We start from the raw sequence: 227,065 nt of genomic DNA, 5'->3' as shown, positions 1-227,065 counted from the left end.
AAGGCCATCGGGCACTGCTGAAGTTCGCTGATTAACTTTCATGGCTACTTCTCAGGTGAAGAGTTCCTGTGTCTCCTGGACACATACATAGATCCCTTTCGTATTCCTTCCAAATACAAAGGAGGGAAACTGAGGCAGCAGAGGCTTGTAAAACAGTGTAAATTATCAGAAAAGCAGTATATGACTGCCAGTTACCCACTTTGTAACCGAGGCCAAGTCACATGACTTCCTAGCCTCCGTTTCCCCATGGGTTAGATGGGGGAAATACATTCCTCACTCTCTTTCGAAGGAGGCTATTATCAGATAAGATAGAATGTCAATTAGAAGGCCAGGGGAACTCTGAACAGGGAGCAAAGTGATCAAAACAATAGTTTAGGAAGATTAATGGACCAGATGTGCAGAACAGATTGGAGAGTAGACAGGCTGGAAGCTATTGTTGGAATCCAGGTGTATAGTAACAAATAAATGTATTAACTAGAGAGATGACTGGGGGAATAATGGCAACAGCCCTTTACATGGAACTTTAGAGACCATTAAGCACTTTGCATCTATTACCTATCTAATCCTCACCTGCTATTATATACAGATGGGGAAACTGAGGCTCTGGGGAGATGTGCAGTTTGCCCAGGATCACATGAATCCTATGAATCACCAGAGGAAGGTCTTGATAATTCCAGATCCAGCAGGGGAGATAAGATAAGGTCAGATAAAACACTACTTTAAGATGGAGTCCCAGGATGGAGCCAACACATTTACAGAAGAGACAAGAGTCAGAAGTGAAATTTCAAGCCTAGTGATGTTTTAATAGGAACAGAGGATACAGAAATAGCATCTGGTTTTGTTTTGTTTTTTAACCTTTACCTTCTATCTTAGTATTGATACTAAGTTTTGATTCCAAGGCAAAAATGTACCAAAGGCTAGGCAAATTGGGGTTGGGTGACTTATCCAAGATCACACAGCTAGGAAATGTCTGAGGCCAGATTCAAACTCAGGAAGATGAGTCTTCCTGACTCCAAGCTTCAGCCTTTATCTGCTTTACCACCTAGCTGTCCACTTTGGATTACTTTATCTTAAGAAATAGTATTTTTCTCTGAAAAACTCAATCCCCAAATCCTTAAGAAAACTGCTTTTAAAGTGAGCACTATGAAAAGGATGCCCATTGTCACCTCTATTATTTAACATTGTACTAGAAACGCTAGCAGTAGCAATTAGAGAAGAAAAAGAAATTGAAGGTATTAGAATTGGCAATGAGTAGACCAAGCTATCACTCTTTGCGGATGATATCATGATTTACTTAAAGAACCCCAGAGAATCAACCAAAAAGCTAGTCAAAATAATCAACAACTTTAGCAGTCACAGGATACAAAATAAACCCACATAAGTCATCAGCATTTCTATATATCTCCAACCCATTTCAGCAGCAAGAATTAGAAAGAGAAATTCCATTAAAATCACCCTAGCCAATATAAAATAGTTAGGAATCTATCTGCTAAGACAAACACAGGAACTATATGAACACAACTACAAAACACTCTCCACACAACTAAAACTAGATCTAAACAATTGGAAAAACATTGATAGCTCATGGGTAGGATGAGCTAACATAATAAAAATGATAATCCTACCCAAATGAATTTACTTATTTAGTGCCATGCCCATTGAACTACCAAAAAAAACCTTTTTTACTGAATTAGAAAAAACCATAACAAAGTTCATTTGGAAGAATAAAAGATCAAGGATATCCAGGGAAATCATGAAAAAAAAATGCAAAGGAAGGAGGACTTGCCATCTCAAACTATACTACAAAGCAGTGGTTATCAAAACAATTTGGTACTGGCTAAGAGACAGAAAGGAGGATCAGTGGAATAGACTTGGGGTAAATGACTTCAGCAAGACAGTCTATGATAAGCCCAAAGATCCCAGTTTTGGAGACCAAAACCCAAATTTTGATGAAAACTGCTGGGAAAATTGGAAGACAGTGTGGGAGAGATTTGGTTTGGATCAATATCCAATCTCTCAATCACCCTACACCAAGATAAACTCAGAATGGGTGAATGACCTGAATATAAAGAAGGAAACTATAAGCAAATTAGGCGAACACAGAATAGTATACATGTCAGACCTTTGGGAAGGGAAAGACTTTAAAACCAACCAAGAGCTAGAAAAAGTCACAAAATGTAAAATAAATAATTTTGATTACATCAAATTAAAATGTTTTTGTACAAACAAAACTAATGCATCCAAAATAAGAAGGGAAGCAACAAATTGGGAAACAATCTTCATTACAAAAACCTCTGACAAAGGTCTAATTACTCAAATTTATAAGGAGCTAAACCAATTGTACAAAAAATCAAGCTATTCTCCAATTGAAAAATGGTCAAGGGACATGAATAGGCAATTTTCAGTTAAAGAAATCAAAACTATTAAAAAGCTCATGAAAAAGTGTTCTAAATCTCTTATAATCAGAGAGATGCAAATCAAAACAACTCTGAGGTATCACCTCACACCTAGCAGATTGGCTAACATGAAAGCAAAGGAAAGTAATGAATGCTAGAGGGGATGCAGCAAAGTAGGGACATTAATGCATTGCTGGTGGAGTTGTGATTGATCCAGCCATTCTGGAGGGCAATTTGGAACTATGCCCAAAAGGTGATAAAAGACTGTCTGCCCTTTGATCCAGCCCCTGCACTGCTGAGTTTGTACCCCAAAGAGATAATAAGGAAAAAGACATGTACAAAAATATTCATAGCTGTGATCTTTGTGGTGGCCAAAAAGTGGAAAATGAGGGGATGCCCTTCAAATGGGGAATGGCTGAACAAATTGTGGTATATGTTGGTGATGGAATACTACTGTGCTCAAAGGAATAATGAACTGGAGGAATTCCATGGAGACTGGAACGACCTCCAGGAAGTGATGCAGAGTGAGAGGAGCAGAACCAGGAAAACATTATACACAGAGACTGATACAATGTGGTACAACAGAAGGTAATGGACTTCTCCATTAGTGGCAATGCAGTGATCCTGAACAAGTAGGAGGAGTCTATGAGAAAAACCACATTCAGAGGAAACACTGTGAGAGTAAAAACATCGAAGGAAAACAACTGCTTGAATACATGGATCAAAGGGATATTGTTGGGGATATAGGCTAAATGAACATCCTAGTGCAAACATCAACAACATGGAAATAGGTTCTGATCAAGGACACAGGTAATACCCAATGAAATTGCTCGTGGGCTGCTGGAAGGGTGGGTGGGAGGGAGGGAAATAATGTGATTATTATAACCAAGGAATAATGTTCTAAATTGACTAAATAAACTAATTCAAATAAAAAAAAATAAAGTGAGCACTATGGGGAAAGGACCTGTTTGCACAAAAATATTTATAGCTGCACTTTTTGTGGTGGCAAAAAAATTGGAAAATGAAGATGTGTCCCTCTACTGGGGAATGGCTGAACAAAGTGTGGTATCTGATGGTGATGGAATACTATTGTGCTGTAAGGAATGATGAACTGGAGGAATTCCATGTGAACTGGAACAACTTCCAGGAATTGATGCAGAGTGAAAGGAGCAGAACCAGAAGAACATTGTACACAGTAATTGAAACATTGTGGGATGATCAAATGTAATTGATTTTACTACTAAAAACAATGTAATGATCCAGGACAATCCTGAGGAACTAATGAGAAAGAATGTTATCCACATCTAGAGAAAGAACTGTGGGAGCAGAACCGTAGAAGAAAACATATGATTTATCATTTATCATGGGTATAGGATTGGGGGTTTTGGTTTTAAATGATGACTCTATTATAATAATGAATAATAAGGAAATAGATTTTGAGTGATGATAGATGTAAAACCCAATGGAATTGCTTGTCAACTCCAGGAGCAGAGAGCGAAGAGGGAAGGGAGACAACAAGAATCATGTAACCATGGGAAAATATTTTTTAAATAAAATAAACATTGTAAAAGTGGGCAATAAATAAGGTCAAAAAGACTTTTCTTAGGAAAATGGTTAAGGGTGACACTTAACCAAAGTTAATTCTTGCCCACCTCACAAATGAAGTGAATGATTGGTTATTGATCCATCTAAGGACAGACTCTGAGAAGTGATTGGTTCTAGGACCCAACCTTCTCCAAGAAGATTAAGATACTTAGGCAAAGTAAAATCTTTTTGTTTAATTCTTGGACTAAGGAGGGGTGGAGAGAGATCCTGGAGGAATGGAATATCGACTAGATTGTTTAATTCCCAGGATGTTAATCCAGAATTGTACCATGCAGACTATGATTTTCTTTCTCAGGATTCCTACAAATACTACCTGAAAGCTCTGCCAGGCAGAGAGTGATGTGGTATGGGGAACAATACCAATTTGGACATCTCTCCAAGCTAGAAATAGATTGATGTAGATTTAATGATAAATACATAAAATTATTTTTATACCAGACCAGAGCTCAAAATGCTAGTTCAGTATTAGTGGTTTTTTTCTTCTGAAATTATAGAAGCTATTTCATGGTTATTTTTGCATTCTTTGTATAGCATAGCATCAATTAGTCAATGAGCATTTACTACAGCCAGGTACTGTATTGTTCTGGTCACCGGGAGGGCAAATACAAAGATGAAACATCAGACAAATTATTAAATGTTAGTTGAATGGAATGGATTTCCCCCCTCCATAATTCTTCTCTGCTCCAGATATGGTAAGCGCCCAAAAGGCTATTTGGATACTATCAGACTGGAGAAATCTTGATGCAGTTTTGCTTATGTGACAATTTATTTTTCATATATTTTATTACAGACATAAGTCGATTGCTTTTCGCATTTTCTTTGTGTCTGGGAATCCCAAGGAAAAGCTTCTTTTTAAATAGAATTTGGTTTGGAGGATTCTTCCTACATAATTTTGGTTCTACATTCTATCTTTGAAGGATTATGTTTTATTCTGAAGTTGTTTGACTCTTTATGGAAATGATAAATTTTAACTTGTCAAAGCTATTGTATCAATTGGATGTTTTTTAAAGGAGAAAATTGAAGAAATCTGTTTAAATCCCCTTGTTTGCTTGAGATTCATAACAGCAAGTGCGGTTCTTATCCCCTTTTCCTATAAAAACTACTCCTTGACTAGAGGGAGAGTAAGTATCAGAGGGAGAGGTAATCAAGAAGTTATGTATTTCATTGTGAAATAGGAAGTTATTTTCTTTATGTTGAGTTTTGAAATATTATCGGGTATGTTTGGTAAAGTGTTAAAAGGAAATTTAGAAATGTTTTTTCATTGAATTATTGTCTCCTGACATGGGATATTGAGTAGTGTGAAAGGGAATTTTCCCTTTCATTGTAGTTAATATTTTTCTCTTATAGTCTAATATTTTAGAGGGGCTGTTAGGAAGTTTGAAAAAGGCATTAGTAAATTCCTCTCAGCTCATTCTTTGTTAGGTCTGCTTATCGGTTCTTATCAGGCCCTTTGGAAGGGTTTTGAAACTCTATATTGAAATTCTTGATATCTATCGGAACGTCTACGTTGTAATTATTCTGTGGTATACTCTGATTGATACTGAGGGAAGCACGAAGAAAATTGCAGCAATCTACCCCTATGTTGTAAATGATGTCGATCTGGCTTTGGAGGAAAAGCTTTGGGACCTTTATTCTGCTTCTCTTCTAGGTGTTTTAGATTTAAGAGTTTGACTTTTCATCAATGCCAGCACTCGTTCCTTAAAAAGGAACATGCCAGGAGGGAGCTCCTGCAGCCTGAAGACTGTCACTGAAAAGTTGTGGAGAAAGCAATTGTTGTGATTAAAATTCCCTGGAGACTGTATGTTAATTTATAATTATTTATTAGTAGAGTTTCGAGAGAGAAAGAGAAAGTCACATTCATCGGAGTTTGTTGTGTTGTCTCCCTTCGCCAGTCAAAAATGGCCATGCTGGCAAGAGTCTCCCACCGCCCCATGTACTGCTGAATGCCCAGAGAGAGCTCACTCCCCCAGGCCCCTTTCTTATAAAGCCATTTACACCACTCCTTCCCAGTCTCTTTGGTTGGATAAATTTAACCTCAGTCCAGGTCAGACAGATCCCCTTTGGCAAGAGTGGCACCAGACTAAAGCCAGTCTCTTCTGAATGGCCAGGGAGCCACAGGGCACCCAGGCGAAGGATGGGGCTGCTACTGACCCAAGCAGGTTTTCAAAGGGAATGATGGGTACAATTTATATGAAATTCACACCCAACCTCACAAGGGTGACTTTGGAATTCCCTTGACTCAGTTTTCCCCACTGTGAACAGGGATATGGTTGTGCCACCCTACAAATGGAAGTGAGATTTTGTGCAGAACTTTGCTGTGCTCTCACTGGAAGTCAAACAGCATTCTGTGCTGGAACGTCTTGTTTTGATGCTGTGTGCTTTTTGTCCCTGCCTTTTTCTCTCATAGCAAATTCTTGTTAATCAGGGTATTTGATTAGTGAAATATATAACATTAAATTAAATCTGTATCTATTAGTTTAAAGCTGGAACAAAACATCAAAGTTATTCACTGTAGTTCTTTTTCCACTCCTGGACACAATCAGATAGATAAGTATTTGACACGATTACCTGTCATTAGTTACTTAAAATCCTTCCAATATCTCAGAAAGGTACAATTAGGCAATGTTTGGGGAATAACTACACCAGGGCATAGTTCTACCCATAAGCTTACCTGAGCAGCAGTTTTTGTGTTGAGTCAATAGACTTTGCCATCACTTACCTTAGAGAAAAGCTATTTGGGCTCTGTCTTTTGTGATTCTTAGAGGAATCTTGACTTGCTATTTGTTATAATATTACCATTCGTGAAGGGGATATCTTCTGTAAGGGGAGTAAATTACACAAGGGTTGGAGAAGGTCTAAGGGCATTGCTCTGTGTCAGTGTAAGATCTAATTCATTGGAGCATGGTTAGAAACTAGCTTTATTTGACTAGAGATAACTTGCCTGATACAATGTAAACAGAATTTGCCTAGCTTTCTCGAGATCCCTTCCCAAATCTATTGGTTTTTTTTCTTTAAAGAATGCTTTATTAAGTACATCCTAAGAATGTTCTATAAAAGGAGCAAGAACTAAATAAACTTAAAAGCTTTCCAAAATACAAAGAGTAAAGATAATAACTAAACTAATCCCACATTCAAAAATAGTCAGGCCAACCTTTACCAAATCTATTGTTATAATAATGGAAGGGTAAAAACATCTTTGGGATGAATTCATGGATGTTACCATTAGCTTAGGCATGGAAACCACATGTTGGCAAAGGGTGTTATCTAAGGCTTTTGCAGAAGAACAAGATTCTTTCCAAGAATTTGAGAATCTCCTCCTCCCGAGAGCTAGAGAGAGAATGAAATTAAAGCCAAAGAAGATTAAAGAAAACAATAACAAATCATGGAAGTGAGAGAATAATTAAAGTGAAAGTTTTTGAAGAAAGTAGAAAAGATTAGATGATTACATAGGTGTCAAATATATTTCTAATTGTTTCTGAAGTATTGAGCACATTCTAATGCCATGTAATTGGGTATAGATCAACTTCGTTCCTTTCAGTTTATTGTTGTCAGTTTTCCAAAGTAGGTGTTTGATTCAGACCAAAGTAAAAAGCCACAAAAAGTATTAGAAATGTAAATTCTTTAATGCAGAGGTTCATAATTTGATATCTTTTATATTAATACAAATAGAATCCTAAGATTTGAGTTAGCTTTCACCATCTGACCTAAATACTGGCAATGCAAAATTTTAGTAACTATGTCAAGTTGTATTAAGATCTATTTTTCAGGAAATTGTAGGGAAAGAATCTCTCAATGACCCTGCACCAGGAGAAAGCAGATCTGCTGGAGGAGCTAAGGACCAGCATCACTCCAGAAGGCTCAAGAAGACAATAGCAAAGGCAGAAGACTCAAGATATCAGATCATCTTTGAGTGCTTGGAATAACTGACTGGATGGTGGGGGTTGGCTTGCCTATTGGTTTCATGTCTCTCTCATGTGTTGTTATTTTGTTTGTTTGTAAGACACTTGGGCCAGAAGGGAAGTGCCCTTAATGGCCACCTGTCAGTGCATCTAGCAATCATTTTTGACATGTTATAAAACACCCAGGTATCAGAGTTAAGCCCTCTGGGTGCTGTATAGTCATCATATTTGAGATGCTTCATTGGGGAAACTGAAGTTCAGTTTCTCCAAGAAACAGAGGAGGGAATTGTGAGAATTTCTTTTCCATTCATTTTATTACTCCCTATATATTAGGGAGAACCACTGTGTGTAACACTTTGTCTGGGATCTGGGTCAGAGAAACCATCTAGTCTGCTGCTTTTTGTATTTTCTTTGACCTTGGGAATCCCAAGGAATACCTTCTTTTAACAGAATTTGGTTAATAAATGAAGAGGACAAGGGTTCTTCCTGTGGATGGGAGGCATGGATAAGTTGATGGACCACCTTTTAATTAGCTCTCACTGATTAAAGATATCTTGGGATGTAAAGAATGAATCCCTAAACATCTATTTCTTAAGCTGCCTGATCCAGCTCAGCTCATCCCTGGTCCCTTTGGCAGTCATGATGTTGGCTTAACCAGTCATATGCAATCAATAAACATATTCTTACCTACAAATCAGTTTCTTGAGCCAATTTTCATTGTAACCCTTGGGAGCCAAGAACTAGCTTGGGTTCCTATGTAGATTTTCTTTTTAAAACCTCTAAAGAAATGAGAAATTTAAAGAATTCCAACATGGCAAGTCTTGTATCGAGGACGTAGAGAGCAAAATCAAGAGAATTCTGACTACAACAATGAGGGATGAAGGCAACATTCAAGGTAACAACCCTAAGATCTGATGCAGTGGACAATCCTGAGCCCGGCTGGCTAAAGTAAAGGCTCAGGACCACAGAGAGCAAGAGGAGAGGTGGTGAGTGGGCCAGGCTAGTCTCTCTTTCACCCTATATTACTGAACAATTTTCAGAGGAGCGTGTATGCATATATTTGTACACCCACATGCAAACATGTACGTATTTATGTAAGGAGAAAGTGTCCTGCTGGCCCTGATGAGCTTAGGTAAGTGAAGGACAAAACAGTAGGGTCAGAAGGATTAATAGAGAGAGACAGAGAGGCAGAGAAAGAGAGAGAGAGAGAGTCAGAGAGAGAGACAGAGACAGAGACAGAGAGAGGGAGAGTCAGAGAGAGAGACAGAGACAGAGAGAGAGAGGGAGAGACAGAGAGACAGGCAGAGAGACAGAGACAGAGACAGAGAGAGAGAGAGACAGAGTGGCAGCTGCAGTTAGCTGTCAATAGCCTGCCAATAGTCAATTAGCATTTATTAAGCATCTACTATGTACCAGCTTTGGCTATGACAAAAACCATAGAGTTATTATTATCCATGGGGGTTTGTGTGCAGGGTAACTAGAGAGCCAGCCCTCCCTCCTCAGAAGATAGAGAAGTGGCCCCCTCTGACACTGTTTGGCGTCTTTGGCTTTTCTTTATATCTCTAGTGCTTAGGATGGCGTGTGGAATGCAGTAGGTGCTCTATAAATGCCCGCTCCCTTCCTCTTCCCTTTCCTTTCTGATCTGTTTTCTCTCCTTCCAATCATCCCTAAGCTGAAGGGCCCAACCAATAGATAATATTGAGGCTATGATAGAAGGTAAGAGTTCAAAAGAAAGAGAGGGATAAGAGGCAGCCTTAGCTGCTGCTGCCAGGGCTAATGAGCCTAGGGCTCTCCCATCCACAGCTCTGCTCCCAGCACCCACCAAAAGGCTGCTCATGGGGATGTTTCCATCTCTATGGGGCCATTCTTTCTTCTTGGACTTCCTTAGCAGTCCATATCCACCAGTGGGATCTCTGGAGCAAAGGCTAAGCTGTCACAATTTTTGGAAACTGATTGAATTGACGTCTCCCAATCCCCCATCTTCAGCAGCCAAAGCTTGGTCTTCCTTGTCAAACAGGGACATCAAAAGAGAAATGAATTGGCCCTAGTGTCTGCCTGCCCCTCTGGGTGTCCTGTCTCTCAGCCTACTGTCAGAGAAGGATAGAAGTGGGACCTTCACTTTATTAGAACAGTGCTGTAAGCTGGCCCAGACTTTAAGTCACAGATGAATGGCAGATCCACACCAATGGAAGGAAATGCCACACTGGGAGTTCCTCACACCAAATGCATTTACCTCCCATTTACTCTGTAGTCCCTTGACTGCTGAATCTCCCATTAAAATGGGAACCCCTTGGGGAAAGGAACTGCTTTGGTCTTTCTTTGCATCCAAAGTGCTTGTACATCCATGGAATACGGCAGGTGCTTCATTGATGCTTATTGCCTTGATATTGCAGGTGTGGACCACAGGAACCCAACTACCTTACACCCAGAGGGTACCTCGGCTGACATGATAGAGAAAGCAAATCCTCGCACCCAAGAGCTGATGTTCTGACAATAACCCACTGGTTTAATCTAGAAAAAGGAGAGTTTAAAGGGCCCAGAGTGGGAGCCTCAGACAAAGGCCATGAGATGGTTGCTTCCATCTTCTGGGAGAAGTTCTTAGCTGGATTCTAACTGAGGAGAGGGGCCATGTGCACAGCAATGATTAGCATGGCCCCTTAAAGGGCCTAATTGCAAGAGGGAGAAAAAACCAATTAGGAGAATAACAATGTGTCTCTGAGTCTGAATCATCATTCTGATGGGTGGGAAGGAGAAGCCATAACATCTCATTCTTTTGAGGAACCACAAGAGGAAGCGGTTTCACGATGCGTCCCTCTGGATTTCTCATGATGTGGAAATTCTTGTGAAAGTCTCAGCATTGGACTGTCGGGGGGAACAGAGCAGTGGCAATGAGGGTGATGCAACCAGGGCTCTGCCCTCCGTTGCCCCAATTTAGAGAAGCTGCCAGAAACTGGGATCCAGGGAGCTCAGCACCTGACCAGGAAGAAGAACTCATTAAAATAGGAAGTTATCTGGCAGGGAGCTCCTGCCCTGCCTCCTTGGATCCATTCTCAGGATCCATCAAGGGCGGCCACTTTAAGCACTTTGCCCTGGGTTTGTTTTGATGTACTTGTTGAGATATCAGGACTCCTGGCTTGGGCTGGGGCTGGGGTGGGGAACTGTACTTTTCCAAGCAAATTACAAATGGGGGTCCCAAAGAATCCAAAAGATTCTTCTTTTGCTTCGTGACCGCTCTCTGCACTCGCACCATTCTCCATAACTCCACCACTCATCAGTTGCACATTCCACATGGAATGGTCAGGCCCTGCCTTTCCAATGATTCCCCCAAAAGAATGCCCAAAGGAACTGGATGCCTTCTGCTGGCTCTTTGGCCAGCTTGGGCTACTCAATGGCTTTGCATTCTTGCTCTACTTCCAATCTACCTGTTTTCCGTCACACGTATCCTTGATGATCCTAGAGATTGGTACTGGCTCTGGGGACATGGGTTCAAATTCCACCTCTGGCACTTGTTGAGCTGAGTGATTAGGTCATACCAGGTTCTGCAATCTCACTTTTGGGGAGGATTTTTACCCTGGAAATTCCCCGTGGTATTGCAATCAGAGATTCTTTCCCTCTTCCCTCTGAAAAGGGTTAAAAATTAGTACTAGAGACCACAATTCCAAATAATTGGAAGGTCTGTGAAAGCTAAAGGCTCCCCAGATGCCTGCAGGAACCCCAAATGAAAACAGAAAATACATTTTTAAACCTTTACCTTCTGTCTTAGAATCAGGACTGTGTACTGGTTCTAAAGCAGAAGAGTGGCAAAGGCTGGCCAATGGGGGTTAAGTGACTTACTCAGGATCACACAGCTAGGAAGTGTCTGGGGCCAGATTTCAAGCCAAGACCTCCCATCTTCAGGCTTGGCTCTCCATCCAGTGAGCTACCCAGCTGCCTCTGAAAATACACGTTTCCCCAAGAGAATAGTTTTTCTCCGTTATGAGTCATATAATTGTTCTATATTAATGGAAAGTCCCCCAAAACCATTGTGACCTGGCCCGAAGGCCCATTTGTATTATGCTTTATTAGAGGCCATCTGCCTTTGCTTCATTAATGTTTTATTAAGGACCATCTGCTTGCGGATGCCATGGCATTTCTGATCTCCAAAGAGTCAGCTTTTGTTTATCAATAAAACATCGAGGTTCATCATTAGTGAGAAATAAGGCCAAACGAGCATGGAGGAGGAACAAGCATTCTCCACTTACAAAACAGGTCAGAATACCTCTCGGGTCTCTGGGGACCAGGGGGCTAATGGACAGCACGTTCTCCCTGTTGTGGGCACGGGCCCTTTCTCCTGCTTCCTTTTTGAAATTTCCATGTCCCATGATTGTACTCTGGAGGATTCCCCAGCCAATAACGGCTCTCTGCTGATGACCCTGGACACAGAAGCCAATTGGTGCAGCTGATTAGGAATTGCCGACATCCTTAAAGAAGACCCATGATCTTTGGCTGGCTGCTGCAGAGGGCACAGGACACAAGTGGCCCCACAGGAGAGATGGCTCTGCTGAGTCTTGGGGAAGTCTCTCTGCTGGTCACCAGTATTAACTTTTCTATTTCCTGCCATGAAAGTGTCCCAAGCTCAGAATGGTCCAGACTAGTTAGTGAACAAATTTCCCTTTTCATGTCACCAGGTGTCTCCTTTTGGGTCTTCCCAAGTGTTTGCTCTTGGTCGCCTTCCTACCTCTCAGACTAATCCTTTCCCATTCTCTTTACAGGGCCATCCACATCCTGCCCCCAATGCCCAGGGTCTGGACTGGACCCTCTTCTGTCTCAACCTTCTCCCTCTTGGTGATCTCATCAGCTTCCATGGATTCTATTATCATCTCTATTCCAGTCACTTCTATGGCTATCTATAGGTCTGTCTGTCTCTCTGTCTCCCTCTCTATTCTTTATTTCTCTCCTAAGCTCCAATCATTGGCTCATAGCCCTAGAGCTAGAAGAATCCTCAGAAGCCATCTGGTCTAACAATCTCATTTTACACATGAGGAAACGGTGGCATTGGGAGGTACAGTGATTTTCCCAAGATCACACCAATAGTAAGCATCAGAGGTGGGATTTGAATCCATGTTCTCTGATCCTTTCTCCTTTGTCAACATCTGAATTATCCTATTGGTGTCTTAAATTCAACATGGAAGGAATGGGGTTGGGGTGGGAAGAAGCATGGGTGCCCATCAATTGGGGAATGGCAGAACAAATTATGGTGGATGAATGTATATGCAATGCCACTGCATTGCAAAGAATGACAAAGGGGATAGTTTCAGAGAATCTTGGGAAAACTTGTATGAACCGATGCACCGTGAAGTAAGCAGAACTAGGAGAATAATTTACACAATAACAAGTGTAAAGGCAATAACCCTGAAGACTTCAGAACTCTAATCAACTCAATGAGCAGAAGTCATCCCAGAAGATGATGGTAAAACATGGAACCCACCTCCTGATGGAGAAGGGATGGACTTAGGTGCAGAATGAGGCGGGGATGTTTGGTCATGGTCAATGGAGGGATTTGATTTACTTGGCTATGGATATTCATTGTGAGGGTTTTAATTTTCTAATTTTCTTCTCAACGTGGGGGTAAGGGTGAAGGAGGTTGAGGAGACAGGAGGGAGAAAAAACAAATGCTTGTTTCTGATAAACAAATGAAAATTTAATTTTAAAAGTTATAAAAGTAGCCTCCTAAAGTACATAGAAAAAAATGAAAATTTGAAAGCTAGATAAAATGCAATTACTATTCTGCCAAGTCTGATTAGATATCAGATTGACATGCCTGCAGCCCAACTTAAACTCAGCAATAACCTAATTAATAGTTAGAACATTTTAATTGCCTTCCTATTTAAATGTTAATGTCCCCAACATGCACCTGACTTGCAATCAATCTTCATTTTTGAAAACTATGTTTTCTATAGATCATCAATTTCAGCGATGCCCTGGAGATCTGGGTTGGTACCCACATACATACCAACAGACCGAGCTAGCTAGTAGGGAGAGAGATGGCTATCTAGAAACCCTCTGTCGCCATCTTTCTTGGTCCTTCCAGTTCCTCTCTTCTCATTATTGATTCTTCGTACCCCATATTCCAGACAGTGTTGCCTCGTGGATATCCCGGTCCAAGGGCCATCTATAGGATGCCCTTCCCAACCTCTCTCAGTTTGCTCTCCCCCAAAGTACCTCATCTCTTTGACTTTGCCCTCTTCCTCACCACTATCCCATTCACGATTGTTCAGTTGCTTTCCAGTCCAACTCTTCATGACCCCATTTGGGGTTTTCTTGGCAAAGATACTGGAATGGTTGACCATTTCCTTCTCCTGCTCATTGTACACTTGAAGAAACTGAGGCCAACAGGGCAAAGTGATTTGCCCAGAGTCCTACAGTTAGTAAATGTTTAAGGCCAGATTTGAACTCATGAAGATGAATCTTCCTAACTCTAGACCTGGTTCTCTATCCACTGTGCTATCTAGGTGCCAGCTCATTTGCCTGAGGCAAACAGGGTTAAGGAGAATAATTTACACAATAACAACAGAGTAAAGGCTAGTAAGGTCACACAGCTAGTAAGTCATATCTGAGGCTAGATTTGAACCCAGGTCTTTCTGACTCCAGGTCCAGCACTGTGCGCTTTGCTTCAAGTTGCTTATTGCAAAGAAATAGATAAATTTATTTGAACTGAAGAGTTAAATGCCTGCTATCTGCTTAAAAACCCAGCTTCTCCCAGGCTATTTGAAGGAATGGAACAGCAGAATTTTTTGTCAATTGGCCAGTTGGTAGAGAATTTTGGAAATGTCTTCCCCAATCTCCTGAAATCATGCCCAATAGGCATGCTATTATTAATAGGCAGCCCTGTGCTGCCTAGTTCTAGGTCTGGGACTGATAGTGTGGGGCTTTAACTGAATTTGACAGGGGAAGATAATGTTCTCAGAGCTGGGGAAGCCTTATTTGTTGTTGTTCAATTATTCTGGATTTGTCTGACTTTTCATGACATCATTTTGGGTTTTCTTGGCAGGGATACTGGAATGGTTTGCCATTTCCTTCTCCAGCTCATTTTACAGATGAGGAAATTGAGGCAAACAAGGTGAAGTGACTAGCCCAGGATAACACAGCTAGTAAGTGGAAATAGAAAAGGGAAAACAAGACCAAATTGTTTATTTCTGAAACAATGTCCTCCACTAATGGACAGGCATCCTTTGGCTGCTCCTTTCTGCCAGGTGTCAAAAAGATGAGTTCTCATGACAGATACTGGTTGCTGCCCAGGAGACAGTCAGCACCAGGGGAGGAAAATGCATCCGTTGCCGAGATCCAGCTTTCCTTGGCTTGTCATTCCCCGGTGAGGTTTCCAGACTACATGGGACCAGTCAGTTCTCTGCCCAGCTCCACCTCACTCACCTCCACCCCCTGGCATCCTCCTCCTCTCCCCCAATACTACCTAGAACACACTGATTAGCCCCCTGTTGGTGTTGCTGTAAAGCACTAGAAATAATCTCCTGATTCTCTAAGAGATTATAGTCTAGAGGGGCAGTAACACACACACATACACACACAAATAAGTGAGACAAGTTAGAATATGGTATGGATAAAGGAGGGGTCTAGACAAAGAAATGGGAGAAGGAAAGTAGTGTGGCATAATGGGTACAGAGCCGGCCTTGAAGTTAAGAAGATCTGAGTTCAAATTCTGTCTCTACCATATACTTAGGGTATAATCCTGAACAAGTTACTCAATCTCTCAATGCCTGAGTAGCTCTCCAAAACCATAAATTGAAGATGCTTTGTTATTCCATCTTGGTAGAAGGAACTACATTGAAGAGATCTGGTCCGATTTTTAAAAAGAAAGAAAAATGGGGCACCTAGGTAGCGCAGTGGATAGAGAAATGAGACTGGAGACAGGAGGTCCTGGGTTCAAAACTGACCTCAGACACTTCCTAGCTGTGTAATCCTGGGCAAATCACTTAACCCTAATTGCTCAGCCCTCACCATTCTTTGCCTTGGAAACAATACTTTGTAGCCATTCTAAGCTGGAAGGTAGGGGATTAAAAAAAGAAAGAAAATGAGGGAAAGACCAATTTTTAGCTAGTTCAGGTAAGGGTTGGGGATGTTATGGGGAGGATCAGACAAGGTGTAATGGAAGTCCTTGATGGTACCTAAACTGGTCTTGAAGGAAGAGAATTTCAGCAGCAATAGAAAAGGAGGGAATATATTCCAGGAATGAGCAAATGCTTGGAGGCAAGAAATGGCAGGACAAGATTGGGAAACAATTCACCAGGAGTTGGATGAATACTTTATCTCCCACTTCCAAAGGCATGTCACCTTGAGCAAGTCACTTACCTCCCTTGGCCTTATTTTCCTGATCTGTATAAGGCAGCTGTAGATGACGTCTGAGGTCATCTGAATGTCTATCTAGCCCAGATATTGTGATATATCCTGCCATTTGCCCTGCTGCTGCTTTAGCATCATCTTGACGAGAAACCATCTTTGGGCGAGATAACCCATCCATTCTCGGTTAAGTTCTGGGGCTGAGCTCAAACTCATCTAACTGACTCTTTCTAGTTTTGCCAGAAAGCTCGCCATCTGCTCTGCTGCCAGGCACATGTGCCCATTTCCCCCTCTCGCTCTGGGAACAGTAATCAACCAGCACCATTGCTTTGGGAAAAGGGGTGTCAATGGAAGCCCAACGGCTCCTCTCTCCAATCCAGTGAATCCTTCCCGGCTGGCCGCCCCTTGGCTTCTCTCCCTGTTTGCCTGACGGTCCCTGCGGACAGACACATGGTAGTTCGGTAATAAATGCTTTCCCCTCCCTGCTTGGTCATTCACTCAGTGATTTATCAATTTTGATAGGAAATGACCTACATGAAGCAGGAACTGCCCTGGGAGTGGGCTCAGGGTCTTCGTTGTCAGAAGGGCTCAGGAAAAGCTACGGAACTGAAATGACTAACGACCAGCCTTGGTGTCTGGTGGAGCTCCCCACAGAGGTCCATCTCCTCCCACACCTCTGCCAAGTTCTGGGATGTTTAATGAAAACAAGCAGCCTCTGTTTAGCCAATCCTTGTCCTGCACACACACAGTCTTCATGTTGTCGCCTCCTATTAGATTGTAAGCCCCTTACAGTGACTATCTTTTCCCTATTTGTCTTTCCAGTGTTTGCCATAGTGCCTGGCACATAGTAGGTGCTTAATACATGTTTAGTGACTATTGATACCACAATCATGCCTCTAAAAAAGGAAATGATGAAGCCTTCTAGACCCACTGGGCTCCCTAGAACCAAGTTGGGTTAGCCATGAAAGACTTCTAAGGGGGTAGGCCAGTAGCTCAGTGGATTGAGAGCCAGGCCCAGAGATGGGAGGTGCTGGGTTCAAATCTTGCCTCAGACACTTCCCAGCTGTGTGACCCTGGGTAAGTCACTTGACCCCCATTGCCTAGCCCTTACCACTCATCTGCCTTGGAACCAATACATAGTATTGTTTCTAAGGTGGAAGGTAAGAGTTAAAAAAAAAAAAAGACTTCTAAGAAGAGGAAATATTGATCTCTGGAGTGTCAAGGGAGGTAGATTTGTGACTTGGAAAATAGGGAAGACTGGGGTTTATGCCAGTCAGGAAATGGGTTTCCCTTGTTGAACACAGCTTGAGTGTTGTAAGAGTTGAGGACAGGTAGGCAAGAGATGAAAGACAGATCCCTGATTAGACATGTTTACCTTCCAGTACAAAGAGTTTTACTCCAATCTGCATTAGGTGAACCCGTGTTCTTCTCTGTGCCCACCAAGCACACCTGAACAGGTCCACTTGCACACTGATGAGAGTTCTGAGCGTGTTAGTCTGAGCTGAAGGTGGCATGATCCGGATTTTTGACAAATGCAGAAGGAATGCCACAAGAATCCGACGATAAAAATGGTGCCCTCCAAAGGAGCTGGGGTTAAGGGGAATTAAACTGCTGGGAAGGAAATAAATGAACTCAGCAGTCTCAGCACTCCCCCAAACTAAATGATCATTTGATGGCTGGCATTTCAGCCATCGTCATCACTCACAGAGGCTGCTATGACACATATTTCCAACACAGAGAAATAAAACCCAGTGCTGAATAGCAGATAAATGCACCGGGGATGCAAATCAAAGCCGGGAAGAGAGACAACAGCTGGCAGGGAAAAAATAGAGCTGTGCAGATGTCAAGATCAAAATCGTAGACATTTCCAATAAGTTATGCTAATACCCAGGCACCATCCTCCCCAAGGTGATCGGAATGACTTCTATTGCTCTCGCTCCAAATGAGAAAGCACGAGGCTCTTCCCTAACAGCTGGAAGGCTCACAAGAAGCTTCAAGGGCCCAACCTACTTAAGCTGGACTCTCGATCTCCTAGTGTTGTCTCCAGTGCCCACTCACTCACTCGCTACATACCTGGACAAGGCAGAAAGACAGAGCCAGGGACTGAGTCAGGCATTTGGTAGAGGGACTGAAAGAAACCCAGAGCTCTTTAAAGGCTGGAAATGTAGATTCACAGGCAACCAAATGGGTTCATTCTACAGTGGACAGTAGCAGGCATAATGAATAATCTGGGGAACCCAGTGGGGCTGAGGATAGAAGACAGGAAGAATTCCCACAAAGCTAACTTAGATGATGTTAAGTCTTCCCTCCAGCCCCCTAGGAAGAACAGTGTTTGTTTGTTTGTTTATAAGAACAGTGTTTTGTATTTTGTCTTTTGACTGAAGAAAGACATTAGAATTGGACTTTAGCAAAGGCAGCCTGGCAGCAGAAAAGAGGGCTGAGCTGGGAGTCAGGAACTCTGAATGTGAATCCTGCCTCACACCCTTAGTAGCTGTGCAAAGAGGTGGTGCGGTACCATAGAAAAGGAACTGGATTTGGACCCAGAATTTGAATCCTTGCTCTTTTACTTTCTGCCTTACACAAGTAACTTAACCTCTTTTGGGGCCTCAGTGTCTGAATCTGTAGAATGGAAGGCTGGACACTCTAATGTCCCTTTCAGCTGTAAATTGGATCTTTTGGCTCTAGGGGGGAAATCTCAAGACCTGTCGAAAGTCTTCAGTTTCCTCATTGAAAATGGGGCTGGTGATACTTGTACCTTCTGTCTCAGCACTTCTGAAACAAGAGCTGCTAGTACAATGACAATGAGCTCCCTTCTCCCTCTCCAATACTGCTGCTTGAGGAGGGGTAAGGTTGGGCTAGGCTGTGGATTTTAAGTGGCGGTTCTACTGAGAATCATTACATATTGCTCCCTGGGAAGCTCCTTATTTTCTCTCGGTCTCATGAGGTGGGATCACAGAACTTTAGAGATGGGGGGATCTCCGAGGATCTCTTGTCCAACCAATCCCTGAAGAATCCCCATGGCAACCTGCCCTATGAGTGGTCATTTGGTCTCTAAACAAAACAGCTGTATGATCTCCAAGGCCACTCGTAGGTTTAGAACTTGATGGTTTTGTAATTTTGTGTTAAAGGGTATTTCTAGTCCTCTCACCCAATCCCATGTCTCTGATGGGCTTTCTAGAATAATCTAGGTTTAAAAGTTGCTTTGGAGACCCAGTTGGGAAAGTAGGAGCTAAAGGGGTAAATGGAGACAATGGAAAACTGATTATTTCTAGTTGGTTTTTGGTCTTTAAATTTGAAAATAGCCAGCAGGGGACACACAACCAGCTAATTGCAAAACAGGGGAGCCACTGACCGGTGTTGGTGAGGACCACTTTCCCAAGTACCATCCATCATGTCCAGATGTTCTCTCTGTAAGCCCACCCATGTGCCATCATCTCAAATAATATGGCATTTAGTCTGGTTTCCTTTGTATTTATGAAATGCAGGCTTGAAGAGGATGTGTTTCTATCTACAGAATATGAGCGCCATGCTAAGTTTTTACTTGTAAGCTTTAAAATAACCAGAGCAAACTTGTTCCAGAACTTTACTGGTAGTGTCTTCCATCCAACTTATTCTGTACTTTTTTTTGGTATGAAGATAGTTATTAGCGTGTTGTTCCCCTCCCTTCACCCCCTTTGCATGCTCCTCCAAGGTAAGGACTGTTTTTACCTTATTAGTGTATGCCTAGTGCTTAGTACATGCCCAGTATACAGAAAGCGCTTGATAAATATTTGTTGTCTTGATGTGGAAAATCAACATTTATTCATGAAGTGCCTGCAATGTGCCTGTGGATACAAGGAGAGCCCCTGCCCTTAGGGAGCTCACAATCTAATGGGGTAGGACCCAGGATCCATGAGAGACATCCAGAATGACTTCACCTTCAACGCTGAGAAAAATGGAAGCCCTGATTTGCCCCAGGCCACACGGATAATAAATGGAAGTGTGAAGGCTCGAACCCATGTCCTTTGAGGCTAGCACCAGCGTTGCACTAACATTCCACATGGGAAAACTGAACCCAGCCTGATCTCCATTGCCTGCCTCTGCCCATGGGGGTTGACACCAGACTGGAACCAAGGGATGGAGCCGCCATTTTGAGATGGAAAGCAGATTGACCTGATTGTTCCCATGCAATAGAAAGAAGGACTCGTGTATTGACCGAGGATTTTATTGTCTGAAAGTTCTGCAGACAGACATTGGCCCAGGAGAGAGCCCTGCCCATTCCATTCCAAACATTTCCCAATCCCAAAATGTCCCATGGCTGATGGCCCACGTTAGGACTTCGGCATTTTTCTCACCCTTTATCCGTGGCAAGTCAAATGCTCACCCACTTTGACGCCTGTTGATTGTTGTATTTTATTTTAATTTTTGCAAAAACCTTTCCAACAATGAGCGTCGGCCGCACTGGCCTGTGGATCAGGATAGAGAGTTGATGAATGAATGAGGCCCCCCTCCGAAGAGCATCTGGGCCGTTGCTTGGTCATGCATTTTCTTTATTGCACATAGTAGTGTACGACTGTGATTTGGAGTCACTCACCAGTTCTAAAAGGCCAACTGCCCCTTCCCTGTGGTTTGGGTCTGTGCTTTCCCTGAGGCAGCTGCCGAATTTATGAAGTCGTGACCCCGGAGGGAAGGGAGGGAAGAGAACGGGAGAGGGCGACAGACACTTAGAGAGTCACCAGAACAGAACGGAGAGCTCAAAGGAAGATTGGAGATCCCATCATTTGGGGCGTGATAAGGCAGATGGTCACCAAACACTTTGTACAAGATCGAAAAGATGGTACTTAGAAGAAAGAGGTAGAAAATACCAAAACAGTATTTAAGAAAACGCATGTTATTGAAAACAATTAGGTCAATTTGCCAAGGTTTTTTTTTTGTTTTTCCTAAAAAGTTCCCCTGTTGTGCGTGTTTCGAGTTTATAGAAACCATCAAGGTTGCGGATACAAATGGACTTTAAATTGTTAGACACTAAGACATTGGTTCATCGGTTGTGTGTGAGGGTCACGGGAGGACAGGAAAGCAGGGACTGCTTTCAGTCCTAGCCAAAGGTTCTGTTCTCCCTTAGGACCATTGGGGCCATTGATCCAAGGCTTTGGGCAAAGGGATTCCTAAAGCTTGAACAACAGGGGAAACTGTGCATGTAAGGCAACTGGACAGCCTCTTCCAGGAGGCTCTAAACCCATATTAAATAAAAATAATAGTTCTCTTCTTCTCACCAGCCCACCCTCCCACCAGAGAAAATAACAAGAAGAGATTCGTCAGACTGGCACGTGCAGGACCACCCAGTATAAGCAATTCCCCAGCAGTCTGAGGCCAAAAGATGGCTGAGCTACCAAATTAAGCTTGGGTGGCTCACCCAGGGTGGGCCCTCTTCTTGTGCCCTAACAGGTCCAGGAGATATTTTTTTCCCCTTTCGCCATCATTCAATAAGGCATCAGTTTCATCTGAATGTTTGTGAAGCCTTTGGAAAGTTAGTGTTAAAGCTTCTCCCCTTCCCCTCTCCCCAAGCCTCTAACATTCAAGATTTCATTTTATTAAATAGTTTATATATAAAAAGAAATTAAGGTGTTCTACCTTCATACAAACAATCATGGTAACAATTGGAATCGTAAAGAAATCCATTGAGGAAAATAGATACTTGGATACTTACAAGTCTAAGTTAAGCACAAATGCATCGTTCTAGATGGCGTCCTTTAAATACATGTACATATATTTATATAAAGATAAATGGGCATTGTCCCAGAAAGCGACCAGCAGAGAATGAGGCTAGAGAACTCCATCACCACAGGGTGGGGTTGTCCAGTTTGGAAAAGCCAGGGTCTCTTCGGAGGTCCAAGTAAGTACCGTTGCTCACCCACGAGTCGTCGCTGGATTTCCTGTCCAAGATGAAACATTTCCTGAATGAGTATCTGAAGGACTGTCTGGACAACCTCCTCACTAACAGTTCCCTGAGCCATGAAGAAGAAAGCAGGACACAACCTGGAAGCCCAGAAACCTGGGGGCTTTGCCTTTGTTTCTTAAATTCTCAGTGATTCTGACTTTTCAAACAGACAATGTGAACAGTTTGCTTTTTTGAGAAAACCACAAGGGCTCATCTGGTGCCATATCAATAGAATACCAAGAATTCATGCGCCTAAACCCTGTGTTAGTTCTTGGGGATAAAAATAAATCTCTGTGAAGAATATAAGAAAATATAGAAAAAATTCCATTTTACACTGGAGGAAACTGGGGCTTTTGAAGTGGAAATGACTTGCCCAAAGTCACACTTTGCTTTGAAATGGCTCCTCTGCTAGACTAGCAAAAGTAAACACATTGTGGCTATTGTTGAATGAATGACTGATTTCTCTTAAGTTTCTGACCATGTCACTCCCTTAAGTAACTCTAGGGTTGGATAATTCCCCTCTAGGATCAATAGAAACTCTTCTACTTTGCTTTTAAAGCAGCCTGGTCTCCACTGGTCTTTCCAGGCTCATTGGATATTTTTGCCCCTCAACCAGTCTCTTTACAATCCAGTGAAACTAACCTTCTCTCTGTTGGTCATCCGCGACACCCATCTTCCATTTCTATGACTTTTCACTGGCCTCCCTGGTGCCTAGAATGTACTCCCTCCCTCTTCATGGAATCCTTCTTTTCCTTTTCTTCATCCAGTGCCTGGACTTAAGAGGAACTTAACAAATACTTGTTTGATTCATTGCATCGGAAAAAGGAGTGGATTTGGAATCAGAGGTGCTGGATTTAAGTCCTCAGGTTCCTCCTTGTTATTTGTGTGACCTTAGGCAAGTCACTGTCGTGGAAGTTACTCATCTGAAAGGTTTCTGCAATTCCTTCCAAATAAAATATCAGATGTGTGCTCCTGGGGGGCATAATAGGTAAATAGAGCAATCTCTATGAGATAAGTTTGGATGAGGAAGGGCCATGAACAAAGGAGACCACTTCACCTGAGCCTTCGATCTACAGATAAGGAAACTGAGCCTCAGGAGGGTAGGACCTGCTCCACTAGTCTGAGAGAAGAACCCATGTATTTGGTGGCCCAACTGAGGGCTCTTTCTCTTGCCTCACCTGGTGCAATATGGTGGCTGATGGGGCTCTTTAAAATGCTGCTCATGGCAAGAGTTAGAAAGAGAAGCTCCATTTAAGATCACTCTAGACAAGATAAAATACCTGGGAATCTACTTGCCAAGACAAATTCAGGAATTATATGAACAAAACTACAAAATATTCTTCACACAAATGAAATGAGATCTAAACAATTAGAAAAACATCAATTGCTCCTGGGTAGGATGAGCTAATATAATAAAAATGACAATCCTAGCTAAATTAATTTACTTATTCAGTGATATACCTATCAAATTTCCAAAACACTTTTTCATAGAATTAAAAAAAATTATTACAAAGTTCATCTGGAAGAACAAAAGATCAAGAATAACAGGGAAATAATGAAAAACAAATGTGAAGGATGGTAGCCTTGCAGTCCCAGATCTCAAACTATACTATAAAGCAGTGATCATCAAAACTATATAGTACTGGCTTAGAGACAGAAGGGTGGCCCAACGGAATAGATTAGGGGTAAATGACTTCAGCAAGACAGTGTACGATAAACCCCAAGATCTCAGCTTTTGGGACAAAAACTCACTATTTGACAAAAACTGCTGGGAGAATTGGAAAACAGTATGGGAGAAATTAGGCTTAGAACAAAATTTTACACCTGATACCAACATTAACTCGAAGTGGATAAATGACTTAAATATAAAGAGGGAAATCATAAATAAATTAGGTGAACACAGGATAGTATCTGTCAGATATATAGGAAAGGAAAAATATTTAAGGCCATGCAGGAGATAGAGAACACTACAAAATATAAAATGAATAATTTTGATTATATTAATTTTAAAAGTTTCTGTACAAACAGAACCAATGCAACCAAAATCAGAAGGGAAGCAACAAATTGGGGAAAAGTTTCTATAACAAAAACCTCTGACAAAGGTCTCATTTCTCAAATGTATAAGGAGCTAAGTCAATTGTACAAAAAAATCAAGCCATTCCCCAATTGACAAGTGGTCAAGGGACATAAATAGTCAGTTTTTGGATAAGAAATCAAAACTATCAATAAGCACATGAAAAAGTGTTCTAAATCTCTCATAATTAGAGAAATGCAAATTCAAAACAAGACTGAGGTACCACCTCACACCTAGCAAATTGGCCAATATGACAGTAAAGGAAAATAATAAATGTTGGAGAGAATGTGGCAAAATTGGACACTAATGCACCACTGGTAGAGTTGTGAATTAATCCAGTCATTCTGGAAGGCAATTTGGAACTATGCTCAAAGAGCTTTAAAATAATGCCTGTCCTTTGATTCAGCCATGTGCATGCTGGGTTTGTACTCCAAAGAGATAATAAGGAAAAATAATTATACAAAAATATTTATAGCTGCACTTTGTGGTGGCAAAAAATTGGAAAATGAGGGGATGTTCTTTGATTGGGGAATGGCTGAACAAATTGTGGTATATGTTGAATACTATTGTGCTCAAAGGAATAATGAGCTGGAGGGATTCCATGTGAACTGGGACAACCTCCAGGAAGTGATGCAGAGTGAAAGGAGCAGAACCAGGAGAACATTGTACACAGAGAGTAAAACATTGTGGAACAATCCAATATGATGGACTTTGCTACTAGTAGCAATGCAACAAGCCAGGACACTCCTGAAGGACTTATGAGAAAGGATTCTATCCACATCGAGAGAAAAACTGCGGGAGTAGAAATGAAAAAGCAAAACATATGACATCACTTCTCACATGTCTATATGGGTATGTGATTTGGGGTTTAGGTTTTAAAAGATCGCTCTATAGCAAAAATGAATAATGTGGAAATAGGTATCAAGTGACAACATTTGTACAACCCGGTGGGATTGCTTGTTGGCTCTGGGAAGGGGGAGGGAAAAGGGGAGGGAAGGAAAATGAATCATGGAAACATGGAAAAATATAAAAAATTAATCAAAAATAAAGAAAATAAAATCTTGCTCATTCATGAGAACAAGACCACAGCATCATCTTTTCATGCAGTGACCCACAACTCAGGTGTAAGTTTTGTTTGATTGAAAATATTTTTCTTGTAGAGCTGAAAGAGCACAAATGGTTCACCCAAGATCTTAGGTGGGGATCTCTGTATGTGCTGTGACATTGCATTGTGGTCAATTCTGATTTACTTACTTTCGCCTCTCCTAGAACCACAGGTTATCTAACCCCTCATTTTGAAAAGGAGAGAATTGAGGCAGATGAGCAGAAAACCTTGCTTGCAGTCCATAGTTTGAAAAGGGCAGAAGAAGGTTTTGAACCTGGGTCTCCTGACTTTTTACTACATGTGTCAAAAAGGTTATATTCTCACCAGTGTGGGCACTCCCTCTACTGGTGTAGACTGAGATTTATCCCGCCTAATTCTTGTCTACGTTCTTCCATTACTCCTCCATGGAAGATTAAGCAGCTACGTAGGAGGCTCTCCTCAAAGTCTTTGAATGGAGCAGCTTGGATCATCCCCTCAACAACACACTACTCGGAAGCATCGAAGGCCTCCCCAGCACCAGATGTAGAATTCAATTCTATCATTTTAGTGGGCAAACACCATTTTCCTCCATGTGTGCAAATGAAACATTGGGCAACTTAGGAATCCCATTTGGGGGATAGAAGACGAGAGCTGAATTTCCCTCCTTATTTAGCAAATGTACACCTTGTGAAGAAGCTCGACTTTCGAGTTTCTCTCACGTGGAAGCCAAGCTGGCATCCCGGTTTGGAAGGGAACCTCTCTTTGCACGGACTGGTCCCAGCTGTTAAAGGAGGCAGACTCTTCCTCCCACATCTAGCCCTCCGCATGAACATGCAAGACACGTGAGGCAAAGCTATTTGCAAAGCAGCGCATAACCCACTTCCAATGGGCTCCAATTGCTATATTGGAAAATGGGCAATCTGGTGCGAATTCCTTTCCCTGCTGATATCAGACACAGTCTGATGATATTTATCAACTGTGTTCGATATCAGCAAATGGTGAGGATGCCGATCATTGTCCCTATCCACCAGAAACAAGGGCAACCGGAAGACCTCACTTCCCAAAAGGAACCCCCTTTTGAGGCATCTTCCATGGCCTCAACAATCACAGGGATATCGAGCAGAGTTCTCATAGTAGTTATATTTCTCAAGGAATCTTTAATGATCTCACTCTGGAAGTGGAAAGTCCTTCTCTCCTCCGAGAGAGACTTCAGGGCTTTGTTTTGCTCAGCTAAATCATGTGGATTTTTGTAGTGAAAACATAAATACGGAGCCTTTTCATGACCTCCTCAAAAAGATAGTTGCTTCAAAAGAGTCAGGCTAAACATCTACAGAGGAAAAACCAAATGGATGACAAAAGCCACTTGGGCCATGCAGTTTTACGGCCAGTCTGTACTCTAATTTGGTGCAGAAACTACAAATGGCCAATGAGTGGGGCCCAGAATTAAAGAGGAGGAACAGAGAGGGGTATATTATGTTTGGGAAACATCGTAGTGTTTTTGGCAACTATAAGCTACTCCCCTTGTGCAAAGGTGCATCTTTCCCTCCTGACAAGGCTTTAATTTCTGAAGAACTAAATGTATGGGTGACCCAAAGGACAATGTGTTCATAGTGTTCCCTCCTAGTAAAAGGAAAACTCCTCGATGACAAGGATTATTGGTTTTCATGATCCCAGTCCAATGATTTGTAGTGTCAGAGTCAGTCTTGAAACCAGGCAGACTTCAGTTCAAGTCTTACAGCTGGACAAGCCACTTGGATCTCAGAACTCTACGTAACTCAATGGCTAAGAAACTGCTGACCTGCACAGGTTATGGGAGTTCTCTATACCAGTGGCATTAGGACTCTGTCCCAGAATCCGTCCCTATTCCCAGGGCCTCCATCCACTTGGCTGTATTCTCCATGGAAGAGCTAGCCTACCAGGAGGCAACAAGCATACCTGAAAAACCGAGGTTGATGCTCCAAGTTATTCTCTTCCATGACCCGTCGTCGTTCCCTCTGCAGTTGCTCAACCCTTTGCTTCTGGGTTTCTGCTTCTTCTAAGTTCCCTTCTTCTAACAACCTGGACAGAGAGAACCATTAGCTCAGAGACATCCTTGGCCAAGACTAGCTTGTAGGTACATTCCCAGTGCGCAGGGAGGAAGGGAGGGAGGAAAGGAGGAGAGGAGCTCAAGTATTCCTATTCCCATCTCACCAACGATGAAGTGAAGGCTCCAAGGGGTGCAGAGGAGGCACAGAGAGTAAGAGGTAAATAGGAACCCAAAGCCAAGATCCTTGACTTTCCTCTTCAGGATACTTTCTGCAACCTCACACTCAATTCCTTAAATTCTTATGGTGACTTTCTATAGCATGAATGGTTTGGCAGGGCAGAGTGATGGCAACAATACTGTTTTAGGGGTACACACGGCCATAGATCTCAAGCTAGAAAAAAGATTAAAGGTAATTTTGATCTTTACCCTGTGAACTATGAAGGGCAGGTATGATCCATTTTATAGATGAAACACTGAGGCACAGAATGGCTAAGGTTCTTGCTGAGGTCATGATGCCAGGTTGGGAACTTAGAATGACTCTCCTACAATTCCTCCCATCCAGGGGGCCTGAGGTTCTTCTCTGGGTCATAGTTTTCTGTAAACTCTGTAAAATGTGGGCACTTAATCTCTCTGATTCCCTGAAGCTCTAGCCATGAATGGCTCTAAAGCACTCGGTGAAAAGCCCGCATGGTATCAAGGAAGACAACCCTGGGGTCATGTAAGGTCATTGGAGATCCAAGATCTAGTGCTGGACCAGATCGTCATTAGGACCAATACCTTCCATTGGACAGATGAAGAAACTGAGGCATCCAAAGGTCAAGAGACTCCTCCAAGGTCATCTGAGTACCTGCAGAATCTGGATTGGAAGCCAGGCCTGGGAGGTGGCATTTCATAAGAGCAGAAAGAGTTCTGACTTGGAGTTAGGGAACCTGGGCTGGACTCGGCCCCTGGAGAAGACCCTTCACTTGTTTGGCTTTGGCCTTTGTGTCAATAAAGCGAGAACTTGAACAAGATGACTCAGGTCCTATCCAACCGCTATCCATGGTCCTAGGATCTCCAAAGTTCTTTCTGCTTCAGGACACTTCTTTTCTGCTTTAGAATCAATACAGTGTCACTTCTAAGATGGGAGGGAAGGGTTTAAAAAAAGGGAAGACTATAGATCTGAAGGCAAAAGAGCAGTAAGGGCTAGGTAATTGGGGTTAAGTGGCTTACTCAGGGTTACTCAGCTAGGAAGCATCTAGAGTGGATGCTAACTGAATTGAATGAATCCATGAACAAAGACGAGATCCTTGAGCATTACGCGGGTTCTGTTTCCCACCCCGCAATGGAATGGTTTGATGGTCACCAGGACCACACTTGAGTTTCAGCCCTGATGCCATTCAAGATGACATGAGCTGAGTGCCAGAAGTGCCATCCAATCCTGCCTGAACCACTCACTGACTAGGCTCTGGGTAATTTGCTCAGGCTCTTGGGAGTCTGTTTCCTCACTGATAAAATGGGGATACTCATACCTGCACCCCCACCTTCATGGGGGTTCTGTAAGCAAACAGGGAAGCCCTCTAGAAATGGGAGGTGTTTTGTTGATGCTGAGGCTCCTAGAATCCATCAGCACCTTCATCAGAGCCAGCCATTTCCCCAGCAACAACTCCCTGAATCAGTTAGGAAGGGGACTGATGAACTGGAGAGCACCAGGAGGAGGGTGGATGGCAATGGAGAATGGCCTCCAGGCTGCAAGGAACCCGGGGACATTGGGGAACAGAAGACGAGGAGGGAGACTCTGAGCCATCTTCCAGTGCTTGAAGGTCAGTCAAATGGCACAGAATTCAATGGCTTCTGCTTGGCCCCAGAGGGCAGAACAAGGAGCAGTGGATGGAAGGCATACCCAGGAAGATTTAGGCTTGATGTGTGACCATTAGGGTGACCCCGAAGAGCAAAGGGCTGCTTTAGGGGGAGGGAACTCAGGCTCATAGACTTGGAACCAGAAGAAACCTCAGTCCAACCCCTCATTTTACACAGGAGAAAACTGAGACCCAATCAGGTTAAATGACTTGTCCAGGGTGATACAAATCCAAACCTAGGTCCTTAGATTCCCAATCCAGGGAGGGCTCTTTCTACTGGATCACCAGGAAATTCCAGGTGGCTGCATCTCAGGGATACCCTAGAGAGCAATGGGGGTTCTTCTCATCCCTGACATTCTGAGTCCTTGTTATTAGCATCTGCCTACTTGCCTCCCCTTGCACTTTGTGCAAGGTGCTTGGAGGCTATGGAGAACAGGAGAAACGTTACCTTTGGTCTGGCCGGAACCGTGTGTCCGTCGGGGGGAGGAATGGTCTGGTCAGTGAGTCCAGTTCGTTCAGCTCCAGGGCAAACTGGGTAAAGCCATAATACTGCTCGTGCCCCTTCGGCATGGGGTCTGTGAAGCCCAACCAACAATTAGTGCGTGCCTGCCTCCACTTCTCCCAGGTTTTCCTACACTCTTTCCTTTACTGCCTGCTCCTCTCTGACCTCAGTGTCATTGTGCTTTGCTTGGCTATTAAAGCGTTCAGGCAGAAGGGACCAGGAGCAGGTCACCTTCCTCCCGGCTTTCCTTCTGTCTGCCCAGGGTGGGCCCAGGTGACCGTGAAGTCTAGACACTCCCTTAAAACTCGAAATTGAGGATTCTGAGTGCAAAGACTCCAATCCAATTTCTGCAACTCCTCTGGGTCTCACTCCAAGTTATTAAGTTCTCCAGCACTGTGTTGTTTTAAGGAACTTGTTTAAAAAAAGATTCTGGGATCGCTTTCCCCCAATTTTTACTTTGCAGAGATCAGCCCAGGTTCTGCTCTGAGGGTTTGGAACCCTTCAGACCCATGCCTTGAATGAACACATGTGGCTTTGTGGGTGTGACTGGGCTGCACTTGACTACCAGTTTTGACCATAAACAAGTCATTTACCTTTCCTGGGCCTCAGTTTCTTTATCTGTAAAATGAGGTGAGTGAACTAAATTGCCTCCAAGGCCCGCTCTAGCTCTAGATCTGAATAGGCAGCAATGTGGTCCAGTGGAGAGGGTAACAGACTTAGGAAACCTCAAATACCTGCTCTTTCTGGGACTCTGAGCAAGTCACTTAACCTCCTTCTATCTCAGTTTCCTCATCTGTAAAAAGGAGTTCCCTGTAGCCCCTACCTCCCAGGGTTGTTGTGAGGAAAAAAATGAGATGACGTTTGTAAAGTGCTTTGCCAGCCATATAAGTGCTAGCTATTATTACTACTATTACTATTTATTAAGCACCTACTATGTTCCAGATCCTAACTGACCTTACCCTAAGGAGCTCAAAGTCTCCTGATGAAGCAGCCAAGAGGTTGGGCGATAAGATGGGGGGGGGGGAGGGGATTGGGCCAAGGAGCTAGAGCAAGAGCCATGGAACCGTAAGAGAACTAGAGGGAGGCCCCCAGCAAATTGGGTAGATCCTCCAAGGACTCTTTATAGCAAGAGTCAAGAACCAGAGAACAAAAAGATGAGGTTGGATTCGCTGCTCCTGGGGCTGGTGGAAAGGGTGCTTCTTCCATTGAGGAGTGAAGACTTTGGGAGCCCTGAGACACTGGGTGTCCCTTGAGCCAAGGGATTAGAGCGACTCATTCATTCATTTAGCTTCACAAGTCCCTCTGCCCAGCACCACACGACCTTGGAAGGAAGGTAAGAAGAGGCACTGGAGCCCAACGCTACTGCCACCCAAGAGGACTACCATAGAAGCTGGAAGAGAGGGGAACTGCCCTTTGGCAAGTGTCTTTGGTGAGCTCGTGAACGTTGTAGATGGCCTCAAACAAGGAAAGGGAGAAGGTGGGAGGAAAGTCTGCCATGTCAGCCCTGTGGATTGCAGTTACTGCCTAAGGCTCACAAGACTTAGATCAAACCACTATGGAACCAAGTCAAGTTCATGGCACCCAAGTCATGGGATCATAGGTCTAGAGCTAGGGATTGAAGGAATCTCTGAGACCCTCTGGCTGAATTCTTTTATTTTAAAGATGGGGAAACTGAGGCAAATAAAGATTTTTTTTGGTGACTTGCCTAAGGTTGCCCAGATAGGATGCGCTTGACCTGAGAAGTGAATCAGACCCTCTGTACACTTGATCCTTCCCTCTTCCTTCGTCAATATGCAATCACTTACTAAGTCTTGGCATCAATACCATTAAACTCTTCCATCAGTCCACTCCACTCCCACAACCACAGCCCTGGTTAGGCCCTTTTGGGCTCCTCTCAGCTGGAAAATAGCAATTATATCATAGCTGATCTCTCTGCTTCTAGTCTTTCTCCTCTCCAAACCATCCTTTGTGGGGCCAACAAATCGGTATTCCTAAAGCAGAGGTCAGACCATGTCACTCTCCTGCTCAAGAAGCCTCTATTTCTAACTACGAGCCCCAGGGAATGGGCATCCTTATACTCTATAGTTATGACCTGGCCACTGGAGGTCAGAGGATCAAGGAGCATTTGGGAGCTTGAAGGGACCACCAACATCAACCACTTATAGAGTCCTAGAGGGACAACAGCAAAAATATCATAATGGTCAACTTTGCTAGACCAGAAGTCCAAACCTCCTCATTTTACAATTGAGGAAACTGAGGCCCACAGTCAGGTGACTTGCCCAAGGTCACAGAGCTAGTAAAGGACAGGGCCAGCATTCAAATCCAGGTCCCTGTAACTCCAAGCTCTTTCCATTGTGGCATTTCTACGTAAGATCTACACTCTGAATTTAAACTCAGTGCTTCTGAATTTCTGAATTGACCACTCTACTACTCTGCTACTTTCTTCATCACAAGCCTCAAAGGAAGTTAGAGTGAGAATTATTATTCCCATTTCACAGATGAGGAACCTGAGGATCAGTGATGGGAAGGGAGCCACCCAGTTTCCCCCAGGTCGTTGGGAGTAACTATGAGTTTCCCTCAAAAGCAGGACAAACATCTTTGGTCTTTTCCTTCTTGGGTATATGTTGCGCCATGCACAGCATGTGTTCAGCATGAACTGAAAACTTCCTTCCCAGACTCTGCCCAGGGCTGGGTCTTGCCAGCCAGATGACAGCTCTGATATCTGAGGAGCTCAGGATGAGGAAAACCTACTGTACTGTCCACTGGATACAAGATCCAGATCCTAATGACTTCCTGCTCACCCCGGTCCCATCTCCCAGCCACATCCAAGCGGTGAACACCCACAATACTTACGTGCTCTCCAGATACAGGTGGATGAGGACCGGGTGCCACTATAGATGCTCTCGTGCCACTTCCCAAAGAGACGGCGCACGGCTTTTCCAGCCTTGTCAAAGACTGTACCCTCGATCTCGTGGGAGTTGGTGCTCCAATACTTGGCCTAGAACAAAGATTTGCTGGGTCATTTACCACTTCTTGGTCCCTTAGGGAGTACAAGAGGCAAAACACACAAATGCTTCTGCCCTTTGAGCCCCAGAATTTTGAGGTTTCCAGCTGTGGCTATCACTGCCATCAATGTCGCCATCGTCATCTTGGTTTTCTCCATCCGTCTTGATTTTGGACTTCAGCCAGAGGGTCCTGACACAAGTCACTCTCCTGGCCTTTTACACAATTGTTCCTTCATGTAGATGAACAAAAGCTCGCCCTTGGCAAAGTCACTGCCATCTTCCTAGAGACAACTCCAATAGCAGAGAGGAGGAGGAGGAGGATGGGCGATCTTCTGCTAGGGTCTCCTCTTTCTTTTTGAAAGCTTTTCATTCCTAAAGGTCTGGTGATCGAATATTCATTAGGATAGCATCTATTAGGAATGCACAGGGGACAGCTAGGTGACTCAGTGGATTGAGAAACAGGAGGTCCTACACTCAAATCTGGTCTCAGACACTTCCTAGCAAGTCATTTAGCCCCCATTGCCTAACCCTTACTACTTTTCTGCTTTGGAACCAATACACAGTATTGATTTTAAGATGGAATGTAAGGATCCCAAATTCTTATTATTCATTTATTTTTTTCAGTTGTATCTGGCTCTTCATGACCCCATTAGATTTTTGGGGCAGAGATACTGGAGTGGTTTGCCATTTCCATCTCTAGCTCATTTTATAAATGAGGAAACTGAGGCAAATAGGGTTAAGTAACTTATCTGAGGTCACTCAGCTTGTAAGTGTCTGAGGCTAGATTTGAACTCAGGAAGAGAAGTCTTCCTGACTTCAAGCCTAGCACTCTATGCACTGTACCACAAAGCTCTGCCCTTGCATCAATTCTATGTAGAAACAATTGTGTGAAACCATTTGATCTAGAGTAATGGTCCAATTCTAAGACAGTTAATTGGATGACTTCTCAAGTATATTTTGAGGTCTGTATCTGTAGGAGGGGGAATTTGTATTCCATCAGTCCATGAGAGATCGCCTACTTGCTCTTTGTGAGCCTATCCACCAGGGTGTATCTTGCTGGGTACTCAGGCACACCTTCTGCCATTTCCTTGCGTGATCTGCATTGATCCTGAAGCCTGGGCTCCTCCAGCATGCCCATTCTCTAATCCCTGGTGGTGATGCCCGGGTCCTGAATGGCCATCAGATCTTGAACCCCTCTTTTCCAAAACAAATCCCATGAGGCCATTTTGTTAAGTATTGTTGGCAGAAATCGTATCACCACTGCCATCTCCAATTCCGCTCTCAGATCAGAGCAATGAAACAAGTTTTGTTCAGAAGTCCTAGTTACGTTTGATGAACCCAGTTTGGTGGAGGGGTGTTGCTTATAGCCATCACTCTCATTCCATTAAATGAGACAAATCAGGGAATGAGGAGACCCGCCAGTGCTAAAAGTTTAGCTGTGGATTTTTTTTCTAAATGAATTCTAATCTATTGGAGACAAAGAATGCTGATGGTAACACAACACCATCTTTAAATAATACTTGGGAGCTTCTCTGCACTTCGAGGGCTCTTCTTATTTATTTGTTCCCCTTAAAACAAGAATAAATCACCCAGGTCTTTGTCTAGAGGAAGGCTGAGTCTCCGTACTGATTCCTCGAGTGGCCAGCTGATGTCTCAAAGCTTCAGGGGAAAGTACTGGTGTGTGATGGACACAATTCCAAAATGGCGCCAGCAGAGGGTGCTAACTCCTCAGTAGCCTATTTCCCAAATCTAGACTTACTTGGTTGTTCAATTGCCTCTGGGAAAGGGGAATAGAACCCTCCCCACACATCATCAGGATTGCCTTCAACTGAGAACAGTGGGTACTTTCGGATTACCAAGTCCTGGGTTCGGGAACATACCAACAACACAAGAGCATTTTAAGGACATTTTGAATAGGGACTTTTTCCTTTTCTTCAAGAATTTTAGAGCTAAGAGGGAGCACCAAAGCCATCTAACCCAATCTATCTGAACCAAGGTCCCTTCCACAACATACCCTACATGTGGTTACCCACCTGCCACTTGAAGACTTCCAGGAATGGGGATCTCACTACCTTAGGAGGCAGTCAGTGCCACCTGACCTAGCAGAAGCTGGATTTTACTTCTAACCTAAATCTGCCTCTTTGTGGCCTCATTCCCTATTCTTAGGGAGGGCAGATGAGCCAAGTAGGACCAATTTAACCCCTTCTTCCATGGGGTCATTTTCCTGTACAGAGGCTCAAGCAATGGGTGGTCCCTGCATTTTTGTAGGTCCTTGAGTTAATCCTCTGAAGCAGCAGGAATCAAACGTGAGCTTCTGAAGATTCGAGACTGACATCAGAACAAGTTGTCACAAGAACTAAAATCTCAGCAAGATGTAGAAGGGGGGGGGTGTCAAGACTCATCTTTGCCAGAGAGCTCTTGGAAGAGCTGATACTCATCTGATACCTTAATGCTTACAAAGCACTTTACATATGAGGATCTGCATTTGGTTCTCATATTTGCCTTATGAGGCCAGCGCTATTATTATCCCCATTTTACAGATGAGGAAACTGTGAAGCCAGATAATGAACTCAGGTCTTCCCAATTCCAAGTTTATGACAGTATCCACTACATCCCCAAATTGCTTCTGTAGATAATGGGGTAGGGAGGTCACCATCTGCCCTTGGTTATTACCTCCGGTTTGCCTCTTATGCTCTTGATTCTCTAAGTCAGTCAAAGCACTGAAGATGACTTCAGAGGTCAAATCCAGCCCCCTCATTTTACAGGAGGAACTGAGGCTCAGAAAGGGGAAGGGACTTATCCAAAGTGTCTCAAGAAGGAACTCTTCAAGGTAGAAAAAGTTATTTCTCTCTTTTCTGACTTCCTTGTTAAATGGGAGAGTGAGAACCATAACTATTCTGATTTCTAGAGCACTTTAAGCTTTATGAAACTTTCCTCACAATGACCCAGCTAGGGCAGGTGGTACAAGTATTATCCCCAATGTATAAATGGGAAAGCTGAGGCTCACAGAGTTTGAGTAATGCTAGTAAGTATTGGGGTCATGACTTCAGTCCAGGGAGGGTGTGACTTCATCTCTGACCCACTGGCAGGCAGGTTCGAATCCTGACTCTCTCCCTGGGTGACCTGGTTTCCCCTCCTTGAAATAAAGGGTTTGAACTAAATGACTTTGAAATATCCTTCCAGCCCAATATTCATGATCTTGCATTGGTTATCCTAGCAAACATCAATGGAGTTTGACTCAGTCTGAGAAGAAAGACCTCATCTCCTTCTCTTAATCCTCTCTCCCTTCTTCCCTAGGGGCTGGCTCGCCAAATTTCCCAGTTCCAGCTTCATTCCTTTAAGGTAGCTGATCTCAGCCAAATATTTTTTTTAAAAACCCTTACCTTCTGTCTTAGAATCAATACTGTATATTGGTTCCAAGTCAGAAGAGTAGTAAGAGCTAGGCAGTGGGGGTCAAGTGACTTGCCCAGGGTCACACAGCTGGGAAGTGTCTGAGGCCAGATTTGAACCTAGGACCTCCCATCTATAGGCCTGGCTCTCAATCCACTGAGCTACCCAGATGCCCCCTCAGCAAAATATGATGATAATGCAGGAAGCAGTTGCACTTTAAGCTGTTATTGATCTGGATCTCCTTGGTGTAGAGGAGTTCTTCTGAGTAAATTTGGAGAGAAAGAGGCCAAGGCAGTACCAGGTATCCTGGAGCTTGGGAAGAAGTAGAGCCCCCAGTGCTCAGGGGCAGGGGGACTAGAAGAAGGAAACCCCAGTGCATAAATTGGCCTCTGAGAGCAGTCTCCCCAGCCCATCCCCGCCTGCCCCCAACCCCCGGGTACCTTGATAAAGTTCACTTTACAGTGGCAGGAATCTTCATTTAGATTCTTAATGATGATTTCGCCATAGTGCTCGATCCATCTCTGGCCACTGAGGATGTTGTGAATGCAGGAGGTCACTTTGTTCCACTCGAAATGATCACCGAAACTACAGAGAAACAAGTGTGAGGAGGAAGGATTTCCCAAACCGAGAAGGACGAATGGAAACAATCACCAAAACAATCTTCTCGGCAAGCCTACCCACAGGCCCTGGTGGACCTTCTTCAACAAGGAAGAAACCCACAGTGCTATGGTCTAGTAAAAACAGAATGCAAAGTCCACAAGGGCAGGACCATTCATTCTGCTTTTGTCCCTGTGTTCTCAGATAATTCTAAGAAGCAGCTAGAAAAACCAATCAAATCCTGGGGATAGTATTACTATCCCTATTTTACATATGCAGAAACTGAGGCTGAGAAAGTGACTTGGCCAAGGTCATGCTGCTAGTCTGAGGTACCATCTGAACTCAGGTCTTCTTAACTCTGATCCCAGTGCTTCACCCTCTTTTTGCTGTTCAGCCATTTTCAGTCACGTATGACTCTGCAACCCCATCTGGGGTTTTCTTAGCAAAAATACTAGATTGGTTTGTCATTACCTTGTCCAGCTCATTTTGCAGCTGAAGAAACTGAGGCAAACAGGGTAAAGTGACTTGTCTAGTGTCACATAGCTAGTAAGTGTCTAACTCAAGAAGATGAGTCTTCCCGACTCCAGGTCTGGGACTCTCTTCTTTTTACCACCAAACTGCTTCATCTGTGACATGCTATCTTCTTTATGACTCCCAGCCTCAGTTTCTTCAGCTGTGAAAATGGTAGGTTGGACAAGATGAACTCTAAGATCCCTTCCAGCTCTAAAGGGTTAGGATCTGGAATGATGCTAATCCCTGGGAGACCAACATGAGCTTCTTTCAAATAAGGAATTGTGACACTGAGGTGAATTGACTCTAGGCACTTGTTCCCACGCAATGGAAATCTGGATAAATGCCTCCCTGGCCTTTGTGTGTGGAGGAGGGAAGGGCCTGGGGGGAATAAACAACATTGAGAACAGAGCTGTAGTCTCCCAGGCAAAGAAAACTGGACATGGAGAAAAGGAGCAACAATACAGCCAACTGCCTAGTGGATCAAAATAGCTATAAAATGTAATTCTATGTGCAAAGCTAAGTTGTGCATGGAAACTTCAAAGGTTTCCAAGTAATTGCTCAGTCTCAACCCAAAATTCCATCCAGTGTGGATTAGTGGAGCCATGATGCCTCCATGGAGAACTTACGCAGGAAGAGTGACATGAGTTGTGCCAACTGGAACAATTTCCATGGATTTGCCCCAGAACTTGTTTTTCCATCTGACATCTGAAACAAAACATCAAATGTCAGTTACTCTGAGGATAACCCTCAATCAATCCTTGACCATCAATCAATGACCTTATTGAGGGCCTACTGTGTGCCCAGTACCAGAGATAAAAAGCCAAGGTGAAAGACGACTTGTCAGGAATGTGGTAGAGGAATTTGTTCAGATGAATGGTTGGCTAAGTTAAATTCTGTTTAATTCAACTCAGTAAGTATTTATTGTTCAGTTGTTTTTAGTCATTTCTGCCACTTATGATCCCTTTTAAGATTTATTTGGGAAAGATGCTGGAGTGTTTTGCCATTTCCTTCTTCAGCTCATTTTACAAATGAGAAAACTGAGGCAAACTAGGTCAAGTGACTTGCCTGGGGTCACCCAGCTAGTAAGTGAGGACAGATTTGAACTCAGGAAGATCAAGTCTTCCTGGTTCTAAGGTTGGCACTCTATTCACGGTGCCATCTAGCTGCCCAAGTATTTATTAAGCCCATACTATTGGCCAGGCATTGCATTAGGGGTTGGGAAATCAATAAACACTGATGAAACACCTATTGTGTGGCAAACATTAAGTACAATGGATAGAGGAAAAGACAAGAGCAGTCCCTGACCTCAGGAAGTTCACAGTCTGATGGGAAGACAACATTCAAACAACCTGTGCATATTGGATGTACAAAGGGCAGGTAGGAGGTAAGTAAGCTCAGAGGGAAGGCACTAACCTTGAAGATTGGGAAAGAGAAAAGGGTACCAATCCCTGCCCTGAAGGAGCTGACCTTCCATTTCCTAATAGTGATTTTGAGGGGGAGGAACAATAATTGGGGGGTCTGAAGAACCGAGTATTTCCTCATCCTCCCTTGGCCAATTGCTTATGGTCACACAGGGGCTGGTGAAAGCTTAATGCCCTCTTTTTCTCGTCTGTGACCCAAAGGCCAAGATTTCATGAATGTGCCTTTCCCCATTAATTGTGGAAGGGAGGCCATTCCATTAGGAAAGTTGCCTGGTGAAACAAAAAACAGATTTTCAGAGCAAATGAAGTTTCTACAAACAAGGTCTTGGGGAACAATAGTTCAGTAATTCTTCCTGACTTCTGGATCGCTTTTTTCAATGCAAACACTCAGTCTGCAAACTCCACAGCATTGCTCTTTATCCATTAAAACAAAGGGCTGGGCTCTGGGGGCAATAAGCAGCCCAGTTCTCTGTCCTTGCTGGTACAAGATCTGTGCTGCTGTTAATGCATTCTCAGCCCCAATTTCCCACTTGAGCAGCTTCTTTCTCCATTCTTCACCAAGGGCAAGGCTTTCTCTTTTTCCACTATAAGATGGGAGTATAAGCTATGGGGAGGGGGACAGGTTCCATCTCACCTCAGACTGTGGGGCCATCCTGAGCCCGAGGCAACACTCTGGGACCAGAGCTTACAGACAGCTGATGAGCATTGAGGGGTGAGAGTTCCCTTGTTGACAAAATCAAGGTTCTTGTGGAAGGGATAGGGGAGAAGAGCCCCCAAAGAAGGGGAAAGGAGCCGCCATCTTAGGCAGGAGTTTACCAAAGGAGGGAGTTGTGTGATTTAAAAGAATCTAAGGAAGTATGGTGCAAGGGGAGTAGGCATTGGGTTTACAGTCAAGAGATATGGCCTGGGATACTGGCTCTGCCATTTTGTCTTGGTCATTCTCCATTTGGGGCCTCTTCTCACATCTGCCAAATGCTCCAAATCCACAATCCCCCTGGGACAAGATTGTCTGAGGCTCTGTCCATTGGTCCTGCTGCCAAGGAGACGATCAATGATGATACCATCCCTGAAATAAACATCAGTGAGCCCAGAACGTCCCTTTCAGCAGCCTTTGTAGGTAGACAGACCAAGCAGAAGATGAGGATGTCCACATCAAAGAACAGACAGCAGAAGGGAAATCAGCTGAAACAGGAAGAGCTGGTAGTTGCTCTCTTAAGCTTGAATTTGCACACACAATAGGGACCAAGCAGTTAACAGCATGGCTATAGTTCATGTCTCATATAGTTTGATTTTGCTGCCTAGCTAGCTGTGTGATCTAGCATTTTAAATAAATGGTGGTAAGAGACTTAGAGCAGCTAAGTGGCACAGCGGATAGAGGGCTAGCTCTTTGTAAGTCCAAATCCAGTCTCAGACACTTACTAGTTATGTGGCCCTGGGCAAGTCACTTCACTCTGCCTCAGTTTCCTCTTCTGTAAAACAAACTGGAGAAGAAAATGGCAAGCCACTCTAGTATCTTAGCTGTATGTCCCTAGGCAAGTTATTTAACCCAGTTGGCCTCAGTTTTCTCATCTGTAAAATGAGTTGGAGAAGAAAATGGTCAACCACTTTGCCAAGAAAACCCCAAAGGGAGGACAGTCGGACATGACTGAAACCACTGAAGAAAACCACAAAAGAAAGTTAAGCCAGAAATTCTTATGACATTGTGAAGACTGATTAGATGTCAAGAAAAGAGGTGATATCTCCAGAAGAGTTCTAAGAAAATTAGAGCTCTTCCTCTTTCTAAAATAAAAAGGATTTTCAGGAGTCCAAGAGTTAGCAGCAGCTCCCTCACTTGTAAAATGTCAACCATAATATCTGTGTTCCATAGTGGTTAGAGCTGGCATCAGAGTAAGACACTTCTGTGGCATTCCTGCCACAGGCAAACTGACCGTGTGACCCTGGGAAAAAGGGAAGGGAAAGAAGCATTTATATAGCACCTACTGAGTACCAGGCTAAGCATTTACAAATGTTACTTCTTTTGATCCTCAAAACAACCCTGAGAGGCAGGTCCAGTTATTGTCCCTGTTTTACAGATGGACAAATCATTTTACCTCTTCAGATCCCCAGACAACGCTGTGAGTTCCAGAAAAGGAGTGGATTTTTACTTTTTAAACCCTTACCTTCCATCTTGGAGTCAATACCATGTATTGGTTCCAATGCAGAAGAATGATAAGAGCTAGGCAATGGGGGTCAAGTGACTTGCCCAGGGTCACACAGCTGGGGAGTGTCTGAGGCCAGATTTGAACCCTGGAGTGGATTTTTATTATATTATAGCTCCTTGGGAGGGAGTTTCCTCATTAGGAGTTCTCTAAATTGATGAAATCACAGGGTTTGCCCAAGGCACTTACTTATCCCACTGTGCTATTACTATGAGGACCAGAATGGCATCCTGTGCCCGAAGCACTTTGAAAAGCTTAAAGATTCTAGAAACAGGAGGCAGCTGGGTGGTACAGGGGATAGAGAGCCAGGTCTAGAGATAAGAGATTCTAAGTTCAAATCCAGCCTTAAATACTTCCCAGCTGTGTGACCCTGGGCAAGTCACTTAACCCACACTGTCTAGCATTTACCAATACACGGTATTGAGTCTAAGATGGAAGTTAAGGGTTTCTTAAAAAAAGTATCAGCTTGAGCAGGTCCACTATTAAGTCTCAGTTTCCTCATCTGTCAAATGTGGAGGCTGGCCTAGATACTCTTTAAAAGTCCTTCCAACTCTCAATCCTCCTTGAGGGACTTGCTGAGTCACTTACCTTCTCAGGCCTCAGTCTCCCTCTCTGTAAAATGAAGACAGTTGGAATGAATGGCCTCTAGGATCCCTCCTGTGATTCCACCAAATTATAGCAGCTTCAGAAGGACTTGAGAAGGAGGAAAATCTGTTCCACCCAATGTCTGTTCTCCTTTCAAGAAGTCCAGCATCATCGAGGAAGCCAGATCTCTCCAAGCTACGCCTCTCGAATTCAAAGCCCACTTTGCGTCCACACTCTATCCCTGTCCCTGCTGCGGCCAGTGCTTTCCCTTTGAGATTAGCCTCAGTTCACCCTGTATCTACCCGGTCTGCACCTCTGGGTGTACACTGGGCACTCCCTGGGGCAGGGGCTGTTTGTAGCCTTCCTGCACCCCCTGTGCAGGCAGTGCCTGGCCTAGGCAGATGCATAACAAATGCTCCCTGACTGACTGATGGCTGACTTGCACCATTCTGCTGCTTCCCACCTAAAGACCAGGAGGAGCCCCGTCACTGCCTCGAGGGAAAGGCAGCCTTGGAGCCCTCCTGTCCCCGAGGCACGTGATCCTCCCCCTATAGATGTGCCCATTTCAGAGATCAGGAAACTGAGGCTCAGAGGCTGTCACTGCATTCCCCTGGCAGAAGCCTCCCTCTCCCAGAGCATCACTATGTAACGCTGGGGTCTGACCCCCATGGGGGAGCCGCCATCTTGCGGACTCCAAGCCCGGCCCCTCTCTAAGGGGGCTGCCTCAGTGGAGGTTTCCAGGCAAGCCTGTGACTTCATCAGAGCAGGGAGGTCTGGACGCCCCCCGCCAAGCTCATCCCTGTAGACATCTGCCCAGGGCCCCCAGGGAAGCCCCGGGGCTGCCCATGCCTGAGGCAGAGCAGCACTCGGGTATTCTGGCATCAAAGCCCCCAGGGCTCTGCCCCGCCCCGCCCCGCAGCCTCTCCCAGCTGCTCCAGAGAGGGACTGAGTGGCAGGAAGGTTCTGCTGGAGCAGCCCAGGAGGGGCCTCCGGGCACCCTTAAAGACACGCCTCCGCTTCCTCCTGGGTCCGCGCAGGCCCCAGAAGTCCGGGAGGGACAAACGACCCCTTACCTTGCCAAAACACGAAGTTGGCGGACTCTGCGTGACAGGCCGAGATGGGAGGGTGGTGGCTGACCTGGGGAGAGAAGGGGAGGAGGAGACAGTCATTGCAGCCATGGTTCCCTGCTCCCTCCCTGACCACCGGCATCTTCTTCCTTTAGAGATGCCCAAGTGGGGCGTGGACAAGCTCGGTCCAGGAGGCAGAGTTCTCCCCTGGGCTGGTGGGAAGGGGACAGGGTGGGGTGAGCAGGAGCTGCAGGATCACGGCGATGCCCTCCCCGTTTTACAGAGGAGGAAACTGAGGCTCCAGGAAGAGGGGACTTGCTCAGGGTCAAACAGGCAATCAGCATTGGGGAGGGGGGGGTTGAACCCGCCTCGTCTTTGACTCCTGAGCCAGGCTCTTCCCGCCCTCACAAGAGTGTGGCGATGAGAAGCAAAGCTTTAATTAAATGAGCACCAACTAAGAATCAATAATTAATTGGGGACTCGAATGACCGTAGCTGGCGCAGGGAGTTTCTAGGAACGCCGCGGATTCAAGAACTGTCTGCGTAAGAATTTAGAGGCGTTTCTCCTCCGTTGTGCACTATTTGTATTTGCTTTGTACCTACTAAAATGTGTGGATGTTTTGGGGTTGTTGTTTTTCCAGCTTACAAGCATTTATTTTCTTTCCCTCCCACTTCTCAGAACGAAAAAAGAAGGGGGCAGCCGGGTAGCTCAGTGGACTGTGAGCCAGGCCTGGAGCCAGGAAGTCCTGGGTTCAAATCTGGCCTCAGCCACTTCTTCGCTGGGTGACTCTGGGCAAGTCACTTCACCCCACTGCTTAGCCCTTACCGTTCTTCTGCCTTGGAACCAATACGCAGTATATATTCTGAGGCAGGAGGCGAGGGTTAAAAAAAAAGAATGAAAAAAGACAAACAAAGCCTTCTAACAAATACAGGAAAGCAGACAGCGCCACAGGCAGGCCCAATACGGGTGCTCCTTTCTCCATGCTGGGCAACTTCCGCCTCTGAGGCAGGCAGGCTCTGATTTGGGATGAGACCCTCCTGCCTTCGGGGCCCGCCTCTAGGAATGGCAGGGCTGAGACTGTAGGGAGCCAAAGCCGGCTCTATGCCACACCCCGTGAGCCCAGGGGCTACTTTGGGAGGGCTTCCAGCCGGTGCCTTCAGAGCCCACCTCAAGCATTCCCACTCCTCAGATCTGGCCCATGGAACTACCCGAGGAGCCCTGCCTGACCAGCCACACTCTCAGTTTCTATCCGGAGGGTGTCCACAAATGTCTGATCAGCAAAGCGACTAAGGAGCTCCTGGAACAGGAGGAGGAGCTCATCCCCCTTCGGGCAGAGAATCTAGATTTCGGCTTTATTTACTAATGAAAAGGCCAAAGAACAAATTGGAGCCTCATTATCTTCTCTCGGGATCTGCCTGTGGCACTGTTTGTCCGGTCGGACACTTCTGGCCAGAGTCAAAGGAGACTTTCTCAGCGGCTCTGCCGGTACCCAGCGCCCACAGGCCAGAATCGGCACCGCCCCCCTCCCCCCCCCCCCCCAGAGGCGCGGAGGAGGAAAGGGGGCTTCGACAAGGGCCCCAGCATAAGTGCGGAGCTCAGCCCACACGCAGCAGGACGTCTCCTTCTGCCAGTTGTGGGGACCTTCATTTGCCCCCTTTCCAAGCGTGCCTGTAGCGCGCTGCTCTGGGACAGACACGGCTGGGCTGGCTTCTCTTCTGTGTGAAAAAGCCTCCATATTTGACCGCTGACAGGTCTCCTGGAAGCTCTTTTGTTTCCAGACTGAACATTACCAAATCCTGCGATGAGAGAAGCAAAGACTGTGCTGGAGACCTTTGGGGCCCTGGGTCCAACTCCTTTATTTGTTTATATATTTATTATTTCATCTTTCTTAACCCCTTCCCTTTTGTCTTGGAATCAATATTGTGCCCGGAGCACACCTTGGGCGCTTAATCGATGCTTATTAAATCCCTGAATCGCTTGGAGGAACGCTCAGGCGAGGAAGGAGGGGGAAACGGCGAATCTCTAGCAATTGTTTCAGAGTTTGCCCCTTCCAGGACCACCTTCCCCCCCACGGCTAGGGAAGAGGGGAGAGCTCGGGTGTCCTTCCCTTCCTTGTCCCTGTGGACAGGGCAATGGCCACTGCTGGGCAGCAGGAGAGGGGGACAAGGGCTCCCCTGCAATGGCAGTTACTGTCCTCAGAGGAAAGTCCTTCCTGATGTCCTCTTGTCTCTGGCAAAGCCCCTTGTGGATCTGGTTATGGAAACAAGAATATCTACTACGTGCTTGAATGGAGAATGGAGGGACCAGGGTTCTAGTCCTGCCAGTAAGCAGACAGATGCCCTGGGGACAAAGGTCAGTCTGGGTTTCTGTGGCTGTGATTAGACAGGGAGCCCTGGAGGGTCTCTTTTGATATCCCTTAAGCTTAGCACAAAGTAAGTGCTTAATAAATGCTGACTGCCAGTGTGAGGCAACCTCCATGTATCCCTGGCGGGTATCCCAGGTGACTAAAGGTGCAGCAGAGGCATTAACACCAAAACCTGTGAGTCAGCTATGGGCTACACTGGAGAGAGCACTGGGTCTGGAGTCGGAAGACCCAAGTTCAAAACCTGGCTCTGTCCCATGTAATATAACATCTGTAAAGAGCCTTGCAAAGCTTACAGCATGGTTTAAACATCTAACTATTATTAATATGGCATAATTATTGTAGAGGCAGCTGGGGGTACAAACAGACCAGCAGGCAGGGGATGGAGTGCTAAGCCAAGACTTAGAAAACCCTGAGTTCAAATTCAGTCTCAGATATTACATAGCTGTGTGATCCTAGGCAAGTCATTTAACCCCTATTTGTCTCAGCTTCCTCATCTTTCAAATCTGGGCAACTTCCCAAAGCTGTTGGTTGTGAGGATTGTAAGGGGTAAGGAATCAGCAGTGAGGAGGAAGGAAGGACTCAAGCAGTTGGACAAGAGAAGCGGTTTATTTCTTCTTCACCAAGAGTACCCCCGCTAAAAATAGCCTGGTCAATAAGGAGAGCAAGCAACTGGGCAAAAAGTAGGAAAAGAAAAACACAGCAGCTTCAAAGAGAGTTTGAGAGGGTAGGTGGGGTGGGCAAAAAGCCTTGGAAGGAGAAATGTGGCTTAAAAAAATTTTATCTAGGCTATCTAAACATTTTAAAAAGTTCTTCTCCGACTAGTGGTTGCCATCAATGTAAAAGTTAAAATTAAATCTCAATAATAATATTATATTTTAAGAGATTTATTAATGATCATTAGAAATCAAGGAATAAAGAAGATACAAAATAAAGACCACGTGCCCATGGTTGGTTAGCCATTTTTTAGTCAATCCCACTCACCACTATCAATGCTGATTCTACATCAGAGAGTGGGAGCCTCCATAACCCACGCCTTTTATTCTCTGTCTATAGGAAGTACTTAATGACAGGAAGTCAGTGGGCTCTTGGGATATGTAGTTCTTTTTTTTTTTTTTAGGGTAACAGATTTTCAATCATACAGGATCAAATAAGAGATTTTTAAAGTGTTTAGCACAGGACCACCAGGTACACAATAGATGCTAAGTAAGTGTTTATTTCCTTTCCTTCCCCCTTCTGTGACCTATATTGTTGTTTAGTCATTTTTAAGGCTCTCCATGGCCCCATTCTTAGTAAAGACACAGGAGGGGTTGGCCATTTCCTTTTCCAGCTCATTTTACAGATGAGGAAACTGAGGCCAACGGGATGAGGTGATTTGCCCAGGGTTTACACAGGCAGTATCTGAGGTCAGATTTGAACTCAGGTCAAATCATTCTTCTGGGCTCTAGACCTGGCATTCTTCCCACTCTGCTACTTGGTTGCCCTATGTGCCCCAGGGCAAATTATGTAACATATCCAGGTTAGGACACAGTGGCCTCCTCACATCCCAATCAGCTCTAAATCCTTGTTTTATGATCCTTTAAATTTGGATTTGAATCCCAGCTCAGCTCTTGTTGCCTAGATGACCTCTCATAAATCCCCTGGCCACTTAAGGCCTCAGTTTACTTATCTTTAAAATAAAGGCATCTTGGGCACAGTGAGGTGGTTCAGTGGATTGAGCCAGGCCTAGAGAGAGAGGAGGTCCTGGGTTCAAATTTGGCCTCAGATACTTTCTAGCCATGTGACCCTAGGCAAGTCACTTAACTCCCATTGCCTAGACCTTACCACTCTTCTGCCTTGGAGCCAATACACAGTATTGATTCAAAAACAGAAGGTAAGGGTTTAAAAAATGAAATAATAAATAAATAAAGGAGTTGGACCCAGGGCCCCAAAGGTCTCCAGCACAGAATCTTTGCTTCTCTCATCACAGGATGTGGTAATGTTCAGTCTGGAAACAAAAAACCTTCCAGGAAAACTGTCAGTCTTCAAATATTGAAGGGTTATTCACACAGAAGAGAAGCCAGCCCAGCTGTGTCTGTCCCACGAGGATCAATGGGCATGCTTGGAAAGGGGGCAAATTAAGGTCCCAACAACTTCCTAAGAGTTTGGGGCTTCCCCGGATAGTATGTCCTGTCTCACGGCTCAGGGATTGGGGATGGTAGGCAGGGGTCTCACTGGGGAATAAAGCCTTTGGATGGCCAAACAAATCCTCGGGACAGAATGTTAGTGCCCCATGAGAAGTGATGAAAACGAAGATTCTGGAGCAACCTAGGAAGATTTAGATGAACTGATGCAATATAAAATCAGCAGAACCAGGGAAATCACCTGTGCATGATGGCCATAATGTGAATGGAAAGGACCCCATGGAGACAATGGAAATGGAAGCCTGGGCAGTGATGTGACCAACCTCAGCAGCCAGGAAGAAGAGGCAGGAGAACACAGAGGTGGAGGAGATAAAGTCAAGCTTGGCCGACAAGCTGATTAGGAAACTCCATGACCACTGTTAAAATTAGCATCGGTGCTCTTCTCCTTGAATCGCTGTAGTAGTTATAGAGGGGGAGTTGTTACAAGGAGTTGGCAGACCCAATCCCATGCTTGTCTGGTCCCTTAATTAGTTAATTAAGTCATAAACGGTTGACTGGGGGCTATCGTTACTTGGATCATAGATTTGTTTTTACTTCCTTTGAGAGGGGCATAGTTTGGTGGATGGCATCTGCTGAAGAGTTCTGATAGTCTCTTCAAACTACATGGGACAACATGTCTCGTGCCCTCTAGAACATCTCAGATGGCAGTCACCTGAGAAGGTGCTTTCCATTCTCCCTGCCAGTTTAGTGTAGGGTTGCTCTGGCAATTGGACAGATATTAGTGGGGGCTAAGTTTCATGGAGGGGGGTTGGAGAAGAGGTATGAACTGATGCCTCTCCCTAAAGAAGAGGAAAGGAAATTATCCAAGATGGTGGACGAGAACAATGACTAATTCATATGTACAATTAGTGGAAGCTTAAGGGATGTCTCCCAGATATTTCTGAAAGATCTCCAAACCCTCAGAACTGTGGGTTTTAAGAGCAGCATCAGGGGCAGCGAGGTGATACGGTGAATAGAAGTTGGGGGACCTGAGTTCAAATTTGGTCTCAGGTCTTTGTAGCTTTGTGACTCTGGGCAAGTTACTTAACCCTGTTTGTCTCACCCTTGCCCTTCTGTTTTGGAGTTGTTACTAAGACAGACAGTAAGTGTGTAAGACAAAAAACAGGAGTAGCAACAGCAGTCCTACCTGTTCTGAAAAATACTGGAAGCCCTTCTCCTCATGGATACATTCATAAGTCTCTCCAAGCACTGGATTGAAGGGTTTGCTCCCTGCTCGGAAATAGCTGGATGCATAGGCAGAAACAGCAAAAGCCGCCACGTACACCTGGGAATAGGGAGAAAGGAACACAATCAATTCACCAAGCAAGCTTAGTAACCAGCTGAGGGTCATGGAACCTGGAGACGGGAAAACCTAAGTTCAAAACCTATCCCAGATAGTTATTAGCTATGTGACCTTAGGAAAGTACCTTAACCACTCTTAGCCTCTGTTTCTTCACCTATAAAATGGGGATAATAATTCCTCATATGTCACAGGGTTGTTGTGAGGATAAAATAAGATGTCTACAAAGTGTATGGTATTATGAATATTCAAATTGAGCCCCTGCAGCAGCTAGGCACACATGGAGCCCGAGTCAGGAAAACTCATCTTCATGAGTTCAAATCCAACCTCAGTCACTTTCTAACTGTGTAACCCTGGGCAAATCACCTTGCGCTACTTGCCTCAGTTTCCTCATATGTAAAATAAGCTTGAGAAGGAAATGGTAAACCATCCCAGAATCTTTTTTCTTTTTAAAAAATGCTTATTTTCCATCTTAGAATCAATACTAAGTACTGGTTTCAAGGCACAAGAGCAGCAAGGGCTAGGCAATTGGGGTTAAGTGACTTGTCCAGCATCACAAAGCTAGGAAGTATTTGAGGCCAGATTTTAACCCAGAATCTGTTGTCTCTAGGCCTGGCTCTCTATCCACTGAGCCACCTAGAAGCCTCCCACTTCAATCTCTTTGCCAAGAAAACCCCAGATGGGGTCATGAGTGTTGGACATGACAAAAAAATGACTGAACAATATTCATTGAGCCCCTTCTAGGCTGGGGGCTGGGAATAGAATGACAATCAATAGTGGAACAGTCCTAGATGATAGATTTAGAGCTTGAATGGACCTTGGATCAAGTTTAATCCCCTAATTTTCCAGGTGGAAAAATTGAGGTAGTCGGAGATTAAGTGGCATGGCCAAGGTCACACAGCTACTAAGTGTCTGAGGCAGGCTTGAAGTTTTTTCTTCCTGAATCTAAGCAAGCAATGTGGTGTAGAGGAAAGTGCACTGAACTTTGAGACCAAGAATCTAAGTTTGGATCCTACTTCTGTAAAAAATAGACTCAAATACAGGACTACAATCCCCACAAGCCTTTGCTCCACTTCCCCAAAATGCTTTGTAATCTCACGGGAATTCTGAGGTGGGCCGAGATCGAAGAAGGATTTAAGCTGGTGACAAAGGTTTTTGGGGCTCTTTTGGACTTCCGTTTTGGGGCAGGCGCGTCTCTTGCGTGATGTGAGGTTATTTTGTCTAGACCTCTGGCCTAGGCACATGTTTCTTACTTGTATATTCTTTAATCCTTAATCCTTAATAAACCGCTAAAAAATATGATACTCCTTGCAGAGAGAAACTAATTTCTACCTGCCTCAGTCTCCCCATATTCCTAAATTTTAATCTTTACACTTCTGGTGATGAGTAGCTTTGGGACCTTCCTCTTCAATGTGAGTGGGATGGACTAGGTGGTCCCAAAAGGCCCCCTACCTTTAAGGCGATGATCCTCTGATCCCTGGCCTAAAAGGGCTTAGAGTCTATTAGAGGAAGGGGGGAGACAGACTAAACCAAGCATTAAGTTGAGGGAGAAAGAGTTAACTACTGGGGGAATAGGGAAGGCCAGGGAGAGCTGACACTCTGAGCCAAGCCTGTATGGATATAAGAAAATTAGAAGCACAAAGGAAATTTTATTTATTTCTTTTTAATCACTTTCAGTCTTAGTAACAATTCTAAGACAGAAGACCAGCAAGGGCTAGGCAATTAGGGTTTAATGACTTACCCAGGGTCACACATATATACTTAAAAACACATTACCGTGAGCTATTATATTACACAGTTTGTGTTTTAGTTCTTTTCTCCTCTTTGGCCTGGGGTCAAGGATGTGGTTAAAGGGGACATTTAATAATAATAATGCTGATATTTCTATAGTGTCCTAAGGTTTGCTACACACTTTAAAATCTCATTTAAGCTGCCCACAACCCTACAAATTATGGGTCTTTAAAACCAGAACACTGGCCTCAAAGGACCATGCTGGGAGGCTCAAATGTGACCATGTCTCTAAAGACATTTGCACACTTTCAAGAGCTAATAAAAAATAGCAATTGTTATGAGGATTAGAGTTTATGTAACTTGTCCAGGTCTTTCTGATGGCCAATCCAGTGCTCTAACTACCAAGTTAGGCTGCCTTTGGAAGAAAAGGACTAGGTTGATATAAACTGGATTAGAAACCCCCGAAAAGGGGGCAGTTAGGTGGCTCAGTAGATTGAAAAAGTCTTGATATAGGAGGTTCTGGGTTCAAAGATGATCTTAGATACTTCCTATATGACTCTGAGTAAGTTACTTAAGCTTTATTGCCTACCCTTTACTGTTCTTCTGCAGTAGAACCAATTCACAGTATGGTGGCCTCCCATCCATCATTCCCAACTGAGTTGCCCATCCTCCCTCACACACACTTGACATTCAAGTCCAATAGGTCTCTGTGCAACTTCCCTAGACACCTCATTGCATCCTGTGTAGTGTCTGTGCCCCATGTCATCACCACTCTCCTTCCCCAATTCCATCTCCAAGAATCTCTGGATCCCTTTCAGCTGCCTCCAGAGGCCTTTCTTGCTCCCCCAAATTTACTGCTCTTTTCCCTGGAGTATAGTTTGCATGTATTTATATGTGGTACACTGTCTCCCACACTGAACAGAAACTTCCCGAGGGCAGAGATTACTTTTTTGTTTGTTGTATTTGTGTCCAGGGCAAACAGCACAGAGCCTGGCAAACACTAGGTGCTTAATAAATGTTTGCTCAGTTGAATTATATTGTATATGTTAATGAAGAATTTGGATTCTTGTATTCCCTAGAATTGAAACAAAGGAGCAAAAAAGCAAGGGAAGGAAAACTGCTTTCGAAATGGCAGCTTCCAGGGAATCATTATCAGCTGGGCATTTTCAGATCCCAGAGACTCTTTCTGATAACCTGGGCCTGTAACATTCATCATCACCCACAGAACACTCCGCCCTTTGGGCCATCTGACCTTCTCAACATAGGCTGAAAAGTCTGAAACAGGCCACTGGGGGGTGCACTGTGACTTCAAAAGGTTTTACTTTTCTGGGTAAAACAGGAAAAATAAAAAGCATCTGGAGCGGAAACTGAGCAAAGTGGTTTGAGGTCACCAGATTGCCTCCTTGCTGCTCTCTAGAGGGGTGATCTCTCCCAGCATGGAATAGGCAAGATTTCCTCAAAGAAAAAGAAACATAACAAGCTTCTTGTATCTTCAATGTAGGGCTGGTAGTGAGTTTTCAAAGAAAATCCTCCACCCTCCAGATTATACATCAGCAAGAGAACATCTGAGAAGGCCCTCATCACACACAAAGGGCCTCAGCTTCTGATGGACTGTACCAGTTCTCAAGGTCACAGTTCTAGGGCTGGACGGGCCCTTTGGGGTCATCCACACCAACTGCCTCATTTTACAGATGAGGGAACAGATGTCCAGAGAGATGAGTAACATGCCCAACCAAGGGCATAGAAGGAATGAGTGGCAGAGCCTGGATTTGAACCTGGGCACTTTGAGTCCAAAGCAAACCCCTTCTACATTCAGCCATCTATTCCTCTGGGGTGAGATTGTTAAACTCATTGTTCCTTCATGCCCGGGCAATAAACAATCCCTTCCTTTGCAAGTCCATCCATAGAAGTCATCCTGTCTTTTGGGAAAAACTTGTTCAATGACTTTAAACTTTCTGGCTAGTGTTCAAAGGACTCCAGAACCTTGCCCAGGCTCCCGGAAGTTACCAAGTGCCCCGTGGGTTGGCATCCACCTTCATTCCCTTGCCAGCCTTCAGGTTGCTCTAAAAGAAAAGAGCCAGCTCATAGAAATCACCAGGTATGCTTCAGCCTTCCTTGGCTGATGGCAATATATTTGGTGATAGGTCATTAACCCTGGACCAACTAGGCTTTGGGCGATCCCCCCCCCCAAATATAGCCAGGTTAAAGAAAGGAATACATAGTTCAACCCTATTTATAAAGTATGTGTGTGATTGGGTACAGGAGACAAGAAGAGCCCCTCATGGAATGGCATCCCTGTAACAGTGAGAGAGGCACCAAAAGGGGGCCCAGAAGAGAACCTCGCTGGTCTTGATTTCCGCCCCTCTAAAATGAGGGGTTGGAGAAGGTCCCCGAGATCCTGGGATTCCTATTGTGATGTGATCCACCTAGACTGGGCTAGGGGGTCTTCCTGTTTGACTTCCTAGTGTGGCGTCCTGAAGATAGGTACCCTTCCCAACGGCCATCAGGTCCTAGGGAGGCCCCACCTTCTGGAGGAGAACATTCCCTGCATTTGCTGGGAGACTGATCCTTTCCGCTCTTCTAGACAGTCCTGGCCTCCCCAAAGTTCCTTTCTCTCTTCTCCAGGAATGTCCCTAAAGAGGTTTTCTGGGGGTGTGGGATGAGATGACTTTCTGGTAATAATCCCAGATCATACCAGCTGTGGGACTTTGAGGTTTGCAGAACACTTTCCATCCCTTCTTTTCATCTGAGCATCAGGGTCAAGCTTCAGAGGAATTACTGGAGTCAGGAAGAGCCTCATTTTACTGGGAAGGAAGTCCAGACTCAGTTCTTCCCGGGCCGAAGCCCAACACTCCATCCGTGATACCCCATAGCTTCTCAGAGAGTTTCTACCCAGAATCAGGTTTGGGGTTAGTACAGGGTGGAGGGCTGAAGTGTCCACAGCTGTAGGAGAGATGCTGAGAAGTTACCAACAGCTGTGGGCCTGCAGAGCCGGGAAGGCGCCTGGTCCAGCGGCCTTAGTGACTAAGACACCAGGAGCTCCACTAGCCTTACTGTTTGCCTGGTAGCAGTGAAGGAGAGAAAAGGCAAGTTCTGCCAGGCTGCTTGAAGGGAGAGCAGGGGACAGATGGGCTGGTGGGAGGGCCAGGGTGTGCCCAGAGGCACGAGGAAGAGTCAGATGACCTCACGCCATCCCCTCTTCCTCAGAAAGGGGGGTAGAGATGAAGGAGAGAATCTTCCTCCCTTCTGGGCCTTCTTGCTGCTGGCCTATTTTAAAGGCTTCCTATAGGTACGTGGAAAGGGGGACTACATTGAGTACAATTGCCAAAAGTAAGAAAAACGTTTTTAAGGGAAATTTGCCTTGAAAGGGGCAGAAGAAGCAGTTTCTGGAGTCAGATTCTAGATGTTTACTCAGGAGTAGAGAAATGGAGCTATGAGGAACTGTGAGAGTAGTGCAGGGTTTCCCACAAGATCTCAAAGCCCAGCAGGGCCCTGAGGCCCCCCTAGCCTAAGCCCTTAAATGAATAAAAATCCATTCTGCAATATCCTTGTCTCCATCCAGCACCTGCTGATCAACCTAAAGTGCTGGTGCACTCACGACCTCACAGAGCAGCCCATCCTACTGCTGAGCTCTGAGACTTTATAGAAAACGCCACCGATTATGGTGACGTTTACAGTAGAGAACCATTCCTCTTGGGACCCAGAGGATGCTGTCCCTGCTAAGGGGGAAAGTGAACCCAGGATTGGTTGACAGCACCTTGGGGATGGGCTTTCTCCTCTGAGATGAGCCTCGGCAAGCTGCCAACCCAATGAACAGAAGATGGTGGGACTCGTCCCTGTCCACTCAGACCAAGGATCCTTACCCTATTTTTGTGTAATGGCTGACTTTGCTGAAGGCTCTGAACCCCTTATGGTCAGGATAAAATATGTAGGATTACAAAGGAAATACTTTCTATGGAAACAGTTATTAAAGTAGCTCTTCTTTTACAGTTCACAGACCTCAGGTTAAGAAGCCCGATTGACACCCGCCTCCACCGAGCTCGCTCCCTTGCAGATGTTACCCCAGGTCTACAGTAGCCCATTCCCCCCTCACCATCCTTTCCAGTGGGTCCGGGGTCCTGGATGCCTGGTCCAACAGCTCGCTGTATTCCAGCTCCTCGCAGAGGCGCTGTAGGGCATTCAGAGGCTCATTCAGCTCCACAGGCATGGCCACCTTGGACAGATCCTTCCCAATGTTGTTTCTCAGAATATTCCAGAGGCTGATGTTGCTGGTGTTGGGGCAGGGTGCCGGCAAGGAGGTCCGGCGTTGGGTCTGGCCTCGGGTCTGGCCTCCTGGGTCACTTTCGAGAATGGGGCCTGGAAGGGAATGGACATGGACTCACTTTCGGCTCACCAATCGCCTGCTTTCATGCTTTCTTTTGTTAAAATGAACTGGAAAAAAAATGAACTTGTTGATGTTTTCATATCAGCCATATCTGAATATACTGTGGTACCCAACCGTGTGCCCAGCGAGTGTTCCCTTGTGAGAAATAAAAATGATCAAGAGAAGCATCTGCCCCAACAATGTCTGACAGCGTGTCTGACATCTTATACCATCGTCCACCACCTCTCCTGGACACACAGGGAGAGGCATTCCTAACCCTTCTCCAAGACTGGTCACTCCAACCTCCCAGTGCTGGCCTTCCCTTACAGGTCTTTGCATTATATTGATGCTATTAATAAGTAGCACGTTCTCCTATTTGCTCATCTCTGCATCAGTTCATACAAATCTTCCTGTGTTTCTCAGAATTCCTCGTATGCACTGCTTCCTTTTGTCACCTCACCCAGACCCAGGTACCATCTTGGTACAACCGTAGTTGCCTAACAATACTAAGTTCTCATTTCTAAAACATTTTATGGTTTAGAAAGAACCCCCCCCCCTTTTTTGCTGTTCCTCTCATGGGACATTCCATTTTTGGACACCACATCTCATTCCTGGCTGTCCCCCAGGCCTAGAATTTCTCCCTCCACCCCACACACCCCACCCCTGCCTTCTGGATTCCTTCAAGAATCCAATCCAATCCTCCTCTCTGCAGGAGGATTTTCGGTCCCTCCTCTCCTCCCATCTCCACAGTCATTGCCTTCCCTGGAGCTTTTGTATGTTTGGTTTTTTTTTGACATGTTGCCTCCCTCATTAGAATGTGATCTCGATGATTTTGTCTTTGTATCCCCAAGATTTAGCACAGTGACTGGCACCTAGTAATCAATTAATTAATGCTTGGTGACTGAATGAAAAGTACCCTGTAGGGTTGGGAGTGTGTAGATATTAACTCATTTTATAGAAACTGAGGTTGAGTTAAGTGCTTGCCTAGAGTCAGACAGCTTAGAAGGGTTTGACACTGGATTTGAACTCAAGGCTTTCCGACTTTAGGTCTGGTGTTCTATCCATTGCATACCTAGTTGCCCTAGGAGGTGCTCTACAAACCTTAAAATGTTAGCAAAATGCCAATTGTTATTATTCCATACTGAACAACTAGGTAATTCAGTGAATTACCAGAAAATGCTTCATTTTTCAATATTGATAATGTATAAGGACCATCGATATTCAGGTGATAGAATGTTCATAAGAATAATAACAATGGTGAGTTTCATAGCATTTGAAGATATGTTAGATACATTTTAGCCTCACAATAACTTAAGAGTTATTGAGTTATCTCATTTTACAGATGAGGAAACTGAGGCTAAGGGTAGTCAAGGGATTTTCCCCAAGTCACAGAGCTGAGATTTGGTATTTGAACCCATGTCATGTCTCCCTTAGTCCAGGTACAGCCTTCTTACCATGACACCATGAACTTTCCAGTCTCCTGGTCCAGGTCTGGTCTGTAGAGAAGACTCTAGAAGTTCAGGATCCAGAGCTTCTCTCCTCTTCCTTTGCTCATCAGTGCTTGTCCTCAGAGTCTACAGCTTGCCCATAGCATGTTGGTTTCTTTCCTAAGATGCTCTGGGTGCTAAACTCCATCTCCGCCGGCAGGTCAGTGCTTAATCCCTTTGGGATTGTCAGGCAATCACTGTCCGTGGTACCCCACCAAGATTCAGGGAAAATCCTGTTAGCAGACAGCCCACCCTGGCACCACCTCCTCACGCCCAGGCTGCCTGGCTGCTGCAGTCCAAACACAGCTGTGGGCTCAGGGTCCCAGGGCAGACCCCCTGCTTCTGGAGTTGCCAGTCTGAATGTTCTGGCTCCTTCCTTCCAGCCAAGAGGTTCTTGGCCTTTTCCATCCTGGGGCTAGAGGAAATACGTAGGTCTTCTTCCTTCCTTCTCCCAGCTTCTTCCACCTTTTCTGAATTCAGGTTTCCTGAATTTAAGGCTGGTGCTCCAAATGACCTGTTGTTTTTTCAATACTGTTTTTGATGAGGTGGTAGATTGTTTAGTATTTAACAGCATTTATTATGTGCCTACTGTATGGAGGGCTCCCAACCTAGATGCAGGGGGTGGGGGTGGGGATAGAGGCATAAGCTGTTAGCGCTGCCTTTAAGAATCTCATAAGCTAATCATGAAGACCCGGCAGAGAGAGAAAGAAGAAAGAATAGATGGCAATGTGCAAAGGGCAGAGGGTCTCATCCTGTGAGGTTCAGGGTTCAGAGAGCACTATACCACTTCATCGATGGAGACTTCCAAGTGACGCCATTCTCTTCCTGCCTGCTCCCCAAGATTATAGCCATCCACTGACTAGCACCCCCAGCCTAGGCCTGCCTGCAAGCCCCTGCGGTTGGTTCTCCCTGGCACCAGCTGGCTGGAATCCTAAACCCATGGAATGGCTTCTCTAGAGCTAAATCCTCCCTAAGTCACCAGCAATGAATTGTTTTCAATGAGTTCTGATCACTGGGAGTTCGGTTTGCTCCCCAAATCATTCAAAGCCTATTAGCCATTCCAAGAATCAAGCAATGTCACCTCAAATATTGTAAGAAAAGGATCAAACTCTTGGCATCCTTTTTAACAAGATAACTTCAATTGGTCGCTGGAGGTGTTCTCGGGACATCTCATGGGGCATAGCCTGACACTTTCTAAACTGTGATTCTCTCTCCCATCCCATCTGAGGATGATGTAGGTGCCCTTCTGACATAGCCCTGGATGCCCACCATGTTACAAGCCATACAAAGGACACTTAAATACTCTAATATTCCAACAGAGTGGGGAGGTTGCCTGGGGTGGAGGAGAGGGCATCAGAATCAGAGTCAGGGAGATCTGGGATCCAATCTCACCTTAGACATTTCTAGCTGTGTGACCCTAACCAAGTCATCTAACTTTCTTTGGGCCTCAGTTTCCTTATTTTGTAAAATGAGGGGGTTGGACTCGATGGCTATTTGGCTATCAGGTCCCTTTTAGGTTGAGCTCTTGGATCCTCTGACCTGTGATGGTCTCATGAATGGAGCTCCTCCTGCTAGGTACGCAGGCCACAACCCAGTCCTGTCTGCCCAGTCTGGGTGACTCTCATCTATGTCCTTCTATAAATTTCCCCCATGGATTCCATCCAACATGTTGGCCCATCCTCGATTTCCCTTGGTATCTAGAAGGTACCAATGGAGCCTGGAGCCTGGGGTGGACATCGGTTATTCTTGGCTCTTGCCATATGGTTGACCCTTCTTTTGGAGCAAACATCTCTTTGGAGACATCTTTCCTTGGTTTCTCCCATTTGGCAGCCAGCTCACACCCAACATCTGCCTCTCCATTGTGACTGGTCTTTGTCATCCTCATTTTCCGTCCTCAGTGACTATCTCATTCCATGGCTGTGGCCATAGAAAACCAAAAGGATGCAGAAGGCATGATATTCCATGATGCTGTATTAGCTTAGGGGCTTCAAGCCTGTGGCATTGAACATATACAACAGGGGTGTCAAACCCAAATAGAAATGGATCCCTGCAGGCCGCCTTTTGATTTAGAAAACCACAAATTAACATCGTCTATATTGCAACATATTTTTATTTATCTGGATAAACATCTCCCAATTCCACTTCAATCTGATACAGGCCACTGGGGAGTTTGCAGGTCATGAGTTTGACACCTCTGGTAAACAGTAAAGGAAGAAAGATAACCCTGAACATGAGCAGCTTAATAAGATGTTAACATATTGATTGGTGCACCCACCAGTCCACTATGCTCTAAGGCTCCCATGCCATATAAATGCTTGTCTTTGGACCATTACATCTCCATGCAGGGACTATTTCAGAACCAGGTCTTAAACTCCTCACTTGCAGTAATTCTTCTCTATGACTAATCCGGTGAGCATTTATTAAGCACCAACTATAGACAAAATCGTGGCTTAGAGGATGGGGATACAAAGACAAACAAAGAGTAGTCCTTATCCTCAAGGACTTTCCATTCCAAGGGAGGCTTCACAGATCCCTGTACACAGCCGGTGCTTAATAAATGCTGCTTCTCCATGAAGAGAAAAGCCTTCCCCTTCAGACAAGAAAAGGTGTTTTGTCCGTACCCAAAGTCTGTCTCTCACTATCCAAATCATTGCTGAGGTTATCCACAGAGGCATTATCACTTACATCGCTGACGTATGAGTCATCATCAGAGACCTGTGGGGAGAGACAAGCGGGCTTCATTAAGCTAAGAATTCTAGGACCACACGGTAATGAGCTGTGAACAAATAGCAACTCGGACCATTTCCCCAAATGGCTAACTGCTCCTGGAGTTAGGACGCATAAATATTTTTGATACATTATAATCATCCTATTTTCCTGGCCATCTCCTCCAAACTTGTGAAAAAGTCATTCCAAGTCTATTAGCCCTTTACTGGAATCAAGTAATATTCATTCTTAAGTGCTCAGGCTCATTATCAGAAAAAAACATCAAATAAACCCATGGAATCACCATTGTGATGATAAAGCCCCACTTGGGAGACGATCATAAGCCTTGATTCTTTCTGAATTAGTTAGGAGAAAACAGCCAGACAGAGTTGAAGTTTCCAGCTTTATTAGCCATGAAAATAGGATCTCGGGAAATCAATCCCTTTGGCGAGCTTGCGAGGAGAATGCTCTCACTATTTAAGAAGCCCCGTTGTAGGAGCAGCATCCCCCATTCTACAGGACCTCACGAACTAGGAGGATTCTTGCCTGCCCAATGAAGCAGGAGAGCACTTGGTGGCACAGTCAGCCATCTGCTAATGGCACTGTATTCATCTTAAGGAAACACAGGTCAAAGTCCATTGGGACAAAGGCTAGAGGACAGCCAAGTCCTTCACTGCTGTGGAATTTGACTAAGATGAATCCATTCAATAGAAATTGTGAGCGGAACAAGAGGGGCTCAAAGTCCACTTTGTCATGGCCAATCTGCCAGCGATCTCAATTTAGTAGAGCCTTGAGAGAGAGCTGGCACATTCCCCTTTGTCTTCATGCCTCTCCTGGAAAGAACTGGATTTGGGGATAGAAGGTTGGTATTTTGTTCCACTTGGGAGTCTGGGAGTTTTTAGGGCATGGGGAAGAGGACAGTCAACTTGTATGAAGTGATATGGGGCAAAGAGTTGCTTAATTGATGGTAGAATAAAAAAAGCCACACATATCTCTACTCCCATCCCACTCCAACCTGGGCACTCTGGCCACGTACTATCAGGTCTTGTCATCACAGAGAACATAGGATACAATTAATTAGCACATATGTAAAGCATTTTGTAAATTGTATAGCACTATATAAAAGCTAGCTGGTAGTAGTAGTAACAGTAGTAGTAGTAGCAGTAGAAGTAGTAGGAGTAGTAGTAGTAGTAGTAGTAGTAGTAGTAGTAGTAGTAGTAGTAGTAGTAGTAGTAGTAGTAATAGTAGTAGTAGTAGTAGCAGCAGCAGCAGCAGCAGCAATTGTGGTTATCATTCTGGCCCAATCACTAAAGCAACCTAAGGAAAAATAAAATGTAAATAAAGCTCAAACCTCATTTTCTGAGGAGCTCGGAGATAGTAAGACTTCTTGGGCGTCAAAAAACTCAGAAAGGGAGTCTGTGATGGAGAGCCGACTTTCATTGGAGAGCTGATGGACGAGGGCTCTGCCTTCTTCTCCAGAGATCTCCTATTTTAAAACAAAACAAAATAAGACACTCAGGAAAAGTATCCAGAAACTCCTAAGGTGTGAGCCAAAGTAGAGTCTTAAAAACCATGGCAGGGGCACCTGTGATCACACTGGGATTTCAAAGCAGGAGAGAGATCCAAAGACCAGGAAGACCCAACATTCATGGAACAAAATGGAAAACAAAGTTCTCTAGGATACGGCCAGGCCATTACAGAAACACATCAACGCTTACATTTTAAGTCAAGGGGATAGTCTGCCCAAGGAGCCACGTACATTTATTTTTTTCATTTGGGGGAAAAAATCACCTTTCTCTGAAATGGACTTCCCATCTTCTCTATTTCCTCCTACCTCTCCCCTCTATCCAAAGGCTTCCCGATCTTTTGTGGTCCTCATACTACTAGGTTTCAGTAAAATTTCCCGTTGTTGTTGTTCATTTGTCTAAATCATACTGACTCTTCATGACCCCATTTGGGGTTTTCTTGGCAAAGATACTAGTGGTTGGCCATTTCCTTCTCTGGTAGCCTAGGCCAAGCTGAAGTTAAGTGACTTGTCCAAGGTCACCCAATGGGACTGAATGTCCGAGGCTAGATTTTTACTCAGGTCTTCCTGACTCTTGGCCCAGCGTTCTCTCCACTGAGCCACCTAGCTGCCTACACCCCTTCCTAGACTCCTAGTTAACATTAAAGAAATACATTGAAGCAATTACCACAGCTTTGTACATTAGAAGTAAAGAGATTCATTTTAATAGGATAATAGAGATATTACCAAATATTCACCATCCTCCCTTGCCCATGTTCTCCTGCCCCTTGGGAATACAGTGCCACAGGCTGGGCCCTCCTCCTCAATCTCATCTTCCACCGTCTAAATTCTACCTGCACCAAAGACCTGAGTAGACTTGTGTGGTGGATTCATATTGATGTTCATCTCCTTCTCCTGGTGAACAGTAATACACCTCTCACTTGGGAGGACACAAGCTAACACAGGGCAGGAAGAGGAAACCCCCCACTACTACCTGGCTCCTTTCTCACCTCAAATTTCTTTTATCTGTCTCTGAAAATGCAAGAGGTCAGGGCAATAAGGCTGGAAAGCATGCCTCTTCTCGGCCCTCCAGGATGGTCTCCAAATCTCTGGCAAGGCTGCTATGCCATTCAGAGCTTATGCTCACAACAAGACCTGCACAATCCTCATTGTGTTCTCTGGAGTGACCATCGGGAAAAGCCTCAGGCCAATGTAGTTCAATTACGTAGAGGGAGATGGAGCAAATGGCCTGCCTGGGCCTCTCCAACAGCATACTTTTCCATTAAATGGCTTCACAATTCAATCACGATGGCTAAATGAGTTCCCTCCCTGGCACTCCTAGATCTAATAACACATCTGAGGCTGGCTCTTAGAAGATGTTGGCGAGCCAGGAAAAGGAAGATGGCTCCTCTTATAAAAGGGTGAGTGTTCTGGCCTCATTACACAGGCCAGGAGCACAAAACCTGTCTGAAGAAAGGGCAGGCCCATAAAACAAAGGCGCCGAGCATGAGCATTCATTTTAAAATTATGGTCAAAAACCAAAAGAATTCTCCACTGAAATCCTTGTAACTTGGGTGACTTGAGTTCTCAAAGGCTGTTCCAATAAAGCACCAACTTTGGAAGGTTCCATCAAGCTAAGAAGGTGTGGGAAATGGGTTTAGTGAATCGCTCTGAATCTCTATTCTGACAACCAGCCTATCCTTCTTCCATGGGGTAGAGAGTGGTCGTCAGAGGATGTGAGTTCAAGCCTGACCTCTGACACATACTACATGTGTGACTGTGGGTAAGTCACATAAGCTTTTTGGGCCTCTGTTTCCTTATATGTGAAGTGAAGATGGCCTCGGTGGTCCCTTACAGATCTACACCTAGAATCCAATGAGTCTAAGAATGAGTCAGCAGCAGGTTGACTAAAGGTGGGTGCATTTCTCATCAGCTCTGAACGATTTTCCTGGGGCACAGAAGGGTCACAATCTACCCTGGTGAAGGGAAGCTAGAAATGAGATCTACTCATCCAACTCAGGACACCATAATCATTTCCAAGAGGGTACCTCACAATTCTTATGCCAAAAGGGAAGAAAGAAGAAAGGATAAAGGAAGAAGGGAGAAAAAAGAAAGGAGGGGAGAAAGGACTAAAAGAGGAAGGAGGAAAAAAGAAAAAGAAAAGAGAAAAGAAGGGAAAAAGAAGAGAGAAGGAAAAGGAAGAGGAGGAGGGTAGAAGAAAGGTAAATAGAAACAAGCAAGGAAAGGAGAATGGGAAAGGTTAGAACATCAAGTGCTCTCCGGGAGGGCAAGGCTGGAGACTGGGGAGGTAAGGCATATCGAAGTGGGGCCCTGGGAGCACTGGTGATCTGGAGCATGCAAGGGTCATGCAAGGGAGCATGCTCCCAGAGTCAGGGAATGCAGAAGGCACTTCTGAAGACAAATTTCATACCAGGGCCAAATTCTACCCTCAGATTCCAGGGGGTAACTGCAGAGCTTCCTGGGGGCAAAACAATGACATTTTTCTTGCTGGAGAAGTCCACTGAAATAACAGCTAAATTAGCACCTGGGGCAAGAAACCAGGAGAAGTTTGTGCAGCGTAGCCAGGCACTAGGTGAATAAACCAAAAAACAGCACAACTGGGTTGATTCCAAAAAGACTCTGGCAGGGTAGGGCACTGGGCCAAAATGAAAAAGCTAAAAATTAACCGGGACAAATGCCAATCTTGGCCTTTGGAGGCAATGTGCTACAGTAGAAAAAATGTCGGGTTTGGTGTCAGAGTCCCGAGTTGGAATCCCAGCCGCAGAGCTGGGGGATGTTGGGCAAGGAGCCTCGGTTTCCTCATTTGTCCAGCAAGGGCATTGGACTGTGGCCTGGAAGGGCTCGTACAGTTCTTAATATTGGATCCTCTCACCTATGAACTCTTTTAGGTGGGCATTACTAGAGGGCAGATGTCATCAAAAACAGCCAGGACAGGAGCGTCTTGGGCTCCAGATTCAAATCCCCAGTGGCTACAAAGCCCAGGCAATGATAAAGCAAAAATGTCTTTGACGTTCTGGATGAATGATTAACTCCAGGGTTAGCCAGTGGAGAGTGATCATGCCCCTGGCTAGTACTCTAATAAAGTGATGAAATGGGAGGGGGCAACAGGAACTAAAATGAGCATTTGGAATTTCCAGGGAATAACTTGGGTTTCCATTTACTATGACAAGGTGCCATCTACAGAGGATTTCACCGGATCCTCAAGGCAACCTCAGGTCAGTATTATCCTACCCATTTTACAGAAGAGGAAATCAGCGCTCCTGCCTCTTCCCAGCTTGATGTCGGCTTCTCCCCTTCATAAACCCACACTGGCTCTACTCCCAACACAGCACACTGGGCACTTTGGGGCTTTTGCATACCCAGAGTTTGCTTCAGGGCTCATCTCAGGGCTCACGTCCCCCTCTGAGGCTTTCCCTGACCCTCCGTCCTCCCGCCCCAAGTTTGAAGGACTCCCTCCTGCCTCAACTGTACTACACTATATCAGCGGACGTGCGTCATATCTAAATATCTCAAGCCCTCAGCTGGGCTGCTTGAGAAATGTTTGTTGAACTGAATTGAATTAGGTGATTGTCCAAGGTCACAAGGCTGATAAATGGAGCTGAGGCTCAAACCTAGGCTTTCTGGCGCCCTCAAGTCCAGGGCTCCTTGCGCTGTTCTGGAACAGCTTTTCCCATGTACCTTCTCAGGCTATCATGATTTCTTTCACTTCCACATTCCAGCTCTATCTCTTAGGTAATATTTAACTAACAAATGGCAATCTTGACTAAGATCTCTTTAACCAGTTTCTCTGATGGTTGATAATGGCATTATTTGTCCCACATTGCTTAAGAATTCATGCTGGCCAGGGGCAGCTAGGTGGCTCAGTGGATGGAGAGCCAAGCCTAGAAACAGGAGGTCCTGAGTTCAAATCTGCCCTTAGATACTTCCTATCTGTGTGACCCTGAGCAAGTCACTTAACCCTCATTGCCTAGTGCTCACCACTCTTCAGTCTTGGCCCTTCTCCCTCTCTCTCTCCTTTAGGGAGGTCCTACCTTGTGTTTTAGAGCTGTGACCCAAACCAGAATCCAGGTCTTAAGGCATCAATGGAATCCAATGGATTCAAGTTTGAGAGCAACCAGTTTAGGAATGATTTCCTAGAAATTTAATAACATTAATGATGATGATAGCTAACATTTATATAGCACTTAACTATGTTCCAGGCACCGTGCCAAATGCTTTATAATTATTGTTGATCCTCTCAGCCACCTTAGGAGGTAGCTACTATTATTATTCCCATTTTATAGACTGAGGTGAACAGAAGTCACTTGCCTGGGTTCACACAGCTAGAAAGCAACTGAGAGGCTGGATTAGAACTCAGATCTCTCTGGCCTCAGGTCACTGTGGCACTACCTAAAACAGGCTAAGGAAATCCACCGTGGACCTTCACAAACAAACCGAAACCCTAGAGGGTTCAACTTTGGCAACGAGGGAGTTGTTGTCATGATGTGTTCCTTTGGAAATTGCCGTGCCCAGTCCCAGGGAAAGAGGAAAGGCGCCACAGGCCATTCATGTGGTCACTTGGCCTTGAAGCCTTACACAGCGACGTGTCCTAACAATCAGGGGATGAAGCTACCCTTGGAAAAGCCTGGCCCGCCTAGGAAGGTTAAATCACATGCCTCGGAGAAAGCAGGAAAGACAACAAATTCCAGAAATCATGGGGGAAACAGGGAAAGCCCAGCCCGAATCTTCTTCTGAGCCAGTAAGTGCAGCATCAGTTTCCAGAGTGGTTCTTGTGCACATGCCCAGAGAAAGAAACAAGGTGGAAACATCCTCCTGAGGCATGCAGGGTCGGCACTGCCAGCCACTTGGGAGACCAGCTCCATTCGATTGCAAACAGTGCGCTGGCTTTGATAGGCATGCTGCCATGCTGCCACTGCCACGCAGCCAATCTGCTCACATCACGGATAAACAACAAATGGCTAAAAATAAACTCCTTTGCCTTATATGCCCCCTTCCACAGCTAATTTTAGGGAAAGCGCCCATCGGGAGACTCTCCTCATTTTAGAGAAACCAGCAGAACATTTGATGAGCAGCAGTTGCGTGACAGCCGCTCTTTCTGCTGTCCCATTGACTGAGAGATTTCAGCTGTTAACATCACCAACTTCCCCTTATAGAAGATGGCAGGAACCTGTGCTCTCATTATTTACCACAACATTTCTTGAGGGAGGGAGAAGAGAATAAAGGAAGGGGAGGGGTGGTTGTAGAAGGAACAGCAAGGAACGGGAATTAGGGCTTCAAGGAGGCAATTTGAGTCTATTGATGAGAACCTCAGAAGGTTCTCTTGTCCACTTTTCCCTTCTTCACCTCTGTCTCTCTCTGTCTCTCCCTTTCTCTCTCTGTCTCTCTCTCTCTCCCTCCTTCCCTCTCCCTCTCCCTCTCCCTTTCCCTCTCTCTCTCTCTCTCTCTCTCTCTCTCTCTCTCTCTCTCTCTCTCTCTCTCTCTCTCTCTCTCTCTCTCTCTCTCTCTCTCTCTCTCTCTCTGTCTCTCTTTCTGTCTCTGTCTCTGTCTCTGTCTCTCTCTCCCCCCGTCACTCTCTCCTTTCTGTCTTTCACTCTCTCCTTCCTCTCTCTCTCTCTCTCTCTCTCTCTAAATGATACTTGGTAGAAGGTGGTGGTATTTAGGGGAAATGAAAGCAAGATAAATAAAAGAGGAAGGGCTGGCTACCTAGTACTTTTAAAACAGAGTTAGCCTGCTCTCTTAAGAAAACCTGCTCCCCCACCCCCCCATAGCCTTCAATTCTTCTTGCCATGAAGTCACAGGCACGGCACCAAGGAAGGACCAGGCTAAGTTGAGGAGCACCATTTGCAATGGGAGAAATCAGGCTGGAGATGCACAGTTGGGGAAACGGAGTCATGCAGTAAGGGGACTGCAGTCATGGAAGATCTCAGCGTACCCACCTCTGCCAGACCATCACTGGACTTGGCACCGGCAGCAGAATCGAGGAACAGTGACTCGGCATGGATTCTACGTAAGCGCTCTTTAAGGTCAGTATTTTGTGCTAGGGCCTGGAACATGTTAAAAAAGATATTGGGGCCACATTAATAGAAGATGTGTCACAAAGGGCAGGAATCGATGAGCTGGATGAGATGCGCAGGAGAGATTTGGGAGAGGGTTGGTCCATCCATTTCTACTGGATTCCACACCTTCACGTGCCAGCTGAGAAGAGCTGCTCACACGTAATGCTCTGATCCCAAGAAGAGATTGGCTCTGGGGTCCTCTCAGCAGTCTTGCCGAGTTCCACTCAAAATAACGATACTCTTTCCTTCCGCCTTCCGTCAGGTCTTAACGGGACTCTTGAACAATGAGCCACCAGATCAACGAGCCTGCTACTCATGAAGTCGACTTGATCTCACTGGCCCGTGGCAATCGTTTGCAATGAGAAGGGTTGGGCTAGATCAGGGGCTCTTAAACTACCTGGGAAGGTCATGAATGCCTTTGGTCATCTGGGGATGCCCGTAGCCCCCTTCTGGAGAGTGTGCTTTTAGATGTGTTAAATAAAATATATGGGATTGTAAAGGAAACCCATCGTATAGGAAATCAGTTACCAATAAAAATACTTTTCAACCAAGTTCAGGGGCTGCAGGTTAAGACCCTGTAGACTAGCTCATTAGATTATGAACTCCTTAAAGGCAGGGTCTATCTTTTGCCTCTATCCTCAGTGCCTGGCAATAATCAATGTTTAATGATTGACTGATGGATGATTTCTAAGATAAGATGCCGTCCAGTTCTAAATCCATGATCCTGTTATCCCCTTAGAAATGAGTCTATTCCTAGGCTGAAAGAAAAGCAATCTATCTATTTACCAGATCCACACCCAATGCCTTTCTGGTTTGGTAGAGTTTGCCTGACTTTATTTTCAACCTTGGTATAACTTGGGAAAATGTGGGGTCACCTCCACACCATTAGGAGACATCAAGGCAGGTAGGCGTTAGTGGAGAAAGTTGATCAGAAACAAAACCCAATCCCTTTTTTAAAAAGGAGAGGGGTGGGGGAGCAGCTGGGTGGCTCAGTGGATTGAGAGCCAGGTCCAGAGACAGGAGGTCCTGGGTTCTAATCTGACCATAGACACTTCCTAACTATATGACCTTGGGCAAGTCACTTATCCCCATAGCCTAGCCCTTACTGCTCTTCTGCCTTAGAATCAGTACATAGTATTGAGGGAAGGGAAGGTTTTATTTTTAAAAAAAGTAGGGTGTAGATGCTGAAAAAGTGAAAGAGACAACTCTACAAGGCCACATCTGTCCCATTCTTACCAGCTAGAAGTTTGAATTTTTGCATCACGACAAGAAGTAACGGCAGATTTTTATGATGGTGGAAAATAGGAATTAAAAATATCTCTGACTATTAAAGGCTGTGCCCAAGATGTGGCCAGACTGGCTTGAAGGCCTTCTTGTCTCTTCTCCTTTTCTTGCCTTCAATGCTATTCAAGGCTGATCCCTTTCAAACCCTCTTTCTTGTGACTGACAAAGAAAACACGCCTTCCCCACCCACTGAGCCCAGCCCTAGCTACCAGCAGTAATACCTGCCTAACCCAGTGAAAGCTAGAGTGGATGCTGGGGGTTCAATGGACAATGGGATGTTGTAGGAGGCTTAGAAAAAATTTCCTTCTCCAGATTCCCCAAGTAGCTGGGATTCATTCACTCTTTGAGCTCAATGTGTGTATACTTACCTGGCTACAAAGGATTATGTGGCTCTTCCTCTTAGAAAGGCACCAGGGGATGTTGGGATAGCTTTTCTTTGCCTTTAAGGAAGTTCTCATCCCCCCTCTCTGGTTTTCCATTCAAGGCTTCTCTCAGAGGCAAAGGGAACTGGTGTCTTCTTTGTGACATTCCTACCCATCAGAAGATCACTTATTTCCAAAAGACTGGGGTTAGGAGGGCCACAGTCAACTGTTGGTGCATACTGAATGCTTACTTTCTCTCTCTCTCTCTTGTTCAAAGGAGGCTTTTTCCCAGGGAAAGTGAAGCAGCAAGGTCAGTGAAGAAATGAATAGGGTTGGGGCTCATGGGAGGAAAGGAGTCATTGGGTCCTTTGAAAGTCAACTGCCTGGTTATTGAGCAAAGGTAAAGTTTGACTATATGTGCAGGTTACTTTAAAACATGCCTAGAAGAAAGAAAGGGAGGGAGGGAAGGAGGGAGAGAGAGGGAGAGGGAGAGAGAGGAATAGAGGCAGAGATAGACAACAAGAGACAAAGAAAGGAAGGGAGAGAGGGAGGGAGCGAGGGAGGGAGAGGGAGAGAGAGAGAGGAATAGAGGCAGAGATAGACAACAAGAGACAAAGAAAGGAAGGGAGGGAGGGAGGAAGGGAGAGACAGATAGACAGACAGACAGAGAGAGGAATAGAGGCAGAGATAGACAACAAGAAACAAAGAAAGGAAGGGAGGGAGGGAGGAAGGGGGGAGAGGGAGAGAGAGAGAGGAATAGAGGCAGAGATAGACAACAAGAAACAAAGAAAGGAAGGGAGGGAGGGAGGGAGGAAGGGGGGAGAGAGAGAGAGAGAGAGAGAGAGAGAGAGAGAGAGAGAGAGAGAGAGAGAGAGAGAGAGAGAGAGAGAGAGGAACAGAGGCAGATAGACAACAAGAAACAAAGAAAGGAAGGGAGGGAGGGAGGAAGGAGGGGGAAGAGAGAGAGAGAGAGAGAGAGAGAAAGAGGAGGGAGGGAGGAAGGAAGACCAAATTCTCTAACCATGGCTGAAATGTTCTAATGTTCTCCAGGCCATTCAGTTTTCTCTCTGCCAGCATGTGTGGCTGCCAGAATCCTGGCACTGCCTGCCAAATATCTTAGCTTTGTTGGCTCTACTCCAGCTCTTGGAAGGATGAGAAAGGGACAAAGCTCACTGAAAAAGTCTAGCTACATCCTCCTCTGACAGCGGTGAGGCTCCTATTGCCCAGCCTCCTTTTCCATTCCTCACTTCCATGCCCCCTGACAAAAACAGGAGGACGCTCCAGCCCTGCCCCCTAGTCAATTCTAAGAGCAAAACCTACAGGGGAAAGAAAGGCTCTTCTGTCCTGACTTAGTTCACCAACTCTTCATTGGGCCAGAGGGTGAATTGTGTTTCCATTTGAGTAATCGGTGGGTGATCTTCTCAGGGATAGGAATGTGAGAGACAAAGAACCATCTCCTGGTTTTCATCTGGGCATGAAGCTGGATGAAAATCGCTCTACCTCTCTCACACACAAGTAGCCATTCCACAAGGGCTGTCCAAAGACCAGTTGTTTAAATCTGTGCCTGTGCTAACCCCAGCCTGGCCTTTAAGAAGGTTCTCAGATCCCAACATTCCCTCCATCTGGCACGTAAGACGCTTAGCAATCTGGTTCCCAAGCCTTGGAGGCTTCTTTCACACGCACCCCCTTCCAGGGAACCTGGCCTGCTCAGCTGTTTCCTGAAGAGAATATTCCTTTTCCCAACTCAGCCGGGTTATTGGATCCCTATAAAATGGGGATAAGAGTATCAACTCCCTCCCAGGGCTATGGAGAGGATCGAAAGGAGTCAATATAGACAAGCGAAGTGTTTTGCAAACCTTGAAATACTAGCTACAAGGGAGGGAATGACCACTGCTTTTTGGCAGAGGGTGGGAGGGAGGGGCTGGTCTATGATTTCATTGGTATAAAGGATTCTGGACGGGGAAGTTCCCTCTGCCATTGGATATCAGATCAGCTCTTGCTCTGACATTCACAAACACTTACAGAGTTTAATGTGGGCCCAGTTTAAGACAGAGCAAGGACTCAAACCCACATGCTGAAACTTTACAGTCTTCATTTTGCCAGAGGGACCCAACAGATTAAATGCTACATATATAATAAGTATTTGATAGAACACGGTTGAGTTTGTTAGTGGAATGAGAACAATGGCCATTTGGTTGGTTTATTCAATCAGGAACTCTCTGGGAAACCCAGGATCCAGACAACAGGAGAAGACATGAGCAAGAAGGAAGGAAGGGAACAAATCATTTGGGGAGCACCTACTATGTGCTAGACACTGTGCTAAATACTTTACAAATATTATCTCTGATCCTTTCAACAACCCTGGAAAGATATTATCTGATTTTGTCTGACATTCTCTCCATTTTATAGTTGAAGAAATTGAGGCAGACAGAGGTCAAATTTGAACTCAGATCTTCCTTACCCCAGACCCAGCACTCTATTCACTATGGCACCTTTAGTGGTCAGGACAAACAAGCAGGATGTCTCTGTATCTTCCCTCTGTGACCCCCGTGTAACTTACGGATGATAAGGCATGCTTGAGACCCACAATCTGTGCAGATGGGGATGAGGAATAATCGTGGTCTGAGATCTGCCTCAGCTTCTCCCTCTCGTTTGACAGGGTATTGAAAGCCGACTTTAAGGTGAAGTAAACTGGAAGATTTAAGAGAAAGAAAGAGGCATAAACCGTGGTGAGAATGTAAGTTACAAAATAGCACAGCAGTTGATTAATAAACACTGACTAGCACCTACTAGGTGCCAGGCACTGGGCTAAGTGCTGGGGAAGCAAAAAGAAGCAAAAGACAGTCCGCACCCCCAAGGAGCTCCCAATCTAATGGGTAACAGTATCAAATGTTTACTCAGGAGTAAAGATTGAGAGAAGAAAAAAGGTTACATTTGGGCAGGAAAAAGTGTTCTGATGGTGCTGATCCCCCCCACACAGGCACGAATCCACTCTTAAAAGATGTCAAGGGTGAGCCCTGGTCATACGACAGCCATGAAAGCTTCTCTTGAACCAGGCTGTGCCGTGGACCCTGTGCCCAAACAACCCATTTGGTGCCTGTCTCAGGTGCAAAAGAAAGCCAACGTCTGGGCCTCTGAACATTTAGGTCACTGCCACAGAATCCAATTTATTTGAAAACAGACACGCAGACACAGCCCTGGGTATTTGAGGTCTCATGCTAAGTAGCGAATGTGACTAAACTCTTAAAGTTTCAATGTAAATTATTTGTCGCAAGGTTTCCCCTGCTTAGTTGGGGGGGCAGGGTAGCTCTCCCATCCAAAAAGAAGAAGAAAATGAGATCAATGAAGCATTTAAAAACAAAAGAAGGGGGCAGCTGGGTGGCTCTGTGGATTGAGAACCATACTTAGAGATAGGAGGTCCTGGGTTCAAATATGGCACTTTCCAGCTGTGTGACCTTGGGCAAGTCACTCGACCCCGATTGCCTCGCCCTTATCACTTTTCTGCCTTAGAACCAATACGCAGTATTGATTCTAAGATGGAAGGTCAGGGCTCAAAAACAAACAAATAAATAAATAAGTAAATAAAAATAAAAGCAATATGCAGGAAAACAACTGGAAATTGAGGGGATGCCATCAATTATGGAATGGGTAAACAAATGGGGGCAGATGATTGTGGTGGAACATTATTTTGCAATGGGAAATGATAAGCAAGATGGTCTCAGAAAAACCTGGGAAGATTTACAGGAACTGATACAAAGTGAAGCGAGTAAGGATCAGGAGAACATTATACACAGTAACAGCACTACTGTTCACTGATCACCTGTGAAAGACTTGGCTACTCTGTTCACTACAGTGATTCCCGACAACTCCAAAGCACTCAGGTTGAAAGATGCTATCAAACTCCAAAGAGAACTGATGAACTCTGAATGCAGATCAAATCAAACTTTTTTCACTTCCTTTTTTCTTTTTCTTGTTTTTGTTTGTTTGTTTTTCTGGGTGGCAGTTGTTCTCACCACATGGCTAATATGGAAATGTTTGCATGACTTCACATGAATTATGGGTATCATATTGCTTCCCTTCTCGGTGGATGGAAGGGCAGGGGAAGAAGAGAATTTAGAACTAGAAATCCTCAAAAAGAAATGCTAAAAGCAAATAAATAGCAATTAAAATAATTTTTAAAAGAATAAAAGCGATGAACAGAAGGAAAGATGGCTATGCAGGAACATTTGAAAGGTTACGTGTTTACTTCATTCTACACTTCTACAAGGTACTACTTACTCTCTTTACATGAGAGAATCTGTTTGCTAAAAGTGGCAAAAAGAAAACTGTGTAAGGGGGGATTTTTGGAAAGTCAGGCACAAAGAAAAGGTAGCCTCTTGCAGAAAACGTTGAGGAGAGCCGCGGACTGTACGGAGGAGCAGACAGAGCACTGCCCTTTGGGAGCCTGACACATACCAAAAGGACCTGCTTGAAGTCAGAAAAATGATGGAGGTAGCTGCAAGGAATTGTTGTCCGTTTGAAATGTAATGTTTCCTGCTGAGACTGTAAATCAAGTAACTGTTTGGAGACTGTGAGATTACTATTAATAGAAAATCGAGTTCATATCTGATAGAAACAGTCATTGATTACAAGGAAGTTGTGATTTGATCTTTAGTAGAAAAGGAAGAGAGAAAGAAGCTAGAAGAAGAGATGGAAGAAGTGGCAGGAGGGTAAGCTGAACACAGGAGTCAAGAAGCCAAGGAAGGCGGCACAAAGAAGCTCTTTCCCTCTGAGAGAGCTGATTCTTCCGCTGCTTTGATGCGAGCCTATTAGGAAGAGAGGGTTAGGGTTAGGGTTTGCTGACTGGCTGGCAGAAAGGCAGAGTTCTTCAACTACTGGGCTGCTTGGAGGACAGCTGGATTCTGCTGCTGTAATATTTATTGTTCTGTAGTGCCATCTCTATCATGAGAAAGGGAAAACGCGGGCAGTTCCTGGTTGTCTATTTACTACCTTCCATAGTTTCAGAGTGGGAGAAAGAAAGGGGGAAAGACAGGCTTGTGTTTGTTTTGCTATAAACTGGGCTTATTAGGGAAAAGACTTGTCTGGGCTTTGCTAGAAGATGACAGGAGGGAAAGTAGAATCCTGTTGAATGGAAAGCTGGCTGGGCGTGTCTGGACTGCCCAGAGTCAGTTTGAGAAGCTTTCTGGTTGAAGAGAATTACTTATCATTAAATAAATGCTTTGCGTATGTGTGTCTAGAGAAACAGAGGGATAGATGGATAAATATAGAGACACAAATCACTATATAAAATAGATATATTAATAAAAAGAGATACATCTGAATATGCACACATAGAAATATACTTACATACACATACGCACATATATATTGCTAAAAGAGAGTAACATTTTCTTAGTGCCTTATTAAGTGTGTCTGTGAACTAGAGACTGTCTCTGACCTCTTGGCTAGAAAGTAGAAGAGGACTTGCTTTACCTAGCAGACCAGTGAGGTACAAAGGGAGCATTGAGTAGAGAAGCAGCTTTGTGTAGTGCTGATTATTCTTGAAGGGCTCAAGGACATCAAGGCCTGCAATCCAAAGTTATGAGTTGCTTCTGGTGTGCAGTTTTCCCTATTCATGTGCCTCCCAGATAGGTGTTTATAAATATGTACCCTGGGGGGGGCAGCTGGATGGCTCAATGGATGGAAAGCCTGGCCTAGAGATGGGATGTCCTCAATTCAAATTTGACTTCAGACACTTCCTAGCTATGTGTCCTTAGACAAGTCACTTAACCCCCATTGCCTAGCCCTTCCTGCTCTTCTGTCTTAGAACCAAGTATTGATTCTAAGATGGAAGGTGAGGGCTTAAAAATAAAATGCATACGTGCCCTTTCTCCTCCAAGGATACTATATGTTATATGCATGGATACTGTTAGGAGAATGAAACTTGGGTCTATGGGTGGGTTATAATGTTTTTTATTATAGAAAGCTTCTGCCTTCATCTTAATAATGGTTATTCCTGACCTTGCCTTCTACTGAATAGTGATATCATTATTATTGCTTTTTCCTTATTATGTAAAAAAAAATGTTTTATGGCTAAGAGTCACTGGTGTCACTGATTTTGTATGAATGGAAAGTACACTAATGGGGGCTCAGGACCCAGTAGCAACTTCCACACTGGGCTTAGCCCTGGACCCTAAGAGAAAGGTTAAAGAGTAGCATCGTGGCCTTGGCCAGCCCCCAACTATAGGAAAAATTCTAGAACTGATGGTGTGATGTAGGTTGGGGTTCAAAAGAGAGAAAGACAAATGACATGCTGAACACCATTCTGTCAGGCTACACTGCCCAAGTGGGCAGACCACACCCACACTATTTAAAAGAGAAATCAAAGTATATGTAAGAGATTTGTGGTTTCATATCAAATCCTCTTTCTGTTCTATTTTGTCTATGGAAATGCCCATCTAAAGTTCTGAATTTTTAATAAGCCGCCTCCAAAAAGCTCCAACGTAAATGACAATAATCATACAGATGATGATGGTCTGAACCAGGGCGGTGGGGGCCAGAGTACTAATAAGACTAGTAATAATAAAGATGTTGATGATGATAACTAGGATTCAAAAAGCACTTTAAAACTGGCAAAGCTCTTTACAAACGTTATTTCATGCTGTTTTCACAATACCTCTAGGAGGTAGATGGCTACTTTTTAATCTCCATTTTATAGATTAGGCAACCAAGGCAGAGAGAGGTGGTAGGACTTCTGGGAAGCATCTGAGGTCAGATTTTTATCTTGGGTCTTCTTGATCCTGGGGCAGTAATTTAGCACCTGGAAGGTGAGAGAGGCTGTAGAGCTTCTCTTTATGTCTGTGTTTATGTCCAAAGTAATAGGAAACAGCAGCTTCCAGACTCTTCAAGAGCATCCTTTCTCTCATGGGCAGGTTCTTATGACTTATTCACAAACTGATTTCATAGCTGTTTATTTGTTCTTAGCAGGTTTTTTTCAAAAAGGAGAAGACAAAAGAAAGCTCAAAAGGTCCAAGTGACATCCTCATGTCCCTGGCAAGAGAGCTAGACTATCACCATCTCTGCCTTAGCAGCAATTATCACCCCAAAGGGGGAAAACCAAGGCTCGCTACACACGTGGCTTTGTAGAACCAGCTCCAAATGCCAGAAACAAGCCTTTTAAGTTCATCACCATCAAACTCCTTGTTTGGGGAAGATTTTAAGCTCTGTCCAATTAAGCAGATCTTTATAAAATGTCTGTAATGTACTAAATAAGAACGGTTTGGATCTTTGGTTTTGGTTGGGTTTGTTGTTATTGTTATTCAGTGTCTGACTTTGTGATTTCATTTGGGGTTTTCTTGGTGGTTTGCCATTTCCTTCTCCAGCTCATTTTAGAGATGAGGAAACTGAGGTAAATGGATGAAGTGGCTTACCCAGAGTCACAGAGCTAGCAAGGGTTGAAGGCTAGATTTGAACTCAGATCTTCCTAATTCCAGGCCAGGTGTTCTTTCCGCTATACCACCTAGTTTCCCATGCTTAGTTTTTAGCTTTCACAAAAGATCATAGATAATAAATCCTGCCAGTTCTCTATTTGTTCACATTTTAAAATCTCAATGGCTCCCAAGATGGCATGTGGCATAGTGGAGAAAGCATATAGTCAGAGGTCTTTGGTTCAGATCCCAGCTCTGCTGCCTGCATAGACCTTGGGCCAGTCCTTTCCCTTGTCTGGGCCTCATGAACTGGACTAGTTCCAATCCCAAAATATACTCTCATAGACAACCTCTTTGACCCATATATTTTTCCTCAGTAAAATGACACAGCTGGACCAGATCACTCTCAAGGCTCTGTCTTTGTACTGCCAAGTAGAGGTAAGAACCTCATTTAAAAAATCTTTTAGGAAAGAACCTCAACATTGTCCCTCACTTGGAGCTTTAACTCCAGAGAAGCCTTAGTCGTTGCTCGATTACTCTGAACCGGCTTGGATTCATGGGTAAGGAGCTTTGGGACCATTCAAGAACTAAATAAATGTAAGCTATAATATAAAATCTGTTTTTCTGAGCCCTTACCTTCTTTCTTAGAATTCATACTAAGAATCAGTTCCAAGGCAAAAGAGCGTTAAGGACTAAACAACTGGGATTAAGTGACTTGCCCAGGGTCACACAGCTAGGAAGTGTTAAACATGACCTCTTATCCACATCCTCCATAGCTATGTGTAACTTCTCCAGCACTAGCAGTCAGGGTGGAGGTGGAAGGACCTCTATCTGCCAATGGCCAATAAAGGCCTTTCATATTCTGGTATGGGTCCCCAGTAGAAAATGAGCAAACTTTTTACACCTCATACAGGAATTGCTCCCTTAACAATAGTTATAGACTTGAAAATGGACAAGCCAATTGCTTTTGTTGTTGTTTTTTAAACCCTTACCTTCTTAGAATCTTCCATCTTAGAATCAATACTGGGTACTGGTTCCAGAGCAGAAGAGCTCAGTAAGGGCTAGGCAATGGGGGTCATGACTTTCCCAGGGTCAAACATCTGGGAAGTGTCTGAGGCCAGATTTGAATCCAGGACCTCCCGTCTCTAGGCCTGACTCTCAATCCACTGAGCCACCCAGCTACCTCAACTCAAAATTTTTTAAAGTCAATGTTAAAATTGAATAAATAGGTAAAAAGACGATTTGAATTTGAATCTTGTTTTGACTACCTAATTTAGAGAAAAAAGTCAATTAGCCTCACCTTTTCCCTGGTTGCTTCCCATGCCTGGTAAGCTAAATCCCTCAACTCTATATCTTTGCTTCCCTGGCTTCCTTCATACTCAGCTCAAACTGTACTTATTGCAGGATTGCCTCAGACACTTGCTGTGTGACCATGGATAAGTCACTTAACCTCTTTTATCCTCAGTTTCCTCATCTGTGAAATGGAAATAATAAAAGCACCTACTGCCCACAGTCATTGTGTGAATCAAGTGTTAACACATAGAAAGTGCTTTGTGATTATCAAAGAATTAAATAAATGGGAGCTATAATTATATTATAGGGATTTTTCCCCCTGAATCCTCACCTTCTGCCTTAGAATTCATTCTAAGGTCATATTTGAACCCAGGACCTCCCATCTCTAGGCCTGGCTATCCATTGAATCACTTTCAAGCAAGCCCCCTACGTCAACATGTGTGTTTTGCTAAAACTGCTCCCTGGTTCTCAGGGAAAAAGTTAAGGAAACAGCTCAGAACACCCTCTCGGGCAGCAGCTCGGGCACCATCCTTTCATCTTATTTCTTTATCTACGAGCACAAGTGAGATAAGGCACAGACGCAGCCCAGAACCCCCTTTGCCGGAGCCACCCTGGAATCAGCCTGGAGGGGGAGGTGGTCAGAGCCAAGAGCAGCTCGTCCCAGGGCTGGGCGCTTGGCCTCGAGCCAGAGCCGGCGGGCACAGGAGGGAAGGAGCCCTCGCGGTCAGCCGATAGGCAGGCTGGTCCTCGACAGGGCAGAAGGGCTCTCTCTGACCCCAAAAGGCAGGCGGCTCTCGGGCTGGACCAGGAGCACGGCTTTTGCTGGTCCATAACGCTGGCCCGGGCTAATGAGCCGCGGCCTCTCCTTGGGGCCACTTGGTTTGGGGAGACCCCAGAGAAGGAATAACAAGACTGCCCTAGCCAGGCTGCGGCAGACTGCCAGAGGGCCGAGCGTGGAGCCGGGGAGGCCTCCATTCCATCTAGTCTCTACAACCATTTGTTCTATGACCCAAGGCAGGTCACTTAACTTTCTCATCTGCAACATGGGGACACCTCAAAGGATTCCTCTGAGGTTCAAGTGAGATAACGGGTTCAAGTGCCTTGAAAATGAAGGGCGGAAGGAGGACAATTCAGACTCCTGCAGGAAGTGGGTCTTAGAATCTCTCCTTCTAAGGAAAAATGTTTTTAATATGAGGTAACCCTCAGGACATGCAGCTAGGTGGCACAGTGGATAGAGGGCTGAGATTTTCTTCCTGAGTTCAAATCCAGCCCCAGACACTTAATAGCTTAATAGGGTGATTCTGAGCAGGTCACCTTAACCCTGCTTGCCTCAGTTTCCTCATCTGTAAAAGGAGCCGGAGAAGGAAATGGCAAACCACTCTAGGATCTCTACCAAGAAAACCCCAAATGGGGTCACGAAGAGTCAGACACAACTGAAATAACTGAAGGATGACATTTAGGATTCTCGTATTCTATCAAGGAATTGTGTACATTATCTTTTCTGGAACAAAGATGACAATATTTTTTGGACATTCCAACGTGAACACTGTCTAGAACATTTAGAGAAAAGAACTGGGGTTTGAATCCTTCCCCAGACCCTGCCTAGTCCTGGGATTCTACAAAAATCTCAAACTCTGAGCCTCACTTTTCCTCCTCTGTAAAATGGGAGCACTTTCTTCACAAAGGGCTCTCCTGTCTCCCCTGAGCCTTTTGCACACTGAGCATCCCCAACTCCTTCAAAGGAACCGGGTGAACCCTCACTGCCCTGTTCACCTTCCTCCCATACGTCCAACTTATCCACGTCCTGCCAAAAACGAAGCACTCAGAGCTGGCCGCAAGAGTGGAGAGGAGACACGGGGAGGGCAGAGTAAGAGCAGGACCCCCACGTCCCTATTGCCACCCTCAGACCAGGAAGTCCTAGGCTCTGAGCACAGCCCAGTAGCCTTTATTCAGAGTGGAGTCTCTATACAAGGGCTTCCTCACTGCCGAAGCTGTCATTGATCCAGACCCCACTGGGTGCTGCCTGGCTTCCTTCGGCCCCATTTTAAAGCCAAGAGTATCATCCCAAGGTTGGGAATGATGAAGAATTTCTGGGTGGCAGCGGGGCAGGTTGTTGTTGCATTAAAGCTCAGTCTTAACTCTAGGGGAAAATGAGGCAAGCAAAGCATTTCTTATGCTCTGGAAGGTGCTGAATTGATTCCAGAAGGCTGTTTTCCAAAGAGGCATAGCAGGAAGGGCGGGAAGACTAATGGTCGGCCCTCTCCTTGGCACATGTGACCAATGGGGTTTTCCTCACTGGGAATTCATGACAAATGCAACAAGACAGCTTCAGTAGGATTCAGTGGCTGCTCCTTGGGCACCCGATGGACTGTCGGACTCTGTTACAAACCTGGAGGTAGGAGACTAATGTGGGAATGTCAGCATCATAAATATGCCAGGGTGAAAGGAACCCAGGGACACAGCTGGGATAGTCAAGGCTTCAAAAGACAAGTAGCCTCAAGCTCCTAGCACTGCAGTGAGCTTAAGTGTATTCATTCATCTGTTCATTAATTCACTCATTTAACTAGCACTGATTAATCAACTACTTTGGTAGCCAGATGGCATAATGGAGAGAGCTGACCTTGGAGTCAAGAAGACCTGAGTTCAAATGCTGCCTCAAACCCTTACTAGGGAAAATCCTTAAACCTCTGGCTGCCTCAGTTTCTTCATCCTCGAAATGGAGATAATTATAATAATGCTCCCCCTCTTGGGGTCCTTGTGAGGGACAAATGAAATAACAAATAAATCATTTTGCAAAACAAAATGGATGTTGATGCAATTTCATCTCAAAGGTTGAGATTTAGGACCCAACAAATTGCCAATATCTTTTAACTCATTCTTGAGACCAAAACTCATCTTTTTTAATGTTGGTGTTCTTCCAGGATTTCCATATGGTCACAAATCAAGGAGCAGTGGGCTTCTAAAAAGCAGCCTTAGACAGTGTAAAAATGGAGATTTGAACCCTAGACTTCAATCCCCAGAAGTCCTTCGTACTTCCCAGAATTCCCTATAATCTCACCTGGGTCTCTACCTGGGGTGAGATCACAATTTAGTATTTAAAGGGCTCTCTGCCTCCCAAGAGCTTTCTCTTCCTCTACCCGGAGATGACAAGATGTAGTGAGTAGATTGTGAATGGGTTAATCAGCTTAGGCACATGGTTTTTCTATTTTGTATTTTCTTCATCCTTAATTCTAATAATCCTTAATAAACCTCATAAAATATAATACTCTTATTACAAGAGACTAAATTAACTCTTACAACAGAGAAAAGAGTTCTGAGTTTAGAGTCAGAGGGGCTGAGTTCAAATCTTGGCTCTACTTCTTAAGGATCAGTGTGACCTTGGACCAATCATTTCTCTCCTCTGGAAGTCAGTTCTCTCATCTGCAAAATGCCTGTGTTGAGGAAAATGGCCTCCAACATTCCTTCCAGGCCTAGATCTAGGATCCAACATAAATTAATATTGCCCAGAGGGTGAGAAAGAAGAGTTAATGGGCATGTGCAGGCTATCGGATATCATGAATGAGAAATTAGGAAAGAGTGGAATTAAGGGCTTTATCTAAGGAATGACTATAGCTTGCTTTCTACACCTTGGTTTGCTTCTTGCCTCCTGCATTGGTTTGTAAATTCCTTGAGGGCAGGGAAGTCTTTTACCTCTGGGTCTTCAGTAAGAGGCGCAATGCCTGGCACATAGTAGGCACTTAAATACTAATTGGTAGGACATTCAAGCAGGAATAGAATGATGGGCTGAAGGATGATCAGTGGGCAGCCCAGGTGTTGTCTGGGTATCCTTGAGAGGAAAAGAGAAATCAAGGAAGGTCCCAGGCTGTTAGTGCCTCCTTTAGGGGAACTATGGAAGATGGAGGACAAGTGTGCCATGAGGTGGGCAGGAAGGGATGGGTCCCAAGATGGGACTTTGGAAGGAGCGCCTCTCTATGAGACGTCACAGATCCACTGGGCTGCTGAGTACATGTTAAAAATGGCAGCACAGACTTGGACTTGACCTTGAGAATAGGGAAAGTTTTTTTTTTTTTAGTTTTCTTTTTTTTTTTTAAATATATTTTATTTGATCATTTCCAAGCATTATTCGTTAAAGACATAGATCATTTTCTTTTCCTCCCCCCCACCCCCCATAGCCGACGCGTAAGTCCACTGGGCATTAGATGTTTTCTTGATTTGAACCCATTGCTTTGTTGATAGTATTTGCATTAGAGTGTTCATTTAGAGTCTATCCTCTGTCATGTCCCCTCAACCTCTGTATTCAGGCAGTTGCTTTTTCTCGGTGTTTCCACTCCCATAGTTTATCCTTTGCTTATGAATGGTGTTTTTTTTTCTCCTGGATCCCTGAAAGTTGTTCAGGGACATTACACCGCCACTAATGGAGAAGTCCATTACGTTCGATTATACCACAGTGTATTAGTCTCTGTGTACAATGTTCTCCTGGTTCTGCTCCTCTCGCTCTGCATCACTTCCTGGAGGTTGTTCCAGTCTCCATGGAACTTCTCCACTTTATTATTCCTTTTAGCACAATAGTATTCCATCACCAACATATACCACACTTTGTTCAGCCATTCCCCAATTGATGGGCATCCCCTCGTTTTCCAGTTTTGGGCCACCACAAAGAGCGCAGCTATGAATATTTTTGTACAAGTCTTTGTGTCCATTATCTCTTTGGGGTACAGACCCAGCAGTGCTATGGCTGGGTCAAAGGGTAGATATTCTTTTGTCGCCCTTTGGGCATAGTTCCAAATTGCCCTCCAAAATGGTTGGATCAGTTCACAACTCCACCAGCAATGAATTAATGTGAGAATAGGGAAAGTTTTAACCACTCTGCTTTGGGGTGCTAATGTTCCCATTGAGGAAGCAGAATTTTGTTTTGGTTTTTTGTGGAGGGGAGAAGAAAAAGAAAGAAACTGGCATCATGGCTAGACAGCAAGCAATCAGGAAGCCCATGTTTCAAGTCCCACCTCCGACATATGGGTTATGTGACCCAGGACTAGTCACTTGATCTCTCATGCTCAAGACAACTCTCTGAGAATATTAGAGACTTTAATTAAACAAATAAAAGACAATGAGCAAGGATCCCCGGAGAAAGAGCACCAATTTGTAAGAGTGAAGGACGACCAGCAGTCAAGCCTTACATGTCATCATGAGAAATGCTTTTAGCAACATTCCAGCAAAAATATCCGGAAAAAAAATCCAGCAGACATACCTTTGTGAGCAATGTGACACAAGTCTTCTTGCATTTTGGAAAATTCTGAGGAGGTTTCGGAGCCATCGGAGTAATTTTTGTCCTCCCCAAAATCGAGCGTTGACAAATTCGGATTGGACGCGTGAAGCCTGACTGGGCCAGAATAAGGCTTGGGGACCTGGGGTGACACCAACAGGAGAGACTTTCTTAAGGGGAAGAATATGGTGAGCTCTCCTCGCTCCCCACAAGGAAGTGCCGGAGGTCAGATCTGAACCCAGGACTTCCCATCACCAAGTCTGGCTCTCTATCCACTGAGTCACCAGCTGATCCCAGCTAACCTCCTTATAACCCAATCCTCTACTCAGTAAAATGAGGAAGGTGGACTATGAGCTCTAAATCTGTCATTCTCTGAACCAGTGATCCCCAGCTTTAAAGGTAGCCATACACCATTCAAGCAGCCCTCACCGTGGAACCCCCAAAGCTTGTCTCTTCAGTCTGATGAAAATCCTGCTAAATATGGAAAGCTTGGCTATCCAAGTGGCTTTGGAAACCCTCACAGCAGCTTGTGAAGGGCTGGGGAGGGGGCGCTGCAAGCATGACACAGGGAACCACTGGGGAGGGAGAGGCAGGCACTTTGTGAGTAGAAGGGACACAAGAAGTTGGACAAGGCATGGCCGCTCAGCAGCTCTGGGCCTCAGATTCGGAGCTGTGGACTCAGCAGAATCTGGGCCAGTGGGCATGGACGCCATCACCACCAAAGGCCAAACCAAGCAGGGAAGGAGGGCTGAGATGAGTCAGAGAAAAGGAGAAAATGGAAAGTCCTTGGGATGCTTTGGAACTGCCAGTCGACCACCATTTTGTGATGTCAACGATCCCATCCTTGCCCCTCCCCAAGAAAGAGCCTTCTCTTGTCTCTCAATCTCTTGTAGCCTTCGTCATGTATCCAGGACCTTTTGGGAGGGAGTCAATGAGGAGGTCCTCAGAGATCCCCTCGTTTGCCCACTTGCCTAAAGGGCCTGGGGTGGTCCTAATTCCATTTCTCTGCACGTGTGATCTAGGAGTTGTTTTTTGGCAAAGAGCAGAATGGGAAGGGCAAAAGGACGAGCGTCCCAAGGGCTCGGGTTACCTGCAGCATTCCTTTGGCCTCTTTGCTAATAGCTCTTGCCCTCCACCGTCTGTGGGGTCTTTTTTCCTTTTTGGGACTTTCAAAAGCGCCACCCTTCATCACAAGAGGAAAGAAAGGAGAGAGCGTGAGGCTCCATAGGACGAGCCCAGGCGGACCACAGGGCAGCACCAAGCTCCATCCCCACCAGCCCTTTGGCCGCAGCAACAAACATCTGTTAGTCCCAGACAAGGGGGAAAGAAAGGCAGAGGAGGCTGAAGGAGGGCAAGCCTGGGAGGACCGAACTGACCTGAAGAGCATTTACCGCTGGCGCGGAGTAAGTCCTGTGAAGAACCTCCATGCTCTGGAGAAGCTGGCTCATTTCTATCAAGTAGGTATGACAGTGGGCCAGGTCTGGAGGAATATGAGCAGTGAAAAAGAGAAAAAAGCAAGAAAGTGAAGTAATATTAAAGGAAGGGAGGGTTACAGGGGGAAGGGATCATAGGCATCAACTAGTCTAAACCCTTTGTTCTACAAAAGTGGAAATCAATGCCTAGGGAAATGGAAGTGACTTGCCCAAGGCCACATAGACAGTAAAAGGCAGAGCCAGGATGTGAACCTGGTCCACTAATTATAGTATATGAATGGAATCTTAGTGTGCCAATCAGGTCACCAAAGACAACCCTAAATGGAAGCTGAACCCTGATGAGCTGGAACAACCAATCTCAGTCCCAGAAAGCAGACAATGAAATAGCTGTCTTTCCTCTGGCTAGAGAGGTGGGGAACAAGGGGGCAGAATATAGTATACACTGTCAGATGTTTCTGTGGTTAACCCTACATCATCACCTTTTCCTGTTACCAAAAAGGGTTATCTATTGGAAATAATTGTGAGGCTTAAAAAAAAAGACAAAACTTTTTCTTAAAACAGGACATGGAATTTTGTACCATATTTCTAAGTTCATGATCATAAACTGAACAATGCAAACAATAACACAACAAAATTACCACACGTGTAGTTCTCCATTAACACAGGCTGTGTGTGTGTGTGTCTGTGTGTGAGCGATGGGACTGAGGCCCTTGGTATAATTTGGTGCTGACTTTCCCACCTTCCCTTGAAGCTGGTTTGCTATTCTAGCACTAGACCTCTGATTTTAAACCCCTTGAAGGCAGGACCCTTGGTGGTCTATAAGGGATTGATAAATATTCATTTAATTAACTGGGTCCATGAAACAAGTGTGTTCCAGTTTGAGAGCTCTGGTGCTGAAATCAGAGGTCTTGAATTCCAATTCTCCACAGCCTTTGTTCTCCCTCATTCCCTTTGGGATTTGGGGGTCAGCTACTAAACCTTTTTAAGCCTTGGTTTCCTTATGGATAAAATGAGAGGATTGGACTCAGTGGCCTCCAAGATCCTTTTCCAGTTCTTTGACCCTATATCCTTTATTTATTTCCAGTTTATAAATGAATGACAATTTGACATTTGAAGAAAACAGGCTTAGGCATTATATCCTGAGAAAGGGAGTGGGCATGTCTCAGTTCCAATAGAGTTAGTTCAAACTGAGCTTGTGGCAGACTTCTGGAGGGCATCAAGCAGATTGGGTGGATCCAAGGGCGTTTCCACATCAGTTTTATATCCAGTGATGCTTCTGGGGATCTGTGATCTCATTGGGTTGATGTACTGAGGGCTCCTTATCCTGGGTATTTCTAATTTCATGTCTTCCTCTGAGGTCTATAAAATCCAATCCCCCCCCCTCCAATCCCCATGCTGAGATATCAATTTTCAGGTCAGCTACAACTCCTCAGAAATGACTGTCTCAATCTAACACCTGCTTTCAGTACCTAGCTAGGCTGCAATGTCAAAAAGAAGGCACTAACCTGGATTGTGACTGACATTAAAATAGCACACTGTGCTTCTCCTCATGGAGGGTCCAGATTTCCCCCCCAAAAGTGATCCCCACAGGTTTGCCCAAGACATTCAGCTTTGAAGTCATACCTGGCCTGGTTCCCTAAGCCCACAGCTGACTCCAATGTTTGCATTTTCTGTGAAGTCTTCCTTCCCTGGTATCAGTTCATTGCTGGCAGTTTGTGTCTTTGATGTCTCACTTTGGACTCTGGAAAAGACCTTGTGGCAAAGGCAGTTTTCCAAGGCCAAAGTTGAGGCAGCCTGGGAGGACAAAGCTCACGTGGTCAAAGACAACCTGCCAACCTTTGACCTGACACCTCTCATTAGCTAAGAATCAGGAGACGCCATCAAGTCTAACCCCTTACTTCTGAGAGAAAAACAAGGCAGGGCAAAGGGCATTGGACTGAGAGCCAGAGGACGTGAGTTAGAATGCTGGCTTGGCTAATCTGAGGCAGAGGCCCAGAGGAGAAAGTAATTTTGGTCTCTTCTCAAAACACAATCCACAAGAGATTTAGACCCCATGCTTAAGATCTGGAGCTAGATGAGAAGCCAGAAGCCATCTAGACCAATTCCCTCATTTTATAAGGGAAGAAACTGAGGCCCATAGTGATGGAATGGCTTCATTAGAAGTGGAATTTAATTGAGGCAGCTAGGTGGCTCAGTGGATTGAGAGCCAGGCCTAGACAAGGTTCAAATCTGGTCTCATGTCATGGCTGTGTAACCCTGGATAAATCACTTACCCACCGCTGCTTAGTTTGTACTGTTCTCTGTCTTGGAACCAATATGAAGTATTGATTCTAAGACTGAAGGTAAGATTTTTTTTTTTTAAAGTGAGATTCAAACTCCAGTCGTCAGACTGCAGAACCAGGGCTCTGTCCTTTATGCCATGACAATCTTCACTGCCAAAGATGAATTGCTTTGGCTGTGACAGAGATGACAGTGTGGTAAAGGCTTAGATTCAGGAGAAATCTAGGTTCAAATTCTGCCTTAGAGGTTTACTAGCTGTGTGACCACTGGAGAGTCACTTTGTTTCAATGAACCTTGGTTTCTTCATCTGCAGAGTAAGGCCTGTCAGACCCTCTTTCTAGGCCCGGTATGAGGCCTAGGTGAGCCAAGGCACATCAGAGAATGTGGCAGATTTGAAAGACAACCTGAAGGGCTGTCTCGGTACTTATTCTGATTTCATGAGGTGACCGTGGGCCAGTCACTTCCCTCCAAACCTCAGTTTTCTCATTGGAGGAAGCCATGGATGAGATGAGATGCTCCTCAAGTCCCATCCCATGTCCTTGTCTCCAATCAGGAACCAAGAGGAAGCGGAAGAGGGGAAGGGAGGTAACAGGGAGAATAAAAGCATCCCTTTGAGGGTAAGAATGATCCAAGCTCCGGTGACATTACCTTTGGAGCATTTCTCCATGTCTTCGGAAGAATGGGGCCATATGGGGACTCGGGCTTCTCCACAACTGAACGACAGACTGCTTCCCGTCTGCAGTGAACTCTGCTTTGATATACTGCTGCGCTGTTCCACAGACAACAAAGGCAATCAGAAATGAAAACACATCTGAGATGTCTGGCTGAGAAGACGCCAAGGTGGTCTGCCTCGGGATGGAGCCTGGCACGGAGACCTATGGGACCCTCTGAGGCCCAGGGAGTCTGCCCCATCACGGCCAGGGAGCCATCATCTGACCTTGAGCTACATTCCCTGGCTTCTCCTCCTACCAAATGACAACAATGTCACAGACTCAGCCAACAGTGAAAGATCATTTGGAATGTGTTTTTGCAGAGTCATGGCCACGTGAGTTTGTCCTTGATGGTCAGAGCGGAAAACTGAGGTCAAGTTAGGTGAGAGAGACAGGGAGGAGAGAGTGAAAAAAGAGAGAAAGGAGGGGCAGAAGGATGGAAGAGGGAGAAATAGAGAGCGGGGAGAGGCAGAAGAGGGGGAGAGCCAGAAAAAGGAGAAAGATAAGAGATACAGAGAGAGAAAAGAAGGGAGAGAAGGGAGAAAAAGAGAGGAAGAGAAAGAGGGAAGGAGATAAAAGGAGAGAGGGAGAGAGAGAGTTAGAGAATATTCTATTCTACTCACTCTTACCGTCCTACCTGTAGTAAATGATCTGGCTGCCCTAGTTAAATAATTAAGCATTAGAGGAAAAATAGCACCAAGGAAAGACTGTCATGAAAAGATCAAAGGACTAAGTCAAGAGACCCTATGTGTGAGTCCCAGTTCTTCCAGTTAAGCAATTTAAACAAGTTTTTTTTTAAGCTCTCTGAGCCTCAGTTTTTCTCATCTGTAAAATGGGAATAATAATATGTGTGTTCCCTGTCTCATGGAAACATTAGACAGCATTAAGTGCTTTGTAATCAAGTCCCACATATCTGTGTGGAACGTCTGCCTTCTAAATCTTGCTGTATCTGCACGTGCATTCATGCATGTGAGACAGGTTCTAGTTTATCACAAAACCTCTGTCTTGGAAGGGGCCAGAGAAGCCCCATATCCAACCTGAACAAGAAACCTCTGAACAAATTCCGTAATAAAATGTCATCTAGCCTCTGCTCGCAGACTTTGAATGCCTGGAAGCTCACTAACCCATTCAGCCTTGGGATAATCCTAACCCTAAACCATCTGTAGCCCCAACCATCCTATCTTCAGGTTCCTTCCTCATTTCCCTCAGCTCTACTCTCTAGGCCCGAGCAGAACAATTAGAATTCCTCTTCCTTGTGGCTGCCCTTCACGTTCCTGACCAGAGTTCTCCTGCCTGCTCCACTCCCCTAGCCCTGAGCCTACTCTTCTCCAAGCTAAACACCCTCAGTTTCTTCAACTGCTCTTCGTGTTTCAAGAACTCAAGGTCCCTCGCTCTCCTGGTTCCCTTCCTCTGGACACTTTGCAGCTGGTCAATACTCTTCCCAAAATGTGACCCTCGAGACCAAAGACTCCAGGTGTGCTCTGGTCAGGATGGATTATGGGAGGACAATTCCCTCCCTTGTCTTGGACACTCATCACTAGCCATTCCCTCTTCCCAAACCCTTCGCCCTTGCAGATCTAGGTGTTGGGTGGACAAAGAGTCTTTCCTTCCATCCCTGCAATGCCCAGATCCACATTGTGTATTACCTTCCTACTTGAAACAGAGTCAAATACTCCAGACGCAGAGTCTGTTACAGTGGACCCAGGGAAAAAATGGTTAACATCTCGTGGGAACATGGCGATCTCATTCTGACGATACACTCGGTGGTGCCGGAGCTTGGCTACCCACTCTTCAAAGACTTCCTCAGACTTCACCTAAAAGAGAGAGACTTGAGATCATGGAATAGGCCAAGCACAGCCCTGAAAATGGCCCTTCCCCATCAAAAGTAGACTGGCACAGCCCACCCCAGCTCCTCCTTTGGTCTCTGCTAGAAGACCCTGCTGCGTATAGGATACTCAAAAGACCTCCCAACAGCCTCCTGCCCAAATAGACAGATGAGGAGTGCTGGTTGAAGTGAGGTCCTCGGAATATCAGAAACCTACCTACCACGCTGGTGTTAATGCTGTCTGTGAAGGAACTGAGAAGTCCTAGAGGCACACGGGAGACTGTTGGCCAACTCTAAAGTGAGTCCAACTACTGCACTATTTTCAAATCACTAACACTGGCAATAAACAAGAAATGGGCTTATTACTAATGATTTTGAACTGTGGTTCAAGACGTTTCTAGGACTCTCTAAGACAAGCCAGTCTTCTCTTCACTTCAGCTCGACAGATGTGCCATTCATTCTCGATCTGAATAATTCTGTCATGTAATAGGACAGAAAGGACCAGGGGGTTCTAAACCTGCCCCTGGGGCTCAGGGCTGGGCTATGCTGTTGAATTTTCAGCTTGTCAGAAACCCCTTCCTCCAGGTAGGACAAGTAAGCAGGATTTCACCATTCCTGATTCAGAATTCAGCAAAACTTTTGCGTTTTGGTATGAATTTGCTAACTTGTCTTGAGGGTCCAATGATACATTCCTTGGGCAAAATGACAGAAATTAAAACAATATTACAATGATTCAGTTCAGTCAGACAAGCAATCAGTAAGCACCCTCTTTGTGACTGGTGGCATAAGAGATAAGAGAGCTGGGCCTAGAGTCAGGAAGACTTGTGTTCAAATTCAGCCTCATTCACTTACAAGCTATATAACCCTGGGCAAGTCACTTAATCCTGTTTGCCTCAGTTTCCTCATCTGTAAAATGAACTGGAGAAGGAAAGTGGCAAACCACTCCAGGATCTTTGCCAAGAAAACTTCAAATGGGGTCACCAGGAGTTGGACACAACTGAAAAATGAGCCCTGTGCTTTATTTGAATGTGTCAGGCACTGTGTTAAGTGCTATGGATACAAAGACAATAGACAAAGACACACTAATGTAGAACCCAGATTAAACTGTTTAATATCTCTGGGAAGGGCCAGGGGAGGGAGGGAGAGAGACAATTTGGATCATATAACTTCGGAAAACTTATGTGAAATGCGTTATTACATGCAATTGGTACAATGAGTCCTTCCAAGATAAACAACAACAAAAGATACACTAGCCAAAAAAACTCAACAATCTCAAGGAGCTTACAGTGTACTGAGATGGTATTATATATATATCTACACACACACGCATATAGATAGGTAGACAGATAGAAAGATGGATAGATAGATAGGGAGGTAGGGAGGTAGAGATAGATGGATGGATGGATAGATAGATGGATAGATGGATAGATAGATAGATAGATAGATAGATAGATAGATAGATAGAAAGATAGATGGATAGATAGATAGGGAGGTAGGGAGGTAGAGATAGATAGATGGATGGATGGATGGATGGATGGATGGATGGATAGATGGATAGATAAATAGATAGATAGATAGATAGATAGATAGATAGATAGATAGATAGATAGATAGATAGATGGATAGATAGATTATATATAAAATAGCTTTTGGGGGAGGGAGGGTTTGCAAAGGAAGCAAACTCTGAGCTAAACCTTATGTAGGAAGGAAGGAATTCTATAAGGTGGATATGAGGAAGAAAGGGAAAGGCTACTTCAGACAGAGCTCCTCTAGGCTTTAAAAGTTGGAAGCAGCTTGGTGGACATTTCCTAGCTGTGTGACCCTGGGCAAGTCACTTAACCCCCATTGCTTAGCCCTTACTGCTCTTCTGTCTTAGAACCAATATCCAGTATTGATTCTAAGACAGAAGGTGAGGGTTTAAAAAAAATTAAACACCTTTAATTAGTATGTAAACACCTGACACTTCCAGATGATGGGCAAAAATGCCTTTTAGCTGTATAACTCTGGGCAAATCACATAGCCATCAGAGCCTCAATTTCTTTATCTATAAAATGGGAATAATAATAGCACCTATCTCTCAGGGTTGTTGGGAGAAGCAAATGAAATTGCTTATGTAAAGCATTTTGGAAACCTTCAAAGTTCTACCCAGCTGAGTTCTAACAGTGGAAACCAGCCATCCTTTCAAAGGCTGCTGTGTAAGTTTTGATTCAAAGTTATCATTGTATGAAATAGGGTCACCAAATAAACAGTCCAAACTCGAATAATATAACGACTTAATTATCCACACTAATCAGAACCTAGGCCAGGAAATGCCAGCTCATGTTAGTATAATTGTTAATAATACCAGAATTCCTCCTCCTCCTCACTCCAGACTTCAGTGGCTCAGAATTCCAACTTTTCTAGAAACTCAAGTTAATAGCAAACAAATATTTTCACTGACTATTAAGCAGGTTAGTAGTTAATGTTTTCTCAGGGTCCTCAGATGGCCCTCCTCTTCCCCCTAGCATCAGATCCAGCAACTCACCTAATTACACAATAGGGAAACCTTTCACATGCCAGTTGCTTAAAGGGTGTTTTCCTTCCCAGATGGGGCTGCACCCAAGGGTTTCCAGTCTGGATAGGCTAGTACTGGGGAGTCTACCATTAGAAAGGCTTTTCTATCCCAATTGATAAATGGGCAAGGGACATGAATAGGCAGTTTTCAGATAAAGAAATCAAAATTATTAATAAGCACATGAAAAAGTGTTCTAAATCCCTCCTGATTAGAGAAATACAAATCAAAACAACTCTGAGGTATCACCTCACACCTAGAAGATTGGCTAACATGACAGCAAAGGGAAGTAATGAATGCTGGAGGGGATGTGGCAAAGTCGAACATTAATGCACTGCTGGTGGAGTTGTGAACTGATCCAACCATTCTAGAAGGCAATTTGGAACTATGCCCAAAGGGCACTAAAAGACTGTCTGTCCTTTGATCCAGCCATGGCACTGCTGGGTTTGTACCCCAAAGAGACAATAAGGAAAAAGAACTTATACAAGAATATTCTTAGCTGCGCTCTTTGTGGTGGCAAAAAATTGGAAAATGAGGGGATGCCCTTCAATTGGGGAATGGCTGAACAAATTGTGATATATGTTGGTGATGGAAAACTATTGTGCTCAAAGGAATAATGAACTGGAGAGATTCCATGCAAACTGGAACAACCTCCAGGAAGTGATGCAGAGTGAGAGGAGCAGAGCCAGGAGAACAATGTACACAGAGACTGATACAGTATGGCACAATTGAATGTAATGGACTTCTCTAGTAGTAGCAATGCAGTGATCCAGAACAATTTGGAGGGACTTATGAGAAAGAACACTATGCACATTCAGAGGAAAAACTGTGGGAGTAAAAACACAGAAGAAAAACAACTACTTGATCACATGGTTCAATGGGGATATGGTTGGGGATGTAGATTCTAAGTGATCACTCCAGTGCAAATATCAATAATATGGAAATAGGTCTGGATCAATGACACATGTAAAACTCAGTAGAATTGCTCATTGGCTATGGGAGGGGGGTAGGAGGAGGGGAGGGAAAGAACATGAATCACATAACCATGGAAAAATATTCCAAAATAATTAATTAATTAAAATTTTAAATTAAAAAAAAAAGGCTTTTCCATAATGCAAGTGGCCACCTCAAAACATACTTTGCTCCCAACTTGTTGACATTCCTGTTCCATTGGATGGGGTGGAAAGCTCAGCACCTAACAAAATGCTCGAGGCAGGGCTCTGCCTGAAGGGCTGCTCCCTCACAAGCAGTCATTTTCCAAGGTGTGTGGTTGAGGGGAAGAGAAGATCTGAAGGTCCTGAACAACTCTAGAATGCTGGGTCTGGTTGGCCAGGCCCATGGGAGGTACTTGATAAATGCTTCACTGATTGAGTAGCATAGCTGTTGAGAACTCTAATATCCAGAATTTTCTATGAACTCTCTACAATGAATGTTCATCAGAGAAAGCTGAAATTGGATTCATTATTGTTTTCGGGTCCCGTGTGATGGGGGCCAGATGGTGTAGTGGCTAGGGAGGCCAGTCTGGAAAATCCAGATTCATTTCCTCTTTCTGACACACGCTGGCTGTAGGACTCTGGGCAAGTCCCTTGTCTTCTCAATTAATCACCAAGAACTGATAGTGTGAAATGGACAATCCCAATTTCTGCCTTCAAAGAGTTTGGATGATGCTAAGATACAGTCAAATTGGGGACCAACATGGTTGAAGGGAATTCCCACAGCACAGAACTCCTGACACGGATGGGGTCACAGGTCCAGACCAATGACAGCCCAGTTTGGAAGTGGACCAGGAGGAGGGACAAAACCTGGACTTTCACCAAAGGCTCCCTCTCTGCTAAGGAAGATTCACACCTTTTCTTCCTCAGAGCATACAGAGAAGTTCATTGATTGCCAAGATATGTCAGAGGCACGACTGGAACCCAGGTTTTACTGGCCCCAAGGCCAACCCTCTATCTACTAGATCATGGTGCCTCTTCTTTGAAAATGAATCTCGTATACATGAGGGATATATGCTAAATCTCTATTAACCAGAATATTTCACTTTTTACAGAACATTCTTTCCCCTGCCAGAGCTGGTCAGCAGAAAGGCAATGTACTAACAAGGCTTCTATGAGAGTAAATGAGGAGGGACAGCTAGGGAGCCCAGGGGATAAAGAACCAAGAGTGGGGAGGAGCTGAGTTCAAATTTGACCTGAGACAAGTCTTACTCCTGTGACCTTGGACAAGTCACTTAACTCCAATTGCTTGACTCTTGCCTCTGTCTTAGAATTGATACAAAGACAGAAGATAAGGGTTGAGAGAGAGAGAGCCAATGAGGAAATTACCTAGACTCCTTCAGAGTACAGAACTCCAGGACAACAAGGGGAACTCGTTTCTTTCATATACAATTCATCTAGGAAAAATTTCAATGCCACAGTGTGCAGAAACTGAATAGTCATCTCCCCCTTTCTCAGACCAGTAAAACACACACACACACTCTCTCTCTCTCTCTCTCTCTCTCTCTCTCTCTCTCTCTCTCTCTCTCTCTCTCTCTCTCTCTCTGTCTCTATCTCTCTCTCCTTCTCTCTCTCTCTCTCTCTCTCTCTCTCTCTCTCTCTCTCTCTCTCTCTCTCTCTCTCTCCCTCTCTCTCTCTCTCTCTCTCTCTCTCTCTCTCTCCATCTCTGTCTCTGTCTGTCTCTCTCTCTCTCTGTCTCTCTCTGTCTCTCTCCATCTCTGTCTCTCTGTCTCTGTCTCTGTCTCTCTGTCTCTGTCTCTCTGTCTCTGTCTCTCTCTGTCTCTGTCTGTCTGTCTCTCTCTCTCACTCACTCTCTCTCTCTCTCTCACACACACACACACAGACAGAGACACACACTCACACTCACTCACCACCAGGATGTCAGGTTTCAGGAGGAAAGGAAGCATGATGGTTCCATCTCAGACCTGAGCAGGAATGGGTTCTACTCTTTTGGATGACCACCCACACCTAGGAACTCACTACCTCCCCAACAGCCTTGAACCCTAATAATTAACCCACTAAGTGATATCTCTTTTTGGCCCTGCAGCCTCAGCTCCGGGCTTGGCATTCGAGAGTCTGCGTGAGAAAACAACACAATCCTTGGCTGTGGCTAGAGACACGCTGGGGGAGAACGGGAAGGGAGAGGCTTCACTTTACAAATGAGAAAACCAGACGCTGAAGATGGATTGACACTTGGAGGTGGCGGTGGCCAGAGCTTCTCTCGGGACCCTGGGAGCATCTTCTGCTGTCCCCAGCTTCGGTGAGAACAGCTTCGGCTTCTCATTTGCTGGGAGGCTTGAGGACCCCCCCCCCCCCCCCATCCTGAGCCTCTGTGTCTCTCCTGCTGAGCCCAGGCTCTCTCAGGCAGCCTCCCGCTTTGAGTCACCACGTACAGCCGGGAGCAGCAGGACGTCTATGCCCCGATCCAAGGTATGATCGAAGGGGGGGACGAGAGCAGTGCTGGGAATCTCCCTGGATGTGGGAGAAAGGGGGCCTGACAGAAGGGGAATGTGGACAGGCCGGCCAATCAGCTTCATGGCCTGCCTGAGAGCTGGGGAGGGTACTGAAGGTATTAGCAGAGCTCCCTGGCTCCAGGGAAGGCAGGGAAGAATTCTGGGGAGTTTCCCAAGCGTGAGGAATCTCCCAGAGCTCTCTGTGTTAGTGTTAGGGCTGGAGGCCAGTAACTCTTGGAGAGCAGCCAGCGTACGTGGGGCTTCTCCTGCCCTGCGCTATTGGCCTCCAATCCAACCATACGTAATGAATATTTTGGCCACAGAACCTCTTGGCAGCAACTTTTGGGGCCTCTCGCTTTCTCCCCTATTAATATCAGAGCTCACGGATATCGATTCTCCTCTAAAAGGAACAGCTTCGGTGCGTCGTGTAAATTCTGCCACGTGCTGGCATTTATGACTTCTCTTTAATGCCATTGGAGGGGTCTGCAATCTGCCTCCTTGAAAGGAAGACCCACACGAAGGAGACCCCAGCTTGGCGGCATTATTGACGTGGATTTAAATGTGCAGAATAATGAGCCCCAACAATAGAGACCAACTGGAAAGTGTTTTGAGGTCCTTAAGATGGACATCATTATTTTCCATTATTTCCTTTATTAAGAATAATGACTGCAAAATCACAAATAAATTTGATAGAATTTATCTCTGTATCATTAGGTAATCTTTTGTTGCCTTGCGTGAGGTGGTACAATGCAATTTAGTAGCACTACATAACAATGGCACATAATATAAGATCGGGTCATACAAATAACAATTGACTCAGAATTAGGTAGCTGGGTGGTACAGTGGACAGAATACAAGGTTTGGAGTCAGAAAGACGTGAGTTCAAATCCAGCCTCAGACACCTGTTAGCTGTGTGGCCCTGGGCGAGGCACCTAATCACTGCCTGCCTCAGTTTCCCTGGGTATGACGATAGCGTCTACCTCTAGGATTGCTGTCAGGATCAAGTGAGATGATATTTGTACAGCCCTTACTTGGTACAGTGTTAAGTGCTTAATAAGTGTTTGTTTCCTTCCTTCCTTCTTTCCTATGATTTTACTGGCACTTCTCATGTCCCCCCCAATTCTGATGATCATCTTCTCTGAAACAGGTCTTAGGAGCTTTGTCAGATCAAGCGACTTAACCAGGGTGACATAGACAATTTGGGTCAAATGTGGGATTTGAACCTGGGTCTTTCTATTGTCAAGGCCAGCTCGATTGCCGTGCAATTACGGAGCACATTGAAGGCTACAAAGTCCTTCGTCTACATTGTTGTCTCCTTTGGGCCTCACTACAACCTTGGGAGTTAGTACCATGGTTATTAGGCTGAGCTCACACATCATGTAAGCATCAGGATGCCGGTAGCAAGTCTAAGCCAATTCTAAGCAGGGAAGCATTGGTCACAGTGGGCGCCATGATGGAACCACTTAGGGGAAGGGTTCTTACCTTCAGATGGTAGATGTGCTCCTCTGTATCAAGGTCTATGCATTTCGAAGACTTCTTGACGGACATCACAGAGAGCCCCACATCAATGGATCCATGGAGCTTCTCTCTCTCTATCTGGTCAGAATCACATCACACTGAATGAACACCATGGCCACAGGACCGAGTTCCCAATTGTTGTCCCTTTAGGTCCCATCTCAAAAAAGTAAGGCCAATCCCCACCCCATCTAGCTCTCTACTTTTCAGGGGCTGTTATCTACCAACTGGACAAGCTTTCCAACCCTGCTGAAGACAAGTTGGCCCTCTGAGGCAGTTGTGGACAAATGGTTAGAGACTTACATCAGCCAGGTTCTTGGCATACTTCAAGATCCCTTTCTCCAAGAAGAAGAATCTCTGTTGGAAGAAAAGCACATATTGCTGAGTGGCTCAAGGCAAAGTTAACTGCAGAAGAGGCTTTAAAGGAGCCTCTCCCCAAATGGAGCTTGGCAGGGCCCAAGACCCTCACTCAAAGTGACTAAGCAGGAAGTTGCAAAGACAGGTAAGGCAAGCTTCGAATTCCTACCTTGTGCCAGCCCTTGAGTGGCCACTTCCTCTTCTTCAGCAGGAAGCCCTTCTGGATTTGAGGCTCCTGGGTACAAGTCATCTCTCCTCGGAGTCCTTCCACCACTTCCCAGCTATCCTGTTCAGATGAGAGAAGCCACATACAAGGGTCACTTTTAAAAGAAATAGTCCTATTTCCTTGAGAAATCTGTAGGGATATCATGATGGCCGACCTCCTCAAACCCCAGGTAATCCTCTTCCAATCAGATTCTAGGGGAGTTTCCTGCCCCCCAAAAGGCAGATTTTTGACCCTTACTCAACAGAGACAGGTCTCTCTTGTTTGCAGCAAGACAGTGATGACTAAAGGATGCCAAGGTTTGTTGCATTTTTTTCCCCACTAGACTGTCTCACAGATTCTATTTTTTTGTGTGCCCTGACACATCTTCAGAGAACTCATGTCCCAACAGCCAGACATCAAGAGGAATTTAAGCTAAGGTCAGGTTTTCTTGCATCAGAGGAGAACGTAAAGGAGAGATAGAGAAGGAGTAGGGAGAGAAGAAGAGAGGGAAAGGGGGAGGGAGAGGAAGATGGAGGAGAGAGGGGAGGAAAAGAGAGGAGAGGAAAAGGGAAAGGGGAGGAGAAAAATGGAAGGAAAGAGGGAGAGAAGGAAAGGGAGAAGGGGGAGAAGAGAGGGAAGACAGAGAGAGAGGGAGAAGGGAAAGGGAAAGGTGGAGGGAGAAAAAGGGGAGGAGAGAAGGAGGGAAAAGGAGAGGGGAAGAGGGGGAAGAGAAATAGAGAAGATGGAAGGGGCGAAAGAGGGAAGAGGATAGAGAGGGAAAGAGAAGAGAAAGGGGGAGGGAACGAGTGATGAGGAGATGTGGTTAGGCACAAAAGTCACAAGATCATCAATGATCTAAGGCTAGAAGGGACGTCCCACTTCATCTAGTTCAACCCTTTTGTTTTCTCAGATTAGGGAGCAAGAGAGCTACAGTGATTTTCCCAGGATCCTCCAGATCATCAGTGATAGAGCTGGGATTCCACATTAATCCTTCCAGCAGCTGAATGCAGCATGCTCCACAAGTGCCATGTTCCCTTTGAGCTTGTCCAGTTTGTCTTCCTGGGCTCTCCAGGGTCCTCATGCTGATCCTGGATGTCCAGGACATTGTAACTGAGGGTCTTCTCCTTCTTAGCCCCCAGGGGAACCAACCCAACATCTGCCTCCATGAGGCATAGCTTTCTCCCAGAATCACAGACTTTCAGAGCTGGCCAGGTCCTCATCAGCTATCCTCTCAACACAAAAGGAATAGAACACATCAAAAACCTGACAAGTGGATGTCCAATCTTTTCTTTTGCTTTTTTTAAACCCTTCCCTTCCATCTCAGAATCAGTGCTGTGTATTGGTTCCAAGGCAGAAGAAATGGTAAGAGCAAGGCAATGGGGTTTAAGTGACTTGCCAATAGGTCAAATTTGAACTCAGAACCTCTCCTCTCTAGAAATGGGTCTCAATCCATTAAGCCACCTCAAGGAATGAGGGAGGTGCCTACCAGCTCTCCACCTTGGGACAGCTCTCATCTTTAGGAAGTTTTTCCTGACCTCAAACCTAAATATGCCTTTTTTGAACTCCGTTCCAGCTCCTCCCCACACTGCTCCTGGTTTTGCCCTGTGGGGCCAAAAAGAATTAGTCTAATCCTTCATCCATGCCAATCCTTCAAATATCTGATGGCAGCCCAAGTTCATATAGAAAATCTGTAGACAAGGCCTCTTCTCTCTTACCCACGATGTGACATGTTTATTTAGATGTCCTCAGAAAGGGAGAAAGAGGCCCTTCATTAGTCTCAGTGGCTACATTTTAGAGATTCCAGAGATAAGGGAAATCGGTATTTGTGATTTGGGGGATCTTCTCCAAATCTCTCAACAACAGGGAGAAAGTAGAATCATCCATCAGACAGACAATGAGCTAAGTGATGGGTCCTTTATGATAGGTCCTAGTGAGGCCCCATGGAAATCCCAATGGTGAAAGACCACAAGAGGAGTTCCATTGACAATGGTCATTTCTGAGAAAATCCTTCTGCAGGGCTAAAACAATACTTGGGCCGATAGATTCTTGGAAAGTCAGATTCACAAGGATAAAGACTTTGACCAAAAAAAAAATGGAGTGTGCAAAACAGACAACTAAGCCAATAAACTAAGGGTTTATTGACGTCTCTCAAAGGGAAGGCACCATCTTCCGAGCTGCTAATGTTGCTGTCCTTGTTCAGCCACGTCTGGTTCTCTGGGACTTCATTAGGGTGTTCTTGGAAAAGATACTGATGTGACTTTCCAGGCCCTTCTCTCAATCATTTGAGGAAACTGAGGCTAATAGGTTTCAACAACTTACCCAAGGTCATATAGCTATTATCTGAGGCCAGATTTGGACTCAGTTTGATTTCAGACACAGTTGTCTATCCACTGTGCTACCTAGATATTGCTGCCTCAGAATTGCTAATAGCAGACCATAATTCCTATCTGCTTACTCAATTAATCTTTCCAGATTTCAAGGGCCTTGGGATTATTAGACCTTGGGCACTACATGTTTTCCCCAAAGTTGTTTAAAAGAAAAAAAGGAAGGAAGGAAGGAAGGAAGGAAGGAAGGAAGGAAGGAAGGAAGGAAGGAAGGAAGGAAGGAAGGAAGGAAGGAAGGAAGGAAGGGAGGGAGGGAGGGAGGGAGGGAGGGAGGGAGGGAGGGAGGAAGGAAGGAAGGAAGGAAGGAAGGAAGGAAGGAAGGAAGGAAGGAAGGAAGGAAGGAAGGAAGGAAGGAAGGAAGGAAGGAAGGAAGGAAGGAAGGAAGGAAGGAAGGAAGGAAGGAAGGAAGGAAGGAAGGAAGGAAGGAAGGAAGGAAGGAAAGAGCTGTGTCTATGGGCAAGAAGAGAATAAGGATGTTGAGTCAAGAAGGCTCCAGAGTTTCAGACTGGAACTCGATTTCTGCTGGAACACTGGAGGTAGGTAAGATTCCAACCACCCAATCAATGAGGAAGCCTGAGGACAGGTAAGCTGGCGTTGTAGGACCTCTACAGTAATTAAAATGGTTCAGAGCCAGCGACTTGATTTCTTTGCTCCCTCCCATTCCCAAAGTGGACGGTTTGGGCATGGAGCCCTTGGCAAGAAAGGCGAAGGACTCATACACGGCACTAACAGTCAGTGTGTGGATCAGTCTATTCTTTAAAAGAGGCAGTTTCTATTTGCAGAGTAGGAGGGAGATTTGGTGGGTTGTGATAGAGATGTAAAAGAAAAAGAGAAGGCGAGATATATATATATATATATATATATATATATATATATATACATACATATATGTAGGTATGTGTGTGTAGCTATATAATAAAAAGAATATAGAATATGTCAACTACAGAAGAGGAAACCAGTTTTTGAGAGGGGACCTCTAAATGGTAGTCCTATTGAATTTCATCTACCCCTAAAGCATAAAGAACATATCTTGGATGAGAATAGAAATGGACAATATACAAAATCCTCTCTTCTTGTCTGGTGAAATGGCCATTCTCATTGGTGATTAAGTTTGTAATAAAGAGAAAAAAATTTAAAAGAAAAGAAAAAGAATCTTTCCTTGAGACTGAAGAGGAAAACAATTCATTCCCTGGTCTGAGCATCCACCACCTTCCCTCCTACAGTCTCCTAAAATCATCTTGGATTTCCCCCTTTCTTATCTTGGGTGTTCTATAGAGGGATGAAACCCTTTCCCATTGCCAAGATCTAGGGATTCATCTTTTGGAATGCTTTTGGCACCTGGTCCTTTTCCAGCCCTCCCACCAACACCCAAATCCTAGCTCTTATCTAGTCTTGTTTCCCCAAAGTTGTTTAAAAGAAAAAAAGGAAGGAAGGAAGGAAGGAAGGAAGGAAGGAAGGAAGGAAGGAAGGAAGGAAGGAAGGAAGGAAGGAAGGAAGGAAGGAAGGAAGGAAGGAAGGAAGGAAGGAAGGAAGGAAGGAAGGAAGGAAGGAAGGAAGGTTTTAAACCCTCACCTTCCCTCTTAGGATTAATACTGTGTATTGACTCCAAGGCAGAAGAGTGGTCAGGGCTAGGCAATGGGGGTTAAGGGACTTGCCCAGGGTCACACAGCTGGGAAGTGGCTGAGATCAGATTTGAACTCAAGACCTCCTATCTGGAGGCCTGGCTCTTGAAAGCTGCCCCCTCACTTTGTTCTTCTATTACTTATAGTAGGTACATGGCCCCAGGCCAGGGTGGCCTCACTAATGTCTGGGAAGTATATATGCCAGCTAGTGCCTACATGGACTTAGGATAATGCCTACCTAGCACACAGTAGGTATTCAGGCAATGCTTGTTCCCTTCTCTTCTCCTTTCTCTGCCACACATGATGTCTCTGAGTAGGACAGAGGCAGAGGCAGAGGCAGAGGCAGGTTTGAACCCTTCCCTTCTGTCCTAGAATCAACAGTAAGTATTGGTTCCAAGGCAACGGAGGTTAAGCAACTTGCCCAGGGTCACCCAGCTAGGAAGTAGAACATGTCTTCAGTGTAGATTTGAACTCAGGACCTCCCATCTCCAGGCTCAGCTTTCTGTCCCCTCAGCCAATGGCTGCCCTGCCAGGGCTTGATATTGTCAATGATTGTGGACTGAACCCAAGCGATGAAGCCTTAGCCGAGGGGGCCCCAGTCAGCTGGGTTCTTGCCTATCCCTGCACTGCAGTGTGGGAGCATCTGGGCCCAGGAGGGCTTCTGGTGGAGAGGCGGAGGGCCATCCATCCACCTTCCCTTTTACATCCCGTACACGCGGGCTCTTCAGCGCTCACTAGAGATGCTCCCTCCCGAGAGATTTCCTCTGTGGCTCAGGGTCCCGGTTCCCTGCCAGTTCTGGTCCTCTGGCGCCTGAGGCAGGTGTATGGAGGAGGACCAAAGAGACTTCATCAGGCAGGACAAACTCAGCCCAATGATCCCAGGCATTCGGGAGCAGCAGAAGGGCTGAGCTCCAGAGAGAGGGAGAGACGTCGGCCTCCTGGGGATCCCCAAAAGTCCTTGAGGAAAGAACCCATTCAGCCTGTGGTCATCCTGCCCATGTGCATACAGACAGACAGACAGACAGACAGGCAGGCAGACAGACAGACAGGAAGACAGACAGACAGTCAGGCAGGCAGACAGACAGACAGGCAGGCAGGCAGGCAGGCAGACACACACAGCCAAACCAATTGAAGCCCTCCCAGAATAAGGGCTTTAAATTTCCCTCCAGTTTCCTCACCTAAATTCTAAGATTTCTCCCAAATGATCATCCTGCAAACTGCCTCCAACTCTGCCTCCCTCCGCTCTTCCCGCCCAAGGGAGAGGGCAGAGGCTGGCCATTGGAGAGCTCCTCCAGAGCCTCACTAGGTAGGGCCGGGGCCCAGGCCAGCAGCCTCATTGCTTCCCGTGGGCCGGAGGACTGACCGCGTCCTTCCCAGCTTCTTGAGGGCAGCGAGGCGAGCTCCCGAGGGCAGGAACTGCCTTTTCCCTTCTGTGCACGGTGCCTGGCCCAGAGCAGGGCTTCATCAATGGTCCTTGACTACCTGCCTGAATGCGGAAAATAACCTACACAGGATCCTGGAGGAAATCAATAGTATTGGAGAGTTATTGATGCCATTGGAAGGTTCACAGATGCCAGGCGAAGAGCCCCTGCTCTGTTGGAAGGCACAGTTAGAGAACCCAAAGGAGGGGACCATAAATGCCCATCTTTTAGTGCCTCAACCCAACCGAAGGCAGACTCCTCACGGGCAGCTCTCTGTAACTTCTCAGCTTACTCTGCCCTTCCCCAAGGAGGCCCTTGTGCTTTGCCCCATGTTTCCCCAATGGCGACCATTTTCTTGGCCAGAGGACAAGTCTGGACACTTGGTGGCCTCCGAGAGCCAAGACACAAAGACCTAATTCAGTGGCCGCCTCATCGGCAGGACAGGGTCTGCCAGGACGGTGGTGACAGAATCCTATCTCTGCTGATGCCGAGAGATGGGCTCAAGATGTGGCTCCCACCATCTCCTGAACTTCCAGGCATTCTCCTTCCTCCAGGACCAGATGGACTCCTTAGCTCTACCAATCCAGCCAGCCCTTGGGATGCTCATCCGCATGAAGGTGCGCGTGCTCTCATGATTGTTCCATGAGCTTCAGAGGACTTGGAATGACATTCAGCAAATTGCTCTAGAGACCCCGGGGACACCTGATGGTGCATTGTGGGACCTCTCATGGCTACAGGGAACAGGTTGTTGGCAACGATAGCCAAATGGGCCTTCTTAATCCTGAGTCCTGAGGTTGGATGTCCCGATTTCTTCCTTTATATGAGACTGAAATGCATCTCTATTTGGTTTTCACTCTGGCTTGCTATCCCTATGAATGACGTAGAAATCAGGTCAGGGGATCAGTTTCCCTTTTTGTCAGACTTTAGTCCCTTCTTTCTCTTTTAGTATGGCAACTTTCTATAGTCCTGGCTGATGGTGGGTAACTGCAATACTGCTGCACCTGTCCTACGTGCTTGTAGGATATAAGCTACCTTGATGAGACCTGGAATATGAATCAAGGACTTGTTATGATTTTCATTCATACTGATATGTATGCACATTGACTTTAATAGATTTTACATTGAATTTTCTCTCTCCTCTTGTTTGGGGGCAAATTGATTCAGGTATCATTTAAGGCCTTTTTTTTAGATCAGTAACTGACCTTATAGCTTAGCCCTACATCCTGTGTCAATTCTATTGTTGATGCATATCCTCCTGAGGGTGGGGATTGTGTAGATTTTTTAAAGCCATTTTCAGAAAAAATAACTGCCAGTACCCTGGACCAGGAAAGCAGATCTTCTGGAGAAGATGCTGTAAGGACGCTTGCAGAGATCAAACAGTACATTTTGAGATTCAGACACGCTGAACTGAGCTGAGGCAGGGTTGAGCCCTCCACTTATCCTGATTGTAAACACTTAGCCAAAAAGAAGAAAGCCCCCAAAGGCTCTTTGTCAATGTGCCTTTCAAACATTTTTTTTCTCTCCTTCTCCATCTTTTAATTATCCACATTGTAGTAACTCCCTCCATGAAATGTACAATATGCACCCCAGTGAGAAAATCCTAACTGTATAGACTCCATTTGTGGGGTAACCAGCCTGTTAATCTCCTGGAGAATCCAAAGTGGGGAAATTTAGCATGCTGGTCTCCTGAAGAATCAGAGGGGGTGACTGTGTGTGAATTGACTATCTGAGGGACCTCCAGCCCAGTCCAATCCCTGAAGACTCACCACAGTGGGTGGCTATGGGAGCCACAAAATCTATCTAGGGTTTGCCAGAGTGGTAGGAGAGGGTCTTGACTAGCAGAGATTGTGGAAATGGGCCATATGGGGGCTGAGGTAGAATGTTGGGTCAACTGAGAGATCTTGAAGGATCCAGGGGGGAAGGGCTTAGAGGGAGCTTGAAAAGGGGTCTCTCTCAGCCATTCCTTTGGGCTGTGGAAGAAGCCCTCTCCCAGCCATCCCAGAGGCTCTTACCTCTATAGTCATCTCTGGCAAGTGGCAGTGTGGTAGGGATCGAGTCAGGCTGGAATCAGGGATCAGATCTTACTTTAAGTTAGAAAAGTGGGAAATCTTATTTCTCTCTTTCTTTCTCTTTGCTAATAAATACCTATAAATTTAATATAAAGTCTCCAAGATTAATTTTTTTCTATTTGTATTTCCTATTTATATTTATTTTTTCCTATTTATTTTTATTTTTACTTCCTTTCTTTCTACTTTTATTTCCTATTTGTATTTATTTTTTTATTCCTAGCACTTTTTCCCCTAACATTTTAGACACACAGAAATGGGGGCCTGGATGTCAGCCGGGGTGGACTAGAAAGAGGATAACAGATGGCCCAAGTTCAGATTCTAGTTTTGCTTTTTCCTGTGTAACTTTAGGCAAGATGACTCAGTGAGCTCAAACTCTGCGTCAGCCACTGACTAGTTGTGCCAGAAACTCACACCTCTTTAGACCGTTTCCCACCCTGGCATGCATGACTTCATCACGTGCCTGATTGGGTAACCTCTCCCACAGCCCATTTTATTTTCTCTTTATATGTTGACTCTCAGCCAAAGATCAATTACAACCAAAGGTGGCGTGTGCGACGGGGCAAGATGATTTAGAAGAAACTCCTCGGGTGGGTTTGAGTCGGGGGGGCTGGGCTCTCCTGCCATCCCAGCTCTGCTCTTCGGTGCCTACGAGAACTTGACAAGCCACTCAGTTTCTCATTTGTAAAAGGAAGGGCTTAGAGGAAAGGACCTCGAAAGCTGTTTCAGCTCTTGGTTCCATGCCTTGTAAGGGGCATAAACATCTAACAGCTCAGGAATTCAGGAGAGTGGGTGGGGGAGATGAGCTGAGGTTCAAGGGATGGGTGTGATTTTAACAAGCAGGAAAAAAAATGAAGGCACTCCTGGTCCCAGGAATGATGGCAGCAAAGCTTCGGAGGTGAGATCATGTGTGTCTGGACCAGTGCAGCTGAAGCCAAGGGTTTGTGCATGTGAATAGAGAGAATAAATAGTGGAAAGGATGAGAAGGGCATTGTCTTGATGGCTTCCTCAGAGCTCACCACCAGCATGGGCTCCTAGCCTCAGACTCTGACACCCTGGGATCACCCACGGCAGCGCCTCTCCCCCCCCCCGCCCCCCCCCGCCGAAGGGCAGCTGGGCCCCCTCCTCTCTCTATCCAAAACACCCTAGCTGGTAATCAAGGTCCCAGTGAGTGTCTGTGGGACAAAGTGGCCACACTGGCGATCCTGCCCATTCCCCATTCCCTACGACCACAGAGGAATCAATCTGCCTACTGGGTCCAATTCAGCCTTTAGCCCTAATTACATTTTGCCTTGTGGCTTTCCATGGCCATACTTGACTAATAAGTGTGGATCCTGGCCAGGGAGCTTAACTTCCATTCCTGGGAACATTCTAGACCAGATGATTAAAGAGATGGTTGGTGAAGAGCGAGAAAGCAAAACGGTCCTCACAGAAAGCCCGTAGGAATGAGTCATGCCACAACAACTCCATTTTCTAACTTTCTCATTTTGACCTCAAAAGAAGTAGGCTATGGAGCTTGGAGTCAGGAAGACCTGAGTCAAAACCAGCCCTGGACACTTATTAGCCATGTGACCCAGGGCAAGGCACATAACTCCTGTTTGCCTCAGTTTCCTCATCTGTAAAAGGGAGAATAACAGCCTGATGAACTCAAATGGGATAATCATTGGAAAGCACTTAGCACAATGAGCAAATAGTAGGCACTTAATAAATGCTTGTTTCATTCTGTCCTTCCTCCTTTTTCTTTCTCTTGAAAAATCAGTCATAGAATTAAAAGTGCACTTAGTGGGTCTCTAATCCCACAACTTGATCAGATACAGGAATCATTCCCAAGTGGCAGAATCTTGGAGCTGGCAGGACCCTAGAGTCACAGAGACCAAGCCGTACAAAGAAAGAATCCCATCTACACCATCCTAGACAAATGGTCCACTATTTATCTGAAGCTCTAGTCTCGGGAGCGAGAGTCCAATCTCTCCCCAGGCTCCTGTTTCCCTTCAGGATGGCTCTCACTGTTAGGAAGTTCTTCCTGACAACAAGACTATGCCAGCGACTTCCACCGCTCCTGGTTCTGCCACTGAGAGCCACAGGAATGGAACTTCTTCAAATACTTGAGGCCAGCAATGTCTGCTCTTCTCCAAATTAAACGTGTCCAGTGCCTTCAGCCCACCCTTCTAGCCCTTCCCCATCCAGGCTCTCCTCCAGCTCATTCTTGTCCTTCTTAAACCATGAGGTCTAGAGGAAGGCGGACAAGAGCAGAGGGGTGCAGGACTGCTCCCTCCTTATCCACGGAAGTCTGGCCTCTCAAGGGAGTCTAAGCCCACTTCCATCCCCACTTAGCATTCTCCCCAACAAAGCATTGTCCAGTTTTTGCTGAAGATGTAGCCTGGTATTTGGGAGGACAGCTGGGTGGCACAGTGGATAGAGTGCCAGCCCCAAGGGCAGGAATACTCATTCAGGAAGATTCATCTTCTTCAAATCTAGCATCAGATGCTTATTAGCTGTGTGATCTTGGGCAAGTCGCTTCACCCTGTTTACCTCAGTTTCCCATCTGTAAAATGAGTCAATATCTGCCAAGAAAATTCCAAATGGGGTCACAAGGAGTTGGACATGACTGAAATGACTCAACAACACCAGCTTGCTACTTAGCAAAGAGCACAGGATTTGAACCTCAGCTTTGACCTTAGGTAAGTCACCTAACTTTTCTGGTCTGAAGTTCCTCTCTCATAAACAGGTGACTTCTAGGTGGCCTAGTAGACAAAGCATGGGACTTTGAGTCAGGAGGATCTGAGTTCAAATCCAGTCTCAGACATCTGTTAACTGTATAACCTTGAGCAAATCACTTAAGCTCTTTCTGTCTCAACTGAAAAATGGGAGGGGGTGGGGGGAATAGTTTCTACCTCATAGATTTGTTGAGAGGATCAAATGAGTTCAAATAGAAATGTCGGCTACCCTCTGCCTCCTCAGGATCCTCTCTGCTTGAATCCTCTGATTGTGTGACAGCCTTTGGGGATAAGGCTCTCGAATCAATCAACAAGCATTTCGCAGAGTTTAAGGCTACCTCAAAGGACTAAGTCATAGCAATGGAAACGGGATGAAATTTCTACGTCAAAGAACTGATAACATCTGCTACATATCTTTGTATGTCCCAAGGCCATTTGCCCAGAAAGAGGGAAAACCATTTCTTGACAATTGGTGTTGGCTTCTTCTAGCATCCAGAGCTTACCACAGGCCAGGTGCTGTGTGGTGGTTGTGGTGGGAGCAGGAGGTAGGGAGAGTCCCAAGAAAAAGAAAAGGCAGGCTCTGCCCTCAAAGAGCTTCCATTAGAACTCTCTGGGTGAGCAGGAAAGGATGCTCGATTCAGAGACGGGAAGCCTGGGCTTGCACCCTCCTACTCCGCCATGCCCTTCTATCTTAGACTTAGTTTCCTCATCTCTAGTGAGGCTGCTAGCATTGCCACTGCCTGCCTCACAGGACTATAGCCGAGAAATCACTCAGCAAACGTTAGCGTGCCTCCTGAGGGCTCCCTGAGTGGCCCACGGTGTTTTCAGACAGCTCTCATTCTTAGGACGTTCTTCCTTATATTGGAGCTGAAATCTGCTTCCCTGTCCCCCTTAGCCCTGAAGTTAAGGAACTAAATAGACATTCGAAGGACCCAAATCTCTGGAAACATCAACCCCTGGATCACACAGCTGGGGCTCACTTGTCATTCCCTGGCAGTTTCTCTCTCACTGAATCTCTGCTCATTGGTCACATCTGGAGGGTTCTGGGTCTGGAGCCCGGCCAGCTGCAGTTACTGGTGAACAGCCTGGAGAGTGGCCTGGAAAAAGGAATTCCATGGAGAGGCACGATGGGTGCCCTCCTTTCCCTGTCTCGCAATGCTCGCCAGGGATGCTCTGTAGAGCTATTTGGACACTGCCTGTAGGCTGCTCTGCATGGCCAATCCCTTTCCAATTCCTCATGAGGGGTAAGTTCACTATCTGCAGCATTCAAAATGCCAGGCCTTTACCTCTGACTTAGAATAGTAACAAGATGGAAAAGAGAGTGCCAGGCAGGCAGCTTTCTCTTTCCCATCGCCTTACTCTCCAGCCCAGCCCTACAGATCAGGCATCATTCACTTGTGAATCCAAGTTCTTCTCTTGGAAGAGAGAGTATTAATCTCCTATCTGGAGCCCTTGGCCCTCCTCCAAGAAGGTCATTCTAGAGTTGGCTATCCTTATTTAGCCCCTTTAGAGTTTCTTGGAGAGTTCCAGGAAGGAGGGCTCAAGAGGCCCAGAAAAGATAAGCCAAACCCAGAGTGACTCACCATTCACTGATTTTTTTAGAAGCATCTTCCCTACCCACTTCAGCTTAGGCACTGGGGGCTCAAGCTACGGACTAAACATTCCATCTTCTGTTTGGCCAGTGTTTCTGCTTTTCCCAGGACATTGATGCCTGCAGGAAACCTTCCTATTCAAGGGGCCGACCCCCTGCTCCAATTCAATTCAAGGGCACTAGGTTTGGAGGCAAGGGGTTCGAGTGCCAGTGCCAGCCCCACTCCTGGTAATCTCTGCCAGCTCAGCTCTAGATGCCCCAGATTACTTCCCCAAATTAGCCCCTTCTGCTTTCTCAAGCCTGGAAATAGCTCCTGTCCTGCAGCTGCCATCTCCTCCTCCAACTGGTGGGTTTCTCCTAGAATGGACACTGACCTAAGTGCCCACACCAGGCACACATTTCTTTTTTTAAAACCCTTACCTTCTGTCTTTAGAATCAATACTGTATATTGCCTTGCCCAGGGACTTACCCAGGGTCATGCAGCTAAGAAGTGTCTGAGGCCACATTTGAACCCAAGACCTCCCCTCTCTAGACCTGGCTCTCCAGTCCCTGAGCCACCAAGCTGCCCCCATGGTCACTGCTAAAGGTTACTTTTCTACTCTGTCCAGTTTGGCTCTAGATCCTTGTTATATGTTGTCTAACTCCCATTAGAATGTAAACTCCTAGAAGGCAGAGACTGCTTTTCCTATTCCATGATTGGCAGGATCAGACACAGGAGTGTCTCTCCCTCTCTCTCCCCCCCCCCATCTCTGTCTGTCTGTCTGTCTGTCTGTCTCTCTCTCTCCCCATCTCTCTGTCCTCTTTCTGTCTGTCTGTCTGTCTGTCTCCCTCCACATCTCTCTGTCTCCCTCTCTCCCTCCCTCCCTACTTCTCTCTGTCTGTCTCTTTCTGTCTATGTCTGTCTGTTTCTCTTTCCACCCCCCCCCTTCTCTTCTCTCTCTCTCTCCTCTCTGTCTCTGTCTGTCTGTCTGTCTCTCTCCCCATCTCTCTGTCTCTCTGTCTGTCTCTGTCTGTCTGTCTCTCTCTCTCCCCATCTCTCTGTCTGTCTGTCTCTCTCTCTCTGTCCTCTTTCTGTCTGTCTGTCTGTCTCCCTCCCCCATCTCTCTGTCTCCCTCTCTCCCTCCCTCCCTACTTCTCTCTCTGTCTCTGTCTCTTTCTGTCTATGTCTGTCTGTCTCTCTTTCCACCCCCCTCTTCTCTCTCTCTCTCCTCTTTGTCTCTGTCTGTCTGTCTGTCTCTCTCCCCATCTCTCTGTCTCTCTGTCTGTCTGTCTCTGTCTGTCTGTCTCTCTGTCTCCCCATCTCTCTGTCTTTGTCTGTCTCTCTCTCTCTGTCCTCTTTCTGTCTGTCTGTCTCTCTCCCCATCTCTCTGTCTCCCTCTCTCCCTCCCTCCCTACTTCTCTCTCTGTTCTCTGTCTCTTTCTGTCTATGTCTGTCTCTCTTTCCACCCCCCTCTTCTCTTCTCTCTCTCTCTCCTCTCTGTCTCTGTCTGTCTCCCTCCCTCCCCACCTCTGTCTCTCTGTCTCTCTGTCTGTCTATGTCTGTCTGTCTCTCTTTCCACCCCCTTCTTCTCTTCTCTCTCTCTCTCCTCTCTGTCTCTGTCTGTCTGTCTGTCTCTCTCTCTCCCCCCTCTCTCTCTGTCTCTGTCTCTTTATTTGTGGGTTCTCAAGAGAAATCAAACAATAACAAACATTTACTAAGCCTCTACAGAATACCAGGAGGTGAGGCTACAAAGACAATAAATAAGCGAGAACCTTCCACTCTGGCAGAGGATGCCACGCCACACCACTCCACGCCATGCCACACCACACCACACCCCATCATGGGCTGGACTGTGGACCATCCCAAAGCCTCGCCCCCTGTAAGAGTCGGCAGAACTGATGCTCGGCGCTTTGTCGTAGCCTCGAGAAGCCACGGTCTGTCTGAGAGCACAACAAGGCCTGACAGGAGGGATTTAGTCATGGAGGTCAGTCAATTTCAAGACAGTCATTAACTACAGGATTTCCCTCGCAATCTGGCAGTAGGAAGCTTCCAGCGGGGGCTTGGCTACGCAGTACCCGAGAGCCGCGCAGTACCCGAGAGCCGCGCAGTACCCGAGAGCCCCGCAGTGCCCGAGAGCCCCGCAGTGCCCGAGAGCCCCGCAGTGCCCGAGAGCCCCGCAGTGCCCGAGAGCCCCGCAGTGTCCGAGAGCCCCGCAGTGCCCGAGAGCCCCGCAGTGCCCGAGAGCCCCGCAGTGCCCGAGAGCCCCACAGTGCCCGAGAGCCCCGCAGTGTCTGAGAGCCCCGCAGTGCCTGAGAGCCGCGCAGTACCCGAGAGCCCCGCAGTGTCTGAGAGCCCCGCAGTACCCGAGAGCCCCGCAGTGTCTGAGAGCCCCGCAGTGCCCGAGAGCCCCGCAGTACCCGAGAGCCCCGCAGTGTCTGAGAGCCCCGCAGTGCCCGAGAGCCCCGCAGTGCCCGAGAGCCCCGCAGTACCCGAGAGCCCCGCAGTGCCCGAGAGCCCCGCAGTGCCCGAGAGCCCCGCAGTGCCCGAGAGCCGCGCAGTGCCCGAGAGCCGCGCAGTGCCCGAGAGCCGCGCAGTACCCGAGAGCCCCGCAGTGCCCGAGAGCCCCGCAGTGTCTGAGAGCCGCGCAGTGCCTGAGAGCCGCGCAGTGTCTGAGAGCCGCGCAGTGTCTGAGAGCCCCGCAGTGCCTGAGAGCCGCGCAGTACCCGAGAGCCCCGCAGTGCCCGAGAGCCCCGCAGTGCCCGAGAGCCGCGCAGTGCCCGAGAGCCCCGCAGTACCCGAGAGCCCCGCAGTACCCGAGAGCCCCGCAGTACCCGAGAGCCCCGCAGTGTCTGAGAGCCGCGCAGTACCCGAGAGCCCCGCAGTGCCCGAGAGCCCCGCAGTGCCCGAGAGCCCCGCAGTACCCGAGAGCCCCGCAGTACCCGAGAGCCCCGCAGTACCCGAGAGCCCCGCAGTACCCGAGAGCCCCGCAGTACCCGAGAGCCCCGCAGTACCCGAGAGCCCCGCAGTGCCCGAGAGCCCCGCAGTGCCCGAGAGCCCCGCAGTACCCGAGAGCCCCGCAGTACCCGAGAGCCCCGCAGTGTCTGAGAGCCGCGCAGTACCCGAGAGCCCCGCAGTGCCCGAGAGCCCCGCAGTGCCCGAGAGCCCCGCAGTACCCGAGAGCCCCGCAGTACCCGAGAGCCCCGCAGTACCCGAGAGCCCCGCAGTACCCGAGAGCCCCGCAGTGTCTGAGAGCCCCGCAGTGCCCGAGAGCCGCGCAGTGCCCGAGAGCCGCGCAGTGCCCGAGAGCCCCGCAGTACCCGAGAGCCCCGCAGTACCCGAGAGCCCCGCAGTACCCGAGAGCCCCGCAGTACCCGAGAGCCCCGCAGTGCCCGAGAGCCCCGCAGTGCCCGAGAGCCCCGCAGTACCCGAGAGCCCCGCAGTACCCGAGAGCCCCGCAGTGTCTGAGAGCCGCGCAGTACCCGAGAGCCCCGCAGTGCCCGAGAGCCCCGCAGTGCCCGAGAGCCCCGCAGTACCCGAGAGCCCCGCAGTACCCGAGAGCCCCGCAGTACCCGAGAGCCCCGCAGTGCCCGAGAGCCCCGCAGTACCCGAGAGCCCCGCAGTACCCGAGAGCCCCGCAGTACCCGAGAGCCCCGCAGTACCCGAGAGCCCCGCAGTGTCTGAGAGCCCCGCAGTGCCCGAGAGCCGCGCAGTGCCCGAGAGCCGCGCAGTGCCCGAGAGCCCCGCAGTACCCGAGAGCCCCGCAGTGCCCGAGAGCCGCGCAGTGCCCGAGAGCCCCGCAGTACCCGAGAGCCCCGCAGTACCCGAGAGCCCCGCAGTACCCGAGAGCCCCGCAGTACCCGAGAGCCCCGCAGTGTCTGAGAGCCCCGCAGTGCCCGAGAGCCGCGCAGTGCCCGAGAGCCGCGCAGTGCCCGAGAGCTGCGCAGTGCCCGAGAGCCGCCGCACATCTCTGATGCCCCCCCGCGGGCCCGGTTCTGGTGGATTCTGCCCCAGAAGCAGGTACTTGGGCTAAAACTGGGGAGCGGCGGACAACGCGTTTCCCTCCTCCTCTCCGGGAAGGGGACGGCGAAGGGGCTCGTTCTCACTGCCTGGGTCGGGCTCACAGAGGAATAGCCGGAAGAGCCGGACCTCCACAGCACCGGAAGGCTTGCTACGGGCTTCACACACACAAGGTCCGTCGAGGCTCGTGATTGCCTTGCAAGCATCCCCATTTATGGACGGAGACATCGGAGGGGCGACGCGCCTTGCTGGGTCACCCGCTAAGAAGTTGTGGGGCAGAATTCGAACCCAGGTCATGCCTCCAAATAAACGAGCGAGGACGGAGCAGCCCTGGGTCTGTTCCCCATGAACACAGAGCGTCCCTGCGTCGGGAGCGCCGTGGTTCTGCCCACATGGAAGGGATCGAGAGCTGAGGCCGGGAGGGGACCCGAAAGCCTCCCTCCGAGCAGAGGAGGCCACAAGCAGCTCCTCTCATCAGCTGGGGCCGAGGGAAGACAATGTTCCCTCCGGCCCAGCCTGAAAATGGCCCTTTGCAGAGGGAGGCCAGGCAGGGAGCTCCGGTGTCCGTCCGGTGTCTGCCTGGGCTCTCCGCCGCTGGAGGCAGCTTGGGATGGTGCAGACGGAGGCCAGACGTGGGGAGCGCCCAGGCCCCTTCATTTTTACAGAGGAAGAAACTGAGGCCACGAGGGAGAAAGTGGTGGCCGGGGGAGTGGCAGGAGGGCCGGGGGAGCTTCCCTTTGAGGTACTCGGTTCACCTTTACCTGTCGGCTCCCCTGCTTGGAGGAGCAGCTGCTGGTGCTCCTAGAAGGAGAAACCAACTTCTGGGACAGCCCCAGGCCTTTCTCGTCACTCATGATGAGGCGGCCGGCCTGGCCACTGGATCTCCAGGCAATGCTGGTCCTGACAGTGGAGGCCCACGCTGCAGTCTAGGGATGCAAAACCAGCACACGGGCAGGGAGGTCCCTTCTCAGCCAGTGCATTTTAGTGGCATGGTCCGGGTCCGAGAGAAACCTCCTGCAATAAAAGGAAAAGCCGTATGGATCAGACTCAGACTCACTCCCCATCACACGCGGGGCTTGTCCGCTATGAGGTCAGTGAGCATTCCTGGGACCTACTAGGCGCCAGGCGCGAGATCAGCTAGAGGTCTCCGAGCCAGGGGGCTCCGAGGGGGCTCACGAGCCGGCCATCCCGCCCAGCCAGGATCTATCCGGGCTTGGTACAACTAAATTCAACGGAAAGTCCTCAGTCAGGTGTGACATGCCTGGAGCTGCGGTGGGCGCTGAGCGCATGAAGAGAAAGCCAGAACCGTCCCTGCCTTCAAGGAGATGGCGGGCCCTTGGACAGGGGAGAGAGAGCGGCCCAGACGAGGAAATACAAAAACAAAATCTAAATCAATAGAGTAACCGGGGAAGGAGGGAGAGTGCCTGACACGGGGCCCCCCGTCTAGAGAGGCTTCGTGCCACAGGGGTGCTGGGTCTGAGCCCCAACAGGAGCCGGGGATCCTAGGGAGCAGAAGTGGGGGGACTTGGTAAAAGCCTTTGGGACTTCCTGGGACCCAACACCATCGAATGGGTAACTACCGATTAAGTACCCAGACTAGGATAGACAAAAACGGTAGCGATGCTTTCCCATCGCTGCTTCAATGGAATTCAAGAAGAATGTATTCAGTATCTATAGCAACCTTGCCCTCAAGAGGCTCATGCTCTGATGCAAGAGATAACAGGAATATATATATATATATATATATATAAGGTGATGGGGGGAGGGAGAAGAGGACCAATTTAGTCATCAACTTCTCCAGATGAGGCTAAGCTGGTCCCTGGACCACAATGGCCCATCACCAGGCCTGACCTGGGAACTTTGCTAAAGCTCATATCCCACCCATTAGGGAGACCTGGGCATCTCTGTGTCACAATGAGCCATCAAAGGAAGATTTGAGTGGATGTTATGTATCACATGACGTCCTAGAGTCATTGAGCGATGTAGGAGCCAGCCCTTGGGAACCCCTGAGTGACGAGGGCCAACGAGCTTAGGGGAGAGTGGACCACTTGAATGGCTGGGGGAATGAACAGGGAGATAGCCCTGACTGATCCTCGAGGGATGAGAAAGGAGCCATCTCTGCCCATTAACCAAGCTTGGGTCAGGAGAGTGGTGAGGAGCTTACTGGGAAGGTCAATAAACTAACACTGAGATTTAGGACAAGATGAGGATGAGGAAAGGAGATCAATGTCAAGCAAGAGCACTCATGATAAAGATGGCGCCCATCACAAATGTTGCAGACCAGTCTAGGAATTGGCCAACGATAATGGGGGAAACGTGTCCCAAAGTGTTTGAGTACCTCTATTAAAGGTACAAAGTTGCATGATGGTGGTCACACGATTTATATTCATTGATGGAGAAAATATGTGATGACCAAAGATCTCCTGTAAATTCTGCACTCTTTTCACATGAATTTGGATATTATTATTTTTTTAAAACCCTCACCTTCCATCTTGGAGTCAATACTGTGTACTGGCTCCAAGGCAGAAGAGTGGTGAGGGCTAGGCAATGGGGGTCAAGTGACTTGCCCAGGGTCACACAGCTGGGAAGTGTCTGAGGCCAGATTTGAACCTAGGACCTCCCGTCTCTAAGCCTGGCTCGCAGAATTTGGATATTATGAATCACATCTAACATCCACATACACGAATATGCAAGTCCAGAAGGCTTGGAGATTTTGTCAGCTTGAGGACCTCCCAGTATGGAAACTCTGTATTCATAATCAGTTATGACTTAAGAGAAATTGGAGGGAGTTGCTTGGGACAAAAGGAGGTTATGTGATTTGTCCAGGTCACATACCTGGTGTCAGAGGTAGGATTTAAACATTAGTTTTCCTGACTCTGAGCCCAACAGTCTTTTCCCAGCTTCATGCTGCCACTTATACACCTTCTAATCCAATAATCATTTATAATGCACCTACTATGTGCAAGGCAAAATAGAACAAGAAATAAGTCCCTGTCCTCAAGGAGGTTCCAGCCTATGATCCTAATCCAAAAAGCATTTATAATGCACCTACTATGAGCAAGACACCAGTATATAAAAACAAAGCAAAAAAATTACATTCTAGGCAAAGAAGTGAGGGAACCCTGCATACACCTAAAGATGTAGATGGTCATGTGAAAAGGAAGGAAAGAGCCTGAATTACTATGAAGATCACAAAAGGCTTCCCAGAAGAGGTGGCACGTGAGCTCAGCCATGACAGGAAGGGAGCCAATGCTGCAAAGAGACAGGGGAGAAAGGAAAGCCATTAGGCACAGGGATAGCTAATAGAGTTAGAACTCAGAGTCTAGGAAAGAACAACCAATTGTCAGTTTGGCATGAAGGGGAGAGGCAGGCAGTACCTGGAAAGGTAAGCTAGATTCCGAATGCTAAAGAAAGGAGTTTATATTTTATCCTAGAGGCAGACTAGAAGGAGGGAGAAAGGGATGAAGGGAGGAAGTTATTAACAGGATTTATGTGCCAGATATTGTTCTAAGCACTTTACATATAGTATCTCACTTTAGGAAGTAGATGCTGCTATTATCCCCATTTTATAGTTGAAGAAACTGAGGCAGGTAGAGGTTAGGTGACTTGTCCAAGGTCACATGCCAGCATCCCCAAAGCCCCTACTATGTGCTGAGCACTGGAGATAAAAAGAAAAAGCTAATGCATCCCTGTTCTCAAGGCATTCCTAGTCTAATGATCAATGACAAAGAAAGATCAGCTAAGGTGAAAGAAAGGAATCCAAGCCTGTGCTGTGCCAGCCAAAGCACTTGGGGGTGACTAAGTTTGGATCAGAAACCTCCTACTCCATGAAGATCCTGCTTTTGGACATTTGCCTTCTGATCTTGGTTCTTTAGTAAAAGTTTATTTTAAAATATCAAACCCAGCAGTTAGCATAGAGTTGGCATACAGTAGGTGCTTAATATGTTCACTGAGTATCAAATCCTACTTGATCATAATTGAGCTTTCTCTTCACTGGTCACTAATAGAACTGGTGCATCATGGGGGTGGCTGGGGTGGGGATGCCTGCTAAAAGTCTGGCAAACACTAACAGGGCATAGCTAGACAAAAGGAGGAAGAGACAATGCAGCAGTAACATGTGGAAGGTGCCCCATCCCAGGGTCACTGTCCCATCCAAGTGGCATCAGGGCACCCTAGAGGCTAGAGAACAAAAGTTCTGGGGACAGCACAGCAGGGATGCCATAACCAGAAAAACCTTTGGGAAGCTTAAACCCTCACTTTCTGAGAACTGGCCCCTTTGGCAATTTTAAATTGCCAAATAAATGCCAAATAAATTTTTTTTTAAAAAACCCTTAACTTGCTTTAGAATCAATATGAGTTTTTAGTTCTAAGACTGAAGAGATATAGGGATAGGCAGTGGAGGTTAAGTGACTTCCCCAGGGTCACACAGCCAGGAAGTATCTTGGGCTAGATTTGAACCCAGGATTTCCTGTCTCTAGGCTAGAATAAATAAAAAATTAAATAAAAAATGTAAAATGCCAAATAAAATAAATTTAAAATTAAATTAAATTAAATTAAATTATTAAAGAGAGAATAGTGACTGAAAATCTAGGAAAGAGAGCGGAGGTGACCAAAAGTCCGTATGTCTTCAACAACGATAGGATCAAATGAAATGTTTGTAAAGCACTTTGCACATAGTAAGTGCCAAATAAGTGCTAGTGATGATGACGATGATGATGATGCCAGGTTAATATGTTTACAGGATTATTATGATATTGGAATGCTTCAGGTATAATTTACTTAGTTTTAGCAAAGCATCTGTTGACATCTTTCATGATATTCTTGTGAACAAGATCAAGAGATGGGAGGCAAGATGATAATAGACTTGGGTGGCTTTGGAAGAAATTAAACATCCAGATTGCCCAGAGTAGTCATTAATGGTTCAGTATCAACTTGGAAGGTCTCCAGTGCAGTGTCTCAAGGATCTGCCTTGGCCTTAAGTTACCTAACATTTTTATCAATGCCTAAAAGGCATAAATAACACATATTTATCAAATCTGCAGTTGACACAAAATTGGTTTAGCACATTGCATGAAAGAGCCAGAATTTTAAAATATCTTGGCAGGCCAGAATCCTGGGCTGAATCTCATAAGACAGACATATTTAATAATAAAATAAAAAGTTTCACACGAGTTCAAATAATCAACTTCACAAGTAAAGGATGGAGAAGATGCAGCCAAGCAGTGATCCGTCTGAAAGACATCTGGGGTTTGTCAGACTACGAGCTCCATTTGAGTCAAGAGTGGGACGGTGGTCAAAAAGGCTAACACAATCTTTGATTGTATTAAGAGAAAGCCAGACACCGTGACTAGACCTAATGAAGTAGACACTAGTGCCACTGTCTGCTGTTCTGGTCATACATACCATGCCTGGTAGATCATCCTTACTTCTAAGAGCCACATTTTAGGGAAGGCATTTAGGATAAACTGGAGGGTATGCGGACGAGGGTAGCCAGGAGGACCACAGGTTCACAGGATCATAGCTTTAGAACAGGAGAAGGAAGACCTTAGAGATCATAGAATATAATCTCTCCTTGTCTGGAGGAGACAGGCCAAGAGGTGAAATAACTTTTCCATGGTCCCACAGGTAGAAAATGACACAAATAGCCAAAATTATGTCAGAATATCACCATTTGGGGCAACTAGAGAGCCAGCCTAGAGACAGGAAATCCTGGGTTCAAATCTAGCCCAAGATACTTCCTGGCTGTGTGACCCTGGGGAAGTCACTTAACCTCCACTGCCTATCCCTATCCCTCTTCAGTCTTAGAACTAAAAACTCATATTGATTCTAAAGCAAGTTAAGGGTTTAAAAAAAAAAAAGAATATCATTATTCAAGTATTCTTTCTCCTTCATAGCATATAAGGAATAAAAAAAATAATTCAAAACACCTAATCTAGAAAAGAGAAGACTTGAGCAGGAGGAAGGGAACATTCTTCAGTCTTTGGAGTTGCTGGAGAAGTGTTACCAAATGTTGTTTCTGATTTAATCAGCTTGGCCTCAGAGCTGACACAGGAAAGCAAATGACTTTGGCCAACTCTGCCTCACTTAAATTCAACTCATATGCAAGTCAAGACCACTCATGATGTCATTCATTGGCCCCCTCTGCAAAGGAAGAACTACCCCTAATGATCAGGAAGGCATTCAACCGTAAAGCGTGTAGCCTGAAGTCACAAATGTGCAGATTTAGTCATGCTATGGGACAGGGGGGACAAGCACAGTAACAAAACTACCCAACAGTGGCATGGGCTGCCTGGAAAGAGAGTGGATCCTCCATCACTGCAAGCCTTCAAGCAAAGCCTTCACTGAATGATAAAATGCTCGATAATCTCCAAGATCTATTTTAGCTTCAATTCATTTCAGCAAACCTATCTATAAAGCATCTTCTATGTGCCAGCCATTATTCTAGGTCTTGGGAACAGAAAGGCAAAAGTGGAATCATTCCAGGCCTCCAGAAGCTTCCATTCTACTAGAAGGACACTACAGAGAAGTAAATATAATGTACTGACAAAGTCATTTCAAAAGAGAATGAGCATGAAGAAAGGAAGTGGAGGGAAGGAGGGAATCCAGCAAGTCCTACCATCGAAGGTGGCCCCCGTACATTGTGCTTTGAAGGAAGCTGAGTATTCTGTAAGTGGGAGCCAATCCTATGATCCATAATGAGATTCACAGATGAATGAATCGCTCTGATAAAGCACTCAAAGATGGTAATTGGAGAAGGATTGTACAAATTAGAAACCATCAGGTGGCTGGGGCTCAATTACCTCTTTTGAAGAGGCAGAATGCTACCAAGCTGCTGAGCTAAATGCCATCTCAAGCTGCCAGTCTATGTATGAGTAAATATTCTCAGTCCTTCCACATCTCTTGTCAATTCAGAGTTCTTAAAACAAGATTAAAACTATAAATAGTACCCAGAGGATGCGGTGAAACTGAAAAATCTCAATAATTAAAATGAACACACCTGCAGGGCTGCAGAAATAGATTCCCAATTTAGTGTTCTCCTGCCAAATACACACACACACACACACACACACACACACACACACACACACCCCTAAATATCGATCATCCATTCACATGAAATAGGCGTGGGGGAAAGGGAAATGCAGACTGGTTGCGATCAAGTTAAAAATAGCTAAGAGCTGGCCCCATAGACAGACATAAGAAGACACCCACCCGTAGCAGCCCTGCCCCCATTCTTTCTCAGAGGTAGGGGTCTGTGGGGGTAGATCGCTCCAGATCATATTGGAAGTTGGAAGGATATGTTGATTGGCTTTGCTGATTTTTTTCTCTTTACCTTTAAAAAACTCTTGGTTTTAAAGAATGGCTCTCTTAGAGGGAGGGGGAAGGACGTGGGGGAAAATCTAGGTGATATAAAAAGAAAAGACATCAGCTTAAAAAATCCATTTAAAAAAGTTGAAATGACTCCATGAGGGAGGGGCTGTAGAGAGAGATATAAAAATGGCTTGTTTAATAACAGGGCTGCCTGCTGCTGTTGGAGGAAACGAGACGGTAAAACTGACAAGAAGCCCAGATGATGAAATAGGAATGTGGGCAGGTGCTACCATGGTAACCAAACTCAGCTCTTCCATGAAGGCCTCCAGTCTCCAGGTTTCACTTAGGGTACCAGGCTCTGACTGATGAAAGTAAAGGGTCAGTGAGAGATGAGGAGTGATTTTAAAAAAGGGGAAGGAAGACAAGAGGAAGAGGACTGGGGCAATGAGCTGAGAGGCTTTTGGGCACCTTCTAAACATTCAGCAGAAGAATGAGACTGTCAAAAAAGTACACGATTTGGATCCAAGAAGATCTGAGTTCAAATTTTGCCTCTTTGACTTGCCCTAGTGTGTGACTCACTTTACCTCTCTGAAACCCTGCAGACTAAGGACAGTAAAACTTGCAGCAAACAATTTGGAATTGTGTTTCAAAAGGGACTAAAATATCCTTCTCTGTAGACTCAGAGAACCTGCTACTAGGCATTTATTCCAAGAAGAGGAAGGACGAAAAGGAAGTCTCCGATAGACCCAAATCTTTATAAAGCACTTTTTGGAGTAGCAAAGTCAATGCCCAGGGACTAGAGAATCATGGATCAATGTCATGGAATGCCACCATGTTATAAGAAACAATTAAAAAAAACCCAAAACATGGGAGGACGTCTGTGAACAGATGCAGAGGAAAGGAAGTGGAGCCAAGAAAGCAATGTACACAAGGACTACAACAATGTAAGTGAGAAGAAAAACACCCAGAAACCAGTGTTTTCTGATTATAATGACCAAGTTTGGTCTGGGGAAGAGATGAGAAAGGGAGGCTCCCAGCCTAGCTTTTTTTTTTTATTTTTAAACCCTTACCTTCCATCTATTTGAATCCCAAATATTCTACTTTTTGAAGACACCATTGAACTTTATCCTTAGAGATTTTATGTCCTCTTTTGTGCAATTCCAAAAGAAGGTGTTTGCTATCTTCTTGACATGTTTTTGCATCTGTTGAAGCCAAGAGTAGATCATCTACATATTTGATTAATTTGCTATTTTTAAATGTTATATTGTCTGTGTCTTGGCTCAAAATTTGCTCAAATAAGCTCGGACTTTCGACATAACCCTGTGGCAGCCGACACCAGGTATATTGTGAGCCCTTCCAGGTGAAAGCAAAAATATGCCTGGAGTTCTCATGTGTATTGGCTCCAAGGCAGAAGAGTGGTAAGGGCTAGGCAATGAGGGTCAAGTGACTTGCCCAGGGTCACACAGTCCCAGCCTAGCTTTTTGGTGAGGTGGGCTGGAGGGCAAACTACAGGCGTGTAACACTTGCACCCATTCTCAAATGTGTTGATGAATTTTGCTGAACTGCCTTCCCCCAACCCATTACAGGACCAGAGAAGCACAGATTTAGAGCCGTCCAAATATGCCCAGAAGGTTGTCACCAAGAAGGCAGCTCAGCCTCCTGGCAAAGGCAGCTGGTATGAGCAAGAAAGAGCGACTAGGAGGGGCCTGAAACTTTGGCCACAAAGAAACTGAACAAAGAATACATTATTTTTGAAGACTTCCTGTGGCGAAAAGGAAAGAACAAGCCTGTGGTTCAGCGATGGCCCTGATACAAGAGGATGAGCTCTAAAGTGTGGCTCAAGTTGCATGTAGGGGGTCAGGCCACCCCATCTCCCTCCTCCTCCCCAAAATCTTTGAGGTGAAATCAGCTGAAAATGCAGAGCAAGGGAAGCCTTGGGAGGGAACAAAAGTCACCAGGGGCTGCCTGCAGGCAGAATCTTCCCCTTTTTTCATCCTCCCATCCCTGACAAATAGACCTCCAGTAGCTGCTTTCATTGCTGCCCTTTAGTACTCTACAAGCTTCCCAAGTGCAACCATGGCCAGAAGATTCCGACCTTTGGATGGCAGCTCACTCCCTTGGTCACAAATGGGTCTAGTCCTTTGGAAGGGTGGTGGCAAGAGCCCGGAGCTGGTGACAGAGACCCTGGATTCACTTGTCACATAGTAGGTGTTTAATAGAACTTGAATGATTGATGACTGCTATCTGGACTGTAGGGCCATTCACTTCCCCTTCCAAGTCTTGGTTTCCCCCTTTGTAAATGAGGGGCTTGGAGCAAATGCTCTCCAAGTTCACTTCAAGATTTAAGTCTAAGACACTTCCTAGCTGGGTGACCCTGGGCAAGTCACTTGACCCCCATTGCCTAGTCCTTACCACTCTTCTGCCTTAAAACCAGTTTACAGTATTGATTCTAAGAAGGAAGGTAAGGGTTTAAAAAAATTAAAAAGATTTAAGTCTAAGATCTAGGATTCTGAGAACCTGTATGGAACACTGGATACAGCCTGTTTCTGGAGTCAGAGGACCTGAGTTCAAATCCTGGGTCTGCCACCAAGGGAAGATTAGCAAGTTACTTCACTTTGGTTTCCTCATTTGTACAAGGGGAATGGACTTCTGAGGCCTCTCCAAGTTGTAATTCTGTGATCCTATAATAATAATCTGGGACCATAAAGGCATGATGAGAGACATTTCCATAGTATTGTAAGGATTGCAAAGCACTTTTCCTATAATTTCTCATTTAAATCTCATAGCCACTGACAACAATATGACTAGGAGTTTGGTAGAATGGAGAACAGGAAAGATACTTGGGGCGTTGCTTGACCCCATTTTGAAGATGAGGAAATTGAGGGTGATAATGGGGAAGTAAGTTACCCATGGCCACAGATTTTAGTCATGTCATAGGCAGAACTGGAACTCAGGTCTCTCCATCTTCAAGTCCAGTGCTCTGTTGATCAGAATCCACGAGACCCCACTGCTTTTTTGGCTTTTTCTTTAAATGTGATTTCTCATTATTGTCTCTTCAAAGAAGCAGCTAAATATTAATTAGCAGGTTTGCTACAATATCAAGCTGTGGTGACACTTATTAGCTCATTAGACCCAGAGGTCTGCAATCACTAGCTTCTTTGCTCGGTTTTTGCTAGTAAAGCATTCTTGCTTCTAAACTTAGGCTAGATCTCACATGCAGACCAGATGGTCTCTTTATTTTCTGGCTAATCTGCAATTTCCTAAGGAGCTTGATCACTATTTTTTATCATGAAGGAACAATTTTTATTTTAAGGAATTTTCATTTTGGGGTTTGTAGGACTTTTTTTTTTTTAACAGAAAAGTTTCTCTAGGTCCTAGATCATCTCCCTCTTGAGGAACAATGTATCTGTCCTAGGCTAGTAACTTAACCACTATATACTCAGAGGCTCTAAATGAAGGGTTTCTGTTTTTCTCCTTGAGAGTCTCAAAAGATTTGGCTCTGGTCTGAAATTTTCTGGAATTGGCTCCTTATCAAGACACTTCTAGAACATGATTTACTCTGTGACTAGCTTGTCAAGTAACCATTACTATCTTTGGGGTTATTCAGAGCAACTGCAAGTTAGAAGGAACCCAAGAGGCCATCTGGTCCATCTCATCATTTTCCAAATATTCCCTCTATAACACTTTTAGCATTTGGGACCCAGGCAGGTAGCTTAAAGGTTCTCCACCATGACAGCCCATTCCATCACTGAAACAGGATCATGTTTGGGAACTGAAACATATGTTTATCTCCACTTCAGAACAATTTCTCCTATTTATCATGATTCTCCAAAGGTAAATATAAATGGCATCTCTTTTGCAACAGCTTTACCTACATTTTCTCATTTGGGGAGGGAAGTAAGAACCATCACATTCTTTCTCCTGCTTTACAGGTGAGAAAACAGGGCAAGAGACTTGAACACAGCCTCATGGTCACAGATGTCGCCCAATGTGGGATCAGAACCGAGGTCTTTCTGCCCCCACCTCTGGAGAGAGTGTCGCCACCCCATCTACAAGTATACTCAATACCTTGTGTTAGAATTCCTCTCCAGGCTCTGGGGGGGTCATGGGAGCCCCCCAACAGATCGCTGGGTGCTCTTACCCTCTCCTTGATGGTTTGGGGAGGGTTGGACATAAGCGGATTGGACAGAAGATCACACATAGTCCACATCCAAAGCAGCATCTTGCTTTAGGGCCATACACAGGCTTTGTGGCCAGCGGAGCTGATTGACACCCAGCCTTTGGGCAGAACAGGAAGTTCCTGAGCAGCTTGCTGCATGTGGGAGAATTCGCCTAGCTGAGAACTTAAAATTCCTGCTCTGGGGCTGGAGCTGCCCAGCTCACACTCTTCTGCCCCTGAACCTTGTACACAGTCAGGACTTTAGGAAGATGCACGGTGAGAGCCAGGTCTTGCCCTGCTGCTGAACGCCCCGTGGGATTGTCACCTGTTCTAGGTTAGACCACTCAAAACCAACCAGGTTTAAAAGAATGTGAACACAGCACCATTCCCCTGTGACATGAGGCGCTGCTTATTGATTCAATGGGACTGAATGTTCTCAGAAATGTACCTGAAAAGGGAGAGAGGCGCTAGAGAACCAGCTGCAAAGCCAGTAAGACCCGCATTCAAATCTTGCTTCTAACAGGGGAACTCTGGTCAAGTCAGAGCCTCTCCTAGGGCTCTAGGGAGGTCTCAAAGGCTACAGAGGAGAGAGGCTCTACTGCACTGATGGAGGGAATTTCCCCTCCAGAAGGCCCCCCATCCCTGTCTCTATGGATCTAAAAAAAAGAAATGGTCCCTGAAACCAATCCTTCCTCTCGTCGTGGCTGACAGATGAGGCCAGTGGTTCGTGGTTTGTCAGACCCCTTCCCTCTAGCTCTTGTTTTTGCTAAATGGGTTTCCTTTGTTCCAGGGACGTCTTCAGCAGCAAGGAGGCAGGGAAGGAGCATCCATCCATCCATCCGTCACCGCGATGGAGAAGCGAGGGGCATCCACAGCATCTGTTGCTGCCACTTTGAATTCCCTCAGATGCAAGCTAGCGCGCCCCAGGAGATGGAAGGCTGCCATGAGAATCTGGAAGCTGGACCTCAAGGCTGTGGGACCCTGGGCAGGCCTCAAGGTGACCCCAGAAACCCTACCACTGCAATTTGCCAATTTACCGCCCTGCACTGCTAGTTTCCTCCCTGGGAGGTGCCCCCAACCCCTAGTCAACACATCCACTTTACAGAATTCAGCTCCAACTCAAAGGCATTCTTTGAATCGCAGCTTTAGAACTGGCAGAGACCTTAGCTATCACCCAGCCCGAACTCTGAATTTTTATAGGAAAAGAAATTGAAGCCCAGGAAGAGGAAATGACTCATCTAAGGTCACAGAGAGCGAGGAGCAGCATCTTGGTTTGACACTACTCCACAAAAGTTTTCTCTCCCACATACCTGCTCCCTCCCTTCTCTCCTTTTAAACCGTTACCTGCCATCTTAGAGTCAATATTGTGTACTGGTTCCAAGGCAGAAGAGTGGTAAGGGCTAGGCAATGGGAGTGAAGTGACTTACCCAGGGTCACACAGCTAGGAAGTGTCTGAAGTCAGATATGAAACCAGGACTTCCTGTCTCTAGTCCTGGCTCTCCATCCACTGAGCCACCCAGTTGTTGCCACATTCATCTTTATAAAATTTTGAGTTCTAAATTCCCTCCCTGACCCAGTAAGCAATCAACTCATCCTCAGTCTTGACCCTGCTCCCTTGGTGTGCGTGTGTAAGAATACTAACCACACTCATGCACCATGAAATCAGACGTCCAATGTGACCGGTCTGCCTGAGAAGCTCAGGGTGCTCGTCACACATCCAGTGGGTGAGACATTTATTTAGTGTGACCAACTCATTTTACAGAACAAATTGGGGGATCCAAAGGAATTGACTAGTTTTGTGATCTTAGGTACAAACTGGCTCTGGAGTCCAAGGTCCTGAGTTCAAATCTAACCCCCTCTCACTTCCTAACAGTCACCTTCTGAATCTCTTTGAGGCTGTTTCCTCCTTTGTAAAATGAGGAGGTCAGACTCATTGGCCTCCAAGTTCCCTTTCAGCTCTAAAACCATAGAACATGCTGTTGGAGTGGAGAGAGAGATGGGCTCAGAGTGAAGAAGACCTCATTTCAAATCCTGCCCCTCACTCACTCAGCCAGTCATTCAATGTCCCTTGGCCTCAGTTTCCTCATCTATGAAATGATGATATTGGCCTCCAGGGCTAACCATGGCCTCTGAGGTTCCTTCTAGCTTTAAGGTTCTATATCTATGGCTAGATTAGGTCCTGCTCAGGCTGACATCTAAGATCTCATGAGGGACTTATCCTTGGTCACACAGGTAGTAGAAAGCAGTGGTAGGATTTGAACTCAGGTTCTCTGACTAAATGTAGCCAAATCTTTCCCTAGTTCCTCAACATTCATTCATACATCAGACATTTATAAAATGCCTACTGTGTGTTAGGCACTGGAGATACAAAAACAGAAACAAAAAATTCCTGCTCCTTGCAGGGAAACACAGGGCAAAGCATGTAATAAGATAATTCAACAGAAAATGTGCTCAAAGTCAACACAAAGTAATTTCAGAAAGAGAAGGCACTAACAGTAGGGGACAGAGGCTTCAGGAGAGGCGTGGGTGAGGTGGGGTGCTGGCAGTCCACTCCTCTCCTTCCCCCCCCCCCCCCCCGGTGAAAGCACAAATTCAGCAGAAGACACTGAGGCACGGAGGGTTGAGTGACTTACCCCAGGTCACAGAGAGCTGCCCAAGTGGACCTCAAAGCCAGCCCTCTGACGTCTAAGGCCAGGACTCATCCCCTCAAGCCCACCGATTCGGAAGAGGCCCAGCAGGCAGAATTCCTGCCCACCTCTGGAGTTGTCTGTTGAGTGCAAGATTCCAGACTTTCTGGATCATGCCACAGCTCAGTTCTGGGAATGGCAGGGAGCCAGGAAGCCCACCAGAGGCCACAGCTCTGGGGATGCCGGCTGCTCAGGCTGGAAAGCCCAAACTGAAACTTCAGAGGAAGCCTTAAATGCGCTGTTTGCTTTGCCCCCAAAGAACCACATACCGTCCAACCCACTCATCTTTACCTGGAAAGGAGCCCAGTGAGTCACAAGAGAGGAGGGACGGACGTGAGAACGAGGTTTTGTCACTAAGAGGACTTCCTGGGGTCAGTGACACAGCAAAGGTCTCCCCCTTCCACAATGAGGTGGACCTTTCAGGTGAAGAGTTTTGTCAGCTCAGTTGTGAGATAAAGGACTTCAGAGAGATCTGCTATCTGCCCACTTCTCCCTGGCGAGAGAAGGTTCTGTCCAATGCAGAGAGCAAACGCTTATTACACACCCCCTTGGGACCTGGTGACTGTGCTCAAGCTGGGGATGCAAGGACAAACGGGAAAACCATCTCTGACAAAGGAAGGGACCTCCTGCACCAATATATGTCTATGCACTTTTTCGGTGTTGCCGGGAAGTGGAAACAACAGGACTCCTGGGTAAGTGGGGAAATGGCCACAAGAACTGGGGTTTGAAGGGATGTGCTAGTGAACATCCGAGAAAGGCAAAGACTCAGATGAAATGATGAAGAACAGGAAAGGAAGCAGGAACCAGAGAACAATGCACACAATGACAGTGATGACGTAAATAAAGAAGGATCACATGACATGGAAAACTGCAGAATTAGAATGACTGAGTCAGACCCTGAGAAGAGTTGGACGGGTGAGGGATTGGTTGGTGTCAGCTGGTTATCGCTTTTTCTTTTTATTACCAGGGAAGGCTGGCTGGGGTGGGATAAGGAGAGGACTGTATCTAGAACTGATTGTGAGCTACAGATAAAAGATATCAAGAATGCTCAAAAAAAGTCCAAAGAGCATCAGGGAAGGCTTCCTAGAGGAGGTGGCCCCTGAGAGGAGCCTTGAAGGAACCCTAAGGATTCTCAGAGGCAAAGAAGAAACAATTCTTGACCAGCACCACCAACCATGTTTCAGGGTCCATGTAGGCACAATACTTTGAGTGGCTCTAATCTAATTTCAGAGAACACCAGGGACCCCTACCTCAGCCACAGGGGAGATTTTTAGCTTATTGGTGGTTCTGGGTTACTTTGTCAGTCTAGGAGGAGGGGTGGCTCTATTAGGAGGCCCTGGTAACAGGAGAATGAATACCAGCTCTAGCCTCAGAGGACCTGAATTCAGATCTCCCTCTCACTCTGAATAGCTTTAATAAGTCACTTAAATGTCTTTGAGCCTCAGTTTCCCTATTTATCAAATGAAGAGGATGAACTCAATGACCTACAGGGTTGCTTCAGCTCTTCATCTGGGGTTCTATGATCTCTGGAAGATTAGGCTTTGATTTTTACCCCAGAAAATGGCTGGGGGCAAAGAAGAGGTCGGATTAGGTTAGCCAATAAATGTCATATTCTCTGCAGATCCTGTTGTGTTCCATTGCTTCCTTCCACCATTCTTTCCATCCTTCACAGTTTTCTCACTCAGAACAATATGTAGAAAATTTGCCAAAGAGATGATAACAACAACAACAGCAATAATAATAAGTGCCATCCACATAAGGCTTTCCTGTCTACAAAATGCCATCTGACTGATGCTTCACCAGAACCCAGAGAAGCTGATCCTACTGCTGGTAGAATCCCCACTTGACGGAGTCTGTAAAGGCTCAGAGCAGTTGTTACCTGCCCAGGGTCACACAGCTAGTCAGTGACAAAGGCAGGACTTTCACTGAGGTCTCCTTGGTCTATACTCTTCTTCTTCCTCCTCCTCCTCCTCTTCCTCTTCCTCTTATTCCTCCTCCTCCTCTCACAGGCACACAGGGATCCTGGGCTCCAATAGCCAGCTTTGATCCTTATCCTACCAGAATCCAGGCCATCCCACCAAGTTCCTGCCCAATCAAGTGCTAAGTCCTTAGGATACAAAGAAATTCAATTCAAAGCAGTAAATATCAATTAAGCACCTACTGTGTGTTGGGCATCATGCTATACAAAGAAAAGGGCAGGAAACATCCCCTTCCCTGGGGCTACCTCTCCTCATCTCGTACAGCATTCGGCCCACCTTTCATTGGCCAGCACAACCTTCCTCCAGGAGGCCTTTCCCAGAGAAGCATGGTCCTACATGGTTGTTTGGGGATCTCCAGTCTCACTGCAATGTGACAACCAGCCCCAAGCTCCCACAAGCCCCATCGGGAGCCCAACGGCCAAACCACGTGGTAGCTGAGGTCCTCAGAAAGCCTGCTTCCTTCTCCACTAATTTCTGTTTGCAATCTGACACACAAGGGGGAAGAAGAGGAACTGAATGAGGGGAGGGAAACCCCAAGCCCACACCCAGCACCTCTACCAAGCTAGGCCTGCTGAGGAGGGCTCTTGCGTGTTTCCTCTTGGCTCGTTATTGCTGCTGCTGGCTCTGAGCCCCTGCGCACACAAGGACCACTGATCTCCTGCCCACTCTTACCCTCCTTTCCCTGCTGGATCTCATGCTGTGGCTGAAATGCTTCCTGAGCCTCTCCCGGGCTGCCGTCATAGCCGCTTTGCAGTAAACTCACTCTCTGAGGAAGTGGGCAGGAAAGCAGCCCCTCGAGACATTTCTCCATCCCTGCCAGAACGAGAGGCTAAAATGGAAATCATTGACCTGGGAACCCGGCCAGCAGGGCTGCCCAATCATTAGGGCCCTGGTTATTGGTAGTGATGCCTACGGATGGATGGAAAGGATCACGTTGCTGACATTTACCCAGCTGTAAAGGTTTACAAAGCATCTCACAGACCTTACCTCATTTGAGCTCCACAACAACAGGGGACAGATAGGAATAAGGGGCCCCTGGGTGATGCAGCGGGTAGAGTCCTGGGCCTAGAGTCAGGAAGATCCCTCTTCATGAGTTCAAATCTGCCCTCAGAATCTTACTAGCTGTGTGACCCTGGGTAAGTCACTTTACCTTGTTTGCCTCTGTCTCCTCATCTGTAAAATGAACTGCAGAAGGAAATGTCAAACTACTCAACAGGCTCTTTGCCAAGAAAACCCCAAATGGGGTCATGAAGAGTCAGACATGACTGAAACAACTGAATAACAAAGAAAGGGAGAAGGGCTCTACCTGTGATTCCATCCGTACAGAAAACTCCTGGTGGGAACACCTCCATTACCAATGTAGATGGCACCTCTTCTCTGTAACTTATAACAAGCTACTGAGACCCCAGAGAGGTTAAGGGGCTTATCCTGGGTCTCACACTCAGTCAGTCAGTCAACTAGAATTGGTGAAGCATCTGCTATACATCAGGCACTATGTGAACCCTGAGGACATCAAGAAAGCCTCCCCCTTCCCCCCAAAGTCCAACATATCTGCTGTACCCAACGGTTGCCTCTAATACAACAATCCTGTAGGGTAAAAGCACTAACGTGCATTATTATGTCCGTAGAATATAAGATGAATAATCTCTCTCCCTTCCCAGAAAACACAAGCCCCCTGAGCAATGAGGATGCTCAAAAAAATTCTTAGTGACTGACACAGAGGAGGTACTTAATGAAGTGTTTGGCACATAGTAGGAACTTAATAAAAGCCTATTGCATCAAACCAGATTCTTATATTGAACCCGAAGAAATTGAAGTTAATTTAAATGAGATTAAAACAGCCCTAGAGATAGGTCAAACCAGAGCCAGGATTTGAAGGTGGATCCATCACTCCTGAAACTAAAGCCAAGGCCATTAACTCTCTCCAAGCAGGCTATGACTAACCCATTTCTATCACTTCCTCTTTTTGAAAATCTTGTTCTGATGGAGTTAAAACACCCCAAAGCAAAGATTTCATTTCCAAAAAGACTCTTTTGTAATTATCATTCTCTTTTGTAAAAGATTTTAATAGGAAGAGGAAAAGCAGCCAAGGGAAGGCAGTCAACAATACATCCAATGTGCACACACCTGATCATAATCCACCCTGCTCCATAGCCGTAGTCCCCCACCTCTTCATAGAGGGAGGAAAGTGTATTTGCTGTCTTTCAAAAAGAAGGAAGAAGGAAGAAAAGGACAAAGATGATGAAGATGAAGATGACAAAGAAGAAAGAAGAGAAATTTAAGAATCATCAGAAAGCCTGACTAAGACAGCACTGCCAGGTTTATACCCCAAAGAGATAATAAGGAAAAAGACCTGTACAAGAATATTCATAGCTGCGCTCTTTGTGGTGGCAAAAATTGGAAAATGAGGGGATGCCCTTCAATTGGGGAATGGCTGAACAAATTGTGGTATATGTTGGTGATGAAATACTATTGTGCTAAAAGGAATAATAAAGTGGAGGGATTCCATGTGAACTGTAACAACCTCCAGGAATTGATGCGGAATGAAAGGAGCAGAACCAGGAGAACCGTATACACAGAGACTGATACACTGTGGCACAATCGAATGTAATGGACTTCTCTACAAGTAGCAATGCAATGATCCAGGACAATTCTGAGAGACTTATGAGAAAGATGCTATTCAGAGAAAGAACTGTGGGAGCAGAAACACAGAAGAAAAACAACTGCCTGTTCACATGGGTCGATGGGGATATGATTGGGGATGATCACGCTAGTGCAAATATCAATAATATAGAAATGGCTCTTGATCAATGACACATGTAAAACCCAGTAGAATTTCACGTCGGCTATGGGGGAGGGGAGGGAAAGAACATGATTCTTGTAACCAAGGAAAAATATTCTAAATTTACTAATTAAATTTAAAGAAAGAAAAGAAAAGCTAGTAAGAAAGTCCCATCTCTGAGGCCAGCACTAGTGGTGGCTCCACTTAACTCTGGAGATAGTTCCACTTGGCTCCAACAGAGTCACCCAAGAATGCAGTCTTCAGGGTTTGGCGAAACAACCCTGGTAAACTGGGGCAAGGCAGCCATGTAGAAGTCAGAGTGCCTGTGGATGCAGGAAGAGCTAAGCCAAGTGCATTACATGAATGCAATGGAATGTTGCCATCCCATAACAAAGGACCAATATGAGGAATTCAGAGATACAGAAGAAGAACCCTATGAACAGATGCCAAGTGACAGTGCCAGGAGGGCAGCAAGTGACTACAGTAATGTGTAGGGGCCGCTAAGGGATGCCGTAGTTGGGAAGACACGAGTGCACATCAGACCTCAGAAAGTTACCAGCCATGTGGTCCTGGGCAAGTCACTTAACTCTGTCTGCCCCAGTTTCTTTGCCAGTAAAACTCCCCCAAAGAGTAGGACACAACTGAAAACAGCTAAACAATAGTAATGGGTGTGAATAACTCTGGAAGATGTCAGAATTCAGATTACATGCTGCAACTCATGTTGGCTCTCCTGAAAGGATAATGAGGCACCCATTGCCTCTTCTTTGTGGAGAGGTGGTAGACCATGGGTGTGGATCATTGCATACATCCTAAGAGATGATGGCTCAATCTGCAAGCTTTGCCTACCTGTTTTTAATGACATGGGTGGCTCTGGGGGATGGGCTGTTTTGAAGAAGTACCATTTCCCAGGAAAACCAACAATAAGGCTTTTTTTTAAAAGCCAGCATTAGGCAGCTGACTTTATTGGCTTCTCCTCACACTGCCCATAACCTTCCCATTTTCTGCTGGGAAACCAAATTTAATGAGTTTCTACGAATACCAGGGGAACCTGCTTTGCTATTGTCAGAGGAACAAAGGGTCCGTCCTTTGGCTTTGCAAAGCCAAATATTTAAAATCTGGAAGATGAGTCCTTCTAAGCCCTCTGAAAGGTTGGCATATTTGGGCTTTGTTAGCCAGATTGTCGCTAACTCATCAGCCCTCGGGTTGTTGTTTTTTGTGACCATGCTTAGGCAGGACCAGGGCACCCCCCCCCCCCCCCCCCGCTCAATCCCAGCGACCTGCCATGAAGGAACAGTTCACAAATAGATCAGCACACCATTAAATCGATCGATAACATTTTTCTCCTCTGAGGAGCTGGACCCTCGAGCCAAACATACCATGTTCATTCAATCATTTTACTGTCCTCAAGCACCATTCCTATTCCATAAAAGCAGTCAACCAGCAAAGAAGGAACACTGGCCAGAGGAGGAAGAGTTGGCCTCGGAGTCACGGAGATGGGAAGTCCTGTCTCCGACACTTCCTGGATGTAGGACCCTAGAGAGCATCATTTATCCTTTTGGTGTCCACAGAGAACAAAGATTATAAAGCAGACCTGGATTGGGAGTTGTGGAATCTGAAGTCAAATCCCAGCTTGGCCACTTAATACCTGTGTGAATTCAGGTAGCCACAACCTCTCTGGGCCTCAGTTTCCTCATTTGTCAGTGATGAGATCTGAACTAGGTGCCCTAAGATATCTTCCAACTGGAAAACTACTCTTCTAAATAAGGCTGTAACAACAGAGAAAATGTCCATATTGGGGGCTTCCCTACATAGTTGAAATTGGACAACTGGACCAATTCTTCACTCCCCCAAGAAAGTACAAGCACTTGGCAAATGGAAATTCAATGGCCTTTATGTCACATGTCTTTAAAGAATTTCTGAGCAGACCCACCTTATAGTCTAGCGCTGGGTCTGGAGGCATCGGGCATCAGACTTGGGGTCAAGTCCCAGCTCCATCCCTTCCTTCTTGGGTGATCTTGGGCAAAGTCACTTGACTTTGCTAAGCCTATTTCCCCATCTGAAAAATGAGATGGTCCTGAAGGTCCCTTGGGGCTCTGGCGATCCCACTCTCTAGAGAATGAGAGACTCCGATGAACTCTGGACTCACACCTTGATTTAACTCGTACTGCATTTGAAGTTCACTCTTCCTATGGGAATCAATGCAGGGTAGCCTATTGGACTTCACGATCACATTTTCTTTCTCTGGCTTTTCAAACAAAGTTTCCCCGCCAAGTGAATGCTGCAGAATTCAAATGACCAGGCTTGACCTTGTCAGGGAAATACGAGAAGCCATTTCCCCCTGCTGCTCCTTTGCATAGTGGGGGATCCCATGTTTGCAACAAGAGTCTGGGGTCTTTTTAAGTGTGAGGGGAGGTGAGTGAGAGAGAAAACAAATGCTTGTTCATTGAAAACATAAAATATAATCCAAAGTGGGAGACCGAGGCAGGGGGATCCTGTGAATAACCTTAGAGTCTTTTGTAAAGCATTTCTTAGTTTCCAAAATTTTCTTCCCTTTCTTAAAACGTTTTTATAAGTGCTGGTTGGGGTGGGGGAGAACACAGCTGGAAATAATGGGGTTGGGAAAACAAAAGACATCAATTAAAATATACTCAACATTAAAACAAGAAAAGATGCTCTGCCCAAAGGTGAGCTTTCTATGTAATTAAATGTGTTATTAGGAACCTAACATGGGGGCAGCTAGGTAGCTCAAGGGATGGAGAGCCAGGCCTGAAGATAGGAGATCCTGAGTTCCAATCTGGCCTCAGACACTTCCTAGCTCTGTGACCCAGTGCAAGTCACTTAACCCCATTGCCTAGCTAGCCTTTACCACTCTTTTGCCTTGGAACCAAAACAGTATTGATTCTAAGACAGAAGGTGAGGGTTAACAGTTTTTTTTTTAAGAAAAGAAAAAGAAACCCAATACTGAACAGCAGAACAAACAATGGAAGTTGATAAATAAACATTTACACAGAAATTAATTCATTTGGATGTAGTGTTCCAGTCCCTTCTTTCTCTAAGCTCCCACCAAGCCCCCCAGTCCCTGTTCCTCCTGACTGCAGGGAGCATGCTCACCATTCCTCTTAGTTCTGACTTACTGAAAAAGTCCCTTCCAGATTTCTCTGTCCTCTAAATACTGGTAGATCTCGGCTGCATCATAAAATTCCAGCTTCTTTCTATTTTGGTTCAGCAGTCGTCTAAAGAGGAAACATCTGGAGGGAAGTTCAGAAGCTCTGGGAGAAAGCAAGTGAGTGCCAGTTGGTGCCCTCAAATCCCTGCTCCAGGTCCTAGACGTCATCAGCACAGCAGGCAAGATGCCACGGGGAAAGACGGGCCGGACCCTAGATCCTCCCCACCCCCCCCAAGCCCAGAGTGCTCCCAGAAGCAGACCTGGAGCTAATGCTCCAAGTTCCCATCTACCCCCCCAGGGAAATGGAATCCCAGGAGGACTAAAGCTTCTGAACAAAAAAAGAGTCGGGAGATAAACTAGATTGTGATGTTGGATAAGAGGCAGGATAGAAAATTATGGATGGCCGGCTCGTTCCGGAGGACACTGAGCTCTCCTCGGAGCTCTCCCTAGAGAGGTGAGAGTGGCTGGTGTGTGTATACATCCACTGAGGCAGATTCGCCTCTATTGGGATTCTGCACGTGGTCTTAGAATTTCTAGGCCCACTTTGTGTGGAGAGACAACAGTAAGAGCTAGGACCTGGACAGCGCACAGTAGGGTTTGCAAAGAGGACTTTGCATAGGTTCTCTCATTTGGTCTAAAGGGGCCCCTTCAAAATGGAGATGGCAGAACATACTATGGGTTGTACTATGATTCAAATTCTGAGGAGGTTGTATGTTAAGTTAAAATTATTTATTAGTAAAGGGGAGAGAGAGAGAGAGAGAGAGAGAGAGAGAGAGAGAGAGAGAGAGAGAGAGAGAGAGAGAGAGAGAGAGAGATCTCATGGTCACCTGGCTGCCCTAATTACTACACTTGACACCTGCTGCATTGGCTTGTCCACCCCAAGTGGCTGGTCCACAAGAAGGGAGCGAGCATGACGAGTGTCCAGGAGAAGAACGAGCTCTTCCTGCATCGCCTCTTTTATGAGGCCAGTTTTCACTACTCCTCCAAGGACTCTGATTGGACAGGCTTAACCTCAGTCTGGCTCTGAGTCCAGACTTTCTGCCCCACCACGCTGTTATGAGGGGACTTCAGCCAGCCCTCTTCCTAAACCCTCAGGGAGCCAGGCAGGTCCTAGTCAAGGGGGGAGGGCTGTTACATCGATCAAAAATGGCTTTTCCAACAGAACGATGGGGCACAATTTATGCTAAATTCACACAGATGAGCATCTTAAATAATGAACGAATAATAAACACAAGTGAATTCAGGGACACAGAAGGACCTGAATAAACTGAAGAGAGAAGGCTGAAAAAAGCAGAACCAGGAGAAAACACACACACACACACACACACACACACACACACACACACACACACACACACCAATAAAGAAGAGCCATCCAAATGATGAAGTGGAATGGAAAGCCTCAGGCAGGTGAAGGGACACCTGAGGACGGTGTCATATGCTGTTGGAACAGTGGCCAGGAAGGCAGCTAAAGAAGCACATCCAGGTCATCCAACGCATCTGGAGCCATCACTGGTCATCCCAACTCTTGTCTTACCAGTGAACTTCAATGACTCTGGAAGACAACATGTACAGGTTGCCTCACTTAAATCCAAGTCATGTGTAAGTCAAGACATCACTGTATGATGTCACTGGTCCTCTCCAAGACACAAAGGGTGAACAACAATGCTGTTGGATGGTGGGTGGCTCTGAGTAAATGCTTTTCTGGCTTCCAGGAAGGATTCTGTTGGACAGAATTAGGAGGGGGCGACTTGATAAAAAACTAGAGGGAATAACAAAACGGTTGAAAAGACTAAAAAGTGCTGCTAAGGCTGAACTATTGATGGCTTTATGACTGAGCTGGTCATCACTGAGTCAGCCTCTCAGGCAGTTAGCCTGGTCCTCAGACTAGAGGCACACAACCCCTGGTGAACCCACACGCAAAGCCTTTCCAGCATGGATAGCCCTAGTGAGCCACATGTAGGACGTGGTGACCGAGAAGGGCTTTGTGGGAAGCTTGGTAGGAATCCTAGGAGGGGGACATAAGCAGGGATCATCACAGCTTGAAGGAAGCTCAGAAGTCATCATGACCAACACCCGTCTTCTACAGAAGAGGAAAACAAAGCTCAGGAAGGTCTTGGCCCAAGAGGTTCATTCTGGCCATGGGGGCCAATCCGTGTGTGCAGAGACAGAGAAAGGAAATGAAACGTCATTTCCAAGGAACAGTTCATTCCGTGAAAAAGAGGCAAGTTTGATGGGCATAGAGAGTGCCTAACATGCAATCATATTTAAAATTAGGCTTTAAATCTCAGGTCATTCTCTTGGAGGCGATAACAGGGAACCAACAAATATTTTGGAAGAAAAGGATATTTTAGAAATGAGATACCAGACCTCAAATTCAGGTCATGGTTTACCATAAACTCAATTTCCATCTTGGTACATGGATGACACATACTGTGGTGGCAGGTGGGGGTTTTCGAGGTGGGGAGACGATGGAGTAAAAGGGCAGAATGAGAGCAAGAATTAACATCATCTCCGATGATGATGCGAATCAGGACGATGAACAAACTACAACAAAGGAGCTCACTGTGAAGCTTTGCATGGTGGGACAGAAGACAATTTTAGGATCTCCCAACAAAGGCTGAAATGGGCAGAGGAAGGAACATATGTTTTAAAACAGTCACAAGATCAATCTGAAAATATCAGAACTAGACTCTGGCCCTTCAGGAGTCTAGAGGCAACAGAACACTCCAGAGGGAAGCGAGAGAGCTCAAGGGTACACTAGGAAAATGGAGTTTGATTCAATGCAACAAGCCTTTATTGTGTTCAGCAATGCGGAGATGGAAACAAAAAAACACAAAAAACCCTCAGGAAGCTTACATCCTCCAAATGCAAAACTAAGAAAAGGAAGAAGAACAAAGGAATCAAAGCTCCAGATTGTGGCAAAGCTGTCTGGAGTGTCTGGAGGACCATCATTAGTCATCCATGGTTACAAATAGCTGCTGGGGGAAATCTTCCTCATTCATGAGGGACTGTTGAGAATTCAGCCCCCAAACTGAATCACGTGGGCAAGTAGTGCCCTGAGACCTCCTGTAGCTCGCTGCTCTGGGAACTGGGTGGGCTGCACCAGCTTCAGGAGTTGGGAGTTTATCAATTGCCAGGAGGTGCCTAATTAAGATCATTTCAGAATGACTAAGGGTGCTAAAGGCCAAAGCTGGGGTGGGATCTTAAAATAACCTGCAAGCCTTGAAACGGGGCTGCCAATCTTTATGGCTCCCACTCTCTCTAGTGGTGCACAGTTAAGAATGAGTCAGCCTCTGAAAGCCAACTATGTAGGTAGGGAAGCTCACTAGGCTACCAAAACATTCATCTTTGGGGAAATAAGGCTGGCAGGGAATGAGACAGGAGTGAGTCCAGAGGAGGGTGACTATTAAAAAGAGATGATCAGATACCAGGGTACACAAGCATCCCTGGGAGAACCTGAGGATATTTAGGCTAGAAAAGAAAAGGCATAAGGCAGGATGGCCATGACAACTATCATGACATAGAAAGGACTCTCATTTGAAAAAAGAATGAGGGAGAAGCAGCAAAGTGAAGGAGACAAGGACCTGGGAAAACAGAGGTTCAAGTCCAGTTTCTGATTCTTGCTCACTAGGTGACTCTGGGGCAGGCTGCTTAACCTTTTAGTGCCCCAGGAACTCTACAACACTTAGCTGCTGAGCAAGTTCTGGTGTGCTCTGGTGAAAGGAGTGGCCTCAGTGGGAGTTCCCTGTATGAATGAAACTCAGGTGTGATCCCAAGGAAAAAAGGATTAGCCTTCAAGTACCATTGGTGACAAAATGGTCACTTGTAATCTTAGACTGGGCAAGTTCCAAAGACTTTTCTCTTAAAAAGATGGCCACCAGATGGGGAAGTATTTTTGTTTCTTGGAAGAGGCATCACGGTGCTACATAAGGGACATGGGATTTGTAGGCAAAGGGAATTCTGGTTCTGCCTCTTCCTACCCATGTGACCTTGGGCAAGTTACTTAACTTGGGGCTTTAGACTCTCCATCTCTAAAATGAGAGGGCTAGTCTTGTTGCTCTCCAAGTCCCCTTTCATCCTGTTGATGATCCTCCTAAGGTTGTGGTGGGAACCTATGGCACAAGGGCACTTGGAGCCCTCTCCCCTCTCTGTAGGTACCTTGTCACAGTTTGTTACTAGAAAGCCAGAGGGCCTTGGGGCCAAGTGGTTCCCCTTCCCCTCTCCACACATGCCTGAGGACACTTCTCACTCATCATCCACCCCTCTAAAATGTTCAACATCAACTTCCTAAGGTATGGAGGGGGGGGGTGTATTTTCTGCCAGTGGGTGGATTACCCACAATGATGAAATCACTGATCATCGGAGCATACATATTGCAGGAGGAAACAGGGCAAGCCTGTGACATAAAGAACAAGGTAGTTACACAATTGATCTGAAGTCAAGTTTTAGGAAGATAACCTTGATAGAAATAGAAACACATGACAGTGAAGCCCCTCAGAGGGCTTATATTCTACTATTACATTTAACAAATCAAACCAATGTAGCAATTAAAAAAAAACAACAACAACTTTGGATTTGGAGTCAGAGGACCTGAATTCAAATCTTGGGTCTGTATTTGTGGCATATTGAACAAGTCATTTTCTCAGCCTCATTTATCAATGAGGAAGTTAAAACTAAATGACCTCTGAGTCAGGTCTATCACTCCCAATAATGTGTGGGGAGCATGGGAGAGGGAAGGACTTCAGTAGGGACTGGATGAAAAGAGGAATATCCCTGAGAACAGCTCAAGGCTCTTAGCAGCAGCATCAGAGAAATGCCAACTCAGCTCACCCAGGAGAACAGATATCTCAGCTCCAAGTAAGCCATGATTATGCATAGTCTGCTTCCCCATGGCATTCCTGGAAGCCTTTTCTTTGAGATGACTAAGTCTGTTATGGAGAGAAGCTGTGGGGAGGAGCCCTTGAGTGGCAGTGAGCAGATCTGGCTTTGAATCCCAGCTTGGCTCCTTATGAAGGTGACCTTGAGCACACCACCCCCTTTGGGGGTCTCAGGTTCTTCAGATACAAAGTGAAGGTATTGGACACATATGGCCCAGTGGGAAGGCTATTGGGTCTGGAGTCCGAAGGTCTCCATTTAATTCCATTCTCCATTGTTTATTCCCCACGTGACCTGACACAGGGAACTAAACCTGGCGAGAGCCTGAGTTTCTTCATCTATAAAGTGAGGAGGTGGGGCCTGGATGACTTCCAATTCTATAATCCAATCATCTAAAAATGGCTTCAAGGGGACAACTAAGTGGTGCATTGGCCTGAGAGCCAGGCTTAGAGGCAGGGAGGTCCTGGGCTCAAATCTAGCCTTGTATACTTTCGGACTATGTAAATCTGGGCAAGTCACTTAACCCCCATTGCCTCAACCTTTCCACTCTTCTGCTTTGGAACCAATACATATTATTGACTCTAAGATGGGAGGTGAGGGTTAAAAAAAGGCTTCAATTCTTTTACGCAATGTACGATGCCAGCTAGAGCTATTATCAGAGGACATAGGTGCAAATTCCACTTCTTTGTCATATGACCTCCGAGAAGTCACTTCTCTTTTCTAGGGCTCAGCTTTCTCACCTATAAAAATGGGGGGATTGGTCCAGATGACCTCCAGGATCATAGGATATGGGAATCTTCTGCCACTGGGTTATCTGTCTGTAACCATATTTTTGAGGTAGTCAGTGGAGCAGGACCAAACTCAATGGGTTGGTTCTACACTCATTGCTTTTCATTTTTTTACACATCAAAGTTTTTACAACTACTGCCAGGGCACTATGCTTGTCTTCTCACCTAGAATCAGTGGATCTTAGGGATCATTTGATCCAACCTATGGTTCTCTGATCTTTAATGTGCTCCTTCTAGTGGCGGGAAACTCATTACTCTTCAAGGACACTTTTGGACAGCTCTAACAACTCAAGCTCTTCTAAACGTCACTCATCTTTACTTAATACTAAAGTGATGCCAGATGCAATGCTATTAGACCAGGCAAGGCATTTTCCCCCTCATGGCCTCAGTTTGTCCATTTGTAAAAAGAGAGAGCCCCCCTCCAAGGTGAATATTCTCTAATCATCTTTCCCCAAGGCCCTTAACACACAGTCACACAATGGCTTCCACTCAAAATCTAGGTTTCCCTGGGTCCTGATTTTCCTTAGAAACTAAGTTTGGAGCTCAAGAAAAAGAGGGCGGGGACTCAGGTCCCCCACAAAAACACTGAGCATGTGACTCACCTGGTGGTCCATTTCTCGCCCCCATTTTTCCTCCTTTTCTCATGAACAGGCCAGCCACTCATCTTTGTCCTCTCCTATTTACTACCCAATGGGAACACTGCAGAGTACGTTGTGGACTGCCTGAGCACAGCAAAAGTAGCAAGCCAATGGAGGAGCAGCACTCCATGAGCAAAGAGGGGCATCGGGAAAGGCTTCTCCTAGGACATGGGAGCAGCCTGGGTCTTGGGTGGAGGTGAGAAAAGAGGCACAGCCCAGACAAGGTGAGAGCAGGGAAGAGACTGGGCAAGAGGGAGGGAGGGAGGGAGGAGGCCCATTTACAGTGAGCCTGGAGAGGTGGATTCGAGCCAGAGAAGGGCAGCCTTTACCCTTGAGTGGCCAAAAGCATTTAAGTGCTTGCTGGGTCCTAGAAATACGGGCAATAAGAAAATTATCCTGCTCTCCAGGAGCGACATTCTATCAAGGCAGCAACGTGCCAAATGACTCAGTTCCTCAAGGCTCCGAAGATAGGATGCGAGAACACCCAGGAGAGAAGAGGGCTAACAAATACATGAGGGAAGGGGCCTCTGCCAATTGGCCTGAAAGAATACCAGTAACAACTCCCATTTATAGATTTTAAAATGAAAAAAACCCTTTCCTCCCAGCAACCCAAAGAGGCAGGCAGTACAAGTAGTATTACGCCCATTTTATGGATGAGGAAGCTGAAGCTAGATGACTTGTCACAGCTGACACTAATAGACACATTAACATCTGCCAAGGCAGGTGGATAGACCATCAGACCTGGAGACGAGAAGACATAAGTTCAAATCTGACTACATCCTAGCCATGTGACCCAGACACATCCTAGCCATGTGACCCTGGGCAAGTCACTTAGCCCTGATTGCTGACCAAAGGATCCACCAGAGAAGGAAATGGCAAACCATTCCGGTATCTTTGTCAAGAAAACCCCATGGATAGCTCTGGTCCATGGGGCCATGAAGAGTGGGACACAACTGAACAACAAGGTTGCCAAGAAGTCTGTGTTATTTCATTTGATTATTAAGTGTCAGAGCCCAGACTCAAACTCAGGCTGTGTAGACCAGAGCAGGAAGGGCCCTTAGAGGTCACTGAGCCCCACCCCATCACTCTACATGCCAGAAAACTGACATGTAGGCTAAGTGATGAGTCCAGAATGATACAACAAGGAAGTGTCTGAGGAGGGATTTGAAACCAGGTCCTGTCTTTAGACCACCCTCTGGCATCCTCCCAACCACTCAAGCCCAGGGACCTTGAAGGGTCCGTGTCTACGAGGTAATTAGCTCATTCTAGTCCATTCCCCCACTCAGAAATGACTGGACGTGCATTTCTGCGGCTGCGGAGTTTTCCTCGGAGAGAATGTAAGGCAGGGGGGTCTCCTTTTTGTCTCTGGGTCCCTAGCCCCTAGCACCCAGGAAGCCCTTGAGAAATCCTTGGGGAATTTAAGGAAATGAATCCACAGCCACATTTTTACTAGTCAGAAACCTCCTCCAAGGGGGGGGGGGGGGGGGGAGAAAGGCATCTGCTTTCCCACACCTCTGACCCTTCCTTCAAGATCAAAACATTTAGCTAAATGAATGGCACCAGATGCCAAAGAGCTGCTGTTGGTGTGACCTTGGGACAGTGGAAAGAGTATTAGCTCAGAAATCCAAGGATTACAGACTTAGAGCTAAAAGGGGCCTCAGAAATCAGTCCCAGCCTCTCATTTTACATCTGAGTAAACCGAGGACCAAGGAGGCCAAGCAATTTGACCAAGATAAGCCGACAGGTAGGAAAACCTCCTTTTTCTGACTCTGTCAGAGAACTAGCATCCAAACCCCAAGTCTATTGCTTACTTCCTGTGTGACTTTAGGCAAGTCACTTAACCTTGCATGGGACCATTTCTAGACGGTCAAACCTTCTACCCAGGGGAATCTGAGTACGGAAGCTTAGTCAGTCCTTCTTTAACAAGAGGCTCCAGCAGCTCTTGGGTTCCCAGGACTTTCTTGTAGCCCCTGATCAGATAGGAAAAGGGCATCTTCTTAAGATCTTTGACTGAGGCAAAGGGAGGGCGCTTTATTCCTAAATCTGGGGCTCATCAACTATTCAAGGAGAGCTGGCTCCCTGCCACGTCCCTGCTGGAGAGCGATGCCAAGAGAAGCCGTGACCAACCAGGGAGCAAAGGGACAGCATGTCCTCTGATCACAGGGCTGTTCAGCTTTCCAGAGTGGACTTTTTTTTTTTTAAGGCATAGGAGAAAAGGATTTGAAAATCTGCCTCAGTTTACCTATTGAAATCTGTACTAATAAGAACAGAAAACATTATCCATTTTCTGGGGTTCTTTCACTGAATTGTCAGCAATTTGATAGAGCCGCACTGGGTGTGACTTGGAAGCTATCCAAAAATTCAGAAAATACTTGTAAAGTAAATTGTAAATCTTGTGATTATTGTTATCATTGTTATCTGCACACAGTCAGAACTAGGAATTTTTACACCTGGGGCAAGATGGCAAGAAGCTCACACCCCCTCTCTGGAGATTATGGGTATGGGAGGAGGCCAGCAAGGAGAAGATCACCTCAGCAGAGCATCTGCAAGCTTCCAATTTTAACTAACTGTCCTTGCAGTGTCACTAACTATAGAGTGACAGTTAGGTCATGTAGTGGCCGGAGTAACAGACTTGGACTCAGGAGGACCCCAGTTCAAATTTTGCTTCAGATATGAACTAACCCTGGGCAAGTGACTTAACCTTTTACCCTCAGTTTCCTCATCTGTAAAATGGGGTGGGGGCTGGTGTTGTGAGACTGAAATGAGAGAGCGTGTGAATCTCCTTCCATTTCTGTGGTGTTTTACAGCTCTGAGGGCTCCACTGCTGTTTTCTATCACCTTCCTCTTCCACATACATATTAACAAGAGGCCACATGACTGACTCCCTCCTGTCCATCACACAGTGGGGATTCCACCCAATCTCAGGCTGGCTTCTTTGTTTCTTCCAAGCTGGTCGGGCAGCTTCATGAAGTCATGGAAATTTAATCCACTTGGTATAGTCATGGGAGTATTCCTCACCCATTTACTCTCTTGGTCACCTGAGCTTAATCCCCAAATTATACCTTTTGCCACAGCCTCTCCTTCAGGAAGCCAGAATCTCCAGCTTTGCATGCTCCTTCACTTCATGCTTATTTAATGAGAGGGCTGAGAACGAGTCACCCCGGGCCCTTGAACATCACACCAAAACTCTTCAGAGAAATCCACAGAAATCCCAAATAACCTAGCCATTCACACTGAAAGAACAAAGTGGATGAGAAATATCTGCGCCAGTTCCTTAAACAGTGATGATGTTCAACATTAAGCTTTAATAATTTGTTAATGCAGGTGTTTCACATTTTGGCATAGAGCCCATAGATCATAGGCTCACAGCTTTAGAGCAGGAAGAGATCGTAGAAGTCATCAAGTCCAACATCTTCACTTTATAGATAGGAAAACTGAGGCTAAGAAAGGGGAAGTGACTTTCCTGGCTATTAGGTGTTGGCACAAGATTTGAATCCAAATAATCCAGTGTTCTCTCTATGGAAACACTATGATGAATTACATCATATCCATCAATATCTTGGGTTGAACAAATGTTTCAGATGCTAATGAGTTGACTCTAGAATTGATCAAGGGGAGACAGGAGCTTGATTCCATTAGGAAGGAAGGCTGGAGGGCAGCTGGGTGACTCAGTGGATGGAGAGCCTAGCCTAGAGACCGGAGGTCCTAGGTTCAAATATAGCTTCAGACACTTCCTAGCTGTGTGACCCTGGGCAAGTCACTTGACCCCCATTGCCTAGCCCTTACCATTCTTCTGTCTTCCTAAGACAGAAGGTAAAGGTTTATAATTTTTTTTAAGGAAAGAAGGCTGTATGGAAGGAGTGTTACAAACTGTCAAGCTCTTGAACAGATCAAAATTGTCCATTTTGCAAAGTTTTCCTCCTTTCCTTTTCTCATATCAGTCATTCCCAGAAAAAAATAAATTGAACAAGCCATCAAAGAACTCCCTAAGAAAAAATCCCCCAGGGCCTGATTGTTTCACAAGGGACTTCTATCAAACATTCAAAGAACAACTAATCCCAAAACTACACAAACTATTTGACAAAAGCAAAGAAGGAGTTCTACCAAATTCCTTTTATGACCCAAATATGGTACTGATTCCAAAGCCAGGCAGGTCAAAAACAGAAAGAAAACTACAGACCAATCTCCTTAATGAACATAGATGCAAAAATCTTAAATAGAATACTAGAAAAAAGACTCTAGCAAGTGATCACAAGGGTTATTCACTATGATCAGGTGGGATTTATACCAGGAATGCAAGGAAGGTTCAATATTAGGAAAACCATCATAAAACCAAACATAATTGACCATATTAACAAGCAAACCAACAAAAATCACATTTATCTTAATAGATGCAGAAAAAGCCTTTGACAAAATACAATACTCATTCCTATTGAAAACACTAGAGAGTATAGGAATAGAAGGACCTTTTCTAAAAATAATAAACAGTATATATCTAAAACCATCAGCAAGCATCATCTGTAATGGGGATAAATTAGAAGCCTTCCCAATAATATCAGGAGTGAAACAAGGATGCCCATTATCACCTCTATTATTTAACATTGTACTAGAAACACTGGCAGTAGCAATTATAGAAGAAAAAGAAATTGAACGTATTAAAATAGGCAATGAGGAGACCAAGCTATCATTCTTGGCAGATGATATGATGGTTGTAAAGGTTAAATTTAATGGTTGGACACAATTTATTTATCAAAATTGAGGGACCTTCTCCAGGATGGAACCTAGTCTCTTAGAAAACTAGGAAGGGAGTCAGCCTTTTCACTCAACCAACCAAATAGTACAGAAGTCAGAGTCTAAGTTGAAGTCAGGATCCACACTGCAGTCTCCAATGAGGTTCCCTTGAAGACTATCTCCAGGAAACGCTCTCCACAAGACAAAACTTCTCCAGACTGCCAGTTGAAGGATATTGTGGCTTTTATGGAGGTTTCCTATTCCTGCCCCTCTTCACAGGGGCCAATCACAGTTTCCAAAATTGTCATACCACTCATCTTCTGAAGGTAGCAACTCTCCTCTTAGGATTCATATCTTTGGATTCACACATTTTTGAGTATGTGAACTCTTAAAAGAATTCAAAAGTTTCTGGCTGTTTGAGTTAGAAAAAAGGGTGGAGCTCTTCCAAATATCTTGCTGGCTTCTCAGCTCTAAAGGTGTTAACTCTCCTCCTAGGAGTAAGAGTTTGTGGACTTCCCTTACTTTAGGGTTAAGTATGGGTATATTTGATTTTGTTAATTAATTAAAAAGAAGACAAAAGAGAGTTAATCCAGTCTTCAGTCTAGTGAGGTACTAAATAAGAGTACTTAAGTTATTGTTATTCCAAAGTGTTAACTCCAACTAGACAAAAAGAACAAAAGATTCCCTTTTCACAAGTGCAAACTAAGAATAGACAAAGAGAACTAAGAATTTCCTTTCACATGAACTACTTAAAGAATCCTATAGAATCAACTAAAAAACTAGTGGAAATAATCAACACCTTTAGCAAAGTAAGATGCAAAATAAACTCACGTAAATCATCAGCATTTCTATATATTTCCAACACATCCTGGCAGAAAGAGTTAGAAAGAAAAATTCCATTTAAAATCACCCTAGAAAATATAGAATAAATCAGTCATTCCCTGATGTTCTCCACCCTTATAGAACCCTCCTTTGTGATAAAGACAAACAGCTAAACCAAAGTGAACAACATAGATCACATTATCTTCAAAGAACCGAAACTGAAAGAAATCCAGAAAATAAGCTAAGAATAGCATCAAGGAAGGTCTGAAGTTTAAGAGGGTACCCTAATCTCCCAGAAAACAGAACTTACCATTCAAATAGGTAGGGAAAATGAGCAAACAACAACAACAAAAAAGCACCTAACTAAAGAATTTTTATGGAGACAAAGAGCAAGGTACAGACACAGAAGGGGATAATGAAAGCAAAGCAAAGTCCAAAAGAAAAATATAGATTGGACACAGATTCTGGAAGACCTTAAAAAAAGACTTCAAGAATCAATTAAGAGAGGCAAAGAAAAAGTGGGGGAGAGAAATTAAAGCAATGCAAGAAAAAAAAAAATAAACCAATTGAAAAAGGAGAACCAAAAACTGACAGAGGAAAATCAGGCCTTAAAAATCAGAATTGACTCTCTAGAAACTAATAATTTCATGAGAAATCAAGAAACAATAAAGGAGAATCAAAGGAATTAAAAAAAAAACAGAGGAAAACAGGACATATCTTATTGAAAAAACAACTGATTGGGAAAATAGAATGAGGAAAGACAATTTGAGAATTATTGGACTACCTGACAGCCACGATCAAGAAAAAATCTTGGACATCATAATTCAATTAAGCTCATTAAGGTCAAAATGCTTATATTTCTACATGGAAAAAGAGTATCTGTAATTCTCAAAAATTACTCTTAGTAGTAGAGAAGATAGAAGGAATATACTTAGAAAGAGGATGGGGAAATAAGTTGATTATGATGGCATGATGTATATGATGATATATGTGTATATAAATGTGATATGAAACAGTACATATGTAAAATATGATATGTATACATATGCTATATGTAAAAACAAAACAAACCGAAATGAACAACACAGCGACCAGTCACTTTGGACAACACATGCAACATTCTGCACATGTAGTCACCCATCTCCCAAACCAGAGGAACAAAAGTCCATCAAAATGAGCCATCAGTCATGGCTCTTCTACCCTCAAAGGCAATGGAAGACACAGGAGTGAGCAAAAGCAGGTGGCAGCACTACTGGCAGTGACTTCTGGGAGTATATTTTAGAAAACATGCAAGCCTGGGCCAGACATATAACAAGAAAGACAAACCATGGACAGACAAACCAAGTGATTCTCCTACTCTCCGAGATACTCAGAGGGATGGCTGTCTTTCCTATGGAAACCTTCTGGAAAAATATAAACAACAGCTGCACAGAATTGGAAAGGCTAGAAAGGCTGCGATCTGCTTTGGTGGAGGGAGTACTCACATCCATGAAATCACAGAAATCCAATAAGTATTTCGCTCCTGTGAGTACAGTAATTGCATTACTAGATTTTTAAAAGCCTCTTCCCTTGCTGTTCTGTCTTGTTTATATCATTTCTGGACCTCATACATCTCCAGCCTGATAATCCCAACAGAACTCTCCATCCAGCCCCTCATCTGCCTAGTATTCCTTTACATCCTATCCACAGTGGACTAGACCACTGTTTTAGACACGCATCCTGTCATCTCCTCCTTCCTGTTTTTTATGGGCCACTGTGCGGTGCCTCCCTTTGGATCACCTTGGTGCACTCATGGCAAAGACACTGAATGGTTTGCCATTCCTCCTCCCAAATGGTGAGACACTCTTACACTTTCCACCTCACAAAGTGGTGAAGCTATCGAAATCTGATTACTATTTAAAATATTGATTTAATTGAATCGTGCTAAGAGAATGCACTAAAGAAACCCCTAAAAGCAGTCGTCTGCCTAATGGGTGGGGGAAGGGAGAGGAGAGAGGGAAATCACATTCACTCCTCCCTAGCTGTCTAAACAAACAAATTAGGAAGGGTTTCAGAAGCTACAGATTACCCTTAACAAAGGTTTTCCCATAAATCTGCCTGAGATCTCAAAATATGCCAACAGACAGAGCAAATCTTTTTATGTCTGCCATCCAAAGAGACAGCACTTTCAGTGGGAGGCCTATTTAAATATGAATGGAGAGAGCAGAGCTGCCTGGGAAAAAAGCATCCCTCAGGAGGAGACCAGCAGTCTATTTCCAAGGTCTCTTACCTGTCTTGAGAAAATGGAAAGCAATTCACCTGCTTAATCCATCAGAGAGAATTCTGCCTCATTCATTTAGGCTCCCAAGAACAGGAATTTTGAGCTGGATGAGCTCTTGGAGGCCAACTAATCCAATCCATCTCCAACCCCTCCCATTTTACAGATAAAGAAACTGAGACCTGAAGAATAGTACTAACTTGATCAAAGTCACCCAGCTAGGCCAGATTCATAGGATCATAGCTTTTAGGGCCAGAAGGGACCAGAGAAGCCATTCAGATCAACGTGGCAAACTGGGAAGAGAACTGACTGCAGAGAGAGGAGTGGGGTTGGCAGCTCATCTGATACCAACGACCTGAGCAAATCACTTCAGCTTTTTTGGTCTCAGTTTCTTCATCTGGAAAATAGGCTCAGATAGCCTGAGGTCCCTCCCAGCTTTAAGCTCTAGATGCCATCAAACCTTCACTATACAGATAAGGAAACTATGGCCAGATAGATTCAGTCCTCGAGGGGATCATCCAGATAGGTGGGACTGGAAACCAGGTCCTGGGCCCCTCAGTCCAAGCAGGGACTTGCTTCCAAGCTCCCCCACCTGCAAACATTTTCCTAGTGTCTCCATGTGCAGATGCTGAGAGGGGGCCGGAGCCCAACACAACCATCTCTTGGCATGCCGTTTTGGAGACTTGGTGTTCAGACTGCTTCTCCCCCAGCATCCTCTCGGAGGAGTAATTTGAGTGGGTGGTGTTAGTTCCTTCATTTTCCAGAATAGACCCTGGAGGCTCTAAAAGAAGGTATTCATTGATGCCAAGTTAAGGGGGTGGGGTGGGGGAGAGGGATTCGATCCCGCTTAGACTGAAGGATTCTGTGCTCAAACTGAGGTAAAAGACAGACCATGCCCAAGAAGGGACAGGGAAGCTCCCCCATCCCTGCACTCTCTCCCTCCCCCCAGAGGGACAGGGCAGATGAAACTATGGAGTCACGTTTCTGCCAGTCAGCAAGATCTCTGCTGAGGTGATGAGGGAAGGAGCCAGAGGTCCTTCGTCCTAGAAATGCCCACGTCCCAAGTGCCACAGAGAAAAGAGCATCCCCGCCCTGCAGAGCCAGGCAAGCAGTTAGAATTGGTGGAGATTCATGGGCTTACAGTGGCCAGGCCATGTCCCCTGTCAAGAGTTCTCCTAGGTCGGTGTTGGCAAAAGTATTGGCAAGCCTGCAGAGCAGACTTGAGACAAAGAGGAGGAGCTGCCATTCCCCCTCTTTCCAGCACTTAAGGACATTTTTTGCATGCCCTGCCCCCTCTGTCCAGCTGCCCAAAGGGAGCACTTCTCTGCTCTTTGGGGTAATGAAGTGATGAAAGTGGGGAAGGGAATCACAGGCAGTTTGAAATTGCACTCTGGGCACGAGAACTTGAGAACCTTCACCAGCACTGCCCTAGGGGGTCAGGTAGGTGACTCGTGGGATAGAGCCAGGCCCGGAGTCAGGAGGACTTGGGTTCAAATCTAGCCTCAGATATTTCCTAGCTGTGTGACCCTGGGCAAGTCACTTCATTCCCATTGCCTAGCCCTTCCCATTCTTCTGCCTTGGTACCAATATTTAGAATCCACCTTTTCTAGTCTTTATTATTCATCCCTTCCCTCCACACGTTCCATGGATCAACCAAACTGGATCCGACACCTGCTGCCCAGTTTCTGCCCTTTGCAATGGGGGTGCCCTTCCATGTATCCTCCTCACCTCAGGCTCCCAGAAATCCAAGCTTCCTTCAGAGTTCAACTAGTACTGCTTCTTGCTTGCTAGGCTGGGGGCTTCCTAGTCTCCTCTGCAGCAGGGCCCTCCACCCACCCCCTCTGTGCCCAAAATTCCCTTCAGTGTCCTTCTCTGCAGATCTCTCTGGAATGTGAGCTCCTGGAGGACAGGGGCCTGGCACACAGCAGGTACTCATGCAGGGACGGAAAGAACAGGAGAAACAAAAGAAAGAGATCCCCACCAGAGTTCCAGCCAGAAGTGAGGGAAGGAAGGGGAGAAAGGATAAATAAGGGATTAGAAAGACGAGCCAATGGTAGCAGCTTTGCCCAGTCCTGCCAAGCTGGCAAGACTGAAGATCTGGGCTAGGGAAGGGAGATGCGGCAGTTGTTTAAGGGCCAGCCTAGCTCTGTCCAGAGCAGTCAGGCAGTTCCTCTTATCTGTCTTTTGTATGGAATCTTCTGAGGATGGCCCATGTGACTAGGAAAGGAGGGAAACTGGTCATCCTGAGACCATGAGGCTCTTCTCCAGTGTATTAAGGCAGACAGAAGTTAAGTGACTTGTCCAGGGTCGTAGAGCCAGTAAGTCACTGGAATTCAGGTCCTTCTGACACAAGACCTAGTGCTCTACCCACTGTGCTACCTCATTGACCGGGCCAGCAAACAGGCTCCTGAGTGACAGTTGACTTTTTTTTTATTTTAATTTTATTTTGTCAATTTAGAACATTATTCCTTGGTTACAAGAATCATATTCTTTCCCTCCCTCTCCTCTACCCATCCTTCCTGTAGCTGACATGCAATTCCACTGGGTATTGCATGAGTCTACATTCCTAATCATATCCCCATTGACCCATGTGATCAAGCAGTTGTTTTTCTTCTATGTTTCTACTCCCACAGTTCTTCCTCTGAATGTGGATAGTGTTCTTTCTCATAGATCCCTCCAAGTTGTTCAGGATCACTGCATTGCCACTAATTACATTCGATTGTGTTACAATGTATCAGTCTCTGTGTACATTGCTCTCCTGGTTTTGCTCCTCTCACTCTGCATCAGTTCCTGGAGGTTGTTCCAGTTCACATGGAATCCCTCCAGTTCATCATTCCTTTGAGCACAATAGTATTCCATCACCAACATATACCACAATTTGTTCAGACATTCCCCACCAGCTGACTTTTTAAAGAGTGAGGAAGCCCACGCCCCACAGTTCTATCACTTATGTTTCCAGCTGTAGTTTTCCTTTACACACATTAAGCTATGGATGTTTTATCATTGCTCTGCTTTGCTCTCCCGACTCATAGATCCATCCCTCTCTCCCTCACACCCATGGCCTGAGAAAGTCTTCAGTCCAGCAAAGCCAACCAACAGCCGGCCAGCCCAGAGAAGGTCTATCTTCTGTGGCCAGTTGTCTTGGCGAGGCCTGGGGGTAGGGGTGGCGAGTGGGGGTGGGAGAGAGTGCTGAAGAGCCTGGTCCAGGGCCCCAGAGGCGGGCCTCTAGAGGAGGTCTATGTGGCCTCCCTCCCCACTAGAGGCCCAGCACTGTCTGGGATCTTCCTGGATATGGTCAGCGAAATAGAAAACTGATCGACTATTCAACCTTCAGTGACAACTCCCAATGGAAAGCCCAAACCAGACCGACCAGGAGATGGCAGAGGCGGCCAAACACAAAAAGAGCCTCAGGCTTCCCACATTCCCAGCAAACACAGCTGCAGCCGCTGCCATCCCACCATGCCTCGCTGCCCCGCATCCTGGAAACAAATCAAAGACTGTCTCAGGAGAGGCTCCAGAGTTTTCCTTCCACCCTTGAATGCTAACAGCCACAGGCCTGGGTACACGGAAGGGGCAGGCCAGCCTCTGTGCCTGGCATGGCCAGGAGGGCAAGCCTATTGTCTGAAACCTCCTGGTGCCCAGTGAGCACAGGACCTGAGGTGCCTCCCACCATCACCCAGGAGGCTCCCTCCTGACTCCTGCCAATGAAGAAGAGCACGAAGCCCACCTTGCCTCTCAGGCCCACGGCTGGCCAGCACACCCAGCAGAGAGGGTCGCCCCCTCCCCTCCCCACCTTCCCCAGAGAGGGCCTTCACACAACCTGGGGGCGGAAGAAGCAGTTTAATTCTTGAGAAAAAAGGGTCTTGGATGTCATCTGCTTGGCAACAAAGTGCTTTGTGAGATTATGGCACTTTTTCATTCTCATCCCTCTGCAAGGTAGGGAGGGGCTAACAGGATTCCCATTTTATAGTTGAGGAAACTGAGGCAGGCAGAAGCTCATGATAATCCCAGGACCGAGAGTGAGTAGGTCTCTGATGTGGGATCTTTTAATGAATTCCTTCCTCTGCGGTATGAGCTCTCATGCTGAACTGGATGGAATCTGTATGGCGCCACCCAGAACAAACCTCATTTTGTTTTTCTTTTTTCCTCTCAAACCCTCACTTTCTGTCCCAGCATCCTTTCTAAGTCAGAAGAGCAGCAAGGACAAGGGGTTCAGGGACTTGCCCAAGGTCACCTAGTTAGGAACTGTCTGAGGCCAAATCTGAACCCAGATCCTCCCAACTCCAGGCCTTGTGCTCTGCCCACAGTGCTTCCCAGCTGCCCCAATCATTTTGGCTCTGCTCTTTACCCTTTGGGCTTCCTCCTTCCCAAACCAATTGTTTGACTAGATAGAGGTGTGTCAGCCCAGAGGCTCTCTACCAGCACCAAACACCTGAAGGAGCCTCAAAGTCCAGCTAGGCCAACCTGCTCAATGGACAATCACCCGGGATGAATTGAGGAAAGCTGGGATTTGAATTCAGGACTCTGACTCCAAACCTAGCCCACATGACTTCTGAAGGCAAAGTTAAAAAACCATGCAAGGACCCTAAATGGAGAGCTGGGAGGGATTGTCATGTACTTCTTCTAGGGGAGTAGAGAGGATAGTAGAGCTCCTCACCCAAGAGAGAGGCAAGTAAAAAGCGTATCAGCTAAAAATGGCCTGAACATCACTGGTGAGAATCTCGCCCACTCCCAAGATCCCTGGCTGTATACAGCCAAGGTGACGGCTCATCCCGACAGAGCCAACTGGAGTCAAAGTAAGAAATAAAATCAGTGGAGCAAAATGGGGTGGGGGGAAAGCCTGGCCAAATCAGGGAAGGATCAGAGATTTGAAATGTTGACCCACCAGGACTTTCTTTTTTTTAACCCTTACCTTCCATCTTGGAATCAATACTGGGTATTGGTTCTAAGGCAGAAGAGTGGTAAGGGCTAGGCCATGGGGGGTCAAAGGACTTGCCCAGGGTCACACAGCTGGGAAGGGTCTGAGGCCAGAGTTGAACCCAGGTCCTCTCATTTCTGGGTCTGGCTCTCTCTCCATTGAACCACCCAGCTGCCCCATCCCACAGGGACTTTCAAGTTACACAAAGAGCTCCAGGATCCATCCATTGCAGGGTTCAAAGACTGAGCTTTGCAGCCACAGATCTCTCTGCACCAGAAAGTGGTGTCTTTTCCTTCTGGCTCCCTAAAAACAAGCACACGGCCTGCTGACCTGGTAAGGGCAGGGGATGTTCTGAATCTGACCAAAGCTGTTAACGCCAATTTAGTTGCCGATGGTAAGAAGGAAAAGAGCGCCGGGTCATCTCTCCTCTGTGAGTTTGGGCTCATCTGGAGAGCTGGTTTGGTGCCAGTTCAAAAGAGGTGGCTGGACGGACACCGAAGCACTCTGACTCCCTGTGTTGATCCCTCCTGCACCCATGGCATAGAGTAGAAGCTTCCTGAGCGCAACACATGCTCATTGGTCTTTGTGCCCCCAGTGCTGAACTTGCCTGCTGGTTGGATTAGCCTAAAACTGGTTCTTTCAGAATAAATGACAAATGAACTGGCTTGTTTTTACACGCTGTGTTCCCCTGATTGAATATGACCCTTCTGGGGATGGGGCTCATTTCTGGCTTTGTTTTTGAATCTTCAACCTGAAGGCATAGCGCCTAGCACACAGCAAGCACTTAAAAAAAAAAAATTCCGTTGAAATAAATTGAAACTGAATTTCACAGATGTCAAATGACTTGCCCAAGGTCACACAGGTAGTAAATCACTGATAGGATTCAAACCCAAGCCCTCAGAATCCCTAACTAACCACTCCTCCATGCCACCTCACATACACTCCAGAAGAGTCCATATAAAAAGAAGCCAATTGGTCCATATATGGATGGATGGAATGAGAATCCCAACCCGAGAGGATACAGGGATCACATTCTGGCACAGCTGGCCAGCAGAAGATGGTTTTCCCAAATATCCCTGCCACAGCTGGAAATGTCCCTGGCCTCAGAGGAGGAACAGGCTGGTTTGCTTCATAAGGACTGTGTTTTACGGCTAGCGCCATCTTGGAAGAATGGTCAGCTGGGAAATTTTAAGAAATGAATGTTAAAATTGTTACATATAATTGGGAAATATTTAATGAAATAAGTAAGGACATATATACAGCCTTTACCTTCTGTCAGAATCAGTGCTACATATTGGTCCCAGGGCAGAAGAGTGGTAAGGGTTAGGCAATTGAGGTTAAGTGACTTGCCCAGGGTCACACAGCTGGGAAGTGTCTGAGGCCACATTTGAACCCAGGACCTCCCATTTCCAGGCCTGGCTCTCTATCCACTGAGGCTCCTGGCTGCCTAAAAATATATACATAAAGACTGTTTTATTTGGTAATTTGGGAAGCATTGAGAAATCCCCTTTTCTTTTCCATCCAAAACAATGTTGAATGGAATAGAATAGTCAGAACCACATGCTATTTTCATGAGCAAACTCCAAGGAAAATTCTTAGGCTTTTATTTACTTTTCATGGGTGTCAAGATGGCGGCGTAGAGACAGTAAACATTCAGACCTCTGAAAACCCTTCCTTACCGATTACAGACTAAATGCTCCTAAGGGACTGAAAATCAAACCTAACAATAAGACAGAGACAAGGAACCATCCTGCTAGACTCAACTTAAAAGGTACACCCCCCCAAAGCCAGAATTTGAGAACACTCTGGTTTAAGGGGAAGGAAGAAGGAAGGTCCCAGGACCTCTCCCCCACCTAGAGTGCTAAGCCTCCAGTGGTAGCTGGAACCTCTGGGCGGACAAAGGCGCTGGCCTGGAGGGAGTACCTTGCGGGCAAAGCTTTGCCAGGCTCAGAGCATCCAACACAGGCAATGGGGAAGCAGATAGAGAAAAAACGCAGAGCAGAGTGGGCAGCAGTTGCAGCAGTGGAGACACTCCATATTGCCCCCCCCCCTTTCCGAGCCTCAGGGCATATTCAGAAACCCAGCGGACTTAATCCCATCAAAGCCTTCAGAGGGCAGGGAAGCTCAAGATCCAACACCCCCCACACACACACACACACACAGACTGCACTGAGAGATTTACTGACAAAACTCCAAGGGTGAAGGTGGAAAGAAAAGCTCAAACCCCGCCCCCTACACACACACACAAATGAGAGGAGCAAGAGCTCAGGCAACTGTGGGGAATAACAAAGGGGTAAATATGAGCAAACAACAGAAAAAGACAAAAGAAATTACAATCGACAGCTTCTATACAGACAATGAACAAAGTGCAAATGGAACAGAGAAGGATGAGGGAACACCAAGCAAAAAAAAAAAACAGAAAAAAAAACAGAAAACCCAGAGAATTGGATACAGGCTCTGGAAGAACTCAAAATACAATTCAAAACACAATTAAGAGAGGCTGAAGACAACTAGGAAAAGAACTTAAAAACTAAGATAAGTCATCTGGAAACAGAGGAACTTGAACTAAAACAAGAAAATAGTGTCTTGAAAGCCAAAATCAACCAGCTTGAAAATGAGGCAAAGGAGATGAAAGATGAGGCAAAGAGGATGAAAGATGACCTCCAAAGAAAATCAGACCAGAAGGAGAAGGATGACCAAAAAACCAAGCATGAAATTCAGTCTTTAAGAACCAGAATACAATGTCTAGAATCAAGCGACTTCGCAAGGCAGCAGGACACTATAAAACAAAATCAAAAGAATGAAAAAATTGAGGAAAATATTTACTTTTTATAATAGAACTCCCAGAGCAATGCTGAGGGAAGTTTTATTGAAAAGTTCTCAACAATAAAAGTTTCAGGGAAAAAAATCATTGGGCTGGGCTGCGGACAGCTGGGATCTCAGGGTAAAACCCAAGAAGTGACTTTCCCCATTATTTACCACAACAGTGATCTAAAGCACATCCTCTACAGTGGCCCAATGAAGAAACTGAGAAAAAATAATAGCCATGGGTGATGCCAAGCATCTGGACAATGACTAAACAAATGATGGCATATGAAAGTAAGGGAATGTTAGTACATGGGATGGAAGAAATGATGAAAAAACTGGTTTTTAAACACTTCCCTTCCATCTTAGAATCAAGGCAGAAGAGCGGTAAGGGTTATGTAAGGGGGTTAAGTGAATTGTTCAGGGTCACACAGCTAGAAGTGTCTGAGGCCAGATTTGAAGAAATTGTTTCAAAGAAGCCTGAGAAGATTTGTATGAATGGATGCAGAGTGAAGTGAGCAATACCAGGAGAAAATGTGTCAGGTAACAACATTGTAAAAATGGAAACTTTTAAAAACTTGAAAATCTTTGATCAGTGCAATAACCATGCACAATTCCAGGAGGCCAATGATCACTTACCTCCTAAGAGTGATGGACTCGAGAAGGAGATGACAGTTTGGACCTGGACAATGTGTTGCTTGATTATGATTTATTTGTTATGAGTTTTCTTTTTCTTTTTCCAAATTAACGAAGTCATGTAGAGCAATGGAAAGAGTTAGAGGACCTGGGTTCGATTCTCAGCTCTCCTCCTAAACCTGCTTGCCTTTGGGCATATTTCCATCTTTCTTGGGTCTTAGTTTCTTCATCTGTAAAATGAGGTCCTCCAAGGTCTGACCCAGTTTCTGTTTTATGATCCCCACACCAAGAGACATCTCACAAGAAGTCTGAAAGCTTCCCATCAGCTACTGCCTACAATGAACCAACTTTGCCAACCCCTCACACCTTGGGAGCCAACAAATTGAAAAGAGTCCATGAACTCCCAAGTGTCTCCACTTTCTCTTCCAGAAGGCAAGGGGGAACCTGTCTCAGGGTCATCATCATTGCTGTGAGCTGGATATAAGCCTCCTAAGATACCTTTTCCTCTCCAGGGCCATTCATAGGAGGAGAACCAAACTACAAATGGAACAAATAGCCCCAGTGACATGGTCCTGCCCTGGCCACTAAGGGGTTCAACCTGAGTGCTTTCATCAACTAAGAGACCACCCTGGGGGCAGCGAGGAGCCTTAGTGGATAGCCAGGCTTGGAGACAGGAGGCCCTGGATTCAGATCTGGCACTGGTCACTTCCTAGCTGTGTCACCCTAGGCAAATTACTTAGCCTCCATTGCCTAGCCTTTACCTCTTTTCTGCCTTAGAACCAATACCCAGATTGATTCCAAGAGAGAAGGTTAGGGTTTAAAAAATGCCCCCACTCCCTCCTCACCACCACCATTAGGGCAAAGGACCTAGGCACCACTGGCTCCAAGTCAAAGACCCCACCACCTAGTGGGCATCACCTTAGGTTAAAGAGCCAAGACCTTCTATCATTCTTTATTTAGGGTGGTTTCTCTTGTACCAGGTTAAGCCGACTGGACCGTTCACCTTGGAAGACCAAGATAAGTGTTCCTCCTGTACACTGCAGTACTCAGTCGTGTTTTCTCTGAAATGCTTCCAACTATTTTATGTTACCTTTTCTCCCTCCCACAGGGAGAAATTAATAGTAATAATGATTCACACAGGGTCCGTCTAAGCACTCCCAAACCAGTTTAATCAAGCAAGCATTTGTAAAGCATCTCTACTATCATGCATGGGGTTTGTATCATTGGCTTCTTAGCAGAGCTAGTGTTCCCATTTTTACAGGTAAGGAAACTGAGGCCTGAGGTCACACAACTAGTCAGTAGCAGAGCCAGGATCCAAATGTGACATTCAACTGAAACCTTGCTGATGTATCATCTCCCCCATTGTTACATGAGTCCCCAAAGAGCAGGGGCTGGGGTCTTACTTTATTATTTATATTCCCAGGGCCTATAAGCACTTAGAAATGCTTCATTCATTCATTCTGGAACCAAGCCCAGTGCCCTTTACAGTCCAATTTAATCCAACACACAGAGTCAAAACCAAAACAATCCTTGCCCGTGTGGAGCTTCTAGTCTACTTGTGGTACCCCATAGATGCTTCCTGAGCTCTCCCAAGGTAGTAAAGTATCTTCTGATCCTCTCATTTCACACAGGGCTCAGGCCAGGGAAAGGGATGGAGCAGGCATCCCCAGTGCATTCCCACTCCACTTCATTTCAACAATCACTTACTTATTAAATACCTTGTCAATTCTCGGCCTCCATTTCCCCATCTATGGGATGGAGCCACTACCTGTGGTACTTCCCTCACAAGGCTGTTGTGAGGGTCAAACAAGATAACATGCAGACGCTGCTTTGTAGACCTTAAAGTTTTATAAACCTCAACTGTGGCGATCATTTTTGGGCAACAGTAACGACGGCAGGTTATAGACAAGACTTGCCGATGGCCCAGTGGCTAGCAGTCCTCCCAAATCACTCTGCATTTTCTTTGTATCTATTTTGCAGCAGAGCTACTACTCCCTTTTCCTATTTTCCTATTGTTTCCCCCCAACAGAATGGGCAGAGTTTGTTTTATTTTTGTCTCTATCTCAAGGCCACAGCCTGGTGCCAGGCACAGATGAGGAGTTTCACAAATCTCTGTTGTTCTCCCAGGCAAGGCAGAGGGAATACCAAGACAAAGGCGAGTCCCTGCCTTCAGACAGCTTATGCTCTATCTATCGGGCCATTTAAGCTGCCCGATGGCCCAGGGACGGTTTGCTCTCGTGTCCCATGTGGCCCAGTCAAGGCTGTTTGCATCACCACACCTTTGCTTTAGACGTTGAGGTAACAGTCGTAAATGACTGATAACAGTGCCCTCACCAGCGCCAACTCCAAACCAAAGTCCTACCTTATCATGAACCTTTGCAGCCATCCCGGCTTGGAATCACAGCCCAGAAGGTCCCCAGCAGTTGATGGGCCAGGAGAAGGCAGCTTCTCCCTTAGAGACTCCTGAAAATTGAAGAGAAGGTTCAGCCAGATGGGTCAAACCCCCACTCTTTTATTTCCTGGTTTCTTTGTATCCCTGGGTTTTAGCACAGTTCCTAGCACATAGTAGGGACGTCACTAATGCTGGCTAATTATGATAAACACAGAAGTCTTTCTTAAAGTTAAAGGGAGCAGCTCATAACAGTGTGATTGATTCATCAAAGATCGAATACCTACTATGTGCCAGGTGAGAAGCATGTTGACAAAGTAAATAGAAAGCTAGTCTTGGGTTCAAGTCCCTCCTCTGATACATATGGACAATGAGGTGGTACATTGGTCAGTGTGCCGGACCTGGTGTCAGATCTGGATTTTAGGAACATTGCTTTGGCAGTTGCTCTGTGGAGAATGGACTGGAGAAGAATGACCTCGAATGCCCCTTCCAGAATTCCAGGAATCTTGGATGACACCTTTTTTTTTTCCTTAAAGAAATTCCTGGGATTTTTCAAGAGATCAATGAGCGGGCTAAGACTGCTTGCAGAACGCCTTCAGTTCAGGCTCTCCCTCTGACACTCACTATGTATGTGATTCTGGGCCAGCCAGACTCTCCCTGTAAGTATGACCCCCCACCCACTCCCACCATGATCTGAGAGTCTCACGCCCAGAGCTCCTCACAGGGCCCAGATACAACCCCAGATCCTTCCTGTATCTGTGCTAATAAACTCCACAGTGGCCATCATACAAGTATTTTAAATGAGATAATATCTGGAAAGTCCTCACATAGTAGGTCCACGATAAATGCTTCGTTCCTTCATCCTCAGATCTGAGCTTAGGTCTGGGGAATCTAATGAAGCTTTTAAAAGCTTTGAAGAAAACCCTCTGGCTAATTCATTTCCATTAAGACGAAGGGCTCTAGACTGGGTGTGATGGTGGCCTGTACTGTATTCAAGTGCAGTTTTGTTCCTGCAGTTGAGCATCCCACACCCAGAGTCCACCACCTCTCTGACCAGCATCAGAAATCTGGAGCCAGCTTGGATCGAAGTTCTCTTTTCTTTTGGTAGGACCTTCCTTTGGGCTCTTGTAGCTGGTGTATCTGATGTTTTAGTAGCCCCGCTTTATTCACTCTGTGTCAGCTAGTAAAATTTTTAATTGGCAACTCTCTTATTAGTAATAGGAGAGCAAGGCGGTGGAGTTGGATAGAGCGAAGTCTAGAATCAGGAAGATTTGAGTTCAAATCCTGCCTCAGGTACTTACTAGTTCTGTTATCCTGAGTAAGTCACTTAACCTCTGCCTCTACTTCCTCATATAAAATGGGGATGATAATGGCACCTACTGGGCACAGTTGTCATGAGGATTAAATGAGATCATAACTGTAAAGCCCTTAGCACAGAGCCTGGACCTATAGTAAGTGCTCTAGAAATGTTACTGTCATTATTATTAGTGATGATAATAGCAGCTAAAATGTATAAAGTCTTTTAAAAGTTGCCAAGTGCTTTATACGGATTCATGATCACATCTGACATAAGGAAGCACTGACCAGGGGATGGCATTTTAGTTCACAAAGGTACCCGGAGGATGAGTAGAGCCATGTGGAAAGAGACTAATTATTTCCTTTTTAGAAGGAATGGAAGTCTTGCTTTGATCGTGGTTCCAGAAATGGAAAGGGATGAGGCAGGGGAGACTGTGGCTAATCTTAAATGGAGAGACTCAGCAATGGGAAGAGGGAGGCAACTCAGGGTGGGACTTCAAGAGATGAAAGGGTTAAGTCCTTGGGACACAGATTTCTGGTCCAAGATGACTGGCCAGGAAACTTCCAGGGAGTAAAGGCAAGCATGACTGGAATAGGCTGAAACAGGGGGCCCAGAGAGGCACTCAATGATCTGACCAGCAAGGCTCTAGTCCACTGATGGCAAACCTTTTAGAGACCACACATGTTATGCCCCAGTCACCACACACACACACACACACACAAAATAGGGGTGGGAGAAAGCACTCCCCTTGGGCTGCTGGGTGGAAGGGTGAGTGAAGTGAGGAATGTCTTCAGTGAGTGTAGAGAGGGGGAGGGGAGTGGCCCAAGTACACCTCTCCCCTCCAGCTCTGCTGCCTGTGAGCTGCCCACCTTACTCACTGTGTACTCCCTTTGGGCTGCTGGGCAGAGGGATCGGGGATGTGAAAAAATGTCATCAGGAAGGTGGAAAGGGGAAAGGGAATAGCCCCACCTTAGTCCCTCTGCCTTTCTAGTAATGAACAGGGGGGTTAAGGAGAAGGGTGGCACGCATACCCACAGAGAACACTCTGCATGCCATCTCTGGCACACATGCCATAGGTTCACCATCACTGGTCTAGTCTCTCTTTGCCTTTGCTATGCTACTGTTTTCAGAGCTCATACTCAATATCGAGATTCGTCTCCCCACTCTCCATCCCATTTCACAGCTTATCCTTCTCAAGAGCAAAAGGGCCTCCCACCACCAGGGAAGAGCTTCCTTTTGGAAACCTTGTTACAAAAATTCTCAAAAATCCCAAAGAAACCATTGAGCACCTTCCAAGGCTAGCAGGCAGAATTTAATAGAGGCTTGGGCAGGGCAGAGGGTCTGCTTGGAAGGACAGAGGAGGCTACAAGGCCTGAAGATTCCATTCCTGAGTCAGTCAGAAAGTCAAACAGTGAGGCTTCAAACACTCATAAGGCTATGGAGAGAGAACAGATGTCAGGGGCAGAGATTAGAGAGGGAAAAGGACAAGCCCTCCTTTCAGTTGGTCCCCACCCCTGATGTGTGCTGTCTTGAACGAGCCTCTGCCAAGCCCACAACAAAGAAAGCCCTGGCCCGCCACAACACACACAGATGCTCAAGAGCCCATTCCAGCCAAGAGGATTCTAAAAGGCTGAATGAGGAAGAAATGAAATCTGTCGTGAGTGGTAATTAATGAGAAATGCAGGTGCCGGCTAGAGGGGAAACCAAGGAAGAGGCAAGCTCCGGTTTCCGGCTCATTAGCGTTCTCCACATACACACACATACAATACAGAGCCACAGCTTGTGTAAATGTGTAAATTCTCTGAGACAAAAAAAAAAGGCGGTGGCTGATAAATAAATCGACTCGCGGAAATATTCCAGTGGCTTCTAAGTACCAACAGGGAACACCACCAAGCGAATATCAAGCATCCAAGCTGGGGTAAAGGGACTTCTTGATTCATCTCGACTTATCCTTTGAATGCAGAGGGATCATAGGATTGCAAGGAAGGGTCCCCAAAGGCCATCCTTATTTTACAAACAGGGAAACTGAGGCATGGGGCAGTGAGGTGACCTTTGTCCAGGGTCACTCTGTTTCTAAGTGTCTGAGGAAGGTTTCTAACCCAGGTCTTCCCGACTCCAAAGTCCATGCTCTATTGAGAGGCCAACTCACAGGCTTAGAGCCAGAATGACCTGTAACCGCAGCCCTCCTTTCTATATGTGGTTCCAATGTCCAAGTTATCTCCTCACTGGAGAATGTCCAGAGAAGGCTGACCCAGAGTGCGAGGAGGATATCAAGAATCTATTAAAGGCGCTAATAATGATGAAAGACAGAATGGCATGGCACCTTGGACTTGAAGGGAAAGAGATTTGAGTTCAAATTCTACCTTAGGCTCTTTTTTGTAAACTTTTACCTTCTGTCTTATAGTATCAGTTCTAAGAGAGAAGAGCAGTTAAGGACTAGGCAATTGGGCTTAAGTGACTTGCCTAGAGTCACACAACTAGGAAGGGTCTGAGGACAGATTTGAACCAGGTCCTCTTGACTCTGGGCTTGGTGCTCTATCCACTGTGCCACCTAGTTGACCCCCACCTTAGATTCTTAGTAGCCGTGTTATTCTGAGCAAGCCATCATCTTGGTGCTGCTATTATCCCCATTTTATAGATGAGAAAATTGAGGCTGAGAAAGAGCAAGTGACTTGTCCAGGGTCACACAGATGGTAACTTTTTATTGGCTTTTCTTTATATGTATAACACTGAGCACAGGATTCAAAACTTAGTAGGTGCTTCATAAATGTTAGATGACTTAGCTGATTGAATGAAGTGTCTGAGGCAGGATTCAAACTTGGGTCTTCCTGACTCCATGCTCAATGCTCTGTCTAACTCACCTCCCTTATCTGTACTGCCTGATCTAAGTCCTTTCTTTCTATGGTTCCCCAAACAGGACACAATCCTGAAGTCCTAGTGGGGATTCAGGGGAAGGATGGACAGAAAAGGACAATGGCCGCCCAAACCCTGGTTTGGCCACAAATTCAGTAGCTTTTTAGGTTTCCATATCATCCTGTTGGCTTGTTCTGCCCATCAAGACTGAAAACAAAGTGGGAGTGGGGAGGGGGAGGCTCCCCACCTTTCTCACACCTCCAGGAGCTTCATCCTCCTCAGCTGCTCCCTTGAGGTACCTCACATGGGGAAGAGGATGCTCATCTACTGAAGGCCATGCTGCACAGTATGGACCACCAAGGCTGTGAGACCTTATCGCCTGAGCCTCAATAGCCATGGGAGGAGGCAGCCAAGGTATCAGGCCCATGGGGTGGGGGGACAGGCCCGGAAGGATCCCACAGCTGGGCTTCCAGGCTTCAAGTTCAGGATTAGACTTATAGCTTGACTCCATTTTGTCCAGGGGTCCACACTGCATGGTACTTTCCCATCACCCTTGGGTGGCAAAAGGGACTTTTATCCATGGAGGGGGAAGGAGGGAAGGAAAGGAGGAGGGAGGGAGGGAGGACTTAAATTCTTACTATGTGCAAAGTGAGCAACTAGGAGAGTGCTAGGCCTGGAGTCGAAGGACCTGTGTTTGAATCCAGGCTCCACCATTTACTAGCTGAGTGACTCTACGCAAGTCACTTAACTGTTTGCCTCAGGTTTCTCATTTGTAAAATAAGTCAGAAAAGGAAATGGCCAACCCCTCCAGTATCTTTGCCAAGAAAACCCCACAAACAGTTGGACATGACTAATGAATAAAATGAGAAAGAGGGAGGGAGGGAGGAAGAAGAAAGGAAGGGAGGAGGGAGAGAGAGGGGGGGAAGGAAGGAAGGAAGGAAGGAAGGAAGGAAGGAAGGAAGGAAGGAAGGAAGGAAGGAAGGAAGATTACAGTTGAATGATTAGCCAGGGAGTCTGTGAGAGTAAGAGCTAGAACACAGGTGTCCAACTGCCCAGCACTAGGGGCTTTACCCACTTAGTTGCTGACTCTCTTTCTCAAAGTCAGGGAAATGGGCACATAGTCCATTATTAATAAAATCCTTTGGATTCCAGAGATCAAATCCAGACTTAATTACCAATGGAAGGCTGACTTGGTGGGGTCACTGTCCTAATCCCAAAGCATGTTAGTTGTACAAATTAGCACCAAGCATGACAGCCTCTCAGAGACTTTAGGCTCCCAGAATCAAAGCCTAGAACTGGAATTACAGGTTGAACCCAGAGCCCATGAATCAGTTGTTGCAAAGACAATCTTCTATTTCTTTCCTGAGCCAGGATCACATGGCTGGACACCCTTGTCATCCTTCCCTTTGGCCTCAGAATAGATCCTGGATTTTGAGAAGGTGGAGACCTTAAAGGTCATCTAGTCCAATGCCTTCATTTTACAGATGGGGAAAATGAGATGCAATGAAGGCACATGACTAGCCTAAGGTCACACAGTGAATAAGAGGCAAAACCAAAATTTGGTATTCCCATTCCAGCTCCCACCTAGCATTTGATTTGCCCCCTCCTGAAGGCAGCAGTGGCGTAAGAACATGGTCAGCTAAAGATCTACTTCATGGAATGCCCCTCCAAGATGTGGGCAGGTAGAGAGAGGCACCGACCTCTGAGGCTCCTCGTGTGCTAACAGGACCATCCCCTGAGCAGACGACTCCTGGGCCACCTCCCTGCACTGGTCTCTCTCCCCACCCCCCCACCCCCGGGTCTGGGAGCTCAGGAAATGGGCCCGTCCTGATTCTCTTTGCAGTCATACATTCTGCATTTACAGTATTCTGGTCAGTTCAATTGAAGCCAGGCTTTCTGAGGAGACAAATGAGAGGAAGGAGAAAGCACTATGAAAGCCCTGCTGCTGTGCAGGCTCACAAGAAACAGCCCAAAGATGCATTCAAATGACTTGTGGCCAGAGCCAGAATCTCGAGGCCTTCATCACCTTGGCCTCTTGCTCTCTTGGGAACTTTGCACAAGCACTGTTTCCTCCTGGGTGCCTCTCCGGGGTTCTCCTCTCTCTCCCCTCCATAACAGCTCATACAAAATTAGCTCTTTACAGCCAAATTCCATACCTGGGTCCAGGCCTCATTTTTTAATGTCTCGATGATCACATTTCACTATACTATAATTGCTTTCATGTCCAGAATAAGGGAACCCATCTGAACCCACCCATTTCATTGACAAGGACCCTTCCTGCTTGTGACCTTGGTGGAGTCTATGTCCCCTCTGGGGGCCTCTGTTTCCTCCTCTGGAAACAGGAGAGGGGTCCCTTTGAGCTCTAACGCTATGCTCTGTGAACTTTAGATTACTCCACCCTACTTAGTCTAACAAAAATCAGGAAATTGTGACTTTAGATTACTCCACCCTACTTAGTCTAACAAAATCAGGAATGTCTACACCCATACTTAAGGATTAAATATTTAGGAGGATGGCCTATGACAGACATGTGCTAGCAAATGACAAATCAGAAACAACTGACAGACCCCTGGGCTGTCCTAAGTCAAGCCTAAGATATCATTGGTACATGTGAGATGCAGGAAAATGATATAAAACCATCTATATATTTCATGTCACTTCCTCTCTCTGGCCTCTTTGATGGCGGAGAGGTGGCTGGCAACAGCTGGCTGAGCATGTTGGCATCTTGGCGTGGCAGCTGCTATTGTCCAGGTTTAGTGGTGAGTTTTCCTTGATATCATACTAGAGGAAGCCTAGTAACCTAGTTCAGGTGAGGCTCTTCTCTGAGATCTCTCAGAGTTTAGGCTGATTTTTCTCTCCTTTACCTTCCAAACACTATCCTCTTAGAGAAAACCTCTAATCTACAAGGACCTCATGGTAGAGAAATCCTGTACCTTTCCCTCTCTCTTCTTGATTTCTTCCCAAGAAATCCTATACTTTTCCCTCTCTCTCTTCTCCTTGAATTCTTCCCTCTATATTGATTAAACCACCATATATTTCCAAACTGACTTGGGTATTTTATTTGGGATATCCCCTGGCAACCAAAAATCAAATTTAGATTAGGTCACAACCCTAAATTATCCTTATAGCTCCTATGAATCTCATGTTGGATTCAAGGTAGAGAACAAATGAATCTGCCCTCCATGAAGTAGCCTCCCTTGAGATACCTCCCAAAGCCAGAATCTTGCCATCCAAGTTCAGAACAAGATGAAAGTGATAATTATCTATAATAACAATCCTCATCTATTTAGTGCCTTACATACAGGATCTCATTTGAGCCTCACAACCACCCTGGGGTTACGTTGGGTAGGTGCTATTGTGTTTCTCATTTTACTGATGAGGAAAGTGTGGGTAAAGGACTTGCCTAAGGTCTTACAATTCCAGGGATTAAATACCACAAAGCATCATGATAGCTGGTATATGGAGAAAGAGCCTCTGGAGTCAGAGGACCTGGGTTCAAATTTATCTCTTCTGAGCCTCAGTTTCCTCATCTATAACAATGGAAGATCACCTCTGAGGCCCTTGGAAGCTCTAATCTTTACTCCTCAAAATCATCTTTTAGACTTGTCTTCCTGACTCCATGTCCTCCACTTTTTGAGTCAGATGGACCTCTTCTGGTGCCATGGAATTCTCTTGAGTCTCAGCTTTGCCAGTAACTCATTATGCAGCATGAGCCAAATGACTTTGCCTGCCTGGATCTCAGTTTCCCCCTCGGTAAAGTAAGGAGGTGGGGCCAAATGACCTCGCAGGTGTTTTCCAGCTCCACCAATCCCTGGTGACAGTCATCCCCCAACAGGGAAGGTTGAGGAAGAAGGCATCCTCCTTGCTCATTTCCAAATCAAGGAGTCGATGGTGGCAGCCTCTCTTAAGCAGCGATCGAGAATGAAGAGGCTGAAGAAGCTGCAAATAGCTCGTTCTTCAGAGTTCATCTTTCTACCTCTGGCAGTCCCGAAGCCTGACTCTCTCCAGGATCTTCATCAAAATCACAGCCACCTCATTAAGTGCTACGGTTCCAGAATGCCATTTGCTTCAGGTTTAATTAAGACAAGGGAAAGAAACTGTAGGTATTTAGCTTCTAGTTCAAAGCAGTCTGGGCCATTTATTATCATGTCTTCTTTAAAAAAAGAGGGGAGGAAGGAAAAACAGACGTGCTTTATAATCATTATTTTTAACTCTGATTCCCTTGAAAATATAGGATGATTGGAATTCGGACCAAAATGCGAATGGCCATTAACTGCCCAGCACAGATTCTCATGTCAACGGGAAATTTTAAAAATTGTTTTAAAAACCTTGTGAGAATGTTAACTTTCACCTGCTTTATCTCCTGAGGCTTAGAGGGGTTAAAGGACCCGGCCGTGAGCTCTCACGGAGCCAGGGTCCAAGGCTGGATTTGGGCTTGGGTCTTCTCCCTTTTGAGCTCAGCACTCTTTTCTCCTCTACCCCCGACTTAGGTGATATTGGCCAAGTGACTTTCCCTTTCTGGATCTTGGCTTCCTCCTCTGTTGAAGATGGGGTGGGACTAGATGACCTCAAGTCCCATGATCCTATGGGGGACCTCCATCTGCCTGGGCATCTCTGTGAAATGAGGGGACTGGACTCTGATGACCTCGATGGTTCCTTCCACCTTTAGCTCTAGGACTCTATGACCATAGATGATGACTAAGGTTCTTTCCAGCTCATGGTCCTCTGCCCTAACACACCTTCACAATCTGAACCTCAGGCCTGTTACTACTCCTTCTAGTGTGAGCGGTGGGAGAAGGTGGAGGAGGGAGATGGGAGAGAAGGGAGAGAGTATGAGAGGAAGTGGAAAGGACCCTGGAAAACTGTCCGGTAGCTCCTTTTGGCCTTCTCAGGTTGGTTTCCTTCCTTCTTCCATTCTTCTCTGGCTCAGTTCCTGAATTCTTCTTTCTCCATTCCCCAGCAGCCTTCTCACCTCCAGAAGATGCCTCCACCTTGGCAGCCTTCTCCTCTTCCATCTCTGTGATGCCTTCTTCTGATCAGTCAGTTCCTCCTGGACCCTCCAGCTGAAGCTGGCCTTCATTTCCCTCCTGGCTCTCTCTTGACATATAAGAGGTTCTGAATCAACACTTGTGGGCTGGACTTGTCTTAGTCTACAAAACGAAGGGGCCAATACGAATGACCTTGGCTCATTGGAAGGCTCAAACAAGGCAATGCTGGTGAAAGAAAGCCCTTCATTCAGAACGTCTGACTGCCCATTACCCTACCCTGCCTGCTCTCCACCAGACTTTCTCTCTAAGAAGGAAGAAGAAAAGAAAAAGAGCATCCCTTCCCCAGCATGCACGGCCCAACAGCCTTCCTGCCCCCTTGTCTGCGGAATGAAAACACACCTGATTCTGCCCTGGCTTAGGTCCAGCGGTGAGTTTCTGACCCTTTCCAGCACTCAATGCCTCCCCCCACCCACTAGGTTTGGGTCCCAACCCCTCTCCAGTTATATTTTCTGAGATCAAAGAACAAGACGCCAAGCCGATACTCCTCAGCAACACAACCGTCCTGGCCTTGGGAAATGTGACAAGGAGGTCATTTGATCCTGGACGTGGAATTTGCACGCAGTCATTATGGAAGATTTCCTTCCTGCCTTCCTTTAGGAGGGCTTAAAGAGGCAAACCTACTCACCCGAGTGCTTCCCACAGACACTTGGGCAAAGGCTCCAAGCGCCATCCAAGGTCAACAATTCCCCTGGCGCAGCTGACTGAGCTCATGAAGCCTGGAGGTGCTCAAGCTTCCAGCTTTGCAGACTTGTCTTCAGACAATTCTCGAAGCCATTGCGTCGGCCCTTCTCTTCAGCAAAGAAGCTTTTGATTTCCACAGAGGAAGAAGCCAAGATCAGCCCACCAGTTCAGGCCTCTGACAGTACATTTCCCAAGACTCCTCTCCACCAATCCTCTTTCCCAGATCTTCCCTCTTTTTTTTTTAAACCCACACCTTCTGTCTTAGAATTAGTACTGTGGGGGGCAACTGGGTGGCTCAGTGGATTGAAAGCCAGGCCTAGAAATGGGAGGTCCTGGGTTCAAATCTGGCCTCAGACACTTCCTAGCTGGGTGACCCTGGGCAAGTCACTTGACTGTCATTGCCTAGCCCTGACTGTCCTTCTGCCTTGGAACCACTATACAGTATTGATTCTAAGGTGGAAGGTAAAGGTTGAAAATTACATTTTAATCGCTCTTTTGCAAATATGAATCACATGGAAATAGGTTTTGAACAGTGATACATGTATAACCCAGTGGAATTACTTGTCAGCTCTGGAAGGGGGTAAGAAAGGGGGAGGGAAAGAGCAAGAATCATGTAAGCATGGAAAAATATTCTAAATAAATAAAATGCTTAAAAATAACATTTTATTTTGCATTTTACTATTATTTTAAATAATGAGTATGTATATAGCACTTTAAGGTTGGCAAAATACTTTAAATATGTTGTCTTATTTGGTCCTCAGAACAATCTTTTAATTTAGGCATGATTATTATTCCCATTCTACAGATGAGGAAACTGAGGCTGTGAGGGTAAGTGACTTGCCCAAGGGCACATAGCCAGCCACTACATACCAGAGATAGGATTTGAACTCAGGATTTCCCAACTGCAAGCCCCAACACTCTTTCCATTGTGCCACCTAGCTCCCTAATAAAAACTATTCCCTTTATCATAGCTACGTCGGCATCTTTGGGTGAATCTCCCATCCTGGCCCTCGTGGCCCCTTTGCTCTTCATTCTGCCCCTTCTGGGCCCAAGCAGAACAAGTCTAATTTCTCTTCCCTTTACTTGAAGGCAACAGGCAAGTTACCACTCCTGGCTTAAGCGTCTCTGACTAGACTTCTAGCACTCAATCTGGGAGCCCAAGAAAGTCCAGAAGCTCCCTGATTACAAAGCACCCAAAGAAGCTCTTCCCTCTGGGCTCCCTGCCTCCCCCTCAGCCCTTGGGTGTGCTCCAGGAATGAAAGGGAACAATAAGGAAGTGAGGGCTGCTCAAAAGATTCTGGAGGGGAGGGAGAGGCTAAAACTTCCCTGGTCACTGCCATTTGCAATACCGAATCCATTTCCTCAATAGCTCCCAATTTTATATACAGAGATGAGGTGTCGGTGGGAGTCCCAAAAGATCTACTCAACTAATTCCAAGGCTAAAAGACGACAAAGCAAAGAGCAGTGCTGCCAAGCTAGTCAGGAAGACGGAAACCAATAAAAGCAAGTAACCAAAGTTTTAAAATGATGCAGAATCAATGCTGAGGCTTAAGGGGAAACAGGTTTCATTTACTGAGAGGATAAATATTGACTTATTAAGCACGTACCTGCTGGAATCAGGGAATATCTCAAACGTGGATACTACAGACTCTACCCTCCTGAGGGTTAGAGCCAAAATGGACAAAAGCAGTAAAAATGGTGCTGATCCTGGAACTGGGGGCAAATCCTGCCTAAGATCCAGACTACCTGTAGGACCTTGGCCAAGTCATCTCACCTCTAAGATTCAATTTCCCCAACTATAAAATGGGGAAAATATGAGCACCCACTTTAAGGTAGTTGTCAGGGCTCAGTTAAGTAACTTATTAAAGTGCTTTGCAAAGCTCTATCACTAGTAGCTAGGGGGAACAGTTGGGTGGCTCAGTGGATTGAGAGATAAAAAGATACTCCTTTTATAAAGAAATCAAGGTCAGCCTGTATTTGGACCAATACAGTATATGTTGTTGATTAATTGCTCATAATGTGAAATTATAAAATTACTACAAATATACAATTACTACTACCACTAAAAAAAATACATGATGTTTAGTTGGAATTTGTCCTCAAATTCACAGGAGTTCTGAAAGACAATGGGAGATGGGAGGTCCTAGATTCAAATCTGACTTGGACACTTCCCAGCTGTGTGACCCTGAATAAGTCAGCCCCTTACCACTCTTCTGCCTTGGAACCAATACTTAGTATTAATTCTAAGATGGAAGGTAAAGGTGTAATAAAAATAAATAAATAGTAGGTAGGTGAACAAGATACAAACACAGAATACTAACAAGATACAAACACAGAATACTAAAGGCATTAAATGAAGGAAGAGAGTAAAATAAATGGAAACTGTTTTGGAGTTCCTAAAGAAGACTTTTGAATACTTTGAAGCACTTGAGATTTTTCTGTTAAAACTGCACAAAAAAGGGATGAAAGCAAAGGGATAAATGGTTGTGGAAGAAAGACTGAGACAAAACCAACAGGCATGAGAAGGAAGAAACAGAAAGAGGGAGTATCTAGCACACAAAGTATCTCCTTGATGAATATGAAAGAATGTAGTAATGAAGAGACTTCAACAGGGTCATCAGCCACTAGATGGTGCCCTTAACCCAAGACAGCTTGGTTGCTGGCTAAATAAGGAGAGGGAGTGAGACATGGTCAGTGGGCAGATGGAGGCAATACAAGTGCCCTTTTCTAAGCAGAGCCTGTCTGGAGAACAAGACTTCTGGAAGGACCGGTAAGGCATTACAAACAAAGCAGAAATGATCTGGAGATATTTTGTGGGGGATTACCTACTAGAAACTCAAATAGAAACCATATCTAAGGAACCATGTTGACTTAGAAAACCACATATTAACATATTTATTCTCTACAGTTTTATTTATTTTGTTAAACATTTCCCAAGTGCCTTTTCATCTGGTTCTATAGCTATACAGCAGGAGTATTGGTCACACCATGTTTGGCATCTTTGAACAACATCCCTATTTCTCTACATAATGCCAATAACCAATACCAGTGCTTCCTCACATAGCTTTGTATAAGAAGACCCTCACTTTGCTGTGAATCTGTAGCTGTGTCTGGAAAGATTAGGAATGGAAAGCAAGGGGAAGCGCCCATACTCTGCCAGAAAAAAAATGTGCTCGACAAGAAGCATCAGGCATCCACTACGAGGTCACCTCTTGCCACAATCTAGCATGTCTCTGTTTTTCTTCCCTCATCACCTTTTGGCATCCCTTCAGGAATAGCCTTAATACTTTCGACCTTTTTTCTCCCACTCACCAATGGCTGAATGAGGTCAGCAAGAGAGGAAACTTAAATCGATCTATTAAATGTCTACAATAAAGTGAAACCATGGAATCTTGGGGGCTGAACAGGACCTCAGAGGTCATCTCCACTAGCTGCGACTTAGTTAAGGGAAAGGCTGATAGAGAAGGCATCCAAAGAAGTCAATTATTCATAGCACACCTGTCCTTGTTTACGGAAGATAACAGAGATCTGGCTGTAAATATATCCTGATAAACAAGGATCCTGTTTAGCAGGTATGAAGGGAGAGGGCTTGGGATTCTCCTTCAGGGAGCAAACCTGGGGGTTTTCCCCTTTCTCCTTAAGAAGAGCTTTGACAATTCCATTCTTCCACCAAGTCCTCCCCAGATGCCTCACGGTAGAGGGCAGGCGACCTGGATTTCAGAATAAAATCCTTCAGGGTAAGATCTGGTTTGTCCTGGTCTGTCCAGAGCCTGACTCATATCAATGTTTGTTGATTGACTAAGTCTCAGAGGCTATGAAAGAGGAGTACAAACTCTGGAAGGTCCTGCGAAGGTGGTTTCAATTCCTGGCCGAAAGCCTGTCAGAGGACCAACTGGGCTAAGAACAGAGAGGAGAAGCCAAGGGCAAGGTTAGACACCAGCTAGGAAAATGTGTTTGCTACAGAAACTCAGGAAACTGCTCTGCAGACACACATTAGATGCAACCCTGAACTTCTGGCGATGAATGTCATCCACCTCCAGAGGAAGAACTCCTGGAATCAGAGGCAGATCAAAACATTCCTTTGGGGTTTATTGTTTAATTGGGGGGTGACAGCAGTGACGAGTATGGAAGTAAGTTTGCAGGATAACACATTGATAGCCCAGATCAAATTGTTTGTCATCTCCAAGACAGGGGAGGGAAGGGAGTGGGGAGACATTTTGGATCTTGTCATTTCGGGGAAAATGTATATTGAAAATCATTATTACATGTAATTGGGAAAACAAAGTATCTCTGACTGAAACAAAATTTAAGAAGAATCTCAGCTCAAAAGTGTAACTGAATTAATCTCTATAATCACAAATATAAGAGCAAAAGCAAGAATCAGCCTCTTTTTTAACATTTCAGAAAACAGTATTTGTACATACGTGCCATGAGTAAGCGTTATCTACGTCCGCAATAATTGACAGGGCCCTGGGCCAACAGGACCTGGTACGATCAATCAGTACCAGTCACTAGACGTGCGAAAAAGAGTACGCTGAAAAAACCGTCTTGATTAATGAAGGAGAAGCCCCAGGGTTCGAATCTCATCCCTGACACTTACTAGCTGGGTTGAACACAAACATGTCACAAACGAGTCACCAGTGAGGTGGCTTGTGGAGAGCCAGGCCTGGAGATGGGAGATCCTGGGTTCAAATGTGGCCTCAGACACTTCCTAGCTGGGTGACCCTGGACAAGTCACTTCATCCCCATCACCCAGCCCTTACTGCTGCTCTTCTGCCTTGGAACCAATATGTAGTATTAATTCGAAGTTAGAAGCTAAGGGTTTAAAAAAATAAAAAAACCTCTCTGAGTCTCTTTCTTTATTGCAGAAATGGGAATAAGTCTTTGTAGAATATCCCACCTGGAACGGTTAGGGGACAAAAAAGATGTACGGACCATTTTGCACACCTTAAAACAATAGATACATCCATGCTAGGGAGGCAGCAGGGCAATAAGGCAGATAAAGCCCTGCCCGGAGTCAGAAAAACCAGAGTCTGAGTCCTGCCCCAGATAGTTTCTTTCTATGTGAGCTCAGGAAATGGACCTCAGTTTCCTCCTCTGGGGAAAATTAGGGCAGCTGCTTCGCAAGATTATTGTGTGGCTCAAGTAATACCCAATGACATTGCGCATGGGCTGTGGGAAGGGTGGGTGGAGGGGAGGGAGGGAAATACTGTGATTATTGTAACCCAGGAATTATGTTCTACATTGACTCAATAAACTAATTTTTTTAAAAAGCTTATTGAGTGTCTCCAATGAGATCATATATGGAAAGTTCTTCACCAACCTGGAAGGACTACAAATATATTTATTTTATGGACGCATGTATGCATGCATATATACGAGCTGTGATTAGTTATTGCTATCTTGCTCTTCCCTTTTCTTTCCTTTTTTTTAGAAACAGTCAGAGGACAAGTCACTAAGCTGCTATCATTCTTGTCTTTTAACATACTGTGGCTCACGCCACTCCATCCACTGCACAGGTAGGAGGTAGCCCAGCGGCATTTGGTAACTGAAGAGGAGCCCCGGGGGATGTTGGGTCTACTGGGTGATTCTTGGAACAGAAAGGACAGCCGGGACAGCGCCAGCCCCCAGTGATTCTAATCACTTCTCACTGGGCTCACTTATATTATGCCAGCTGTTCCGTCCCATGGCATTTGGAGATTAACGGGGAAAAAACCAAAACTTTCAGGTTTTGTGGGTCATTGTTCTATCTGGGCCTTTGGGGCAACTACTCCGTGATCCCAGTCGCCAGTCCGTTAGGAGTCCAGAACGCTCCCTGGTTTATCCCTTGATGAAATGAAGGACTAAATAGCTTATTGTAATAATAACACTAGACAGTTATTTTATGAACCATTCCATGTTCTAGATCTCATATCTCTGGCAAGCTAGAAAGTGCATTTTGGTTGCTTGACCAATTTGGTTTCTTCTAACAACTAGAATCATTTTCAGGTGGACTCCAGAAAATTCATGAAAGCTTCTTTCAGTGGAAATGGGCCCCAGAGTTCTGAGGAGCCGACACAAGGACTGAAGGAATGCAGACATCAAACATTGACTTCAGGCCACTTTATCAGGGGAGTCTGAACTGAACTTTCTCTATTTTGGAGACAAAAGGACTCGTCACAACCCAGAGCCCATAACTAATACAACTCAGGGAATCAGGATGAGTTCAAATCCAGCTCAGACACACCCTGAGCAATGTGGCCACAGCCAAGTTCAAGTCCCAGTGCCCTTGGACAATGGACATTAAGCCAATAAATGGCAAAGCAGGCATCAGTATGCATGCAGGAAAGCAGTTTCCCACATCAATAAAATTATAGATTCAGAGCATAAATCTGGGCTGAAAAGAAAGCCAAAAAGGCAACCAGAGCCAGAGCCTCTTCTATGATGATCCTCTCCAGACCCAACAAGGGAACAGGGTAACTAACACTCCTTTTGGAATAGCTCTTTGACCCTTATTGAAGATTGGAATTTCATAGCCGTATTGGAAATTTAGAGATTGGTTCATCCAAATCATTAATTCCACAAATGAGACAAAATGAAATGATTTGTCCATAGTCACCTGGCCAGTTAGTAGTAGGATTAGAAGAGATTAGGGTTATAGGACTGAGGGGTGAACAGAAGCTTCCATCTCCCTTCTATAATGCACACAGAGGTTTGCATACAAGTGGTGTTCCCTATTAGACACCTTTAGAGACGGGCCTAGAGATGGAAAGTCCTGGGTCCAAATCTGGCCTCAGACACTTCCTACCTGTATGACTCTAGGCAAGTCACTTAATTACCCCTTACTGCTCTTCTGCCTTGGAAACAATATTTAGTGTCAAGATTCTAAGTCAGAGAGTAGGGGGAAGAGAAAAGGAAAGGAAAAGGAAAGGAAAGGAAAAGGAAAGGAAAGGAAAAGGAAAAGGAAAAGGAAAAGGAAAGGAAAGGAAAGGAAAGGAAAGGAAAGGAAAGGAAAGGAAAGGAAAGGAAAGGAAAGGAAAGGAAAGGAAAGGAAAGGAAAGGAAAGAAGAAGGGAGAGAAAGAGAGGAGAGGAGAGGAGAGGAGAGGAGAGGAGAGGAGAGGCGAGGAGAGGAGAGGGAAAGTACTTTGAAGGAAAAGCTTGTTTTTATCTTTTGCATCTTCAGAAATACCTGGCAAAAAGCAAGAACTTTTTAAAAGTTCATTGACTTATTGATTAAGTTTAAGCCCCTTAGTTTTATAAATGAGGAAACAGGCCAGCAAGACAGATTTCTCCAAGGTCACCCAGTGATTTTTTAAATTTGAACTCCCCAGTCCTCTGACTTCAAACTCCATGTCCCTAGATCTATCAGCTCCTGATTCCTAGGTTTTCTAATATGGCTCATTTTTTTATTTTATTTTGAAATCTAATACCCTAACTATACCTTAGGGTGATGTAGTGCCCTACTCGAGTGTGTGTGTGTGTGTGTGTGTGTGTGTGTGTGTGTGTGTGTGTGTGTGTACATAATAGGATTAGAGAATGGCCCTGAGAGCTGTGTTTAAGGTCCCTGAGTGAGTCTACCGGGTGTCCTATAGTAGACATCACAGATGAGATTGAAGCCATGTTTTCTGTGCTCTGAGGCCAGTAGTCTCTGTCCATGAGATCTGAGGAGCTGATACACATTATTCAGTGACAGGAAGGCAGAGACAAGTAGCTGCAAAGATGGGCAGGCATGAATAGGTTATGAACTCCAGACTTGCTGGAGATTCTCAAATCTATGAGCTCAGGAACAGATCCAAGGCTCCCATTCATTAGGTCCAATGAGCAGCCAGCTGTGGGGGAACTGGCAGGGAAGGCAGAGTTCCCCCCTGCTCAGGAAGCTGAATCCCTGAGAGATGAAAGGACTTGGTCCCCCTGGCTGCCATCCTGACTCCCTCACAATGAACCCCTGGATTCGACACCCCATGTCTTTTTGGGCACGGTTGTTCTGTCAGGCCACTGGACAGGATCATATGATGGGTTTGGCTACTGCCTCCGGCCAGAGGCCAAGCTTATGGGAATGGTGGAGAGGAGGGGGATGGGGTGGGGAGCACAGACAGCAAGCTGGGGGGGAGGGGGAGGGAGAAGAGGCAGAGAATTAAGTCCAATGTAAGCATTTACTCCTCTAAAGCCATCTACCAACACAATTTCCACTCCTTCAAGACCTCCGGCAAACTATTAGAACTATCGGCCAGGAAAGACTCCACGAGGGAAGTGTGTGCGCCTACCTGAGGTCACTCAGCCCTGGCTGGGAGCAGGAGCATGCAGGGGCTTGGCCTGGGGTCCAGGCTCAGCGGTGAGTCTGGCCAGGTATCCGACTGAGGATGGAGGTGGGGTTTAGGCGACTCGGGGTAGGGGGCGGGGCGGGGCCTCCGCTCAGGCTACGGAGAAGAGACAGCGGTATCAAAGGTTCCACGAAGCTCCGGATTCTAGGGCTGCCCCGGCTGCCCACGCTCTCAAGTAGAGGGAAAGCCTCAGACCCGGCCCAATCCCAACCACGCCCCAGAGAAGTCTGAATGTCAGAGCTAGGGTTGAGTCCCGGGAAACCGTGGGGCCGGGCGGCCGGGATCTGGGTACGGGCCATCCCCAGTAGGAGGTGCACCTTTTCCTTGGGGCAGGTTGAGTCAGCCCTGGACCGTCCATTCAGCGGATACGAGGCTCGGACCCCGATTCCCTGGAACCGCTGGTGCAGTGCGGACCCTCCCCTGCAGGGACCTCGACTCCCAAGGAGACTCTACAGAGAAGCAGGCAGTGCCCTGGCATTTGGAATGGGGAGTAGAGGCTGAGAGCAGCCGGGGACCTGGCAGGGAGGAGCAGGGGCCTCCCCCGGCCTCGGCGGCAGCTGCAGCCTCACTGACGGGGGCGCCCAGCCGGCGAGTAAGGCAGCCTAGGACGCGTCCGGCCGCGGCGAACGCCCGGGGCTAGCTGCGCCTCCGTCCTGGTTCAGGTCCCAGCCCTTTCCCTCTACCCTCCACCCCACCCCCCAACCTTGCCCCAGCCCGGGCCCCGCTCACCTGTGCACCCGCAGCCGCCAAGGCTAGGAGCACCGGGCGGGGAGGCAGCCGAGGAAGCGCGCGCCTCCGGCCATCGCCACTTCTCCTCACTCGGGGCCCTCTCGCGCCCGGGACCGGGAGGACCAGTAGAGGCTGTGGAACCAGCGGAACCCACACTGGAGGCCAAGTCCCCGGCGGCGCCCCCGGCTTTGGCCACAACTTCGGAGCGCGCTCTGCCTGACTGGGTGGGAGGGCGGCGGAGGGAGGGGCCGGAGGGGCCGAGGGTGGGGTCCCAGAGCTCCCACCAATGAGAAAGCGTTCTCTGCAAGGAGGGCGGGGCGAACGGATTCCATGACGTCGTAAGGGGAGCTCTGGCCTCTCCCCGGGGCCAGGTAGGGGCCGAGGCGGAGGAGGCGGAGGAGGGGCTCATGGATCCTTGGATCCTAGGTCCAGAGCGGGTAGGGACCCTCCCCCCACACAGAGGCCAGGTAGGGCAGCCCACTCACTGCACAGATTAGGACATAAAACCCACAGAGAGATGAAGCGACCGCCCGGTAGTGGCTATCGGAGCTGGGATTTGAACCCACGGCCTCTGATTCCAGAGCCAGTGTCCTTTTCACTGTACAAGGCTGAAGGGATGGGTTAAAGCGTAGGCAAAGAGGGGCCACCAGAGTGATGGATGTGGGGGAAGGGGACAGAGGTTGATCAGAGGAGGGGGGGGGGCGGGGAAAGGGGGGGTGAGGAGAAGTATTGGAATGTTCCCGGTGCCAGATGTGGAAACTAGAGATGATGTGCGGGCAATTATCTGAAGGAATTGGGGGCGCTAGAAGGAAGGCAAAGTGTGGGGACAGGGAGTCACAAATGTGGCCAAAGAGATGCAGAAGAATGCAGATGTGAGGGACGCTGGCTCAGATCCGAGAGGCGCTGTACCCGCAAAAATGCTGTGTGTGTGTGTGTGTGTGTGTGTGTGTGTGTGTGCGTGCGCGCGCGCGTGTGTGTGTTGGGGGGAGGAGGATCAATAAGATGATTTGTCCAGCAGTTGATCGGCGAGTTGGGATGGGGGAGGGGGCCAGAAGAAAAATCCAGATGTGCCCCAAGGCACCTAAAATTCCTGGGGCTCTCCAAGAATAGGTGGCTGTAGTCACCGCTCCCAACGATTTCCTCCAGAGCCTAGCCCGGGAGGGGAAGGGGGAAGAGGAGTGGCGTGTCTATTTCACCCCTGGAGGCCAGGTTCTTCCCTTCCTGGAGTAAGTCTCCTGGTACCTAAAGCCACTCCTGATTTCTCAAGAATGTTTTCGTTTTGAGCCAGGCTGGGCTTCCTTCCCGGTCTCCCGCAGGAGGGCGGGAAGCGGGTAACGACCAGCCAGGACGTGCCGAGTAGCCAAAGTGGGCTAGTTCACCCCTCCAGGCTGCCGGCCTTGGAAGGCAGAGATTTCAAAGTGGAAGATTTTTTGGATCGTCAACCCACCTCCCCACCTTCTCCTGGAGGGCAAGGAATGAGCGCGCGCGATCTGTCTCTCCGTCTCTGCCTGTCTGTCTCTGTGTGTGTCTGTCTCTCTCTCTCCCCCTACCTTCACTCTCTCTCCAGGAGTTTAGGCTTTCTGCCTTATCTCACCTCCAGTCTTTCTACCATCGCGGTGGGACTCTTTTCATTGGAAAAGGAAAGAAAACCTTTCATTTTCTCTCTCTTTCCTTCTTCTCTCTTCCACGCCTCTGGCAATCTCTAGCCCTTATTTGTCTCTGATCCTGTCTCTCGGCACTCTGTCTGCCCCCTCCCTACTTCCCCCTCCTCTTCCTATTGTCACCAAATCTCTCCCTCTCTGTGCCCAATGGGAATCCTGCCACTGCTGGCTACTGGGGAGGGGTGGGGGGTGGCGCTTATATCCTAAAGGAAAGTATTTACTTGACAACATTGTTGGGAATGGCATAGAATGCCTCTGTGTGTGTGTGTGTGTGTGTGTGTGTGTGTGTGTGTGTGTGTGTGTGTCTTTAGTGGGGAGTGCTCCTACTCTCTTGTCAAGATTATGCCTCCCAGGACTGTGCCCCGGCTGGACAAAGGAGGAAAAGAAGCACCGTGTAGACGCTGTGTATTTTCTTGTATAAACCCAGGTGACAGTCTCTGGCTCTTTAAAAGAAAAAAAGTGGCCAAAAAAAAAAAAGATTTGGCCCCACGCACAGCTCATTATTCCTGAACAAGCTTATTAATGCTCTAAAATTAGCATTCGTCTCAGAGTTTTATTTTTAAAAGTAACAATCTGAGTCTAAAGGGGTAAATCACTGGTTCCAAACTGAACAGCAGCCCCTGGGATTCCTCTTCTCCAAGGGCTGAGCACAATAGCCCAATTTCTAGGTTCTTAGGCACGCTATTGTCACTTTTCCGAGTTAGTGGCTCTTTGCTGAGAAAATAGTCCCCTTTACTTGAGCAGTTCTCTCAGCCACCCAGTCAATGGCTGTTTGTGATCATCTCAGTTACTTGTTTGAAAAACTGGATGGATCCTTTCCACACACAGAATTTGAGGCATCAAAATATGGCGGCTCCCCAAAGGATCCAAAATTCAAAATGGATTCTGCAATCGGGGTCTAATAGAAAGAGGGGAGTCAGAGGAACCAGGTTCAGATCGCGGCTCTACCTGTTAAACTGTGTCACTTTGGACAAATCCTTTAACCTGAATTTCAAGGCAGAGGCCCTAGTTTCAAATCCCTCAGAGCTTACATTTGGTTAAAGAAAACAACATGTACCTACTTGTTGTAATTTACTTGTGTTTGGCTCTTCGTCATGCCATTCAGGGTTTTCTTGGCAAAGATACTGGTGTGACTAGAAATGCAGGGCCATTTCCTTCTCCTACTCATTTGACACAATAGAAAACTGAGGCCAACAGGGTCAAGTGACTTGCCCAGGGTCATATAGCTGGTAAGTGTCAGAGACTGGATTTGAACTCAGGTTGACTTCAGACCAGGTACCTACCTGCTGCCTAAAAAGCTTACATTCTGTTAAAGGAGACATGTAAATACACAAGCAAATACAAAATGAATACAAGGGAGTTTTTGGAGATAAAAAGAGTGGCAGCTGGGAAAGGACTGCATATTAAAAAGAGTCTGGGAGCCAAGGCTTGAATGAATGAAAGTAGGGTTGCCTAAGGGGGTGATCCAGTATAGATATATAAGGGGGATAAAGTGATATGGGACTAGAGGTCAGGAGAGAGATCAAAGAGGGAGATACTGATTTAGAACTCATTGCCTAGAAGTGATGGTTGAACCAACCCATCGGAGATGGCGAGCTCAACAAGAAAAGGGAAAATAGAGGGAGAAGAGAGACCGGGACAGAGCCTTGGGGGTGTCCTCAGCTAGAGAGGACATGGAGGAGGACATACAGTGAGAAAGCTGGGCTAGATGACCTCCATCAAGAATTTTACCCTGTCTCCCCTTGATGTATTGTCTTGTACTTGTCTCAATTTTCCCTCTTCAATTTGTTCATAACATTCTGAAATTAAAGCTGCTTCTCCAGACCCATTTTTAGTCTCTATGCCACCGTGTATAATTAATAAAAGTGAAATATAGTCATTGGCCAGGATCAGCTTCAGAGAACTTGGTTTGACATGTCTTTAGATGGATCCTGAGTCACTGATGACTGCTCATTAGAAAGAAACTGAATTCCTTGAGGAGTACAGCCTGTGAAAACAATCCAAGAAGACTACACTCTACCAGGAGTAATATGATATGGCAGAAGACCCTTTAAACCCATTTCAAAGGAATTAAGTCTAGAAAGAGGGGCACTGAGATGGCTCAGTGGAATGAGAGCCAGACCTGGAATCAGGAGGTCCTGGGTTCAAATGTGACCTCAGGTACTTCCTAACTGTGTGACCCTGGGCAAGTCACTTAACCCCAGTTGCCTAGCCCTTACCACTCTTCTGCCTTGGAATCAATACATAGTCTTGATTCTAAGACAGATGGTAAGGGTTAAAAAAAAAAGTTAGAAAGAACTCAGAGATCATTGAGACCAAGTTACAAATTTTACAGATAAGGAAAAGAAGCTCAGAAAAGATCATAACTCAAGCTATTAATGGATCTAGTATGTCATCCAATCCAAGTCCTTATTTTACAAGTAAGAAAACTGAGTCCTGTAGAGGTTAAGTGATTTTCCCAAACTCATAGAATTGGACCCCAGGATCTCTTAACTCCAAGCTTAATTATCAAGTCTAACATGGCCTCTCTCCATTGGTACCAAGTTTCCTGCTCTTTGACTTTGATCCATGAAAAATAGGTAAAAAAGCAGGACAGCTGGGTGGCTCAGTGGATTGAGAGTCAGGTCTAGAGACCTGGAGGTCCTGGGTTCAAATATGACTTCAGACACTTCCCAGCTGTGTGACCCTGGGCAAGTCACTTAACCCCCATTGCCTAGTCCTTACCACTATTCTGCCTTGGGGCCAATTCACAGCATTGACTCCAAGACAGAAGGTAAGGGTTTAAAAAAAAGTAATTCATTAACTGCAAATGGTTGGTTTGTTTTTTAAAGGAAAAAAAGGGCATCATATTGTCTCTTCTTCCTTGGAACCAATACAGAGTATTGATTCCAAGACAAAAGGTAAGAGTTGTTGAAAGACAAAAAAAATCCATAAAAAGGATTTGTAGCCTAAGAGTACTTTGGAAATCAAATCTGGGACTCACCCCTTGACTGAGTCCCAATGGGTTCAAATATTTCACTGTTGGGGAGAAAGTTCCTTTTGGTGATGTTTGGCTCAGTTGTGGCTCCTTCTGGGAGGAGGGGCTGCTGCAGAGGAAGTTACCACATTCTCTGCATTCCTCATTCCGGTCCAGTTCTTACTCGAATTAACTGGTAACTTTCTGCCCAGCAGTCTGTAAATGTCTGCTCTGAAGGGAATTGTTTTCTCCAGGCCACAATGACTGGGAAGATAGTCAGTCTACCCTAGGCCATAGCACTCAGTGGATTTGGGTTCTCTTGGGCTGAGCTGGCCACTTAGGGATTCAGGCTCTTGGAAGTAGCAACAAAATTTCAGAAAGCAACAGCAGCCATAAAGGACAAAGGAAGCACAATTGAGGCTCTGGGACTCTAGGCAGGGCTAGGAGATTCTCTACACCTGCCCCTCTAAATAAACCTTTACCAAGAGCCAACTATGCAGGGGCAGTTGGGTTGCTCAGTGGATAGAGAGCCAGCCTTGAAGATGGGAGGTCCTGGGTTCAAATTTGACCTGAGACTCTTCCTGGCTGTGTGATTCTGGGCAAGTCACTTATTTCTGATTGCTTAGCCCTTATGCCCATACTTAGTAACTATTCTAAGACAGGAGGTAAGGTTGGAAAAAAGAAAGAAAGAAGCAATTGTGTGTAGTGAATAATGAGTCCAAAGGACTAGATTTCTTTAAAAAAAAAAATAGGATTTCAGCAATGCAGGAAGCAGGTGAACGCTTCCACCCATTGACACCACAGCTTGCCTGAAATTGAGTTTTTGAAAATTGCCTGGAAAGGAGGAGTGGGGATGGAGGATGTGAATGCATTGCCCATGGTCCCATTGGCAATATATGTCAGAGGCAGGATTTGAACCTAGGTCTGCTGGCCTCTAAGGTCAGCTCTCCATCCCCCTTCAGACTTACTCCCAGTGCTGGTTACTTACTTCCCCATTTCAGGGATCTGTGCTTTGACCATTGGTGGAAACTCCCCTTCCTGATGGAGATCCAAAGTCCTCTGAGACTCATTGAAGGCCTTTGACATGGCCAGTGGTCAATTTCACAAGGACTGTCTCCATATTTGGTTTGTCTGGTTGGTCACATAGACTTGCCACTAGCCTTCTGTGGAGAAGGCAGCCCAGCGTGAAAGAGCCTGTCAGATCTTGTGCCTCCCAGAGCTCAGGGGAGGTCTCAGAGAAAGCCTTTTTTTTTGGGAGGGGGGGCAACCTCTTACCTTTGGTTCCAAGGCAGAAGAGCAATAAAGGCTAGGTAATGGGGATTAAGTGATTTGCCCAGGTTCACATAGCTAGGAAGAGTCTGAAGTCATATTTGAACCCAGGACCTTCCATCTCCAGGCCTGGCTCTCAATCTACTGAGCCACCTAGCTGCCCCTAGAGGAAGACTTTAATGGATAAAGTGCTGGATAAAAATATGGGGGATGCATAGTTGGAGCTTACTTCCTGGGTGATATCAGGCAAATCCCTTCATCTCTGTGAAAGGGAATTTTTTTTATTCCCTTTGTCTATTTTAGGTTAATCAATGAGGAACTTGAAGTACCCTTACTTAATACTTAGTAAGTCACTAACAAAGAGTTCACACTTACTTAGTCATTAACACTAGTCCTGTATGGGTTAAATTAGGGGCTTTAACCAAATAAGGGAGTAGCTTTTAATAATTTAAGTTTTAATGAGAATATAGTAGAGTTTAAAATTAATATTATCCTTTTAAAGCAGAGAAAAGAAACTTCTAGCAGCCTTTAACAATTAACAATTTAGTTTAATTAAAATAGAGATAGTAAAAGAATATAGTAAAATGAGTATAGTAAAGGAGAGAAATATAGGAAAGAGGTAGAGAAAGAAAATTTCCTAATGTCTACACTAGTTATCCTAGAACTATCTATAATTATTACCTAAAACTGCCTATATCTGCCTATAACTACTGCTAATAATAACCACCCCACAAAATTCCAACCGAATCAGGACCAACCCAATCTGTTTAATCCAACCCCAATTAGGTCTGTCAACAAAGACCAGCCACCTCCCAAAAAGTTCAAGAAAGAAAAAAAAAACTAGCAGCCCAAATTAAAAGCCCAAATCCTCAAAGCCAAAAAGCCCTCTCAGTAAGCTCAGGCCTGCCTTTATATTCCAGCAACTAAACACCAACCACCATTTCGTGCCCAGCAGCCAACTTCCTTTCAACTGCCAACCCCAACTCTCAGACCACCCAACTGACTATGGCCCAGCAGGAGGTTTCCTAGTTCCTACTTCCTGCCACTGTGGGCTGGTTAATCCCTACACATCTCTTGGTAAGAGGACCTCCAGGTCCCCATTAAATTAAAAAAGAAATAAAGAATTCCTTTTTATAGTCCTAAAAGACCACAAGCACTGCCCCCCACCCCCTGCAATGCTAGACAAATTGAGAGACTTTGATTGGTTCCTGAGATGTGACAAACCAGCTCACAGTGAAAGGAAAGAGAAAGGAGGTTTGACAGGTTTTGATGTGGAGAAAACTGCTTATAAAAGCAAGCTGAGAGGATTCTGATGGATTCTACTGCCTTGGGGGCTCTTGCTGAGGGAGAACGTTCTATGTTAGTGTTTCTACATTGGAAGGATTCTTCTGCCTTGGACTTCTGTGTTGAAGATTGATTTTGTGCTGGTAAGACTCTTGATGAAGAGACTACCATGACTCCTGGTTGGAAATTGGAATCTGAGGGAGCCTTTGTCAGAGTTGAACTGGATTTCTTCAGATTGACAATTATAGGTTATTTATCTAGGCAATATTTTCTATCTCCTTCCTACATTTTCCTCTTTACTATCTCTACCCTTTGTAATAAAGCTACGAACATACTCATAGTTTAATTTTTAATTTTTATAAATGGCGACCACAACAATAATTATTTTTAACTCATAAATTTAGTCAAACCATTTTTACATCTTACATCTACATCTCCGTGGACTTCCTTATTAGATCTAATCATTTACTCCTCTGCTCAGATCTCTCAACGGGGCAGCTAAGTATCATAGTAGAAAGAATTCTGGACGTGGTATAATATGCTCCCAAGCACTTACTAGCTGTAGGATCCTGGGCAAGTCACTTAATCTCTGTTTTACCTCTATTTCCTTATCTGTAAAATGGAGATAGTAATAATATCTACCTTGTAGCATTGTTTTAAGGCTCAAATAATCTCCTCTTTGTAAAGCACTTAGCCCAGTGCCTGGCACTGCTACAGAATGTTAGCTATAATGATGATTAAAGCCCATTGCTTACCAAGTAGAGTCTCCTTCCTAGGAGAGTGCTCCATACCAAGTAGATGTTTAATAATATTTATTGAATTCCATTTTTGTGGCAGGTCACCTAGTTCTCAGGAGAACCCTGCCTGCAGAACCCTTCGCCTGTAATACCTAGACTTTGCAAGTTGCAAAGGCTCTCTAGAGGCTTTGTTTGGTTCCTTTTTCCCGTTACGGTATCTACCCTATTCCTTAATATTCAAAAATCAGCCCTACTGACCTATATCTAAAGGAGAACTCAGAAGTGTTGTATTAATACCATTAGGGAAGTGGAACATTGGAGCTCTCCAAGCAAGAAAGCAGAACCCTCCACCATCAGCCCTAATCGGAACGCTGCTCTCTCTGCCACTCTCAGATTTCTTATAGCCAGCTTACAAATGTGTTTAGCCTAGGCTTTGCAACTGGCCTGTCAGAAGCTGGACCCAGACTTCCCAGCTGATAAGAGCATGAGCAAACGAAACCGGTTGACATCTATGTAGGGCAGAATAATGTAACTTGGGAGAATCTGGTCAACCAAATTTGTATTTGTTTTGCCCTGTTGTGGGTGTCTCTGAGGGAGAGCCTTGTACAATATGTTATTGTCTAGTATGCTTCTTAAATCACAGTTTGGGGGGCAGCTGGGTGGCTCAGTGGATTGAGAGTCAGACCTAGAGATGGGAGATCTTGGGTTCAAATCCAGCCTCAGATACTTCCCAGCTGTGTGACCCTGGACAAGTCACTTAACCCCCATTACCTGGCCCTTACTGCTCTTCTGTCTTAGAAGCAATAAGACACAGTATTGGTTCTAAGACAGAAGATAAGATATTGGGGGGTTTTAAGCCCAGGGGGCTTGAATAGTGATGATGCCAGCTTCTTATAGGATAATAAATATCGTTGGATAATAAATCTAAGGCTAGAAAGGTCCTTGGGTGTGTTTCCCTGTTCTCTCATGGAAGCTGTGCGAGAGCCTGTCTGATCTCACAGTCAGGGGTCACAGGACCTAGCTTCAGGGTCCTTCATTAATCATTAATCCCTCTCTTTACAGCCTTCCCCGGATGACAGAAGGGAAAAGAGGGGCCCTCGCGCTTGTACCCAGTGGACCAGTTGTTGAATTGTTTATTCCACCCATGTGTTCATCTGGATTTTCTCACTGTCGTTGTTAGATAGTGTTGCTATAAGCAAGAGGGAAGTATCTCGATTCCTTCAGTGGAATTCCCCATTGGTCCGCGGCAACTGCAGATTTCACTGGGAGGTGAACTGAGCCCTTCTTTCTGCACCTTACTTGATCCTTCTCTGATGCTCCATTAGAGTGGGAGCCCATAGTCCAAAGCTGAAAACAAGGCTGTCTTGGAACTCTCTTCTCTTACCATCAATAACCAGAGTCAATGGGTTTCCATCCCATTAATGTGGTTTGTAAGAGGAAGGAAATGAAGGGAGAGCAGAGAATCAGCTCAGATTATGGAAAGGTTCTGTTCTAGACTCATCCAGGGAACACAAGCAGTATGGTATATTGGAGGGTACATTAATTAGTCCTGGAGCCAGAAAGATCCCTTGGGCTTGGGGATCACTTAGTAGGGAAACAACTCATTTCACACTCCCCTATAAACAACAATAGCATTTGTATAGTGCCTACTATGTGTCAGGCACTGGCTAAGCTCTTTACAAAAATCTCTTTTTTTTTTCATCCTCACAACCACCCTGTGAAGTAGGTGCTAATGTCATCCCCATAGTATAGTTGGGGAAACTGAGGCAGCAGAGGTTAAGTGACTTGTCCAGGGTCATACAAATCATTGGTGTGTCCTATTGTTTTCTAGAACAAACGCCAAAATCTGAAATAGTTTTAGGAAGAAATGTATTAGGTTATTGGGGAGGGCAGAATGAGCCAGAGAGAAGGCATCGCTCCCTCTCCTCCAGGCTCGGGAAGGTTTACATTCTAGGATTTTGACAAGCTTGCCCACACACAAACCACACAAAGTTGCCAGAAGGACAGCTTGAAAGCAAAGTAGATGGAGCTAGATATGAGTAACCATAAACATTCCATCAAACTTGGGGAAATCCCAAACAAGACTTGAATGTGGGGACCCAAAACAAGAATGCTTTGAGTGGACCCAGGCCCTGGGGAAACCCCAACTATCATGGAGCCATCTCTTGTGTTCCCAGAGAGTTTCTGGGGTCAGGTGCATTCTGGGTGTGGGTGGGCAACCTTTAATCACAGACTGGTGGATTTGAACATATAATACTTTTCCCTAAACAATATAACAAATCCTTTCTCCCACAGTCTGAGGCTAGACTTGAATTCAGATCCTTCTAACCCTGTGCTCTTTCCACTGTGCCACCCCACTGCCTCTAAACAAATGAATGACATATTTTTTAGAGTATGAGTTGAACAGGGAGCCCCAAAGGGGCGTGACATTTGCATTTTTAAATCTCATAGCCTAGGCTTTGAGGCTAATGGAAATAATTGTTCTTGTTTCAGGTTGACTAACTCACATTTGGATAGTGCATTTGCTTTGCTCACACAACTCTTGGGGGCTTAGTGTAGGGCAAAGGAGTCCATTTCAAGTCACAAGACCTAAGTTCAAATTCCGTGCCTGTCACTTATTACCTGTATTACCTTGGACAAGAAGTTTGCCCTTTTCTGCTTCAATAGCCTCGCCTATCGACCTGCATGCAGCAGTGAGCCCCTCCCCTCAAATAAAACAAAATGGATAGTAGTCTCTGCCCTACACTATCTGCGTGGCCTTGGCACACTCTGTGCCTCAGTTTCCCCACTTGTCAAGTGAAGATGTTGTACTGGATGGCCTCTAAGCTTTCTTCTGAGGCAGAATCTCTGGTCCCTTGCCTTTACCGAAGCCACCAAACAATCCTTAGACATCATTTAAGCTAGCTCTGGAGAAGCTCATCGTTGCCATTTAAATTCTGTCTTTCTTCAGCTCCTCAGTCCTAGAGGGAGGGGCTTGTACTATATTCTATTTCTATTCCACATTGAATAGTAATAATTCTTGATATTTATAGGATCCTTTAAGGTTTGCAAAATGCTTTGTATCATTGTCTCATTTGAGCTCTACAATCACCCTGGGAGGGAGTGACTGCAGGGATTATGATTTATCCCCATTTTACAGCTCAGAGAGGTTACGCGATTTCTCCGGTGTCACAGAGCTAGGAAGCAGGATTCCAACTCCAATCTTCCTGTCTCCAGATCCAGCCCTTTCTCTGCTTGTCCACACTTTCTCCCACTTTCATAGCCCAGACACTGAACTGAAGAGTGTGGCAGAGGGTCACCCACCAAAGGGTTGGCACTGACTGGCTCTCTCTTAGGGGCTTCAGGCTCTCCTGGGTGCTTCTGGATTCACTGATCATCCTGAGCTGAGGACTAGAGGAGGACCTTTTTCTGTCTGGGGCAACTAGGGGTCACAATGGTTAGAGTTCTGGGTCTAGAGTTAGGAAGACTTACCTTCCTAAATTCAAATCCATCCTCTGATACTTACTAGCTGACCCTAGGCAATCTCTTAACCTGTTTGCCTCAGTTTCCTCCTCTGTAAAATGATCTGAGGAAGGAAATGGCAAACTGCTGCAGTATCTTTCCCAAGAGCATCCTGACCAATGCAGGATATAAATTGTCCACAAGGAAAAGCTGACCAGAACAAATGGGCCTGTGATAACACCTTTTAAATGTCCAGATTAAGTAACATCCCTGCCCGGCAACCAACATAAATCCAGACTTGTCACTGGAAACTTGTCTGATGTTCACAGTGTACAGGGCTTCTCTCCCCCATTCAATTGTAAGCTCTTCTAACATAGGGATAGATAGACCTTCTCCCTCTTCTGTATCCTTCACGCCCAGGACAGTGACCAGCACAAAGATCAATAAATATTATTGAATGAAGAAACAAAATGCATGAAACAACAAAAAGCAATATGTCTAACATTAAAAAAAGAAAAAGAAAAAACAGATTGGGAAAAAACACATCTTTAGTAAATCTAGCAGTTGAAGGGCTCCTGTCTCAAAGGAACTGACACCTATCTATAAGAATAGGGCATACTCTCTACAATGTAATGGTCAAAGATCAAAGCTGATAATTTTTAAAGGAGGAAATGCAAACTGTTAATGACCACGTGAGAAAAAGCCACTCAAGTTCCCTAATTATCTGAGAAACGCAAATTGAGACAACTCAAAGATAATATCTTCTACCCACTAGAATGTCAAAAATAGCAAAAGCAATAAAATTCAGTGCTGGTCGGGCAACAGATTCTCTGTTAATAACACCTGATATTCATCCAAGGCTTTACATCCATGACCTCATTTGAGCCTCACAACAATCTGGGGGCTAAGAGCTAAAGGTGTTCTCATTCTCGTCTTATGGGTGAAGAAAAAGAGGCTTAAAGGGATGAATTGAGCCCTCTGGTCAAACAGCTAGTAGGGTGGGCAAGTTATGTTATAGTGTGTCCATGAAATGTGAAATAATTATGAACAAAACCCTCTGTATATGTGGTATTTTGGCTCTTTGTTCTTGTCTAACCTGGGTTAGATGGTCTCTGAAACCCCTCTCAAACTGGACATCATAGGGGGACTCAGTGGTTTGAGAGTCAGGCTCACAGACTGGAGGTCCTGGGTTCAAATGTGGCCTCAGATGCTTCCTAGCTGTATGATCTTGAGCAAGTCACTTGACCCCATTGTCTATCCCTTCCAACTCTTCTGCCTTGGAACTGATACATGGTATTGATTCTAAGACAGAAGGTAAGGGTCTTTTAAAAGGAGACATCATGTGGTTCTGTGATGTATGAAGGATTGTAGCTACACGTCTTATAGGATACAAATGTCTGGGGAGGTTCTGATCTGCTACAGTGAAAGGAAGATCAACCTCAATGAAATCACAGGGTCATTCAATATGTAGATGTCTTACAGTATTTATAGATGAGGAGGCTCAGAAATGTTCAATAATTTGCTTATAGTTAACAGAAGTGATAAACAACTAAAGGAAAAAGGAAGTCCAGGCTGATGCTGATCCTCCGGGGTATGCCCCCCTCTGTACACTGTACCTGTGGCAATACTAGGTGCAAACACGTTGGAGAACAATGTCTAGTGAGGGTCCCCAAATCAATCATACTCATTGACCCAGCAAATACATTGTGGGGACCTTATCCTATAGGGCAGTGATGGCAAACCTTTTAGGGGCTATGCCCCCTGTGTTGGAGGGGCCTGCCTGAACCTGGCTGCTTCTGGGCTTCTGAGGGCAGGGAAGGTGGAGCAAGGCTAGGGGGTAGGTGGCTCAAAGACCCAGTATCCCATACTCTGTGCTTGGGGTGTGGTCCAGCTCCCAGCTGCCTGGCACCTGGGAAAGCCACCTCCTGCACCCACAGGACCTGCCCCTGCATCTGATCCCACCTGCCTGTTGGGCTGTGACCGACCCTGGGGGTGAGAGCAGGGGAGAGAGAAAGCACAGTTAGCCTTTGGAAGTTGGAGTTATCACCAGACTGATAGATGGCAGGAAAAAAGTGAAAATCTTTTAGGGGTAGGGCTGCCCCAGTATTGGGGAGAAGCCCCACCTCAGCAGTCCCTAGTTCCAGACAGGGATGGGAGGAAAGGGAGGGGCATCGACTGAGCGCTCTGCTCAGGGGCGGGAATAAGTGTAGAGGGGCAGAGAAGCATGGTGGAAAGAGGGAAGGGAGCAACTTTGCAGGTGATATCCTGTGAGCCAACAGAGGGGTCTCCTAGTGCCGTCTTTGGCACACGTGCCATAGGTTCGCCATCACAGCTATAGATGGTGTGAGAAAGACTGAAGGAATGATAAACTCTATGAAAACATTGGCAGCTCCTTTATTGGTAATAGCGAAACAATAACCACAAAAACCCAACTGGAAACAATGTCTGTGCTTCATGAGTGGAGAAAGGCCGAGTTGATTCAGATATTTTAATAGAATGGTGATGATCTATATGCAGAATTCAAGTTGCTATGGAAGTCCTTATAGAAAGTGGTGCTGCAGACCCAGAATTGCCTCCCCCAATGATAAAAATAAGAGAAAGGAAAAAGCAGGGGAAGTTCAAGGTAATGGGGTCTCTGAGGGATTCAGAAGGGGCATTTAGAGCAACTGCTTCCTTTGTTTGCTTGTTATCGGTTGCCCTGTTTTGATTCTACTTTGTTAAGATGTACATCGTAACCAAGGCAGGGTGAACGGGACTCATTCCCAGGGCACTAACATATAAAAGGTGCCAATAAAATGTATATTCTTTTGCAATAAACACCTGCACTTAGCATCTAATTAGAGAGAGGAACTGCTAGTGGAGCCAAAGTCAAAAGCTACAGGATGACTCATTTCCCCCAAGACCCAGGCAGGCCTCACCCCTGGTCAGTTTCTTCCAGGCTCCATTCACCCCTTTTCCTCTGCCTCCACCCACATCCAGAAGCAGCATTCCCAGAAGCAGCGTACCCAGCAGCAGCAGCAGCCTCCTGGTGTTCCAGGCTTCTGTCTCAGTGTCCTATTACCACCCTCCCACTCCCCCACCCCAGATCATCCCTGGATCTCTCTCTAGTTCCTCAAATAAATTGGCTTAATAAGTTGATTTGAGGACGAGTTTCATATTCCACGTCCCAGATGGCCCTGGGAAGCTCATCCTCGGCACCAGAGAGCGTTTCCAGCATCTTCACTTGCTTTCTTCCTTAGTCTGCATGTGAATATGTTTATGTGTTTTTATGTGTTTTTGCAAAAAGGAAAAGAAAAGGCGAGAAGTGAATGGTGCGAGAGAGCTACAGGAAGTCACGCTTCCTGCCCGAGTCACATTCCCCAGAACTTGCCACCCAGATTCACTCAGCAAATCGCTCGTCTAGACTCCCATCCTCCTCTAGTTGTCGTGCAGGGCAGAGGCTGGTGCCAGGCAACAACAACAACACAGCATGTTGGGAACAATTTATTGTCTCCCCTTTCCATCCTTCTTAAGGTCTGGGGCACCACCCGCCTTCCAGCTCTCCAGGCGCCACCGGCACAGACTTGTGTCTGAACCCTTCCTCTACTTTAGCCTCCCAACCCAGCCAGGCACCAGCTCAACAAATATTTCTTCAGTCCTTTCTCTCCACAGGAGTCCCTGGGGTAGCAAAGATAGACACACATAGAGCAGCACTGCTTCCCCCTAAAATTATCTTCTGCTTAGACTCCATACTATGTATTAGTTCTTAGGTAGAAGAGCAGTAATAGCTAGGCAATGTGGGTTAAGTGACTCATCCAGGGTCACCCAGCTAGGAAGTATCTGAGGCTGGATTTGAACCCAGTACCTTCCATCTCTAGGCCTGGCTTTCAATCCACGGAGTTGCCCAGCTGCCCCATGTAGCACTGCTTTTAATAATCTTCCAAACCATAGAAAAATATTCTAAATTAATCAATTAAATAAAATTTTCAATTAAAAATATCTTCCAACCGAATGGGGTAGACTATGGCAGAGATGCTTAGAGATGCTGGAGCCATGGCCATCATGAATGAGGCTAAGAGGGAGACCCCTGAGACCTTTCCATGAATGCATCCTGCCCTATTTCATTTCTGAATGCCTTTGAATAACAATTTAATGGTTGAGGCTGTGTTGTGCAGTAGTTGGAGCAGTGGATTTGCATGGAGTCCTAGACTTGACATGAGCTGTGTGACCACGAACAAGTCATTTTACATGCTCATAGATCCAGAATCAGAGGGGTCCTTAGAGGTCATAAAGACAAAATTTCTGATTTTATGTGTGAGGAAACTGAGGCCCAGAATGGGGAAGGAACTTGCCCAGAGCCACATAGAAGAGTCACATAGATAATTAAATGTCAGAGTCAAGATTTGAAGCTGGGTCTTGTGAATCCAACTCCAGTTCTCTTTTCCATTGTTCTCCACTTCTCCCTGCCTCAACTTGCTCATCTGTAAAAGGAAGCCATAATATTTGCACTTCCTACCTCCCAGGCTGGTTTTGAGGAAAAAAGTTTAAAAACCAGAAATCTTGAGGAAAGTGGGAATTCTTGGTTCCAATCATGGGTCCCATTCATGGGTCCCATCCATGAACAAACCTGAAGAATCACTGACTGATATAAAAATCATTCATTGTTAATACTACACAACACTGCTGGAAAATTATGCTCCATTGCTTAAAAATCTTGACCGTGTAAAGTGTGGTTGGGAGGTTCAGTCCCAGCCCCTACCACCATGCCTGGTACTTCCATGCCCAAGAAGAGTCCTGAAGATGCAAGGAGTGGCAGAGATGGCATACCCCGGGAAAGCCATGGGGATCCCAATCTTCTCAGGTCAACGGCTTCTCTGACATTGTCACCTCCCTCTCCACTGGAAAATGGGACTCTGAAACACCCCGGGGCTTCAAGAGTTCAGCTTTGGCCTTCTCTGGCCCAGTTCTGGGCCTCCCCAGCATTCCTTAGATATCTCCATTCACACCGCCACACATATCTGTCATCTCCCCAGCTGTCTTTTATGTATAGACTTTCCCCTTGAGAATCTAAGTTCCTGTCTGTCTGTCTGTCTGTTGGTCTGCCTGTGTCCCGTGATATTGAAATCACTTTAAAAGACTAATATATATTAATTTAAGGTTGCCAAAGAATTCACTTATGTAATTCCTAAATGAAACCCTCAAGTCAGCTGCCAAAATTTTTTACAGTGTTTTAATTACAACAGGAAGAAGAAAGTATTAGAGGGAGAGAGAGAGAGAGAGAGAGAGGAGAGAGAGAGAGAGAGAGAGAGAGAGAGAGAGAGAGAGAGAGAGAGAGAGAGAGAGAAGGAAAAGGGAGAAAAGGAAAGAAGTTTAACTCAGACCCACTCTGGCTCAGGCTGAGCCAAAGCGGGCTTTAAGGCCTGGGATAGCCAAGGCAGGGAAAGGGATCAGTCCTTATCACTCATGTGACCAATCTGAAGGAAAGCAGTCCACAGGGCTCCTCCAACTCCAAGCACCAGCCTCAAACTAACTCTAGCCCTCCTCCCAGGAAGTCCCGAAAACTCCAGAGGCTGTTCTCTACCTCACTTCCTGCATCTCACATGTGCCAATGTTGGCTCTAGCTTGACTTAGGACCACCCAGGGGTCTGTCCCTTTTTTGCACATATCTGTTGAAGGCCATATTCTCAAATAATTAAATCTTGAGTTTGCTGCAGCCCTTCCTAATCTTGTTACCCTGAGGTGGGTGGAGAATGTGGTTTCCAAGACCTGATTCTGTTATTCCAAGTATCTCTATTATTATTGATCAGGAAATAGCTAAATCCCATCTTCTAATGAATGGTCTGAATGGGATGGAGTAGTTTTGAAATTCACAGTCCCTTTCAGATGGGGTAACTGAAGGAAGGAATGACTTTGCTCAGTATCTTCTGGCTGCTCCACATCAGGCAGGATCAGAGCCTGGAACCCTGCTGGTGACTTCAGGTTCGACCTTTGTCTGCTTTTTTGTTGCTCTTCAATTCTTTTGATCATGTCTGCCTCTTCCTGATCCCATTTAGGGTCTTCTTGGCAATGATGGCAGAGCAGCTGGCCATTTCCTTCTCTATTTATCAAGCTGCTTCTATAGAGTGTAAGCTCCTTGAAGGCAGGATGACTTTGCGTTTATCTTTGTACCTGAGAGTCTAGCACAGTTCCTAGCACACAAGAGGTGATTAACAAATGCTCATTGATTAAGGTTTGCCAGTCATCCAGTTAGAATCAGAGAATCTCAGGCTGGGCAAAGGTTGCCCAGACCAACTCACAACTGTGAAAGAATCCCCTGGAGAGCTTTCTTGGCAAGGGGATGGCTCAGCTTCTGTCTCAAAAGTCTCAGGGAGGGCTGCCCATCACCTTCCCAGATAATAATTTACTATTAGGACATTTTGATTTCTAATTAAGTAAATAGGAAGCATTTATTAAGCACCTGTATTATATGCTAGGCTTTCTGCTAAGAGCTGGTGGAGAAAAGAGAAAAGTACAGCCACCCCACCCTCAAATAGCTCCAATTCTAACAGGGTACACAATGTAGAGATGATTTTTTAAAAAATGAATGTAATGAGGGTAGCTGGGTGGCTCAGTGGATGGAGAGCCAGGGCTATAGATGGGAGGTCCTGGGTTCAAAGATGATCTCTGACACTTTCTAGCTGTATGACCCTGTATGAGTCACTTCACCCCCATTGCCTAGCCCTTACCACTCTTCTGCCTTGGAACTGATACACAGTATTGATTCTAAGATGGAAGGTAAAGGTTAAGAAAAATGACTATAAGGTGGTTTGGAGAGAGAGAGGCACCAGCCTTCCATCCCTAGATCTTTTGTGAACTGCGGGCAGATTAGAGAATAATGATTAGCAAAAGTCCAGGCCCTTTGATAAAAATGAGCTCCATCCACTCCACTCCCGCCCTCACCTCCATGCCAGATCAAAGAGCAGGTCATTCAAATAAATATATTTTTCAACCATTTAACATCTATGTCTGAGCTCCTCGGACAGGATCTTGGACTCTCAGGGCAAGGAAGCATTATTTTGCTCAAGAATCTGGAGGCCAACCTGAAGGAATCAATATGGTAAGGCTCAAATGAGGCATTTCAACAAATTTTCTTAAGGCCCTACTATGTGCCAGTCCCAGGACTGGGTTCTGGAGAGTTTCAGAAATGATTCTAACTCAAGGAATTTCCTTCCTATGAGTGAGGAATACTATGGGTAACACATGCATTGATGAATATAATGCAGGAGAGTTTGACTGACCAAAAGGATGATCTCAGGCAAATTTGAGAAAGGGGGAGTCCTTTCAGCAAAGTCTTCTTTGCTGAAAAAGGAGCCTTCTGAATTCCTGAGCCAGCATCGGAGAACAGGTCAGCAAGAACCTCATCTATTCAAATAATAAGAAATACATGTTTTCCATTGAGAAAAACCCAGAAATCCAACATCTTGGGCTCATATGTTATTTTCACAATATGCACCCTCATCCTGTCATTTGTCTTCTCCCCCTCATTGGTGTCATTAGTCATCCTGGAATCGAAGTCCTAATGTTCTTGGCTTTTGAGACTTTATCGGATTTTGTCACGAACAAGAAAACAAGCCTCTCTTCTCCCCTCCTCTGGCTGAAGTGAAATCATATTTGCAAACAATCTTCATTTTGACAAAAAAAAAAGATGCATTGGTATTTCAACAAGCTAGCAACAACATTCTGGGATGGCAGCTGAAACCTAGCCATCCTCTATCCAGTGGAAAAGCCAATGCTTCCTCACTACTTGGTCATCTTTCCAGTAAAGAGGGTGCATTACAACCCTTTGGCTTGGTTTGTCTGGGCGTGGTAATGGGTTGATTCTGTTCTTTCTCCAGCTCCCCTTTGAAGTTCCAGGGCATCCAGACTCCTAGCCGAAAGGAGAAGGGCATGATCATTACCAACTCCTTGGTCCCAAGCTCTCATCTATCACTCAAGTTCCATTCTTTGGTTTCAGTTGCGTACAAGATTGTTTCATGTTTCTTGCCTGGAGGCTCACAAAGCTCTTGTTTCATTTTAGTGAAAGACAACTAATTCTATGTTGACTGGACTTTGAGATCAGTGGGTAAATGCTCTGGACCTTCTGGTAACTCCTCCACCATTGCTAAATCAATGTCAGAGAGGAGACAGTTACTGGGTCAAGTTGTTACAAGAGGCCTAGACATCTCAATTGAATCAATCAATCAAAAGTAAATTAGGTAGTGTCAAGGTGAAAATTAATGGTTGGACAATAATTTTATAAAACTATGTGGTTGCCAATATTTATTATATCTCGAGTCAGAAATTTAGTTACAAGTATTTATAAATATAGAGGAAACAATAAAAAAGAGAAATGTGAGGGGGATAAAGAAGTTATCCTATCTCAACCAGGAAGGTTGGTGGTAACCACGTGACCTCCTCCAAGATGGAAGCTAGTCTCTTAGGAAACTAGGAAAGGAATCAGCCTTTCACTCACCCAACAAAGTAGTCCAGGAGTCAGATTCTAAGTTGAAGCTGAGCTCCAAATCCATAATCCACGTCACAGTCTCCAGCAAAGCTCCCTTGAAGATTCTTCCCAGTTAGAAGACTATCTCCAGGAGACAATCTCTTCAGACTATCTTCTCAAAGACCATCTCCTCTGAGGGAGTTCAGGCTTGTTTTTATGGTGACTTCTTGTCTCCTCCCCTCTTCACAGGAGCAAGTCACAGTTTCCAAATTGTCTAGAATTGCCCTAGGGCAGTGTCTGTGGGATCCACTTCTCACCTTCTAAAGGTCGATTTCTCATTAAAAAGGTTCCATTTCCTGATTGAACAGTTTCTGAGGGTGTGAACTCTTGTGTGAACTCTTAAAAGAAATCACAAGTTTCTGACTGATTGAGTTAAAAAAAGGGTGGAGCTCTCCAAGTATCTTGATGGCTTCTCACCTAGCATTAAGTAGGGTGTTCAGTCTTTTGTTGAATTTAAAAGGTAGACAAAGAAGAATTAATCCTGTCTTCACAATCTAGTGAGGTTCTTAAATTAGTGTTAATTTAGGATTGACAATAGAGTAAAGAATTCTCTTTCACAGTAGCAAAGGACAAGCATGTATTTAGTACAGTAGGACCTTGTTTTGTAGGAACTCCACACACTCACTTGAATTCAGGTCTTCGAGATTGACAATAGAAAAAATAAAGGCAGAAAAATGTATAAAATAAAAAATGTTAATTTCGCACCATTTTCCCAAGCAGAATCAAGTCGTGCAGCAATCCACCCAATCATGCTCATTCTCATTCTGCAGCATTAGTGCAAGTCATTCCATTGTTCTGTGTCCAGCATTAGCTCACTCATCAGTCTTTGTCTGGAGTTCTCTTGCTTGTAACAAGTCTTGCCAACCTCCGAGCAGTGCTTCTCTTTATTTCATTAATGTTGTTTAGTTATTAAATATGGCCCCAAAGTACAAGAGTAGTGATGATGAGAGCTCTGAGAAGCCAAAGGAGTCATAAAGTGCCAAGGTATGTTTGTATAAAGAATACTTATTAAATAATGGAGTTTGCTTTTATGTGTCATTTTCAACTTATGTGAAGGGATTTGGAATTCACTGATCATGTAAAACACAGCCCTACTGTATCTACTAACTACCAGGAACTAGAGAGTAAGTTCTTAATTAGTTTGAGGAGAATAAAATTGTTGGATAAAGATAGATGGCACCAGGGAAGGGGAACAAGCATTTGTATGGTCCCTACTATGTGTCAGGCACTATGCTGAGGACTTTACAAATATCTCCTTTGATCCTCACAAAAATACTTCAAGGTAGATGGAAACTGTCCAAAGGAAACAAAGACTGAATAACTTATCCAAAGTCACATAGCTAGTAAAGCATCTGCATCTGGAGTCAAACTCGGGGCTTCCTAACTCCAGGCCCAGCACTTTATCCACCTAGTTACCTGACATGTAATATTTACACAAGAAATAGCCTGTGTTTAGATGAAAGAATCACTTTTAGGCTATAAAAGAAACAACCTTATTGAGACACAGCAGTTGAGTGGGGAAGGCCCCCCAATTCCAGGTCTTACTCTCTCTTTTCCTCCCTTTCCACTAACTATGTTACCATGCAGAAAGGAGATGATGCATCCCACTTGAGGTGGAGTTTGCTGCTGAGTGAGAGCATCAAAGGTCTCCCAACAAGAGGTGATCTAGTATCTTGAGAAAGATCAATGAAGAAGAGCACATTGGGGACCAAAAACCATGCCAAACTCAATTTGTCAAAGGCAGGTGGCTCCAGGACTGGATGAGGGCATGGCAGAGAATTATAACTAAGAAGGACTAAATGACTTCTAGCCCAAAGAGCCATGAGTTTGGGTAGGATTATTTCTATAACAACTCTCCTTTTTCACCCTTTCTATTAGTAAATACCTTTTTTATTTTAAAGAAGAAGCTAATGAAGTTTATCTTACTATTGATGGGAATCACACCAGTGGGGGCTCATGAGCAAAAACTAGAAAAACTCAATGACCCTCAGAGTTACCTTTCCAACAAAAGATAATTGAGAATAATGGCCAGGACCCTTTGAGTACCTATTCCACACCCCCCTCCCCCCCTCCCCCCCCCCCGTGTTTCTATTCTAAACAATAAAGGAAATTATCCTGGGAATCATACTGTGACATTCAAAAAAAAATCTGTTTTTTTTAGTTCTGGCCTTTCTTGGGGTAGGCAGTGTCTTCTTTGGACTTGTCCCCTCCTCTTGCCTACCTGGAAATTGTTGGAAACTTTCATGCCTTAAACTGGAAGCTTCTATCATTCTTTTCCATACCCGATGGGGCCTCACTGGCCAATCAAGTCTTGACCCCTAACATCAGACACCAGTAAAGCAGTCAGACTTCCTGCACTCGTCCCCTTTCTAAAAAACCCACAGCTCTCGCCTGGCACAACTAGCGTCGCGGCCGTATTGACTCCTGTCCCTGATGAGGAGATGCCCTGGGTGTAACTTTTCCTTATCGTATGATCAATGCATGGATGTAAATATTCCTTATTATATATTCAAGGCGGCCTCTTTAAGAATTCCCCCGGACTGATCGATGATGGGGTTCGATGGGGATAGGATTGGGGTTTGGGCGTGAAAAGATGAATAACATGGAAATGGGTTCTGAGCACTGATGCATGGACAAGCCGGTGAAATTGCCTGTCAGCTCCTGGAGGGGGAGGGAAGGGGCAGAAATCATGAATCATGTAACCATGGGGAAATATTCTAAATAACTTAAAAAAATCTCTGTGGCCTCGACATGGAATGGTGAGATTATGGAGCATCCGGCTTTCAGTCCCACCTCCGACATTATATTCTGCACGCTTTAGACTTTGAACAGTCCCGTAAGACCTCCAGACCTCCGCTTTACCACCTGTGAGTTGGAGAGAGAGAAGTTAGGTACAATGGTAGAGTGCAGGAAGACTCATCCCCATGAATTCAAATCCAGCCTCAGACACGAGCTGTATGACCCTGGGTGAATCACTTCACCCTGTTTGCCTCCATTTCCTCCTTGGTCAAATGAGCTAGAGAAGGAAATGCAAAACTCTCCAATATTTTTGCCAAGAAAACCCCAACTGGGGGTCACAAAGAGTGGACCAAAATGACTGAACGTGGACAAAAGGATGGAGATATCATAAGAGATAAATGAGGATGAATGTGAAATCCCTTTGGAAAACCGTGACACTCACTCCCACTATAGTATTATGGTTCATCTAAAGGAGGTGTTATTGGGTAGATGGGAGGTCCAAAGAACTGAGCCCGGCAGTAGAGGAGATGCCAAGTTTAGAGAAGATTCCGTTCTTGCACAAATGAAATTTCAAGTCAAGAGGGAAGGGGACGCACACACACAGGAAGCCACTGAGGGACAGAATCCATAATTCTGTTTGCGGTAATCACAGCTTTGTGGACATCATTCAAAGCCCCCAGAAGCAGGTTTTCCCCCTAGACCAGAAACCATAAATCAAACAGCAAAAATTGTAATTACAGCAAAATAGAAAGTAGAAAAACAAAAGTAAATTATAAAAGCAGAGGCCCCTACTAATTTCCCATCTGTTCCCATTGAGAGACAGGGAGAGAGACAGAGATAGAGAAAGAGAGAAGGAGAGAGACAGAGACACAGAGACAGAGACAGACAGACAGACAGACAGACAGAGACAGAGAGACAGAGGGAGGAGTGAGAGAGAGAGAGAGAAGGGGGAAGGAACAGAGGGAAGGAGGGGGAGAGAGAGAGGAGAGAGAGACAGCAGGGGAGAGAGAAAGAGAGAGAGAGAGAGAGAGAGAGAGAGAGAGAGAGAGAGAGGGGGGGGGGGGGAGAGAGACAGAGAGACAGAAACAGAGAAAAGGGGAGAGAGAGAGAGAGAGAGAGAGAGAGACAGAGAGAGAGAGAGAGAGAGAGAGAGAGAGAGAGAGGCAGAGAGACAGAGAGAGAGAGAGAGTGAGAGAGAGAGAGAGAGAGAGAGAGAGAGAGGGGAGAGAGAGAGACAGAGAGACAGAAACAGAGAAAAGGGGAGAGAGAGAGAGAGAGAGAGAGAGAGAGAGAGAGAGAGAGAGAGAGAGAGAGAGAGAGAGAGAGAGCAGAGAGAGACAGAGAGAGACAGAAACAGAGAGAAGGGGAGAGAGAGAGAGGGAGAGAGACAGAAGAGAGAGAGGAGAGAGGGGAGAGAGGGAAAGAGAGGGGGAGGGGGGGGCTGCTGTCTGGACGATGCAGGATCCTGGGGTTGGATCCTGACTTCCACATCTCTTTCCATCCATCTCCTGGCCACCTGCTACATCTCACTGCTGCTCAAGCACAGCTCTCTGCCTCCAGAGCTGCTGCTTCTTGTATCCCCGGAGTGTGGGCAAAATGAGTTTTCTCTGTCGATCAGCTGTGTTGGTGGGGATGGAAATTTGCTAGTGGTAGGCCCGTCCTTCTTATATGAACATCTTTCTTCTAGCATCTCTCCTAAGGAAAGTCCTCCACTTATTGGAGAATGCCTACCTAGAACAGATTCCTATTTCATACTGGTGGACCCCAGGAGAAATGCCAGCAGATGGGACCATCTGTTTCCCCAGAACGGAGAATTTCAAAACCCCTTTACAAAGCTACTGTGCCATTGTTGTGCAAATAGGGAAGCTCAGGCCCAGGGAAAGTGGCAATTTGCCCAGCCAGTTAAGATTAAAATGAAAACTCCCTCCTAATGTCTAATCTGTTTCTTTTTAAATCCTTACCTTTTGTCTTACAATCAATAGTAAGTATGGGTTCCAAGGCAGAAGAGTGGTAAAGGCTAGGCTATTGGGGTTAACAGTTAGATTACACAGTTAGAAAGTATCTGAGGTCAAATTTGAATCCAGGACCTTCTGTTTCCAAGCCTGGCTCTCTATCCACTGAGCCAGCTAGCGGACTCCAACCTAATGTCTAATTTTAGAGCCCAATGACCAACAAGAGTTCTTAAGGAAAGATATTTCTCATTTCCAAGCTGTTACAAGGGAATCACTTTAAAAGACTGATATATATTAATTTAAGGTCGCCAAGGAATCAGCTATGTAATTCCTAAATGAAAAACTCAAGTCAGCCGTCAGCCTTTTTTGGAGTTTAATTACAATAGGAGCAAGAAAGGAATTAGAGATATATATATAGAGAGAAAGGGGAGAGAAGGGAATAGGGCTTAAATACCCCTTCTGTTTAGGCTGGGCCAAAAGGCCCAAGCCCTTAGATAGCTGGGGCAAAGAAAAGAGATCAGTCCCTTTCACTCACGTGTCCAAAATGGAGAAACAGTCTCAGAGGCCCCCACCTTCAGCTTCCTTCAGAGCAAGCTTCCTCAGAGCCCAGGAACCACACCGACCAAAAACTCAATCCTCCTCCCCCGAGTCTCCAGACCCTCCTATCTTTCAGGACACCATCCAAGTTGCCTCCCCTCAGTCCTCACATCTACCAATCACTCTTCATCAATTTCCCTGTCAATGGAGGCTCTCGCTTAACCCAGGACCGCCCAGAGGTTTCTGGCTTTTGCACATGTCTGTTGAAGGTCATATTTTCAAATGATTAAATCTTTGCTCCTTTGCTACAGCCCTTTCTAAATCCTGTTAACCTGAGTAGGGTAGAGATTGGAATAATTAAATTTTGATCTAGGCTGCAGCCCTTACTCAATCCTATTAGGACTGAATAGGGTGGAGATTTATTCCAAGTATCTCCATTGTATCAATTCTAAAATCAATCAAGACTCAAAGAAATTCCTGTTCTATGCTCAAGCATAGGTCAAAGTCCTTTCCATTGTTCAGCAAAGGGTTTCTGTCCTAAAGTAATCTTAAGAAGGGAAGAGAAGGAACCTCCCATGCCAATGGAGTTCCCATTCCAATAGACTATCAGTAAGAAATTTTCCAAGTATGAAATATCCCAATGGTGAAATTTTCAACAATTATAAGTCTAAGGAAATTTGAGGTTTACAAAGCTCTATATTCTTAGTCATAAGAAAAAAAAATCAGGGGGGCAACTGGGTGGCTCAGTGGAGAGGCCCAGAGATGGGAGGTTCAGGGTTCAAATCTGGCCTCAGATACTGCCTGTGTGACCCTGATCAAATCACTTAACCCCCATTGCCTAGCCCTTACCACTCTTCTGCCTTGGAACCAATACACAGTATTGACTGGAAGGTAAGGGTTTAAAAAAAGAAAAAGAAAAAGAAAAAATCAAGGAAAAGATGTTGCTAGAAGTTAAAACCGTGCGCTCTTGCTCTCTCTCTGTCTCTGTGTGTCTGTCTCTCTCTGTCTTTCTCTCTCTGCCTCTCTCTCTCTGTCTGTGTGTCTGCCTCTCTCTCTCTCTCTCTCTCTCTCTCTCTCTCTCTCTCTCTCTCTCTCTCTCTCTCTTTCTCTCCCCCTACCCCTTTCTTCCCTTCTCTTTTTGTCTATCTCTCCCTCCTCTCTCTTTCTCTCTTTGTCTCTGTTTTTCCCTCTCTTTCCCTCTATCTTTCTCCCTATCCCCCATGCCCCCCAGGCTCTCCTTTCCTTTCTCTTTCAGTCTCTTTCTGCCTTTTGCTCCCTCTCTATCTATGTTTTCTCTCTGTTTCTTTCAGCTTGTGTCTCTTTTCTCTGTGCCTGTGTCTGTCTCTCATTTCTTTTTCAAAGGAAGATGGTATTTTGAGTGTTAAGAATCCATTTGGGGAAAGTAGCTTCCAGCTAGAGCCAATTAGCCCTGTTTTGGGCAGTAGCCCGGAGAATGGTGTCAGCACTCCTAGAACCGCACAGGCTGCCTTTCTGGAAAGCTCTAGTCAGGTCTTTTGTTCCTGGAAAAATGACGACAGATTGATATCATTCCATTATCATTCAGGGAGTGTGACCCACCCTTGGTAATGCTTCTGTTGCATCTCAACTCCCCGAAGGGAGCTGCCCAGCACTTTGCCTATCACTCTAGCCATGGCTTCTTCCTTCTTTCCTGCCTCCTCAGCTCTAACGCCCAACAGGGAAGGATTGCTTCAATGGATTGAGGGGAGTCCGTTGTCTTTACTCCTAAAGAGCCAATGGAATAGAGAGAGGGTATTTGTAACCTGTGACCCAGAATCCTTAGCTTTGGGTTGACACAAATTGGGCTCCAACGTGGCGTTTCTAAAAACAATCTCTTTTCATCTCTTGTCCCCACCCCAAGTGACCCTAGAAAGCAGAATCCATCTAGGTTACTGGAGACGTGGGTAGAACGGGCTGGCTCTCACCTCCTGAGTTAGTACTCAAGTGAGCCACGTTCAGAGGCGGCATAAGACAGCCGTTATTTCTTCCCATAGACAATGCAAGATGCAAAAAGGAGTCCCAGTTCAGGATAATTTGCCTTTTTTCCCCAGTGGGTCCCAGGGAGGCGCAGCCATGGAGAGCCCTTCTTGGCTTCAGCAATGGTGCTAACCATGGGCAAAGATGGAGTGGCAAGAGTTTGTGCACTGTGTCATTGAAGATAGGATGGCTATTATTAGACCATTCCTTTTTCTTTAAACCCTTATCTTCTGTCTCAGAATCAATATGGGGTACTGGTTCTAAGGCTAAAGAGTGGTAATGACTAGGCCATGGGGATTAAATGACTTGCCCAGAGTCACACAGCTAGGAAGTATCTAAGGCCAGATTTCAACCCCAGAACCTTCCATCTCTAGGCCTGACTCTCAATCCACTGAGCTAGCTATTTCTACTAAGGAGATGTTATTGGATCATACATTTAGAGCTAGAAGGGACTGAGTCCAACCTCATCATTTACAATTGAGGACACTGAGGGATAGGGAGTTTAGGTAGCTTAGCCAAGACCATATGGATAGTAAGTCTCAGAGGCAAGATTTGAACCCAGGTCCTCTGGCTCTAAAGCCAGTGAGTGCTCATTCCATTATACCACCATGCCCCGTGTCCATAGCTTATATAAAGCAAAGTCTTCAACCTATTTCTAGTCACACTCTCTACATATTTATATAATACTGATTTACAACCCTCTTTCCTTCCTAGAAATTCCCCCTACTAGTAGGGGAATCAAGAAGGAACCAAAGTCTTGACTGAGTTAGTAAATGGAATCATTGTTATGAAGGATGTCGTATTAGTGATCAATTCAATCGTGTCCATCATTACTGATGTCACTGCATTGTAAATAATGCAGAACGTCTAGTATATCCCAAGCGTCCTGATAACAGAAGCCCACATTATTATTTGCCACATCTTGTCTCTCCTTCCTCTATTCTTGAACCCCCAAAATGGCTACCCTTGTTCAGGGGTTCCAAATGGCAACCCCCTTTCAGTTAGCCAAGATGGATTCTGTCTTTAAACTGGGGTGCCAAAATCATACTAGTGGAGGAATCAAGAAGGAACCAAAGTCTTGACAGATACTTGAGACAGTGGGAATAGATAAAGTGTAGCACCACTTTCCCTCCCCCCAGGCAGAGCTGTTTGACCAATGGAGTCAGATCTGATTAGAGCTGAAAGATAAGAGGGATCCCCTTCAGTCTCTTTCTTCTTTAGTTGATGTATTTGTAATCCCCTTCTAGGACCTTTAAGAGAGTTGAGTCTTCAGTAAAGCAAAAATAGCTATTTATTGGGTAAAGGGTTAAGGTATAACTGAGGATAAAGGAAACAGGAAGTCCCTGACTATTCTCTTCCTATAGATGAGTTCAGGGGGTTCGAAGCACAAGTTAATGTCTTTGTGGGCTCAAGATGTTGGTACTTCTTGTCTCTCAGAGATATGGTTTGATGAATCTTCTGCAGGATAGGAAAAGTCTCTATCCTCTTAATACATCAGATGAATGGTCTGGATCGTCTGCTGCTCAGCAAAGGATTTTCTGGGTATAGCTTTGTCTTCTCAGTAAGGATCTTGTTCCTTCCCTCTTCAAGCCCAGGAGAGAAGAACTCAGCAGTTTTCCAACTGCTCCTCCTTTTAGCTTAGCTGGAATGTTCCATCCCATCCCCCGATGGCAGCAGAGCTCCATCTCATCTTTTCCTGAGATCCAGTCTTTTCCTTTTTTTTTTTTAATATATTTTATTTGATCATTTCCAAGCATTATTCGTTAAAGACATAGATCATTTTCTTTTCCTCCCCCCCCCACCCCCCATAGCCGACGTGTAAGTCCACTGGGCATTAGATGTTTTCTTGATTTGAACCTATTGCTTTGTTGATAGTATTTGCATTAGAGTGTTCATTTAGAGTCTATCCTCTGTCATGTCCTCTCAACCTCTGTATTCAGGCAGTTGCTTTTTCTCGGTGTTTCCACTCCCATAGTTTATCCTTTGCTTATGAATGGTGGTTTTTTCTCCTGGATCCCTGCAAGTTGTTCAGGGACATTACACCGCCCCTAATGGAGAAGTCCATTACATTCTACTGTACCACAGTGTATTAGTCTCTGTGTACAATGTTCTCCTGGTTCTGCTCCTCTCGCTCTGCATCACTTCCTGGAGGTTGTTCCAGTCTCCATGGAACTTCTCCACTTTATTATTCCTTTTAGCACAATAGTATTCCATCACCAACATATACCACAGTTTGTTCAGCCATTCCCCAATTGATGGGCATCCCCTTGTTTTCCAGTTTTGGGCCACCACAAAGAGCGCAGCTATGAATATTTTTGTACAAGTTTTTGTGTCCATTATCTCTTTGGGGTACAGACCCAGCAGTGCTATGGCTGGGTCAAAGGGTAGATATTCTTTTGTCGCCCTTTGGGCATAGCTCCAAATTGCCCTCCAGAATGGTTGGATCAGTTCATAGCTCCACCAGCAATGAATTAATGTCCCTACTTTGCCACATCCCCTCCAGCATTCATTACTTTCCTTTGCTGTTATGTTAGCCAATCTGCTAGGTGTGAGGTGATACCTCAGAGTTGTTTTGATTTGCATCTCTCTGATTATAAGAGATTCAGAACACTTCTTCATGTGCTTGTTAATAGTTTTGATTTCTTTATCTGAGAACTGCCTATCCATTTCCCTTGCCCATTTATCAATTGGAGAATGGCTTGATTTTTTGTACAATTGATTTAGCTCATTATAAATATGAGTAATTAAACCTTTGTCAGAGGTTTCTATGAAGATTTTTCCCAATTTGTTGTTTCCCTTCTGATTTTAGTTACATTGGTTTTGTTTCTACAAAAGCTTTTTAGTTTGATGTAGTCAAAATTATTTATTTTAGATTTTGTGATTCTTTCTATATCTTTCTTGGTTTTAAAGCCTTTCCCCTCCCAAAGGTCTGACATGTATACTATTCTGTGTTTACCCAATTTACTTATGGTTTCCTTCTTTATGTTTAAGTCACTCACCCATTTTGAATTTATCTTGGTGTAGGGTGTGAGGTGTTGATCTATTCCTAGTCTCTCCCACACTGTCTTCCAATTTTCCCAGCAGTTTTTATCGAATAGTGGATTTTTGTCCCAAAAGCTGGGATCTTTGGGTTTATCATATACTGTCTTGCTGAGGTCGCTTTCCCCCAGTCTATTCCACTGATCTTCCTTTCTGTTTCTTAGCCAGTACCAAATTGTTTTGATGACTGCTGCTTTGTAATATAGTTTTAGGTCAGGGACTGCAAGGCCCCCATCATATGTGTTTTTTTTCATTATTTCCCTGGATATCCTTGATCTTTTGTTCTTCCAAATGAACTTTGTTATGGTTTTTTCTAAATCAGTGAAGAAGTATTTTGGTAGTTCAATGGGTATGGCACTAAATAGATAAATAAGTTTGGGTAGGATGGTCATTTTTATTATATTGGCTCGTCCTATCCATGAGCAGTTAATGTTTTTCCATTTGTTCAGGTCTAGTTTTAGTTGTGTGGCGAGTGTTTTGTAGTTGTGTTCATATAGTTCCTGTGTTTGTCTTGGGAGGTAGATTCCTAGGTATTTTATTTTGTCTAAGGTGATTTTGAATGGGATTTCTCTTTCTAGTTCTTGCTGCTGAGCTGTGTTGGAGATATATAGAAAAGCTGATGATTTATGTGGGTTTATTTTGTATCCTGCAACTTTGCTAAAGTTGTTGATTATTTCAATTAGCTTTTTGGTTGAATCTCTAGGATTCTTTAAGTATACCATCATGTCATCCGCAAAGAGTGATAACTTGGTCTCCTCCTTGCCTATTTTGATGCCTTCAATTCCTTTATCTTCTCTAATTGCTACTGCTAGTGTTTCTAGTACAATGTCAAATAGTAGAGGTGATAATGGGCATCCTTGTTTCACTCCTGATCTTATTGGGAATGCATCTAGTTTATCCCCATTGCAGATGATATTAGCTGTTGGTTTTAGATATATACTGTTTATTATTTTTAGGAATGACCCTTCTATTCCTATGCTTTCTAGTGTTTTTAATAGGAATGGGTGTTGTATTTTATCAAAGGCTTTTTCTGCATCTATTGAGATAATCATGTGGTTCTTGCTAGTTTGCTTGTTGATGTGGTCAATTATGTGGATGGTTTTCCTAATGTTGAACCAGCCCTGCATCCCTGGTATGAATCCTACTTGATCATGGTGAATGATCCTTCTGATCACTTGCTGGAGTCTTTTTGCTAGTATCCTATTTAAGATTTTTGCATCTATATTCATTAGGGAGATTGGCCTATAGTTTTCTTTCTCTGTTTTTGACCTGCCTGGTTTTGGAATCAGTACCATGTTTGTGTCGTAAAAGGAGTTTGGTAGAACTCCCTCTTTGCTTATTATGTCAAATAGTTTGTATAGTATTGGGATTAACTGTTCTCTGAATGTTTGATAGAATTCACAGGTGAATCCATCAGGCCCTGGGGACTTTTTCTTAGGAAGTTCTTTGATGGCTTGTTGGATTTCAATTTCTGATATGGGATTATTTAGGAATTCTATTTCCTCTTCTGTTAGTCTAAGCAGTTTGTATTTTTGTATATATTCATCCATTTCTCCTAAATTGGTGTATTTATTGCCATATAATTGGGCAAAGTAATTTCTAATGATTGCCTTAATTTCCTCTTCATCAGAGGTGCTGTCCCCCTTTTCATCTTTAATGCTGTGAATTTGCTTTTCTTCCTTCCTTTTTTTAATTAGATTGACCAGTACCTTGTCTATTTTGTTTGTTTTTTCAAAGTACCAGCTTCTTGTCTCATTTATTAAATCAATAGTTCTATCACTTTCGATTTTATTAATTTCTCCCTTAATTTTTAGGATTTCTAATTTGGTTTTCTGCTGGGGGTTTTTAATTTGATCGCTTTCCAGTTTTTTCATTTGCATTTCCAATTGATTGATCTCTGCTCTCCCTTGTTTGTTAATATAAGCATTCAGGGATATGAATTTACCTCTGATTACCGCTTTGGCTGCATCCCAAAAGGTTTGAAAGGATGTTTCGCCATTGTCATTTTCCTCGATGAAATTATTAATTGTTTCTATGATTTCTTCTTTAACTAAACGGTTTTGGAGTATCATATTGTTTAATTTCCAATTGGTTTTAGATTTGGTTTTCCATGTACCATTACTAATCATTATTTTTATTGCCTTGTGATCTGAGAAGGCTGCATTCATTATTTCTGCTTTTCTGCATTTGTGTGCTATGTTTCTATGACCTAATGTATGGTCAATTTTTGTGAATGTGCCATGTGGTGCTGAGAAGAAGGTGTATTCCTTTTTATCCCTATTTATTTTTCTCCATATGTCTATTAATTCTAATTTTTCTAAGATTTCATTCACTTCTTTTACCTCTTTCTTATTTATTTTTTGATTTGATTTATCTAAATTTGATGATGGTTGGTTTAAGTCTCCCACTAGTATGGTTTTATTGTCTATTTCTTCCTTCAATTCTCCTAGTTTCTCCATTAGAAATTTGGGTGCTATATTATTTGGTGCATACATATTGATTAATGATATTTCCTCATTGTCTATAGTCCCTTTTAACAAAATATAATTACCTTCCCTATCCCTTTTGATCAGGTCTATTTTTGCATTGGCTTTATCAGATATCATGATTACCACTCCTGCCTTCTTTCTATCAGTTGAAGCCCAGAAGGTCTTACTCCATCCTTTAATTCTGACCTTGTGGGTGTCAACCCGCCTCATGTGTGTTTCTTGAAGACAACATATGGTAGGGTTTTGGATTCTAATCCATTCTGCTATTCGTCTACGTTTTATGGGTGAGTTCATCCCATTCACGTTCAAAGTTATGATTGTCATTTGTGGACTCCCTGGCATTTTGATTGCCTTCCCTAATTCTAACCTTTTCTTCTTCGGCTCTACCTTTTAGTCCAGTGATTTACTTTGAAACAGTCCCCCTTGTCCCCTCCCTTGATGTTTCCCTTTTTAGTCCCTCCCTTTTTGTTCCCTCCCCCTCCCCCCTCTCTTTCCCTCCCTTTTTGTTCTCCCTCTCCCCCTCCCCCCCTTGGTTTTCCCTTCTCCTTACCCTTGTTGGGTAAGATAGAATTCAAGATCCCAATGGATCTGGATGTTTTTCCCTCTCAGAGTTGATTTCCCTGAGATTGAGGTTTAAGTAAACCCCCCCCCCCTTCCTCTCCTTCTTATAGGAGTTTTCTTCCCCTCCCCTTCCCATGTGAATCTTTGTGTGAGAATGATTATTCTATTTGGTCTTTCTTTACCCCCTATTTATACATTACATTTTCCCCACATATTAGTATACATAGATTGATATAAATGTAGTCCTTATAGAAGAGAGTTTGAGTAAAAGAAGAAGATAACATTTTCCCCTTTCCTTAATATTTACCTCTTCAGGTATTCCTTGCTCTTTGATTTTCGGTATCAAACTTTCCACAGAGCTCTGGTCTTTTCTTTGCAAAAAGTTGGAAGTCTTCTATTTTGTTGAATGCCCATACTTTCCCTTGGAAGTATATAGTCAGTTTTGCTGGGTAGCTGATTCTTGGTTGGAGACCCAGCTCTCTTGCCTTTCTGAAGATCATGTTCCATGCCTTACGATCATTCAGAGTAGAACTTGCAAGGTCTTGGGTGACCCTGATTGGCATTCCTTTATATCTAAATTGTCTTTTTCTGGCTTCCTGTAGGATTTTTTCTTTTGTTTGATAGCTTTGGAATTTGGCAATTACATTCCTGGGAGCTGTCTTTTGGGGGTTTAGTGTAGAAGGTGTTCTGTGAGCTCTGTCAGTGGCTGTATTGCCCCCTTGTTCTAGAATCTCTGGGCAGATCCAGTCTTTTCCATTCATTTGAACATTTCCCTCTTCCACAGAAGTAACCAGGGTAAATATTATTGTTATCCCCACTTTATGAATGAAGAAAATAAGACTCCAAGAGTTGTCCAATGTAGTTATCCAGCCTTGCTCAAAATCACACACTAGTAAGAATTAGAGCCAAAGTTTGAACCCAGGGCTTCAGGTTCTAGTCAAGTCCATTCTTTGCCTGCTGCCTCTTGAGGAGACATGTCAAAACTCATTCTAATGAAGTCAGAGACCCCAGAACTGAAAGGGATGGTTCAACTGGTCTAGCTTTTTGCCTTCAGATCCCTAAGTGCCCCAGACAATGAGACAGTCTCCATGGTGTGAGTGGGAAGATTGCCATCTCTCCAGCACTGGCTTCTTCGGAGTTCTTCTTGGTTGCATATGGCCCTACTTCTATCTACTGGAAAGAGCTGCTTGTTGTTCACTTGGGTCTCTGATCATAATTGAGCAAAAGAGTTTAATTAGATGAGGACAAAAGCCGGGAATAACTGGGAACATTGCTGTAGTTAATATAACCTCTCATGAATACTTCACAGTTTTCCCATAGTTCAGTGGTCCTATCTCTAGTTTCTCGCAGGGGACTTACCTCTTTTCCCTCCCCGGTCCTTCAGAATTGCTATTATCATTTAGTTGTTTCAGGAATATCTCTCTCATTCTTCAGGAGAGTAGACCCAGACAATTGTTGGCTCATTAGAAATTCCCTGTCTCTGCATAGTTCAAGAGCAGGGACCATCTCAGTCTCTCAGGCACTTTGGGAGAAATTTGACTTGACTCCTGAAATGAATGGTCCTTTAAGCCCTGCTCTGGGGTAGGAATGGTGGGATGGGAGCATGGAGAAGTCACTTCTTGCAGGCTGCTCCCTGCTCATACTAACCCCATCATTTCATGGTGCCTATTAAAGGGCAGAAAAGATAAGGGGAAATCCTCAAAGCCTTCAGCCCAAACCAGGGGGGAGGCATAACACAGTGGGAGGGAGCCTTCTTACTCTGTAGTCATTCATTCCCTTTTTGTCTTGATTTCCCCACTGACCAAGAAAAGCCTCACTTATGAATGTTCATCTTTCCTTCATCTACCCAGAGTTTATCAAAGGACAAAATGAGAGGTAAATATGACTCCCCCTCCCCAAATATCAGCAGTACAACATGAAGTCCATAGAACCATTTTTAAAAGAAGGAAAAAAAAAACCCTCAGAGGTTAGATGATTTGCCCAAGGTCACACAGGCAACAAGAAATGAAATCATGATTTGAATCCAGGTCTTTGCACTCTAAATTCAATATTCTTTCTCCCTAGACAACCACTTTCCAGATTAATAGCTCATTTTCCACATCTCTGAAGCTCTGCAGACAAAAAAGCATAACTTTTTAATGAAGTTGATAAAATGGAAAAGAAGACTGAATTCTTTCCTTTTCTGCCAATTCACTGATTTAGTTAATGGAATTTCAACTGATCATTGTACATAAGTCATGTAGGAGATGATTTTGGTTAGTTCAGGCTTAAAGTAATTCAGAAATAAAATGAAAAGGTCAATATTCCAAATGTTTTAGGAAGGGAGAAAAGTCTGAGGGTTAGAGAATTGCCTGGTACAGGTGGCACATGGATTCTTTTCCCCTTCCTCTGTCATGCTGGTGCTTCCCACTGAGATTGACCTTGACTTACCCTGGCTCTGGCTTATTCATCCAGAGTTGTTGTTACATGATGTTTCTTCCATCAGACTGAGCAGCAACTTCCCCAAGGGCAGCAGAGTATGAAAGGACAAGGACTTTCTGTTTTTAGCTTTCTTTGCATCTCTAGTATTTAGCACTTTGCCTGGTATGTAGTAGGCACTTAATAATGCTAATTGACAAGATGCATTGACTTGTGGTGACCCTAGGTGGCAGCATTCAGGACATTCAGGGGAGGAGTCAAACAAGACTGAATAAAGGTAGGAGTCAGCCACTGGGCACATGCCCAGAAATCAGAAGTCAGAGAGAGAGGCAGGGGTCAGAATCCAGGAAAGCAGCCAGTATGGAGTCATGGAAGTCTAAACAAAACAATTGGTTGAAACCAGATGGGATATTAACAAGTAAATGGCAAGTAAGACTTGGAGGTCTAAGAAATCAATGATTCAGACCAGGCAAGTTGTAGAGAACTAGGAAATCCTCCCAAAACTTTCAAAGGCACAGCATGACAATAGAAGTCTACATATCATGAAGCCAGGTTTGTACACAGACAAATAGACACAAGTTACAAATCAACTTCAAGGTAAAGTTTTGAGCTATTCAAGATGCTTCTTTACTACTTTTACTTGGGCAAAAATCAGTCCCAGTCGGAGGGTTAGCCCAGAATTCTCAAATAAAGGTAAGTAGGTGTAGTAGGGTAGAAGGCAGGGTGAAGAGAGAGTAGGACAGCGTGGTCTAGTGGGAATAACATCAGATTTTGGAAGCTCTGCCACTTAATAACTAAACTATGTATTGTGGGAAATTTACATTGAATTGGGTTATTTTTCATGAAGTAATTTTCTCTTTAGCCCCCCTTCCCCCTCAAAATCTGTCTGATTGTAAGCTCAGTTACAATCTCTCTCCCAGGCTATGAAATTTGATCTGGCACTCCTTTTTGTTGAGATCTTTGTTGAGGATAACAGAATTTGTGGCAGGGCTGAGCAGCTACTTGATTCACTTGAAAGAGAAAGTTTAAGTTAGCAAACTAGCTCCATGTGCTACACAGCTATGGTGACCCAACCATTTGGCAGGGAAGAAAGGGCTTTTTAGAGTCCTTAATGACCTTCTTTTCCTGTGATGAAGTAATGAGGGAGGATTTGGGGTATTAAAGTCCATCTTCTCAGTGATGATTTTCTAATCAGAAAAGTCTTAGAGAGGGACTAAGTAGTGACACCACAAAGGGTCTATATTGACCTGATCCACGGGAACTCAAGCTCTTTTGCTGTTCTCTTTTGCTCTACTCATACTCCTTGATGTTCATTTGGATTATGGAGGGAGTCTACTGGCTAGTTTAGATTTTCTTGAGCGGTCAATTAATAAACTAAATTGAAAATTGAGAAATACTGCCCCTCAATAATTCAAGTATTACAGTGTCCTTGGGAGAGTCACTTAACCTTCTATCTCAGTGTCCACATCTTTAAAAAGGGATCAGACTAGATGCCTCCAAATTCTCTTTTTTAATTAAAAAAAATTTTTTAAACCTTTATCTTTTTTCTTAGCATCAATTCCAAAACAGGAGAGCAGCAAGGGCAAGGCAATTGGGCTTAAGTGACTTGCCCAGGATCAGAGAGCTAGGAAGTTTCTGAAGCTAGATTTGAACCCAGATCCTCCTGACTCTAAGTTCCATCCCCTATGCTACCTAGTTAGCTGCCCCTTGAATTCTCTTTTAATGACAAATCTATGATCCTAAAAGAGACCATAAGAAGAACCCATGTTTTTCAAGGAGAAAGGATTCATGCCTGACCCCAACTCCATGGACCTCAACAAATTCAAGATGTCTTCTGATCATCTCCTCTGCCCTTTCTCTCTCAGCAGCTTCTAAGGCAGGACTTTTAACCTTGGGTCCATGGTGGAGTTTTTAAAAGAAACTCTGATAGCTGTATTTTGGTATCATTGGCTTCCTTTGTATGCCTCTGGATTTTATTTTATGCATTTAAGAACAGGGCTCCCTAGACTTCATCACACTGCGAGGGGGTCCATGATACTGAAAACGCGAAGAAGTCTTCATCCTCATGCAACCAAAGTATTCATCAACTAAATGTGCATTGAGGCATCAGTGGCTTGGTGTGCTTCCCATTTTGAAAAGATGGTTCTGTCAATCCCTTTGCAGAGTAGAGCCTGCCCTTCCTCAGGCATTCATGCCTTCCCTGCTCTCCAATGACTAGAGGCAAACCTTTTTGGTTGCTCTCTCAGCCCCACAACCAGTATCCCCCTTTCTCTTTGAAAATGAAAATAGAGCATGCTTGCAAGGTTCTAATTCAGGGCAAACTGTTGGCTTTGGGCTCCTCCCTGTTCATCAAAAGTGAGGCAGGAAATCTGTTTATTCACTGTTTAATTTTTCATCAAAGGTGGCCATGGCAAGGAGAGCTAGGGGAGCTGAGAATGTATCCTGATAATGAACTAAGCATCATTAAAAAAGAAAAAAAGAAACCTGGCCCCCGAGCAAAAGAGAGTTTATTATTTGAAAATCTCCAGGGGATTCCATGCTTTCCTACATGGAAATGCCAAAACAGTCTCTGTGGTACTTACTTTTTGGTCAACGAAGCCTGCATTATCAGAGGGCCATATTTCAGGAGGTTTTCTAAGGAATCCACACCCCCAGGCTCCTCTGGAGTTATCCCATCTTAAAAAGGGCAAAAATCCTTTTTAAAAATTTAATTGATACCAACAACATGGAAATGGGTTCGAATCAAGAACACATGTGATACCCAGTGGAATCGCGCGTCGGCTATGGGAGAGGTTGGGGGGGGGGGGAGGAAAAGAAAATGATCTCTGTCTCCAATGAATAATGTTTGGAAATGACCAAATAAAATAATGTTAAAAAAATAAAAAATATTTAATTGAGCATTTCTTTGAGTGATCCCCAAACTCCTCCTTGAAACAGAAGCATCTTCTTATTTTTAACATCTTGGGACACACCATCTCTCCTCCCCTCAAGCTGGAAGTTGAAGACCACCCAGAGATAAATGGAGGGGTACCAGTTGGAGGTGAGCAGGCTGTGAACAACCATCATAGGAGAAGATGCATAAAGGCTATCACCAAAGAAAGACAGAACAAGGAAAAAGAGGGAGTTGTGAGAACGAGGAGTTATCCACGGACATCTTGTGTTCTCCAAGGGTCTTCTGGAAAGTCAAGAGACTTAGGGCAATGGTTCATATCCTGCACAGGTTGCAGACCCCCATGGTAGGCTGGTAAAACCTGCAGCTTCTTCTCATCATCATGTTTTAAATGCAAAAATAAAGTACAGAGGATTACAAAGGAAAACAATACTGAAATAGTTGCCCACATTTTTAGAAAGGTTCAGGGACTCCAGATGAAGAGTTCATGATTTGGAGAAATGGTCCCAGGCAATTCAAAGGATCCCCATGGGGAACTTTCAAGAGGGGATTATCAAGCACCCAATGGTATGGCCATTTGTAGATGGGCTCTGATCTGCCTCATATGTAGAAGGCAATATCCATAGTCACCAATCCCAGAGGCATTAGGGTGTTGGCCCACTTACATACTAGATAGAATCATAAGGAAAAATTGCCCAGGAGGACAGCCCAAGGCAGAGGCCTGTATGAAGAGACAACTGCAGCTAGAAATGAGATGTTATCTCAGCTCAAACTAGGAAAAAGCTTTACTATCCAGAGGTGGCTCATTTTAATAAACTCTAGAATTTCAAGCAAGACCAGAGACATAAAGAATTGGCATCGTATTCACGTTTGCTTTTCCCAAGTCTTTCTCCTCCACCCCCTGGAGCATCCTCTCTAACTGTCTTCCCAAAGTAGCTCTGGGACCCACTTACAGAGGTACACTCTGGGCTCAAGCTTCTCGCCACCCACAGGGAGTTATGTTTCCCTCCCCTTATATACATCAATATGTGAAATGCCAGAGTGGGCAAATCAAAAGTCGGAGTTAAAATCAACAGGAGAAATGTCAATCATCTCAGATATGGAGATGATACGGCTCTGATGGCGGAACGTGAAGAAGAATTAAGAAGCCTCCAAATAGAAAGAGGAGAGTATAAATGCTGGCTTGAAGTTTCACATTAAAAGAAAAGAAAGTCTTGGCACCTAGTCCCATCCCTTTCTGGCAAATAGAGGGAGAAGAAATGGAAGCAGTGTCAGATTTAATATTCTCGGGCTCAAAGATCACTGCAGGTGGTGACTGCAGCTATGAAATGAAAAGATTCTTGCTTCTTGAAAGGAAATCTATGACATTCTAAAAAACAGAGATATTACCTGACCCACAAAGGTCCGTAGAGTCAAAGCTTTGGTTTTCCAGTAGCCAAGTACAGCTGTGAGAGCTGGACTAGAAGGAATCGACATTTTTGAATTGTGCTGCTGGAGGAGACTTTTGAGTCCTGTGGATGGCAAGGAGATCAGGTCAGTCAATACTTAAGGAAATTAATTCAGACCATTTACTGGAAGGTCAAACACTTTGGCCACATAATGAGAAGATGGGAAAAGCCCTGGGTGTTAGGAAAGAGTAAAGGTCAAAGGAAAAGGGAATGGCAGAGGAGGAGATGGATAGCCAGTACGATGAAAAAAATGAATATGAACATGAGACAGACAAGGAGGTAGCGGAGGACAGAAAGGCCATGTTGTGGTCTATGGGGCTACGAAGAATAAGACATAATTGAATGACTGAACAACAACAATTGGCCATTGTGAGGATCAGATGAAATAACATGTCTGGTGTTCTGTAATCCTTAAAGTGCTGTAGAAATGCTAGCTATTGACTTTGATCAAGACAATGATCCAAGACAATTCCAAATGACTCATGATGAAAAATATGAAAAATGCCATCTATCTCCACACAGAGAGCTGATAGACCCGAATGCAAATCAACCCCCCTATTTTAAAGACTTTCTTTTGTTTTATTTTTTGGTCTGTGTTTTCTATTTTAGGACACTCATGGATCTCATCTGTGGGCACCAACTTCATTTCCAAAGGTGTTTCTATGAATATTATGATCTTCAGGAGATCTTTCTTTCTGCCTTTAAACTACTTGAGATATATTCCTTGGAGTAGAATCTTTAAGATCAAAGAGAATAGCCATTTTAGTGACTTTTTCTTAAAGACAAAATCCCATTTTTTTCCTTTCAGATCGGTTGGATCACTTTCCAGTTCCAACAGTGTGCCTGTCTTTTCACAGCCCCTCCAACATTGACTAGTCCCACCCTTTGCCTCCTTTGCCAATTTGCTTGGCCAGAGGTTTCAGGGCAGGCTAATTTTGATTTGTATTCTTCTTATTCTTAGTTTTTTGAAACCATCTTTCATTGATATGGCTGCCAGTTGAGGGCCTTTTTGTTATCCAGTCATTCAGTCCTTTCTGAATAAGACCTGAAGAGCCATAGCATATCCTTCACTATCTCTTGAAGTTGAATTGAACAACATACACTTCTTCTTTTGAATCGGCTGGCTCAAGTGTTTTGCCAGTGATCCATTGGGAACTGGATTTTGCTCTTATGTATCTGTGCTGGGTTTCCTTATATAGCTGATGGCTTCTGGTAATTCTTATCTTCTAAAGAGACTGGGAACTTGCCAGAACCTCACGTTTGGGCAGAGGTGGTGTTGTCATGAGAACTGAGCTGAATTTCAGGGAGTCATTCTGTCTTAATTCTGTCTTCCTCCTAGGAGACCAAAGCCGATCCTCCGGTAAAAACATCTCACAGTCAATACTGGCGATATTTACTTTGCCACTTGGATCGTTCTGCTCCCGGGAAGCAAAGGGCTTTGTTGTCTCTGCTTTAGCTGGAGCCAAACCTTGGCCCCTCAGGATGCAGGTGCAGGTGGCATCTGGTGCCCTGCCCGTTTGCTACCCCGATCTCACAGCGGGCATCAGTGACACAGTTGGTTGGGGGGGGGGGGGGGAGGGGAGCTCAGCAGTGACTCCGTAGTGGCAGCAATGGAGGTGAGAACATTGGAATCCAATTCACTAATGAAGTGCTTGCTGTGAGCAGGTTAGTGTGTTCTAGACTCCAGGTTCTGATGATGATTCCGGAGTGATTGCAAACAAATGACCTCTCAGAGTCGGCTCTCCTGTGAAAAGTAGAAGTGAAATGCCACATGGCATAGTGAACAGAACACTGGTCTCAGAGTCAGGAAGTCCTGGGTCCATTTACTAGCTATGTGACCCCGGGCAAACGATGTGGCTTCTCCATGCCTCAGTTTCCTCATCTATAAAATGAGCCTATTAGACTAGAAGGTCCCTAAGGGCGCTTCCAACTCTGAATCTATTATTGCGACCATATGGTAACCTCTCAGAGACCCAACCAACTCGAAATCCTATAAATCATACCAAATTGCCGTTCTACGTTGGTGGATGGATTTCTATACAGGAAATGACCTACATTCCGGCAATCAAATACCAAACAACTCTAAGATCAAGGTATTGGGCCAGGTGCTAAGATTCGAAGGCATTGACTTCTGGGAGTTTCCATTGTATTGGGGAGAGGGAGTACCCTCGGCTCCCCCTCCCCCCCAATCTTCCGGACTCCAGGTTCCACTCTATCCACTGCAGCGCCACCTAGCCGCCCCAAATATTGTTAGCATCCTCTAAATTTCAGTGCCTCAAGCACATTTCTATTTAGCCTAGCCTGGTTATGGTCCCGCTCTAACCAGCTAGTCTGATGCAGTAAAGTTATTTCTCCAGGTCATTCCTTGTTGATCAGGGTATAGAACATGTAGGCCAAGTCAGTAAGACCATTTGTGCAAAGACACGAGTCAGGCAGCGGAGTGTAAGGGGAAGTGTACTAAACATAGAGTCACAGGACTTGAATTCAAATCCAGACTCTCATCTACTATCTAGGTGACCTTGAGTAAGTCACTTTATCCCCTCTTGTCCTCCGTTTCCTGATCTGTAAAATGAGGTGTTTGGACTAGATAACTCCTGAGGTTCCTTTCAGGTCCCTTTAAATCACCTCCCATTTTTCTTGCATTCTTCTCATTAATCTGCAAGTGTTTTTCTCAGGGTTATTCCTCATTCCCTTAGAAGTTTCCATCCAAGTTCAGCACTCAAGAGGCTGTTTTTTCATATTTCCAAGCAAGAAGTAAACTTTCCATTCTTTTTTCAAACATTTAGTTTACACAAACTTTTTTTATCCAGGTCTTTATTCATGTTTTTGACTCCATGTCCTATGAGGCTCGGGTTAAGGAACTGGGGTTATTCATTGTGTAGATGAGAAGATTCCAGAAGGACAAAAGAGCTTTCTTCGAGCATTTAAAAGGCTGTCATGGGAAGGAAGAATTAGCCTTGATCTCCTCAGCATCTGGGAACAGGATCCAGGAGCAGTGATGGAAAGCTACAAAGGGATAACTTTAGGCTTAAGGTCCTGGAGAAGTCCCAACATCCAAGGCTTCCAAAAGGAGAAAGGACCACCTTAAGAGGCAGAGAGTGTGTTTCCACTCTTGCAGGTCTCCAAGTGGAGTCCTGGCTAGCACTTATTTCATTTTTAATAGTTTTTTTTAACCCTTACCTTCCATCTTAGAATCAATACAGTATATTGATTCCAAGGCAGAAGAGTGGTAAGGGCTAGGCAGTGGGGGTTAAGTGACCTGGCCAGGGTCACACAGCTAGCAAATGCCCAAGATCAAATTTGAACCCAGGGCCTCCTATCTCTAGCTCTGTATCTCAATTGACTGAACTCCCAAGATGCCTCCAGTTTATAATAGTTTTCATTCCTTTCAAGGAAGGGTTGGATAAGATAGTCACAGAGGTCCCTTCCAACACAAATTCTTTGGTCTGTGACTTGTTTGTTTTTTTGTTTTTTAATATAATCATTTCCTTCTACATCCTCTTCCAAGCCCCCAGGAGCCCATTCTTTGAGCAAAAAAGAGCAAACAAAACTAACCAAAGGCACAGCTGTGTCCATCTGCATTTACACATTCAACACCCACAGTCATTGCTCCTGAATCGATAGCCTTTGGGAATCGTTTTCTCTTTCATTCTTGCTCTGGCATGCTTTCTTCCTGGTTCTGCCTGCTTTGCTTGACATCAGGACACTTGAGTCTTCCAGTACTTCTCATAATCCCTTCTTCCAGGGCAGTGATCGTCTATCAGCCCCCAAATCAATGGGCACCTATTTCGTTTCTAGTTTTTGGCAACCTCCAAAGAGCTGCTATTCATATTTTGGTGCATGTCAGACCTTCCTTCTGCCTTTGAACTCCTTGGGCTCCGTGCCCAGAAGCGAGATCGCTGACCGTTTAGTGACTTAACAAAAAGTTTGTGATGAATGTTGTCTTCCATTTGTGTATCAGCTATATTTCCTAAGGTCACTCCCCCTTCCCCTCCCCCTGCCCAGAGAACCATCTCCTATAACAGGAACAAATTTCAAAGAGAAGAAAACCAGCTCATCCAAACTAGGCAACATATCCAAAAAGAATGACAGCTATTCGTCGCTCCCAGCCCTTCAGAGTCTCCTGGGGAGGTGCCTTCTCATATCTCTGCTCCGGGACCAAATTTGGAGGTTGTAATTATACAGTATGTATGTCCACAGCTCAGTGGAAAGAGAGCCAGGCCTGGAGATGAGAGACTCTGGGTTCAAATGTGTCCTCCGACGCTTCCTAGCTGGGTGACCCTGAGCAAGTCTCTTAACCCCCATTGCCTAGCCCGGACGGCTCTCCTGCCTTGGGATCAATACTTAGTATCTATTCTAAGATAGAAGATGGGGAGTTTTTAAAATGATATAATGTTTCGCTTCACTTGGGTCAGAGGGAGTGCCTGACACCCAGTAGGTGCTTATAATGTGTGCTGACTGACTGTCTGACTGACGGACTTCCCAGAGAGAAACGTTGCCTATTTTTCCTTTTCCTTTTCAGTTTCCTCAGGGTTTGTGGCCCTTAACAAGTTCATTCATTTGTCAGAACCACACTGACAGGACAAACAACCTTTGCCGTCTCCTGTCCTCTGAGAAAACGGTTGACGTGCCCTTCAAATTCATTTCCCAGTAATGCTGATAACTATCTGGGCTGGAGGTATGTACTCCTCCCCAGCCCCCACAAGGTACTCAAATTCGTGACCTTGGCCCCATTAGTCTGAGGCTCTAACCACAAGAGCCAGCTGGTCTGATTTCAGAGAGTTACAGGGAAGATCAGAGACTGAAATCTGGAAAGGCCCTGAGAGGCCAGTTAGTCCAAGACCCTCATTTTACAGAGGAGGAAACTGAGACCCAGTGGGGGAAATGACTTATCAAAGGTCACACAGGGAATGTCAGAGCCTGTCCTCGAATCCAGGACTTCCGAGATCCACCAGTTTCTTATCACTAGAGATATTTGCGCATGGAATGTTTGAATGGGCAGGGTTCAAAAGTAAAAGTCAGTGTAAGAGATACCCCTTGGATAGTCAAAGACTAAGAGCATCTCAGCTGGTGGGTGGGACAATCCAATTGAATCCATTCCTGAAAAGCAATCTGAATACTTGGTCGTCTCCCAACCTCTTGCTGGAAGGGTTCCTTTAGTGGAGGAATGGAAGACTCACTACCTCTCTAGGCAGTTCCATCAGGGGCAGCTAAGAGGACAAGTGGCTAGAGCACTGAGCCTGGAGTCAGAAAGACTCCTCTTGCTGAGTTCAAATCTAGCCTCAGACTGGGCAGGTCACTTAACTCTGACTCAGTTTCCTTATCTGTAAAATGAGCTGGAGAAGGAAATAGCCAAGGACTCCAATATTTTTGCCAAGAAAATCCTAAATGGAGTCGCAATGAGTCAAACATGACTGAAAAAACATCTGAACAACAATAACCACAATGACAATAATGTTTAACTGAGCCCAGCACCCACTTAACAAGAATAATTCATTTGAAAAGGAAATTCCCAGATGGCAACCTTGTAGTAGGAGCCCACCCTAAGGAGCTCTTCCCCAAATCTGGGGAGCCCACTATGCTCCTCTCACTGCCATGCCAGCAGCAGCCCCCCATTGGCTTGGGATCTTTACCCAATGGGAAGAGTTTCTGGCTACAAGATCTCTGTCTCCCCTTCAGGTTGGTGCCTTAGCACATCTTACATCCGGTGGCTTTTTCTCTGAAACGCTCACCTTCTGTCTTAGAATCAATATTGTGTATTGATCCCAAGGCAAAAGAGAGGTAGGGGCTATGCAATGGGGGTTAAGGGACTTGCCTAAGGTCACACAAATAGCAAGTGTCTGAGGGCAGGACCTTCTGTCTCTAGCCCTGGATCTCAATCCACTGAGCCACGTAGCTACCCCCAACCCGGTGGCTTTTCCACCAAGATCTGAGCCCAGGTCTGTCTCTGCCTCCAACAGCTTGACCCCGGTGTCAGAATATCTAGTTACTGTGCCGGTCTATCACGGTATAAACAGGCACACATGACTAAAGTTTTGTCCCCCTGTTGGTCAAGAGTTGGTGGTTGTTGTTGCTATTTTCTTTTTACCACAGGGTCCCAGACTGCATCTTTTCTCTGTCATCTTGGCAATACACACTGTTGGTTTGCCAGGGAACCAAAGCAGAGAGCCTAGATTATTAGCATCTAATAGCAAAGCTCCTAGAATTGGAGTCAGAAGATTCACATATCAGGGGCTCCATGGGACATTCCATCATAGACACTTACTAGCTCTGTGACCCCCATGCAGTCACTCAGTTCTCTGTGCCTCAGTTTCTCCTTCTGTAAAATGGGGATAATAGCACCAATTTCCCAGAATTGATACAAGGCTCAAATAACACTCAGAGTATTTTATATGCCTTAAAGCATAATTTAATACAAATTTAAAAATAAAAGAATTCAAGATTATTTCCATGTTATGATGACCAGGAGGCTTTTGGTGGAAGAAGCTAAATATCTCATAATGAAATCTATTAAATTTTACCACACTTTAAAATGTACAAAATGCTTTCCTTGCAGCAATTCTGCAAAGCAGAGAGTCACAAATATCATTAACCTTATTTTTTGTTTGGTGTGTTTCCAAAATTAGTGTCAAGAGTGTCCAGTGTGGATTTCCTTCCCATTGATGCCACATGGCAACTCATTTGTAACTTCTGATTTTAAAATAATGTTTATTTATTTTTAGTACTCAGGTTTTGAAATTTTGAGTCCCAAAATTTCTCTCTCCCTCCAGCCAATGAGAAGGCAAAGAGTAAGGCATATATGTAAAACATGCTTCCAGATGAGTCATGTGAAATGTACCTCCTCAAAGAAAGTTGTCTGTAGCACTAAGAGCCTGGCTTCTGAGATCACAAAGCCAGTATGTGAAAAAGGCATGACTTGAACCCAAGTCTTCCTGATGCTGGAATAAGCCCTTGTGATAGAGGCTGGCACTAGAGGAAAAAGTGCCAGACTGAAGAGTATGTGAAATTGATCACCTTGATGGGGGAGGGGCCCCTATAAAATATAAAATACTCTTGTTTTCTTTCTCAGGTAAGGGGTTTATTGGGAAACAACAGGATGGGAAACTGAGGAAAGAGGGATGAGGATTTCCCTAATCTATAATTAGAATTTGAGGGTTTGGGGAAATAAGTGATACAAAACTAGTTAATAATAGTGGATTGAATGGGGGTGGAATAACTGAAGAGGGGATGGTAGATTGCACTATGGCATCAACAAAACCTGAAACATCTACTAGTTATTACAAGTGCATTACAAACCCTGGGGCAAGAAAGTAAAGCTGATAATAGGAAATCTGTGTATGTAAACACCAATATAGCTAATTTACAAGAAACTCCAGAACCATATCTTGGGACAGAAGTGGGAGAACAAAAGCACAAACCTCTCACTGATATAGGGGTAAGTGGATCTTTATTGAAGTCATTCCCAGAAGATACCACCATAAAGGGAAGGGTTTCTATGTCAACAGATTCCCAAGAGGAAGCAGATAAATAAGAACCTGATCCAAAAGATATGGTAGAACCTGTGCACTCCAGTAACGTAATAGCAGATCTACAGGAAGCAATAAACCCACAAGAATCAAATTTGTTACCACAGAACTCAGAATTAGAGCACATTACTGGTCAACAGATAGAAAAAGAATTGGGAAACACAGAAATCACTGAAATAGGTTCAGACACAAAACCTGGGTTAACAACACCTGACACAGAATTACAACAAGTCACTGAATGAAAGCTAATGAAAGATCTGGAGAGTACAGAAATCAGTGACCAAGAGTCAGACTCAGATCCATATGATACAGTACCAAGTGGTACAATAATAGTTGAACAAAACAGTGATGAAGAACAGGAACCCTATGAATACATCAAGCTTTATGATAAAGTTCATAAAGATTTAGATGAATAGGACACAAATTGGCATAGTGAACACCTGAATTCAGAACAAACAAGCTTTTATGATTCTGATTCTCATTCAGCAATTGAAAGCATAGAGAACTCATTATCAGCACAGGAAATACTGTATATTACAGGAGTCAGTAGTTTTGAAGAATTTTGTAAGAAATATGACTTCGGGGACAGTGACACTGAATTGGAAGTAATATGATAGAGAACTTGGTACCAGGACTGGTTTGAGTCCTATAGGGTAGCAAACAACACAAAGCCAGACTAGTACTAGGCATAAGATCTGACACATGATCTACAAAGAAACTTTAATCAAATCAGGAAAACCCCTAAGCCATAATGACAAGCCCTGACTGAAAAAAACTTAAATAGAATAATGCCCAAGACAGATAGTATAAATTTGGGTTAGTTAGATCAAGGAGGATTAGTGTAGCCTGTGAAACACAGGAGAAGTGGTTCCTTGCAGAACCTGGGAGTTTATTTGGGTGGATTTATAATCCCTTAGAATTATTAAACCTGTATATATAAATTTCAATCTCAAGCCTAGACTGAAATATCATTAGCCTCTACAATCAACCACATAGGAATAGAATAATCACCTTACAATCACACATTATGAAAGTTGCCTTTCATTACATTAAAAAAAATCTCACTTGCACTCATGTGGATGGCACAAACATCCTGTATAAAGTTTCACCCACATGCAACAAAATATTCTTTCTTACATGCACACACATGTTAATCTTACACACATGCATGATCCTGTAGTTCCAGATACCTGAGATCATCTTTCAAGGTGAGACAACAGAAGGGTATGTATCCTGTAAAGGAGAAGACACCCCGGACCTGTGACCAACTTCGAGCAACACCAAAGGATGGACGATACACGGACAACTGGAAAGAACTTTGAATCAAAGACATTATGGGGAATGAACTTCAGGAAAATGGGTCATATGAGATTAATCGCCGATCACATTAACTTCACATATAGGGAAGTACATCCACATATACATTGGAATAAATATGCATCAACCATGACATATATAGAACATGAACAAATTTTACATTGACATTACGGGCTGTGCCATAAATAAGGACAGCCCATAAATTGTATATTTGTAAATAGATCTCTAGTACCAGAAGATATATATGTATATAAATAACATGTGAAATATGTAAATGTGTAAAAATAGCAGACGTATATATATATATATATATGTACATATGTATATATAGCATAATAATGATCTAATCCAGTAATATAGATAGAAAGGAAAGTTAAAATACTAACCATTAATAGACAGGGACAGAGTAGTTTAGGGTGGAAAAGGGAATATTGTAATTAGAGAGGTAACATAGGGACAGAATAAATCAGATTTCATCAGATACAAGTTGATATGTATATATACCTATAAATGTTATGAATTGTTACATTGAAATTAGCATTATATAAGGTACAGTATAGTTCAATTTGACTTAAGATTTG

At 45.3% G+C, this 227,065-nt stretch overlaps 1 protein-coding gene across 12 annotated transcripts; it reads right to left on the bottom strand.

The window, feature by feature from the left end:
* Positions 1-20,422: 20,422 nt before the first annotated feature.
* On the bottom strand, positions 20,423-177,963 carry OSBPL3 (oxysterol binding protein like 3). 12 transcript variants are annotated; one of them, XM_056800465.1, is made up of 24 exons: positions 177,726-177,962; positions 158,790-158,890; positions 112,626-112,884; positions 96,037-96,153; positions 95,814-95,867; positions 95,478-95,591; positions 87,821-87,988; positions 86,113-86,233; positions 83,128-83,231; positions 82,842-82,934; positions 81,737-81,893; positions 70,350-70,480; positions 66,024-66,131; positions 59,914-60,048; positions 58,478-58,571; positions 54,100-54,362; positions 48,123-48,260; positions 42,458-42,521; positions 37,807-37,885; positions 36,511-36,655; positions 32,529-32,673; positions 29,622-29,748; positions 27,245-27,367; positions 20,423-22,146 (listed from the first exon to the last, which is right to left on the bottom strand). In XM_056800465.1, the coding sequence occupies exons 3-24, from the start codon at positions 112,722-112,724 to the stop codon at positions 22,050-22,052; spliced, it is 2,676 nt and encodes an 891-aa protein (XP_056656443.1). In that variant the 5' UTR covers positions 112,725-112,884; positions 158,790-158,890; positions 177,726-177,962; the 3' UTR covers positions 20,423-22,049. The 12 variants fall into 12 exon arrangements, with proteins under 12 accessions (XP_056656443.1, XP_056656447.1, XP_056656449.1 ...); XM_056800469.1 differs by having other exon boundaries at positions 112,632-112,884; XM_056800471.1 differs by lacking the exon at positions 82,842-82,934 and having other exon boundaries at positions 177,726-177,963.
* Between the last annotated feature and the right edge of the window lie 49,102 nt (positions 177,964-227,065).

Source organism: Monodelphis domestica, chromosome 5 (genome assembly GCF_027887165.1).
Source record: "Monodelphis domestica isolate mMonDom1 chromosome 5, mMonDom1.pri, whole genome shotgun sequence".
Taxonomy (NCBI): domain Eukaryota; kingdom Metazoa; phylum Chordata; class Mammalia; order Didelphimorphia; family Didelphidae; genus Monodelphis; species Monodelphis domestica.
This window is presented reverse-complemented; position numbering and strand designations above follow the sequence as displayed.

Excerpts from the sequence above, each read along its gene's own strand:
- OSBPL3 (XM_056800465.1), bottom strand. The coding sequence starts at position 112,724 with ATGAGTGACGAGAAAGGCCTGGGGCTGTCCCAGAAGTTGGTTTCTCCT. Across the intron at positions 86,234-87,820 it reads ACTCTGTTTCAAGTAGGAAG|CGCAGCAGTATATCAAAGCA; the intron begins GTAATACACAAT and ends TCTGTGGAACAG. Across the intron at positions 48,261-54,099 it reads CGGACCCACTGGAAAGGATG|GTGTACGTGGCGGCTTTTGC; the intron begins GTGAGGGGGGAA and ends CCCTATTCCCAG.